The sequence below is a fragment of the Eulemur rufifrons genome, chromosome 4, assembly GCF_041146395.1.
Source record: "Eulemur rufifrons isolate Redbay chromosome 4, OSU_ERuf_1, whole genome shotgun sequence".
Taxonomy (NCBI): domain Eukaryota; kingdom Metazoa; phylum Chordata; class Mammalia; order Primates; family Lemuridae; genus Eulemur; species Eulemur rufifrons.
Window position 1 is genome coordinate 1891339 of NC_090986.1, and position 288358 is coordinate 2179696.

General features: G+C 39.7%; 1 protein-coding gene and 8 pseudogenes across 1 annotated transcript; 5 read left to right on the forward strand and 4 right to left on the reverse strand.

Annotated features, from left to right (window-relative positions):
* Positions 1-16369: 16369 nt before the first annotated feature.
* Positions 16370-208885, forward strand: LOC138382890 (zinc finger protein 91-like; the record flags this gene model as incomplete). Its single annotated transcript, XM_069467506.1, is given in 8 exon segments — positions 16370-16465; positions 24386-24512; positions 25041-25115; positions 36575-38075; positions 107378-107389; positions 184452-184469; positions 205290-206977; positions 208845-208885. Coding segments are annotated over 8 exon segments (3558 nt in total), but the record flags the coding sequence as incomplete, so codon positions are not given.
* Positions 63322-63500, reverse strand: LOC138383141 (U2 spliceosomal RNA; annotated as a pseudogene).
* Positions 73667-74008, forward strand: LOC138382502 (ubiquitin-conjugating enzyme E2 D2-like; annotated as a pseudogene).
* On the reverse strand, positions 90825-91167 carry LOC138382504 (ubiquitin-conjugating enzyme E2 D2 pseudogene; annotated as a pseudogene).
* Positions 101271-101448, forward strand: LOC138383040 (U2 spliceosomal RNA; annotated as a pseudogene).
* Positions 208886-219805: 10920 nt separating the features above from the next.
* LOC138383139 (U2 spliceosomal RNA) lies at positions 219806-219983 on the reverse strand (annotated as a pseudogene).
* Positions 219984-230178: 10195 nt separating this feature from the next.
* Positions 230179-230523, forward strand: LOC138382505 (ubiquitin-conjugating enzyme E2 D2-like; annotated as a pseudogene).
* A 33534-nt stretch (positions 230524-264057) lies between these two features.
* Positions 264058-264402, reverse strand: LOC138382506 (ubiquitin-conjugating enzyme E2 D2-like; annotated as a pseudogene).
* Positions 264403-274600: 10198 nt separating this feature from the next.
* Positions 274601-274779, forward strand: LOC138383138 (U2 spliceosomal RNA; annotated as a pseudogene).
* Positions 274780-288358: the final 13579 nt, after the last annotated feature.

Here is a 288358-nt window from a genome sequence, read left to right on the forward strand (position 1 = left end):
TAGCATTCTCTCAAGCGGTCTTGGTGTTTATGGTTTACTTCTTTGTGGATTTGCTCATATTAACCGTGTTTAGTTCACTATAGCCCAATGCCGGGCACATGCCTGGCCCATGGAAGATTCTTAGTAATTGTTTAATAAATGAATAATGACACTGGCAAAGGGAAGCAGGGAAGAATAAGTCATAGCAAAGTTTAGCTCAGCCATGCACTCTCTGGGTGACCTTAGGCAAGTCACTAATTTTTTTCCTTTCAGTCACCTTGTCTGTGACATGAGAAATACCTATACCTACCTGACACGTTTGCCTTGAAACACTGTCTGGCACAGTGAGAGTGCTCCATACACGTGAGCTGTTAACAATATCATTTCACTGATGTGGGAACTTTTTTCACCGAACATTGGATCTTGAAACTTCTTTCATCTCATTGTATATAAACAAAACATATTTTTGAATTATGTTTAATATTTTGTACTAAAATTAGTTAAAATCATAATACTTGATATTTACATAGTGTTTCTATGTTTCATGATTTTTCTTCATAGTCACCGTAACTATTTTTATTATATTACAATAAGTAAGACCAGTGCAGTTGATGACAAAAATATTACAAGTTTTAGATTACATCACAGCACATGCTCCTATAAACATTTCAAAGTTAATTTTAATTTAAAAAGTCATCATTTTTAATGTGAGATATGATGAACATTCCTAGGTCAGCACAACCAAATGCTGGGAAACAAATGTATCACACTGCATATGTCCCAAAAAAGGGTACAACTTACAAAAATGATCCATATTTAAGAATATTTAATGTTTAAAAAATTAACATTAATAGAAAGTCATTTCAATGCATATAAGATGTTACTTAATTTGAAATATTTGAAGTGAGATGAGATGGTGTGGTAAGGTGAAAATATCACTGGACTAGAAGAAAGATGAGTTAGATTCTAGATATGTGTCTTAGAACTCTGATTTTGGTCAAATCAGTTACTATCCCTTTCTTCATGTTAAAAGAAGTCATCTCAGGCTGGGCATGGTTGCTCATGCCTATAATCCTAGCACTCTGGGAGGCCAAGGCAGTGGGAGGATCCCTTGAGGTCAGGAATTTGAGACCAGCCTGAGCAACAGCAAGACCCCGTCTCTACTAAAAATACAAAATTAGCCAAGCGTAGTGCGGGGTGCCTGTAGTCCCAGCTACTCGGGAGCCTGAGGCAGGAGGATCACTTGAGCCCAGGGAATTTGAGGTTGCTGTGAGTGAGGCTGACACCCTGGCACTCTAGCCTGGGCAACAGAGTGAGACTCTGTCTCAAAAAAGATAAATAAATAAATAAAATAAAGAAGTCATGTCAAAGGCTTCATCTAACTTTATAACTATGTGATTTGATTTATTTTCAGTTTAGATAAGGACACATCTGTTTGTCAATCTTGGCTGCCTGGGAAACTAACCCTGTGATTAGAGGTTTGGAATTTTCAGCCGTATCGCCCACTTCCAGGAAGGAAAGAGGGGCCATCTTGGCTTTTTAAAAGTGAAAAGAGTACATTATATAACTTTTTACCTGGGTTACCATCTTTTATACAACTTGGGCAAAGTTGTGCAAGAGGTGAAGTTTATATTTGAATATCCATCCTCCAGTTTTAGGACTCCTCTACCATATTAGTGTCATCTAGTCTGGCTGCCCTTCCACGTGCCCCATGACTTCATGCAATTTTCTTTTAATACTTCTAATTCCCCTAACCTCAGGATTTATTGCTGTAGGATAGCTTCATAAAGTTTTCCCATTAAGTCACATCAAAATGCCCTACATCTTATTTCCTCAGGACTCAAAATAATCTGACGTATATCATAATGGGATTTGACCTCATAGCTAATTTTCAGGTGATGGCTGTAGCAATTTGATCTTGATCCTTTGAACATCATCTCTTTATTGTCTGGTTCATTCATGACTAAGTAGGAAATTTCAAACCTGGTGTGAATAGACAGAACCCTATGCAGCAGAAGAATTCAATAAAGGTAGTGCTGAAAGAATTCCTTAAGTAACCTACAACGAGAACTGGCATGGTAATAGTGAAACATTTCATCATTTTAATGACTAAAAATCTTCTTACAATGCAAAATACTTAAACATTTAATTCATAAAACTTACTTTTTTCCAGAATTTATTTATTCAACAAATATTTTTTTAGTGCCTACCAGATACCAACCACTGCACAAGGCACTGAGGATATGGTGTTCCAAAAAAAGAAATATTCCCTGTTCTTAGGTACTGCTAGAGTAGTCTGTAATATCTCAGTAAGGCCCTTAGTTTATGACCCAGAAATAACACAGTGCATATTTTAGCTTTGCAAAGAAGGGGTCTGGACTCTAAGTTTTCTTCCAATTGTAAAATAATTGTTTTTCTATGATTCCAATGTAATTATTTCATCAAGCTTTTTATATAAATCACTTCACATCATTGTTTCAAAGGAATAAAATGTATTATATTGCTTTTTTAAAAATTTGGGATGACCATAATTCTATTGAGATAATTACAGTATATAAGTTGTGTGTCAGATACTAATATTAAAATTCCCAAAGATAGGATATTTCAGTTTTCTCTTTTAAAATATACTTTTACAAATAAAATATTGACTTCTAACATAGTTTTTTATCAGAATACGAATAAACAGATGCTTGAAGTAATTCACAGAAAAAAACTCTGTAAAAATAAGATTTCTGAAATGCTATGATACACTACAGATTTATGGAACATTGTCTAGGTAGAGTGTTAAGACTTATACAATACCTCCTCTTGTTACTACACAGAGAAAGAAATGGCCATACTTCACACACTGTTGAAAATGACTAACAAGATAATTAGGACTTTTGAATTTCTGGAGTAACTGGGCATTTTTAAAATATAGATCTAATTCCCTTTTATTATGTGAATTTGAATAGTTTAACAAAAGGTTTGTTTTTGTAGAGATTTTAAACGGGGAGAGAATGCTAGAAATAACAAATGTTATCTAATTCTTATGGCCTTAAAGATAAAAATCTTTGTTGAAGTTTTGAAAAAATGCTAAATTACATAGTGTTAGGCATTAAAATATTTGTGGAAGAATATAGATGTATATAGTATATCACCTGCATTAATATTCTCAATTAGGAATTCTAGGCTGCATTTTAACTGAGTCACAGTGCATGGGAACTCAGAACCGAACTTTTATAGGTTATCAAAATTTTTGACACCACTGCTCAAGTTTGTCCTAATATATATAGAAATTTTGTGAAGCATATTAAGTTACAGTTTGCACAATTTCATCTCATTTGTATACCAGTGATTTTTTTCTTCTAACCATTTTTTTAAAGACAGTATATACCTACATTTCGGTTTATTTTGTAGGCAGTAAAAACTGTCTGAAGTCATTTCCATTTGTTAAAAAGTAATAATTTCTTGATAACCATAGAGTAATGTTTTCTTTAAACCCAGCAGTTACTTGAACTTATAATTCATAACTTGTATTAATATTGATCAGCATGAATTCTCCATTGAGAAATTGAATAGCATACAACTAGTAGTTGTAAATTCTGTCAAAATAAAAATTATTCCCTTCTAAATATATATTTACATTATTTCTTGAAGAATAGTCCTAACTAGATTAAGATTTGTGTTTTAGTGCAATAGTTAGAAGTGCCTGTTTGGAATGACGGTGGGCAACTTAGGAAAAACAAAGTTGTTATGCACAGAAATGTCAATTACAAGGGGTCCACCACCACCCTCAGCTACCTGGGTTACAATAATGCTTTATTCAAACGTTTCCAATTTCACTGTCTTGTTTCATAACTTTTTTAGCACAGAGATGTTTAGTTTTGAGATAGTCTGCTTTATCAGTCTTTTTCAATGATATTTTTAAATTTTTGTGTGCATTCTAAAAAGAGCTTTCATTCTCCATGCAAAAGAATGTACTCTCTTATTGTCGGCTAGTAATCCTAAGTAGAGTTTTTTTTTTACATGTTCTTTTTGATCATCTGAAATATTTGAGTCAATAATATTAATCCTATTGGATATTTTCTGAATGGATACCCTAGTCTCTGGACATTATTTATGTAATACCCCACATTTTATTAAACATTTCAAAGACATCTTTTTTCAGGCACTTCCATTTATTTCAAATGCATCCTTTCTCACACATCCTGTGGATGTATAGATAAGAAATACATAGAGATATTATATAAAACATAAAGGTATCTATTTATATAAATAGATACCTGTTTAGACAATGCTGTTTTCCCAATAATAAATAATCACTTTTTTATCTCTTAAAGTAATTAATTATAAAAACAAATTTTACATCATAATTATATTTGCATTATTTCAATAGTGCAATACATATACACATAAAATTATGGATTTAATTTAATACTATTTGGTTAGAAATTGTGTATCTATTTAACTTCAAGTTGTCTTTTGTTGACTTTGACCAGTTTCTATTTTAGGTAACAATACATGACAAAAGCACATTCGAAGCTTTCTATATTTTTGTCTTTTGCATCAGCTTCTAAAACCTATAAATGATTTCATTTTAAATGTAAGGGGAAATAGAATACACTCCACTAAGGACATCCCATTAGTATGCCACACTTTAAAGTCAGAAAAACAAAACTTTCCTCTGTGTGATCGTATTACCAATGATATATAGTTATTTGCACTCATTTTAATTTGTTTTCAATTTTAGGGTTTGCCTTTTAGTTTACATTTTTAAGATGCACAACATTCAAATGTTTATATCTTCCACATAAAGTATTATCAATATTCATTTTTCTCCACATTTGTTGTACTACACCATGTGCCATGACCATCCCACAGGCACACAGAGATCTCTCTTCTTCATTTTCACAGCTACCTCAGTGTTCTAATTAAAATGTGCCTCAGGATTATTAAACCTGGTTCCTATTAATGGACATCAGCACAACTTTTCATATTTTGCCATAACAAATCCACTTGGGATAAACTTGAAAATAGTTGTTTTATATTTGTCATGCTCTAATTTCATAGTAGATTCCTAGAAGTGGGAGTCCAGAATCCCAGGTTAATGCCCAGGCATTTTATACATTTTCTCTACATTGATTATATGATTTTGGCCTCCCAGCAGAAATGAAAAAAAGAAGAAGAAAGAAGAAGCAGAAGGAGAAGGAGTAGGAGAATGCAAATACCTAGAACTACTACTACAAAATGATATAGTAACTTAAGAAAACAGTTTTGCAGTATCTTATAAAGTTAAACTTACCAGCTGACCAAAATATCTGAGTCCTAAGTATTGACTGAAGCAACCTGAAAACTAAAGTTTATACAAAAACCTTTTTGTGTGGATGTTTCTATTCACTTTATTTATAATTACAAAAAAAACTGGCATTAAACTAGCTGCTTTTCAACAGGGAAATAAATGAACAAACTGTGGTGCATCCATACAATAGAGTCCTAGTTGACAACAAAAATGAACAAACTACCAGTCCACATCACATGAATGAATCTTAAGTGCATCTGTCTAAGTGAAGGAAGTCAGATCCAAAAGGCCAAATACTATCTAATTCTATTGATATGGCATTGTAAAAAAAAAAATAAATAAATAAAACAGCAAAAATACAAGGATGAAAAATAATCAGAGTTGCCAAATAATGGGCCGAGAGAAGCAGCTTTTTACAAAGAACAGCAAAAAAGAATTTTTGGGGTGAGGCAACAGTTCCTTATGGTACTGCAGAGAGGAATATGTGAATCTATACAGTTTTCAAATCCCATTAAACTGTACACTACTAAGAGTACATCATATCTTTGTAAATTTAAAAAACCCGGAATATTGGGGAATTCTGATGGAAAGCATAGGAGAAATGAGTCTTACTGTTCTACAAATGTATGACCTAACCCCATTGAAAAGGGTGGGAATGAAAGGTCCTGACCCAAGTAACTTTGGAAAACAGTGTTTTGATTGAATAAGATTCAAGAACTGCACATAAACACTGTTTATGTATGTGTGTATGCATTTATTTATTTATTAGAGAGAGGGTCTCACTTTATTGCCCAGGCTAGAATGCAGTGGTGTGATTGTACCTCACTGCAGCCTTAAACTCCTGGACTCAAGCAATCTTTCTGTCTCAGCCTCCCAAGTGGCTTGGACTACAGGCATGTGTAGCCATACCCAGCTATTTTTAAAATTGTTTTTAGAGACAGGATATCACTATTTTGCCCAGGCTGGTCTTGACCTCCTGGCCTCAAGGGATCCTTCTGCAACCTCCTAATTTTCTGGAATTAAAGGCATGAGCCACTATACCCAGATAACACTTTTTTTGACTTGGTAAATTTGTTTCTAGAAGTCTATGTATTAGTAATTCTATAACTACTTTACATGTTAGCATATATACTGCAGATAATTACTTCTCATTTCTCAGTCTAGTGGGAAAAAGTTATAAATCAATGAAGGAGTAATGCTAGAATAAATTCTGTGGTACTAGACTGGAGTAAGGAATATCAGAATGAACCTGTATCTATTGTAATATATTCATTGAGATAGATGGTTGCAGTGAGAGAGAGAGAGAGATAGAGAGAGAGACAAGGATAGCGAGGTAGGTAGGTAGATAGATGATAGGTACATGGATAGGTAGATAGAGAGATAGGTAGATTGTAGGCATACATCAGTGTATATTTATACGTATATTTTCAAACTCTGGTGAGAAGGCTCAGAAGTTTTGACACCCCAGAACCAATGAAAACATCTCATTCTCAGGTTTTGGTTTTGAAATACAATTTTTCCGGTCTGACACAGTGGCTCACATGTGTAATCCCAGCAATTTTGTAGGCCAAGGTGGGAGGATCACCTGAGGCCAGGAGTTTGAGACCAGGCTTAGCAACTAGCAAGACCCTATCTCTACATAAATAAAGAAAAAACAAATTAGACATGTGTGATGAAATGTGCCTATAATGTCAACTACTTGGGAGACTGAGGCAAGATTTCTTGAGCCCAGGTGTCTGAGGTTGCAGTGAGCTGTAATGATGCCACTGCACTAGAGCCTGGGTAACAACATGAGACTGTATCTGAATAATTAATAAATAAGTAAAATAATATGATTCTTCAATAAAATGAACCAGGGCTTCTTATAAAAATAGATAATTCTAGAGCTGGAGATGAAACATATAACTTGAACCTAGAGTAGCTTGTAAAGCCAGAAAGCCAAAAGGTGCTTAAAAAGATAAAAGTCACAGACCTGTCACAGGAGGTAAAAGAAATTGTACTGTAGCAAGGATTTTGTGTATTTTATTTACTAAAGTTTTATAGTATTAAATCTAAGTATATTGTGATATGTTAAAGATGAATATTTTAATCCCTACATCAATCACTAAAAAAATTCAGAGGCATCGCTTACATGCTAATAAAGAAATCACATTTAACATAAAAAAGTATTTGTAAAAGAATGTAGACATTTTAGTCATAATAGCACAAATCAGGAAACAATCCAAATGCCCGTCAATAGGAAAACGGAGGAAGAAATTGTAGAGCATTCATACAACAGAGTAGTACTCAGCAATAGGAAGGAATAAACTATGGTAGCACAGACCCAGACGAATCTCATAAACCTGCCATCTGAGACGAGCTGGACATAAGAAACAGATAGTATGACTTCAGTTAAAATGAACCTAAAGTGAAAAACTCAGCACAGAATCAGCCTCTGGGATAAGAGAAAATTTCCTAGGAAGGAACACAAGGGATTTTTCTAGGATGATAACAATATTATATTCTTAAAATGGGTGAAAGATTATATGGCTGTGTTTGCCAAAAACATATACTTAAGATTTGTGCCTTTCAATGTATGTATATCTTACCTCACTAGTAAGAAAAAAAAAGTGAAGTGGGTGGAAAAAGCGTGGAAGTATAGAAGAAAGAACAAATGGCACAGGATTAGTAGTTATTGAAGCTGGGTGACTGGTCAATTATTCTGTTTTGTTTATTCTGTATATGTGTAAATGTTCTGTAATAAAACACTTCTTTGAAAACACAAAATTGACCTAAAATATTAGCTATTAAGATCTTGGTTACCTTTGGTAGGTGGGAGGGAGAAAGTGATTGTTGGGGTACCTGAATGAGACTGGTTCTATTTCTTGGTTACAGGTGTGTGTTTGTTTTATATTAATTTATCAAGCCTTAAATGGATGCTTTGTGCATTTATTTCTGTTTTGAATAAATAAAAGATGTAAATATTATATATTTGTACCAAAATCCTAACTCCTATCTCAGAATACCACCAGCATTTTGGTCTATGTTTTAAAGTGGAATATGTTCACTCAGGGCATCATAAGATAGTTTTTATTATTCCAAAGTATCTATTAATGCCCTAATGCTTGATGACTCTCTAGGTCTTTCCATTTCGGCCTCAATTTGGCAAGTAGCATAGAATTAATTTTTTGGCCATATAGTTTCAGCACAGCCCTCCACCCACAATGATGCTCACTGAAGCGGAGGCACATAGCACAGTGCCCTGAACCTAGTGTGCAGTCAGTACACATGGAATTAAGTTGAGTGAGAGATAAAAGCAGGAGCAGAGGTCTGTTCTGCAAAATGTAGTAAATAGGTAATGCAGGTAAGCATGAAGGGCCACAACTCATCGGCAACCATTTTTACATTCATTTGAGAAAACATTTGCAATTTGCTCATCGAAAGATGTTGGTTCAAATCAGTATATGTTTTGGCTTGACCACATACAGTGATCACCTGGAGAGGTTGAAAGGACACCACTGCCTGGGTCCCAGTCAAGGAATTCTGATTCATTTGGTCTGTTTCAACTTGTATTTGAGAGAGGTTAAAAGGTCTCCCCACCCAGGGGATTCTAACGTGCAGCCAGGAGCGACAAGTGCTGGTTCAGAGCAAAGGATGCATTAGCTGTGCTTGATTGCCTTGTGGACTGTGAGGATTTTCCCCATGGCCAGTCCTGAGTTTTGGGTCCTGACAGATTTGCCCTCTTAAAAATCAAAGGACAACTTCAAAATGTGCTCAGCTGTTTGGCTCTATTACAGCAGGAGGAAATAACTTCTCAGCAGATCTATCTTTATAGCACTTGGTTTCAGAGCAACAGGTTATTTCAGGCACAGCAGTTTGGTCTAGTCTTTGATGAAAACCATGAATAGCCTACAAATACCAGAAACAGATGAAAAAATTTGCACACATATCAACTGAATTATATATGTTTTCAAATTTCTCCTAAGATGAGAAATGATTACTATGTTGTTGGACCTTCATTTTCTAAACTCGTTGCTCAGCCATTTCCCGAAATTATTCCAGGTCCTTCCAGCACACTTCAGTAGCATTCTCTGGAGGGGATTATTCCCAGTGATGAAGACTACTAGAAGGACAACATTCTCAAAGGAATCCTGCTTCTCTTGCAGAAGAGTCACTCTCCAGAACCTCAAAGGCCTAGGGATCTGCATGAATAATGTGGCCTATATAGGTAGATGTACATGAGCTTTGCAGTCAGGCAGAGTTGATCCTGAGTCCCAGCCCAGCTGCTTAGTAGTTCCTTGAATTTTAAGAGCTATATAAATCTTGTTGGCAAGAAAATGCATAATGAATGATACTGCAGAAATGGCAGCAATACATCCATCCCTGAATCCATGCCCTTTGCAATGAGCTTTGACAGCTTCCCCCATTGAAAGATGGAATCTGTTTCTCAAACTTTGGATCTGGGCTGACTTCATTAGCTCTGGTCAATTGAAAGCTGTCAATATGACAGCGTGCCAGCTTTGGGTCTAGGTTCAAAAGGTCTTGAATGGTTGAGATTTTCTTTTAGAACCCCACCCTCTGCATGACAACAAGCTTATGGAAGCCTGCTGGGCGCTGAGATACTGTGACAGCCAGCTTACCCTCAGGAGTCAATGAATCAACCAGTAGCTGACCACACATGCTTAAAGGAGCCCAGCTAAGCCCAGAAGAATGACCCAACTGAGCCCAGCCTAAATTGCTGACCAGCTCAACCAAGAGCTAGTGAGTTTTAAGGTGACCTTTTATGCAGCAATCCCTAAGTAATATATACACCTGGTGCAGACAGGATGCCAGAATTCCATGACAGGTTGATTACAAGTTACCTGAAAAACAGTAGATTTTCTTTTACTCTTATTTAAAGTTGGATTTCTTGTTATTAATAGATAGTATTGAGTTATATGTTAATAGAAATGGATGTCGACATGTGTGCATGCAATTGGTGCTTAAACTGACATAGTTCCCCACACAACAGGAAGAAATAGACACACACAGCCTGACTATTAGGGTCAAGGCCAAATTGCAAAATAACAGGTTTTCTTTTAATTTATTTCCTCCAGATTTAACTGTGGAGGTCAAGATTGTAGATGTATCTGAAGACCTGGGGTTCCTTCCTTCTGGGGTTCTATCATCTCTGTTTGATCTCTGGACGGGGAATGGGTCCCCAGCAAGCAGTGGTCAGCAGTGGTCTAGCTGTGGACATTTCCTGCCTGCTGCCCCATGCTCTATCTAGGGTTACCTTCTCTCTGACTCTTGAGCCTAAGGAGAGATGTTGCTAGAAAGGGACTATTTCCTCACCTCTCACAGAAAGGAGCTTCAGGCCCTTCACCTCCCCGAGGTCATAGAAGTCAGAGCTGCACTTCAGTGTGGCCAACGTTGGCCATGTGGGGTTGCTGAGAACCTAAAATAGTCTGGTCTGAACTGAGATGTGCTGGAAGCTTACAATGCCATCTTTGAAGACTTACTCTAAAAATATTATTTAATAATTTTATATTGATCACATACTAAAATGGCAATATTTTAGATATGAGTTAAGTAAATTGTTACAATCAATGTCACCTTTTTTTCCTTTTATTTTATGCACCTAATGGAAACTCTAAAAGGACACGTGTGGCTCATGTTTTATTTCTATCGATTTGCTGCTATAGAGGATTGTCACTCTTTCAAAGCTCAGACTGCCTCCTCAAAACACCCAGAGGCCAGGAAGGTTAGGAAATGTGAAATTTAAAAATAATTTTTATTATATTTTTTCCGTTTTTGAATCACATATATTTGAAATAAATGAGCATAATCTTATGTATAAGATTAAATGCAAATGACTCCTGGGAGAGGTCAAGTCCCAGTTCTGGAAGAAATACCTGCATGAAAATGGCCGCCATGAAGAACCGGTAATTGTGGGGTCGGGAGGGGCGGCTCACACCTATAATCCTAGCACGCTGGGAGGCTGAGGCGGGTGGGTCTTTTGAGCTCAGGATTTTGAGACCAGCACAAGCAAGAGGGAGACCCTTCTGTACTAAGAAGAGAAAGAAATTAGCAGAAAAACTGAAATTATATAGAAAAATTAGCCAGGCATGGTGGCACATGCCTGCAGTCCCAGCTACCCAGGAGGCTGAGGCAGAATGATTGCTTGAGCCCAGGAGTTTGAGGTTGCTGCGAGCTAGGCTGACGCCGTGGCACTCTAGCGCGGGTTACAGAGTAAGGCTAGGTCTCAAAAAAACAATACTTGTGACTTTCTTTAGTCCCACCAGTAACTGCATCTCCTGTCACTCAACCGGGGGAGGCAGGGCCTGGAGGTCTATCCAATCAGGGCTCTGAAGTGAGTGACAACTGTCCAATCGAGTGTGCAGGATCGTGAAGGGGGCGGCCTGCACGGTCTCAGTGCCCTGGTGACGGGCCCTTTACTACGGGGCTTTTGCGAGCGCTTCCCACTCCTGGACTCTGGGGCTCCTTGTTCTCAGCTTCCGGAGGCCAAGGTGACTCTGCTGTAGCCTGTGTTGCCGTGTGACCGCCAGGTACCTGAAGATCCATAGGGAGGATGTGGGGACACCCCGGAAGCTGGGAAGTGGTGAGTACGCAGGTCTGTGTGTCCTGGCGGGGTGGGAGCGGTTGTGGTGGGACCCGGGCCTCCCCGCCGCAGTTCCGGAGTCAGCCGGTCTAGGCCCCCTGACGCAGTTCATCACCCCTTTCCCTCCTGTTCAGGGTGTTGCTGGGCTGGCAGCCGGGGCCCAGAGTGTCTTGTCCCATCCTGTGTAGTGACTTCACACTGGCCCTGAACCCTGTCTGGGCAGCTCTTCTATTGCACCTGCTCCTCTCCCCCAGACTGTGTGGTGACCACGGGAGAATCATCAGGGGAGGGTCCCGCTGCCTTGGTGTGCGGGGTCGCGCGTGGGAGGAGCTGGCGTCTGTGCGGTTCTCAGCCCCTTCTAACTCTTGTTAAAAGTAAACTGAGGCAGCAAGAAAATGGTAAAGAGTTTATTTCATTGGAACTAAGAGCAGTTTAGGAATCATGAGGCCTCCAGGGATGGGTTCTGGTTTGGGGGCCCACCGGGGTGGGGCTTGAAGGAAAGCCTTTTATCAGGTGTGGTGAGGAAGCACACCAAGTTCAATAACGGATTACATTCATGTGCCTAACTTATTTGGACCATCCAGGCAAAATCACGTGGTTTTGTAATCAGAGGATAATTGGCAGTTTGTTGTTGGTTAAGACTAAATTCTGTTTCTGTTAGCTCTGGGGGTTGTGAGGGGTGGGGTGGCCTGAGAGACAGAGAGACACATGAAGCCTCATGTGTAGCAAAACGCTGTTTATTTGGAGCATCTCGGTGCAGATGTGTGGAGGCAAAAAAAAGCGTCCACACTGAGGGAGAGGAAAGCCTTGGGTTTTGTAGAGGTTTTGTCAGGGGATAGTGAGTACTTGGGCCAGAACAGCTGCTGCATTAAATTTTTTTTTTTTTTTTTTTTTAACAATCAGTTTCGGGGACCGCTGCCCCAGGCATATCCATCCTTGTGCTCTGGCATCCCTCCTATCAGGAGAGCTAGGGAGGGATGAACTTCCTCTCTTATCAGGGAGGGCAGGGGAAGGAATGCTGGCTTCAACTGTCTGTTATATTTAGAAAAACCCGGAAGTCTCCAGATTCCTGAGGCTATTGTTTTACTAGCCTAAGTTTTACATTAACCACATTCTGTCCTATATGTAGTTCGGGGGTTCCCACCTGGAACAAACCCAATATTCCACACTTTTTGTTACATAAATATAAGAAAATGAAGAGTAAGGTATGGGAAAAGGGGAAAAACTAAAAATTAGAGAGATTGGAAAGTGGGCCTTGCTTTCTTTCTAACTTTTTGTTTTTTGTGTCCCTGGAGATTTGGTCATCTTTGAAATGCAGTCAGGCCCCTTGCAGGGGATGTGATCTTTGCCCCTGAGGTTTGGTTGTGGGCAGGAAACAAAGGCCTGGAGTTGACCCCCCTGCAGTCTGTCCCAGAGCTTTTCTCAGGAACACCTTGAGGCTGTAAAACAAATTGTAAAAGCTGTGAGCTGGGGAAATCTAAAGAGAAAGAGTTACATTTCTTTTCTGGGCTCTTTTAGGTGTTTGTGAAAACAGAGTCCAAGCAGGTTTCCTGCTAGTTTGGGAGAGAGATAGCAAAGAGTAGGGAGAGCTCAGAATTGATTTTTAGCTGTCATTAGAAAATTGGGAGATTCAAGGCCATCCTAAGCTCCTCCCTTTTTGTTGTTAAGATTAAATTTTTATGTAAAATGAACTCCGAAGTTGGGAAAATGGGTGGAGATCTTCTGTAGCTTCTTCTAGCTGAGGAGGAACATAGAGATCTTTTTATAGAATTCATTTATTAAAAGGGAGGGCGTTGAAAATGGATGGTCTTGAAGTTAGAATAGAGGCAGGATGGGGTGTTGCTGGAGAGAAAAAGTCAGGGCCTGAATGTTCCTAGATAGTGGAGAATGTATGATTTGAAAATGAGAGTTGAAAGTAGAGCCACTAGGGGCCTTAGTTAAGAGTGTAAGATCACGCATGGTGAGAAGAGCTGATAGTTTTGAGAAGGTAGAGAGGTTTTTTGCACTGTAGGCAGATAGAGATGTCGTTGAGCCCCAGAGTGGGGGATGGAAAGTATGGTTATAATTAGGGTTTCCAGTGTAGGCAAAGGACTGACCAGCCTGGTATGAAAGTTGGCCTGTGGCGGCATTCACAGAGTGACATGAGAGGTATAAAGAGGAGGCAAAGCATGGTAAGGAGTTATGTATACCACAGCATGTTATCAGAGCCTGGTATCCACGATGGGCTGGACTTTTGGGGAGCACATCCTGGGTGGAAGCAGGTTCTGGAGGGCCTGTAGGTTTGAGTCCTGAGAGATGACTCTCGGACAGGTTTCCAGAAGCTTAGCTATAGTGGTGGAAGCAGTGAGAGAATTATTTAAAAGTTGCAGGAGGCCCAATTTGTTCTGGGAAATCCTTGAGTAAAACGTAGTCTTTAGGTTGTAAGTGTTCCAGTCCCTTGAAGAAGTCACTAGTGTGCTTCCTTGCTGGCAGGTGGGCACCAGGTGGAGGTGATGGAGGAAGATAAGGGACCTGAACAAACTCACTATTTTTTGTCTCCTAAAATCGGTTTTCACAATTTTATGTCTGTCTCTTTTGCAATAGCCCTTAGGCCTAGAGAGGATAAATAAGGTTGGGCCGGGTGGAATCTAAGAGTTTAAATCCTGGAGATAACTTTGTTATTTACTTAATACTACTTCAGTGGCTTTGGAAAGCAAAGCATGAGAATTAATAATGTTTTAAATAAAGAGTCATGAAAATTTTAGCCCTTTCTATGACATTTTCCAAAGAAGCAAATCTTGGACTGCAGTGGATTATAAACTGTTGTTTAAGAAGAATCAGAGCAAAACTACAACCCATCCGTGGATGGTAAAGATTTCACAATAGTAGACAATTTTAGGTGAAGTAAGGCAGAAAGTTTTATAGTTTCAAAGCTCAGAGCACCCCAGGCAAAAGTTGCATGTAAAGTTTCAGTTAAGCTTTTCCATAATCAGAGGGAGGAGGCCATGGATCTTTCCCCAGTGGCGGTAACTGGGAAGCACAGAAGGGGTGGGCAGATACTTTATCTCCCAGTGGACGGAGAAGCTGTGGAATACACAGGGGGGCTGTATTTTATGTTTTACTCTCATGGTGGGGGTAGGAGAGGGAAATAGAGGCCCTGACAATTCAGGAAGACCAGAGAACGTGGCTCCAGTGTCTTTACCTGTGCCAGAGAGTTACCCAAGGTGTGTCGCAGTCGAGTGTGTTCAGAAGCCTGAGGTGTCCATCAGATTGAAGCAGTTTCAGAGGGTCCGTGGCTATGCAGGATGTCCCTTCAGGGAGGGGCAGCCAGGTCCGGAGTGCAGGTGTGATCTTCCCATTTTAAGAAGCAGGCACCTGCTTTTCCAGTGGCGTTCCTTTGTCAAAGGGAGCACAGTCCTGGCGGAGCCCGTCTCCTGGGACATTGTTCTTTAGGGACCCAGAGTCTTGGTAGAGGCAGGGCTCAGTTCCCATGTAAGGGTGTGGCCCTGTCCTCTACTTGTCTGGGGCCTTTTGAGTCACTCTCCGGAAATGGTCCTTTACAGGGCAGCCACGATTTGAAAAGCTTTTTTGTGTTTTCGGGGCTGTTGTGAGTCCCACTCTCTTTTTCCTTCGCCTCTCCCCATCTTGGTCGTTAAAGACCTTGAAGGCCAGGTTTAGGAGATTTTTTGTGTGGGATTTCAGGGCTTTTGTCTAAAGTTTTGGAGCTTGTACCTGATGTCAGACTCGGACTGGGAGGTAAAGTGTGTATTGAGGAGTAAAGTTCCCTGGGGAGTTCCTACTTGATAATTCAGTAATGGGCCTGTATTAGGGACGGTGACTGTCCCCACTGGCTGGACAGGGGTGCATCTACAGATTTCATCACCATGTGCCTGGGCATTAAGTCACACTCTCTCCTTCTCTTCGGCGAATGGAGTAGAGGAAAGAATAGTGTAGAGGTCATGCCAGGTGAGATCATAAGATTGTGTTAAATAAAAGGGACAGGTACCTCCCTGATGCCTTCCACCACAGGCCCCAGGACTTGAATAGAATAACAGGGAGTAGCAGGGGGACTGAGATGAGGGCAGGGAGCAGGTTGAGGGTTAGGCTAAGGGAGTTCTGGTTGGGTATATCTTTATGGGCAAGGGCTGAGATTGCAGGAGTCGTGATCTGAGGTTTCAAGTTTGTCCAGAGAAGAGGGCGAGGGAGAAGGTGAAGGCCTAGAGTGTAGCAGGAAGATTTGAGCCAGATTACAGTTCATGCAGAGTGAGAGTAGAAGGTAAAAAGGTGTAGACATAGGGAATCTCAGACCATTTGTTATTGCAGTGACAAACATTGTAGTGAGACCTGGTGTTTTGAGAAGAGGAGTAGACTGAGAGTTGCCCATGTTCCTGGAAAGAGTAGGGGTCACACAGGGCCGATTCTACTCAATTCTAGGCATCCTAGAACGAGGGAATAGCACGGGAGCGAGTAGAGTGCATGAACTCGAGCAGAGTCACAACAGGCATCCGTGTGTCCAACAAGGGCCCCAGGTGCTGAGAGTCCTCCGGCTCATGGACAGGACTTTTGAGTCGACACAAGTAGACAAGAACGAGCTTGTGAGGTCCTACTCACTAGGAGCAGGATGTCTCCAGGATGTGGATTTGAAGGTCAGTGAAGGAAGAAGACCTGTGGGACTTCTCGGGGACGAGAGCACAACAGATAGGAGGAACCCCAGAGCGAGTTTGCGAGCTTTTACTCCCTGAGGATGAAATGTGAGGTGTGCAGATCAGCAAAGGGAAGACCCGAGTCCTGGTCTGGTGTCTACCTCTCAGCTTGGTTCAGGAGGGTCCGGGTGCACAGTAACCTTACCTTGGCTGAGCTAGCGCGCTCTGCCTACACGCCAGGATCAGAGGCAAGTTCGAGAGGGACCCCTGTATGGCTCAGAAAAGATCCATGGAAACCTTGCCAATAACCCAGGGACTCAGAGGAAGGCAGGATTCGGTAGTTAGGCCAGGATGAGTTGCCGCTGCCTACTGCTTCCCGAGTTGCAAGGCTTGCCTGCTAGAGATGCAGAGTCCTGTCCACCCAGTGTGCCCTCCAGGGTTTCGGCGCCAAATGATAGGTCCAGAGCAGAGAGAGAGAGAGAGAGAGAGACACATGAAGCCTCAGGTATAGCAAAATGCTGTTTATTTTGAGCATCTGGGTGCACACGTGTGGAGGCAAAAATGTGTGCACACCGAGGTTGAGGAAAACCTTGGGTTTTATAGAGGGTTTCTCAGGGGAGAATGAGTACTTGGGGCAAAACAGCTGCTGCATTAATTTTTTTTAACAAATATTTTTGGGGACCCTGCCCCAGGCACATCCATCCTTCAGCTCTAGCATGGCTCTTGTCAGGGGAGCCAGGGAGGGATGAACTTCCTCTCTATCAGGGAGGGAGGGGAGAAATGCTGGCTGCAGCTGTCTGTTAGATCTACAAAGTCCGGGGACTCCCCAGACTCCTGCGGCTATTGTTTTGTAAGCCTGTTTTGCATTAACCACATTGTGTCCTATACATATTTCAGGTTCCCACCCGGAACAAACCTAACAGTTTCCCTCTAAGTTAATACTGGAGTACAAGAAATGATTCTTCAAAAAAAATGTAGTTTAGTCATGCTGTGTGCTTTTGAAAATGAGAAAGCTTCAGAGATTTGCCAGAAAATCACTGTCCTTCTAACCTTACCTTGGTGCTTGGTGCCTTCACCCCAAGAGCAGTGGGGGACTCTCTGAAGTTCCCTTATCTAGCAAAGAAAGCTTCTTATGAAAGTCAATACAATTGCCTTCTATTGCCTTCCTGTTGCTTCATTAGCTAATGCAGATATATATACTACCACTCCTGAATGGTGTTTCCCTCAATATAATGCCTGCCTCTCAGGTTCATTCAGATGCCAAAAAGAACAATTTACCAGTTAATTTCTTTCTCCCTGGTCCATTCATTCTTGCTAATAATCGTTTTTTGCTTCTCAAAAGAATGGTATGTGTTCTCCACCTGCATATCCTATGCAAAATAGTACTTGAGCATCTCAACCCCAGTGGGAGGTTGGGGTAATCCCTCTCAGATTTCCCCAAATACATTAATACATGCATATGCCTTTTCTCTTATGATTTGATATTCAGTGAACCTTCTGAGAATAAGGAGAAAAGTTTTCCTTTGGCCTCTATATTAGTAATTTACAGGAAATAAATTTGAGTTACATTTTGGTTTGCTGAGGTAGGAACGCAGGGCACTAGAGCCATTGCAGTCTAATTGCCTCCTATTTATTTTAACACTCCATAGGGGGATTGTATTTCCTCCATTTTCTTTTCTTTTCTCTCTCTCTCTGTCTCTTTTTTTTTTTTTCTTGAGACAGGGTCTTGCTCTGTTGCTGGGTCTTCAGTGCAGTGTCATCATCATAGCTCACAGGAATCTCAAACTCTCAGGCCAAAGTGATCCTCCTGCCTCAGCCTGCCAAGTAGCTGGGACTATGGGCAAAACCCACCATGCCCATGCAATTTTTTTGCTACCTTTAGTAGAGATGGGATCTTTCTATTGCTCGAGCTGGTCTTGAACTTCTGACCTCCAACTATCATCCCACCTCAGCCTCCCAGAGTGCTAAGATTACAGGTGTGAGCCTCAGTGCCTGGCCTACCTGTATTTTCTAGATGTATTGCAAATGGGGCATAAATTCACCACCCTGTTTCCTTAGCCTAACTGTTGTAGGCTTTACAGTAAAATCCTAAATGTTCAGTTTCTTTCCTACATTTCCAAAAAAACATTTGGTGCAGAAAGGGTGGGTGGTGTTCATCAGACTCCACACATTTGGTGTGAGAAGTGTCAGGTTTCTCAGGGAAGGGAGAGTCTGTTCTCCTGCACATAGGCTGTCACACCACGTATTGTGCCCTGACTCTGCATCTCCTCCTGGGGTCAGAGGAGACTGAGGACACAGGAGGAGCCCTGGGGTCAGATCCCTCTCTGCAACTTGCTGCCCCATGTGATTCGCACCCATTCATGCAGTGGTGCAGCAGGCACTGATGGAGCCACGCCCCTCCCAGGCAAGTCTCCTCCCTCTGGAATGGAGACCACAGCTCCATTGCTCTTAGAGTTTCCCACCAAATATCCACACTGGAGTCCTGGTTTAGCTCCACCCCCAGACTCCAAATCTGCAGCAGAAATCTGGCCCTCCACCAATCCAGGCTTACAGCTGGATCGCCTGATTATAATCCCATGCCTGCACGGACACAGGAATGCCAGGGCATATCCCAGCCTGAGCTAGTATCTTTAGCACTGACAGCCCAACATAAGTGACTGAGGCAAGCATACTAATTGACAGAGGTTTATTGGGCCAACATATAAGGACGTGCTTGGGAAAAACCAAACCAGAGTCAAATCTGTGACTTTTTCCAATGGGGGATTTGGGAACTTCAGTATTTAAAGGTGACATGTATAGAGAAAATAAAAGGAGGGCGTGTTGGCAGCCAGGGAAAATTTTTGCATTCATGTGAGCCCAGAAAATTTACATATTACATAAGCTAAATTAATGTTTGAAGAGAAAAAGGAAGTGAAGGAAGAATCAATTATGTAGATGTCCCTAGGTAGAAGAAAGGTTGATGTTGTTTCTGTTATGCACTTGGGAAGATAAATTTGTAATCAACATTATTAGTGTGGAGTTGAACAGACTCTAGTTTTAGGAGCTAGACTGAAAGTGCAGATGAACAGTTACAACTTATGAGTCCTTACTTATGGAAGGCCAATGAGGAATTTCCTTTTGAATGATCTGTGTGGGCAGTCCATGCATATCCCTGAAACCTTTTACCTCTCCATGATCTGGCTGATGCATAATGCTAGTAATAACAATTCATTTGTAAGGTGTTGCATGACTCCACCAACAAGCCTGACCTTTCCTTCTGCATAAGGAGCTTGAGGGATTCTCCTGAGATTTTTGGTTTCTTCTACAGCACCAGCCAGTCCTTACACCAGCTCTACACTGTCTCCCACCCATGGGTCCTTGATAGCACTTGTCTGTCTTCTGATTTTTTTCTTCCCCAGAAACCTTCTTTCTTGTGCACATAGTGTGACTAAGGCTACTCCTCTGGTGCCTGAATTCAGCACTGTCTGGAATTAGAGTCATGAGTTGAAGGTCGTGGCCCTTGACATGGCTGCTGTAAGAGCAGATGCAAATGAAAAATACCAACTGGATCCTTCAGCTTAAAAACATGAGATTATACTCTCTTCTCTTTCTTAAAGTATTTAATTTTGTATGTACTTTTTTCTCTGCCACTTTCAAATATATGTAAATTATTTTATGAGCTAACTGGTCTTTTGTAAATGTATTTTAACTCGGGATTGTCTTTCTTTAAAATCTAGGAACCATTGCTTTCAAATGTAAATAGTCAAAAAAATCTGCATGAATCCCAGTTTCTTTAAAGTAGGAATCTCCCATTAGTAGGCACCTAGCTCCAAGTGATAAAAGTTGTCTTCTGTCATGAAGATATGAAAGCGTTTGTTTTTCTTTTCCTTTGAGTATAGCCAATTAGTAAGCACAGATGGCCTTTCCAATTACTGGGTAAATTTTGGGTGAACTACATTTGAAAAATGATGCTGACAGATTTATTTGAGGACTAATGATGTTGACTTTTCAATCTTTACAATCTCTTATCAGATTGCCTGAGATGTACATGACATTCTGGTTTAATTGTATAACAAAAGTTTTCCTTCTGTTTTACCATTGTGGAGAGTTATTCTGGGTTTCAAAACAATTTTGTTTTTAATTATGTTTTCCAAACACTTGAGAATGACCAGACATGGTAACAAATTATAAAGTGCTCACCAGGCTTCACTCTAAAGAGCTCTTTCCTTCTTGGCCTTCCAGTAATAACTCACAATTGTGCAACACAGTGCATGGTGCCTCCAATATTTACATGTGGAATTGTCTCTCTGCCTATTTGCAATCTGCTGTGTAGACCAGTTTGACCAGATTTCTACAAAAATAATGTTACAAGACAGCAATCATCCCTTCCAGCTGTTTGTCAATGACCCTGGCATTTTCAGACCTCAAATTTATCCAGAGCCTGTTGGGCTTAGAAACCCAGCCAGATAGACACATGTGCATTGAGTACGCCTGAGAATCGTAACTCCCTCTCCTCTTCTTTCCCAAATACTCATCAATATGTAGAGGGCACCAGCTGCTTCCCTATTCCTCCAAGACCTCAATCTGCAGCTGCAAATTCTGAATCCAGGTCCTCATGATCATAAGGATGTGATAGAGCAGCTTCCATGAGTAGTTTCTAGTTTCCCCCTCATTCTGTATCACCCAAGAATACAGAGCCAGGTTGATTCCACCTGTAATCCGCACATAAGTCTGGCCTCTATCTGGGATTCACAAGGCAGGGCCAGTCTTGGGACTGAGTTTGTACAGAAAACCTGAGGGAAACATTTTCTGCATTGTGAGAAGTCAAAATAGACTTTGTGAAGCCAGCCTTTACTAAATGAGGCCTTTCAAGTTTTCCAGATATTGCCCAGGGAGCTCTTACAGCTGTATGAAGGGTTCCTGTTGTAAATAGAATCTAGTGGCAAAATCTGTAAGTGTAAACAAGCACCTCAGCTGTGGGAGGCCAGGGCCACAAAATATTCACAGCCACGATCACAACTACAGCTTCCTGTACAGTTACTGGAGCAGGGTATTCTTCTCCTTCCTCATACCTAAAAGTTACCCTATAAAGGACAGTTTATGTCACACCTGGATCCAGGATCAGCTGCCCTACCAAGGCATTTCCATTTTCTCTGCTGATGTCACAGAGTCAGGCTGATTCTCTCCTGCCTGGATCAGCATGGGGACATCAGCCCAAGCTCACTGAGGACACTCTCACCAGCATGTGGGAGGCTTGTGGACATTTGGCGGTGTCCTTCCATGCTGGGTTCAGGATGACAGGCTAATTCCCCTCCATTTCAGGGGAAGAGGAATAAGTCATCCAGGGTTTCTTCCTCCTCATGCAGAAAGAATCTCCCTTGTTGGTGTCCAGATTGGAGTTGCTGCCATTTCCTGGTACTTCAGTGATAAACAAGGAGGAGGTCCTGAGACACAAACCAATAGATCAATGAGTTCTTTCCATTTCATATGAGCATCAGAGGAACAAGTACAGCAGGCATTGTTCCTCCTGTCCAGTCTAGAGCAAATGGTTAAATGGTTGAATTCAGCATCATGTAGTCAAGTCAAGAAAGTTGTTTAGACTTTTGCTTCATTTGGGCCATTTTCCTTATGTTGCGAGTTCTGATGTCAGCACATGAAGGCCATTTATCAATACAAGAGTTGTTTTTATTTGTCTTTATTGCTTCTACCTTGTTAAGAGTACATATGTAGCTTCTAATATAATTCCAGAAAAACTTAAGTGTTTTGATTAAGCTGTGATAATTGTATGTTATAAAATGTATGAAGAAAGTTAGGGTGATGACTCAGGCCTGTAATCCCAGAATCCTATGACTTAGTGTGGCCTGGAATAACAAATGGTTTATGTGCACAGTAGAGCCTGAGAGGCAGTGCTTAGCTAAGTGTTTTCAGCCCCAGTTTCCAATTAGGATCACGTGTCCAGTTTAAAGAAACACCATCACCGGTGCCCTCCCTGCAGATTCTATTTGTTGGGGTTGGAGCATCTATGTGGTTTTAATGAAATGCCCCCCGTGTTGCTAAAGTGAGTCCAGGGTCAAGCACAAGGGCTCCCAGATATATTTATGAAAGTTGAGTCCAGCCTTTGTTCCACGGGGACCTCAGAGAGTCTTCCCTGCATGGGTTTGTGGGGTGCAGGGCAGCACAGCCCAGGCCATGTGCCCACTGCTGTAGCACATATTGCTGGTGTGTGTGGTAGAGGAGGGCACCTGTGGGCAGGAGGGGAGAGAAATCACTCATTGGTCTCCATGTAGAAGCTCCATGTTGATGACTCTGTGATGAAGGACAGGGAAGGGTGGATTTTTTGCACTTCAAGTTCCCTCTGCCTGTGGGTGTAGTCATAGCAGATGAAGGGGCTGTGCTGATGCCTTTGATGGCACTTTATCAAAATGCAGATGTGATTTGTACAGATACTCTCACCTCAGAAAAAGTTCCAGACAAGGAAGAGAAAGAAAGGGCTGGTTCTTATGTACAGGTCCCAGGTCCAGAACCATGTTCACTTGTCATCCTGAAATGTCCTGTGTTTAGAATGAAAACCTTTCATTCTCTTGGAATGTTCTTGCCTAATGAGTTTGTTTTTATGATTCTTTTGTCCTTTTTTCTTATAATGGTCAAGGTGCTCTGAAAAATCTTCCCTGTATAGCAGAGTTTTCTATTCATTCTCTCCATCCAGGCCTCTTATGTGCCACGAACACTTCTCAAAAAGTTTGTGAGCTGTAATATAGAAAATGTTCCCTTTGTGCTGTCAAACTTGGGATCATGTGGCTGCCTAAGATTCTTATTTGGGATAGGGTCAGGTCTTTGGGTATCAGTGAAGAAGGGGAACACGAAACTGTTTAGGTTCCATGTGGATGCTCCATCAGCTCTGTGCATAACAGGATGAAGTAAATGCACTCTTAAAGTGCTGACATTAATGCCTAGAATCACTGAGAGTTTTAAAAAAGAATAATTAGAGGAGACATGCTTTCTAGGATGCCCAGAAAAGACTTTACATGCACTATTAGAGATTATAAAACATGGGAGATTCATGTAGCTTGAGGTTTGCATAAAACTGATGTTTCCTCATGGTTACATTCAAATTATGATTTACTTCTTTTGGCCACTATCCTCACAGCAATGATGTTGTGTCCACCTATATGAATCAGCACCTGATACCAATTTGCTCTGTTATAGTTGTTAATTTTATACACTTAGTTAAGGTGCTCTTTAACAGATTTTTCCACTATAAATTATTTTTCTCCATGAATACATACCTTGGGAAGATGTGTGTAAACCATCACAATGAATCTGGAAGTTGCACTTTGTTCTTAGATTCTCTTTCATACAACTTGCTTTGGGAAAGGAAGGCTCTCATCTTTATTTACTGGTCTGATACACTGGGGTAAGCCCAGGCTCTACCACTTGGTGGATGTTTGCCAAAACATCTTCCCAGGCCAGAAGCATTGGCATCACTCATGAAGCTTGCTAGAGATTCAGGCTTCATCCCATATCTTCTGAATCAAAATCTGCATTTTAACCAGATCTTCCGTTCATTGTTGTACACATGAAAATTTGAGAGGTACCTTCTAACCCACCATGACTGTTCCATCAGAGAAATATACACAACTTAATCATGTATGATGTAAATAAAGCACTCAAAAATGTCCATAGCTGTTTGGGTGGCCTTATTTTATGCTGCATTATCTAAAAAATATAATATCTGCACTGTTTTTGTGGCTGTTATACTATCCTCTTTGCACAGACTTACAGAATACGTTAGGAAATACTTTTTTGTTAAAATTATCTTATGGGATAATCCAGTCACTCATATAAGTCCGAACCAGTTTTCTTTACTCTCATTTCACCAGGAGTCAAATTATCTCTGCCCATGGCTCCTTGGTAAGTATGTGTTGTTTTCTTTTTTTTTTCCAGAAACTGTTGACATTCATGGACGTGGCTATAGAATTCTCTCTGGAGGAGTGGGAATGCCTGGACCCTGCTCAGCAGAATTTGTACAGGGATGTGATGTTAGAGAACTACACAAACCTGGTCTCCCTAGGTGAGGATAACTTCAACACACCATTCCCATTCCACACTAATAATTTCACGTTTTTTGTAAATTATTTTCTGGGAGTTTCTGCTTTGCATGAATGAGTTTCTGATCCTTGTTTCCAAGAAAAACTTAGGGATTTTTGATATAGAAAAGAAAATATTCAAAGTGTTTTATCTTGACATTAATCTTAAATCTTTTTGAGCTGCAAATCTGTATCTTTCACTCTACATTAGTAGTAATAGCAGAAATGTAGTGGCATAAAATATTTTTGCCCATACCTTGAAATGCAATTTCCACCACCAATTTTTGATTCAGTAGTACTGGGTAGAGGAGGTAAGAACCCCAAAATATTAAATGCTTTCTAAGTATTCTAAAGTTTCCATCAGGAAAGAGTATGTGGGGATTATTTTTCTAGAGTTTTCTATGTATTCTCTTTTCTCTACTGAGCACAGTAGTAGATTGGTAACTGGAGAATCCCAGGAAGAGTCATGTGAATTTTTTCTAATAAAATAGGTCTTGCTGTCTCTAAACCAGACCTGATCACCTGTCTGGAGCAAAGACATGAACCTTGGAAGGCGAAGAAATACATTGCAGTACGCAAATACCCAGGTAGGTGGGAGTGAATGAAGCAGATGGCACAGGGGAGAGAGGTCCATAATTTAAGGAGGAAGCCAGACCTCAAAATGGGGTTTGGGAAGCTGTGCTTCAATGAAAATGATATCTAAGAAGCCTGGGTTTCTTTCCCTTGGTCTCACATGGGGGCATGTCTTGTCTTTGTTTTTTAATTCTCTAAGCACTAATTCCCCGTCAGTGATCTTCCTTGAAGGTTACAGTGAGAACCCAAGTTCTGTTCGTGGCTTACAAGGGACAGCAGGATCCGAGTCCTGTTCTATTGCCTTTCAGGACATGGTAATATCTGTGTATTTTGGAGGAAGTCCCTGTGAAATGGTTTTTTCATTTTCCTTTTGCATCACATCTGAAACGTGTGAGTGAAGTTGTGATATTAGTACTTGGTTCAGGTATCCCAGGCACACAACAAACAGATGTGGTATGTTTTCTGCTTTATGGTTTCCTACCCTATGGAGGTTTTAAATGTAATTTTACAGGAAATTCATACTGAGTAATTTATCAGAGCTCTCTAAATAAAGGAAATCGAACGTTATTTTACTTCACAATTCTGTTTTTGTATCAACTATGCTAAATAATTTAAACTCTATATGCCCAGATTCCTCAAGTTTAATATAGCTTAAGGTATCTTTTTTCTACATTTCTTAAATATAGTATGTCTTTCGGAAGCTTAGAACATTGCTGAGCATGTATTAAGCTCCCACTTGTTACTTTATTTTTTAATAAGTGTCATTTTATAGTTTTTCTCTTAGTTTGAAGTTTACTCAACTGTCTCATTCATACACACACACACATACACATGTGTAGATGTGTAACTTTTTTTACACATAAAACTTATACATAATTATTGTATACAATATAATTATTTGACATTTGTATATATTGTGAAATGATTGATAAAATAAAGTTAATGAATATACCTATCACCTCACAATCACCTATTTTTTTCTATTGAGAACACTTAAGGTCTTCTACTCTCTTGGCAAATTTTTAGGATACAAGTTATTATTAGTCATGTTCTCCTGGTCTTATACATTAAGTCTCCAAAATATATTCCTCAGGTAACTAAAAGTTTGCGCCCTTTGAACATCTGTTTTCCTCTCCATAGGCCCTGGAAACCACATTTGTATTCTCTACCTCAAACTTTTTAGCTTCCCTATATAAGTGAGATAATGCAGTATTTGTCTTTGTGTGCCTGGCTTATTTCAGTTAGCATAATGTCCTTCAGGACCATCTGTGTTGATGAAATGGCTGAATAATATTTTTTGTGGCTAAATAATATTCAGTAGAATATATATATATATATATAGTGTATATATACCATATTTTCTTTATCCGTTCAGAATTTTATGAACAGCTTGTTTTCATGTCTTGTCAATTGTGAAGAATATTGCAAAGAACATAGGGGTATAGATATTTCTTAAAGATAATTGATTTTTTTTTTTTTTGTAAGAATCTCACTCTGTTGCCTTGTCTAGAGTGCTGTGGCATCAGCTTAGCTCACAGCAACCTCAAACTCCTGGCTCAAATGATCCTCCTGCCTCAGCCTCCCCAGTAGTTGGGACTACAGGCACATACAACCATGTCCGGCTAATTTTTTCTATTTTTCGTTGCCCAGCTAATTTTTTCTATTTGTAGTAGAGATGGGGTCTTACTCTTGCTCTGGCTGGTCTCAAACTGCTGAGCTCAAGCGATCCTCTCGCGTTAGCCTCCCAGAGCGCTACGATTATAGACATGAGCAACCTCACCCAGTCAAAGATACTGATTTTATTTCCTTTGGTTGTATACACAGAAGTGGGATTGCTGGATTGTATGGAAATTCTAATTTTTCATTTTCAATAGCACCTCCATACAGGTTTTTGTAATGACTCCACGAATTTATAACTCAGCAACAGTATAAAGTCTTTCTTTTTCTTCATATGCTTGTCAAAATTTGTTATCTACTCTTTGATATTAGCCATGCTAACATGTAAGAAGCAGTATTTTAACATAATTGTGATTTTTAAGTCCCTAATGATTAATGATGTTGAGCATCTTTTCATATACTTATGGCCATATTTGTCTTTGTTGGGAAAAGATCTTTTCAGTCTTTCTCCTATTTTTCAATTGGGTTGTTATCATTATTACTGTTTTTGTCTCTTATCAGACATATGGTTTGCAACCGTTTTCTCCCATCCTTTATGTTTTCTTGTTTCCTTGTCTTCTTTGCTGTACAAAAGCTTTCTTAGTTTAGTGCAGTCCAACTTACATATATTTACTTTTGTTGTCACATGTGTGATGTTGTATCCAAAAAATTCATTGCCAAGGTAATTATCAAGGAGGTTTTCCGTATGTTTCTTTTATGATTTTTAAAGATTTGTGCTTTATATAAGTCTATATTTTGAATTAATTTTTGGGTATGGTATACAAGAAATAGTGTAATCATATTTTTTTTGTTGTGAGTATCCAGGTTTTCTAGCACCAATTATTGAAGTATTGGTGAGACTAGTTTCTGCACTGTGTGCTCTGGGTGTCCCTTTCAAAGATGAGTTGACTTTGCATGCATGGATTTTTTTCTGGGCTCTCTGTTTTGTTCCATGGTTTTTTTTGTTTTTTTTTTTTTTGTGATTTTTTTATGCATGTTCTAGTCTGTTTCTATTACTATAGTTTTGAAATTAGTTTGAAATCAGAAAGTATGAGGTCTCCAGCTTTGTTCTTCTTCCTCAGTATTATGTTGGCTACTGAAAATATATTGCAGTTCCATAAAAATTTTAGGATTCTGTTTTTTATTACTGTGAAAAAATGCCATTGAAATTTTGGTAGGGACTCCATTGAATCTTTAGATGACATTGCATAATATGGCCATTTAACAGTATTTATTCTGCTAGTATATAAACCTGTGAAATCTTTACATTTATTTGTGTCTTCAATTTCTTTCATCATCAACTTATATTTTTCAGTGTAAATCGCTTTCACCTTTTTAATTAAATGTATTGCTAAAATGTTTATTATTTTGATGCTACTATAAAAGATTATTTTCTTTTTTATTGGAAAGTTTGTTGTTACTGTATGAAAACACAAGTGACATTTGCATGTTAATTTAATATTCTGCTCATTTACTCAGTGCATTTTTTAGTTTAAAGAGGTTTTTTTTGTACTATTTAGGGTTGTCAGTATATAAGATTGTGTCATCTATAAATAGTGAGTTTTCTTTTCTTTTTTATTTTATGGCTTTAAAAAATTGTTTCCCAATATTTTTGCGTAATACTTCCAATGTTATGATAGAATAGAAAGACTGAAAGTGTGTACAATACAGCCTTGCATTTGTGTCTGTGCATTTGAAGGAGCAAATGTGTCATCCAATTTTCATAAACCAATTTCAGCAGGTAAAGCTCTTTCCTTTTTGGGTCCACAGCCTGATGGGTTATCCTCTGGACTTGCAAAGAATAGGGGTTCTAGCTGGCTTACAAGACTCCTTCTAGGTCAGCTTTGATGCTTCCCTTTAGTGGGTCTGTTACTAGGGGCTTGGACAGTTGTCAATTCTGTCTTGTTTTGCCAGACTGGATTGCCCTCAGGACTTTGATCTGTTGGGCGGAAAGTTGCAGTTGGGTCTGCATATGGTGGGGAGGGTGTCAAGTATATGTATGAGTGTGGCTCCCACTGAATATGTGAGAGGTTTTCCCCAGGGCACGGTGTTGGTCCGTAGGTGTGCAGCACTGGCCATGGACTGTGGCTGAGAGAACTGGAATTGAGGTACAGCTGCTTCAGAGACCACAGTGAGTGCCAAGGTGTGTAGGCCTGCCACCATGGACACAAATGGACATTCCCTGCAGGCTTCTGGAGAGGGAGGATCACCCCTAGGCCATGGCTGGGAGGAGCTGAAGTTGCTTGTAGAGTCACTTCAGAATTCTCAGTGGTACCACGTGGAGTGAGCCATTTCTTGATCTGTATCCCAGACCAGGGGTTCTCAAGTTTACCACCTGAATGAGGGCCTGCCTTCTCAAAATGACCCTCTGTGGTCTTGGGCTTTAGTATTATTTTACAACGTCCTTCCTGGATCTCAAAGCTTTTATAAAAGCACTTAGATTTTGAGATGAGGGTCTCTTAATATCACGCAGGGTGGTCTCAAACTGCTGGACTAAAGTGATCCTATTTCCTCAGCCTCTGAGTAGCTGGAATTACATGTTCGAGCTACTGTGCCTCACTTTCACAAAGACACTTTTGTCCATGGATGGCTGCCAAATTTTAGTTGCTGTGGGGAGACAGAAAAGTAGGAGACTTCCTATTCCACCATGTTGTTAATGTCATGCTCTCTATACAGTCTGACTTTCTGTTTTGTTCCAAATCAAATTTTACGTCTAAACATTTCTTGTTTTGCAATGATATATTATGGTATTACTTTTTTAAGTTATGTCCTTTGACATAAGTTTATTGTGTATTTTGTTTTGCCTACACATTATAATTTTGGTTGAAATTGCAGCTTCCTATATACACTTTATCAATGTTTGGTTTAATTAAAATATAAATCAGCCATATCTCTATAAAAAATTACATATTTTACCTATATATTTATATATTTGGGAACCCTGATTTTATAATGTGTGTGTGTGTATGATAGCTTTATATATAAAATAAATCTGAAAATGTAAGTGCCTTTATAAGAGATATGGGATCTAGGATCCCAAATATAAAATTATTTTTTATGTATGTAAATCATAGTTTTCCAGTGAATGAACCCTTGTATTACTATTTAGTGTCCTTCTTTGTCTCTTGACAGTTTTGGCTTAAAGTAGTATGTTTTATGAAATAGGACAGCTTTTGACTCAAAATGTATTTTGCCTAATATGATTGTGACTCTCGTGCTCTCATTTGCTTGACCATTTCATGGAGTGTGTTTTTCCATCCTGCCACTTTCAGTCCATTTTTTGCCATTAGATCTAAAGTGAGTCTCTTATAAAGAGAATGTAGTTGGATCTTGATTTTTGAATTTCCTTAAATCCCTTTACTCAATTTTTTTCTTTTGATTGGGAATTTTAGTCTATAAATATTTAAATAATTGTTTGAATGCGAAGGGCTTACTATTGCCATTTTATGAATTGTTTTCTTTGATTCTTGCAGGCATTTTTGTCCTTGTCTTCCTCATTTTCTGTCCTTTGTGTCTCATTGATTTTTGTAGTGACTTGCTTTGATCCTTTCTTTTTTAAAAATGTATCTCCATAGGTATTTTATTGTGGTTACCATCGGATTACATAAAAGCTCTTATAGTTACACCAATGAAAACTTGTAAGTAATAACTCTTTTTACTTGAATACAAAAATTCTTCTTCATTACATCTGCCTTAAAATTTATGTTATGGATGTCTCTAATTGTATCTTCTTATACTGTATATCCATTAACAGATGTTTCCTTCTTTCATTCTTTTTTTTTTTTTTTTTTTTTTTGAGACAGAGTCTCACTCTGTTGCCCAGGCTAGAGTGCCATGGTGTCAACCTACCTCACAGAAACCTTAAACTCCTGGGCTCAAGCAATCCTTCTGCCTCAGCGTCCCAAGCATCTAGGACTACAGGCATGAGCGACCATACCCGGCTAATTTTCTTCTATATATATTTTTAGCTGTCCAGATCATTTCTTTCTATTTTTAGTAGAGACCGGGTCTGGCTCTTGCTCAGGCTAGTCTCGACATTCTGACCTTGAGCGATCCTCCCGCCTCAGCCTCCCAGAGTGCTAGCATTACAGGCGTGAGCCACTGCACCCAGCTTAACAGATGTTTCTGATCATTTTTGTGCTTTTATCTTATAAACTTTAAAGCATGATTAAAAGCATTTTCTGCACCATTATTCTAATACTGCACAACTTTATTTAGATGTACTTGCATCTCTTTCCCAGACAGGGTTTCTTTTATTTCAGAATATTAAGGGGATACAAATATTTTGGTTACATGAATCACTTTTGTAATGCTTGAGTCATGACTATAGGTGTGCCCATCACCCAAATATTGTTCATTGTACCCATCAGGCAGGTTTTTGTTTCTCTCCTTCTTCCCCCTGCCCCCTGCTTGATTTCCACCAAGTTTTACTTTCCTCTGTGCACGTGTGCGTTCATCAGTTAGTTCCAATTTAAGAATGAGTACATGTGGTGTTTTTCCAATCTTGAGATACTTCCCTTAGGATAATTGTTCCAAGTTACATGTAAATTATTGCAAAAGGCATTAATTGATCTTCTTGTGGCTTAGTAGTACTCCATGGTGTAAATATGCCACATTTTATTAATGCAATCAAAAATTGATGGGCAGTTGGGTTAATTCCACATCTTTGTTGTTGTGAATTGTGCTGAAATAAATATTTGAGAGCAGGTATCTTTTTGATAGCAAGACTTGTTTTCCTCTGGGTTGATACCTAGTAGTGGGATTGGTGGATCAAATGGTAGGTCTGCTTTCAGTTCTTTGAGAAATCTCCGTATGGTTTTCCATAGAGGTCGTCCTAATTTGCAATCCCACCAACAGTGTGTAAGGATTCCTTAATCTCTGCATCCGTGCCATCTCCCCTGCTCTCGTGTACAATGTCTCTGCATGGATTCTGAGCAGCTCCCCCATGAGCCCAGAATTCTGCAGTGGATGGGGCAGACTCCTCACAGTTCAAGCTGCCTGCAACGTTTATTCCTCTTCTAAAAAGCAGTGCTACTTCAATTCTGCTGTCTTCTCCTCTTCCCAGTAGTGTGCATTGTATTGGGATCCCTGGCTTAAGCTCTGAGTTGGGTGGTGCTTATAAGAGTCGGCTACACCTTGTAGGATTGAGTCATTAGGTGCTCTAGTGGGCTATATGGTCATTCTCCCTGTCAGTGGTTGATGCTTGCAGGAAACAGCCAAGTGCACAGGGGTTCTTTTGTGCCTGGAATAGGCTTCAGCCCCTTAGGAGAAACATTTGACTGTCCCAGACAGTGGGAGGGGCCTGCAGTCCCCAGGGGATTGCTTCCTCTCCAGCACAACAGAGGACAGTGGGAGAGTAAGGCTTGGTGGGGTTAGGTTGAGCACGCCTGGGAGGCTTTGCAAAGTCTTGGCAGGGCTCAAAGTCCTATCCCAGGGCCCTGGGAAAAGCCACTGGGAGAGGGGTAAAAAGATCTATCAAAACTAAAAAGACTGCTTATGGGGGAGGGACTGTCTGTAGTTCACTAACTGGCTCTTGGAGTGAGCTCCGCCCCTCTCTCATTACCCCTGCCCTGAGGGGCTCCCTCCAGTGTCTGTTTGAAAATGGACACAGAAACATGCTGCCCTCAGCCACGGTGGGACCACAGGCTGGGAACTTTGACAGTTGACTGCGTGACTTTCCTGTGGGGGTAAGGGCATTTCACCAGATTTCTGTGGCTCAAACCTCCACTGTACCCTCGCATCATTTCTTCGCATGTGGGCTCCCTTGCCTACCACGTTAGTCTCTCAAATCTCTCCATTGTGGTGCCCCCTGGGAATTGACTCAAGTCGTGGGGGCACAGGATCCAGCCCGTGTGTCTTCTTCACTGGCTTTTCTCTGCACAGAGTACCACAGGCAGGGGACTCCCAGACTGGGCACCCCTGGGGCCACCACAGGTCCCCAGAGGAAAAAGTGTGGAGAACACTGTAGGTGATGAAAGGTGGCTGCCCTCCCAGCTGCAGTGGGTGGGGCAGGGAGGAAGAAAGCCAGGAAGAGAGCCAGGACCTTGGCTCCTCCAGTCGCCCTCCTTGGAAGGCAGCCTGCAGGAAACGTCCAAGCTCCAGAGCCACTGCTGTTCTCCACACGATTCAGTGGGTGCAGCAGTGCCCATGCGCATAAACGTGGGGAAGCTCACATACAACTCAGTAGCCCACTGATTACCAAAGGTGTGTAGGAAGGAGAAACGCAGTGCTCCCTTATTCCTTCACTGGGCTCTGAGCCTCTTTGGGTTTGATTCTCACCAGTTTCTTCTTGTCTTTTTCTTTTTCCGTTTTCGTGTTCTGCTTCACAATTTCCCCCTGTGAAGTACGCAGCAGGCTCCGGCACCTCCTCCAAACTACACATGAGCTGTGCCCATTCCTCTCTTATCCTTACCTAAAACACTTTCTTCCCTCTAGTAGGCCCTCTGACCCTCTCCCCTCTTCATTAATTATTTTTGTATAGTTTCGTGCTGTTTTCTAGCATCATTTCATTTTCAATGAAAGGGGCTTCCTTTGGCACTTCTTGTAGGGCAGACTCTCTCAGCATCTGGTTATGTTGATAAATCTTTTTTTTTTTTTCTTCTTTGAGGAAGATAGTTTTGCTAGATACAGTATTTTCTGCTGTGCAGTTTTGTTCTTTAGGCACCGTGACTATATAACCCAATTTCTTTCTGCAGGGCAAATTTTCTGATGATAAATCCACTGGTTCTCTCATAAAAGCAAGCTTATAGATGACACATCACTCTTCTCTTGCAGCTTTTCAGATTCTCTTTTCTGTGACTTTCAAAGCTCTGCTTATAATGTCTTGGTATGGCTCTTTTTGTTTATCCTTGTTAACGTGTGTTGAGCTTCTTTCTTGATTTTTTTTTTTTTTTTTATGTCCTTGGTGACTCGGAGAAAATCAAGGAGGATATCCATATAATGCAGAACAAACTTTAGGTATAATAAAGACTTGTATAAATCTATTATAGATTTACTATAAAGATATATTATTTGTAGAAATACATACTGTATTACAAAGTGTATGTGATAGATTACATCTGGGGTGAGGCAACAAAACTGTCTTAATGCAGGGGGCTTCAAGGGTCAGAAGGCCTGAGAGCTGGACTCAGTTCTGCTGGTGTTAGTTCCTTGACTTTACTCCAATTAAATAGCCCTTTTCTACTGCCAGTTTTATTTTATTTTATTTATTTACTTTTTTATTTCAGCTCATTATGGGGTTACAAACGTTCAGATTATATATATTGCCCATGCCCCCGCATCCCCCGAGTCTGAGCTTCAAGTGTGTCGATTCCCTAGACAGTACACGTCGCACTCATCATGTAGGTATGCACCCATCCCCTCTCCCCACCGCCATCCCCCCCAGTCAGAACTTCAAGCCTGTTCATTCCCCAGCAGTGCGCATCACACTCATCAAGTAGGTATACACCCATCCCTTCCCCCCAGCCCCGACCTATGTCCGATACACAATTGGTGTTATTCCCAAAAGTGCACTCAGGGAAACCAGTTTGCTGGTGAGTACATGTGGTGCTTATTTTTCCATTCTTGGGATACTTCATAGATAATTAATAGAATGGGTTCCAACTCTCTCCAGGAGAACCAAAGAGATGCCATATCGCCATTATTTCTAATAGCTGAGTAATATTCCATAGTATACATATACCACATTTTGCTAATCCATTCATGAATTGATGGGCATTTGGGTTGTTTCCACATCTTTGCAATTGTGAATTGTGCTGCTATAAACATTCGGGTGCAGGTGTCTTTTTTATAGCATGTCTTTTGTTCTTTTGGGTAGATGCCCAATAATGGGATTGCCAGATCAAATTGTAGGTCTACTTGAATCTGTTTAAGGTATCTCCATATTGCTTTCCACAGAGGTTGCACTAGTTTGCAGTCCCACCAGCAGTGCATGAGTGTTCCTGTCTCTCCGCATCCACACCAACGTGTATTGTTTTCGGACTTTTTGATAAAGGCCATTTTCACAGGAGTTAAGTGATATCTCATTGTGGTTTTGATTTGCATTTTCCTGATGATTAGAGATGTTGAACAGTTTGCCAAACTTCAAACTGTACTACAAGGCTGTAATTAGAAAAAATGATTGGTATTGGCACAAGTGCAGGGACACTGACCAGTGGAACAGAACAGAAAATCCAAATATAAAACCATCCTCATATAGCCATCTAATCTTTGACAAAGCAGACAAAAACATCCTCTGGGGAAAATATTCCTTATTTAATAAATGGTGCTGGGAAAACTAGATAGCCACATGTAGAAGACTAAAACAGGACACACAGCTTTCACGTCTCACAAAACTCAAATCACGGTGGATAACAGAGTTAAAACTTAGGCAGGAAACTATTACAATTCTAGAAGAAAACGTAGGAAAGAGTCTTACAGACATTGGCCTAGGCAAAGAATTTATGAAGAAGGCACCTAAGGCAATCACAGAAACAACAAAAATACATAAATGGGACCTGATCAAGTTAAAAAGCTTCTGCACAGCCAAAGAAACAGTCACGAGAGTAAACAGACAACCTGCAGAATCGGAAAAAATTTTCGCATACTACACATCAGATAAAGGATTGATAACAAGAATCTATTTAGAACACAGGAAAATGAGTAAGAAAAAATCAAACAACCCTATCAAAAAGTGGGCAAAGGACATGAATAGAAATTTTTCAAAAGAAGATATAAAAATGGCTAACAAACATATGAAAAAATGAGCTTCTTGATTTCTTAGTCCTTTTTCTTACATTTTAGAATTGCTCAGTCATTTGTATTTGTTTTCTTCAGCTCCACAGTTTGTTTTCTTTTATACTTTTTGTTGTTGTTTTAATTTTTCTCTATTCCCTGAGTTGCCTGTGTTTCCATTTCACTCATTGTGCACTACTCAGATGGGGCTTTTTAATTTTCTGAGATATTTTACATATCATTATTTCTTTATAGTTCATTTCTGATTATTTATTTTGTTTCTTTTATTGGGCTAGGATATCCTGTTACTTTGTGTATGTTATAATCTTTGGTTGATATTTGTGGATTAAATAAAAATTCATCTGTCACAATCTTTACAAATTGGCTTTGTCCTGGGAGATTCTGATATGAATTGCTTGGGCTACAGATTCTTGGAACCTCCCACATCTATTCTCAGGATGTTTATTCTGTGGAATTGTATGTTTATTTTCCAAGTAAAGTGATTTTTCCATGTTTTTTCTTAAGGCCCTGTAATCATTTGCTACACCTATTGTATGCCACTTGTACTGAAGTCTCTCTGCTGCTGTAACACTCATTTACCTTTGTTTGCAGCAAACCCAGTCTACCTTCCAAAGCACAACACTATTACGTTCAGCATTCTGTATTACGGGAGACACTAACCAGTCTCTGGAAAGGCCCCTAGAAGTCCAAATATATATGTTTGCCACAATTCTCTTTCTCCTTCTGAGGAGAATCCAGGAATTGATTTTTTAAACCCCTATAAACCATGCTATATTAATATTAGGAAGTGCAATGGTAGGTAAATGTAACAAACTTTTCTTCCTCTTCTATGTGGCTTTTGGCATTGTGCTCTCCCGGGATGCTGCAAACATTTAATTGGTTTTAAAATCCACACAGAAGCAATTTGGTCAGTATATTTTTTATTAATGTTATGTAGCTGTCACTGTATTAGGGCCTGTGGTACTTTACTATGCTATCTTGATAATGTGCTTGCTATAATTTTATATATTAGATTTGTAATAGATGTTCATCTAAGGCTGAAAAAAAACCAAGTGGGATAATTCGTTATTTTTACTTCTTTCAGCTATGTCTTCTTATTACACCCAAGATCATTTGCCAGGGAAAAGCCTGAAAGATTCATTCCAAAAAGTGCTACTGAGAAATTATGAAGGCTCTGGACTTCATAATTTAAGCTTAAGGAAAGACTGGGAAAGTGTGGGTGAGTATAATGAGCAGAAAGAATGTCATAATGGATTTAACCAATTTTCAACAGCTAGCCATTGCAAAGTCGTCAAATGTAATAAATGTTTGAAAGTCTTCAGAAAATTATCAAAACGAAATAGACATAAGATAAGACATACTGTAGAGAAAACATTCAAATGTAAAGAATGTGAAAGAGCCATTAACAAATGTTCACATTTTACTGAATGTAAAAGAATTCATAGTAGAGAGAAACATTACAAATTTATAGAATGTGGCAAAGTCTTCAAATCTTGCTCAAGCCCTTCTAATCATAAGTCAAGTCATGCTGGAGAGAACCCCTACAAATGTGAAGAATGTGGCAAAGCTTTTAAGTGGTTTTCATGCCTTAATATACATAAGAGAATTCATACTGGAGAGAAACCCTACAAATGTGAAGAATGTGGCAAAGCTTTTATCCGGAGTTCACACCTGACCACCCATAGGAAAATTCATATTGGAGAGAAACCCTACAAATGTGAAGAATGTGGCAAAGGTTTTATCCAGCGTTCAATCCTGACCACACATAAGAGAATTCACACTGGAGAGAAACCCTACAAATGTGAAGAATGTGGCAAAGCTTTTATCCAGCGTTCACACCTGACCACACATAAGACAATTCATACTGCAGAGAAACCCTACAAATGTGAAGAATGTGGGAAAGCTTTTATCCAGCATTCACACCTGACCACACATAGGAAAATTCATATTGGAGAGAAACCCTACAAATGTGAAGAATGTGGCAAAGCTTTTATGGAGCATTCAACCCTGACCACACATAAGAGAATTCATACTGGAGAGAAACCCTACAAATGTGAAGAATGTGGCAAGGCTTTCATCCAGAGTTCAACCCTGACCACACATAGGAAAATTCATACTGGAGAGAAACCCTACAAATGTGAAGAATGTGGCAAAGCTTTTAAGTGGTTTTCATGCCTTAATATACATAAGAGAATTCATACTGGAGAGAAACCCTACAAATGTGAAGAATGTGGCAAAGCTTTTATCGAGCGTTCAACCCTGACCACACATAAGAGAATTCATACGGGAGAGAAACCCTACAAATGTGAAGAATGTGGCAAACCTTTTATCCAACGTTCAAACCTGAGCCAACATAAGAGAATTCATACTGGAGAGAAACCCTACATATGTGAAGAATGTGGCAAAGCTTTCATCCAGGTTTCACACCTGACCACACATAAGAGAATTCACACTGGAGAGAAACCCTACAAATGTGAAGAATGTGGCAAAGCTTTTATCCAGGTTTCACACCTGACCACACATAAGAAAATTCATACTGGAGAGAAACCCTACAAATGTGATTGATGTGGCAAAGCCTTTACCCAGTGCTCTTACCTTACTCTACATGACAGAATTCATACCCTAGAAAAAATCCTACAAATGTAAACAATGTGGCACATCCTTTAATAACTGTTCACATATTACTTGACAGGACAGGGGTCATACTGGATAAAAGAGGAATAAATGTAAAGACTGTTGAAACACCTTCCACAAAATAAAAGTCTTAGAGTGCACCATGGTATTGATATAGGGAAAAAATTTCAAGTATAAAGACTGGTGCAATACATTTACTTATATTGCAGATCTTATTTATTGTACACAAAATTCATACTGGAGGGTAAACCCGTAACAGTTTTTTTAAACTGTATTGAACTTCACAGAATTTGGACTGGAGAGAAGCCCTACAAATAAAATAAATGTGGAAAAGTATTTGTTCAAAAAATATGCCTTTGGAAACATCAGCATTAATATGAAAAGATATATTAGAGATACAAGAAATATGAAAAAAATTAATCATAAATTCAGTCTACATAAGCATCAGAGGATTTAGAGTATGAAGCACCAAGGCACTAACACTTTCAGACGTTAAAGCAGAGAGGTGATTATGAAGAATAATCCAAAGTTAAAATAGATAATTTATTTGTATGTAGGCTTACATAGAGCAGAAGATTGATTTTTGGAGGGTTATAATTACACTCAAATTATGCTATTTTGCATTGAAATGATTTTAGATGGTTTAAAAATTAAACATTGATGTAGTTCAACACTCGAATCACTTCCTACTATGCTTTCATTCCTATTTCTGTGAAAGGATGTGGCCAACTTTTGCTGCATCAGAGCCATGCAAGAACTTTCTAAATTATGTAGACATCATTTTTGTACCCTTGCAAGGAATATAAAGGACACCAAGATGTAATATTCAGTAAGAAAATCTCAGTGGAGAGGCTCTTTGTGATGCAGCCATAACACTGTTTTAAGTAAGCTGTATGGTTGGTTTTTCATGTAATATTCTGCTGAGGACATTTTCAACTTTAGAAGTAAATTGTTTTACCAATTGTATATTAAGTAATAGAACAAAGTAGATTTTGAAATGCTGTTACTAAGACTATGTGTGATCTTAATTTGTTTTAATAAAAGAAAATTGTTCTTAATGTGTTACATGTTGTGTATTGAATGAAGTCTTAACCTTCCACGGAGACTTACCTAGTCCACTTTATTCAAAGTCCAGATAACAAATGTAAACAATATAATATTGGGTAACATATTGGAACATAACATTACTAATGAGCTTTTTCGCAGAGCTTTAAGCTTCAGTTACTTTGAAAAATATTGCTTCCATAACTTATATTTTTATTCTTTTTCTTCTTTTTGCAACTATAAAGGACCATTAAAATGGTTATAATGAGATTATAAAGGAGTGTAATGAAAGGCCATACATTGCTGAATAATGAATGACTATTTACAAATTTTAATTGTACATTTTTCTTTGAATGTACAACCTCCCTGGCCTGAAAACTCCATATAGACTCTATAGATAAACTTTAAGTGCAGAATGATGGAGGAAGTAATTGTGTTCGTGTGTGTACGTATTTTGAGAAGAAAAAAAAAATATTGGAATAAAACAGGTAATTGAAAGGAATGTTGATAATTTATTACCAAACTAGAAACCTCATGGATTCTGAAATTAAATATATTTTCTCTGCTTTGAATTTAATTTCTCTAAAATCTTATGGCTCCTTGTTCTGAATCTCCCCATGTAAATCCTCTGTTTTCAAATGCCTGTTGTTCATGCTACATCAAATAAATTATTGTTCCAAAAGTTAAGAAATATTATTCAAGGCCAGGCGCGGTGGCTCATGCCTGTAATCCTAGCACTCTGCGAGGCCGAGGCGGGTGGATCGCCCAAGGTCAGGAGTTGGAGACCAGCCTGAGCAAGAGCAAGACCCCATCTCTACTAAAAATAGAAAGAAATTATCTGGCCAATTAAAATATATATAGAAAAAATTAGCTGGGCATTGTGGTGCATGCCTGTAGTCCCAGCTACTCAGGAGGCTGAGGCACTAGGATTGCTTAGGCCCAGGATTTTGCGGTTGCTGTGACCTAGGCTGACACCACAGCACTCACTCTAGCCAGGGCAACAAAGCGACACTCTGTCTCAAAAAAAAAAAAAAATATTATTCATATGACTCAGGGATTATACAAATAATTTCTATGAAATTTAATTGTGTTCCCAAAATAATTTGAAGATGTAATGCCATAGTGAGTATACTAATTTCAATTGTATTAATTAGTAAGTTTTATTTTTTCTTTTCAAATGGTGAAATTTGTTTAAGCCAACTTCTCTTTAGTTGCTGTCTTTTTCACTTTTTGTAATTGACATAATTGAGTTGATAGACTATTGGGCCAATCTAGATAAACACTGAAGAGGCTTCATAAGTCATCAGGTTGTTTTCACATTTATTGGAATGAAAAAACAAGACAGCACTAGGTGTATAAGAGATATTACATATTTAGCAGTGAATATTTCTGTTCAAGGGATTTTGGCTCCAGGTAAGATATTCAAAACAGCCAGGTGAAGAAATGACATCGATTCTGCATGTGCAGAGAGATCACTTGTTTAGAGGCTGCAAAATTTACTGTCTGAATTTCAAAAGGGGAATTCTGCTTCTTTTCATTTCCTAATTGTGTCCAGTTTCTTTCTGTGTGTCTATGTTCACCCCCAGCTACACATGCACCTCAGTCCTTCTCCTTTGCCAGTTCTATGGCTACAGGTATCTCACCGTTCTCTCCACCCCAGGTCATTTCACACAGTACTGTATAAGTTCTTATGAGACCTTAGGATTTTTTTTCTTGTGGTCAATTTTTTTTATGTGGAGAGTTTGAGACAATTTATAGGTTATAAATGCAACTTTCTGACCACTTAAGTGAGGTAAGGAGGATTCAGCAGCCATGGACAAGGGGGTTAAGTGAATCAGTTAGCATTCTTTGTCTTTGTTTGTAAAAGGAAGATGTTATTAGATCCTAACACAAAATGTGGTAAATATAAAATTATTGTATTAGGTAAAGCATTAATAAGAGTGAGCCATATATTGTGAATGCTATGTAAGGAAAAATAACAGTTCCTAAATATCCTAAGAGAAAGCATTTCTTAGAAATAAATTCTGAATGAAGGATAATGGTAACTGATGAATTTTGAAATTAATTTTTTAATGAAATAATTTAGCAAAACTTATGTTTATAGGGAGAATCTTTTATTTTTCAGTGTGTATGATAAGCACTGGACAGTACTAAAATGACCTGTATGGACTTAAAATTTGGAATAATCTTTATTTCAGATTGATATTGCAATCTTGAGAAATCTTTCACTCTTATATTATTATATCTTCCTTTATTTTAATGGATACAGTTCACAGTGCACTGTTTTCATTCTCAATCACCAAACCATAGTCAACTGTTTCGTCATTGTCTCTAGAAAAATCTCAGAGATCACGGCAGGTTTTGGATTAAAACATCTTCTCAGTGATTTTGGATGCAAACTTGTTTTTCACGTTCACAGTGTGACCAGAGATGGAACGATTAGCACCACCTGAGTCTTATGTGGCTTCCATACCATCCCCATCAGCACAAGGAACACTGTGAACCACATGTTTAAAGTGCATTGGCCACTGCCATTTTTTGGTACTAGTTTCTGAACATACTGGTAAATATCAGAGTCCCTATACTTAAGACTAAGAAATGGAATAACAAAAAGATCACAAAAACTACATTTTTTGATGGAGTTTAGCTAAGCTTATGACAAAGGCACAGACGCAATATTTAGAATATTGCCAGTATTCCACAATTTTTCAACATGTATTTTTAAGTTCACAGATAACTATTTATTTATGGAAGACATGATGTTTTCAAGTATATATACATTATTAAATACTTAATTCTAGCCAATTAACTAGTATTGTGCCTCACAGGTTATTTTTGTGGTGAGAACACTTAACATCTAGTGTTTTAGCATTTTTTAAATATACATACACATTACGTCATAAATAACTATAGTCACCGTGCTGTAGAGTAGCTCTCTTGAACTTAATCCGCCTAACTGTAATTATGTACCTTTTGACACTTATCTCCCCAAGTTCCCATCCTTCCTACAAACTCCAGCCTCTGGTAGTGTCATTCTACTCTCTACGTTAATGAGATCAACTTGTTTAGATTACACATGTGAATGAGATCGTGAGATACTTCTATTTCTCTGCCTGGCTCACTTCAATTAACATGTTCTCCAGGTTCATCCATTTGATGGAAAATGACAGGATTTTTATGTCTAATATTCCATTATATATGTATACATATTACACACTTTCTTTATCCATTCATTTGATTAGGGACACTCGGGTCGATTCCATATCTTGGCCATTATAAATCAGACTACAATAAATGTGAGAGTACAGCTGTTTCTTCAGCTATACAATCTTCTATTTTTGGATGTATACTTAATTATGCTATTGCTATATCACATGGTAGTTTAGTTTATTTTAACTCTTGAGAATTCTCCTAGCATTTTTCCATAAGGTTGCATTGATTTACAATCACACCAACAGCTTGTAAGTGTTCCCTTTTCTCTAGATTTTTACCAACACTTATCTTTTCTATTTTAATGATAGTCATTCTAACAGGAATGGGTTGATATGGTGGTTTCGATTTTCCTTTCCCTGGTTATTACTGATGGTGAACAATTTTTCTTACATCTGTTGGCCATTTGTATGTCTTATTTTGACTAATGTCTACTTAGGTCTATTGCCTATGTTGAAATAATTACTCAATTTTTGTTGTATAGTTGAGTTTCTCATATATTTTTGATATTAACCCCTTGTCAGATATATAATTTACACATTTTTCCCATTGATAAGTGGTGTAATCATTCTGTTGTTTCTACTTGGTGTTGTATAGAAACGTTTCACTAATCCCATTTGCCTGTTTTTACTTGGTACCTGGAATGTTAAGGTTAAATCCAAAAAATCATTATCTAGATCAATGTCATAAAGCTGTCATGCTAAATTTTCTTGTAGTATTTTCAGAGCTTCAGGTCTTACATTTAAGTCTTTAATGAATTTTGAGTTAGTTTTTTTATCTTCTATGATGTGAGAAACTCATTTCATTTTTCTGTGTCTGGATATGAAGGCTGGCCAACAAAATTTACTGAACAGACTGTTCCTTCCCCGTTGTGTTTTCTTGTCACCTTTGTCTAAAATCTGTTAATTGTAAATGCATAAATTTATCTTCGAGTTCCCTGTTCTGCTCCATTATTCTATGAGTCTGATTTTATGCCAGTACCATATTCTTTGGGTTCCTATCGGTTTGTAGTATATTTCAAAACCAAGTACTGTGATGTCTCTAGCTTCCCCCCCACCACCCGCCACTCCATTACTTATACTATTCAGGATCTTTGTTGAAATCATATACATTTTTAGCATTTTTATTTCTTTGAAGTATGTCATTGGTATTTTGATTGGGATTGCATTGAATTTGTAGATCATTTTGTGTAATATAAACATTTTGACAATGGTATTCCTGCTAATCCATTACTAGGGATATGTTTCCATTTGTTTGTGTTTTCTTCTATTTCTTACTTAATGTTCTTTAGTTCTCAGAGTAGAGATCTTTCATCTTTGCTGTGAAAATTATTTCTAAGTTATTTTTTCATAGCTATTGTAGATGGGATTGTTTCCTTGATTTCTTTTACTGATAGTTTATTTTAAGTGCATATAAGTGCTAGTGAGTTTTACATGTAGATTTTGTGTCCTGAAAATTTACCAAATTTGTTTATTAGCTCTAACAATTTTTTGGTGAAATCTTTACAGTTTTCTACATATAAGATGATGTGATCTGCAAACAGGGACAATTTACCTCCTTCCTTTCCAATCTGGATGCTTTTTATTTTTTTCTTTAATTGCTCTGTCTTGCACATCCGTTACTGTGTTGACTAGAAGTGGCAAGAGAGAAAATCCTTGACTTGTTCAAGCTCTTAGAGGAAAACCTTAGAACTACTATTGCCCTTTTGTTTGTATGTTAGCTCTGTGTTTGTCATACACGGCTTTCATTGAATTGGGGTGAATTTTTTCTATTTCTAATTTGTTGAGAGATAATATCTTTAGTCAAATCCTTTTTTGCATCTATTGAAATGTTATGGTTGATCCTGGGAACTGTCATCCTTGTCAGAATCTGGGGGGATGCATGCATACCTAGAGCAGTCATTGAGGGCATGACATCTCACATTCTGTTGATACGGCTCCCTTAGGATATCCACTGTGAGTGTCTTATGCCCCAGATAATATTGAGGCTAAGGAATTTTCATTTCCTTTGTGTACTAAACTATTCGAAGGATCTAGAAAAGTGACTGCACAAATAAAGAACTTTACAAATGCAAAAACAAAAAAAGAGATTTGCTCTGCTTGTGCTTTTGTAAACAGAGAAACATAGACCATTGAGACATGAGGTCTATGTCTAGTAGAGAGCTTCAGTGAGGGGGAGAAAAAATAATGTAAATGAACAACTGCATCATGCCCTGAAGCCTTTCTGCAGAGCCAGGCACTAGGGACCTGCTTGTGATGTCTGAGTCCATTTAGTCACTACAAAATCCCTGTGAAGTTCATGTTTTGATCACCCCACTTTTGAAAGGACAAACTGAGGTTCAGAGAGCTGCAGTGGTACCCTAATGACACAGCTAGTAGGTGGCAGAGTCACCACTGTACCTTGGAGGGGACAGATGCTCGCCTGCTAAACAGCTGCTCCAGGGAATGTGGGATGGTGGCACAGTCCCAGTGGGAGCCCCAGAAGGTGGTGAAAAAGGAGATAGTTCAACCCTGGGAGGCTAGGGAGTCCACCAGTGTCTGCTTTGTGTCTCGCTGGAAATTCCACATTCTGGCCTCCTCTAGGTTCAGGGAAGACTGATTTTCACACTAGGGAGGATAAGAAGATGTATATAGTCAGTGACAGCACCACAAACTCCCAGAGGTTTGGAGTCTGGAGCACAAACGAGGAACACCACTTTAGGGACTTGTGTATGTTAAGAACATGGGTTTTCATGGTGAAAATCTTCTAGGCTTTTGAAGTAAAATTTCATCTGAGAGTGGAAAATAATTAACCCATTAATACTGAGACAGCATAGGGAAGGCCTTGGCCTCAGTTCTGACCAAGGGAGGCAACAAAGGTCAGCATGGCCCAGCCTAATTAGCTGTAGAAGACAAAAAACAAACAAAAAAACAAAAAGACAAATGACCTTTTAGCCACTAGAACTCAGCCCATACCCATATAAGGAGGGAGGCTGAATAACCTGTCTCTTGGGTAATGTACTTTTTCAAGACCAGTGAAACAAGATGCTGACATTAGATGAAGAAACTCTCTGAAAGAAAGCAGATATATCCAGATCTAAGCACCTCAAGCCAAATAGGACGCCCACATTGAACTTGCTTGATTGTTACTCATTTTATTCCCATTTGAATGCTAAAAATCACACCCAGGCTTGGAGATTTAACATGTTAATGGGACATACAATGGAACAAGAAGCATGTAATAGAGCTACAGGGGCACAAGGAAATGTTCACTTTTACCTCCTTACACACCATCTTTTTCCCACCTAAGCCTCTTTAAAACTCTCCCTGAACTTCCTTTGGGGACTCAGCAAGAGATTTTTTCCTTTGTGCTGCCTTAGTTATGTTGACCATTGCAGGGTGTTAACTACACTTCCCACAAAGAAGTTTTTTTCTCTTCTGATCAGGTCTCTCAGGCAGGGGTCATTGCAAAGGATGAAAAAAATTGTAGGAAACAGAAATAAATAATAATAATAATACACAGAGCCAAAGATATAGTTTATAAAGTAAAGGGTTATGAAAATAGGCAAAAGGAGGGTGTCTGGATGGATATATTTCTTCCCACAAAAATATATCAAAGACTGAAACTCCACACAGGTATTTTATAGGGTATACAGGCTCCCATTGCCCAGGGCAGGCAGTTTGCTTTAGGGTCAAAGTCTTCTAAAAGGCTACTACAGATCCTTTAACTCTATCTAGGGGAACAATGAGTTGCAAAATCTTCTTGGGGCAAACTTCTAAATTTTCTGATAAGGCTATTACTTTAGCAAAAAAAACAGAGACATCTTGGCTCCGGTGATTGTGTTCTTGGAGACAGAGGTCATCTCAGAGGTCAACATGAGCTGTGCTTTGTGTTAATTCCTTTAAACACATGGTTCTGCTTGGGCATTAGCATATCTATTTGATCAACTCTCATCTCCGGGTGTCTTTGTCTGTCAACTCTGGCAACCCCTGGCTCTAGACGAGGCCTGTCTTGTCTTTCAAAACAGTTGAGAACCATAGGCCCAGTTTAAAACTGTCTCTTTGAAGTGCAGCTGTTACTGACCAACGAGACGCCCTCCTGAGGCGAGGCAGCTTTTGAACAATCACATTTATTTTTTCTTTAAGACAAAGCCTTATTTGACTTCTGAAATCAAATCTTGTCTCCATAAATACAGGGGGCATTCCTATAACTCAGTATTCTTAGGCTCAACAGAACATTAGCCCCAATAAAGCCTTGCTTGTGACTTCTTCCAGGCTCTGGCTAATTTCTCTTGCATAGTGAGCCCAAAGACCTATAGCAGTAAAATACCTTCATGGAATTTCCATGATATTCTTTGAGCTGTAGAGCAATAGCAACCACCTGTATTAATAGTCTCTATGTATGAAAACCATTATTCCACGGAGTCCTCAAAAAATCCTTACTACAGAGATGGAAAATAGGCTTTAGGAGTGAATCATATGTCACATTCTGTGGACATGACCTCCTTATGGTGTCTAACCTGAGTGTCTGACTCCCTGTCTGAAGCCAGCTGCTCACCAGCACCCAGATCAGAAGAGAGAATCTTGTGCAGTGAGGGCTGCATGAAATTCCTTCTATGCTACCCGAGGCTCTATATGCTTTTGACATGGAGGGGAAGGGCCTGGGGAAGCCTCATTTTCTTCACCTTTTAGGTACAATGCACAGCAAAAGACACCCTAGAAGAAACATTTTGACTTAAAACATATAATTGCCTCCCTTTATTTTGCAGTAAAGGGAGCCTTAATAAACAACTAAATAATCCTAAGCTGGCAATGGGGAAACTGGCAGGAGACTCCAGCATGAGAAAAGCCCATCACAGGGCCAAGGATCCTCAAAGATAACTCAAGGAAGAGAAAACACAAGTAGGTATTAAACAACCCAGAGGTGACTCACAAGTATTGTTTGGAAACCTGGAAATGAAAGGAACAATGATTTCGTTTGCCACACAGACACCAGATTAGCAAAAAATCAAAAAGATATTAACACCCAAGAGAGGCTGGATACATTATGTTGGGGGTTAAAAGTTCAACATACAAGTTATGGGAGGCAGATAGTCTATTGTATCTTCTGATATTTTATTACCAAAAAGTTTTCATTCACCTCCTACTCACTCTGTCCTTTGTTCCCTTCCCCAATCTCTCTGTCTGCCCCTGTCTTTCTCTTTCTCTATTGTATTGCTCAAACTGAGGAGGCAAGCTCTGATGCTAGGAGCTGCCCTGTGGTAAGCCCCACATGGAGGAGAACTGAGGAAGTGTCCAGGCCAGCAGATGGGGGCGCCCAGGATCTGTGTGTGCTCTGAATCCTGCCAATACCCCCATGAGTGAGCTTGGAAACTGATCCTCCCCCAATCCAGCTTCAACTGAGACCACAGCCCAGCCTCATGAGAGACCTTGAGGCAGAGGCTCCCCCCATACTGTTCCCAGATTCTTGTCCACATGAATTATGAGATATTAAATAATTGGTTTAATGTACTATGTCTTGGGGCAGTGTTGTCAGAGAGAAGCAGATCACTCCCCTCCTGTCTCATGCCCCAGGATCCTCCCTCCCTCTGCTCCTCTCTTCCCCAGGCCCCTTCCAGCCCCACTGGTCCCTTTCTAATCTCCTCTCCCAAAGTTCCTTCTACCTGTAAGTCTCCATACCAGGGGTGGCTTCTCCTTGACACACTGTTCCCAGACTTGTGCAGGGCTGGCTTCCTGTTGTCATTCTGGTTACAGCATAAGTGTCACCTTAGTGAGGCATTTGGGTCCCTGCATGCAGTTACTCCCCAGCCCTCCTTCCCAAAGTCCTACATGATTTTCAATACAGCACTTGCTTTTTTCTTTTTTGCTTTTTTTTTGAGACAGAGTCTCACTTTGTTGCCCAGGCTAGAGTGAGTACTGTGGTGTCAGCTTAGCTCACAGCAACCTCAGACTCCTCGGCTTAAGCGATCCTACTGCCTCAGCCTCCCGAATAGCTGGGACTACAGGCATGCGCCACTATGCCCGGCTAATTTTTCTATATATATTTTTAGTTATCCATATAATTTCTTTCTATTTTTAGTAGAGACGGGGTCTCACTCTTGCTCAGGCTGGTCTCGAACTCCTGACCTTGAGCGATCAACCCGCCTCAGCCTCCCAGAGTGCTAGGATTACAGGCGTGAGCCACCGCGCCTGGCCAGCACTTGCTTTTTTCTTTCACATGTCTTTGCTTTCATCCAGCTGTCCTCAGACTCTGGGCTCCTGGAAGGGGATCAGGGACCACTTGGTCGTTTTCAGTACCATATGGTGGGTCCACCAGTGCACCTGGTGCAGGGTGAGTTCTTGAGGCAGAAGTATTGGGCGAATAAATGAGGGAATCTCAAAGCCCCTTTTCTTCTTCTGACCACGTCATAATGGAGATCATTGGTAATATCAGGAGGTTCAAGTTGGCACAGGAAGCATTTATTAACATTCTGAACAGGGATCTCTGTCGAGGAGAAATTCTCTAAGAAGAAGACACTTATCTCATATATATTGGAAACTCTCTGCCAGCTTAGGTGACAACCACAAGCATTTTAACTCTGGCCGGGCAGAATTCTGGCTGGGCTGGTGAAAAAGGAGCCTAACTCTGAGAGAGTCAAACTTGGACATTGCAGATATTCATGCATTTACCGAGGGAGCATTTATTATGTTAAATCATGTACATAACACTGTGCCAAGGGCAATAGAAGTTGAATAAAATTTAGTAAGGCACACCCACCCTTCAGGAAACACATTCAAGTAAGATGCTCTGAACTCCTGTATTGAGTATAACCATTCTAGTGGGTGTTGATGATTTTATTATTGTGGTTTGATTATCATTTCCCTAATGAATAATATTTTGAGCATATTTTACAAGCAAATTTTTACATCTTAGGAAAAATGTCTCTTTAAATATTTTGTCCTTTTTTAATTGGTAAACTTTTTTATACTAACTTGTAAGAGTTCTATATATATTCTTTCTCCTAGACCTTAAAGAGATATAAGATTGAAAATATTTTCTCTCAATAAGGAATTTTTCTTTTAATATTTTTTATTGTGTTAAAATAATTTTTTAATTTGATAAGTTATAATTGATTATTTCTTTTCTTGATTGTGCTTTTATTGTAATATCTAAAAAAAAAAAAATTTTCCCTAAGTCAAGATCACAAAAAGGTGCTCTAATACTTTTCCCCAAAATTTTGCAGTTTCTTCTCTTCCATTTAGGTATAATCCATTTTGAGTATGTCTGTATGTATGTGATTTGGATTAGGGGGTAAAACTTCAATTATTTGCATGTCGATATTTACTTTTTCCACTATCATTTGTTGAGGAGAATTTTTTCCCATTACAATTATGTAGGCCGGGCGCGGTGGCTCACGCCTGTAATCCTAGCACTCTGGGAGGCCGAGGTGGGCGGATCGTTTGAGCTCAGGAGTTCGAGACCAGCCTGAGCAAGAGCGAGACCCCATCTCTACTAAAAATAGAAAGAAATTATATGGACAGCTAAAAATATATATAGAAAAAATTAGCCGGGCATGGTGGTGCATGCCTGTAGTCCCAGCTACTCGGGAGGCTGAGACAGGAGGATCGCTTGAGCCCAGGAGTTTGAGGTTGCTGTGAGCTAGGCTGACGCCACGGCACTCACTCTAGCCTGGGCAACAGAGTGAGACTCTGTCTCAAAAAAAAAAAAAAAAAAAAAAAACAATTATGTAGCATCTTTGACAAAATCAATTTTACCACAAATTAATGTGTTTATTAATGGACCTTCTATTCTATTCTTTTGGTCTACATAAATCTATCCTTATGCTAGTACTATATATTTTGTTACTGTAACATTGTTGTATTAATTCATGTCAGAAGTTTCTCAAAATTCTTGTGTGTATATGATTATATTTTCATATGAAGTTTAGGGGGAGCTTCTAAATTTCAATTAAAGAAAACTCTTTTGAAAATTTGCATTGAATCCATAGATCAATTATTTGGGTATTTTGATATTACTATTAAGTATTGTTACCCTTGGACATTAAATATATGTCAATATATTCAGTTCTTTGATTTCTTTCAGCATTGTTAATAATTTTTGCCTATAAAGTACTTTCACTTATTTTTCGAAATTTATTTCTAAATGCTTCTTTTTCATGCTACTATTAATAAAATGATTTTCTTAGTTTAATTTACATTTGTTCATTGCTTTTATAAAAAAGTACATTATATTTTGTTTGCTGATCTTATAACTTTCGACAATGAACATGTTTATTACCTTAATGAGTTTTTTTAATTAAATTCCTTACACATTTTTATACAATGTTTTGAAGTGTGTGAGAAAAGTCTGTTTTGTTTTTTCTTTTGTAATTGAAGAATTTTTTCGTTTCAAGTATAATTTTCTGGCTGATACTTCCAGTACAATGTTGAAAAGAGTAATAAAAGAAGAAATTCTTGTCTTATTCCCAAAGTTATGGGTAAAGCACGCAGTCTCTAATTATGAAGAATGAGATTAGCTATAGGTTTTCATAGATGTACTTTAGAGTCTCAGAAATTCTCTTCTAGTAATTTTCTGGGAATTTTATCATAAATAGGTGTTGGACTTGTCAAAATTTTTCTCTGCCTATTTAAATTATTACTTTATTACTCAAATAATATTTTTTTTTTTTTTTTTTTTTTGAGACAGAGTCTCACTCTGTTGCCCAGGCTAGAGTGAGTGCCGTGGCATCAGCCTAGCTCACAGCAACCTCAAACTCCTGAGCTCAAGCGATCCTCCTGTCTCAGCCTCCCGAGTAGCTGGGACTACAGGCATGCGCCACCATGCCCAGCTAATTTTTTCTATATATATTTTTAGCTGTCCATATAATTTCTTTCTATTTTTAGTAGAGGTGGGGTCTCGCTCTTGCTCAGGCTGGTCTCGAACTCCTGAGCTCAAAGGATCCGCCCACCTCGGCCTCCCAGAGTGCTAGGATTACAGGCGTGAGCCACCGCGCCCGGCCTCAAATAATATTTTGCAATATATTGGTTGATTTTTGAATAATAATCTAACATTGCATTTGTGAAATCATCCTAGTCATACTATATAATCATTATATGTTGCTGAGTTCAATTTACTAGTATTTAGCAGGATTTCTGTGTCTATATTTATATGGAATATAGGCCTATATTCTTCTTTACTTGTGATCCTTTTGTCTGGTCTTAGCATCATGGTAATGCTGGCTAACCAAGGAATTGCAAACTGTTACATCTCCTACTGCTGAACGCTTTTATAAAGAATTAATATTAATTCTTCATTAAATATTCATGGATTTTACAATATATGCAAATGATATGGAACTTTTTTATATGAAAATATTTTTATTTACTTTTTATTATATGACTGTATATTCTATTTCATTATACATGTCTATTGATATCAATTTCTTTACTTTCATAATTTATGGCTACCAATACATTTATTTCTATTTTGTTATGTTTCATAAAAACGAATCTTCTAGGCACTTGACATGTAATTGTCTGGAATCAAAATAAAGCGTGAGCGTTCAGGGCAACAAATAAATGGCTAAAAATTCTCTCCATTGTTAGAATAATGACTATGAGTATGATTTCATTACTTAAAACTCATATTTATGAGGTGGAGAATAAGAACACACCTGGAAGTTCCAGGGCCCCATCAACCACCTGGGGCATTAGAATGCTTCTCCTGAGAATTTAGAGCTGCCTACAGGACACAAAAACAAAACTGAAGCTTATTCCTCCCACCAAGGACCAGCTCCTGACAGGGAGGTCAATTTGCATGGCCTTTTACTATATTTACTGACTCATTATACAGAGTGCGGTCAATTCTTTCCCATAAGCACCACCTACTAGCTCAGATATTAAACAGGGAATGTCATTATCTATACAAAAGAAAATACAAAGGTAAGAAGGAACTGCTGCTCAAGATGAGAAGGAATCAGCATAAGAACTCTGGAAGTATGAAGAATCAAATGGGAACATCAATTCCCTAACAATGAATACCAACCCAAATCAGAACATTGAAATGACAGATGAAGAACTTTGTACATGGATTGTAAGTAAGCTCAATAAAATGCAAAATAAAGTGGGAACCCAACACAAAGAAACTACAAAAAAAAAAATCAGGAAATGAATTAAAAATTGACTAATGAAATTGAAATATTAAAAATCAAACAGAACTTCTGGAAATGAAAAACTCATTTAAGGAATTACAAAACACAGTGGAAAGCCTAAAGAATGAGTTAGATCAAACATAACAAAGAATCTCAGAGCTTGAAGACAATATCTTTCAATTCAACAAGTCACTCACAGAGATAGAAGAGAGAAATAAGAGAAAAGAGCAAAGCCTACAAGAAGTACATGATTATATAAAGAGGCCTAACATAAGAATCATATCTATCCATGAGGGTGAAGAAGAAAATACACATGGGTTGGATAATCTATTCGAGGGAATAATTGAAGGAAATTGCCTTGTCCTTTCCAGAAATCTAGATATCCAGGTACAAAAACCTCAAGGGAGTCCTGGGAGATTCATCACAAAGAGGAAAACATCACAAGACATATTCCTGAGACTGGACAAAATAAACATGAAAGAAGCCCTCCTATGAGCCAGAAGGTGAGAGCAGCGAGTGACTTACAAAGCAAAACCCATCAGTGTAACTGCAGATTTCTGAACTGAAACCTTTCAAGCTAGAAGGGAATGGGGCCCCATTCTCAGTCTGCTCAAACATAATAATGCCCACCCTCAAATTTTGTATGCTACAAAACTAAGATTCATATATGAGGGGGAAATAAATAATTTCTCATACAAGGAAACACATGAGGGAATTTGTCAAAACAATACTAGCTCTGCAGGAACTATTCAGAACTGTGTTACACCCGGAGCAGAACAATAGACACCAGTGTACAATCATCCAAAAGCTAAAGGTCAAAGGTCAGACACCACAGTGACTCCAGCCATAAAAGAAAGTAACAAAGTTCTATTCAACAGGATGAACAGAATTCCACCCCACTTACCAATTCTTTCAATAAAAGTGAATAGGTTCAACTGCCCACTGAAGAAATATAGACTGGCTGAATGGATAAATATGTAGAAGCCAAATATCTGCTGTCTTCAGGAAACACATCTACCCTCAAGGACTCATTCAGACTCGAGGTGTTGGAATGCAAAAGAATATTGCATGCCAATGGATACAAAAAAAAACCTGGTATACCAGTTTCTATATCAGATAACGTAGTCTTCAAATCAATAAAAGAAAGGAAAGACAAAATGATCATATAATGGAAAAGGGAACAATTAAACATGAAGACATAACAATTATAAATATTTATGTTTCAAACAAAGGTGTGCCCAGATTCATAAAGCAAAACCTACTTGATCTAAACAAAATAATAAACAACAGCACTGTAATATCTGGAAACTTTCATACCCCACTGATGGAATAGGAGAGATCTTACAAACAGAAAATAAAGAAACATTGTACTTAAGCAGAACTCTAGAACAAATGGGACTAAAAACATTTACCAAAACTGTCTACCCCAAAACCACTGAGTATACATTCTTCTCATCACCTCATGGGACACTCTGTAAGAGTGACCATCCTAGACCACAAAACATGTCTCAAAAATTTTAAAAAATAGAAATTTTACTATTCTTTTTCTAAGACAACAGTGGAATAAAATTAGAAACACCTCCAACAGAAATGTTCATCTCTACACAAAGTCATGGAAACTAACCAACCTACTGCTGAAAGATTATTCAGTCAAGGAGGAGATTAAGATGGAAATCAAAAGATTCTTTCAACTAAATGATGAGGAGGAAACAAATTATCAAAATCTCTGGGACACAGCTAATGTAGTCCTCAGAGGACTATTCATAGCTTTAAATACCTACATCCAAAAGATTGAAAGATCACAAACCAACAAGCTAATGAATTGACTCAAAGAACTGGATAAAGAAGTGTGAACCAATCCGAAACCCAGCAGAAGAAAAGCAATAACCTAGACCAGAAGAGAACTAAATGAAGTCCATAAAAAAAGAACTATATGAAAGATTAATGAAAGAAAAAGTTGCTTCTTAGAAAAGATAAACAAAATTGACACACCTCCCACTAGATTAACCAGAAGCAGAAAAGAAAGGACTCTAACAAACTCAATCAGGAATAAAAAAGAAGAAAATACAATGGATATCATGGCAATTCAAAATATCATTTCTCAATTTTAAAGAACCTCTGTGCACATAAACTTGAAAATGTGGAGCAAATTGACAAGTTCTTAGAAACACACAAACTCCCTTGGCTTAATCAGGAAGAAATAGAATTCCTGAACACACCAATATCAAGTACTGAAATTAAAACAGCAATAAAAAACCTTCCTAAGAAAACATGTCCTGGACCAGATGGTTTCACACCTGAATTCTACCAGACCTACTAACAAGAACTTGTGCTTGTACCACAGAAATTATTCCACAATATTGAGAAGGAAGGAATCTTCCCCAACACATTTCATGAAGCCAATGTCACCCTGATAGCAAAGCCATGAACGGACTCAACAAAACAAGAAAACTGCTCGTCAATATCCCTTAGGAATATAGATGTGAGAATTTTTGATAGAATCCTATCAAATCAAATTAAGCTCCATATCAAAAAAATCCATCATGCTCAAGTTGGCTTCGTTCCAGCGATGCAGGGATGGTTTATTATATGTAAATTTATAAATATAATTCACATATAAACAGAAGTAAAAAACACCATACGATCATCTGAATAGATACTGAAAAAGCATTTGATAAAATTCAGCAACCTTTTATGATAAGAACACTTAACAAAATAGGCATAGACAGGACTTACATCAAAATGGTAAAAGCCATATACGACAAATCCACAGTGAACCTCATAATAAATGGGAAAAAATTGAAAGCAATCCTGCTTAGAACTGGAACCAGACAAGGTTGACCTTTATCACCATTTCTCTTCAACATAATGCTGGAATTCCTCACCAGAGCATTCAGACAATAGAAGGAAATCAAGGGCATCCAAACAGGGGAAGAAGAGGTCAAATTATTGCTCTTCACAGATGATGTGAGCTAATGTCTAGAAAACCCCAAAGATTCTGCCAAGAGAATACTGGAATTGATAACTAAGTTCAGCAAAATCTCAGGTTACAAAATCAACATCCACACATCACTACCATTCATATACACCAACAGACAAACTGAGAACCAAATTAAAGACTCAGTACCTTTCACAATAGCAACAAAGAAGATAAAATACCTAGGAATATATTTAACTAAGTAGGTGAAAGACCGCTACAGGAAGAACTATAAAATGCTAAGGAAGGAAATAGCAAAGGACGTAAACAGGAGGAAAACCATACACCATGCTCATGGGTTGGCATAATCAACATTGTTTAAATGTCTATACTGCCCAAAGTAATCTACAGATTCAATGTGATCCCTAATAAAATACCAACATCATTTTTTTGCAGATCTAGACAAAATAATTCTACAGTTTGTATGACCCCAGAGAAGACCCCATATAGCTAAAGCAACATTAAGCAAAAAGAACAAATTGGGAAGCATCAATTTATCAGACTTCAACCTATACTACCAGGCTATAGTAATGAAAACAGCATGATACTGGCTCAAGAACAGAAACAGAGACCAATGGAACAGGACTGAGAACCCAGATATAAAACCATCCTTATATAGCCTTCTGATCTTTGACAAAGCAGAGAAAAACACACACTGGGGAAAAGAATCCTTATTCACTACATGGTGCTGGCCACATGTAGAAGACTGAAACAGGATCCACACTTCTCACCTCTCCAAAAAATCAATTCATGGTGGATAACACACTTAATCCTAAGGAATTAAACCACAGGAATTCTAGAAGAAAACATTGAAAAAACTCTTATAGACATTGGTCTAGGCAAAGAACTTATGAGGAAGACCCCAAAAGCAATGATAGCATCAACAAAAGTAAATAAATGGGATTGATCAAATTTAAAAGCTTCTGCAAAGCCAAAGAAACTATCACTAGAGCAAATGGACAACCTACAGAATGGGAGAAAATATTTGCATGCTATACATCTAATAAAAGGTTGATAACTAATATCTATATAGAACTCCGGAAAATCAGCTAGAAAAAAATCAAACAACCCCATTAAGAAGTGGGCAAAAAACATGAACAGAAACTTTTCAAAAGAACATAGACGAATGGCCAAGAACCATATGAAAAAATGCTCAACATGTCTAATCATCAAGGAAATGCAAATCAAAACCACAATGAGCTATCACTTAACTTCACTGAGAATGGCTTTTATCAAGAAGTCCCGGCCGGGCGCGGTGGCTCACGCCTGTAATCCTAGCTCTCTGGGAGGCCGAGGTGGGCGGATCGTTTGAGCTCAGGAGTTCGAGACCAGCCTGAGCAAGAGCGAGACCCCATCTCTACTAAAAATAGAAAGAAATTATATGGACAACTAAAATATATATATACAAAAAAAAATTAGCCGGGCATGGTGGCGCATGCCTGTAGTCCCAGCTATTCGGGAGGCTGAGGCAGGAGGATCGCTTAAGCCCAGGAGTTTGAGGTTGCTGTGAGCTGGGCTGACGCCACGGCACTCACTCTAGCCTGGGCAACAGAGTGAGACTCTGTCTCAAAAAAAAAAAAAAAAAAAAAAAAAGAAGTCCCAAAACGATAAATGTTGGCATGGATGCGGAGAGATAGGAACACTCATACACTTCTAGGGGGACTGCACACTAGTACAACCTCTATGCAAAGTAATATGGACATACCTCAAAGAACTAAAAGTAGAACTACCATTTGATCCAGCAATCCCACTACTGGGCATATACAAAAGGAAGAAAGACATTGTGTAAGGAAGACATCTGGACATGAATGTTGATAATAGCACAATTCACAATGGCAAAGATGTGGAAACAATCCAAGTGCCCATCAATACAGGAGTGCATTAATAAAATATGGGGTATGTATACCATGGTATATTACTCAGCCACAAAAAGATGGTGGTGAACTGGCACCTCTTGTATTTTCCTGGATGGAGCTGGAGCCCATTCTCCTAAGTGAAGTATCACAAGCATGGAAAAACAAGCACCACAGGTACTTACTCACCATAAAATCTGTACTTAGTGATCAAGACTTATGTGCACATAAGAAACATTCATTGGGTGTTGGGGCAGGGAGGACGGAATCGTATATTCATGCCTGATGGGTGAGTTTCATACTGTCTGGGGGAGGGGAATGCTTGTAGCTCTGGCTCAGGAAGTGCAAAGGCAATATATATAACCTAATCATTTATGCCCTAGTAATATCCTGAAATAAAAAAACCCACACACAAAAAAATTCACATTTATTAAGTGAGGTAGATAAAAAATTCGTGAAACTGCCATTGGACTTTGAAATCTATAAATCAGGGAAAGCAAGGCTGCCCCTTATATTTTGTTAGTAATATTTAGATGAGAAGAAAACTTTTAATAAGGAAAAATACAAAATAATACTGTATTTGAAGAATGATATGTACAAGAGATAATTTGACAATAAGTGTGGTTAGCATTCAGGAGACACAATATGTTAGGCACTATTCTAAGCCATTAAATATATATAGGCTTAAGATACAAGAATATAAAATGAATAGCTCAAAGATTCATTGGAAAAAATCATCAACTTTGAAAAAATTTTACTTTTAACTAAAAAATAGTGGTATATGTTGGTTGCAATGGGATCTTTTGGTGTAGGTGTACATTGGGAAAATATTAAGCTAAATAACAAAGTCATCACTTAACATATTTGTAATTTTCTGTGTTATAAACATCTAAAAATCTACTCTTTTAAGACTGACTGCAGACATCACAAATGAAAAATCTCTCCTATATAAGAACCAAATTATAATTTATGTTGCAAATGAAGAAATAAATTATGAGGATGAGAGTCAGAAGAAATTCAATATCACATAAATTTCAGATATAGCAATAATGATTAAAATGTGTAAGTCAATCCAATAGGAAAAAATATAAAATGTGGAAAAAACATATAATGTGGAAAAAATAAGAAATTATAAGCTAGACAAGCCAAGTTTTTAAAAGAGCCAAATAGAAAGTAAACAATTGGAAATATAATCAAGTAACTTAATATACAAGATATGGATGAAATACTAAATTATACTGAGCTAATGAGGTTAGTAAACTGGAATATTGAACACAACGTAGTCAAATACAGTAAAAAAAAGGAAACATTATGGGAAATACAAACATACATAGGTGAAGAATATAATAAAAACATATGGGTCCCATCTCTTTTTTTATCTAGATATATAAAAAAAAATGCAAGGTAATAGTCAAGGCATTGGTTATGTATAAGTTTCTAAAATTGAAAACAAGACATGAATCCATGAATCCTTCAATCCACTCAGTTAAAAAAAATGCAGTGTGTCCAAATGAGAATAATTTTTTAAAAAGGTTTAAACAAAATAGTATTCAAGCTGTGTAACACCAAAGAAGAGGGAAGCACTGAAAATGACTGAGAACAAAGATAACCTATAGAAATGAGAACAAAATTTCCATAGCATATGTGAAGCTAAAAATAGAAATATAAACAATGCTGAGAGAAACTATCATTAAACGTAGAATTGAATACTTAACTAAACTAATTTTAACAAAAATGGGTAAATTAATATAATTTCAAAGGTAAAAACGCCAAGTGATTTAGTTACAAATAGGAGCTTCCTAGGACTGTATTTTAAGAGAAAAGTAATGTTTTGTATGTAATGTTAAAAGTGAAAATTAAAGAATATGAGACTGAATATGGGAATATCAAACACTGATGAACATTGAATATGAGAAGCCAAATAGCCTTTGGCAGCATCAAATTAAAAAATGGTTATGTGTGTGTGTGTGTATGTGTGTGTCTGTATATGTTAATTCTACACATTTTATTTAAATCAGATAACAAATCCTATACTACTGGAATAATTGGTAGAAGAATCTATAGATTTTTTCCATCAGTATTTTGTTAAAAATTAATGGCGCTTTGATTGTGTATTTTGCAGAATATTTTTTATTCTTTTATCAGAACACATTTCTATCAAGGGACAGACAGTGCCATAGAGACTGACCAAAACATTCTCGACACTTAGGATGACTGTGTCATACCCACATAACACACTTAAGGTGGATGCAATAATGACATCCACCAGTACATGACCACAAAGAAACTCACCAGCAGCAGGATGGTCTGGGAGGCCCTTTCTTTTGTGAGGCTCCTGGGGGGAGGCTGGTGCTGTGAAGGTGTGGGATCGCCTCTGATGCCTGTACAAGACAATCACCATGAATGCACTACAGAACCATATTTCCTACAAAAAAGGAGGTATCTCTTGAGTGCCAGCATTGAACACAGACTCCTGTTCATATAACTTCTGGGAGAAAGGGAGCAGTATTTAGTGAAAATCCTTAGATTGGTCTGGGCCCAGTTGGAAGATCTCACAGTGTAGAAGATCAGGTTATTACTGAAAGACACACAGAGAAACCCAAGGAAGAAAGAGAAATAAGAGCTGTAACACTTGAATTTCTTTTTGAACCTGGCAAACCAGGAGGTGCTAGGGTAGATGGTGATGACCTGGAGCAAGCTCAGGATGCAGGTGGTGCAGATGGAGAAATTTCTCATCACCCTGATCAGGTAGAAAAATGCCTCACCTTTGAAGTCATTTTGAAAATCCAGTGAGTCACCCAGTTCTCAAAATACTGTAAAAACTTCAATGAGGAACATCGCTGTATGTAGTCTTGGGCCAAGTCACTGCTGGTCACATCAGTGGGCTTAGGGTTACATTCAAGATGGAGTGTGGAGATGCACAGAGAAGGAGAAAAGTGTTTGCTAACAAGCCTACTCAGAAAAAAAGACATTTTCTAATGGTAACATAAGTGGAATGTTTTCTCATTTTAACAGCAAAAAAGAAACATACCTTGTTTTATGAAAAACACAATAGAACTCAGATAATCTGTTATTTTTATAGGCAAAATTATTACCACTACTATCATTTTTATTGAACCCAATGATCCTTGAGTAACCCTTACTAGCTTATACAAATTTTTCAATAATCAGCCTCTCTGTATTATTTTTTATGTTATGTAGTTTGTTTTTTTTTTTTTTTTTTTTTTGTGAGACAGAGTCTCACTCTGTTGCCCAGGCTAGAGTGAGTGCCATGGCGTCAGCCTAGCTCACAGCAACCTCAAACTCCTCAGCTCAAGGGATCCTCCTGTCTCAGCCTCCCAAGTAGCTGGGACTACAGGCATGCACCACCATGCCCGGCTAATTTTTTTCTATATATATTTTTAGCTGTCCATATAATTTCTTTCTATTTTTAGTAGAGATGGGGTCTCGCTCTTGCTCAGGCTGGTCTCGAACTCCTGAGCTCAAACGATCCGCCCACCTCGGCCTCCCAGAGTGCTAGGATTACAGGCGTGAGCCACCGCGCCCGGCCATGTTATGTAGTTTTTATACACCTAACACCATCTCAAGCACAACCAAGCCTGTGCAACTGTCCATTAGCTATGCTTCTACAACACCTGGGCCTCACTACTTGGAAGCATTTATTAATATTCTACTTTCTCTCATTAAAATTACATTCAGTATACAAAAATTACTCAATGGTGCTTGCACAAATGAACTGAATTAAACTTATGTTAAAGGAAAAAGAATCACCAAGTCTAACAATTAACAAAAAAATCTTATGTCCATTACATCTTTTCTGGGTTTTTAACATTCAGACTTATTGCCTAAAACTTTTTCTTTGGAGATATAATGGAGTTTTTACCACAGTTTGATGAAATTTCATTTATTCTGACAGAAAGGAGAAAAGATTCTATTAATATCAAGACGATGCTTAAAAAAACCTTCTTATAAAACGTGATGATAATCTGAGTTAGACAATTATTACACACCTAGAGCCTTAAAACAACATATATTTATCATATTGCATTCCTCAGTGTCAAAGACCAAAATTTGTCTTAAGAGAAGGAGGAGGAGAAGGAAGACGTCAGCAAGATTGAATTCCTTGCTGGAGGCTCTAGATGAGAATCCATTTTCTTGGGTTTCTTGGTTTTGGGTTTTGTCCCAAGCTTCTCAAAGTTACCTGCAATTCTTGGGTCCTGTCTGCCTACTACCTGCAAAGCCAGCAGTGGTTGTGCTTATGTTATATCCCTGTGACACTGAGTCTCTTGCCTCCTGATTACACATTTACAGATTCTTCTCATTACATTGAGCCCATCTGGGTACTCCAGGGTAATGTCCCTATCTTAATGTCAGCTGATAGGCAATCTTAATTGCATTCTGTTATTGAACATCACGATAATTTAAAACATAAACTTCGACTTCATTTACAAAATAATTTAGAAAACTTTGCTGATCCCTACCCTTCCAGCGCAATGCATTAGGACTATTTTGTAGTAATTTTCCATTATCCTTTCAGATGTTTTCCTACTTAGCATGTACTATAAATGAGGACTGTGTCTTAGTCCATTTTGTGCTGCTATAACAGGAAACTGGAGACTGGGTAATTTATAAAGACAAGAAATTTATTTGTCTCGTGCTTCTGGAGGGCAAGAAGTCCAAGACTGAGGGACCACATCTGATGAGGGCCTGCATGCTGCATAATCCCATGGTGGAAGGGGATGGCAAGGAGGGGAGGAAGTGGGGGACAGAAGGACTCATTCCTCTATCAGGAACCCCATCCTGTGATAACTAAACTGCTCCTCTGGTAACAGTATTAGTGAATTCAGGAGGGCAGAGCCCTCATGACCTGATCACCTCTTAAAGTTCCCACATTTCAACACTACTGCATTGGCTATTAATTTTCCAACACAATTTTGGATCACATATTTAAACCAGAGCAAAGCTATAAAATCAACATTGTAGCATTTTTAAACACTAGAAAGTTTTTAAAACTTAGAGAAAAATCAAAGTTAATTTCTAAATTTTGCAACTTATTGATTATTTTGAATTTTACTTTGGCTTGGTTGGATAGCGAAGAAACTGTTAAAAGTCTCTTATTGTAGAGTGAAAGGAAATGTATCTCATCAGAAGAAAACATTTCTTATTATTTAAATAGAGTTAGGTAATTTTTAATTTTCATTTTGATTTTAATTCATTTTTAGAATAAAGGCCATGGGCCCCATCAGTGTATAAGAGGGTTTGGTTAAGAATGGAGAGCCCTAGAGCAGTGTCAGTATATTTGCCCCACTTACACCATAGAAGCCTATATATAGAAATTCAGAGAAGACTGGTAAAGAGCAATAAAATCCTACATTATGATATAAGATGTTGTAAATGCTACATAAAATCTTAGTTCTGTTACCTAAATTACAAATAAAATACTGTGTGTTGTTTCCATGCAGGAAAAGAAGTGATTGACTTTCATTTTCCATGTCTATATTTGAAATTACCTTCCCATCGGCAGGTGCATAATTCTATGTATTCACTTTACTTGTTTTCTATGTTCTTTTTAAAAAATGCTTTTGAGCTATGAAGAGTTTTTTCTCTGATATCATCACAGCTGTTATTAGACACAGCAAAACTGCATGAAAATATCTAATACTGAGGGTGATTCCACCACCAATATGGTAGGTAATATGTAGGCTAACAACCAGACGTTATTTCTAATTTGGCCAGAAGAGTTAGTTTACATGAATGTATTTGAGATCCAGTGACTTCCACTATGATATTTCATATCAAAGGATTCTGGAACATTCTTTTTGACATTTAGTCTTCAACTTGGAAAACATGCCTATTATAATTATACTTGAATTCATCATCATAAATATTTAAATTTTGAGGAGAGCATAAAAATTAGATTAGCCTGCACTGTGAGGCCTGGTTACTGATTCCATCTTGTCTGCCGCAAACCCCAGACCCAACCTGTCCCTGTTGTGCCAAGTACCCCTGTGGTAATTCCTCCCAATAATACAGCAACAACTGATTAATGAGGACAGGACTCTGCTCATCCTGCTAAAATGCCAACATGATTAGCATTTCCAGTCTTGCATGGAGGACATATCAGATATTAAACTGAGAAGAACAGATACGACACATGATCTTAGCCAAAGGGCCGAGAAGCGATGCATCACGAGTCTTGGAAGAAACGCCCTGATGTTTGCTCCTACTGCTCTGTCAGCAAGCTTGTGGGCTGTGCTCCCACTTATGGTCCCAATCAGAAACTCTGGAATGGTGCCCCCACATTCCTCATGCAGAGGCTGACACTGGACCCTGTCAGACCCCTGTGGATGCAACTACTCCTGCTCTGTCTGGACTGGGCTGACGCAGGGTCCCTTTTTTATTTAACCAACTACTTTTATTGTGGTATCTAAAGGGGGACTCCTAGATTTGACCATTGTTACTCTGGTTTTTGACACTGCATTGCCTCAACGGCTTTACTGACAGAATTCCAAGAATTAATAGCAGAGAAGGACACCTATTGCAACATTGACTTCATGACACCTTTCCCCTGGCACCCATGTCTTTCCTTGTGATAAACAGAAACTGAGACTTTACTGCTACTTTTTTCCCACCCCCATGAACTCTGTCATCTGACAATGCAGCTGGCTAATACCATTACCTGCTTGACCACAGGTAGCTTTTCTCTGCCACAGAGCTTCTTCCCTGCCTATAGGGAGTCTGCTTTCTTCCACCACATGGCAAAGCTTCCAGCTGGATCAGCTTCCACGGACACCTCCTCACCTTTATTCTTAGCTTTTCTGGAGAATCCTCTACTGCTATGACAACTTTACAGGCTAGAACTTTTGCAAGAGTCACCCAGTCCCTGACGCAGCTTACGTCTTTCCAATCTGTACGCAGCTGTCTCATGCACAACAGCATGTATGACTTCTGGCCCTGGTGACTGCTTCATGCCCTTCCAGATTACACACCAATTTTTCCACCTGCTGAAACATGCTCTCATTGTTACAATTTCTGTCTTTCATTCGCATGGTCACATAGACTGTCCCACCAACCCCGAATACATCTTGACTTAGCAAGACCTTTACAGGTGCATTTTTCTCACCAGTCTTAAACTTTAGAAAAACCAAATTTAACAAAGTTTAATTGTGCAATGAATAATTTACAGGTCAGGCAGCCTTTGGGACCAGAAGAGGTCAAAGATTTGCTCCACAATGTGGGCAGAGAGTATTTAGAGACAGCAAACACAAATGAGATACAGAGACGGCTTCACTGGTTACAGCTCGGCCTTGGCCTTTTGGGGGCAGGTCTGAACAATTGGTAGCCTGTGGGTGGCTGAAGGTTGGTTGCTGTTAGTGCCCAAGACTCAGCTATTTTCTACACAAAACATACTCCTCAGTTGGGTTTCCGGTTTCTTTATATATTAAGTTAGGTTGCAGTTTCATTCTTAAAGACTTAAGGCAGGAAGGCAGCCTCAGGCCACAATTACTTTATCTGTCTCTTGGGCCACCTCCATTGCTGTTTCTACACCCTGTACCACTTGGAAACACTTGACACCTCAGTTGTGCTTGCAAGTCACTTAGGACAGATAGAACTAAAAACTTAGGTTTGACTGGGCCATCTCCAATATCAAGATTTGCACCTACGACATCACCTCCTGCACACCCAGTGTCTTCAGACCTTACTACTTGTTTCTGAGTCTTTTAGATCCTGTCCCATTCCAGCCTGCCATTGCTCATAATCAAGCAACTCCAAGCCTACTACCGCTAAGTCCAAGTCTGTTCAACTCATTTTACATCCTCATGTGACTATTTATTTCTCAGCCTCAGTACATCTGGTGGCTCTTGCTGCCCTAGGTGGCTTCTCCACACCTACTCATTGACTACTCTGCACCAAAGTCAATGAAAATTTTCATTACAGGGTCATTTCAGCCACCCACTGAGCAGCCAACCTTCCAGCTTGCTTGTAATGCCTTTGCCAACATTCTGCCACTAGTCCACGTTTACAGTCAAGTCCCGGTTACATCCTGTTAATGTCTCTTTCCTCACACTGGTGAGTTTCCTCCAGAGCCACAGCTGATCCTCACTCTCTTTATCTCCCCTCATTTTCAGCCAACACTGGGACAGCTGTGCCCTCTCTGCTGATGACAGAGTTTGGCTCTCACTGGACTGTGCCAGGGATGCTCTCAATTCCTGACTTGGCATCACACGTGCCCTCTTACTGGGTAACTTCATCCTCATTGGGGCACCTGCACTGGCTGGCTGGGCACCTCTCACCTGACTGCCCTCCAGGGGGGATGGTGATCCTTTTCTGGCGATCCTCCTTTCCCCACCTATGGCCGCACCCACCCCCTTCTTGCATTCCTTCACCTGCACGAAAGGGGCTATATCAGCCCTGGGGGAGTTAATCAACCAGGACAATCCAAAGCCATCAAATATGATACACTATGAGAAAAATGAAGCGTTAATACACAAATAAATGCATATATATAGGCATATATTGCATTTATATGCCTATATATAGGCATATATATTTTTCTCTGGCTTCAGGAACTGCAGATGCTGGCCCATTCCAGCTTTTCCTGGGACTGTCTTAATGTTATGAATCTGAGTTTCTCCTTTCTCTGTATTGGAATTTCCCCCCAGGAACAAAACTGCCATTTGCTTGTCAGATAATGGGAAATAAATCTGACTAAAATTTAGTGGCCTTCTACCTCCGGAAATTGTTAGTCGCCCAGTGGCTAGGGCATGTTGAGATATCTCTTCTAAGGTAAATGGTACGTTTTTGCATCTGGCTCCTTCCACAACCAGGAAAAAGACACAGTGCATAGAGGCTTCTTTAGATTGTGGAGGCAGCATATTCCCTACCTGGGTGTATCACTGGATCCCACTTGCCAAATGACCTGAAAGGCTGCTAGTTTCCAGGAGGTCCAGGAGACAACTCTGCAGCAGGCCTGGGATGCTGTGCAAGCCGCTCTGCCACTCAGACCAGGTTATCAAGATCCAGTGGTTCCTCAGGTATCAATGGCAGTGAGGAATTTTTTGGAGCCTTTATGAGGCCCCAATAAGTGGATCATATGTCAGCCTTTAGAATTTTGGAACAAGGCCATGCCATCACCTACAGATAACTACTCTCCTTTTGAGAGACAGCCCTTAGCCTACTACTTGGCCTTTGTAGAAACTGCATGATGGACATTGGCCACAAGTTACTGTGTAACCCGAGCTGCCTATGATAAGCTGAGTATTATCTGACCCACCAAGCCATAAGGTTGAGTAGCAATACTCTGTTGTCAAATGGAAGTGCCATATACATGATTGATCCCAAGCAGATCCAGAAACACAACTAAGTTATTGGAAGAAGTCGCCCAAATGCCAATGGTTTCTTCTCCTCCTGCGCTGCCTTCTGTCTCCAAGCCAGCACCTGATGGGGAGTACCTATTAGCAGTTGGCAGGGGAAGAATAGACTGGGGCCTGGTTGACAGATGGTTCTGCACAACAGGCAGGTACCACTTAAAACTGGACAGCTACAGCACTACAGCCCCTCTCTAAGACATTCCTGAGGGACAGAGGTGAAGGAAAATCTTCCCAGTGGGTGAAATTTTGGGTGGTACACACGATTGTGAACTTCTGTTGGAAGGAGAAATGGCCAGACATGGTACTGTATACCAGTTCATTGGCTGTGGCCCACGGTTTGGCTGGAGTCTCAACAACTTGAAAAGAAAATGATTGGGAAATCGATGAAAGGCAAATTGGAGAACAGGCATGCACATAGACATATTTCCGGAAAAGCCAGAAACATGAATATATCTGTGTCCTATGTCAAGGCCAACCCAAGTGTGATCTCAGCAGAGAAGAGTTTAAATAACCAGGTCGACACCATGACCCGTTTTTTGGATACCAGTCAGCCTCTTTCCGCAGTCACACTTGTCATCACCCATTTGGCCCATGATCAAAGTGGCCATCCTGGCAGGAAATTTAGGTTAAGCATGGACTCAGTAATGTGGACTTTCATTCACCAGGGCTGACCTAGCTATGGCCTCCAGAGTGCCCAATATGCCAACAGCAGATACCAACCCTGAGCCTCAGTATGGTACCATTCCACAGGATGATCAGCCAGCCGGTTGGCGCAGGGTTGATTATACTGGACAACTTCCATAATGGAAGGGGCAAGCTTTTGTCCTTACTGGAAAGACACTTACTGTGGATATGGATTTGCTTTCCCTGCAAGCAATGATTTTGCCAAAACTACTGTTTATTGACTTGCAGAATACCCATCCACTATCTTGTTATTCCACATAGCACTGCATTTGACTAAGGAACTCACTTCACAAAGAAGTGTAGCAATGGAACCATACTCACAAAATTCATGCTCTTATCATATTTTTCATTGTTGTGAAAGAGCAGGCCTCACAGAACTTTCAAATGGCCCCTTTGAAGAGGCATTTACAGCACCAATTAGGTGCAGTGTCTTGAAGGTATGAGATAAGTTTGCACAGAAGGCTGTATATACTCTGAATTGGCATCCAACATACGGTGCTGTTTCACCTATACTCAGGATTTACAAATTAAAAAACCAAGTGGTGGAAATGAGAATGGCACAGCTCACCATTATCCCTGGTGACCAAATAACAAAAGTTTGACTTCTTGTTCCCATGACTTCATGCTCTGCTAGCCTAGAGTTCTTAGTCCCAGAAGGAGGAATCTTCCACCAGGAGGCACAGCAATGATTCCATTGCACTGGAAGTTAAGACTGCCACTGGCCACTGTGGGATCCTCATGTTTCTGAGTCACTAGGCCAAGAAGGGAGGAGTTACAGTGCTGGCTGAGGTAATTGATCCAAACTACCAAGAGCAATTTGGTCTACTGTTTCACAATGGAGATAAGAAACAGTATGCTTGGATTACAGGATCCCTTAGGACTGTGGTCCCCGACCACCAGGCTGCTGACTGGTATCAGTCTGTGGCCTGTTACAAATCAGCCACACTGCAGGAGGTCAGCAATAGGCAGATAAGTGTGTTCATCTGTATTTATTGCTGCTCCCCATCCTTTGCACCATGGCCTGAGGTCCATGTCCTGTGAGATCAGTGGTGGCATTAGATTCTCACAGGAGTGTGAACCCTACTGTCAACTGAATATGTGAGGCATCTAGCTTGCGCACTCCTTATGAGAATCTAATGCCTGATGATCTGAGGTGGAGCTGAGCTAGCATCCGGGAATGGCTGCAAATAAAGATGATCATTAGCAGAGAGGTTGCATTATGGTGACTTGTATGATTATTTCATTATCTATTACAAGGCAGTAATAGTAGAAATAAAGTGCACAATAAATTAATATGCTTGAATCATCCTGAAACCATCCCCCCTGCTCCCAGCCTGTGGAAAAATTGTCTTCCATGAAACTGAACCCTGGTGCCAAAAAGGTTGTGGACTGTGGCCTCAGGGCATCTGTTAGTATCACTATGCCCTGTGATGAAGGTCAGTGAAAACTATAACAGCACAATGCAAGCAGTACTGTAACTGACCCAGTCCATTCGAGAACGAAGGTTTGGGTCAACTTTGCAGGTAAAACCCAGGACAAGCTCAGGACCTTTCTGGAGTTACAGCAAATACAGAATGGACAGGGAAAGAAACCAGTTTATGAATATGAGCTAGGACCACGGGACCAGCTGTGGCAAGGAGGACTGTAATTTTCATGAGTATTTCCACATTTTGTTATAAGTACTTTTTTTGTTTATATATATGTATTAAGCAAATATCTCTGCATTTTCCCCTTATTGCCTTATGTTTCATAAGATGTATTTAGACTTTATATCAGTATTTTAGCGTGAGTAACTTTACATCATATTATTTCAGTTACTGGATGTCTAGAGATGAGAAAACATCACTCAAGGAGTTTATCTCTTGTTCTGGGCAAAGGCTAAGTGTGTTTTAAGTTGTCTGCAAGTTTCAGTTGTGCACAAGTTCTATCGTGTTAAGTAGAATTATGACCGTGTCATATTTATTTCGAAATTAAGTGTGGCTTAAGAAGATGCTTATGGGTTCCAAGTTTAAAAAGGGGAAAACTTCTTGTGATTGACTGTCTGTTAATTTTATTGATATTGGGCAAAGGGATGCCTCGGTAGCTGGCAAAACATCATTTCTGGGTGTGTCTTATAGGGAGTTTCATAAAGACATTGTATTTGAATCAGGAGACTGAGGAAAGGGACTCTGCTCTCACCAATGAAAGCAGTCTCCATTAAATCTGTTGAGAGCCCAGATAAAACAGAAACGTATGGGTTATCAGAAGTTATTACCATCAATGTCACTAAAGTTGATATACAACGACTCCCCCCATCCCACTGCTAAATTTGACTGGGGAAAAAAAAAGTAGAGGAAAGGCAAACTATCACCCACACTTCTGGAGTTGGCGTATCAATCTTCTGTCTTCGAACATCACAGCTCCTGGTTCTCTGGCCATTGAACCTTCCCCGGTCCCCCACCCTCCTAGTTTTAGGTTCTTAGGCCTTCAGATACAGACCCCTGGCTTACTTGTTCTTAAGTTTTCATTTGGCATATGGAACCTTTTTGCCTATATAACTGCATAGGCTTATCCTCATAATAAATCTCTTCCTGTATATCTCTATAAATTCTATTGGTTTCCTTTCCCCTCTGGAAAAAGCTGACTAGCACATTGTGTCAGGGAGAAAGTATCCCTGGTATGGAAACTTGTGGGCAGAAATGAGTTTGGCCAGAGGAGGTTAGACAGGTGGCGACTATGGCTAGAGCAAGCCTTAGAGGAGATAATGGGAGGGTGGGGGGAAGACAGGGTCAGAGGCCGGGTCCTGGCACCCTGTGTCATTACTGCTCTCTGAAAACATCACCTCCAAAGATAGTTTCTTAAAACTGCAAACATGTATTATGTCACAATTTCTGTGGCCCGAGAATCCTGGCATGGCTTAGCTGGGTGCCTCTGCCTCAGGGTCTCTCAGAAGGCTGGGGGTGTTTCCCCCACTAAAGTTTGGGCAGCGGAGGATCAGCTTCTAAACTCAATCTGGTGAATTGCTGGCATCATGCAGTTTGGAATGAGGGCCTGAGTTCCTTTCTGTCTATTGGCCTGGGCCCTCCCTCCATTCTTTGTCACACAGGCCCATAAATAGAGAATCTCAAAACATTCAAGCATGCTTCCCCAAAGGAAGGTACGGGGAGGGGGCAGAGAAGACACCTGAGAGAGAAAGTAAGTGGCAAGTCACAGTCTTTTAGTAATTCAATCTGTGAGGTGACAGTCCATATCTTTAGTTTGCATGCTATTGACTAAAAGTGAGTCACTAACCCTTACTGGTTACACAAGGATGGGGATACTTGGAGGTGGGGATCATTGTGCACCATCATGGGGCTCCCACCACAGACACAAAGGTAAGGCACATGAGCTTAATTCTACATATAAGCGGAAGGCATTGGAAGGTTTATTATCAGAAGATAACAAAATCTGAATTTTATTTAATTCCAACGCCCCCATGGTGGGCCTTGGTAAATGAGACCAAGAGAGGGAGTGATTTCCCCAAGATCCAAATGACAGAACCCATGTCAGTTTGAGTTGTATTCTAGGCTATATCCCACTGATCACAATTCTTCCATCTCTAAGCTTATGCTTTAGCTACATGTAATACACACCTACAAGAATTATAAGTATTATCTCATATGCACCAGATGAGTTCCCTTGGAGCTAGTTGGTAAGCATTATTCCCACTGTGCAGGTTGAAAGACTGAGGAGGCCATTGGAGGCACAGTGACATATCTGGGCTCGCATAACTGGTAACAACAAGAAAGCTCTGACCCAGCTCTGTCTCCCCAAACCTGTGGCTCTGACTGTATGCAAGTCTTCCTGGGGTGCTGAGGGAGGCTGTGTTTGCATAACTGAGTATAAGACAGCAGCTGACATGCGGGAGGAGGGTGAGCAGTCAGCAGCCCAGAGGGCCCTTTGAAAAGGGCCCACATGATGGAACCTTGAAGAAGTGACCTCACCTGCTTGGTGATTAACCCCAAGAGAACTTAGAGCTCTGATAACCAGGCACCCACATTCTAGAGACAGCCGTCTATACAACTCACTTGACAGGAGACTCTTAAGAGAGTAAGATGTCCTCCTCCTGTATCCCAACTCTCTGAGGCTCTTGTCTTCGAGGCCTGGAGTCAGAGCCTTTCTGAATGATGCAGACATTGGCTCAGCGCTCAAGCTTCTCACCACGATGCTTCAGACCAGTTGACAAGAGACACCCAAAGGTAACACATGGTACCCCAGGGCAGGTCCATCCAAGTCAGGCCTCACTTGTGATTCCACCTGGGCAGCGTCACACCCATGCCTATTAATATATGTGTGTGGGAGGAAAGGGATGAGAGGGATTCCTGTGCAGAATCAGGTTGTCAGGTGTTGGAACACTGGTGGGTGTGTCATGTTCATACCCCAGGTCACGATGGCAGAATGGAAAGTTGAGTGTTGGGGATCAAGCTTGTCTACTCAGATGTTAAGTCTGAGACCTTGATTCACCATTTGGTTTCCTCCCTGGCTGGAGGTCTCTGGAGATTCTTCTCTGTCCCTGATCTAGGGTATAGAATTTCTAAGAAGACCACTGACACCTCTTGACCTTGCTGCCAGGCACCTTTTTCGCAGGGCTCAATGCAGGAGATCAATGAGGAGTTGTGTGGGTCCAACTACTCCATCCCCTTGGGTAACGGGTAAGGGTACCACGCCACCAACCATGGCCATTACTACACTGGGGTGAGAGTGGGCACAGAATGGTTTCCATGGCCTGGAGCTCAACATGACCAGGTGGGCCTAGGACTCAGAGCCAAATATGGGAACTCCGTGGGTTCTGTCCTAGGACTTTTTTACTTGAGTGTCTCACAGTCCCTTCCCAAAAAATCCTGGCCTCCATTAGTCTCCAATGGCAACTTGGTTAGGTAAAAATTCATGTGCATATGCTTGTAGGAAGATCAAAGAAACTGTTTGCATTTTTTTCACTTTATACTACACCATGAGTGTCTTTGCATTTGACTACTGTTTTATAGTTTTAGCTACTTGCCACAGGTATCCTATGTGGCTGTCAGCTGCACTGCCCTTCCAGTCCTCCAGTTGTATAAAACAAACAAATATCACTCTTACTGGGATGGTTTATATTTTAAAATATTTGAGGGGTTTAAGCTATTCTAACATCTGTCTGCAACTTGCTGTCTCACAGAACACATCCTCTTAATGCTGCCATGGTGAAAGCTGTGGTCTCACTTGTGTTCATAATAGTCCACCAGGGAGGCCATTTCTCACAGCATTTTAGCCTTTCAATGCTGGTGGACCCTGACATGATTCAATTCTCTTGCCATCTCAGCTATGCTGCAGGGGACACTCTGCGTGTGTCCTAATAGATCACGTCAGTCTGATAGGGCTGCCATAACAAATTACTACAGGGCTGGGTGTTTTTAGCAGCATTTACTGAATTCTTGAGGCAAGAAATCTGATATGAAGGCGGCAGCTGGAGTAGTTTCCCATTTATTTACTTACATTTTCACGATGTTTGAAGACAAAAAATTTTAAATTTGATGGACAATTCATCAAATTTTCTCTTCATTATTCTTTTGGTGTAAAATCTACGCAATCTTTGCCTAGTTCAAGATCACAATAAAATACTCTACTATTCCTCCTAGGAATATTTTAATTCTGGCATTTAGATATACAATCGTTTTGAATATTTTTGTCCCATGTTTTAAATTTGGGGTCCACATTTTCCCTTTTGCATCTCCATATCCAATTTTACCAGCATCATTTGTTCAAAACACTTTTCTTTCCTGTCAAATTTGTTGACGCCTTTCTGAAAATGCCTGTGTCTGTTAGCGAACCTTTAAATCTCCTCATTGGTCTACCTGCATCTATCCTAGTTCCACTACTACGTGCTTTGATTACTGTTACTCCTTTTAAAGATTATTTTGTGGTTTCTGGCATACTTTACACACAAATATAGATTTAGGGTAAGGTTGTTGATTTCCATAAAAATGCAGTTGAAAATTTGAAGGGTGGCCCCGCCCCCAGGGGACGCGTCCTTGGCGCTGCCGCCCTGCCTTGTCAACATCGACTCAGTGACCTCACAGAGCGGGTCTCCACCAGCAGCTGGCACCCGGATGGGGGCGGCCTAGCTGGGGCAAGCCATGGGGCCATGCTGCCAGAAACCAGCGGAACCAGGGGAACCAGCGCGGTGGTGGCAGCGTGGCCTGGGGGCAGGGGAGTCCCCAGCTCAGGACAGCACAGTAAAGAGCAGCGACAAGGAGCTCCTCCACCGGCCCAGGTCTCAGCAGGGCCTGCCGTGGACGATATGCTCCACTGGCAGGCGACCCTAATGGGGCCCAACATCAGCCCCTACCAAGGAGGGTCTTCTTCCTGACGATCCACTTGCCATCGGATTACGCCTTCAAACCACACAAGATCGCATTCACTACCCGACTTCACCCTCCAACATTAACAGAAATGGAAGCGTCTGTGGGCACTTCCTTAGATCTGAGTGGTCACCGGCACTGACCATTTCCCAAGTGTTTCCGTGTTGTGTGCCCCCAACCTCTATGATCCTTTGGTTCCTGAGATTTCGAAGATCTGCAGAAAGGATAGGAGAAATTACGATGGAAAAGCTCAAGAATGGACTCAGAAATTGGCCATGTGACTTCAAAATAAATAATACCATCAACTTAACGGTAAAGATGAAGTGGCAGTTCAATTAAAAAAAAACTTGAAGGGACTGCATTGACTCTGTAGATCAATTTATGGGGTTTTCTGTTCTTAACAATATTAAGTATTGTTATTTAACATTAGATGTCTTTCCGTTTATTCATTTATTTTAAAATTTCTTTTAGCATTTAAAAACCAGTGTAAAGTTCTTACACTTCTTTTATTAAATTTATTCCTGAGTATTTCTTTATTTGTGATGCCATTGTGAATAGAGTATTTTCTTAATTAAATTTTCAGATTGATAATTGCTAGTATAACATATATCGATCTTGTATCTTGTGACATGGGTGGATTTATTTTATTAGTTCTCATGGGTTTTCATTAAATTCCTTCCAAATTTTTATGTGGAAGATTATGTTGTTTGCAATAAAAGGTAGTTCTTTTTTTCAATCTGGAGGATGTTATTTCACTTTCTAATGTAATTTCCCTGGCTGTTATCTCCGGTACAATGCTGAATAGAGTAGGGAAAGTGGAGATCTGGTCTTCTTCCTAGACTTACAGGCAAAGTACTGGGTCTTTCACTATTACGTATAATGTTAACTGTAGATTTTCATAGATTACTTCTGGCAAGACTCAGAATTTTCTAAATATGAGTAGTGTGCTAGGGATTTTATCACAGCGGGTGTTGGATTTGTCAAATGTTTTCCTGTGTCTATTGGAAAGATATCTTTTGTCACTTGAATAAAGTAATACTGTGTGTTATCTCGATTAACTTTTGGATATTAAGCCAACATTGCATTTTTAAAAATAAAATCTCACTAGGTCATGTAGCCATATTGATATGCTCCTTGTGAAGTTTGCTAGTATTTTCTAAGGATTTCTGTGTCTGTTTTCTTAAAGGATTTTTGTCTATAGTCTTCTTTACTTTTGATTTCTTTCCTGCTTTTGGTATCATGGTAATGGTGGCCTCATAGGATGAATTAGAATACGTTACTTTTATTTTTAGAAGCTACTGTGAAGAATTGGTATAATCTTTATCATATGTTGATACAATTTATCATTTAAGCCCTATATGTCGTTCAACAATGGAGATTTGTTCTGGGAAATGCACTGTTAGGTGATTTTGTCATTGTGTGAACATCACAGAATGTACTTGCACAAACCTAGAAGGTATAGCCTGCTATACACCTAGGCTATGTGGTATCACCTCTTGCTCCTAGGCTACAAACCTGTACAACATGTTACGGTACTTAATATCGTAGGGAATCCTAACACAATGGTATTTGTGTATCTAAATGTGTATTTATGGTTAGAGAACTAACCATACAAAAGTTACAGTAAAATACACTACAAAAGATTAAAAAATGGTATACCTTGTATAGGTCACTTGCCATGAATGAACATATAGGACTATAAGTTGTACAGTAAATATATAAACCAATAACATAGTCACTTATTATCATATTATCAAGTATTATGTACTGCATATAATTGTCTACCATAGTTTTATCTCACTGGCAACACAGGTTTGTTTACACCAGCATCACCATAGATAGATGGATAATGCATTGTGCTTCAATTTAACATGCACTAGAAAGTTTTCAGCTTCATTACAATCTCAAAGAAGCACTCTAGTATATGCAGTCTATCATTGACCAAAACTTTGTTATGCAAGGCAGGATCATATTTATTCATATATATATATATATATATATATATCTGACTATCTGTATAAGCTATTTCTTTAGTTTTCTTTCAAAATTTGTACCTCTAAAGATATTTATTTCTAATATATAGTATTCCACAGTAACAGATTTTCTGGAAATATGACCTGAGAAAATCTAGAATAATAATATGCAATGAGGCTTTACCCTAATCAATGACAGACCCAAAATTTCCTGTTTTGTAGAATGGACATTCTGACTACAATTACTGTATCTAATAGTCATATTTACTGTGTGGGACAAATAAGTTATTGAACATAAAAGATATTAGTAAAACTGTAATTTGACATTGGGTTTTATGAAGAGGGCTCTGACCGAGATAACCTCCTCTTTTCACCAGTATTTAGATAAGACAGAAACATAATTTTTATGACTAATACAGAATATTATAATTGAATGGTATTTATAAAAGATCATTTGATGCCTCAAGGTGGTTAGTATTTACATAGGACATACAGTGTATTAGGTACTATACCAAGCCATGATACATTTATAGATATAATACCTAGAGTTCAAAAATAAATAATTCAGAGACTCATTGGAAATGACAAATTGACATATTTTCAGTCACATGAGGTGATATTAAAAGCATCATAAAATTAACTGTTTTGGTATATGGTAAATAAATTAACCTAAAGTGTTAGGCAATTTTATTAGAATGTTTGACTAATTAGTCATAGAAATAAATGGGCAGCATTTTCACCAGTAAACAGAGAATATACATTCTTTTCAAATAACAGACAAAAGTATTATAAATGGATTTTTTTTTGAGACAGTCTAACTCTGTTGCCTAGGCTAGAGTGCCATGGCATCAGCCTAGGTCACAGCAATCTCAGACTCCTGGACTCAAGCATTCCTACTGCCTCAGCCTCCCGAGTAGCTAAGACTACAGGCATGGGCCACCACGCCTGACTATTTTTTTCTATATATTTTAGGTTGTCCAGCTAATTTCTTTCTATTTTTAGTAGAGATGGGGTCTTGCTCTGGCTCAGGCTAGTCTTGAACTCCTGAGCTCAAGCAATCCTCCGGCCTCGGCCTCCCAGAGTGCTAGGATTACAGGCATGAGGTACCGCACCTGGCTAAATGGATAATTAATAAGCCTAAAATTTTTATTAAATTAATAACAAATATCCAACTGCTTAAATATTGTGAACACTGTAAAATGACAACAGAAACTATCAAAGTATAACCAACCAGTAATACCGAGTCACATACAGATTTCTTTTAGGATGTTTTAAACTGATTTCAGCATTAAATGGAAAATCCAAACTGAGATCATTTTTACTGGGTCAGGGAAGGGCTAATTTAGGCAACATGGTAATTGGAACCAAAATATGTGAATTTAAGTAAATAATTCTACCAATATTAGCTTCATTTTACAGGACAATGGAAATTCTGACCATATATAAGTACTATTCTCTGTAGTCTAGTATTGTCATTTCAGGTATTTGGGCAAAACATAAAATTAAATGTCTACTACATTTTTAAATAATCACATTTTACAACTTATAATTCCCATATGGCATATTGAGGGGGAGTGTTCACGATGAAGAAACTTGGGATTTATTATGAGATGCTGTTGATGCTACAAAAAACATTGTGTGAAATATTTTCTTCATGTGGACACTGTTCATATTTGTGTTTTGGCGAAAATACTATACATTCCAAACACTTTTAATGCACATGGCTAAAATCCTCAGAAAAATACAAGAATCCATACAATGCTGAGAAGAGGCAAAAGGAAATTGTGAGAATCCCAGGAGTAGAAGTAAATCAAGGGCATTATCTAGGGGAGCAATCAACTAAGAAGCACATGTTCTATTCAGACACAGCGGATCACAAAGACACCAAATCCATACGGATTGTCCAACGGGCTACAGGATAATGGAATACATTTTTTAAAAAGTGGCTGTAGATGTCCCGAGTATGCTGTCTCTTATATGGGACAGCCAAATTATAAGTTATGTTGTACATAAGGAATGAGATACTACGATGAGAGTTAGAAGAAATTTCACATTGCCTAACATTGAGATACAAGAATTATGTTTAAAATGTTTAAGTCAATACAATGGGGAAAATGGGAAACCAAAACAACGTGGCTAGCACAAGAAAGTATAAGCTTGAGAAGCCATGTTTGGAAAGAGCAAATCAAATGAAAACTATTGAAGATGTAATAAATCCACTTAATACATAACATCTGGGTAAAACATTAAATTAGACTGATGTGAGGAGAGGGCTAGGAAACTGTAATTTTGGGCACCATGTCCAAGGGAGACAACGTAATAGAAAATACAAATTTAGTAATACCTATATGAAGACTACAGTGAGAAGAAAACAAGCACATGTACTTTGTTCACTAAAATATATAAAAAGAACAAAGGGTTCTGAATCATTAAATTCAGAAGTACAATACATAGAAAAGAGAAAAGCAAAGAAAAATTATTAAAAGCGATAGTCAAGCTGCACCTAACACCAAACAGAAGGTAAACACTTAACAAAAAGTGAGAGAGTAAAAAAAACCTAATGTCCAAAGGTGAGAAGGAAGTTTCCACAGCTTGTATAGAGCCAGAAAACAGAGAAATGTTTAGTAATGGTGCTGAGAGAAATTCAAACTAGAATTAGATTCTTTTTTTTTTTTTTTTTTTTTTTTTGAGACAGAGTCTCACTCTGTTGCTCAGGCTAGAGTGAGTGCCGTGGCATCAACCTAGCTCACAGCAACCTCGAACTCCTGGGCTCAAGTGATCCTACTGCCTCAGCCTCCCGAGTAGCTGGGACTACAGGCATGCGCCACCATGCCCAGCTAATTTTTTTTTCTATAAATATATTTTTAGTTGGCCAGATAAGTTCTTTCTATTTTTAGTAGAGACGGGGTCTCCCTCTTGCTGAGGCTGATCTCAAACTCTTGACCTCGAGTGATCCACCAGCCTCGGCCTCCCAGAGTGCTAGGATTACAGGCATGAGCCACCACGTTCGGCCCTAGAATTAGATTCTTAGCTAAGAAGAAGCAGAAGAAAAACCCTGAAAGATCTGAATACCAACAGGGGCTTCTTAAAGTATACTTTAAGGAGAAAGAAATATTTTCCCTTATGAAGGTCAGATAAAGATGAAAGAGTTAAGAGGTTTGATATGAGAATATTAAATCATAATGGATGTCAAACTAGTGGAGCTATATTGTCCTTGGGAGCATCAAATTCAAAAGTATTTTGATAATAAAAGTGTGACTCAATATATTTTATTTAAATTAGATAACAGTTTATATGCTGCTTGGATAATTTAACTAATGACACAAAAATCTATGTTTCAGACAACTTTTTATCCCTAGCATGATAAATATTGTTGAAATTTCTGTTGCATATTTTGCAGGTTATTAATTATTCTTTTATCAGAACTCATTTGTATCAAAGAGCAAACAGTGGCACAGACATTGTCCACAAGCTTCCGAACACCCACAACAGGGTTGAAAGGATATAAGGATAAAGTTTGTCCAGTTCATGACCACAAAGAAACTCACCACAAGCAGGATGATCTGGGTGGCTTTTTCTCGGGAGAGGCTCTCAGGGAGAATCCGGTGCTGGGAAGGTGCTGGGATTCCGCCTGATGCCTGAACAAGTGAATGACCGTGTACGCACTTGCGAACAGCATGAATCCTACAAAGGAACATCACTGGATGTTGTCAGAGTGAAAAACAGACCTCTGATGTTGGAGTTCATGGGTGAAAGTATTTATCGAGAATCAGCACATTGGTCTGGGCCATGTTGAAAGAAGCCACAGTGTAAAATATCAGGTTACTACTAAAAGACAAAATCAGGGGCCATAAAAAGAAGAAAATATGGATAATGTAATTTGTGAACTTATGTTTGAACTTTGCCATCCGGGCAGTGTTGGGGCTGGTGGTGATGGCCTGGAGCATGATCGGGAGGCAGGTGGTGCAGATGGAGAGGCCGTCACCACCCTGCTCATGTAGAAAAGCACCTTACACTTGAAGTCGTTCCAAAAATCCAGAGACTCCAAGAGGTCTGTTGACAAAAATCCCCTGCAGTGAGAAGCATCACTGCGTGTATGACGACCAAGTGAGAGATGATCAGGTTAGTGGGCTAGGCCTTTGCTCCAGAAGAAATGTGAAGATATAGAAGAGAAGGAGGAAGGTGTTGACTGAGACTCAAACGCCATCTTGGAAAAAAAAGGCATTTTTAATAACATGAGTAGAAAGAATATTCATCTTAATGGCACAGAGGAAACATCTTTTGTATAGCTGGAAAAAACAATAAACCTTACATCATCAATGTTCTTTCTTAAATAGTCAAATTGTCACCATAATTATTGTTTCTTATTTTATCCACTTAGTCTTGATTAACATGGACTATCTGATATAAATTCTGAAAATCTAGCCTCTGCATCATTTCCCACACCAAACATGTATATGGAAAACACCAACATATGCACAATTATGCCCTTGTGGAATGCACACTATCTATACTTTTATTGTACCTGGGCCTCCCCTTTTAGAAATCATATCTTTGTTGTTCTTTATTCCCTCATTTTACATTTAACTTCCAAAACATTGATAGGCATATGAAATTGATTAAATCAATGAAAATATAATATCCACTAGGGTCTTTCTCACATCTCACCAATCTGACACTTTCTATTTATCGCTTTTCCACATTTTTGGACCCTTGTGATTACACTGGACCCATTCTGATAATTCAGAATAATCTTTCCAGTTTTAGTCAGCTGTTTAGCAACCTTGATCTCACCTTCAACCTTATATTCCTTTTGCCATGAAGTCTAGTACATTCCCAATATGTGGGAATTAGGACATGGCAATTTGGGGGGGTCATTATGTGCTTATCTAAATCCTGTATCACCTAAAACTGGTCATGGTTCTCTCTGAGTTTAGTCCCAGTTTAGTTTATGTCCCAGAAATCCCTACGTGAACTCTTCATCTGAAACAGACTAGCTAATATACAACTTTTCAATTATCAAAAGGGTAAACCCTACTTTTAATGACCTTATGAAACTGTGAAGTTGCATCAACATAGTCGCATGATTCTTTTCCTGAGATTTCACTTGCAACAAGGATATTCTCCTATGCCTTGAAAATCACTGACGTCTCCAATAACAAAGATAATCTCACTGATTTTTTCAGAATATCTCCTACACCAGAACACCTTGTAAAATTTCTCTTAATTATTGTGGAGTTACTATCTCATGTCATTTGTCTCGGATTCAGGCATCACTAGTTTAATTCAGTGCTTAGAACAATTCAGCTTTATGACAGAAAAAATTAAAAACAGCACATTCACTTAGATTTTTTTTGAGATGAATGTCCAATTATATTCTAAAGTCTCTCCTGTCTATGTCATCACATGCATGTAAATATATAAGGCAATGTAGATATGTTGATAATTAGTATTTCTGGCTCATACTCAGAAATTAATGGCTGATGTAGAGAATTGTTCTAAAACCAGCTGGTATGTAAGAGTTTGTAAAGGACACATCTTATAGTTGATCATCTTTCTCCAAAAGCTTAACCTAATAAAAGGACATCATTATCTTAACTACCAGAAGCGAACAACTGATAATTGCCACCAATGTACATCTGCATCCTCGATCCATTTCTTTGTTCTGTTGTCACGTTGGACCCATGAGAAGCATCCAAGTAATACTCTCTTAAAAGTATAGTAATCTCCATATTTTACAAATTATACTCTGGTATGTTAAGGAATTATCAGTTAAAAAATATTTGGGGATAATCTATTAATATATGTACTAATATAATAACTGTATAATGAATATACAGTTATTAATTAACTATATATATTATTTGAATGGAATAATGGTGGCAACTAAAGTATTTTTATATCTCTTGGAAATATGTCTCAACTCACAGAATCAAACAATTGATAGGTGCCCAAAACATCTATTTCTGTGCAAAAAAGTCATTTGTTGTTGATCTGCATTTTAAACTTTGTGTCCTATGTATGAACTTAATGAATCTGGGAAACCCAACGGGAAAAATCATGCAATTTGCAATAATATGGTACCCACTAGGGAGAAACAAAACTTTAAAAATGTTTACGGAGGTGGCCTATAGGTTGGCCAGGATGCTAATAATTGAGTACTATCTGATACATTGAAAAGTTAAAATACTAACGCACATCTCGGCACTCATAAGAAGTGACAACCATGGCCTCTTGCAGCTGAAGGTGAATCCTCTGAGCACCCTCAGTGAACATATGACACAGAACAAGTTCATTCTCATACCGGCATTCACCCTAGGCTCCTTTCAATGTTGTAAGTCCCAAAGCATATGCACAATCATGAGCAATGAAAAATAACACCATCACATGAACCAGCAAAATAGACTGATCATAATGTACCTGGGCATAGATCAAGGGTAGGGGAAAAATAGGAGTGAATTCAAAATGCCATTTACAGAAACCCAGGAGCTGCTTTGCATTAGACAATATGTTCTTTAGAAGAAAAAAGAAGTTTCGAAAATCTATTTACTCTTCTGTATCACAATATCTAATTTTTAGAATAGCGCTATTTTATAAAGGATATCATTTGAATAGTGATCTTTACACTCTGCCCTGTGCTGACTAAATATTATCTATATGGTTCTTAAATTTTTTTTACTATACTAATGAATATAGAGTCATTTTCATCACTAATTTCGCCACAGGTACTGAGCAGCATTGTAAGACCTATGAGGGCTCATTGAGAGCATAAAGTGATTAGGATCATTGCAGGTGACAAGATGAGAGAGGGTTACCTGGGTTGGTCAGTGGCAATAGCTGGCAAACTGGAAAATAGCTGGCAACTTCAGAGAAGGAAAACTTATTTTTCACTAAGATTAGTTCCATGGAAAGATCGTTATGAAACACACAAATGGCATAAGGATAAATATGCTGCACATCAGATACCACCGAATGACTGCAATGCATCGACTATTCTTTAGAAAGTTAATGGAGTGTAAGCTGCAAGTGGAGGCACAATGTTTCTGACAGGAAGATTTATAATTCTTAGCTTCCCTGGGGGAAAGCACATGCAGGAAAACTGTCACTGTAAAAGTGTGGGACAGAGAAACCATGGAGAGACTTGATGACTTGATCTCAATTCCTGTGCTACCAATTTTGGGAACTGCTATAATAAAAATGCTTTTGGCTGTCTGTGTGTTTGTGTCCAGAACAAAGAAGCAAAGTATATACTCTTTTTTTCCTAAAGACTTGTAAGTCCTTTTACCATCACGCCCCTGTGCATCACTGTGAAGACAAAATGAAAGTCATATATAATAAAATGTAAAAATATTGAATTTGGTTGGACATTTCCAAGTTGTAAATTGGAATATCTTCTGTTCTTCATGGACATATGACTACAATCAGTTGATGTCCCTCCTTTCTGACATTACCCACCCTAAGTGCATACAGTTCACACTTTTAACATGAATGCTTTAATTTTGTTTCTAAGTTCAGAGAAAGAGGTTTTATAGTGTTAAGTATTCTTAAGGGTCCGATGCCCTCCCAAGCCACAAATGAACAATTGTCATCACCATTATTCTTCCTTTTTATTTTCAGCCCATCCTGATTTCATTCTTTTTGTCTTCATTTAAAGAAAGATAGGCACAATGAAGCACTTTCCCTACTGAATTTGGACACCATTTACTTGTAAATTTCAACAAAAAAAGTGAACTTGTCATATATGGGAACAAATGTTTTAAGTAGAAAATTAAAGTTTGAAACTTTCAATAAAACATTATGAAAACAACATCTAGAAGATATACAAATATATTTATAGTAAGGAAATGCTATGTTCTAAATATTTTGAAAAGTATTAGTTTCTCATCATTAATAATGTCATCCAAAGAAATACACAGATACTTCATAATTTTTAGTTTGCTAAACATATAAGACACTAAAACAGAATTTGTTTTAGGGAAGTATTTAAAATCATGAAGAATATTTCAAGCTCCCATTCCTGTGATGTAATCATTAACAGTACAGAAAATTCATGAGTGGCAGAAAGATATATGTCCAGAAAGGATTTTTTGTAAGAACAACAACAAAAATTCTGCATTAGTAATAAGTAGAAGAGAATAAAATTTTTAAAGGCATCTTCTAAGAGCTAATTAATTCAAAATATTGAAAAAACGATTTATAACAACTTTAAATGGTTTTAAAATATTATAAACATACTAAAGTATCTCCAAATTTCAAGAACAAAGTATTATGACTAAATCCTTCTGAATTTTTTGAGATTTCTCCTGTTTTAAAAGATAACATTTCAATGAACTACACATTACATTAAAACAAAAGAAAACAAAAAATAGTAAAATAAGGAAGTCAAATGCAATGGCGACTCATTACGAGCAGCGCCCTATACCTGGCCTGTAAGGCCTGGGCAGGAGCAGAGGTGCCCCCCTCGGTCCGGCCAAGCACTTGTCGCTGTCGCTGCACGGCCCGGCAGCCACCTCTCTTATCTGACGTTAGGCGCTGTGGTTCCAGGCACAGCAGCAGCACCATGTGGCGGCCGCATTCGTGTCCCTCGGGCCCCCAGTGCTGCTCACGCACCTGTCGCTGCCCGCCAGCAGCCTGGTCGGCCCAGGGACCCTCCGATTAGCAGCGCTCAGGCAAGAGCTGACCACGCGGCTTCTGGCGCAGAGCGCCCCACGGGCTGGCGCCCTCGCCTGGCTCGGAGGCTCCGCTGCGCACCAGCTCCATCAGCACCGGCGCCCACAGCGGCGCCCGCGCACCTTCCCCCCTTTCCTGGCGGGGCTGCCCTGAGGGCCGCTCGGGCAGTCTGCCCACCCCCAGCAGTGTGGGAAGTACCGTGCGACGGTCCAGCTTCCTCCCATCCTTCCCTCCTGCCTTCTCGGCACTGCCCTCCTCACTCCCAAATACTGTCATAGGACAGTCACCACTGTTTAGTGGGAACTGTTGGGTATTCAGTATAATTTTTTCTCCCGTGTTGTGCCAAAAATAAACAGCCAAATGATGACCAGATTTGTCATTTTTCTCCATTTGTGTTTACACTTTTCTGTTAGCAAAAAATATTTGAGCATCCATCTTGTAGGAGACATTATAATTATTCATATTTTACATACATTGTTATACTAATCAATTACATACACTCCAACATATACCCCCAAAATACTTTAATAGAATGAGAGAAAAAAATGGAAATAGAAATTCCAGCAAGATATGGGATCGTCCCTGGGGGGGTTGCCAAAAAAAAACAAAAAACAAAAAACCCAAAAAAATAAAAACATACTAACAAAAAAAGATATGGGATGGTTTAAGATAACACAAAACAGACAACACAACAGTTCCTCACCTGTAGGTTGGTATAGAAACTCCTTTCTCCATTGTGTGCCTTGGACAGTTTCTGGACCAAGTGCTAGCCGGCTTGTCTACAGTCTGAGTCTTAGAGTCAGCATCACCTCCTGGAGTTAACTACAGTCTCCAAGAAGGAGACTGATGGAGATAGCAGAGAAATAGCAAGGTGAGCCACACAGGTCATATGTGAAGGACACAGAGGGTTTAGGCATGTTAGAAGGTAGCAGTAAAAGAGAACTTCCTTTAAAACCTATAGCAACATCATACCTCATGGCAAAATATTGAACACTTTCCTCTTGAATCAGAGAACAATACAAAGATGTATATTATACTATTTTTATTCAACATTGTACTGAAAGTACTATTCAAGGCAATAGTGCATGAAACAGAAAAAAAGGTATAAAGATTGAAAAGATTTGTAGATGATGACTGTGCATGTAGGAAACCTAAATGAATCCGCAAGCTATTAGAATCAGCATATGCATTTAGGAAGGTCACCCAATACTAAGTCAGTACACCAAAATAAATTGTATTTCTATAAATAATAAAGAATTAGAAAATGAAACTCAAAAATATCATCTACAACAACATTAAAAAACAACAAAATCTAGGATGAAATCTAACAGAAGTCTTGTATACCTATACAGTGAAATGTACCAAACATTGCTGAGAAGAATTAAAGGAGAACTAACTGTTTATGGGTTAGAGGATTCGATATTGTTAAGATTAACAATAACGATGAAAAAATTGGTCTATAGATTGAACATAAGCACAATTAAAATCCCAGCAGGATTTGTACATGTTTGTAAATTAACAATTTGATTCTAAAATTTATATGACAGAGCAAAAGTCCAAGAAAACCTAAGCAATCTTGAAGAAAAATAAAGTCAGAGGACTTTAGGTACTAAGACATGCTGTAAAAGGACTGGAACTTAGAATAGAATAGAATATGCATGGACAGAAATATCAACAGAACATAATGGAGAACCCCAAAATAGACCTATACCTGACTGTCCACAAAGGTGACATTGCCAGGCAGAGGCTGAGTCGACTGGACATTCATGGGGGAGGGAGCAGTGGAATGAACAGTGACCCACTGGCTCCTACCTCACTCCAGACACAACACCCCAAACCCCAGCAGGGTGTGGACCTAAATGTGAAATAGTAAAAATTCTGAAAGACAAAAGGATATAGTCTTTGGACAATGAAATAGGCAAAGGTTTCTTAAATAGGACACAAAATGCACTACACATATAAGAAAAGATTGACAATTTGACTTCACTAAAATTAAGTTCTGATTATCAAAAGGAATCATCAAATGCCTGACAAGGCCAGCCAGATGTATAATACCTCTACCTGATAAAGAACTGGTATCCAGAATACACAAAGAATTCCTTTAAGTAAGACCACAACCAAATTTAATAATGGCCAACAGATCTGGAAGAGGCATTCCACGAAACAAGACCTCCAAATGGCCAGTAACACGTGAAAAGGGGCTCAACATCATCAGTCGTCAGGGAAATGCAAATTCAAACCACAGGGAGATACCCACATACACCTACCAGAGTGCCCCAAATGACAATGACAGCACCAACTCGGCATTGAAGGGGAGTGACTTGAACTCATCCCCAGCTAGTAAACTGTTTGGTGGTAAATACATGCCTACCGTGTAACCCAGCAATTTTATTCTTGGTAGTAGTCACCAAGGAAAATGAACGCGACGTCTGACAAAAGGCAAGCATGGGCACTTACGAAGACAGGGGCAAGTGCAGGGCTCTCCATAGTGCCATCGGGAGAGACTTGCCACACCAACACATTGAATTTTTCAGTTTCCGGAGAGGGAAGGTGACCAGCGGGGCACTCGGAAGCAGCGGGAGTGGCGCCCTTCCCACACAGAAGTGCTCACCAGCCCTGCGGGCCTTGAGCCCCGGACAGTCCTGGACCAGGCACTTGGGTTCGGCAGAGTCAGTGATTTGGGCCACCCGGGTTCACGGATTTCATTACAGCTGACTACCACGAGGGCAGCCCACCTGGACAGCCACTTGGCTCGGAGGGCGTGCACTGGGGACACCAGCGAGACAGAGTATTATCTTCTCTCCTGTCTCCATCTGACGAAGGGGACCAGAGCCTCTTCCTCTCCGACTCCGTGCTGGCCTCCAGCAGCCCGCCCTTCCTGCCTCTGGCCCCGGAGGAGAGAGATGTGGGTGTTACCAGCTAAGCTGCGGAAGGCATGGGGTCAGGGGTTCTGAGGCCCGGATTGAGGGACGGGTCTGGGTTGGGGGACGGATGTGTGTTTAGAGGTACGGGTCTGGGGTTGGGGAGGGGAGGTCTGGGGTTCCCACGGCAGAGGGAGGTGGGCAGTCATGGAATTCCAGGAAGAGCGGAGAAGGTAGGGAGAGCAGGTCCGGGGCTTCAGGGGGCAGGTGAGTGGAGGTGGGCAGGTGTGTGGGGGGGAAGTTCTGGGGTTCTGAGCAGGGCAGATCTGGGGTTCCCAGGTAAAGTGGAGTAGAATTCCGGGGGTTAGGGACGGTGGGGTAGGAAGGTCTGGAGTTCCAGTGGGAGCAAGGGCTGGTCAGGGGATCCAAGGGCGGGGTTGGAGGAGGAGGATGCTCTCCGCAATCTTGGGGGAGGGAGGACAGGCTTTGGGTTCCGACAGCTGGGGACTGGTGCTCAGCCCAGATCTGCTGGCTGGCTTGTGCAGCGCCCCAGCCCCTAGTCCCCTGTCAATTGGCGTCCTGCCGTTGCCCAGGGAGACAGGCCCTTGCAGCTGGGCGCACACTGTGCTGTCACGGGGAGAGGGAGGCTGGTACTGGGCGCGCGGCACTGAGGCCGGCCCAGGTCATTTACATTCTGGGGTGCCCGGGACGACAGGGGTGCGGGGTTTACTTGCGCTGTGTCAGGGGCTGGGGCAGGGAAGGCGATACCAAAAGACTGCAGTCGGTGGCGCTCAGGCTGACAATATGTCTTACTACCTAAAGTCCTCTGACTTTGTTCTTCTAAAAGATTGTTTAGGTTTTCTTGGACTTTTGCTCTGTCATATAAATTTTAGAATCAAATTGTTAATTTACAAACATGTACAAATCCTGCTGGGATTTTAATTGTCCTTATGTTCAATCTATAGACCAATTTTTTCATCGTTATTGTTAACCTTAACAATATCGAATCCTCTAACCCATAAACATTTAGTTCTCCTTTAATTCTGAGATTGCTGTGACCTAGGCTGATGCCACGGCACTCTAGCCTAGGCAACAGAGTTAGACTGTCTCAAAAAAAAAAAATGCATTTAAAATACTTTTGTCTGTTATTTGAAAAGAATGCATATTCTCTGTTTACTGGTCAAAATGCTGCCCATTTATTTCTATGACTAATTAGGCAAACATTCTAGTAAAATTGCCTAACACTTTAGGTTAATTTATTTACCGTACACCAAAACAGTTAATTTTATGATGCTTTTAATATCACCTCATATGACTGAAAATATGTCAATTTGTCATTTCCAATGAATCTCTGAATTATTTATTTTTGAACTCTAGGTATTATATCTATAAATGTGTCATGGCTTGATATAGTGCCTAATACACTGTATGTGCTAAGTAAATACTAACCACCTTCAGGCATCAAATGATCTTTTATAAATATCATTCAATTATAATATTCTGTATTTGTCATAAAAATTATGTTTCTGTCTTATCTAAATACTGGTGAAAAGAGGAGGTTATCTCTGTCAGAGCCCTCTTCTTAAACCCAATGTAAAATTACAGTTTTACTAATATCATTTATGTTCAGTAACTTATTTGTCACACCCAGTAAATATGACTATTAGATACAGTAATTGTAGTCACAATGTCCATTCTACAAAAGGAAATTTTGGGTCTGTCATTGATTAGGGAAAAGCCTCATTGCATATTATTATTCCAGATTTTCTCAGGTCAAATTTCCAGAAAATCTGTTACCGTGGAATACTATATATTAGAAATAAATATCTTTAGAGGTACAAATTTTGAAAGAAAACTAAAGAAATAGCGTATACAGATAGTCACATATATATAAATAAATGTGGTCCTGCCCTGCATAACAAAGTTTGGGCCAATGATGGACTGCATATACTAGAGTGCTTCCATGAGATTGTGATGAAGCTGAAAACTTTCTAGTGCATGTTAAGATCGAATCGCAATGCATTATCCATGTATCTATGGTGATGCTGCTGTAAACAAACCTGTGTTGCCAGTGAGATAAAACTATGGTACATACAATTATATACAGTACATAAAACTTGATAATATGATAATAAGTGACTATGTTATTGGCTTATATATTTACTATACAACTTTTAGTCCTATGTGTTCATTCATGGCAAGTGACCTATGCAGTTATACCATTTTTTAATATTTTGTAGTGTATTTTACTGTAACTTTTGTGTGGTTAGATATCTAACCATAAATACACACTTAGATACACAAATACCATTGTGTTATGATTCCCTACAATATTAAGTACCGTAACATGTTGTACAGGTTTGTAGCCTAGGAGCAATAAGTGATACCATATAGCCTAGGTGTATAGCAGGCTATACCTTCCAGGTTTGTCCAAGTACATTCTGTGATGTTCACACAATGACAAAATCACCTAACCGTGCATTTCCCAGAACAAATATCCATCGTTGAACAATGTATAGGGCTTAAATGATAAATTGTATCAACATATGATAAAGATTATACCAATTCTTCACCGTAACTTCTAAAAATAAAAGTAACATATTCTAATTCATCCTATGAGGCCACCATTACCATGATACCAAAAGCAGGAAAGAAATCAAAAGTAAAGAAGACTATAGACAAAAATCCTTTAAGAATACAGACACAGAAATCCTTAGAAAATACTAGCAAACTTCACAAGGAGCATATCAATATGGCTACATGACCTAGTGAGATTTTATTTTTAAAAATGCAATGTTGGCTTAATATCGAAAAGTTAATAGAGATAATACACCGTGTTACTTTATTCAAGTGACAAAAGATATCTTTCCAATAGACACAGAAAAACATTGGACAAATCCGACACCCACTGTGATAAAATCCCCAGCACACTACTCATATTTGGAAAATTCTGAGTCTTGCCAGAAGTAATCTATGAAAACCTACAGTTAACATTATACGTAATAGTGAAAGACCCAGTACTTTGCCTGTAAGTCTAGGAAGAAGACCAGATCTCCACTTTCCCTACTCTATTCAGCATTGTACCAGAGATAATAGCCAGGGAAATTACATTAGAAAGTGAAATAACATCCTCCAGATTGAAAAAAAAGAACTACCTTTTATTGCAAACAACATAATCTTCCACATAAAAATTTGGAAGGAATTTAATGAAAACCCATGAGAACTAATAAAATAAATCTACCCATGTAACAAGATACAAGATCGATATATATTATACTAGCAATTAACAATCTGAAAATTTAATTAAGAAAATACTCTATTCACAATGGCATCACAAATAAAGAAATACTCAGGAATAAATTTAATAAAAGAAGTGTAAGAACTTTACACTGGTTTTTAAATGCTAAAAGAAATTTTAAAATAAATGAATAAACGGAAAGACATCTAATGTTAAATAACAATACTTAATATTGTTAAGAACAGAAAACCCCATAAATTGATCTACAGAGTCAATGCAGTCCCTTCAAGTTTTTTTTTAATTGAACTGCCACTTTATCTTTACCATTAAGGTGATGGTATTATTTATTTTGAAGTCACATGGCCAATTTCTGAGTCCATTCTTGAGCTTTTCCATCGTAATTTCTCCTATCCTTTCTGCAGATCTTCGAAATCTCAGGAAGCAAAGGATCATAGAGGTTGGGGGCGCACAACACGGAAACACTTGGGAAATGGTCAGTACCGGCGACCACTCAGATCTAAGGAAGTGCCCACAGACGCTTCCATTTCTGTTAATGTTGGAGGGTGAACTCGGGTGGTGAATGCGATCTTGGGTGGTTTGAAGGCATAATCCGATGGCAAGTGGATCGTCAGGAAGAAGACCCCTCCTTGGTTGGGGCTGATGTTGGGCCCCATTAGGGTCGCCTGCCAGTGGAGCATATCGTCCACGGCAGGCCCTGATGAGACCTGGGCCGGTGGAGGAGCTCCTTGTCGCTGCTCTTTACTGTGCTGTCCTGAGCTGGGGACTCCCCTGCCCCCAGGCCACGCTGCCACCACCGCGCTGGTTCCCCTGGTTCCGCTGGTTTCTGGCAGCATGGCCCCATGGCTTGCCCCTGCCGGGCCGCCCCCATCCGGGTGCCAGCTGCTGGTGGAGACCCGCTCTGTGAGGTCACTGAGTCGATGTTGACAAGGCAGGGCGGCAGCGCCAAGGACGCGTCCCCTGGGGGCGGGGCCACCCTTCAAATTTTCAACTGCATTTTTATGGAAATCAACAACCTTACCCTAAATCTATATTTGTGTGTAAAGTATGCCAGAAACCACAAAATAATCTTTAAAAGGAGTAACAGTAATCAAAGCACGTAGTAGTGGAACTAGGATAGATGCAGGTAGACCAATGAGGAGATTTAAAGGTTCGCTAACAGACACAGGCATTTTCAGAAAGGCGTCAACAAATTTGACAGGAAAGAAAAGTGTTTTGAACAAATGATGCTGGTAAAATTGGATATGGAGATGCAAAAGGGAAAATGTGGACCCCAAATTTAAAACATGGGACAAAAATATTCAAAACGATTGTATATCTAAATGCCAGAATTAAAATATTCCTAGGAGGAATAGTAGAGTATTTTATTGTGATCTTGAATTAGGCAAAGATTGCGTAGATTTTACACCAAAAGAATAATGAAGAGAAAATTTGATGAATTGTCCATCAAATTTAAAATTTTTTGTCTTCAAACATCGTGAAAATGTAAGTAAATAAATGGGAAACTACTCCAGCTGCCGCCTTCATATCAGATTTCTTGCCTCAAGAATTCAGTAAATGCTGCTAAAAACACCCAGCCCTGTAGTAATTTGTTATGGCAGCCCTATCAAACTGACCTGATCTATTAGGACACACGCAGAGTGTCCCCTGCAGCATAGCTGAGATGGCAAGAGAATTGAATCATGTCAGGGTCCACCAGCATTGAAAGGCTAAAATGCTGTGAGAAATGGCCTCCCTGGTGGACTATTATGAACACAAGTGAGACCACAGCTTTCACCATGGCAGCACTAAGAGGATGTGTTCTGTGAGACAGCAAGTTGCAGACAGATGTTAGAATAGCTTAAACCCCTCAAATATTTTAAAATATAAACCATCCCAGTAAGAGTGATATTTGTTTGTTTTATACAACTGGAGGACTGGAAGGGCAGTGCAGCTGACAGCCACATAGGATACCTGTGGCAAGTAGCTAAAACTATAAAACAGTAGTCAAATGCAAAGACACTCATGGTCTAGTATAAAGTGAAAAAAATGCAAACAGATTCTTTCATCTTCCTACAAGCATATGCACATGAATTTTTACCTAACCAAGTTGCCATTGGAGACTAATGGAGGCCAGGATTTTTTGGGAAGGGACTGTGAGACACTCAAGTAAAAAAGTCCTAGGACAGAACCCACGGAGTTCCCATATTTGGCTCTGAGTCCTAGGCCCACCTGGTCATGTTGAGCTCCAGGCCATGGAAACCATTCTGTGCCCACTCTCACCCCAGTGTAGTAATGGCCATGGTTGGTGGCGTGGTACCCTTACCTGTTACCCAAGGTGATGGAGTAGTTAGACCCACACAACTCCTCATTGATCTCCTGCATTGAGCCCTGCAAAAAAGGTGCCTGGCAGCAAGGTCAAGAGGTGTCAGTGGTCCTTTTAGAAATTCTGTACCCTAGATCAGGGACAGAGAAAAATCTCCAGATACCTCCAGCCAGGGAGGAAACCAAATGGTGAATCAAGGTCTCAGACTTAACATCTGAGTAGACAAGCTTGATCCCCAACACTCAACTTTCCATTCTGCCATCGTGACCTGGGGTATGAACATGACACACCCACCAGTGTTCCAACACCTGACAACCTGATTCTGCACAGGAATCCCTCTCATCCCTTTCCTCCCACACACATATATTAATAGGCATGGGTGTGACGCTGCCCAGGTGGAATCACAAGTGAGGCCTGACTTGGATGGACCTGCCCTGGGGTACCATGTGTTACCTTTGGGCATCTCTTGTCAACTGGTCTGAAGTGTGGGAGTGAAAAGCTTGAGCGCTGAGCCAATGTCTGCATCATTCAGAAAGGCTCTGACTCCAGGCCTCGAAGACAAGAGCCTCAGAGAGTTGGGATACAGGAGGAGGACATCTTACTCTCTTAAGAGTCTCCTGTCAAGTGAGTTGTATAGACGGCTGTCTCTAGAATGTGGGTGCCTGGTTATCAGAGCTCTAAGTTCTCTTGGGGTTAATCACCAAGCAGGTGAGGTCACTTCTTCAAGGTTCCATCATGTGGGCCCTTTTCAAAGGGCCCTCTGGACTGCTGACTGCTCACCCTCCTCCCGCATGTCAGCTGCTGTCTTATACCCGGTTATGCAAACACAGCCTCCCTCAGCACCCCAGGAAGACTTGCATACAGTCAGAGCCACAGATTTGGGGAGACAGAGCTGGGTCAGAGATTTCTTGTTGTTACCAGTTCTGCGAGCCCAGATATGTCACTGTGCCTCCAATGGCCTCCTCAGTCTTTCAACCTGCACAGTGGGAATAATGCTTACCATCTAGCTCCAAGGGAACTCATCTGGTGCATATGAGATAATACTTATAATTCTTGTAGGTGTGTATTACATGTAGCTAAGGCATAAGCTTAGAGATGGAAGAATTGTGATCAGTGGGATATAGCCTAGAATAAAACTGAAACTGACATGGGTTCTGTCAGTTGGATCTTGGGGAAATCACTCCCTCTCTTGGTCTCATTTACCAAGGCCCACCATGGGGGAGTTGGAATTAAATAAAATTCAGATTTTGTTATCTTCTGATAATAAACCTTCCAATGCCTTCCGCTTATACGTAGAATCAAGCTCATGTGTCTTACCTTTGTGTCTGTGGTGGGAGCCCCATGATGGTGCACAATGATCCCCACCTCCAAGTATCCGCATCCTTGTGTAACCAGTAAGGGTTAGTGACTCACTTTTAGTCAATAGCATGCAAACTAAAGATATGGACTGTCACCTCACAGATTGAATTACTAAAAGACTGTGACTTGCCACTTACTTTCTCTCTCAGGTGTCTTCTCTGCCCCCCCCCCCCCGTACCTTCCTTTAGGGAAGCATGCTTGAATGTTTTGAGATTCTCTATTTATGGGCCTGTGTGACAAAGAATGGAGGGAGGGCCCAGGCCAATAGACAGAAAGGAACTCAGGCCCTCATTCCAAACTGCATGATGCCAGCAACTCACCAGATTGAGTTTAGAAGCTGATCCTCCGCTGCCCAAAGTTTAGTGGGGGAAACAGCCCCAGCCTTCTGAGAGACCCTCAGACAGAGGCACCCAGCTAAGCCATGCCAGCATTCTCGGGCCACAGAAATTGTGACATAATACATGTTTGCAGTTTTAAGAAACTAACTTTGGAGGTGATGTTTTCAGAGAGCAGTAATGACACAGGGTGCCAGGACCCGGCCTCTGACCCTGTCTTCCCGCCACCCTCCCATTATCTCCTCTAAGGCTTGCTGCAGCCATAGTCGCCACCTGTCTAACCTCCTCTGGCCAAACTCATTTCTGCCCACAAGTTTCCATACCAGGGATACTTTCTCCCTGACACAATGTGCTAGTCAGCATTGTCCAGAGGGGAAAGGAAACCAATAGAATTTATAGAGATATACAGGAAGAGATTTATTTTGAGGATAAGCCTATGCAGTTATATAGGCCAAAAAGTTCCATATGCCAAATGAAAACTTAAGAACAAGTTAAGCCGGCCGGGCGCCGTGGCTCACGCCTGTAATCCTAGCACTCTGGGAGGCCAAGGTGGGCGGATCCTTTGAGCTCAAGAGTTCGAGACCAGCCTGAGCAAAAGCGAGACCCCATCTCTACTAAAAATAGAAAGAAATTATATGGACAGCTAAAAATATATATAGAAAAAATTAGCCAGGCATGGTGGTGCATGCCTGTAGTCCCAGCTACTCGGGAGGCTGAGACAGGAGGATCGCTTGAGCTTAGGAGTTTGAGGTTGCTGTGAGCTAGGCTGACGCCACGGCACTCACTCTAGCGTGGGCAACAGAGTGAGACTCTGTCTCAAAAAAAAAAAGAAAAAAAAAAAAAAAGAACAAGTAAGCCAGTGGTCTCTGTCTGAAGGCCTAAGAACCTAAAACCAGGAGGGTGGGGGACAGGGTAAGGTTCAATGGCCATAGAACCAGGAGCTGTGATGTTAGAAGACAGAAGATTGATACGCCACCTCCAGAAGTGTGGGTGATAATTTGCCTTTCCTCTACTTTTTTTTTCCCTAGTCAAATTTAGCAGTGGGGCGGGGGGAGTCGTTGTATATCAACTTTAGTGACATTAATGTTAATAACTTCTGATAACCCATATGTTTCTGTTTTATCTGGGCTCTCAACAGATTTAATGGAGACTGCTTTCATTGGTGAGAGCAGAGTCCCTTTCCTCAGTCTCCTGATTCAAATACAATGTCTTTATGAAACTCCCTATAAGACACACCCAGAAATGATGTTTTGCCAGCTACCGAGGCATCCCTTTGCCCAATATCAATAAAGTTAACAGACAGTCAACCACAAGAAGTTTTCCCCTTTTTAAACTTGGAACCCATAAGCATCTTCTTAAGCCACACTTAATTTCGAAATAAATATGACACGGTCATAATTCTACTTAATACGATAGAACTTGTGTACAACTGAAAGTTGCAGACAACTTAAAACACACTTAGCCTTTGCCCAGAACAAGAGATAAACTCCTTGAGTGATGTTTTCTCATCTCTAGACATCCAGTAACTGAAATAATATGATGTAAAGTTACTCACGCTAAAATACTGATATAAAGTCTAAATACATCTTCTGAAACATAAGGCAATAAGGGGAAAATGCAGAGATATTTGCTTAATACATGTATATAAACAAAAAAAGTACTTATAACAAAATGTGGAAATATTCATGAAAATTACAGTCCTCCTTGCCACAGCTGGTCCCATGGTCCTAGCTCATATTCATAAACTGGTTTCTTTCCCTGTCCATTCTGTATTTGCTGTAACTCCAGAAAGGTCCTGAGCTTGTCCTGGGTTTTACCTGCAAAGTTGACCCAAACTTCGTTCTCGAATGGACTGGGTCAGTTACAGTACTGCTTGCATTGTGCTGTTATAGTTTTCACTGACCTTCATCACAGGGCATAGTGATACTAACAGATGCCCTGAGGCCACAGTCCACAACCTTTTTGGCACAAGGGATCAGTTTCATGGAAGACAGGCTGGGAGCAGGGGGGATGGTTTCAGGATGATTCAAGCATATTAATTTATTGTGCACTTTATTTCTATTATTATTATGTTGTAATAGATAATGAAATAATCATACAAGTCACCATAATGCAACCTCTCTGCTAATGATCATCTGTATTTGCAGCCATTCCCCAATGCTAGCTCAGCTCCACCTCAGATCATCAGGCGTTAGATTCTCATAAGGAGTGCGCAAGCTAGATGCCTCACATGTTCAGTTGACAGTAGGGTTCACACTCCTGTGAGAATCTAATGCCACCACTGATCTCACAGGACATGGACCTCAGGCCATGGTGCAAAGGATGGGGAGCAGCAATAAATACAGATGAACACACTCACCTGCCTATTGCTCACCTCCTGCAGTGTGGCTGATTTGTAACAGGCCACAGACTGATACCAGTCAGCAACCTGGTGGTCGGGGACCACAGCCATAGGGATCCTGCAATCCAAGCATACTGTTTCTTATCTCCATTGTGAAACAGTAGACCAACTTCCTCTTGGTAGTCTGGATCAATTACCTCAGCCAATACTGTAACTCCTCCCTTCTTGGCCTAGTGACTCAGAAACATGAGGATCCCATAGTGGTCAGTGGCAGTCTTAACTTCCAGTGCAATGGAATCATTGCTGTGCCTCCTGGTGGAAGATTCCTCCTTCTGGGACTAAGAACTCTAGGCTAGCAGAGCATGAAGTCATGGGAACAAGAAGTCAAACTTTTGTTATTTGGTCACCAGGGATAATGGTGAGCTGTGCCATTCTCATTTCCACCACTTGGTTTTTTAATTTGTAAATCCTGAGTATAGGTGAAACAGCACCGTATGTTGGATGCCAATTCAGAGTATATACAGCCTTCTGTGCAAACTTATCTCATACCTTCAAGACACTGCACCTAATTGGTGCTGTAAATGCCTCTTCAAAGGGGCCATTTGAAAGTTCTGTGAGGCCTACTCTTTCACAACAATGAAAAACATGATAAGAGCATGAATTTTGTGAGTATGGTTCCATTGCTACACTTCTTTGTGAAGTGAGTTCCTTAGTCAAATGCAGTGCTATGTGGAATAACAAGATAGTGGATGGGTATTCTGCAAGTCAATAAACAATAGTTTTGGCAAAATCATTGCTTTCAGGGAAAGCAAATCCATATCCACAGTAAGTGTCTTTCCAGTAAGGACAAAAACTTGCCCCTTCCATTATGGAAGTTGTCCAGTATAATCAACCCTGCGCCAACCGGCTGGCTGATCATCCTGTGGAATGGTACCATACTGGGCCTCAGGGTTGGTATCTGCTATTGGCATATTGGGCACTCAGTGGAGGCCATAGCTAGGTCAGCCCTGGTGAATGAAAGTCCACATTACTGAGTCCATGCTTAACCTAAATTTCCTGCCAGGATGGCCAGGGGCTGTAGTGCTGTAGCTGTCCAGTTTTAAATGGTACCTGCCTGTTGTGCAGAACCATCTGTCAACCAGGCCCCAGTCTATTCTTCCCCTGCCAACTGCTAATAGGTACTCCCCATCAGGTGCTGGCTTCGAGACAGAAGGCAGTGCAGGAGGAGAAGATACCATTGGCATTTGGGCGACTTCTTCCAATAACTTAGTTGTGTTTCTGGATCTGCTTGGGATCAATCATGTATATGGCACTTCCATTTGACAACAGAGTATTGCTACTCAACCTTATGGCTTGGTGGGTCAGATAATACTCAGCTTATCATAGGCAGCTCGGGTTACACAGTAACTTGTGGCCAATGTCCATCATGCAGTTTCTACAAAGGCCAAGTAGTAGGCTAAGGGCTGTCTCTCAAAAGGAGAGTAGTTATCTGTAGGTGATGGCATGGCCTTGTTCCAAAATTCTAAAGGCTGACATATGATCCACTTATTGGGGCCTCATAAAGGCTCCAAAAAATTCCTCACTGCCATTGATACCTGAGGAACCACTGGATCTTGATGACCTGGTCTGAGTGGCAGAGCAGCTTGCACAGCATCCCAGGCCTGCTGCAGAGTTGTCTCCTGGACCCTCTGGAAACTAGCAGCCTTTCAGGTCATTTGGCAAGTGGGATGCAGTGATGCACCCAGGTAGGGAATATGCTGCCTCCACAATCTAAAGAAGCCTCTATTCACTGTGTCTTTTTCCTGGTTGTGGAAGGAGCCAGATGCAAAAACGTACCATTTACCTTAGAAGAGATATCTCAACATGCCCTAGCCACTGGGCGACTAACAATTTCCGGAGGTAGAAGGCCACTAAATTTTAGTCAGATTTATTTCCCATTATCTGACAAGTAATTGGCAGTTTTGTTCCTGGGGGGGGGGAAATTCCAATACAGAGAAAGGAGAAACTCAGACTCATAACATTAAGACAGTCCCAGGAAAAGTTGGGATGGGCCAGCATCTGCAGTTCCTGAAGCCAGAGAAAAATACACACCCTATATATATGCATTTATTTGTGTATTAACGCTTCATTTTTCTCATAGTGTATCATATTTGATGGCTTTGGATTGTCCTGGTTGATTAACTCCCCCAGGGCTGATATAGCCCCTTTCGTGCAGGTGAAGGAATGCAAGAAGGGGGTGGGTGCGGCCATAGGTGGGGAAAGGAGGATCGCCAGAAAAGGATCACCATCCCCCCTGGAGGGCAGTCAGGTGAGAGGTGCCCAGCCAGCCAGTGCAGGTGCCCCAATCAGTATGAAGTTACCCAGTAAGAGGGCTCGTGTGATGCCAAGTCAGGAATTGGCAGTATCCCTGGCACAGTCCAGTGAGAGCCAAATTCTGTCATCAGCAGAGAGGGCACAGCTGTCCCAGTGTTGGCTGAAAATGAGGGGAGATACAGAGAGTGAGGATCAGCTGTGGCTCTAGAGGAAACTCAGCAAGGTGAGGAAAGAGACATTAACAGGAAGTAACCGGGACTTAACTGTAAACGTGGACTAGTGGCGGAATGTTGGCAAAGGCATTACCCGCAAGCTGGAAGGTTGGCTGCTCAGTGGGTGGCTGAAATGACCCTGTGATGAAAATTTTCATTGACTTTAGTGCAGAGTGGTCAATGAGTAGGTGTGCAGAAGCCATAAATAAACATGGAACATGAAGCCACCTAGGGCAGCAAGAGCCACCAGATGTACTGAGGCTGAGAAATAAATAGTCACATGAGGATGTAAAATGAGTTGAACAGACTTGGACTTAGCGGTAGTAGGCTTGGAGTTCCTTGATTATGAGCAATGGCAGGCCGGAATGGGACAGGATCTAAAAGACTCAGAAACAAGTAGTAAGGTCTGAAGACACTGGGTGTGCAGGAGGTGATGTCATAGGTGCAAATCTGGATATTGGAGATGGCCCAGTCAAACCTAAGTTTTTAGTTCTATCTGTCCTAAGTGACTTGCAAGCACAACTGAGGTGTCAAGTGTTTCCAAGTGGCACAGGTTGTAGAAACAGCGATGGAGGTGGCCTAAGAGACAGATAAAGTAATTGTGGCCTGAGGCTGCCTTCCTGCCTTAAGTCTTTAAGAATGAAACTGCAACCTAACTTAATATATAAAGAAACCGGAAACCCAACTGAGGAGTATGTTTTGTGTAGAAAATAGCTGAGTCTTGGGCACTAACAGCAACCAACCTTCAGCCACCCACAGGCTGCCAATTGTTCAGACCTGCCCCCAAAAGGCCAAGGCCGAGCTCTAACCAGTGTAGCAGTCTGTGTATCTCATTTGTGTTTGCTGTCTCTAAATGCTCTCTGCCCACATTGTGGAGCAAATCTTTGACCTCTTCTACTCTCAAAGGCTGTCTGACCTGTAAATTATTCATTGCACAATTAAACTTTGTTAAATTTCGTTTTTCTAAAGTTTAAGACTGGTGAGAGAAATGCACCTGTAAAGGTCTTGCTAGGTGAAGATGTAGTCAGGGTTGGGGGGACAGTCTATGTGACCATGCGAATGAAAGACAGAAATTGTAACATGAGAGCGTCTTTCAGCAGGTGGAAAAATTGGTGTGTAGTCTGGAAGGGCATGAAGCGGTCACCAGGGCCAGAAGTCACACATGCTGTTGTGCATGAGACAGCTGCGTACAGATTGGAAAGACGTAAGCTGCGTCAGGGACTGGGTGACTCTTGCAAAAGTTCTAGCCTGTAAAGTTGTCATAGCAGTAGAGGATTCTCCAGAAAAGCTAAGAATAAAGGTGAGGAGGTGTCCGTGGAAGCTGATCGAGCCTGGAAGCTTTGCCATGTGGTGGAAGAAAGCAGACTCCCTATAGGCAGGGAAGAAGCTCTGTGGCAGAGAAAAGCTACCTGTGGTCAAGCAGGTAATGGTATTAGCCAGCTGCATTGTCAGATGACAGAGTTCATGGGGTGGGAAAAAAGTAGCAGTAAAGTCTCAGTTTCTGTTTATCACAAGGAAAGACATGGGTGCCAGGGGAAAGGTGTCATGAAGTCAATGTTGCAATAGGTGTCCTTCTCTGCTATTAATTCTTGGAATTTTTGTCAGTAAAGCCGTTGAGGCAATGCAGTGTCAAAAATCAGAGTAACAACGGTCAAATCTAGGAGTCCCCCTTTAGATACCACAATAAAAGTAGTTGGTTCAATAAAAAAGGGACCCTGTGTCAGCCCAGTCCAGACAGAGCAGGAGTAGTTGCATCCACAGGGGTCTGACAGGGTCCAGTGTCAGCCTCTGCATGAGGAATGTGGGGGCACCATTCCAGAGTTTCTGATTCGGACCATAAGTGGGAGCACAGCCCACAAGCTTGCTGACAGAGCAGTAGGAGCAAACATCACGGCCTTTCTTCCAAGACTCGTGATGCATCGCTTCTCGGCCCTTTGGCTAAGATCATGTGTCGTATCTGTTCTTCTCAGTTTAATATCTGATCTGTCCTCTATGCAAGACTGGAAATGCTAATCATGCTGGCATTTTAGCAGGATGAGCACAGTCCTGTTCTCATTAATCAGTCATTGCTGTATTATTGGGAGGAATTACCAGAGGGGAACGTGGCACAGCAGGGACAGTTTGGGTCTGGGGTTTGCGGCAGACAAGATGGAATCAGTAACCAGGCCTCACAGTGCAGGTTAATCTAATTTTTATGCTCTCCTCAAAATTTAAATATTTATGATGATGAATTCAAGTATAATTATAATAGGCATGTTTTCCAAGTTGAAGACTAAATGTCAAAAAGAATGTTCCAGAATCCTTTGATATGAAATATCATAGTGGAAGTCACTGGATCTCAAATACATTCATGTAAACTAACTCTTCTGGCCAAATTAGAAATAATGTCTGGTTGTTATCCTACATATTACCTACCATATTGGTGGTGGAATCACCCTCAGTATTAGATATTTTCATGCAGTTTTGCTGTGTCTAATAACAGCTGTGATGATATCAGACAAAAGACTCTTCATAGTTCAAAAGCATTTTTTAAAAAGAACATAGAAAACAAGTAAAGTGAATACATAGAATTATGCACCTGCCGATGGGAAGGTAATTTCAAATACAGACATGGAAACTGAAAGTGAACCACTTCATTTCCTGCATGGAAACAACGCACAGTATTTTATTTGTAATTTAGGTAACAGAACTAAGATTTTATGTAGCATTTACAACATCTTATATCATAATGTAGGATTTTATTGCTCTTTACCAGTCTTCTCTGAATTTCTACATATAGGCTTCTATGATATAAGTGGGGAAAATATACTGACACTGCTCTAGGGCTCTCCATTCTTAACCAAACCCTCTTATACACTGATGGGGCCCATGGCCTTTATTCTAAAAATGAATTAAAATCAAAATGAAAATTAAAAACTACCTAGCTCTATTTAAACAATGAGAAATGTTTTTTTCTGATTAGATACATTTCCTTTCAATGTACAATAAGAGACTTTTAACAGTTTCTTCGCTATCCAATGAGCCAAAGTAAAATTCAAAATAATCAATAAATTGAAAAATTTAGAAATTAACTTTGAGTTTTTTCTAAGTTTTTAAAACTTTCTAGTTTTTAAAAATGCTACAATGTTCATGATATACTTTGCTCTGGTTTAAATATGTGCTCCAAAATTGTCTTGGAAAATTAATAGCCAATGCAGTAGTGTTGAAATGTGGGAACTTTAAGAGGTGATCAGGTCATGAGGGCTCTGCCCTCCTGAATTCACTAATACTGTTACCAGAGGAGCAGTTTAGTTATCACAGGATGGGGTTCCTGATAAAAGAATGAGTCCTTCTGTCTTCCACTTCCTCCCCTCCTTGCCAACCCCTTCCACCATGGGATTATGCAGCATGCAGGCCCTCATCAGATGTGGTCCCTCAGTCTTGGACTTCTTGCCCTCCAGAAGCAGGAGACAAATAAATTTCTTGTCTTTATTAATTACCCAGTCTCCAGTTTCCTGTTATAGCAGCACAAAATGGACTAAGACACAGTCCTCATTTATAGTACATGCTAAGTAGGAAAACATCAGAAAGGATAATGGAAAATTACTACAAAATAGTCCTAATGCATTGCACTGGAGGGGTAGGGATTAGTAAAGTTTTCTAAATTATTTTGTAAATGACGTCAAAGTCTATGGTTTAAATTATTGTGATGTTCAATAACAGAATGCAATTAAGATTGCCAATCAGCTGACATTAAGATAGGGACATTACCCTGGAGTACCCAGATGGGCTCAATGTAATGAGAAGAATCTGTAAATGTGTAATCAGGAGGCAAGAGACTCAGTGTCACAGGGATATAACATAAGCACAACCACTGCTGGCTTTGCAGGTAGTAGGCAGACAGGAGCCAACAATTGCAGATAACTTCGAGAAGCTTGGGACAAAACCCAAAACCAAGAAACCCAAGAAAATGGATTCTCATCTAGAGCCTCCAGAAAGGAATTCAATCTTGCTGACGTCTTCCTTCTCCTCCTCCTTCTCTTAAAACAAATTTTGGTCTTTGACACTGAGGAATGCAATATGATAAATATATGTTGTTTTAAGGCTCTAGGTTGGTAATAACTGTCTAACTCAGATTATCGTCAGATTTTATGAGAAGGTTTTTTTAAACATCATCTTGATATTAATAGAATCTTTTCTCCTTTCTGTCAAAATAAATGAAATTTCATCAAACTGCTGTAAAACTCCATTATATCTCCAAAGAAAAAGTTTTAGGCAATAAGTCTGAATGTTAAAAACCCAGAAAAGATGTAATGGACATAAGATTTTTTTATTAATTGTTAGACTTGGTGATTCTTTTTCCTTTAACATAAATTTAATTCAGTTCCTTTGTGCAAGCACACTTGAGTAAATTTTGTATGCTGAATGTATTTTTAATCAGAGAAAGTAGAATATTAATAAATGCTTCCAAGTAGTGAGGCCCAGGTGTTGTAGGAGCATAGCTAATGGACAGCTGCACAGGCTTGGTTGTGCTTGAGATGGTGTTAGGTGTATAAAAACTACATAACATAAAAAATAATACAGAGAGGCTGATTAGTGAAAAATTTGTATGAGCTAGTTAGGGTTACTCAAGGATCATTGGGTTGAATAAAAATGATAGTAGTGGTAATAATTTTGCCTATAAAAATAACAGATTATCTGAGTTCTATTGTGTTTTTCATAAAACAAGGTATGTTTCATTTTTGCTGTTAAAATGAGAAAAATTTCAACTTATGTTACCATTATCAAATGTCTTTTTTTTTTCCGAGTAGGCTTCTTAGCAAACACTTTCCTCCTTCTCTGTGCATCTCCACACGCCATCTTGAATGTAGGCCTAAGCCCACTGATGTGACCAACAGTGACTTGGCCCGTGACTACATACAGCGATGTTCCTCATTGAAGTTTTTACAGTATTTTCAGAACTGTCTGACTCCCTGGATTTTCAAAATGACTTCAAAGGTGAGGCATTTTTCTACCTGATCAGGGTGATGAGAAATTTCTCCATCTGCACCACCTGCGTCCTGAGCTTGCTCCAGGTCATCACCATCTACCCTAGCACCTCCTGGTTTGCCAGGTTCAAAAAGAAATTCAAGTGTTACAGCTCTTATTTCTCTTTCTTCCTTGGGTTTCTCTGTGTGTCTTTCAGTAATAACCTGATATTCTACACTGTGAGATCTTCCAACTGGGCCCAGACCAATCTAAGGATTCTCAATAAATACTGCTCCCTTTCTCCCAGAAGTTATATGAACAGGAGTCTGTGTTCAATGCTGGCACTCAAAAGAGATACCTCCTTTTTTGTAGGAAATATGGTTCTGTAGTGCATTCATGGTGATTCTCTTGTCCAGGCATCAGAGGCGATCCCACACCTTCGCAGCACCAGCCTCCCCCCAGGAGCCTCACCAAAGAAAGGGCCACCCAGACCATCCTGCTGCTGGTGAGTTTCTTTGTGGTCATGTACTGGTGGATGTCATTATTGCATCCACCTTAAGTGTGTTATGTGGGTATTACACAGTCATCCTAGGTGGCCAGAATCTTGTGGTCAGTCTCTATGCCACTGTCTGTACCTTGATAGAAGTGTGTTCTGATAAAAGAATAAAAAATATTCTGCAAAATATACAATCAAAGCACCATTAATTTTTAACAAAATATTGATGGAAAAAATCTATAGATTCTTCTACCAATTATTCCAGTAGTATAGGATTTGTTATCTGATTTAAATAAAATGTGTAGAATTAACATATACAGACACACACATACACACACACATAACCATTTTTTAATTTGATGCTGCCAAAGGCTATTTGGCTTCTCTAATTCAATGTTCATCAGTGTTTGATATTCCCATACCCAGTCTCATATTCTTTAATTTTCACTTTTATCATTACATACAAAACATTACTTTTCTCTTAAAATACAGTCCTAGGAAGCTCCTATTTGTAACTAAATCACTTGGTGTTTTTACCTTTGAAATTATTTTAATTTACCCATTTTTGTTAAAGTTATTTTAGTTAAGCATTCAATTCTACGTTTAATGATATTTTCTCTCAGCATTGTTTATATTTCTATTTTTAGCTTCACATATGCTATGGAAATTTTGTTCTCATTTTCATAGGTTATCTTTGTTCTCAGTCATTTTCAGTGTTCCCCTCTTCTTTGGTGTTACACAGCTTGAATACTATTTTGTTTAAGCCTTTTTAAAAAATTATTCTCATTTTGACACACTGCATTTTTTTAACTGAGTGGATTGAAGGATTTCTAGATTCATGTCTGGTTTTCAATTTTAGAAACTTATACGTAACCAATGCCTTGACTATTACCTTGCATTTTTTTTATATATCTAGATAAATAAAGAGATGGGGTCCATTTGTTTTTATTATATTCTTCACCTATGTATATTTGTATTTCCCATAATGTTTCCTTTTTTTACTGTATTTGACTACGTTGTGTTCAATATTCCAGTTTACTTATCTCATTAGATCAGTATAATTTAGTATTTTATCCATATGTTGTATATTAAGTTACTTAATTATATTTCCAATTGTTTACTTTCTATTTGGCTCTTTTAAAAATATGGCTTGTCTAGCTTATAATTTCTTATTTTTTCCACATTATATGTTTTTTCCACATTTTATATTTTTTCCTATTGGATTGACTTACACATTTTAATCATTATTGCTATATCTGAAATTTATGTGATATTGAATTTCTTCTGACTCTCATCCTCATAATTTATTTCTTCATTTGCAACATAAATTATAATTTGGTTCTTATATAGGAGAGATTTTTCATTTGTGATGTCTGCAGTCAGTCTTAAAAGAGTAGATTTTTAGATGTTTATAACACAGAAGATTACAAATATGTGAAGTGATGGCTTTGTTATTTAGCTTAATATTTTCCCAATATTCACCTACACCACAAGATCACATTGCAACCAAGATATACCATTATTTTTTAATTAAAAATAAAATTTTTTCAAAGTTGATGATTTTTTCCAATGAATCTTTAAGCTATTCATTTTATATTCTTGTATCTTAAGCCTATATATATTTAATGGCTTAGAATAGCGCCTAACATATTGTGTGTCCTGAATGCTAACCACACTTATTATCAAATTATCTCTTGTACATATCATTCTTCAAATACAGTATTATTTTGTATTTTTCCTTATTAAAAGTTTTCTTCTCATCTAAATATTACTAACAAAATATAAGGGGCAGCCTTGCTTTCCCTGATTTATAGATTTCAAAGTCCAATGGCAGTTTCACTAATTTTTTATCTACCTCACTTAATAAATGTGAATTTTTTTGTGCGTGGGTTTTTTTATTTCAGAATATTAGTAGGATATAAATGATTAGGTTATATATATTGCCTTTGCACTTCCTGAGCCAGAGCTACAAGCATTCCCCTCCCCCAGACCGTGTGCAACTCACCCATCAGGCATGAATATACCCATTCCCTCCTCCCTGCCCCAACACCCAATGAATGTTTCTTTTGCACATAAATCTTGATCACTAAGTACAGATTTTATGGTGAGTAAGTACCTGTGGTGCTTGTTTTTCCATGCTTGTGATACTTCACTTAGGAGAGTGGGCTCCAGCTCCATCCAGGAAAATACAAGAGGTGCTAGTTCACCACCATCATTTTGTGGCTGAGTAATACACCATGGTATACATACCCCATATTTTATTAATGCACTCCTGTATTGATGGGCACTTGGATTGTTTCCACATCTTTGCCATTGTGAATTGTGCTATTATCAACATTCAGGTCCAGATGTCTTTGTTACACAATGTCTTCTTCCTTTTGTATATGCCCAGTAGTGGGATTGCTGGATCAAATGGTAGTTCTACTTTTAGTTCTTTGAGGTATGTCCATATTACTTTGCATAGAGGTTGTACTAGTTTGCAGTCCCCCCAGAAGTGTATGACTGTTCCTATCTCTCCGCATCCATGCCAACATTTATTGTTTTGGGACTTCTTGATAAAAGCCATTCTCAGTGAAGATAAGTGATAGCTCACTGTGGTTTTGATTTGCATTTCCTTGATGATTGGACATGTTGAGCATTTTTTCATATGGTTCTTGGCCATTCGTCTATGTTCTTTGGAAAAGTTTTTGTTCATGTTTTTTGCCCACTTCTTAATGGGGTTGTTTGATTTTTTTCTAGCTGATTTTCTGGAGTTCTATATAGATATTAGTTAGCAGCCTTTTATTAGATGTATAGCATGCAAATATTTTCTCCCATTCTGTAGGTTGTCCATTTGCTCTAGTGATAGTTTCTTTGGCTTTGCAGAAGCTTTTAAATTTGATCAATCCCATTTATTTATTTTTGTTGATGGTATCATTGCTTTTGGGGTCTTCCTCATAAATTCTTTGCCTAGACCAATGTCTATAAGAGTTTTTTCAATGTTTTCTTCTAGAATTCCTGTGGTTTAATTCCTTAGAATTAAGTGTGTTATCCACCATGAATTGAATTTTCAGAGCGGTGAGAAGTGTGGATCCTGTTTCAGTCTTCTACATGTGGCCAGCACCATGTAGTGAATAAGGATTATTTTCCACAGTGTGTGTTTTTCTCTGCTTTGCCAAAGATCAGAAGGCTATATGAGGATGGTTTTATATCTGGGTTCTCAGTCCTGTTCCATTGGTCTCTGTTTCTGTTCTTGAGCCAGTATCATGCTGCTTTCATTACTATAGCCTCGTAGTATAGGTTGAAGTCTGATAAATTGATGCCTCCCAATTTGTTCTTTTTGCTTAATGTTGCTTTAGCTATATGGGGTCTTCTCTGGGGTCATACAAACTGTAGAATTATTTTTTCTAGATCTCCAAAAAATGATGTTGGTATTTTATTAGGGATCACATTGAATCTGTAGATTACTTTGGGCAGTATAGACATTTAAACAATGTTGATTCTGCCAACCCATGAGCATGGTGTATGGTTTTCCTCCTGTTTACGTCCTTTGCTATTTCCTTCCTTAGCATTTTATAGTTCTTCCTGTAGCGGTCTTTCAGCTACTTAGTTAAATATATTCCTAGGTATTTTATCTTCTTTGTTGCTATTGTGAAAGGTACTGAGTCTTTGATTTGGTTCTCAGTTTGTCTGTTGGTGTATATGAATGGTAGTGATGTGTGGATGTTGATTTTGTAACCTGAGATTTTGCTGAACTTAGTTATCAATTCCAGTATTCTCTTGGCAGAATCTTTGGGGTTTTCCAGACATTAGCTCACATCATCTGTGAAGAGCAATAATTTGAACTCTTCTTCCCCTGTTTGGATGCCCTTGTTTTCCTTCTATTGTCTGAATGCTCTGGTGAGGAATTCCAGCACTATGTTGAAGAGAAATGGTGATAAAGGGCAACCTTGTGTGGTTCCAGTTCTAAGCAGGAGTGCTTTCAATTTTTTCCCATTTATTATGAGGTTCGCTGTGGGTTTGTCGTATATGGCTTTTACCATTTTGATGTAAGTCCTGTCTATGCCTATTTTGTTAAGTGTTCTTATCATAAAAGGTTGCTGAATTTTATGAAATGCTTTTTCAGTATCTATTGAGATGATCGTATGGTGGTTTTTACTTCTGTTTATATGTGCATTATATTTATAGATTTACATATATTAAACCATCCTTGCATCTCTGGAACGAAGCCAACTTGAGCATGATGGATTTTTTTGATATGGAGCTGAATTTGATTTGATAGGATTTTATCAAAAATTCTCACATCTATATTCCTAAGGGATATTGGCGTGCAGTTTTCTTCTTTTGTTGAGTCCGTTCATGGCTTTGCTATCAGGGTGACGTTGGCTTCATGAAATGTGTTCAGGAAGATTCCTTCCTTCTCAATATTGTGGAATAATTTCTGTAGTGCAAGCACGAGTTCTGGTTAGTAGTTCTGGTAGAATTCAGGTGTGAAACCATCTGGTCCAGGACATGTTTTCTTAGGAAGGTTTTTTATTGCTGCTTTAATTTCAGTACTTGATATTGGTGTGTTCAGGAATTCTATTTCTTCCTGATTAAGCCTAGGGAGTTTGTGTGTTTCTAAGAATTTGTCAATTTGCTCCACATTTTCAAGTTTATGTGCACAGAGGTTTTTATAAAATTCAGAAATGATATTTTCAATTGCCATGATATCCATTGTATTTTCTTCTTTTTTATTCCTGATTGAGTTTGTTAGAGTCTTTTCTTTCCTGCTTCTGGTTAATCTAGTGGGAGGTGTGTCAATTTTGTTTATCTTTTCAAAGAACCAACTTTTTCTTTCATTAATCTTTCATATAGTTCTTTTTTTACGGACTTCATTTAGTTCTCTTCTGGTCTTGGTTATTGCTTTGCTTCTGCTGGGTTTCGGATTGGTTCACACTTCTTTATCCAGTTCTTTGAGTCAATTCATTAGATTGTTGGTTTGTGATCTTTCAATCTTTTGGTATAAGTATTTAAAGCTTTGAATAGTCCTACAGGACTACATTAGCTGTGTCCCAGAGATTTTGATAATTTGTTTCCTCCTCATCATTTAGTTGAAAGAATCTTTTGATTTCCATCTTAATCTCCTCCTTGACCGAATAATCTTTCAGCAGTAAGTTGGTTAGTTTCCATGACTTTGTGTAGAGATGAACATTTCTGTTGGAGGTGTTTCTAATTTTATTCCACTGTTGTCTTAGAAGATGAATAGTAAAATTTCTATTTTTTTAAATTTTTGAGACATGTTTTGTGGTATAGGATGGTCACTCTTACAGAGTGTCCCATGAGGTGATGAGAAGAATGTATACTCAGTGGGTTTGGGGTAGACAGTTTTGGTAAATGTTTTTAGTCCCATTTGTTCTAGAGTTCTGCTTAAGTACAATGTTTCTTTATTTTCTGTTTGTAAGATCTCTCCTATTCCATCAATGGGGTATGAAAGTTTCCACATATTACAGTGCTGTTGTTTATTATTTTGTTTAGATCAAGTAGGTTTTGCTTTATGAATCTGGGCACACCTTTGTTCGAAACATAAATATTTATAATTCTTATGTCTTCATGTTGAATTGTTCCCTTTACCATTATATAATGACCATTTTGTCTTTCCTTTCTTTTGTTGATTTGAAGACTACATTATCTGATATGGAAACTGATATACCTGGTTTCTTTTTGTATCGATTTGCATGCAATATTCTTTTGCATTCCAACACCTCGAGTCTGAATGAGTCCTTTTGGGTAGATGTGTTTCCTGAAGACTGCAGATATTTGGCTTCTACATATTTATCCATTCAGCCAGTCTATATTTCTTCAGTGGGCAGTTGAACCTATGCACTTTTATTGAAAGAATTGATAAGTGGGGTGGAATTCTGTTCATCCTGTTGAATAGAACTTTGTTACTTTCTTTTATGGCTGGAGTCACTGTGGCGTCTGACCTTTGACCCTTAGCATTTGGATGATTGTACACTGGTATCTATTGTTCTGCTCTGGTTGTAACACAGTTCTGAATAGTTCCTGCAGAGCTAGTATTGTTTTGACAAATTCCCTCATGTGTTTGCTTGTATGAGAAGTTATTTATTTCCCCCTCATATATGAAACTTAGTTTTGTAGCATACAAAATTTGAGGGTGGGCATTATTATGTTTGAGCAGACTGAGAATGGGGCCCCATTCCCTTCTAGCTTGAAAGGTTTCAGTTCAGAAATCTGCAGTTACACTGATGGGTTTTGCTTTGTAAGTCACTCGCTGCTATCACCTTATGGCTCATAGGAGGGCTTCTTTCATGTTTATTTTGTCCAGTCTGAGGAATATGTCTTGTGATGTTTTCTTCTTTGTGATGAATCTCCCAGGACTCCCTTGAGGTTTTTGTACCTGGATATCTAGATTTCTGGAAAGGACAAGGCAATTTCCTTCAATTATTCCCTCGAATAGATTATCCAACCCATGTGTATTTTCTTCTTCACCCTCATGGATAGATATCATTCTTATGTTAGGCCTCTTTATATAATCATGTATTTCTTGTAGGCTTTGCTCTTTTCTCTTATTTCTCTCTTCTATCTCTGTGAGTGACTTGTTGAATTGAAAGATATTGTCTTCAAGCTCTGAGATTCTTTCTTATGCTTGATCTAACTTATTCTTGAGGCTTTCCACTGTGTTTTGTAATTCCTTAAATGAGTTTTTCATTTCCAGAAGTTCTGCTTGATTTTTAATATTTCAATTTCATTAGTCAATTTTTAATTCATTTCCTGAGTTTTTTTTGTAGTTTCTTTGTGTTGGGTTCCCACTTTATGTTGCATTTTATTGAGCTTACTTACAATCCATGTACAAAGTTCTTTATCTGTCATTTCAATGTTCTGATTTGGGTTGGTATTCATTGCTAGGGAATTGATGTTCCCATTTGATTCTTCATACTTCCAGAGTTCTTATGCTGATTCCTTTTCATTTTGAGAAGCAGTTCCTTCTTACCTTTTTATTTTCTTTTGTATAGATAATGACATTCCCTGTTTAATATCTGAGCTAGTAGGTGGTGCTTATGGGAAAGAATTGACTGCACTCTGTATAATGAGTCAGTAAATATAGTAAAAGGGCATGCAAATTGACCTCCCTGTCAGTAGCTGGTCCTTGGTGGGAGGAATAAGCTTCAGTTTTGTTTTTGTGTCCTGTTGGCAGCTCTAAATTCTCCACAGAAGCATTCTAATGCCCCAGGTGGTGGATGGGGCCCTGGAACTTCCAGGCATGGTCTTATTCTCCACCTCATAAATATGAGTTTTAAGTAATAAAATCATATTCATAGTCATTATTCTAACAATGGAGAGAATTTTGAGCCATTTATTGGTTGGCCTGAACACTCACGCTTTATTTTGATTCCAGACAATTACATGTCAAGTGCCTAGAAGATTCGTTTTTATGAAATATAATAAAATAGAAATAAATGTATTGGTAGCCATAAATTATGAAAGTAAAGAAATTGATATCAATAGATGTATAATGAAATAGAATATACAGTCATATAATAAAAAGTAAATAAAAATATTTCTATATAAAAAAGTTCCATATCAAATTGTGTAAATTGTAAAATCCATGAATATTTAATGAAGAATTAATATTAATTCTTTATAAAAGCATTCAGCAGTAGGAGATGTAACAGTTCGTAATTCCTTGTTTAGCCAGCATTACCATGATGCTAAGACCATACAAAAGGATCACAAGTAAAGAAGAATATGGGCCTATATTCCATATAAATATAGACACAGAAATCCTCCTAAATACTAGTAAATTGAACTCAGCAACATATAATGATTATATTGTATGACTAGGATGTTTTCACAAATGCAATGTTAGATTATTATTCAAAAATCAACCAATATATTGCAAAATATTATTTGAGTAATAAAGTAATAATTTAAATAGGCAGAGAAAAATTTTGACAAGTCCAACACCTACTTATGATAAAATTCCCAGAAAATTACTAGAAGAGAATTTCTGAGACTCTAAAGTACATCTATGAAAACCTATAGCTAATCTCATTCTTCATAATTAGAGACTGCGTGCTTTACCCATAACTTTGGGAATAAGACAAGAATTTCTTCTTTTATTACTCTTTTCAACATTGTACTGGAAGTATCAGCCAGAAAATTATACTTGAAACGCAAAATTCTTCAATTAGAAAAGAAAAAACAAAACAGACTTTTCTCACACATTTCAAAACATTGTATAAAAATGTGTAAGGAATTTAATTAAAAAAACTCATTAAGCTAATAAACATGTTCATTGTCGAAAGTTATAAGATCAGCAAACAAAATTTAATGTACTTTTTTATAAAAGCAATGAACAAATGTAAATTAAACTAAGAAAATCATTTTATTAATAGTAGCATCAAAAAGAAGCATTTAGAAATAAATTTTTAAAAATAAGTGCAAGTACTTTATAGGCAAAAATTATTAACAAGGCTGAAAGAAATCAAAGAAGTGAATATATTGAGATATATTTAATGTCCAAGGGTAACAATACTTAATACTAATATGAAAATACCCAAAAAATTGATCTATGGATTCAATGCAAATTTTCAAAAGAGTTTTCTTTTTTTTTTTTTTTGACACAGAGTCTCACTCTGTTTCCCAGGCTAGAGTGAGTGCCGTGGCGTCAGCCTAGCTCACAGCAACCTCAAACTCCTTAGCTCAAGCGATCCTCCTGTCTCAGCCTCCCGAGTAGCTGGGACTACAGGCAGGCGCCACCATGCCCGGCTAATTTTTTCTATATATATTTTTAGCTGTCCATATAATTTCTTTCTATTTTTAGTAGAGGTGGGGTCTCGCTCTTGCTCAGGCTGGTCTCGAACTCCTGAGCTCAAAGGATCCGCCCACCTTGGCCTCCCAGAGTGCTAGGATTACAGGCGTGAGCCACCGCGCCCAGCCAAAAGAGTTTTCTTTAACTGAAATTTAGAAGCTCCCCCTAAACTTCATATGAAAATAAAATCATATACACACAAGAATTTTGAAAAACTTCTGACATGAATTAATACAACAATGTTACAGTAACGAAATATATAGTACTAGCATAAGGATAGATTTATGTAGACCAAAAGAATAGAATAGAAGGTCCATTAATAAACACATTAATTTGTGGTAAAATTGATTTTGTCAAAGATGCTACATAATTGTAATGGGAAAAAATTCTCCTCAACAAATGATAGTGGAAAAAGTAAGTATGGACATGCAAATAATTGTAGTTTTACCCCCTAATCCAAATCACACACATACAGAAATACTCAAAATGGATTATATACCTAAATGGAAGAGAAGAAACTGCAAAATTTTGGGAAAAATTTTAGAGCACCTTTTTGTGATCTTGACTTAGGGAAAAAATTTTTTTTTAGATATTACAATAAAAGCACAATCAAGAAAAGAAATAATCAATTATAACTTATCAAATTAAAAAATTATTTTAACACAATAAAAAATATTAAAAGAAAAATTTCTTATTGAGAGAAAATATTTTAAATCTTATAGCTGTTTAAGGTTTAGGAGAGAGAATATATATAGAACTCTTACAAGTTAGTATAAAAAACTTTACCAATTAAAAAAGGACAAAATATTTAAAGAGACATTTTTCCTAAGATGTAAAAATTTTCTTGTAAAATATGCTCAAAATATTATTCATTAGGGAAATGATAATCAAACCACAATAATAAAATCATGAACACCCACTAGAACGGTTATACTCAATACAGGAGTTCAGAGCATCTTACTTGAATGTGTTTCCTGAAGGGTGGGTGTGCCTTACTAAATTCTGTTCAACTTCTATTGCCCTTGGCACAGTGTTATGTACATGATTTAACATGATAAATGCTCCCTCAGTAAATGCATGAATATCTGCAATGTCCAAGTTTGACTCTCTCAGAGTTAGGCTCCTTTTTCACCAGCCCAGCCAGAATTCTGCCTGGCCAGAGTTAAAATGCTTGTGGTTGTCACCTAAGCTGGCAGAGGGTTTCCAATATATATGAGATAAGTGTCTTCTTCTTAGAGAATTTCTCCTCGACAGAGATCCCTGTTCACAATGTTAATAAATGCTTCCTGTGCCAACTTGAACCTCCTGATATTATCAATGATCTCCATTATGAGGTGGTCAGAAGAAGAAAAGGGGCTTTGAGATTCCCTCATTTATTCGCCCAATACCTCTGCCTCAAGAACTCACCCTGCACCAGGTGCACTGGTGGACACACCATATGGTACTGAAAACGACCAAGTGGTCCCTGATCCCCTTCCAGGAGCCCAGAGTCTGAGGACAGCTGGATGAAAGCAAAGACATGTGAAAGAAAAAAGCAAGTACTGGCCGGGCGCGGTGGCTCACGCCTGTAATCCTAGCACTCTGGGAGGCTGAGGCGGGTGGATCGCTCAAGGTCAGGAGTTCGAGACCAGCCTGAGCAAGAGTGACACCCCATCTCTACTAAAAATAGAAAGAAATTATATGAATAACTAAAAATATATATAGAAAAATTGGCCGGGCATAGTGGCGCATGCCTGTAGTCCCAGCTATTCGGGAGGCTGAGGCAGTAGGATCGCTTAAGCCGAGGAGTCTGAGGTTGCTGTGAGCTAAGCTGACACCACGGTACTCACTCTAGCCTGGGCAACAAAGTGAGACTCTGTCTCAAAAAAAAAAAAGGAAAAAAGAAAAAAGCAAGTGCTATATTGAAAATCATGTAGGACTTTGGGAAGGAGGGCTGGGGAGTAACTGCATGCAGGGACCCAAATGCCTCACTAAGGTGACACTTATGCTGTAACCAGAATGACAACAGGAAGCCAGCCCTGCACAAGTCTGGGAACAGTGTGTCAAGGAGAAGCCACCCCTGGTACGGAGACTTACAGGTAGAAGGAACTTTGGGAGAGGAGATTAGAAAGGGACCAGTGGGGCCGGAAGGGGCCCGGGGAAGAGAGGAGCAGAGGGAGGGAGGATCCTGGGGCATGAGACAGGAGGGGAGTGATCTGCTTCTCTCTGACAACACTGCCCCAAGACATAGTACTTTAAAACAACTATTTAATATCTCATAATTCGTGTGGACAAGAATCTGGGCACAGTATGGGGGGAGCCTCTGCCTCATTGCCCCAAGAAGATTTAGTAACTCATTGTTCCCCTAGATAGAGTTAAAGGATCTGTAGTAGCCTTTTAGAAGATTTTGACCTTAAAGCAAACTGCCTGCCCTGGGCAATGGGAGCCTGTATAACCTATAAAATACCTGTGTGGAGTTTCAGTCTTTGATATATTTTTGTGGGAAGAAATATATCTATCCGGACACCCTCCTTTTGCCTGTTTTCATAAACCTTTACTTTATAAACTATATCTTTGGCTCTGTGTATTATTATTATTATTTATTTCTGTTTCCTACTATTTTTTTCATCCTTTGCGATGACCCCTGCCTGAGAGACCTGATCAGAAGAGAAAAAAACTTCTTTGTGGGAAGTGTAGCTAACACCCTGCAATGGTCAACATAACTAAGGCAGCACAAAGGAAAAAATCTCTTGCTGAGTCCCCAAAGGAAGTTCAGGGAGAGTTTTGAAGAGGCTTAGGTGGGAAAAAGATGGTGTGTAAGGAGGTAAAAGTGAACATTTCCTTGTGCCCCTGTAGCTCTATTACATGCTTCTTGTTCCATTGTATGTCCCATTAACATGTTAAATCTCCAAGCCTGGGTGTGATTTTTAGCATTCAAATGGGAATAAAATGAGAAACAATCAAGCAAGTTCAATGTGGGAGTCCTATTTGGCTTGAGGTGCTTAGATCTGGATATATCTGCTTTCTTTCAGAGAGTTTCTTCATCTAATGTCAGCATCTTGTTTCACTGGTCTTGAAAAAGTACATTACCCAAGAGACAGGTTATTCAGCCTCCCTCCTTATATGGGTATGGGCTGAGTTCTAGTGGCTAAAGGGTCATTTGTCTTTTTGTTTTTTTGTTTGTTTTTTGTCTTCTACAGCTAATTAGGCTGGGCCATGCTGCCCTTTGTTGCCTCCCTTGGTCAGAACTGAGGCCAAGGCCTTTCCTATGCTGTCTCAGTATTAATGGGTTAATTATTTTCCACTCTCAGATGAAATTTTACTTCAAAAGCCTAGAAGATTTTCACCATGAAAACCCATGTTCTTAACATACACAAGTCCCTAAAGTGGTGTTCCTCGTTTGTGCTCCAGACTCCAAACCTCTGGGAGTTTGTGGTGCTGTCACTGACTATATACATCTTCTTATCCTCCCTAGTGTGAAAATCAGTCTTCCCTGAACCTAGAGGAGGCCAGAATGTGGAATTTCCAGCGAGACACAAAGCAGACACTGGTGGATTCCCTAGCCTCCCAGGGTGGAACTATCTCCTTTTTCACCACCTTCTGGGGCTCCCACTGGGACTTTGCCACCATCTCACAATTCCCGGAGCAGCTGTTTAGCAGGCGAGCATCTGTCCCCTCCAAGGTACAGTGGTGACTCTGCCACATACTAGCTGTGTCATTAGGATACCACTGCAGCTCTCTGAATCTCAGTTTGTCCTTTCAAAAGTGGGGTGATCAAAACATGAACTTCACAGGGATTTTGTAGTGACTAAATGGACTCAGACATCACAAGCAGGTCCCTAGTGCCTGGCTCTGCAGAAAGGCTTCAGGGCATGATGTAGTTGTTCATTTACATTATTTTTTCTCCCCCTCACTGAAGCTCTCTACTAGACATAGACCTCATGTCTCAATGGTCTATGTTTCTCTGTTTACAAAAGCACAAGCAGAGCAAATCTCTTTTTTTGTTTTTGCATTTGTAAAGTACTTTATTTGTGTAGTCACTTTTCTAGATCCTTCGAATACTTTAGTACACAAAGGAAATGAAAATTCCTTAGCCTCAATATTATCTGGGACATAAGACACTCACAGTGGATATCCTAAGGGAGCCGTATCAACAGAATGTGAGATGTCATGCCCTCAATGACTGCTCTAGGTATGCATGCATCCCCCCAGATTCTGACAAGGATGACAGTTCCCAGGATCAACCATAACATTTCAATAGATGCAAAAAAGGATTTGACTAAAGATATTATCTCTCAACAAATTAGAAATAGAAAACATTCACCCCAATTCAATGAAAGCCGTGTATGACAAACACAGAGCTAACATACAAACAAAAGGGCAATAGTAGTTCTAAGGTTTTCCTCTAAGAGCTTGAACAAGTCAAGGATTTTCTCTCTTGCCACTTCTAGTCAACACAGTAACGGATGTGCAAGACAGAGCAATTAAAGAAACAAATAAAAAGCATCCAGATTGGAAAGGAAGGAGGTAAATTGTCCCTGTTTGCAGATCACATCATCTTATATGTAGAAAACTGTAAAGATTTCACCAAAAAATTGTTAGAGCTAATAAACAAATTTGGTAAATTTTCAGGACACAAAATCTACATGTAAAACTCACTAGCACTTATATGCACTTAAAATAAACTATCAGTAAAAGAAATCAAGGAAACAATCCCATCTACAATAGCTATGAAAAAATAACTTAGAAATAATTTTCACAGCAAAGATGAAAGATCTCTACTCTGAGAACTAAAGAACATTAAGTAAGAAATAGAAGAAAACACAAACAAATGGAAACATATCCCTAGTAATGGATTAGCAGGAATACCATTGTCAAAATGTTTATATTACACAAAATGATCTACAGATTCAATGCAATCCCAATCAAAATACCAATGACATACTTCAAAGAAATAAAAATGCTAAAAATGTATATGATTCCAACAAAGATCCTGAATAGTATAAGCAATGGAGTGGCGGGCGGTGGGGGGGAAGTTAGAGACATCACAGTACTTGGTTTTGAAATATACTACAAACCGATAGGAACCCAAAGAATATGGTACTGGAATAAAATCAGACTCATAGGATAATGGAGCAGAACAGGGAACTCGAAGATAAATTTATGCATTTACAATTAACTGATTTTAGACAAAGGTGACAAGAAAACACAACGGGGAAGGAACAGTCTGTTCAGTAAATTTTGTTGGCCAGCCTTCATATCCAAACACAGAAAAATGAAATGAGTTTCTCACATCATAGAAGATAAAAAAACTAACTCAAAATTCATTAAAGACTTAAATGTAAGACCTGAAGCTCTGAAAATACTACAAGAAAATTTAGCATGACAGCTTTATGACATTGATCTAGATAATGATTTTTTGGATTTAACCTTAACATTCCAGGTACCAAGTAAAAACAGGCAAATGGGATTAGTGAAACATTTCTATACAACACCAAGTAGAAACAACAGAATGATTACACAACTTATCAATGGGAAAAATGTGTAAATTATATATCTGACAAGGGGTTAATATCAAAAATATATGAGAAACTCAACTATACAACAAAAATTGAGTAATTATTTCAACATAGGCAACAGACCTAAGTAGACATTAGTCAAAATAAGACATACAAATGGCCAACAGATGTAAGAAAAATTGTTCACCATCAGTAATCATCAGGGAAAGGCAAATCAAAACCACCATATCAACCCATTCCTGTTAGAATGACTATCATTAAAATAGAAAAGATAAGTGTTGGTAAAAATCTGGAGAAAAGGGAACACTTACAAGCTGTTGGTGTGATTGTAAATCAATGCAACCTTATGGAAAAATGCTAGGAGAATTCTCAAAAGTTAAAATAAACTAAACTACCATGTGATATAGCAATAGCGTAATTAAGTATACATCCAAAAATAGAAGATTGTATAGCTGAAGAAACAGCTGTACTCTCACATTTATTGTAGTCTGATTTATAATGGCCAAGATATGGAATCGACCCGAGTGTCCCTAATCAAATGAATGGATAAAGAAAGTGTGTATGTGTGTAATATGTATACATATATAATGGAATATTAGACATAAAAATCCTGTCATTTTCCATCAAATGGATGAACCTGGAGAACATGTTAATTGAAGTGAGCCAGGCAGAGAAATAGAAGTATCTCACGATCTCATTCACATGTGTAATCTAAACAAGTTGATCTCATTAATGTAGAGAGTAGAATGACACTACCAGAGGCTGGAGTTTGTAGGAAGGATGGGAGCTTGGGGAGATAAGTGTCAAAAGGTACATAATTACAGTTAGGCGCATTAAGTTCAAGAGAGCTACTCTACAGCACGGTGACTATAGTTATTTATGACGTAATGTGTATGTATATTTAAAAAATGCTAAAACATGAGATGTTAAGTGTTCTCACCACAAAAATAACCTGTGAGGCACAATACTAGTTAATTGGCAAGAATTAAGTATTTAATAATGTATATATACTTGAAAACATCATGTCTTCCATAAATAAATAGTTATCTGTGAACTTAAAAATAAATGTTGAAAAATTGTGGAATACTGGCAATATTCTAAATATTGCATCTGTGCCTTTGTCATAAGCTTAGCTAAACTCCATCAAAAAATGTAGTTTTTGTGATCTTTTTGTTATTCCATTTCTTTGTCTTAAGTATAGGGACTCTGATATTTACCAGTATGTTCAGAAACTAGTACCAAAAAATGGCAGTGGCCAAATGCACTTTAAACGTGTGGTTCACGGTGTTCCTTGTGCTGACGGGGATGGTCTGGAAGCTACATAAGACTCAGGTGGTGCTAATCGTTCCATCTCTGGTCACACTGTGAACATGAAAAACAAGTTTGCATCCAAAATCACTGAGAAGATGTTTTAATCCAAAACCTGCCGTGATCTCTGAGATTTTTCTAGAGACAATGATGAAACAGTTGACTATGGTTTGGTGATTGAGAATGAAAACAGTGCACTGTGAACTGTACCCATTAAAATAAAGGAAGATATAATAATATAAGAGTGAAAGATTTCTCAAGATTGCAATATCAATCTGGAAAAAAGATTATTCCAAATTTTAAATCCATACAGGTCATTTTATTACTGTCCAACACTTAGCATACACACTCAAAAATAAAAGATTCTCCCTATAAACATAAGTTTTGCTAAAGTATTTCATTAAAAAATTAATTTCAAAATTCATCAGTTACCATTATCTTTCATTCAGAATTTATTTCTATGAAATGCTTTCTCTTAGGATATTTAGGAACTGTTATTTTTCCTTACATAGCATTCACAATATATGGCTCACTCTTATTAATGCTTTACCTAATACAATAATTTTATATTTACCACATTTTGTGTTAGGATCTAATAACATCTTCCTTTTACAAACAAAGACAAAGAATGTTAACTGATTCACTTAACCCCCTTGTCCATGGCTGCTGAATCCTACTTAGCTCACTTAAGTGGTCAGAATGTTGCATTTATAACCTATAAATTGTCTCAAACTCTCCACATAAAAAAAATTGACCACATGAAAAAAAATCCTAAGGTCTCATAAGAACTTATACAGTACTGTGTGAAATGACCTGGGGTGGGGAGAACGGTGAGATAGCTGTAGCCATAGAAATGGCAAAGGAGAAAGACTGAGGTGCATGTGTAGCTGGGGGTGAACATAGACACACAGAAAGAAACTGGACACAATTAGGAAATGAAAAGAAGCAGAATTCCCCTTTCTAAATTCAGACAGTAAATTTTGCAGCCTCTAAACAAGTGATCTCTCTGCACATGCAGAATCGATGTCATTTCTTCACCTGGCTGTTTTGAATATCTTACCTGGAGCCACAAAATCCCTTCAACAGAAATATTCACTGCTAAACATGTAACATCTCTTATACACCTAGTGCTGTCTTGTTTTTTCATTCCAATAAATGTCAAAACAACACAGAAGCCTCTTCAGTGTTTATCTAGATTGGCCCAATAGTCTATCAACTCAATTATGTCAGTTACAAAAAGTGAAAAAGACAGCAACTAAAGAGAAGTTGGCTTAAACAAATTTCACCATTTGAAAAGAAAAAATAAAACTTACTAATTAATACAATTGAAATTAGTATACTCACTATGGCATTACATCTTCAAATTATTTTGGGAACACAATTAAATTTCATAGAAATTATTTGTATAATCCCTGAGTCATATGAATAATATATATATTTTTTTTTTGAGACAGAGTGTCGCTTTGTTGTCCTGGCTAGAGTGAGTGCTGTGGCGTCAGCCTAGCTCACAGCAACCGCAAACTCCTGGGCCTAAGCAATCCTAGTGCCTCAGCCTCCCGAGTAGCTGGGACTACAGGCATGCACCACAATGCCCAGCTAATTTTTTCTATATATATTTTAATTGGCCAGATAATTTCTTTCTATTTTTAGTAGAGATGGGGTCTCGCTCTTGCTCAGGCTGGTCTCGAACTCCTGACCTTGGGCAATCCACCCGCCTCAGCCTCGCAGAGTGCTAGGATTACAGGCATGAGCCACCGCGCCTGGCCTTGAATAATATTTCTTAACTTTTGGAACAATAATTTATTTGATGTAGCATGAACAACAGGCATTTGAAAACAGAGGATTTACATGGGGAGATTCAGAACAAGGAGCCATAAGATTTTAGAGAAATTAAATTCAAAGCAGAGAAAATATATTTACTTTCAGAATCCATGAGGTTTCTAGTTTGGTAATAAATTATCAACATTCCTTTCAATTACCTGTTTTATTCCAATATTTTTCTTTTCTTCTCAAAATACGTACACACATGAACACAATTACTTCCTCCATCATTCTGCACTTAAAGTTTATCTATAGAGTCTATATGGAGTTTTCAGGCCAGGGAGGTTGTACATTCAAAGAAAAATGTACAATTAAAATTTGTAAATAGTCATTCATTATTCAGCAATGTATGGCCTTTCATTACACTCCTTTATAATCTCATTATAACCATTTTAATGGTTCTTTATAGTTGCAAAAAGAAGAAAAAGAATAAAAATATAAGTTATGGAAGCAATATTTTTCAAAGTAACTGAAGCTTAAAGCTCTGCGAAAAAGCTCATTAGTAATGTTATGTTCCAATATGTTACCCAATATTATATTGTTTACATTTGTTATCTGGACTTTGAATAAAGTAGACTAGGTAAGTCTCCGTGGAAGGTTAAGACTTCATTCAATACACAACATGTAACACATTAAGAACAATTTTCTTTTATTAAAACAAATTAAGATCACACATAGTCTTAGTAACAGCATTTCAAAATCTACTTTGTTCTATTACTTAATATACAATTGGTAAAACAATTTACTTCTAAAGTTGAAAATGTCCTCAGCAGAATATTACATGAAAAACCAACCATACAGATTACTTAAAACAGTGTTATGGCTGCATCACAAAGAGCCTCTCCACTGAGATTTTTTTACTGAATATTACATCTTGGTGTCCTTTATATTCCTTGCAAGGGTACAAAAATGATGTCTACATAATTTAGAAAGTTCTTGCATAGCTCTGATGCAGCAAAAGTTGGCCACATCCTTTCACAGAAATAGGAATGAAAGCATAGTAGGAAGTGATTTGAGTGTTGAACTACATCAATGTTTAATTTTTAAACCATCTAAAATCATTTCAATGCAAAATAGCATAATTTGAGTGTAATTATAACCCTCCAGAAATCAATCTTCTGCTCTATGTAAGCCTACATACAAATAAATTATCTATTTTAACTTTGGATTATTCTTCATAATCACCTCTCTGCTTTAACGTCTGAAAGTGTTAGTGCCTTGGTGCTTTATACTCTAAATCCTCTGATGCTTATTTAGACTGAATTTATGATTAATTTTTTTCATATTTCTTGTATCTCTAATATATCTTTTCATATTAATGCTGATGTTTCCAAAGGCATATTTTTTGAACAAATACTTTTCCACATTTATTTTATTTGTAGGGCTTCTCTCCAGTCCAAATTCTGTGAAGTTCAATACAGTTTAAAAAAACTGTTACGGGTTTACCCTCCAGTATGAATTTTGTGTACAATAAATAAGATCTGCGATATAAGTAAATGTATTGCACCAGTCTTTATACTTGAAATTTTTTCCCTATATCAATACCATGGTGCACTCTAAGACTTTTATTTTGTGGAAGGTGTTTCAACAGTCTTTACATTTATACCACTTTTATCCAGTATGACCCCTGTCCTGTCAAGTAATATGTGAACAGTTATTAAAGGATGTGCCACATTGTTTACATTTGTAGGATTTTTCTAGGGTATGAATTCTGTCATGTAGAGTAAGGTAAGAGCACTGGGTAAAGGCTTTGCCACATCAATCACATTTGTAGGGTTTCTCTCCAGTATGAATTTTCTTATGTGTGGTCAGGTGTGAAACCTGGATAAAAGCTTTGCCACATTCTTCACATTTGTACGGTTTCTCTCCAGTGTGAATTCTCTTATGTGTGGTCAGGTGTGAAACCTGGATGAAAGCTTTGCCACATTCTTCACATATGTAGGGTTTCTCTCCAGTATGAATTCTCTTATGTTTTCTCAGGTGTGAACGTTGGATAAAAGGTTTGCCACATTCTTCACATTTGTAGGGTTTCTCTCCAATATGAATTTTCCTATGGGTGGTCAGGTGTGAATGCTGGATAAAAGCTTTGCCACATTCTTCACATTTGTAGGGTTTCTCTCCAGTATGAATTCTCTTATGTATATTAAGGCATGAAAACCACTTAAAAGCTTTGCCACATTCTTCACATTTGTAGGGGTTCTCTCCAGCATGACTTGACTTATGATTAGAAGGGCTTGAGCAAGATTTGAAGACTTGCCACATTCTATATATTTGTAATGTTTCTCTCTACTATGAATTCTTTTACATTCAGTAAAATGTGAACATTTGTTAATGGCTCTTTCACATTCTTTACATTTGAAAGTTTTCTCTACAGTATGTCTTATCTTATGTCTATTTCGTTTTGATAATTTTCTGAAGACTTTCAAACATTTATTACATTTGACGACTTTGCAATGGCTAGCTGTTGAAAATTGGTTAAATCCATTATGATATTCTTTCTGCTCATTATACTCACCCACACTTTCCCAGTCTTTCCTTAAGCTTAAATTATGAAGTCCAGAGCCTTCATAATTTCTCAGTAGAACTTTTTGGAATGAATCTTTCAGGCTTTTTCCCTGGAAAATGGTCTTGGGTGTAATAACAAGACATAGCTGAAAGAAGTAAAAATAACAAATTATCCCACTTGTTTTTTTTCAGCCTTAGATGAACATCTATTACAAATCTAATATATAAAATTATAGCAAGCACATTATCAAGATAGCATAGTAAAGTACCACAGGCCCTAATACAGTAACAGCTACATAACATTAATAAAAAATATACTGACCAAATTGCTTCTGTGTGGATTTTAAAACCAATTAAATGTTTGCAGCATCCCGGGAGAGCACAATGCCAAAAGCAATATAGAGGCGGAAGAAAAGTTTGTTACATTTACCTACCATTGCGTTTCCTAATATTAATATACCATGGTTTATAGGGGTTTAAAAAATCAATTCCTGGATTCTCCCCAGAAGAAGAAAGAGAATTGTGGCAAACATATATATTTGGACTTCTAGGGGCCTTTCCAGAGACTGGTTAGTGTCTCCAGTAATACAGAATGCTGAACATAATTGTGTTGTGCTTTGGAAGGTAGACTGGGTTTGCTGCAAACAAAGGTAAATGAGTGTTACAGCAGCAGAGAGACTTCAGTACAAGTGGCATACAATAGGTGTAGCGAATGATTACAGGGCCTTAAGAAAAAACATGGAAAAATCACTTTACTTGGAAAATAAACATACAATTCCACAGAATAAACATCCTCAGAATAGATGTGGGAGGTTCCAAGAATCTGTAGCCCAAGCAATTCATATCAGAATCTCCCAGGACAAAGCCAATTTGTAAAGATTGTGACAGATGAATTTTTATTTAATCCACAAATATCAACCAAAGATTATAACATACACAAAGTAACAGGATATCCTAGCCCAATAAAAAAACAAAATAAATAATCAGAAATGAACTATAAAGAAATAATGATATATAAAATATCTGAGAAAATTAAAAAGCCCCATCTGAGTAGTGCACAATGAGTGAAATGGAAACAGAGGCAACTCAGGGAAGAGAGAAAAATTAAAACAACAACAAAAAGTATAAAAGAAAACAAACTGTGGAGCTGAAGCAAACAAATAGAAATGACTGACCAATTCTAAAATGTAAGAAAAAGGACTAAAAAATCAAGAAGTTCATTTTTTCATATGTTTGTTAGCCATTTTTATATCTTCTTTTGAAAAATTTCTATTCATGTCCTTTGCCCACTTTTTGATAGGGTTGTTTGATTTTTTCTTACTGGTTTTCCTGAGTTCTAAAAAGATTCTTGTTATCAGTCCTTTATCTGATGTGTAGTATGCGAAAATTTTTTCCCATGCTGTAGGTTGTCTGTTTACTCTCGTGACTGTTTCTTTGGCTGTGTAGAAGCTTTTTAATTTGATGAGGTCCCATTTATTTATTTTTGTTGTTGCTGTGATTGCCTTAGGGGCCTTCTTCATAAATTCTTTGCCTAGACCAATGTCTGTAAGACTCTTTCCTACGTTTTCTTCTAGAATTCTAATAGTTTCCGTCCTAAGTTTTAACTCTGTTATCCACCATGATTTGAGTTTTGTGAGACGTGAAAGCTGTGTCTCCTGTTTTAGTCTTCTACATGTGGCTATCCAGTTTTCCCAGCACCATTTATTAAATAAGGAATATTTTCCCCAGAGGATGTTTTTGTCTGCTTTGTCAAAGATTAGATGGCCATATGAGGATGGTTTTATATTTGGATTTTCTGTTCTGTTCCACTGGTCAGTGTCCCTGCACTTGTGCCAATACCAAGCATTTTTTCTAATCACAGCCTTGTAGTATAGTTTGAAGTCTGGCAAAATGTTCAACATCTCTAATCATCAGGGAAATGCAAATCAAAACCACAATGAGATATCACTTAACTCCAGTGAGAATGGCCTTTATCAAAAAGTCCCAAAACAATACATGTTGGCATGGATGCGGAGAGACAGGAACACTCATACACTGCTGGTGGGACTATAAACTAGTGCAACCCCTGTGGAAAGCAATGTGGAGATACCTTAAACAGATTCAAGTAGACCTACCATTCGATCCAGCAATCCCATTATTGGGCGTCTACCCAGAAGAACAAAAGTCATTCTATAAAAAAGACACCTGCACCCGAATGTTTATAGCAGCACAATTCACAATCGCAGAGATGTGGAAACAACCCAAATGCCCATCAATTCATCAATGGATTAGCAAAATGTGGTATATGTATACTATGGAATATGACTCAGCTATTAGAAATAATGGCGATATGGCATCTCTTTGGTTCTCCTGGAGAGAGTTGGAACCCATTCTATTAAGTATCTATGAAGTATCCCAAGAATGGAAAAATAAGCACCACATGTACTCACCAGCAAACTGGTTTCCCTGAGTGCACTTTTGGGAATAACACCAATTGGGTATCGGACATAGGTCGGGGCTGGGGGGAAGGGATGGGTGTATACCTACTTGATGAGTGTGATGCGCACTGCTGGGGAATGAACAGGCTTGAAGTTCTGACTGGGGGGGATGGCGGTGGGGAGAGGGGATGGGTGCATACCTACATGATGAATGCGACGTGCACTGTCTAGGGAATCGACACACTTGAAGCTCAGACTCGGGGGATGCGGGGGCATGGGCAATATATATAACCTGAACGTTTATAACCCCATAATGAGCTGAAATAAAAAAGTAAATAAATAAAATAAAAGAAATAAAACTGGCAGTAGAAAAGGGCTATTTAATTGGAGTAAAGTCAAGGAACTAAGACCAGCAGAACTGAGTCCAGCTCTCAGGCCTTCTGACCCTTGATGCCCCCTGCATTAAGACAGCGTTGTTGCCTCACCCCAGATGTAATCTATCACATAAACTTTGCAATACAGTATGTATTTCTACAAATAATATATCTTTATAGTAAATCTATAATAGATTTATACAAGTCTTTATTATACCTAAAGTTTGTTCTGCATTATATGGATATCCTCCTTGATTTTGTCCGAGTCACCAAGGACATACCAAAAAAAAAAAAAGAAATCAAGAAGCTCAACACACTTTAACAAGAATAAACACAAAGACCCATACCAAGACATTATAAGCAGAGCTTTGAAAGTCACAGAAAAGAGAATCTGAAAAGCTGCAAGAGAAGAGTGATGTGTCATCTATAAGTTTGCTTTTATGAGAGATCCAGTGGATTTATCATCAGAAAATTTGCCCTGCAGAAAGAAATTGGGTTATATAGTCACGGTGCCTAAAGAACAAAACTGCACAGCAGAAAATACTGTATCTAGCAAAACTATCTTCCTAAAAGAAGAAAAAAAAAAAAAGATTTATCAACATAACCAGATGCTGACAGAGTCTGTCAGCACTAGATCTGCCCTACAAGAAGTGCCAAAGGAAGCCCCTTTCATTGAAAATAAAATGATGCTAGAAAACAACACAAAATTATACAAAAATAATTAATGAAGAGGGGAGAGGGCCAGAGGGCCTACTAGAGCCATCACTTGCTGGAGCACCCCAGAGGGAAGAAAGTGTTTTAGGTAAGGAAAAGGGAGGAATGGGCACAGCTGATGTGTAGTTTGGAGGAGGTGCCGGAGCCTGCTGCGTACTTCACAGGGGGAAATTGTGAAGCAGAACACGAAAACGGAAAAAGAAAAAGACAAGAAGAAACTGGTGAGAATCAAACCCAAAGAGCCTCAGAGCGCAGTGAAGGAATAAGGGAGCACTGCGTTTCTCCTTCCTACTCACCTTTGGTAATCAGTGGGCTACTGAGTTGTATGTGAGCTTCCCCACGTTTATGCGCATGGGCACTGCTGCACCCACTGAATCGTGTGGAGAACAGGAGTGGCTCTGGAGCTTGGACGTTTCCTGCAGGCTGCCTTCCAAGGAGGGCGACTGGAGGAGCCAGGGTCCTGGCTCTCTTCCTGGCTCTCTTCCTCCCTGCCCCACCCACTGCAGCTGGGAGGGCAGCCACCTGTCATCACCTACAGTGTTCTCCACACCTTTTCCTCTGGGGACCTGTGGTGGCCCCAGGGGTGCCCAGTCTGGGAGTCCCCTGCCTGTGGTACTCTGTGCAGACACAAGCAAGTGAAGAAGACACACGGGCTGGATCCTGTGCCCCGACGACTTGAGTGAATTCCCAGGGGGCACCACAATGGAGAGATTTGAGAGACTAACTTGGTAGGCAAGGGAGCCCACATGCGAAGAAATGATGCGAGAGTACAGTGGAGGTTTGAGCCACAGAAATCTGGTGAAATGCCCGTACCCCCACAGGAAAGCCACGCTGTCAGACTCGAAGTTCCCAGCCTGTGGTCCCACTGTGGCTGAGGGCAGCATGTTTCTGTGCCCATTTTCAAACAGACACTGGAGGGAGCTCCTCAGGGCAGGGGTAATGAGAGAGGGGCGGAGCTCACTCCAAGAGCCAGTTAGTGAACTACAGACAGCTCCTCACCCATAAGCAGTCTTTTTAGTTTTGATAGATCTTTTTGGCCCCTCACCCAGTGGCTTTTCCCAGGGCCCTGGGTTAGGACTTTGAGCCCTGCCAAGTCTTTGCAAAGCCTCCCAGAAGAGCTCAACCTAACCCCACCCAGCCTTACTCTCCCACTGTCCTCTGTTGTGCTGGAGAAGAAGCAATCCCCTGGGGACTGCAGGCCCCTCCCACTGTCTGGGACAGTCAAATGCTTCTCCTAAGGGGCTGAAGCCTATTCCAGTCACAAAAGAACCCCTGTGCACTTGGCTCTTTCCTGCAAGCATCAACCACTGACAGGGAGAATGACCATATAGCCCACTAGAGCACCTAATGACTCAATCCTACAAGGTGTAGCCGACTCTTATCAGCACCACCCAACTCAGAGCTTAAGCCAGGGATCCCAATACAATGCACACTACTGGGAAGAGGAGAAGACAGCAGAATTGAAGTAGCACTGCTTTTTAGAAGAGGAATAAACGTTGCAGGCAGCTTGAACTGTGAGGAGTCTGCCCCATCCACTGCAGAACTCTGGGCTCATGGGGCAGCTGCTCAGAATCCATGCACAGACATTGTACATGACAGCAGGGGATGATGGCACGAAGGCAGAGATTATGGAATCCTTACACACTGTTGGTGGGATTGCAAATTAGGACGACCTCTATGGAAAACCATACGGAGATTTCTCAAAGAACTGAAAGAAGACCTACCATTTGATCCAGCAATCCCACTACTAGGTATCGACCCAGAGGAAAACAAGTCTTTCTATCAAAAAGATACCTGCTCTCAAATATTTATTTCAGCACAATTCACAACAGCAAAGATGTGGAATTACCCAACTGCCCATCAATTTTTGATTGCATTAATAAAATGTGGTATATTTACACCATGGGGTACTACTAAACCACAAAAAGATCAATTAATGCCTTTTGCAATAATTTACATGTAACTTGGAACAATTATCCTAAGGGAAGTATCACAAGATTGGAAAAACACCACATGTACTCATTCGTAAATTGGAACTAACTGATGAACGCACACGTGCACAGAGGAAAGTAAAACTTGGTGGAAATCAAGCAGGGGGCAGGGGGAAGAAGGACAGAAACAGAAACCTGCCTGATGGGTACAATGAACAATATTTGGGTGATGGGCACACCTGTAGTCATGACTCAAGAGTTACAAAAGTGATTCATGTAACCAAAAATATTTGTATCCCCTTAATATTCTGAAATAAAAGAAACCCTGTCTGGGAAAGAGATGCAAGTACATCTAAATAAAGTTGTGCAGTATTAGAATCATGGTGCAGAAAATGCTTTTAATCATGCTTTAAAGTTTATAAGATAAAAGCACAAAAATGATCGGAAACATCTGTTAAGCTGGGTGCAGTGGCTCACGCCTGTAATGCTAGCACTCTGGGAGGCTGAGGCAGGAGGATCCCTCAAGGTCAGAATGTCGAGACTAGCCTGAGCAAGAGCCAGACCCGGTCTGTACTAAAAATAGAAAGAAATGATCTGGACAGCTGAAAATATATATAGAAGAAAATTAGCCGGGTATGGTGGCTCATGCCTGTAGTCCTAGGTGCTTGGGAGGCTGAGGCAGAAGGATTGCTTGAGCCCAGGAGTTTGAGGTTGCTGTGAGGTAGGTTGACACCATGGTACTCTAGCCCGGGCAACAGAGTGAGACTCTGTCTCAAAAAAAAAAAAAAAAAAGAAGGAAAGAAGGAAACATCTGTTAATGGATATACAGTATAAGAAGATACAATTAGAGACATCCATAACATAAATTTTAAGGCAGATGTAATGAAGAAGAATTTTTGTATTCAAGTAAAAAGAGTTATTACTTACAAGTTTTCATTGGTGTAACTATAAGAGCTTTTATGTAATCCGATGGTAACCACAATAAAATACCTATGGAGATACATTTTTAAAAAAGAAAGGATCAAAGCAAGTCACTACAAAAATCAATGAGACACAAAGGACAGAAAATGATGAAAAGAAGGACAAAAATGCCTGCAAGAATCAAAGAAAACAATTCATAAAATGGCAATAGTAAGCCCTTCGCATTCAAACAATTATTTAAATATTTATAGACTAAAATTCCCAATCAAAAGAAAAAAATTGTGTAAAGGCGTTTAAGGAAATTCAAAAAGCAAGATCCAACTACATTCTCTTTATAAGAGACTCACTTTAGATCTAATGGCAAAAAATGGACTGAAAGTGGCAGGATGGAAAAACACATTCCATGCAATGGTTAAGCAAATGATAGCAGGAGAGTCACAATCTTATTAGGCAAAATACATTTTGAGTCAAAAGCTGTCCTATTTCATAAAACATACTACTTTAAGCCAAAACTGTCAAGAGACAAAGAAGGACACTAAATAGTAATACAAGGGTTCATTCACTGGAAACCTATGATTTACATACATAAAAAATAATTTTATATTTGGGATCCTAGATCCCATATCTCTTATAAAGGCACTTAGATTTTCAGATTTATTTTATATATAAATCTATCATACACACACATTATAAAATCAGAGTTCCCAAATATATAAATGTATAGGTAAAATATGTAATTTTTTATAGAGATATGGCTGATTTATATTTTAATTAAACCAAACATTGATAAAGTGTATATAGGAAGCTGCAATTTCAATCAAAATTATAATGTGTAGGCAAAACAATATACACAATAAACTTATGTCAAAGGACATAACTTAAAAAAGTAATGCCATAATATATCATTGCAAAACAAGAAATGTTTAGACGTAAAATTTGATTTGGAACAAAATAGAAAGTCAGACTGTATAGAGAGAGTGACATTAACAACATGGTGGCATAGGAAGTCTCCTACTTTTCTGTCTCCCCACAGCAACTAAAATTTGGCAGCCATCCATGGACAAAAGTGTCTTTGTGAAAGCCAGGCACAGTAGCTCGAACATGTAATTCCAACTACTCAGAGGCTGAGGAAATAGGATCACTTTAGTCCAGCAGTTTGAGACCACCCTGCGTGATATTAAGAGACCCTCATCTCAAAATCTAAGTGCTTTTGTAAAAGCTGTGAGATCCACGAAGGAGGTTGTAAAATAATACTAAAGCCCAAGACCACAGAGGGTCATTTTGAGAAGGCAGGCCCTCATTCAGGTGGTAAACTTGAGAACCCCTGGTCTGGGATACAGATCAAGAAATGGCTCACTCCACGTGGTACCACTGAGAATTCTGAAGTGACTCTACAAGCAACTTCAGCTCCTCCCAGCCATGGTCTAGGGATGATCCTCCCTCTCCAGAAGCCTGCAGGGAATGTCCATTTGTGTCCATGGAGGCAGGCCTACACACCTTGGCACTCACTGTGGTCTCTGAAGCAGCTGTACCTCAGTTCCAGTTCTCTCAGCCACAGTGCATGGCCAGTGCTGCACACCTACGGACCAACACCGTGCCCTGGGGAAAACCTCTCACATATTCAGTGGGAGCCACACTCATACATATACTTGACACCTCCCCACCATATGCAGACCCAACTGCAATTTCCCGCCCAACAGATCAAAGTCCCGAGGGCAATCCAGTCAGCCCAGGAACAAGACAGAATTGACAACGGTCCAAGCCCCTAGTAAAAGACCCACTAAAGGGAAGCATCAAAGCTGTCCTAGAAGCAGCCTTGTAAGCCAGCTGGAACCCCTATTCTTTGCAAGTCCAGAGGATAACCCATCAGGCTGTGGACCCAAAAAGGAAAGAGTTTTACCTGCTGAAATTGGTTTACGAAAACAGGATGACACATGTGCTCCTTCAAATGCACAGACACAAATGCAAGGCTGTATTGTACACAATTTCAGTCTTTCTATTCTATCATAACATTGGAAGTATTACGCAAAAATATTGGGAAATAATTTTTTAAAGCCATAAAATAAAAAAGAAAAGAAAACTCACTATTTATAGATGACACGATCTTATATACTGACAACCCTGAATAGTACAAAAAAAACCTCTTTAAACTAAAAAATGCACTGAATAAATGAGCAGAATATTAAATTAACATGCAAATGTCACTTGTGTTTTCATACAGTAACAACAAACTTTCCAATAAAAAAGAAAATAATCTCATTTATAGGAGCATCAAAATAATAAACATTTTAGCAATACATTTAATTAAAAAGGTGAAAGCGATTTACACTGAAAAATATAAGTTCATGACGAAAGAAATTGAAGACATAAATAAATGTAAAGATTTCACAGGTTTATATACTAGCAGAATAAATACTGTTAAATGGCCATATTATGCAATGTCATCTAAAGATTCAATGGACTCCCTATCAAAATTTCAATGGCATTTTTTCACAGTAATAAAAAACACAATCCTAAAATTTTTATGGAACTGCAATATATCTTCAGTAGCCAACATAATACTGAGGAAGAAGAACAAAGCTGGAGGCCTCATACTTTCTGATTTCAAACTAATTTCAAAACTATAGTAATAGAAACAGACTAGAACATGCATAAAAAAATCACAAAAAAACCCCCCAAAAAACCATGGAACAAAACAGAGAGCCCAGAAAAAATCCATGCATGCAAAGTCAACTCATCTTTGAAAGGGACACCCAGAGCACACAGTGCAGAAACTAGTCTCACCAATACTTCAATACTTGGTGCTAGAAAACCTGGATACTCACAAGAAAAAAATATGATTACACCATTTCTTATATACCATACCCAAAAATTAATTCAAAATATAGACTTGTATAAAGCACAAATCTTTAAAAATCATAAAAGAAACATATGGAAAACCTCCTTGATAATTACCTTGGCAATGAATTTTTTGGATACAACATCACACACGTGACAACAATAGTAAATATATATAAGTTGGACTGCACTAAACTAAAAAAGCTTTTGTACAGCAAAGAAGACAATGAAACAAGAAAACATAAAGGATGGGAGAAAACGGTTGCAAACCATATGTCTGATAAGAGACAAAAACAGTAATAATGATAACAACCCAATTGAAAAATAGGAGAAAGACTGAAAAGATCTTTTCCCAACAAAGACAAATATGGCCATAAGTATATGAAAAGATGCTCAACATCATTAATCATTAGGGACTTAAAAATCACAATTATGTTAAAATACTGCTTCATACATGTTAGCATGGCTAACATCAAAGAGTAGATAACAAATTTTGACAAGCATATGAAGAAAAAGAAAGACTTTATACTGTTGTTGAGTTATAAATTCGCGGAGTCATTACAAAAACCTGTATGGAGGTGCTATTGAAAATGAAAAATTAGAATTTCCATACAATCCAGCAATCCCACTTCTGTGTATACAACCAAAGGAAATAAAATCAGTATCTTTGACTGGGTGAGGTTGCTCATGACTATAATCATAGCGCTCTGGGAGGCTAACGCAGGAGGATCGCTTGAGCTCAGGAGTTTGAAACCAGCCAGAGCAAGAGTAAGAACCCATCTCTACTACAAATAGAAAAAATTAGCTGGGCAACGAAAAATAGAAAAAATTAGCCGGACATGGTTGTATGTGCCTGTAGTCCCAGCTACTCGGGAGGCTGAGGCAGGAGGATCATTTGAGCCAGGAATTTGAGGTTGCTGTGAGCTAAGCTGATGCCACAACACTCTAGACCAGGCAACAGAGTGAGACTCTTACAAAAAAAAAAAAAATCAATTATCTTTAAGAAATATCTACACCCCTATGTTCTTTGCAATGTTATTCACAATTGACAAGACATGAAAACAAGCTGTTCATAAAATTCTGAACGGATAAAGAAAATATGGTATATCTATACACAATATATATATATATATTCTACTGAATATTATTTAGCCACAAAAAATATTATTCAGCCATTTCATCAACACAGATGGTCCTGAAGGACATTATGCTAACTGAAATAAGCCAGGCACACAAAGACAAATACTGCATTATCTCACTTATATAGGGAAGCTAAAAAGTTTGAGGTAGACAATACAAATGCGGTTTCCAGGGCCTGTGGAGGGGAAAATAGATGTTCAAAGGGCGCAAACTTTTAGTTACCTGAGGAATATATTTTGGAGACTTAATGTATAACACCATGACTAATAATAACATGTATCCTAAAATTTGCCAAGAGAGTAGAAGATCTTAAATGTTCTCAATAGAAAAAAATAGGTGATTGTGAGGTGATAGGTATATTCATTAACTTTATTTTATCAATCATTTCACAATATATACAAATGTCAAATAATTATATTGTATACAATAATTATGTATAAGTTTTATGTGTAAAAAAAGTTACACATCTACACATGTGTATGTGTCTGTGTGTATGAATGAGACAGTTGAGTAAACTTCAAACTAAGAGAAAAATTATAAAATGACAGTTATTAAAAAATAAAGTAACAAGTGGGAGCTTAATACATGCTCAGCAATGTTCTAAGCTTCCGAAAGACATACTATATTTAAGAAATGTAGAAAAAAGATACCTTAAGCTATATTAAACTTGAGGAATCTGGGCATATAGAGTTTAAATTATTTAGCATAGTTGATACAAAAACAGAATTGTGAAGTAAAATAACGTTCGATTTCCTTTATTTAGAGAGCTCTGATAAATTACTGAGTATGAATTTCCTGTAAAATTACATTTAAAACCTCCATAGGGTAGGAAACCATAAAGCAGAAAACATACCACATCTGTTTGTGTGTGCCTGGGATACCTGAACCAAGTACTAATATCACAACTTCACTCACACTTTTCAGATGTGATGCAAAAGGAAAATGAAAAAACCATTTCACAGGGCCTTCCTCCAAAATACACAGATATTACCATGTCCTGAAAGGCAATAGAACAGGACTCGGATCCTGCTGTCCCTTGTAAGCCACAAATAGAACTGGGGTTCTCACTGTAACCTTCAAGGAAGATCACTGATGGGGAATTAGTGCTTAGAGAATTAAAAAACAAAGACAAGACATGCCCCCATGTGAGACCAAGGGAAAGAAACCCAGGCTTCTTAGATATCATTTTCATTGAAGCACAGCTTCCCAAACCCCATTTTAAGGTCTCGCTTCCTCTTTAAATTCTGGACCTCTCTCCCCTGTGCCATCTGCTTCATTCACTCCCACCTACCTGGGTATTTGCGTACTGCAATGTACTTCTTCGCCTTCCAAGGTTCATGTCTTTGCTCCAGACAGGTGATCAGGTCTGGTTTAGAGACAGCAAGACCTATTTTATTAGAAAAAATTCACATAACTCTTCCCGGGATTCTCCAATTACCAATCTACTACTGTGCTCAGTAGAGAAAAGAGAACACATAGAAAACTCTAGAAAAATAATCCCCACATACTCTTTCCTGATGGAAACTTTAGAATACTTAGAAAGCATTTAATATTTTGGGGTTCTTAGCTCCTCTACCCAGTACTACTGAATCAAAAATTGGTGGTGGAAATTGCATTTCAAGGTATGGGCAAAAATATTTTATGCCACTACATTTCTGCTATTACTACTAATGTAGAGTGAAAGATACAGATTTGCAGCTCAAAAAGATTTAAGATTAATGTCAAGATAAAACACTTTGAATATTTTCTTTTCTATATCAAAAATCCCTAAGTTTTTCTTGGAAACAAGGATCAGAAACTCATTCATGCAAAGCAGAAACTCCCAGAAAATAATTTACAAAAAATGTGAAATTATTGGTGTGGAATGGGAATGGTGTATTGAAGTTCTCCTCACCTAGGGAGACCAGGTTTGTGTAGTTCTCTAACATCACATCCCTGTACAAATTCTGCTGAGCAGGGTCCAGGCATTCCCACTCCTCCAGAGAGAATTCTATGGCCACGTCCATGAATGTCAACAGTTTCTGGGAAAAAAAAAAAGAAAACAACACATACTTACCAAGAAGCCATGGGCAGAGATAGTTTCACTCCTCGTGAAATGAGAGAGTAAAGAAAACTGGTTCGGACTTATACGAGTGACTGGATTATCCCATAAGATAATTTTAACAAAGAAGTATTTCCTAATGTATTCTGTAAGTCTGTGCAAAGAGGATAGTATAACAGCCACAGAAACAGTGCAGGTATTATATTTTTTAGATAATGCAGCATAAAATAAGGCCACCCAAACAGCCATGGACATTTTTGAGTGCTGTATTTACATCATACATGATTAAGTTGTGTATATTTCTCTGATGGAAAAGTCATGCTGGGTTAGAAGGTACCTCCCAAATTTTAATGTGTACAACAATGAACGGAAGATCTGGTTAAAATGCAGATTTTGATTCAGAAGATATGGGATGAAGGCTGAATCTCTAGCAAGCTTCATGAGTGATGCCAATGCTTCTGGCCTGGGAAGATGTTTTGGCAAACATCCACCAAGTGGTAGAGCCTGGGCTTACCCCAGTGTATGAGACCAGTAAATAAACATGAGAGCCTTCGTTTTCCAAAGCAAGTTGTATGAAAGAGAATCTAAGAACAAAGTGCAACTTCCAGATTCAATGTGATGGTTTACACACATCTTCCCAAGGTATGTATTCATGGAGAAAAATAATTTATAGTGGAAAAATCTGTTAAAGAGCACCTTAACTAAGTGTATAAAATTAACAACTATAACAGAGCAAATTGGTATCAGGTGCTGATTCACATAGGTGGACACAACATCATTGCTGTGAGGATAGTGGCCAAAAGAAGTAAATCATAATTTGAATGTAACCATGAGGAAACATCAGTTTTATGCAAACCTCAAGCTACGTGTATTTCCCATGTTTTATAATCTCTAATAGTGCATGTAAAGTCTTTTCTTGGCATCCTAGAAACCATGTCTCCTCTAATTATTCTTTTTTAAAACTCTCAGTGATTCTAGGCATTAATGTCAGCACTTTAAGAGTGCATTTACTTCATCCTGTTATGCACAGAGCTGATGGAGCATCCACATGGAACCTAAACAGTTTCGTGATCCCCTTCTTCACTGATACCCAAGGACCTGACCCTATCCCAAATAAGAATCCTAGGCAGCCACATGATCCCAAGTTTGACAGCCACAAAGGGAACATTTTCTATATTACAGCTCATAAACTTTTTGAGAAGTGTTCCTGGCACATAAGAGGCCTGGATGGAGAGAATGAATAGAAAGCTCTGCTATACAGGGAAGATTTTTCAGAGCACCTTGACCATTATAAGAAAAAAGGACAAAAGAATCATAGAAACAGGCCGGGCGTGGTGGCTCACGCCTGTAATCCTAGCACTCTGGGAGGCCGAGGCGGGTGGATCGCTCGAGGTCAGGAGTTCGAGACCAGCCTGAGCAAGAGCGAGACCCCGTCTCTACTAAAAATAGAAAGAAATTATATGGACAACTAAAATATATATATATATACAAAAAATTAGCCGGGCATGGTGGCGCATGCCTGTAGTCCCAGCTACTCGGGAGACTGAGGCAGTAGGATCGCTTAAGCCCAGGAGTTTGAGGTTGCTGTGAGCTAGACTGACGCCACGGCACTCACTCTAGCCCGGGCAACAGAGTGAGACTCTGTCTCAAAAAAAAAAAAAAAAGAATCATAGAAACAAACTCATTAGGCAAGAACATTCCAAGAGAATGAAAGGTTTTCATTCTAAACACAGGACATTTCAGGATGACAAGTGAACATGGTTCTGGACCTGGGACCTGTACATAAGAAACAGCCGTTTCTTCCTCTTCCTTCTCTGGAACTTTTTCTGAGGTGAGAGTATCTGGACAAATCACATCTGCATTTTGATAAAGTGCCATCAAAGGCATCAGCACAGCCCCTTCATCTGCTACGACTACACCCACAGACAGAGGGACCTTGAAGTGCAAAAAATCCACCCTTCCCTGTCCTTCATCACACAGTCATCAACATGGAGCTTCTACATGGAGACCAATGAGTGATTTCTCTCCCTTGCTGCCCACAGGTGCCCTCCTCTACCACAGACATCAGCAATATGTGCTACAGCAGTGGGCACCTGGCCTGGGCTGTGCTGCCCTGCACCCCACAAACCATGCAGGGAAGACTCTCTGAGGTCCCCGTGGAACAAAGGCTGGACTCAACTTTCATAAATATATCTGGGAGCCCTTGTGCTTGACCCTGGACTCACTTTAGAATCACGTGGGACACTTCATTAAAACCACATAGATGCTCCAACCCCAACAAATAGAATCTGCAGGGAGGGCACCAGTGATGGTGTTTCTTTAAACTGGACACGTGATCCTAATTGGAAACTGGGGCTGAAAACACTTAGCTAAGCACTGCCTCTCAGGCTCTACTGTGCACATAAACCATTTGTTATTCCAGGCCACACTAAGTCATAGGATTCTGGGATTACAGGTCTGAGTCACCACCCTAGCTTTCTTCATACATTTTATAACATACGATTATAAGCAGTTTAATCAAAACACTTAAGTTTTTCTGGAATTATATTAGAAGCTACATATGTACTCTTAACAAGGTAGAAGCAATAAAGACAAATAAAAACAACTCTTGTATTGATAAATGGCCTTCATGTGCTGACATCAGAACTCGCAACATAAGGATAATGGCCCAAATGAAGCAAAAGTCTGAACAACTTCCTTGACTTGACTACATGATGCTGAATTCAACCATTTAACCATTTGCTCTAGACTGGACAGGAGGAACAATGCCTGCTGTACTTGTTCCTCTGATGCTCATATGAAATGGAAAGAACTCATTGATCTATCAGTTTGTGTCTCAGGACCTCCTCCTTGTTTATCACTGAAGTACCAGGAAAGGGCAGCAACTCCAATCTGGACACCAACAAGGGAGATTCTTTCTGTGTGAGGAGGAACAAACCCTGGATGACTTATTCCTCTTCCTCTGAAATGGTGGGGAATTAGCCTGTCATCCTAAACCCAGCATGGAAGGACACCACCAAATGTCCACAAGCCTCCCACATGCTGGTGAGAGGGTCCCCAGTGAGCTTGGGCTGATGTCCCCATGCTGATCCAGGCAGGAGAGAATCAGCCTGACTCTGTGACATCAGCTGAGAAAATGGAAATGCCTTGGTAGGGCAGCTGATCCTGGATCCAGGTGTGACATAACCTGTCCTTTATGGGGTAACTTTTAGTATGAGGAAGTAGAAGAACACCCTGCTCCAGTAACTGTACAGGAAGCTGTAGTTGTGATCGTGGCTGTGAATATTTTGTGGCCCTGCCTCCCACAGCTGAGGTGCTTGTTTACACTTACAGATTTTGCCACTAGATTCTATTTACAACAGGAACCCTTCATACAGCTGTAAGAGCTCCCTGGGCAATATCTGGAAAACTTGAAAGGCCTCATTTAGTAAAGCCTGCCTTCACAAAGTCTATATTGACTTCTCACAATGCAGAAAATGTTTCCCTCAGGTTTTCTGTACAAACTCAGTCCCAAGACTGGCCCTGCCTTGTGAATCCCAGGTAGAGGCCAGCCTTATGTGCGGATTACAGGTGGAATCAACCTGGCTTTGTATTCTTGGGTGATACAGAATGAGGGGGAAACTAGAAGCTGCTCATGGAAGCTGCTCTATCACATCCTATGATCATGAGGACCTGGATTCAGAATTTGCAGCTGCAAATTGAGGGCTTGGAGGAATAGGGAAGCAGCTGGTACCCTCTACATATTCATGAGTATTTGGGAAAGAAGAGGAGAGTGAGTTACGATTCTCAGTCCTACTCAATGCACATGTGTCTACCTGGCTGGGTTTGCAAGCCCAACAGGCTCTGGATAAATTTGAGGTCTGAAAATGCCAGGGTCATTGACAAACAGCTGGAAGGGATGACTGCTGTCTTGTAACATTATTTTTGTAGAAATATGATCAAACTGCTCTACACAGCAGATTGCAAATAGGCAGAGAGACCATTCCACATGTACATATTGGAGGCACCTGCACTGTGTTGCACAATTGTGAGTTATTACTGGAAGGCCAAGAAGGAAAGAGCTCTTTAGAGTGAAGCCTGATGAGCACTTTATAATTTGTTACCATGCCTGGTCATTCTCAAGTGTTTGGAAAATATAATTAAAAACAAAATTGTTTCCAAGCCCAGAATAACTCTCCACAATGCCAAAACAGAAGGAAAACTTTTATTATACAATTAAACTAGAATGTCATGTACATCTCAGGCAATCTGATAAGAGATTGCAAAGATTGAAAAGTCAACATCATTAGTTCTCAAATAAATCTGTCAGCATCATTTCTCAAATGTAGTTCACCCAAAATTTACCCAGTAATTGGAAAGGCCATCTGTACTTACTAATTGGCTATATTCAAAGGAAAAGAAAAACAAACCCTTTCATATCTTCATGACAGAAGACAACTTTGCCACTTGGAGCTAGGTGCCTACTAATGGGAGGTTCCTACTCTAAAAGAAACTGGGATTCATGCAGATTTTTTTGACTATTTACATTTGAAAGCAATGGTTCCTAGATTTTAAAGAAAGACAATCCCGAGTTAAAAAACATTTACAAAAGACCAGTTAGCTCATAAAATAATTTACATATATTTGAAAGTGGCAGAGAAAAAAGTACATACAAAATTAAAAACTTTAAGAAAGAGAAGAGAGTATAATCTCATGTTTTTAAGCTGAAGGATCCAGTTGGTATTTTGCATTTGCATCTGCTCTTACAGCAGCCATGTCAAGGGCCACGACCTTCAACTCATGACTCTAATTCCAGACAGTGCTGAATTCAGGCACCAGAGGAGTAGCCTTAGTCACACTATGTGCACAAGAAAGAAGGTTTCTGGGGAAGAAAAAAATCAGAAGACAGACAAGTGCTCTCAAGGACCCATGGGTGGGAGACAGTGCAGAGCTGGTGTAAGGACTGGCTGGTGCTGTAGAAGAAACCAAAAATCTCAGGAGAATCCCTTAAGCTCCCTATGCAGAAGGAAAGGTCAGGCTCGGAGGTGGAGTCATGCAACACCTTACAAATGAATTGTTATTACTAGCATTATGCATCAGCCAGATCACGGAGAGGTAAAAGGTTTCAGGGATATGCATGGACTGCCCACACAGATCATTCCAAAGGAAATTCCTCATTGGCCTTCCATAAGTAAGCACTCATAAGTTGTAACTGTTCATCTGCACATTCAGTCTAGCTCCTAAAGGTAGAGTCTGTTCAACTCCACACTAATAATGATGATTACAAATTTATCTTCCCAAGTGCATAACAGAAACAACATCAACCTTTCTTCTACCTATCGAGGGACATCTACATAATTGATTCTTCCTTCACTTCCTTTTACTCTTCAAACATTAATTTTAGCTTATGTAATATGTAAATTTTCTGGGCTCACAAGAATGCAAAAATTTTGCCTGACTGCCCACACACCCTCCTTTTACTTTCTCTATCCATGTCACCTTTAAATACTGAAGTTCCCAAATCCCCCATTGGAAAAAGTCACAGATTTGACTCTGGTTTGGTTTTTCCCAACACCATCCTTATATGTTGGCCCAAAAAACCTCTGTCAATTGGTATGCTTGCCTCAGTCATTTATGTTTGGCTGTCAGTGCTAAAGATACTAGCTCAGGCTGGGATATTCCCTGGCATTCCTGTGTCCATGCAGGCATGGGATTATAATCAGGCGATCCAGCTGTAAGCCTGGATTGGTGGAGGGCCAGATTTCTGCTGCAGATTTGGAGTCTAGGAGTGGAGCTAAATCAGGACTCCAGTGTGGATATTTGGTGGGAAACTCTAAGAGCAATGGAGCTGTGGTCTCCATTCCAGAGGGAGGAGACTTACCTGGGAGGGGAGTGGCTCCATCAGTGCCTGCTGCACCACTGCATGAATGGGTGGGAATCACAGGGGGCAGCAAGTTGCAGAGAGGGATCTGACCCCAGGGCTCCTCCTGTGTCCTCAGTCTCCTCTGACCCCAGGAGGAGATGCAGAGTCACGGCACAATACGTGGTGTGACAGCCTATGTGCAGGAGAACAGACTCTCCCTTCCCTGAGAAACCTGACACTTCTCACACCAAATGTGTGGAGTCTGATGAACACCACCCACCTTTTCTGCACCAAATGTTTTTTTGGAAATGTAGGAAAGAAACTGAATATTTAGGATTTTACTATACGGCCTACAACAGTTAGGCTGAGGAAACGGGATGGCAAATTTATGCCCCACTTGCCATACATCTAGAAAATACAGGTAGGCCGGGCACTGAGGCTCACACCTGTAATCTTAGCACTCTGGGAGGCTGAGGTGGGACGATAGTTCGAGGTCAGAAGTTCAAGACCAGCTCGAGCAATAGAAAGATCCCATCTCTACTAAAGGTAGCAAAAAAATCACATGGGCATGGTGGGTTTTGCCCATAGTCCCAGTACTTGGCAGGCTGAGGCAGGAGGATCACTTTGGCCTGAGAGTTTGAGATTCCTGTGAGCTATGATGATGACACTGCACTGCAGCCCGAGCAACAGAGCAAAACCCTTACTCCAAAAAAAAAAAAAAAAAAAAAAAAAAGAGACAGAGAGAGAGAAAAGAAAAGAAAATGGAGGAAATACAATCCCCCTATGGAGTGTTAAAATAAATAGGAGGCAATTACACTGCAATGGCTCTAGTGCCCTGCGTCCCTACCTCAGCAAACCAAAATGTAACTCAAATTTATTTCCTGTAAATTACTAATATAGAGGCCAAAGGAAAACTTTTCTCCTTATTCTCAGAAGGTTTACTGAATATCAAATGATAAGAGAAAAGGCACATGCATGTATAATGTATTTGGGGAAATCTCAGAGGGATTACCCCAACCTCCCACTGGGGTTCAGAAGCTCAAGTACTATTTTGCATAGGATATGCAGGTGGAGAACACATACCATTCTTTTGAGAAGCAAAAAACGATTATTAGCAAGAATGAATGGACCAGGGAGAAAGAAATTAACTGGTAAATTTTTCTTTTTGGCATCTGAATGAACCTGAGAGGCAGGCATTATATTGAGGGAAACACCATTCAGGAGTGGTAGTATATATATCTACATTAGCTAATGAAGCAACAGGAAGGCGATAGAAGGCAATTGTATTGACTTTCATAAGAAGCTTTCTTTGCTAGATAAGGGAACTTCAGAGAGTCCCCCACTGCTCTTGGGGTGAAGACACCAAGCATCAAGGCAGGGTTAGAAGGACAGTGATTTTCTGGCAAATCTCTGAGGCTTTCTCATTTTCAGAAGCACACAGCATGACTAAACTACATTTTTTTTTGAAGAATCATTTCTTGTACTCCAGTATTAACTTAGAGGAAAACTGTTAGGTTTGTTCCAGGTGGGAACCTGAAATGTATGTATAGGACACAATGTGGTTAATGCAAAACAGGCTTACAAAACAATAGCCGCAGGAGTCTGGGGAGTCCCTGGACTTTGTAGATCTAACAGACAACTGCAGCCAGCATTCCTCCCCTCCCTCCCTGATAGAGAGGAAGTTCATCCCTCCCTGGCTCCCTTGATAAGAGCCATGCCAGAGCTGAAGGATGGATGTGCCTGGGGCAGGGGTCCCCGAAAATATTTGTTAAAAAAAATTAATGCAGCAGCTGTTTTGGCCCAAGTACTCATTCTCCCCTGAGAAACCCTCTATAAAACCCAAGGTTTTCCTCAACCTCGCTGTGGACACCTTTTTTGCCTCCACACATCTGCACCCAGATGCTCAAAATAAGCAGCCTTTTGCTATGCCTGAGGCTTCATGTCTCTCTCTCTCTCTCTCTGCTCTGGACCTAACATTTGGCGCCGAAACCCTGGAGGGCAGACTGGGTGGACAGGACTCTGCATCTCTAGCAGGCAAGCCTTGCAACTCGAGAAGCAGTAGGCAGCGGCAGCTCATTCTGGCCTAACTCCCTAATCCTGCCTTCCTCTGAGTCCCTGGGTCATTGGCAAGGTTTCCATGGATCTTTCCTGAGCCATACAGGGGTCCCTCTATAACTTGCCTCTGATCCTGGCGTGTAGGCAGAGCGTGCTAGCTCAGCCAAGGTAAGGGTACGGTGCACCCGGTCCCTCCCGAACCAAGCTGAGAGGCAGACACCAGACCAGGACTCGGATCTTCCCTTTCCTGATCTGCACACTTCACATTTCATCCTCAGGGAATAAAAGCTGGCAAACTCGCTCTGGGGTTCCTCCTATCTGTCGTGCTCTCGTCCCCGAGAAGTCCCATACGTCTTCTTCCTTCACTGACCTTCAAATCCACATCCTGGAGACATCCTGCTCCTAGTGAGTAGGACCTCACAAGCTCGTTCTTGTCTACTTGTGTCGACTCAAAAGTCCTGTCCATGAGCCGGAGGACTCTCAGCACCTGGGGCCCTCGTTGGACACAGGGATGCCTGTTGCGACTCTGCTCGAGTTCACACACTCGGCTTGCTCCCGTGCTATTCCCTCGTTCTAGGATGCCTAGAATTGAGTAGAATCAGCCCTGTGTGACCCCTACTCTTTCCAGGAACATGGGCAACTTGCAGTCTACTCCTCTTCTCAAAACACCAGGTCTCACTACAATGTTTGTCACTGCAATAGAAAATGGTGGAGATTCCCTATGTCTACACCTTTTTACCCTCTACTCTCACTCTGCATGAACTGTAATCTGGCTCAAATCTTCCTGCTACACTCTAGGCCTTCCCCTTCTCCCTCGCCCTCTTCTCTGGACAAACTTGAAACCTCAGATCACGACTCCTGCAATCTCAGCCCTTGCCCATAAAGATATACCCAACCAGAACTCCCTTAGCCTAACCCTCAACCTGCTCCCTGCCCTCATCTCAGTCCCCCTGCTACTCCCTGTCATTCTATTCAAGTCCTGGGGCCTGCGGTGGAAGGCAGCAGGGAGGTTAAATGTCCCTTTTATTTAACACAATCTTATGATCTGACCTGGCATGACCTCTACACTATTCTTTCCTCTACTCCATCTGCTAAAGAGAAGGAGAGAGTTTGACTTAATGCCCAGGCACATGGTGATGAAATCTGTAGATGCACCCCTGTCCAGCCAGTGGAGACAGTCACTGTCCCTAATAAAGGCCCATTACTGAATTATCAAGTAGGGACTCCCGAAGGAACTTTACTCCTCAGTACACACTTTACCTCGCCGTCTGAGTCTGACATCAGGTACAAGCTCCAAAAAATTAGACAAAAGCCCTGAAATCCAACACAAAAAATCTCCTAAACCTGGCCTTCAAGGTCTTTAATGACCAAGATGGGGAGAGGCGAAGGAAAAAGAGAGTGGGACTCACAACAGCCCCGAAAACACAAAAAAGCTTTTCAAATCGTGGCTGCCCTGTAAAGGACCATTTCCGGAGAGTGACTCAAAAGGCCCCAGACAAGTAGAGGACAGGGCCACACCCTTACATGGGAACTGAGCCCTGCCTCTACCAAGACTCTGGGTCCCTAAAGAACAATGTCCCAGGAGACGGGCTCCGCCAGGACTGTGCTCCCTTTGACAAAGGAACGCCACTGGAAAAGCAAGTGCCCGCTTCTAAAATGGGAAGATCACACCTGCACTCCGGACCTGGCTGCCCCTCCCTGAAGGGACATCCTGCATAGCCACGGACCCTCTGAAACTGCTTGAATCTGTTGGACACGTCAGGCTTCTGAACACACTCGACTGCGACACGCCTTGGGTAACTCTCTGGCACAGGTAAAGACACTGGAGCCACGTTCTCTGGTCTTCCTGAATTGTCAGGGCCTCTATTTCCCTCTCCTACCCCCACCATGAGAGTAAAACATAAAATACAGCCCCCCTGTGTATTCCACAGCTTCTCCGTCCACTGGGAGATAAAGTATCTGCCCACCCCTTCTGTGCTTCCCAGTTACCGCCACTGGGGAAAGATCTATGGCCTCCTCCCTCTGATTATGGAAAAGCTTAACTGACACTTTACATGCAACTTTTGCCTGGGGTGCTCTGAGCTTTGAAACTATAAAAGTTTCTGCCTTACTTCACCTAAAATTGTCTACTATTGTGAAATCTTTACCATCCACGGATGGTTGTCGTTTTGCTCTGATTCTTCTTAAACAACAGTTTATAATCCACTGCAGTCCAAGATTTGCTTCTTCGGAAAATGTCATAGAAAGGGATAAAATTTTCATGACTTTTTATTTAAACATTATTAATTCTCATGCTTTGCTTTCCAAAGCCACTGAAATAGTATTACGTAAATAACAAAGTTATCTCCAGGATTTAAACTGTTAGATTCCACCCGGCCCAACCTTATTTATCCTCTCTAGGCCTAAGGGCTATTGCAAAAGAGACAGACATATAAAATTGTGAAAACCGATTTCAGGAGATGAAAAATAGTGAGTTCCTTTAGTTCCCCTATCTTCCACCACCACCTCCACCTGGTGCCCACCTGCCAGCAAGGAAACACACTAGTGACTTCTTCAAGGGACTGGAACACTTACAGCCTAAAGACTACATTTTACTCAAGGATTTCCCAGAACAAATTGGGCCTCCTGCAACTTTTAAATAATTCTCTCACTGCTTCCACCACTATAGCTAAGCTTCTGGAAATCCTGTCCGAGAGTCATCTCTCAGGACTCAAACCTACAAGCCCTCCAGAACCTGCTTCCACCCAGGGTGGGCTCCCCAAAAGTCCAGCCCATCGTGGATACCAGGCTCTAATAACATGCTGTGGTATACATAACTCCTTACCATGCTTTGCCTCCTCTTTATACCTCTCATGTCACTCTGTGAATGCCGCCACAGGCCAACTTACATACCAGGCCGGTCAGTCCTTTGCCTACACTGGAAACCCTAAAAATACCCATACTTTCCATCCCCCACTGTGGGGCTCTATGACATCTCTATCTGCCTACAGTGCAAAAAACCTCTCTACCTTCTCAAAACTATCAGCTCTTCTCACCATGCGTGATCTTACACTCTTAACTGAGGCCCCTAGTGGCTCTACTTTCAACTCTCATTTTCAAATCATACATTCTCCACTATCTAGGAACATTCAGGCCCTGACTTTTTCTCTCCAGCAACACCCCATCCTGCCTGTATTCTAATTTCAAGACCATCCATTTTCAACGTCCTCCCTTTTAATAAATGAATTCCATAAAAAAGATCTCTATGTCCCTCCTCAGCTAGAAGAAGCTACAGAAGATCTCCACCCATTTTCCCAACTTCGGAGTTCATTTTACATAAAAATTTAATCTTAACAACAAAAAGGGAAAAGGTTAGGATGTCCTTGAATCTCCCAATTTTCTAATGACAGCTAAAAATCAATTCTGAGCTCTCCCTACTCTTTGCTATCTCTCTCCCAAACTAGCAGGCAACCTGCTTGGACTCTGTTTTCACAAACACCTAAAAGAGCCCAGAAAAGAAATGTAAATCTTTCTCTTTAGATTTCCCCAGCTCACAGCTTTTACAATTTGTTTTACAGCCTCAAGGTGTTCCTGAGAAAAGCTCTGGGACAGACTGCAGGGGGGTCAACTCCAGGCCTTTGTTTCCTGCCCACAACCAAACCTCAGGGGCAAAGATCACATCCCCTGCAAGGGGCCTGACTGAATTTCAAAGATGACCAAATCTCCAGGGACACAAAAAACAAAAAGTTAGAAAGAAAGCAAGGCCCACTTTCCAATCTCTCTAATTTTTAGTTTTTCCCTTTTCCCATACCTTACTCTTCCTTTTCTTATATTTATGTAACAAAAAGTGTGGAATATTGGGTTTGTTCCAGGTGGGAACCCCCGAACTACATATAGGACAGAATGTGGTTAATGTAAAACTTAGGCTAGTAAAACAATAGCCTCAGGAATCTGGAGACTTCCGGGTTTTTCTAAATATAACAGACAGTTGAAGCCAGCATTCCTTCCCCTGCCCTCCCTGATAAGAGAGGAAGTTCATCCCTCCCTAGCTCTCCTGATAAGAGCGATGCCAGAGCAGAAGGATGGATATGCCTGGGGCAGCGGTCCCCGAAACTGATTGTTAAAAAAAAAAAAAATTTAATGCAGCAGCTGTTCTGGCACAAGTACTCACTATCCCCTGACAAAACCTCTATAAAACCCAAGGCTTTCCTCTCGCTCAGTGTGGACGCTTTTTTTTGCCTCCACATCTGCACCCAGATGCTCCAAATAAACAGCGTTTTGCTACACATGAGGCTTCATGTGTCTCTCTGTCTCTCCCGCCACCCAGCCCCCGCAACCCCCCGACCTAACAGAAACAGAATTTAGTCTTAACCAACAACAAACTGCCAATTATCCTCTGATTACAAAACCACGTGATTTTGCCTGGATGGTCCAAATAAGTTAGGCACATGAATGTAATCCGTTATTGAACTTGGTGTGCTTCCTCACCACACCTGATAAAAGGCTTTCCTTCAAGCCCCACCCCCGTGGGCCCCCAAACCACAACCCATCCCTGGAGGCCTCATGATTCCTGAACTGCTCTTAGTTCCAATGAAATAAACTCTTTACCATTTTCTTGCTGCCTCAGTTTACTTTTAACAAGAGTTAGAAGGGGCTGGGAACCACGCAGACGCCAGCTCCTCCCACGCACGACCCCGCACACCAAGGCAGCGGGACCCTCCCCTGATGATTCTCCCGTGGTCACCACACAGTCTGGGGGAGAGGAGCAGGTGCAATAGAAGAGCTGCCCAGACAGGGTTCAGGGCCAGTGTGAAGTGACCAAACAGGATGGGACAAGACACTCTGGGCCCCGGCTGCCAACCCAGCAACACCCTGAACAGGAGGGAAACGGGGGTTGAACTTCGTCAGGGGGCCTAGACCGCTGACTCCGGAACTGCGGCGGGGAGGCCCGGGTCCCACCACAACCGCTGTCACCCCGCCAGGACACGCAGACCTGCGTACTCACCACTTCCCAGCTTCCGGGGTGTCCCCACATCCTCCCTATGGATCTTCAGGTACCTGGAGGTCACAGGGCAACACAGGCTACAGCAGAGTGACCTGGGCCTCCGGAAGCTGAGAACAAGGAGCCCCAGAGTCCAGGAGTGGGAAGCGCTTGCAAAAGCCCCGTAGTAAAGGGCCCCTCACCAGGGCACTGAGACCGTGCAGTCCGCCCCCTTCACAATCCTGCACACTCGATTGGACAGTTGTCACTCACTTCAGCGCCCTGATTGGATAGACCTCCAGGCCCTGCCTCCTCCGGTTGAGTGACAGGAGATGCAGTTACTGGTGGGACTAAAGAAAGTCACAAGTATTGTTTTTTTGACACCTAGGCTTACTCTGTAGCCCGGGCTAGGGTGCCATGGCATCAGCCTAGCTCACAGCAACCTCAAACTCCTGGGCTCAAGCAATCCTTCTGCCTCAGCCTCCTGGGTAGCTGGGACTGCAGGCATATGCCACCATGCCTGGCTAATTTTTCTATATAATTTCAGTTTTTCTGCTAATTTCTTTCTCTTCTTAGTACAGAAGGGTCTCCCTCTTGCTTGTGCTGGTCTCAAAATCCTGAGCTCAAAAGACCCACCCGCCTCAGCCTCCCAGAGTGCTAGGATTATAGGCCTGAGCCGCCCCTCCCGACCCCACAATTACCGGTTCTTCATGGCAGCCATTTTCATGCAGGTATTTCTTCCAGAACTGGGACTTGACCTCGCCCAGGAGTCATTTGCATTTAATCTTATACATAAGATTATGCTCATTTATTTCAAATATATGTGATTCAAAAACGGAAAAAATATAATAAAAATTATTTTTAAATTTCACATTTCCTAACCTTCCTCGCCTCTGGGTTTTTTGAGGAGGCAGTCTCAGCTTTGAAAGAGTGACAATCCTCTATAGCAGCAAATCGATAGAAATAAAATATGAGCCACACGTGCCCTTTAAGAGTTTCCATTAGAAGCATAAAATAAAAGGAAAAAAAGGTGACATTGATTGCAACAATTTACTTAACTCATATCTAAAATATTGCCATTTTAGTATGTGATCAATATAAAATTATTAAATAAGTATTTTTAGAGTAAGCCTTCAAAGATTGTATTGTAAGCTTCCAGCACATCTCAGTTCAGACCAGACTATTTTAGGTTCTCAGCAACCCCACATAGCCAATGTTGGCCACACTGAAGTGCAGCTCTGATTTCTATGACCTCGGGGAGGTGAAGGGCCTGAAGCTCCTTTCTGTCAGAGGTGAGGAAGTAGTCCCTTTCTAGCAACATCTCTACTTAGGCTCAAGAGTCGGAGAGAAGGTAACCCTAGATAGAGCATGGGGCAGCAGGCAGGAAATGTCCACAGCTAGACCACTGCTGACCACTGCTTGCTGGGGACCCATTCCCCATCCAGAGATCAAACAGAGATGATAGGACCCCAGAAGGAAGGAACCCCAGGTCTTCAGATACATCTACAATCTTGACCTCCACAGTTAAATCTGGAGGAAATAGATTAAAAGCAAACCTGTTATTTTGCAATTTGGCCTTGACCCTAATAGTCAGGCTGTGTGTGTCTATTTCTTCCTGTTGTGTGGGGAACTGTGTCAGTTTAAGCACCAATTGCATGCACACATGTTGACATGCATTTCTATTAACATATAACTCAATACTATCTATTAATAACAAGAAATCCAACTTTAAATAAGAGTAAAAGAAAATCTACTGTTTTTCAGGTAACTTGTAATCAACCTGTCATGGAATTCTGGCATCCTGTCTGCACCAGGTGTATATATTAGTTAGGGATTGCTGCATAAAAAGTCACCTTAAAACTCATTAGCTCTTGGTTGAGCTGGTCAGCAATTTAGGCTGGGCTCAGTTGGGTCATTCTTCTGGGCTTAGCTGGGCTCCTTTAAGCATGTGTGGTCAGCTACTGGTTGACTCATTGGCTCCTGATGGTAAACTGGCTGTCACAGTATCTCAGCGCCCAGCAGGCTTCCATAAGCTTGTTCTCATTCAGAGGGTAGGGTTCTAAAAGAAAATCTCAACCATTCAAGACCTTTTGAACCTAGACCCAAAGCTGGCACGCTGTCATATTGACAGCTTTCAATTGGCCAGAGCTAATGAAGTCAGCCCAGATCCAAAGTTTGAGAAACAGATTCCATCTTTCAATGGGAGAAGTTGTCAAAGCTCATTGCAAATGGCATGGATTCAGGGATGGATGAATTGCTGCCATTTCTGCAGTATCATTATGCATTTTCTTGCCAACAAGATTTATATAGCTCTTAAAATTCAAGGAACTACTAAGCAGCTGGGCTGGGACTCAGGATCAACTCTGCCTGACTGCAAAGCTCATGTACATCTACCTATATAGGCCACATTATTCATGCAGATCCCTAGGCCTTTGAGGTTCTGGAGAGTGACTCTTCTGCAAGAGAAGCAGGATTCCTTTGAGAATGTTGTCCTTCTAGTAGTCTTCACCACTGGGAATAATCTGCTCCATAGAATGCTACTGAAGTGTGCTGGAAGGACCTGGAATAATTTGGGGAAATGGCTGAGCAATGAGTTTAGAAAATGAAGGTCCAACAACATAGTACTCATTTCTCATCTTAGGAGAAATGTGAAAACACATATAATTCACTTGATATGTGTGCAAATTTTTTCATCTGTTTCTGGTATTTGTAGGCTATTCATGGTTTTCATCAAAGACTAGACCAAACTGCTGTGCCTGAAATAACCTGTTGCTCTGAAACCAAGTGCTGTAAAGATAGATCTGCTGAGAAGTTATTTCCTCCTGCTGTAATAGAGCCAAACAGCTGAGCACATTTTGAAGTTGTCCTTTGATTTTTAAGAGGGCAAATCTGTCAGGACCCAAAACTCAGGACTGGCCATGGGGAAAATCCGCACAGTCCACAAGGCAATCAAGCACAGCTAATGCATCCTTTGCTCTAAACCAGGACTTGTCACTCCTGGCTGCACGTTAAAATCCCCTGGGTGGGGAGACCTTTTAACCTCTCTCAAATGCAAGTTGAAACAGACCAAATGAATCAGAATTCCTTGACTGGGACCCAGGCAGTGGTGTCCTTTCAACCTCTCCAGGTGATCACTGTGTGTGGTCAAGCCAAAACATATACTGATTTGAACCAACATCTTTCGATGAGCAAATTGCAAATGTGTTCTCAAATGAATGTAAAAATGGTTGCCGATGAGTTGTGGCCCTTCATGCTTACCTGCATTACCTACTGACTACATTTTGCAGAACAGACCTCTGCTCCTGCTTTTATCTCTCACTCAACTTAATTCCATGTGTACTGACTGCACACCAGGTTCAGGGCACTGTGCTATGTGCCTCAGCTTCAGTGAGCATCATTGTGGGGGGAGGGCTGTGCTGAAAATATATGGCCAAAACATTAATACTATGCTACTTGCCAAATTGAGGCCAAAATGGAAAGACCTAGAGAGTCATCAAGCATTAGGGCATTAATAGATACTTTGGAATAATAAAAACTATCTTATGATGCCCTGAGTGAACATATTCCACTTTGAAACATAGACTAAAATGCTGGTGGTATTCTGAGATAGGAGTTAGGATTTTGGTACAAATATATAATATTTACATCTTTTATTTATGCAAAACAGAAATAAATACAAAAAGCATCCAATTAAGGCTTGATTAATTAATATAAATCGAACAGACTCCTGTAACCAAGAAATAGAACCAGTCTCATTTAGGTATCCCAAAAATCAGTTTCTCCCTCCCACCTACCAAAGGTAACCAAGATCTTAAGAGCTAATATTTTAGGTCAATTTTGTGTTTTCATACAAGTGTTTTATTACAGAACATTTACACATATACAAAATAAACAAAACAGAATAACTGACCAGTCACCCAGCTTCAATAGCTACTAATCCTGTGCCATTTGTTCTTTCTTCTATACTTCCACGCTTTTTCCACCCCCTTCAATTTTTTTTTCTTACTAGTGAGGTAAGATATACATACATTGAAAGGCACAAATCTTAAGTATACATTTTTGGCAAACACAGCCATATAATCTTTCACTCATTTTAAGAATATAATATTTTTATCATCCTAGAAAAATCCCTTGTGTTCCTTCCTAGGAAATTTTCTCTTATCCCAGAGGCTGATTCTGTGCTGAGTTTTTCACTGTAGGTTCATTTTAACTGAAGTCATACTATCTGTATCTTATGTCCAGCTTGTCTCAGATGGCAGGTTTATGAGATTCGTCTGGGTCTGTGCTACCATAGTTTATTCCTTCCTATTGTTGAGTACTGCTCTGTTGTATGAATGCTCTACAATTTGTTCCTCTGTTTTCCTATTGACGGGCATTTGGATTGTTTCCTGATTTGTGCTATTATGACTAAAATGTCTACATTCTTTTACAAATACTTTTTTTATGTTAAGTGTGATTTCTTTATTAGCATGTAAGCAATGCCTCTGAATTTTTTTAGTGATTGATGTAGGGATTAAAATATTCATCTTTAACATATCACAATATACTTAGATTTAATACTATAAAACTTAGTAAATAAAATACACAAAATCCTTGCTACAGAACAATTTCTTTTACTTCCTGTGACAGGTCTGTGACTTTTATCTTTTTAGCACCTTTTGGCTTTCTGGCTTTACAAGCTACTCTAGGTTCAAGTTATATGTTTCATCCCCAGCTCTAAGATTATCTATTTTTATAAGAAGCCCTGGTTCATTTTATTGAAGAATCATATTATTTTACTTATTTATTAATTATTCAGATACAGTCTCATGTTTTACCCAGGCTCTAGTGCAGTGGCGTCATTACAGCTCACTGCAACCTCAGACACCTGGGCTCAAGAAATCTTGCGTCAGTCTCCCAAGTAGTTGGCATTATAGGCACATTTCATCACACATGTCTAATTTGTTTTTTCTTTATTTATGTAGAGATAGGGTCTTGCTAGTTGCTAAGCCTGGTCTCAAACTCCTGGCCTCAGGTGATCCTCCCACCTTGGCCTACAAAATTGCTGGGATTACATATGTGAGCCACTGTGTCAGATCTGAAAAATGGTATTTCAAAACCAAGACCTGAGAATGAGATGTTTTCATTGGTTCTGGGGTGTCAAAACTTCTGAGCCTTCTCAGCAGAGTTTGAAAATATACGTATAAATATAAACTGATGTATGCCTACATTCTACCTATCTCTCTATCTACCTAGCCATGTACCTATCATCTATCTACCTACCTACCTCACTATCCTTGTCTCTCTCTCTCTCTCTCTCTCTCTCACTGCAACCATCTATCTCAATGAATATATTACAATAGATACAGGTTCATTCTGATATTCCTTACTCCAGTCTAGTACCACAGAATTTATTCTAGCATTACTCCTTCATTGATTTATAACTTTTTCCCACTAGACTGAGAAATGAGAAGTAATTATCTGCAGTATATACACTAACATGTAAAGTAGTTATAGAATTACTAATACATAGACTTCTAGAAACAAATTTACCAACTGAAAAAAAAGTGTTATCTGGGTATAGTGGCTCATGCCTTTAATTCCAGAAAATTAGGAGGCTGCAGAAGGATCCCTTGAGGCCAGGAGGTCAAGACCAGCCTGGGCAAAATAGTGATATCCTGTCTCTAAAACAATTTTAAAAATAGCTGGGTATGGCTACACACGCCTGTAGTCCAAGGCACTTGGGAGGCTGAGACAGGAAGATTGCTTGAGTCCAGGAGTTTAAGGCTGCAGTGAGGTATAATCACACCACTGCATTCTAGCCTGGGCAATAAAGTGAGACCCTCTCTCTAATAAATAAATAAATGCATACATACATACATAAACAGTGTTTATGTGCAGTTCTTGAATCTTAAATTATTCAATCAAAACACTGTTTTCCAAAGTTACTTGTGTCAGGACCTTTCATTCCCACCCTTTTCAATGGGGTTAGGTCATACATTTGTAGAACAGTAAGACTCATTTCTCTTATGCTTTCCATCAGAATTCCCCAATATTCTGGGTTTTTTAAATTTACAAAGATATGATGTACTCTTAGTAGTGTACAGTTCAATGGGATTTGAAAACTGTATAGACTCACATATTCCTCTCCGCAGTACCATAAGGAACTGTTGCCTCACCCCAAAAATTCTTTTTTGCTGTTCTTTGTAAAAAGCTGCTTCTCTCGGCCCATTATTTGGCAACTCTGATTATTTTTCATCCTTGTATTTTTGCTGGTTTTATTTATTTATTTTTTTTACAATGCCATATCAATAGAATTAGATAGTATTTGGCCTTTTGGATCTGACTTCCTTCACTTGGACGGATGCACTTAAGATTCATTCATGTTGTGGTGTGGACTGGTAGTTTGTTCATTTTTGTTGACCACTAGGACTCTATTGTATGGATGCACCACAGTTTGTTCATTTATTTCCCTGTTGAAAAGCATCTGGTTTAATGCCAGTTTTTTTGTAATTATAAATAAAGTGAATATAAACATCCACAAAAAAAGGTTTTTGTTAAACTTTAGTTTTCAGTTTGCTTCAGTCAATACTTAGGACTCAGATATTTTGGTCAGCTGGTAAGTTTAACTTTATAAGATACTGCAAAACTGTTTTCTTAAGTTACTATATCATTTTGTAGTAGCAGTTCTAGGTATTTGCATTCTCCTACTCCTTCTCCTTCTGCTTCTTCTTTTTTTCATTTCTGCTGGGAGGCCAAAATCATATAATCAATGTAGAGAAAATATATAAAATGCCTGGGCATTAACCTGGGATTCTGGACTCCCACTTCTAGGAATCCACTATGAAATTAGAGCATGACAAATATAAAACAACTATTTTCAAGTTTATCCCAAGTGGATTTGTTATGGCAAAATATGAAAAGTTGTGCTGATGTCCATTAATAGGAACCAGGTTTAATAATCCTGAGGCACATTTTAATTAGAACACTGAGGTAGCTGTGAAAATGAAGAAGAGAGATCTCTGTGTGCCTGTGGGATGGTCATGGCACATTGTGTAGTACAACAAATGTGGAGAAAAATGAATATTGATAATGCTTTATGTGGAAGATATAAACATTTGAATGTTGTGCATCTTAAAAATGTAAACTAAAAGGCAAACCCTAAAATTGAAAACAAATTAAAATGAGTGCAAATAACTATATATCATTGGTAATATGATCACACAGAGGAAAGTTTTGTTTTCCTGATTTTAAAGTGTGGCATACTAATGGGATGTCCTTAGTGGAGTGTATTCTATTTCCCCTTACATTTAAAATGAAATCATTTATAGGTTTTAGAAGCTGATGCAAAAGACAAAAATATAGAAAGCTTTGAATGTGCTTTTGTCATGTATTGTTACCTAAAATAGAAACTCATCAAAGTCAACAAAAGACAACTTGAAGTTAAATAGATACACAATTTCTAACCAAATAATATTAAATTAAGTCCATAATTTTACGTGTATATGTGTTGCACTATTGAAATAATGCAAATATAATTACGATGTAAAATTTGTTTTTATAATTAATTACTTTAAGAGATAAAAAAGTGATTATTTATTATTGGGAAAACAGCATTGTCTAAACAGGTATCTATTTATGTAAATAGATACCTTCATGTTTTATATAATATCTCTATGTATTTCTTATCTATACATCCACAGGATGTGTCAGAAAGGATGCATTTGAAATAAATGGAAGTGCCTGAAAAAAGATGTCTTTGAAATGTTTAATAAAAGGTGGGGTATTACATAAATAATGTCCAGAGACTAGGGTATCCATTCAGAAAATATCCAATAGGATTAATATTATTGACTCAAATATTTCAGATGATCAAAAAGAACATGTAAAAAAAAAAACTCTACTTAGGATTACTAGCCGACAATAAGAGAGTACATTCTTTTGCATGGAGAATGAAAGCTCTTTTTAGAATGCACACAAAAATTTAAAAATATCATTGAAAAAGACTGATAAAGCAGACTATCTCAAAACTAAACATCTCTGTGCTAAAAAAGTTATGAAACAAGACAGTGAAATTGGAAACTTTTGAATAAAGCATTATTGTAACCCAGGTAGCTGAGGGTGGTGGTAGACCCCTTGTAATTGACATTTCTGTGCATAACAACTTTGTTTTTCCTAAGTTGCCCACCGTCATTCCAAACAGGCACTTCTAACTATTGCACTAAAACACAAATCTTAATCTAGTTAGGACTATTCTTCAAGAAATAATGTAAATATATATTTAGAAGGGAATAATTTTTATTTTGACAGAATTTACAACTACTAGTTGTATGCTATTCAATTTCTCAATGGAGAATTCATGCTGATCAATATTAATACAAGTTATGAAATATAAGTTCAAGTAACTGCTGGGTTTAAAGAAAACATTACTCTATGGTTATCAAGAAATTATTACTTTTTAACAAATGGAAATGACTTCAGACAGTTTTTACTGCCTACAAAATAAACTGAAATGTAGGTATATACTGTCTTTAAAAAAATGGTTAGAAGAAAAAAATCACTGGTATACAAATGAGATGAAATTGTGCAAACTGTAACTTAATATGCTTCACAAAATTTCTATATATATTAGGACAAACTTGAGCAGTGGTGTCAAAAATTTTGATAACCTATAAAAGTTCGGTTCTGAGTTCCCATGCACTGTGACTCAGTTAAAATGCAGCCTAGAATTCCTAATTGAGAATATTAATGCAGGTGATATACTATATACATCTATATTCTTCCACAAATATTTTAATGCCTAACACTATGTAATTTAGCATTTTTTCAAAACTTCAACAAAGATTTTTATCTTTAAGGCCATAAGAATTAGATAACATTTGTTATTTCTAGCATTCTCTCCCCATTTAAAATCTCTACAAAAACAAACCTTTTGTTAAACTATTCAAATTCACATAATAAAAGGGAATTAGATCTATATTTTAAAAATGCCCAGTTACTCCAGAAATTCAAAAGTCCTAATTATCCTGTTAGTCATTTTCAACAGTGTGTGAAGTATGGCCATTTCTTTCTCTGTGTAGTAACAAGAGGAGGTATTGTATAAGTCTTAACACTCTACCTAGACAATGTTCCATAAATCTGTAGTGTATCATAGCATTTCAGAAATCTTATTTTTACAGAGTTTTTTTCTGTGAATTACTTCAAGCATCTGTTTATTCGTATTCCGATAAAAAACTATTTTAGAAGTCAATATTTTATTTGTAAAAGTATATTTTAAAAGAGAAAACTGAAATATCATATCTTTGGGAATTTTAATATTAGTATCTGACACACAACTTATATACTGTAATTATCTCAATAGAATTATGGTCATCCCAAATTTTTAAAAAAGCAATATAATACATTTTATTCCTTTGAAACAATGATGTGAAGTGATTTATATAAAAAGCTTGATGAAATAATTACATTGGAATCATAGAAAAACAATTATTTTACAATTGGAAGAAACCTTAGAGTCCAGACCCCTTCTTTGCAAAGCTAAAATATGCACTGTGTTATTTCTGGGTCATAAACTAAGGGCCTTACTGAGATATTACAGACTACTCTAGCAGTACCTAAGAACAGGGAATATTTCTTTTTTTGGAACACCATATCCTCAGTGCCTTGTGCAGTGGTTGGTATCTGGTAGGCACTAAAAAAATATTTGTTGAATAAATAAATTCTGGAAAAAAGTAAGTTTTATGAATTAAATGTTTAAGTATTTTGCATTGTAAGAAGATTTTTAGTCATTAAAATGATGAAATGTTTCACTATTACCATGCCAGTTCTCGTTGTAGGTTACTTAAGGAATTCTTTCAGCACTACCTTTATTGAATTCTTCTGCTGCATAGGGTTCTGTCTATTCACACCAGGTTTGAAATTTCCTACTTAGTCATGAATGAACCAGACAATAAAGAGATGATGTTCAAAGGATCAAGATCAAATTGCTACAGCCATCACCTGAAAATTAGCTATGAGGTCAAATCCCATTATGATATACGTCAGATTATTTTGAGTCCTGAGGAAATAAGATGTAGGGCATTTTGATGTGACTTAATGGGAAAACTTTATGAAGCTATCCTACAGCAATAAATCCTGAGGTTAGGGGAATTAGAAGTATTAAAAGAAAATTGCATGAAGTCATGGGGCACGTGGAAGGGCAGCCAGACTAGATGACACTAATATGGTAGAGGAGTCCTAAAACTGGAGGATGGATATTCAAATATAAACTTCACCTCTTGCACAACTTTGCCCAAGTTGTATAAAAGATGGTAACCCAGGTAAAAAGTTATCATATAATGTACTCTTTTCACTTTTAAAAAGCCAAGATGGCCCCTCTTTCCTTCCTGGAAGTGGGCGATACGGCTGAAAATTCCAAACCTCTAATCACAGGGTTAGTTTCCCAGGCAGCCAAGATTGACAAACAGATGTGTCCTTATCTAAACTAAAAATAAATCAAATCACATAGTTATAAAGTTAGATAAAGCCTTTGACATGACTTCTTTATTTTATTTATTTATTTATCTTTTTTGAGACAGAGTCTCACTCTGTTGCCCAGGCTAGAGTGCCAGGGTGTCAGCCTCACTCACAGCAACCTCAAATTCCCTGGGCTCAAGTGATCCTCCTGCCTCAGGCTCCCGAGTAGCTGGGACTACAGGCACCCCGCACTACGCTTGGCTAATTTTGTATTTTTAGTAGAGACGGGGTCTTGCTGTTGCTCAGGCTGGTCTCAAATTCCTGACCTCAAGGGATCCTCCCACTGCCTTGGCCTCCCAGAGTGCTAGGATTATAGGCATGAGCAACCATGCCCAGCCTGAGATGACTTCTTTTAACATGAAGAAAGGGATAGTAAGTGATTTGACCAAAATCAGAGTTCTAAGACACATATCTAGAATCTAACTCATCTTTCTTCTAGTCCAGTGATATTTTCACCTTACCACACCATCTCATCTCACTTCAAATATTTCAAATTAAGTAACATCTTATATGCATTGAAATGACTTTCTATTAATGTTAATTTTTTAAGCATTAAATATTCTTAAATATGGATCATTTTTGTACATGGTGCCCTTGTTTGGGACACATGCAGTGTGATACATTTGTTTCCCAGCATTTGGTTGTGCTGACCTAGGAATGTTCATCATATCTCACATTAAAAATGATGACTTTTTAAATTAAAATTAACTTTGAAATGTTTATAGGAGCATGTGCTGTGATGTAATCTAAAACTTGTAATATTTTTGTCATCAACTGTATTGGTCTTACTTATTGTAATATAATAAAAATAGTTACGGTGACTATGAAGAAAAATCATGAAACATAGAAACACTATGTAAATATCAAGTATTATGATTTTAACTAATTTTAGTACAAAATATTAAACATAAATCAAAAATATGTTTTGTTTATATGCAATGAGATGAAAGAAGTTTCAAGATCCAATGTTCGGTGAAAAAAGTTCCCACATCAGTGAAATGATATTGTTAACAGCTCACGTGTATAGAGCACTTTCACTGTGCCAGACAGTGTTTCAAGGCAAACGTGTCAGGTAAGTATAGGTATTTCTCATGTCACAGACAAGGTGACTGAAAGGAAAAAAATTAGTGACTTGCCTAAGGTCACCCAGAGAGTGCATGGCTGAGCTAAACTTTGCTATGACTTATTCTTCCCTGCTTCCCTTTGCCAGTGTCATTATTCATTTATTAAACAATTACTAAGAATCTTCCATGGGCCAGGCATGTGCCCGGCATTGGGCTATAGTGAACTAGACACGGTTCATATGAGCAAATACACAAAGAAGTAAACCATAAACACCAAGACCGCTTGAGAGAATGCTAAGTACCAGGACAGGCTGCTGCTGTGCTGGATGTGTGCACAGAGTCAGGAGCGCTCTGCTGGGTGAGGGGCTGGTTCTAATGGGAAGGTGGAGGGTGGAGCGAAGCTCCCCAGGGAGAGCCACAGCTGAGCCAGGCCTGGAGACTTGTATCAGTGTGAGAATGTGATTATGGTAAGACAAGTATATCGGTATCTGTCCCAGTTTCCTGGCATGCAGCCCCTAATGCCCTTGGAATGTCTGAAGTGATATGTATCCTCTGTATGCTAATCAGATGACTGAGGCTGGGGGCTCCTGGACAGCCTCAGATGGAGGGTGGTTGCCAGGGAAACTAACCCTGTGATTAGAAGTTTGGAACTTTCAGCCCTATCTCCCACTTCCAGGGAGGAAAGAGGGGCCATCTTGGCTTTTTAAAAGTGAAAAGAGTACATTATATGATAAAAAGAAATCAATAGTAAAAAGGGGCATAGAAATGAATATTTTTCCCACTTCAGCCTCATTACCCCAAGTCACCACTAGGGGCAAATGCTTGTCTCCTCCTTCCAAAAGTGCTCTATGACTTTCCATGCGTATCATTTTTGAGGAAGGGCACATTCAAACCAATCTGCAATCTCAGTTCCTGAGGTTCTTAGCAAACGCATTTCCCTCTCCGGTTGAAGACAACCCTGAAGATGAATTTTCCTCCCAGAGCATGGACCACCCAGAGGCCAAGGCAGGCTTGGGAACGCTGGTGGGCAGGGAACACTGCACGTGCATGTAGGGCACCCGAGTGACTGCACTTGGGAGCAGGAGCCAGCCCCAGGAGACCTACCCCATGTGCGTGTGTCCAACCTGTGCTGGGCCCTCCTGTCCATGTCCCTCCTTCACACAGTAGCACTGAACAAACTGCACAAAGTCAACAAAGGCTATGATTTGCAAGTGTCTCCTAGATAGGAACTTTCTAGTCTAGAGCCCTCCTCCTTCTTACCTCTGTAAGCCCAGTGGACGTGTGAGCATCTGGAACACTGTGAGAGAATTTTAACAATTTTATTTCCATAAGTAAGTTTCAGAACAGTCTTTTCTATGAATTTTAACAAATGTGTACACAATATATTAGTTTGCTAACTCTAATTTTATCCTACACTCACAACCTCTTGAACCTCTAGAAAGACTAGATGTACACTAGGAGTTATTTGTTCATCCTGTGCACTGTACACATAGCAGAGTAAAACAAATGCACAGACACAAAAGACAATGGTTAATCTGGCCTCACTATAAACACACTGGCATAAAGCCCTTTACACTTTCTTCTCCGCATTCTTCCTCAAACTGGCCCAACTACAACAATGTGTACAGCTCAGAGTAATGGTGTAGATGCTGTGAATTGTAATGTTAAGGTTCCCCCACACTGGCTGACTAAATGGATCCCTCCTGGCCAAAGGGATACCCTAAAACTAAGTTGCCATGCAAGAGAGGGAGGTCAGACATGGCTCATCAGGCCTGCTCCCCCTTCTTGGGGACATCCTTTGTAATCCATTAACAGGTCTAAGGGTATGTAAGACAAACCGACAGGTCCTCAATTTACACAACAAATCTATGTCTGGGGCTCATCTCTGATGAACAGCTCCTTATTTAAAATCTTCCAAGTCTTTAGACAAAGCTTCATAGCTTTAACCAATTACAAGTCAAAGAATCTTTAAACTCACCTATAACCCATAAGACCCTGCCAATGGACAGGGTCTGTGACACAAATCTTTGGCAAAGCTGCTGAAGGACATGCTGGCCTTTTAAACTCATATTGTTTCATGACTTTTTGCCTAGATGTTAGAATCAATACAGAATATTGTCCCTGTTATACTAATTAATTTCACAGTTTTAAAATCAATAATGGCCATGATATGCAGAGAAGATACATCCACATAGAGTTTTCCTTTCTTTTTATTCTGGTATAATTGATTTAAAATCAACTGTACACATATAAAAATGTACAAGTTGAGAAGTTTGACACAATTTGATGTCTAGACACTTGTGAATCCAACCGTCGCTATGATCAAGATAGTGAAATATGCATCACCTCCCAGAGTTTTCTAATGTCCCTCATGATGCCCACCTCCCAGCCCTCCTCTTGCTGCCCTGCCCAGGCAGTCACTGCCCTGCTTTCTGTCATTATGGGTTACTCTGCTTTTTAGCAGAATTTTATAAGAGGGAAGTAGTATATAGTATGTACTCTTTTGGGTCTCATTTCTTTTACTCATCAATTGTATTTTGAGACTAATCTGTGTTTTTCCATGCATTAATAGTTGATTTCTTTTTATTGCTGAGTTGTATTACATTGTACCAAAATAATACATTTTATCCATTTATGTGTTAATGGACTTTTGAGTTGTGTCTAGTTTGAGATTATTAAAAATAATTACCTTCTACATGTTTTATATTTTTAAGTACCACATTTATATCTGATTCATTTCGAGTTGATTTCTCTGTGTGGTGTGAGCTATGGATCCGAGTTCATTTCTTTTGGACATGGTTATCCAGTTGTTCCAGTACCATATGTTGAAAAGCCTATCCTTCCTCAATTTATTTGCCTTTGCACCTTTGTCAAAAATCAGGTGCCCATATACTTGAGAGTTTATTTCTGGGTTTTCTATTAGCTTCTATTGGCAAATCTGCTTAATTTAATGCCAATATCACAATGTCTTGCTTACTTTAGTTTCATATTAAGTGTTGAACACATGTAGGCTTAGCTTTTTGTATTAGTCTTCAAAGGCTTTCATTAAAAATTACCTCCTTTTGAACCACAGTTCTATCAAAAAAAAAAAAATAGGTTGGGTGGCATAAACAACAGAAATTTATTTTCTCAAGGTTCTGGAAGCTGAAAGTTCACCATGAAGTGTCTGCAGTTTTGGTTTCTCCTCAGCCCTTGGCTGCAGATGGCCCCTTTGCTGCCTCTTCACATGACCTTTATCTGTGCACACACATGTCTGTGTCTCTTCCCCTACTTATAAGGACTGGCCCTATTGGATTAGGGCCCCATCATTATCACCCCATTTAACTTTAATTACATCTTGAAAATATTGAAACTTCCAACTCAACATTTCTTTCTTATACAACCTGACAATCAGAGCTTTTTCATATGAGTGATGCCTAAATGTTTACCTAGCCCAGACCAAGTTCACACTTTTACTGGCACAGACCAAATGACTTTATTAATCCTAAGCTATTATCCTTATTGCACATTCTACAACCAACCTGACAGCAAGTGCTTCAGAATATACACAACATGTGGCAACTTCTCACTACTTCCAGTGGGTCCACCCTGGTCTGGCCACCATATCTCCCACAGCGATGCCTGCATCAGCCTCCTGACGGGGCTCCTGCTGCTTTCTCTTCTCTAAATTTACTTCATTTCCCACTTACTAATGCCATTACTCCAGTTTGCAGAATGTATTCATCATTGTAACTGAATAAAAACAGTATCCCAACAGTATGAGACAGGAAGAGATCACAACTCTGCATGCCATGAGAGGGTGAAACATAGTTACATACTCTTGCGTAGGCCAGCCTGTCCAAAGTGACCACTGTGTGCAGTTTCAGTCCCACAGTTCCAGGAATTTGGTGTGACATGATTGGCTACCTCCAGTTGAAGGCTTAACCCCATGACAAGATCTAGCTATTAAATATTATTTGCACATTCTGTTATGAGATTTGATTCAAATGAAAAGTCACCTTTTTTCTAACAGTTTGTATTCTTCATTCTCTCCATTAGGTAATGTCTTGTCTTTCTCACCAACCTAAGTGTTCTTTGTTACGTGGTAAGAGGACATTGGCCATCAATTCCTAGAATACCATCTTCTGCTGCTTCTAACATTTTAAAATTTGAGGCTGTTCTCTCTGAAGGGATCTCACTGTACAAGGGGCTTTCTCTCTCTCTCTCTCTCTCTCTCTCTCTTACTGAAATATCATGTCCAATGGAGCCAAAGTTTTGGTTACACATTACATTTTCTTTCTCTTCCTCTGAAAAATGAGCAAAATTTTCATCCTCCCTTTATATGCATTATTTTCAAGAGTCTATATATCTTTTTACCTATCTTGTGGCTGTTTTCAGAATAAAGTACTTTGGACTATCTATCCATTTCTTTGACATTTTTATCAGTAATCATGGTCCATGGCCTTTTATCTCCAATAAATATATTCAGAATTTGTCATTTTTGAGTCTCTAGGTTAAATAGTTTGTATGTAAAGCATTAAGGTGGATCATGAAAAAGTCTATGGTAATTGTAGGTCCCTAGAATTTCAATCACAAAATTTACTGAACTGAGTTTTTATTTGATATTAATTAATTAAAATGTAGTAGGTATGATAGCAGTATTTGCATTAGATTTTTGATTCATTAGATATAGTTACTGAGCCACCTACGAATTAAATAATATCGTATGTTATATTTACTTTAAAATGCCATTAAGAAGACTTTATCCTTGAAAATGATGACAAAGTAATAAAAACTTTGGAAGCTTTTTTATCAGCAGTACTTTTGATAGATTTTAGTATATAACCATCTATACTATTGTGCAAGATGTTTGCATTTCTATTATAATGCTTAAATAAAGTACATAGAAATTTTTATAAAATATCTAACACACTGCTCATCAGCCCCATTCCACAGGGAAAAAAGGCAAACATCTTATTGCACATTGTAGTGATGAATTTTGAGGTTGATAATCAGATCTTAGTGTGACCATTGCAGGTGAATGAGTAGAGGACAGTGCAGCCTTAGAATTGGGAAGAGAGCACTCTAAATGTGCCTTTAAGTGTGGACAGTGGTGCTACCAAAACTCTTTGTGCAAAATTATCTGTGGCTGTTACTGAGAAATGTCATTCTTACCTTTTTGACACCATTACATTTTCCTAACAATCTGTGAGTTAGAGCAGAGTGTCATCTGTAAGTTAAAGTGGAAGGGCTCCTGGCCTGACAGCACGTGCTCTGTGGCCACAGGAACATCAAACTGCCCGCTTTGTGACGTGTCAGGCCTGGTGCCCCGGTGAAGTCCTGCTCAGGCACAGGCAGAGACTGGCCAGGCCATTACCAACCAGCGCTCATGAGCTCCATGGCCCTGGTTCCTCAGCCCGACCCCGAGCTCTCTGATGTTTCGTGCAGGCCACAGGAGGAAGAGGAACTAGAGCTGTGCCCACCAGTGCCCTGTTGGGAGCTCAAGACCTGGTGGTTCATTCCGTATGTGGGAGTCTCTAATTCTTGGAGGCCCCAGATGGACTTATTGGACTTTAGGTGCCTCTCAGAAGCCTAGATCTCACACCCAACCAGCCCAGTCACAGTAATCATGTTTTAAGTGTAAATTCCATGCTTTGTAGTGTATTTGCAATAATGTAATCACAATCTTGGGGTTCTCTCCTCCTGAGCCACGTCATTCTTTGCTCAGTGTGTGAATTCTGGAAGGGGGATGAACTCCCACGAAGCATCAGGTGCAAGAGGTGGTCTACCTGTGGACACTTCCTGCTTGCAGCTTCTTGCTCTCTCTTGGGGCACTGCGTCTCCCACCCTTGCGCCTAACGGGAGATGATGGTAGGGAGGTGGTATAGGATAACCCAGGATAACCAGGATAACCCACCCCAATAAGGTGGTGCAAGAACCTGCAAAGCAGGACACACTTCGTGCACATTGCAAATCGCTGTGCAGTTTCTCTTGGGAGGGTGGTCGCTGAGCACCTCAGTGAGTAGGATGGTGTGGGAGGATGTCTCAAGGTATAGGATGACCTTAACTGAAACTTGAGTCAGACATGTGCATATTCCACTCACTAGTGCCCCTCCCTGAATTCCTTGCATTGAAAAGCTTTGATCCTTTATTCAGCTTCAGTTTTTCATTAACTGTAAAATCTAATTCATCCGTAGGGTTTGAATAATAAGAAAACGTTTCTGAAAAGGCAAGACAAGTCGTGGAGTTCACAAAAGGGAATTAAATATGTAGTGACATATGCCATTTCATAGAAAAATCTTATTTACTCCACCACCACCCAGAGTGAGTGTGGTAAGTTCCTAAGATCTGTCCTTTTTTGGAGTGATTTCAAATAGAATCCCAGAGCTTAACTTTGGAATGCGACCCTGGAAAAGAAAGAGACAAAGTCTATTTTCTGTTATGGGTACATAAAAATGAATACATTTCCACAAGAAAGTGTGGCAGATTGGTGAATTGCACAGATTCACCAAAACATCAGTTCTTTTTTGCTTAGTAGAGAATTTGTGACAGTGGTTAACTCTGTTCTGTTTTCTGTGATCTGGAAGTTGGAGTTTAATGTTAAATCCTATGGGATGGGACTTGAAAACTCCTAGAAATGTTCACACATGATTGTGAACTAAATGATGTATTTTCATTAAACTAATGACCAAATGACAAGTTTTTTCTCTGACAAGCACAGATAATTTTGCTTCTCATGTTGAAATATAAATTATAAGTGCCTTATAATTTCCTTATTACATCATATAAACAATTCTGAATTTGTAGGATTTTGCTGGATTTTCAAATACTGGACATTTTCTCATCTAAAACTAAGTGAATAATCTCAACTGGGAACCAGAGGTCTGAGCCCAATGACTAAGCTAAGGTCAGTCTTTTTAAAATTTTTAAATTTATTTTTATATTTTAATTTTTAATTATTATGGGTGCATAATACTTGCATATGCTAAGGTCAATCTTGATACTCCAAAATGTGGCCATTGAGGGACCAGGTAGCCTCCGCTGCAAATATCCCAGCATGTTCCCACCAGCCATGACAGGGGCCCTTTATACTTAGATAAGCTACAGAGCACTGGAAAGCTGGGGGTCCACAGGCAGATGAGGTCATGGTTAGGATGGATGCAGGGCTGGGATGTCATGGAGAAGTGATGAGATGTTACACTGTTCTTTCTGACAGTGTAATTGTTACTGTCCTGGGGCTGTTTCTAGATGTGGTCTGATACAATAAATATGAAAATTACAACTTATTGTCCAATAAAATAAATTTTTATCTGTTTAAAAAAGTTTTAATAAGGGAAAACACTAAGTATAACATCTACAAACATCACAAATATTAGGCAGACAAGGGCTTTCTTTCATAGGGAAGAGCAAACAAGATTAGAAAAAGGTGGGACAGGGTGGCCGAAAAGAGGGTGGAAAATAGTATCCTAGGCCATAGAATGTTTTACCCTGAAGTCAGCCTGTTCTTAGGAGGGGCATAAAGAGGGGCTTTATGTTGGCTGAAACTGAGATTGGGTCAAACTTCAGGGGCCTTGGGGAAGGAGAGAAACTTAAGCAGAGTTTAGTCAAGAACTATTTCATTCTGATCACTGAAAACAGAACTGTTCAGCTAAACGTTTATGATCAACAAATGAGAATTTTCAGAGTCTACGCCGGGCTTTGTGACAGGTAAAAAGGTAGTATCACTTAAGTCACGACGGGAAGGGTCTTTCTTTGCTGTGAGCTGCTCTTGAGAACACAGAGCGTGGAGATTTCCTTAATCGCAGCTACTTACCAGGATTACTACCCACCCCATCACCTCCTACCACTTTCCCTGACCCTATACATATTTTCCTTCTGGCTGTTCCTGACAGGTATCCTTCATAATCAATGGTAAGCGTTAAGTAATGTGGTTTGCTGACTTCTATGAGTAGTTCTATCAAATTGTCACACGTTGAAGAGGCGGTTATGGGAGCCTCTGATTTATAGACAGTTGCTCAAATGTACAGGTGGGCCCCTGGGGCTGCCACTGGCGTCTGCAATGAGGGCAGTGTGGTGGCACTCAGCCCTGAACTTGTGAGGTCTGTGCCAGCTCTGGGTGGTGTCAGAATTGAATTTTGCAGATATCGTTGGTGTTGGAATATTGTCCTGTTCAGCAAACTCCACACATTTGGTGTCAGACGTGCTCTCAGAAAAAAAGACATCACAAGGGCCTGGGATAGAGGAAGATTGCAGTTGTCTCAGGGAAAAGAGGGTCTGTTCTCCTGTGCACAGGCTGTCATAGCATGGATTGTGCTGTGATTCCCCAACTCCTCCTGGGGCCAAAGGGGGCTGATGACATAGAGGAAAGGAATTCTGTGGTCAGATTCCCTGTCCTTAAACTCCTTATGCATGTAATTCCCACCCATTTATGCACATGCATACTAGGCATTGATGTGGCCATACCCCTCCCAGGCAAGACGCCACCCTCAGGAATCCAGCCCATAACTCCTTTGCTCCTAGAGTTTCCCACCAAAGACCCACACAAGAGCCAAGAAGACTCATGGGTTATCCACAATCCCAGACCCTGAATTTCTAGCAGCCACCTAGCCTGCCATGAATCTAGGCTTCTGGACCACACAAGGATAATCTGTCTGCAGGGACACTGGAATGAGCCAGAGCATATCCCAGCCTGGGCTAGTATCTCTAGCGCAGACCAAATAAGTGACTGAGTCAAAGATACATGAGTGGAGCTGTATTAAGCCAAAGTCTGGGGACACTCCCAGAAAAAACACAAACCGCAGAGACACCTTTGACTTTTTGTGAAGCGGGAATTGGACACTTCTGTATTTAAAGGAGATAAGGTATATAGAAATAAAAAGGAGGACTCTGGGCAGCAAGGTAAATTGTTTATATTCTTGTGAAGCCCAGGAAATGTATATTTTACATAGACTAAGGCAAATGTTTGAACAGAAAAAGAGGGTGCAGGAAGATTCAATTATCTAGATGTCCCTGGGTAGTTGGAAGAATAATTGATCTTTGTCTTGTTTCTGTCCTACACTTAGAGGATAAACTTGTAATCAACATTATTAGTGTGATATTGAACAGACGTTAGTTTTAGGTGCTAAACTTAGCCTGCAGACTCAAAGTTACAATTTACATGTTCTTGCCTGTGGGAGGCCACCAAGGAATTTCCTTATAAATAATCTGTGGGGCAGTCCCTGTAGAAGCCTGAGACATTTTACCTTTCCATGGTATTCTGGCAGATGCATAATATTAGTAACAGCTGTTCATTTGGAAGGGGGTATTACATGACTCAGCCTCCAAACTTGACCTTTTTGCATAAGGAGTTGGGGGGGGTGATCCTAAGGTTTTTATTTTTGATTTTAGCACAAACCAGTCCTTCCACGAACTCTACACTGTCCCCTACACATGGGTCCTTGATGGCACTTGTCTCTCTTCTGCTTTCTTCTTCCCCACAAACCGACTTTCTTGTTCACACAGTGTGCTTGGGGCTACCCCTCAGGTGCCTGAATCCAGTGCCTCCTGGAATCATTTCCATGAGTTCAAGACCTGGCTAACATAAGAGCAAATACAAATTAGAAATACCAGACTGAATCCTCCAACTTGAAAATAAGGGAAAAGGTTTTGTTCTCTTCCTTTTTCTTGAAGTTTTAATTTAGAAAATTTTCATATGTAAATTTTTTATCTGCCTCTCTTAAATATATGTACTTCATTTTATGACTCGAATAGGTTTTTTTTTTTTTTTTTTTTTTTTTTATCATTTTCTTAACTGGGGATTGCCTTTCTCTAGGACCTAGGGAATATCACTTTGAAATGTAAATAGTGAAGAAGATAGCACCCTATTCCACAGTTTCTGTTGGAGACTAGAAGCTTCCCTTTAGCAGGCACCTGGCTCCAAGTGGGAAAACTATCTTCTGTCATAAAGACAGGGGAAGTTTTATTTTGTCTTTGAATGTAGCCAATTAGCAAACACAAATGGCCTTTCCAATTACTAGGTGAATTCAGGGTGAACTATATATCATGAATGGTGCTTTCAAGTTTTCTACTTGAGGACTAATTATGTGACTTTTCTTTCTGTCTTTATGATCTCTTAGCAGATTATCTGAGATATAGATTATATTTTGGTTTAATTTGTAATAAAACAGTTGTATTTCCATTGTACCATTGTGGAGGGTTATTCTGGGGTTGGAAATGACTTTGTTTTTAATGTGCTTCCCAGACATGATATAAACATACAAGGTGCCCACCAGGCTCCACTCTAGAGGACGATTTTCCTCTCCGCCTTTCAGTCCCAACCCACAGCTGTGCAGCAGAGCACTTGCTGCCCCCAGTATGTGCAGCTAGAATGGTCTCTCTGCCTGTTTGCAATCTCCCTTTCAGAGCGGTTACACAGATTTCTACAAAAATGTCTGCACAGGGAAGCAGTCAGCCATTCCAGCTCTGTTGCTCAATTACCCTGGTTTCTTCAGACCTGAAGCTGATCCAGAGACCCAGCAGCCCAGAAAATCCAGCAGGCTCACACACGTGTATGGAGTAGGCCTGAGAATCTCGACTTCCTCCTCTTTGCTAAATGCCCATGAATGTGTAGAGGGCCCAGTCTGCATCCCCACCCCTGTAAGATCTGTGTACGCTGCTCCAAATTCTGAATCCAGGTTCTCAGGTGCTTTCGGATGTGACAGAGCCTAAAGCCTGATTTTGACCTCCCAGCAGAAATGGAAAAAAGGTGAAAGAAGAAAGAAGAAGGAGATGGAGAAGGAGAATGCAAATACCTGGAACTACTACTGCAAAATGATATCGTAACTTAGAAAAACACTTTTGCAGTTTCTTATAAAGTTAAACTTACCAGCTGACCAAAATATCTCAGTCCTAAGTATTGACTGAAGCAAATTGAAAACTAAAGTTTATACAAAAACCTTTTTTGTGGATGTTTCTATTCACTTTATTTACAATTACAAAAAAACTGGAATTAAACCAGATGCTTTTCAACAGGGAAATAAATGAACAAACTGTGGTGCATCCATACAATAGAATCCTAGCTGCCAACAAAAATGAACAAGCTACCAGTCCATTCCACAACATGAATGAATCTTAAGTGCATCTGTCTAACTGAAGGAAGTCAGATCCAAAGTCCAAATATTATATTATTCTATTGCTATGGCATTGTAAAAAAAAAAAAAAACTGCCAAAATATAAGGATGAAAAACAATCAGAGTTGCCAAATAATGGGCTGAGGGAAGCAGCTTTTTACAAAGAACAGCAAAAAGGAATTTTTAGGGTGAGGCAACAGTTCCTTATGGTACTGCGGAGAAGAATATGTGAGTCTATACAGTTGTCAAAACCCATTAAACTGTACACTGCAAAGAATACATCTTATGTATGTAAAATTTAAAAACCCAGAATATTGGGGAATTCAGATGGAAACCATATGAGAAAGGAGTCTTACTGTTCTACAAATGTATGACCTAACCCCATTGAAAAGGGAGGGAATGAAAAATCTGGACTCAAGTAACCTTGGAAAACAGTGTTTTGATTGAATAAGATTCAAGAAGTTACATAAACACTGTTTATGTATGTATGTATGCATTTATTTATTTATTTATTTATTAGAGAGAGGGTCTCACTTCATTGTCCAGGCTAGAATGCAGTGGTGTGATTATACCTCACTGCAGCCTTACACTCCTGGACTCAAGCAATCTTCCTGTCTCAGCCTCCCAAGTGCCTTGGACTACAGGCATGTGCTGCCATACCCAGCAAATTTTAAAATTGTTTTTAGAGACAGGATATCACTATTTTGCCCAGGCTGGTCTTGAACTCCTGGCCTCAAGGGATCCGCCTGCAGCCTCCTAATTTTCTGGAATTAAAGGCATGAGCCACTATACCCAGATAACAATGTTTTTCAGTTGGTAAATTTGTTTCTACAAGTGTATGTATTAGCAATTCTATAACTACTTTACATGTTAGCATATAGACTGCAGATAATTACTTCTCATTTCTCAGTCTAGTGGGAAAAAGTTATAAATCAATGAAGGAATAATGGTAAAATAAATTCTGTGGTACTAGACTGGAGTAAGGATTATCAGAATGAACCTGAATCTATTGTAATATATTCACTGAGATAGATAGTTACAGTGAGAGAGAGAGAGAGAGAGAGAGAGAGAGAGAGACAGGGGGAGAGAGAGAGAGAGAGAGAGAGGTAGGTAGGTAGATAGATGATAAGTACATAGATAGGTAGATAGAGAGATAGGTAGATTGTAGGCATACATCAGTTTATATTTATACGTATATTTTCAAACTCTGCTGAGAAGGCTCAGAAGTTTTAACACCCCAGAACCAATGAAAACACCTCATACTCAGATCTTGGTTTCTAAATACGATTTTGCAGGTCTGCCACAGTGGCTCATATGTGTAATCTCAGCAATTTTGTAGGCCAAGATGGGAGGATTACCTGAGGCCAGGAGTTTGAGCCCAGGCTTAGCAACATAGCAAGACCCTATCTCTATGAAAATAAACAAAAAGCAAATTAGACATGTGTGACGAAATATGCCTACAATGCCAAATACTTAGGAGACAGAGGCAAGATTTCTTGAGCCCAGGAGTTTGAGGTTGCAGTGAGCTCTAATGAGGCCACTGCACTCTAGCCTGGGTGACATCGTGAGACTTTATATAAAAAATTAATAAATAAGTAAAATAAATATGATTCTTCAACAAAATGAACCAGGACTTCTTATAAAAGTAGATAATTCTAGAGCTGGAGATGAAACATATAACTTGAACCTAGAGTAGCTTGTAAAGCCAGAAAGCCAAAAGGTGCTTAAAAAGATAAAAGTCATGACCTGTCACAGGAGGTAAAAGAAATTGTACTGTAGCAAGGATTTTGTGTATTTTATTTACTAAAGTTTTATAGTATTAAATCTAAGTATATTGTGACAAGTTAAAGATTAATATTTTAATCTCTACATCAATCACTAAAAAAATTCAGAGGCATCACTTACATGCTAATAAAGAAATCACATTTAACATAAAAAAAGTTTTTGTAAAAGAATGTTTGTAGATATTGTAGTCATAATAGCACAAATCAGGAAACAATCCAAATGCTCCTCAATAGGAAAATGGAGAAACAAATTGTAGAGCATTCATACAACAGAGCAGTACTCAGCAATAGGAAGGAATAAACTATGGCAGCACAGACCCAGATGAATCTCATAAACCTGCCATATGAGCCGAGCTGGACATAAGAAACAGATAGTATGACTTCAGTTAAAATGAACCTACAGTGAAAAAATCAGCACAGAGACAGCCTCTGGGATAAGAGAAAATGTCCTGGAAAGGAACACAAGGGATTTTTTTAGGGTGATAAAAATACCATATTCTTAAAATGGGTGAAAGATTATATGGATGTGTTTTCCATAATCATACAGTTAAGATTTGTGCCTTTCAATGTATGCATATCTTATCTCACTGGTAAGAAAAGAAAAAGTGAAGGGGGTGGAAAAACCGTAGAAGTATAGAAGAAACAAATGGCACAGAATTAGTAGTTGTTGAAGCTGGGTGACTGGTCAATTATTCTATTTTCTTTATTTTGTATATGTGTAGATGTTCTGTAATAAAACACTTGTATGTAAACACAAAATTGACCTAAAATATTAGCTCCTTAGACCTTGGTTCCCTTTGGGTAGTTGGGAGGGAGAAAGTGATTGTTGGGGTACCTGAATGAGCTGGTTCTGTTTCTAAGTTACAGGAGTCTGTTTGTTTTATATTAATTTACCAAGCCTTAATTGGATGCTTTGTGCATTTATTTCTGTTTTGCATAAATAAAAGATGTAAATATTATATATTTGTACAAAAATCCTAACTCCTATCTCAGAATAATGGCAGCATTTTGGTCTATGTTATAAAGTGGGATATGTTCACTCAGGGCATCATCAGATAGATTTTACTATTCTGAAGTATCTATTAATGCCCTAATGCCTCATGACTCTCTAGGTCTTTTCATTTTGGCCTCAATTTGGCAAGTAGCATAGTATTAATTTTTTGGCCATATATTTTCAGCACAGCCCTCCCCCCACAATGATGCTCACTGAAGCGGAGGCACATAGCACAGTGCCCTGAACCTGGTGTGCAGTCAGTACACATGGAATTAAGTTGAGTGAGAAATAAAAGCAGGAGCAGAGGTCTGTTCTGCAAAATGTAGTAAATAGGTAATGCAGGTAAGTATGAAAGGCCACAACTCATCGGCAACCATTTTTACATTCATTTGAGAAAACATTTGCAATTTGCTCATCAAAAGATGTTGGTGGAAATCAGTATATTTTTTGGCTTGACCACACCCAGTGATCACCTGGAGAGGTTGAAATGACACCGTTGCCTGGGTCCCAGTCAAGGAATTCTGATTCATTTGGTCTCTTTCAACTTGCACTTGAGAGAAGTTAAAAGGTCTCCCCACCCAGGGGATTCTAACGTGCAGCCAGGAGTGACAAGTCCTGGTTTAGAGCAAAGGATGCATTAGCTGTGCTTGATTGCCTTGTGGACTGTGTGGATTTTCCCCATGGCCAGTCCTGAGTTTGGGGTCCATGGCATTTCAACGTTGGATGAATTATTTCTTGAACATGAGAGAGAAATAACTTCTATAGAAACAAAAAGTAATTTAATGTTTTCCAGGGAGTAAAAGGTGGGAGAAATGACAAATGACTATTAATGGATACTGGATTTTTGGGGCGGGTAATGAAAATGTTTTAAAATTAGATGGTGGTGCTGCTTATACTACTCTGTCAATATACTAAATCCAATACTTGTATAATTAAAAAAATTAAACAAAAAATACATTTTATGGTATGCAAATTATATTTCAATACAGTTGTTATTTTAAAAAAATCAAAGGACACCTTCAAAATGTGCTCAGCCGTTTGGCTCTATTATAGCAGGAGGAAATATCTTCTTAGGATGTCTATCTTCATAGGACTTGGTTTCAGAGCAAGTGGTTGTTTCAGGCACAGCAGTTTGGTTTAGTTTTTGATGAAAACCATGAATAGCCTAAAAATACCAGAAAGAGATGAAAAAATTTGCACACATATCAAGTGAATTATATGTGTTTTCACATTTCTCCTAAGATGAGAAATGAGTACTGTGTTGTTGGGCCTTGATTTTCTTTTCTTTTTTTTTTTTTTGAGACAGAGTCTCACTCTGTTGCCCAGGCTAGAGTGAGTGCCGTGGCGTCAGCCTAGCTCACAGCAACCTCAAACTCCTGAGCTCAAGCGATCCTCCTGTCTCAGCCTCCCGAGTAGCTGGGACTACAGGCATGCGCCACCATGCCCGGCTAATTTTTTCTATATATATTTTTAGCTGTCCATATAATTTCTTTCTACTTTTAGTAGAGGTGGGGTCTCGCTCTTGCTCAGGCTGGTCTCGAACTCCTGAGCTCAAACGATCCGCCCACCTCGGCCTCCCAGAGTGCTAGGATTACAGGCGTGAGCCACCGTGCCCGGCCAAGGGCCTTGATTTTCTAAACTCATTGCTCAGCCATTTCCCCAAATTATTCCAGGTCCTTCCAGCACACTTCAGTAGCATTCTATGGAGGGGATTATTCCCAGTGGTGAAGACTACTAGGAAGACAACATTCTCAAAGGAATCCTGCTTCTCTTGCAGAAGAGTCACTCTCCAGAACCTCAAAGGCCTAGGGATCTGCATGAATAATGTGGCCTATATAGGTAGATGTACATGAGCTTTGCAGTCAGGCAGAGTTGATCCTGAGTCCCAGCCCAGCTGCTTAGTAGTTTCTTGAATTTTAAGAGCTATATAAATCTTGTTGGCAAGAAAATGCATCATGATACTCACTGCAGAAATGGCAGCAATTCATCCATCCCTGAATCCATGCCCTTTGCAATGAGCTTTGACAGCTTCTCCCATTGAAACGTGGAATCTGTTTCTTAAACTTTGGATCTGGGCTGACTTCATTAGCTCTGGCCAATTGAAAGCTGTCAATATGACAGCCTGCTAGTTTTGAGACTAGGTTCAAAAGGTCTTGAATGGTTGAGATTTTCTTTTAGAACCCTACCCTCTGCATGAGAACAAGCTTATGGAAGCCTGCTGGGCGCTGAGATACTGTGACAGCCAGCTTACCCTCAGGAGCCAATGAATCAACCAGTAGCTGACCACACATGCTTAAAGGAGCCCAGCTAAGCCCAGAAGAATGACCCAACTGAGCCCAGCCTAAATTTCTGACGAGCTCAACCAAGAGCGAATGAGTTTTAAGGTGACTTTTTATGCAGCAATCCCTAACTAATATATACACCTGGTGCAGACAGGATGCCAGAATTCCATGACAGGTTGATTACAAGTTACCTGAAAAACAGTAGAGTTCCTTTTACTCTTATTTAAAGTTGGATTTCTTGTTATTAATAGATAGTATTGAGTTATATGTTAATAGAAATGCATGTAGACATGTGTGCATGCACTTGATGCTTAAACTGACACAGTTCCCTACACAACAGGAAGAAATAGACACACACAGCCTGACCATTAGGATCAAGGCCAAATTGCAAAATAACAACCTTGCTTTTAATCTATTTCCTCCAGATTTAACTGTGGAGGTCAAGATTGTAGATGTATCTGAAGACCTGGGGTTCCTTCCTTCTGGGGTCCTATCATCTCTGTTTGATCTCTGGATGGGGAATGGGTCCCCAGCAAGCAGTAGTCAGCAGTGGTCTAGCTGTGGACATTTCCTGCCTGCTGCCCCATGCTCTATCTAGGGTTACCTTCTCACTGACTCTTGACCCTAAGGAGAGATGTTGCTAGAAAGGGACTATTTCCTTACCTCTGACAGAAAGGAGCTTCAGGCCCTTCACCTCCCCGAGGTCATAGAAGTCAGAGCTGCACTTCAATGTGGCCAACATTGGCCATGTGGGGTTGCTGAGAACCTAGAATAGTCTGGTCTGAACTGAGATGTGCTGGAAGCTTACAATACAATCTGTGAAGGCTTACTCTAAAAATACTTATTTAATAATTTTATATTGATCACATACTAAAATGGCAATATTTAGATATATTGAGTTAAGTAAATTCTTACAATCAATGTCGCCTTGTTTTTCTTTTATTTTGTGCATCTAATGGAAACTCTAAAAGGACACGTGTGGCTCATATTTTATTTCTATTGATTTGCTGCCTAAAGGATTGTCACTCTTACAAAGCTCAGACTGCCTCCTCAAAAAACCCAGAGGCCAGGAAGGTTAGGAAATGTGAAATTTAAAAATAATTTTTATCATAATTTTTCCATTTGTGAATAACGTATATTTGAAATAAATGAGCATAATCTTATTTATAAGATGAAATGCAAATGACTCCTGGGCAAGGTCATGTCCGAGTTCTGGAAGAAATACCTGCACGAAAATGGCTGCCATGAAGAACCAGTAATTGTGGGGTCGCGAGTGGGGGCTCACACCTATACTCCTAGCACTCTCGGAGGCCGAGGGGGTTGGATCTCTTGAGCTCAGGTGTTCAAGACCAGCCTGAGCAAGATGGAGACCCATCTCTACTAAGAAAAGAAAGAAATTAGCAGGACAATTGAAAATATATAGAAAAATTAGCCAGGCATGGTGGCACATGTCTGCAGTCCCAGCTACTCAGGAGACTGAGGCAGGATTGCTTGAGCCCAGGAGTTTGAGGTTGCTGTGAGCTAGGTTGACGCCATGGCACCCTAGCCCGGGCTACAGAGTAAGGCTCTGTCTCAAAAAAAAAAAAAAAAAAGAAAAGAAAAAAAAGAAAAACCCAAAAAACCCAATAACTGTGACTTTCTTTAGTCCCACCAGTCATTGCATCTCCTATCACTCAACCGGAGTAGGCAGGGCCTGGAGGTCTATCCAATCAGGGCGCTGAAGTGAGTGACAACTGTCCAATCGAGTAGGCAGGAGAGTGTGGGGGGCGGACTGCACGGTCTCAGTGCCCTGGTGAGGGGCCCTTTACTACGGGGCTTTTGCGAGTGCTTCCCAGTCCTGGTCTGGTCTCTGGGCCTCCTTGTTCTCCGCTTCCAGAGGCCCCAGTGACTCTACTGCAGCCTGTGTTGCCCTGGGACCTCCAGGTACCTGAAGATCCATAGAGAGGATGTGGGGACACCCCGGAAGCTGGGAAGTGGTGAGTACGCAGGTCTGCGTGTCCTGGCGGGGTGACAGCGGTTGTGGTGGGACCCGGGCCTCCCCGCCGCAGTTCCCGAGTCAGCCGGTCTAGGCCCCCTGACGAAGTTCAACCCCCGTTTCCCTCCTGTTCAGGGTGTTGCTGGGCTGGCAGCCAGGGCCCAGAGTGTCGTGTCCCATCCTGTTTGGTGACTTCACACTGGCCCTGAACCCTGTCTGGGCAGGTCTTCTATTGCACCTGCTCCTCTCCCCCAGAATGTGTGGTGACCACAGGAGAATCATTAGGGGAGGGTCCCGCTGCCTTGGTGTGCGGGGTCGTGCGTGGGAGGAGCTGGCGTCTGTGCGGTTCCCAGCCCTTCTAACTCTTGTTAAAAGTAAACTGAGGCAGCAAGAAAATGGTAAAGAGTTTATTTCATTGGAACTAAGAGCAGTTCAGGAATCATGAGGCCTCCAGGGATGGGTTGTGGTTTGGGGGCCCATGGGGGTGCGGCTTGAAGGAAAGCCTTTTATCAGGTGTGGTGAGGAAGCACACCAAGTTCAATAACGGATTACATTCATGTGCCTAACTTATTTGGACCATCCAGGCAAAAGTCACATGGTTTTGTAATCAGAGAATAATTGGCAGTTTGTTGTTGGTTAAGACTAAATTCTGTTTCTGTTAGGTCCGGGGGTTGGGGGACGGGAGAGAGAGAGCAACACAGGAAGCCTCAGGTGTAGCAAAACCTTGTTTATTTGGAGCATCTGGGTGCACATGGGTGAAGGCAAAAAACTGTCCACACTGAGGGAGAAGAAAGCCTTGGGTTTTATAGAGGGTTTCTCAGGGGGTAGTGAGTACCTGGGCCAGAACAACTGCTGCATTAATTTTTTTTTTTTTTAAACAAACAGTTTCGGGGACCCCTGCCCCAGGCACATCCACCCTTCAGCTCTGGGGTTTCTCTTATCAGGAGAGCTAGGGAGGGATGAACTTCCTCTCTTATCAGGGAGGGCGGGGGAAGGAATGCTGGCTTCAACTGTCTGGTATATTTAGAAAAACCCGGAAGTCTCCAGATTCCTGAGGCTATTGTTTTACTAGCCTAAGTTTTACATTAACCATATTCTGTCTTATATGTACTTCTGGGGTTCCCACCTGGAACAAACCCAACATTGCACACTTTTTGTTATATACATATAAGAAAAGGAAGGGTAAGGTATGGGAAAAGGGTAAAGCCTAAAAATTAGGGAGATTGAAAAGTGGGCGTTGCTTTCTTTCTAACTTTTTTTTTTTCCTTCCCTGGAGATTTGATCATCTTTCAAATGCTGTCAGGCCCCTTGTAGGGGATGTGATCTTTGCCCCTGACTTTTGGTTTTGGGCAGGAAACAAAGGCCTGGCATTCACCCCCCTGCAGTCTGTCCCAGAGCTTTTTTCAGGAACACCTTGAGGCTGTAAAACAAATTGTAAAAGCTGTGAGCTGGGGAAATCTAAAGAGAAAGAATTACATTTCTTTTCTGGGCTCTTTTAGGTGTTTGTGAAAACAGAGTCTGAGCAGGTTGCCTGCTAGTTTGGGAGAGAGATAGCAAAGAGTAGGGAGAGCTCAGAATTGATTTTTAGCTGTCATTAGAAAACTGGGAGATTCAAGGCCATCCTAACCTTCTCCCTTTTTGTTGTTAAGATTAAATTTTTATTAGAAATGAACTCCGAAGCTGGGAAAATGGGTGGAGATCTTCTGTAACTTCTTCGAGCTGAGGAGGGACATAGAGATCTTTTTATGAAATTCATTTATTAAAAGGGAGGGCATTTCAAATGGATGGTCTTGAAGTTAGAATGGAGGCAGGATGAGGTTTTACTGGAGAGAAAAAGTCAGGGCCTGAATGTTCCTAGATAGTGGAGAATGTATGATTTGAAAATGAGAGTTGAAAGTAGAGCCACTAGGGGCCTTCGTTAAGAGTGTAAGATCACGCATGGTGAGAAGAGCTGATAGTTTTGAGAAGGTAGAGAGGTTTTTTGCACTGTAGGCAGATAGAGATGTCATAGAGCCCCACAGTGGGGGATGGAAAGTATGGTTATTATTAGGGTTTCCATTGTAGGCATGTTAGATCCGGTTCCCCTTGGCCCCAGGAACAGAGAGGCAGAGTCACTGAGGCTGCAAAAAGGCAAACGAGTTTATTAACTAGCCCTGGGCCAGGGTCCAAATTCCAGAGCACCAACGCAGTGGCCTCTCCAGGAACTAGGACCCCGCCCTGGGTTAAAGATTAGGTTTTTATACTTTTCTGTATGCTAGTTTTCACACGACACGTTATTCTGCACACAACACGTTAGTCTGCACATGACATACTAGTCTGTACACGACACACTAGTCTGCACACGACACACTAGTCTGCACTTCATCCCCCTTCAGTTTATTTGTTCCTTTTGTTTAGAAGTGGCTGATCGCGTTGGCTTCAGGTTTGTTGACTCTAAGTTTCGGGCTTTTTGCACTGGCGCCAGTTGTAGTTAACAACATCCAGGGGAAGAGCAGGGTCTCCGACAGGGGAGGGGGGCTGTTGTTGCATACCTTCTAGTTAAGGGATACTGGGAACACACGCCCTGCACAAGCTGTTCATGCGCTGATCATGTCTTGCCCTTCTTATCTACTTAGTTGGTTGGAGGGCACCTGGATTCTCCAGCCCTTTATCACAAAGCAACTTGCAGTTACCTCCCCGAGGCTTTGTTTTCCTTTACTTTAGTGAAGCCTGCCATGGCTCCACTTACCCTGAGCACCAAGCCAGCAAGCCATATATACAGAAGCAGAACTAGGCTTCTCACATCCAGGAAGCCTAGCCTATCATGGAGTTACCTTTGTTCTTATCTCTGTTTTTCATTCTGATTAACTATATTTATTAAACAACTAAAAGCAAGCATAGTCACAGAAGCGAATAGCATCAGTTAGAATCAAAGAGAGCACACATTTTCCTACTATCAGTTCCTGTTCTTCACGCAAAGGACTGACCGGCCTGGTATGTAAGATGTCCTGTGGGGCATTCACAGAGTGACATGAGAGGTATAAAGAGGAGGCAAAGCATGGTAAGGAGTTATGTATACCACAGCATGTTATCAGAGCCTGGTATCCATGATGGGCTGGACTTTTGGGGAGCGCACCCTGGGTGGAAGCAGGTTCTGGAGGGCCTGTAGGTTTGAGTCCTGAGAGATGACTCTCGGACAGGATTTCCAGAAGCTTAGCTATAGTGGTGGAAGCAGTGAGAGAATTATTTAAAAGTTGCAGGAGGCCCAATTTGTTCTGGGAAATCCTTGAGTAAAATGTAGTCTTTAGGGTATAAGTGTTCCAGTCCCTTTAAGAAGTCACTAGTGTGTTTCCTTGCTGGCAGGTGGGCACCAGGTGGAGGTGGTGGAGGAAGATAGGGGAACTAAGGGAACTCACTATTTTTCATCTCCTGAAATCGGTTTTCACAATTTTATATGTCTGTCTCTTTTGCAATAGCCCTTAGGCCTAGAGAGGATAAATAAGGTTGCGCCGGGTGGAATCTAACAGTTTAAATCCGCGTGATAACTTCGTTATTTACTTAATACTACTTCAGTGGCTTTGGAAAGCAAAGCATGAGAATTAATAATGTTTTAAATAAAAAGTCATGAACAATCTTAGGTCTTTCTGTGACATTTTCCGTGGAAGCAAATCTTGGACTGCAGTGGACTATAAACTGTTGTTTAAGAAGAATCAGAGCAAAACGACAACCATCCGTGGATGGTAAAGATTTCACAATAGTAGACAATTTTAGGTGAAGTAAGGCAGAAAGTTTTATAGTTTCAAAGCTCAGAGCACCCCAGGCAAAAGTTGCATGTAAAGTTTCAGTTAAGCTTTTCCATAATCAGAGGGAGGAGGCCATGGATCTTTCCCCAGTGGCGGTAACTGGGAAGCACAGAAGGGGTGGGCAGATACTTTATCTCCCAGTGGACGGAGAAGCTGTGGAATACACAGGGGGGCTGTATTTTATGTTTTACTCTCATGGTGGGGGTAGGAGAGGGAAATAGAGGCCCTGACAATTCAGGAAGACCAGAGAACGTGGCTCCAGTGTCTTTACCTGTGCCAGAGAGTTACCCAAGGTGTGTCGCAGTCGAGTGTGTTCAGAAGCCTGAGGTGTCCATCAGATTGAAGCAGTTTCAGAGGGTCCGTGGCTATGCAGGATGTCCCTTCAGGGAGGGGCAGCCAGGTCCGGAGTGCAGGTGTGATCTTCCCAATTTAAGAAGCGGGCACTTGCTTTTCCAGTGCCCTTCATTTGTCAAAGGGAGCACAGTCCTGGCTGTGCCCCTTTCCTGGGACATTGTTCTTTTGGGACCCAGAGTCTTGGTAGAGGCAGGGCTCAGTTCCCATGTAAGGGTGTGTCCCTATCGTCTACTTGCCTGAGGCCTTTTGAGTGACTCTCCGGAAAAGGTCGTTTACAGGGCAGCCATGATTTGAAAAGCTTTTATGTGTTTTGGGGGCTGTTGTCAGTCCCACTCTCTTTTCCCTTCGCCTCTCCCCATTTTGGTCATTAAAGTCCTTGAAGGCCAGGTTTAGGAGATTTTTTGTGTGGGATTTGAGGGCCTTTGTCTAACTTTTTAGAGGTTGTACCTCATGTCAGACTCGGACTGCGAGGTAAAGTGTATATTGAGGAGTAAAGTTCCTTCAGGAGTTCCTACTTGATAATTCAGTAATGGGCCTGTATTAGGGACGGTGAGTGTCCCCAGTGGCTGAGCAGGGGTACATCTATGGATTTCATGACCATATGCCTGGGCATTAAGTCAAACTCTCTCCTTCTCTTCGGCAGATGGAGTAGAGGAAAGAATAGTGTAGAGGTCATGCCAGGTCAGATCATAAGATTGTGTTAAATAAAAGGGACACTTACCTCCCTGCTGCCTTCCACCGCAGGCCCCAGGACTTGAACAGAGTGACAGCTAGTAGCAAGGGGACTGAGATGAGGGCAGGGAGCAGGTTGAGGTTTAGGCTAAGGGAGTTCTGGTTGGGGATATCTTTATGGGCGAGGGCTGAGATTGCAAGAGTCATGTTCTGAGGTTTCAAGTTTGTCCAGAGAAGAGGGCGAGGGAGAAGGGGAAGGCCTAGAGTGTAGCAGGAAGATTTGAGCCAGATTACAGTTCATGCAGAGTGAGAGTAGAGGGCAAAAAAAAGGTGTAGACATAGGGAATCTCGGACCATTTTCTATTGCAGTGACAAACATTGTAGTGAGACCTGGTGTTTTGAGAAGAGGAGTAGACTGAGAGTTGCCCATGTTCCTGGAAAGAGTAGGGGTCACACAGGGCCGATTCTACTCAATTCTAGCATCCTAGAATGAGAGAATAGCACGGGAGCGAGCAGACTGCGTGAACTCGAGCAGAGTCGCAACAGGCATCCCAGTGTCCAACGAGGGCCCCAGGTGCTGAGAGTCCTCCGGCTCATGGACAGGACTTTTGAGTCAACACAAGTAGACAAGAACGAGCTTGTGAGGTCCTACTCACTAGGAGCAGGATGTCTCCAGGATGTGGATTTGAAGGTCAGTGAAGGAAGAAGACCTGTGGAACTTCTCGGGGATGAGAGCACGAGAGATAGGAGGAACCCCAGAGCGAGTTTGCGAGCTTTTACTCCCTGAGAATGAAAGGTGAAGTGGGAAGATGAGCAAAGGGAAGATCCGAGTCCTGGTCCGGTGTCTGCCTCTCAGCTTGGTTCGGGAGGGTCCGGGTGCACAGTTACCTTACCTTGGCTGAGCTAGCGCGCTCTGCCTACACGCCAGGATCAGAGGCAAGTTAGAGAGGGACCCCTGTATGGCTCAGAAAAGATCCATGGAAACCTTGCCAATAACCCAGGGACTCAGAGGAAGGCAGGATTCGGTAGTTAGGCCAGGATGAGCTGCCGCGGCCTACTGCTTCCCGAGTTGCAAGGCTTTCCTGCTAGAGATGCAGAGTCCTGTCCACCCAGTGTGCCCTCCAGGGTTTCGGCGCCAAATGTTAGGTCCAGAGCAGAGAGAGAGAGGCACACATGAAGCCTCAGGCATAGCAAACGGCTGTTGATTTTGAGCATGTGGGTACAGACATGTGGAGGCAAAAAAGCGTCCACACCGAGGTTGAGGAAAACCTTGGGTTTTATAGAGGGTTTCTCAGGGGGGAGTGAGTACTTGGGCCAAAACAGCTGCTGCATTAATTTTTTTTAACAAACATTTTCAGGGACCCCTGCCCCAGACACATCCATCCTTCAGCTCTGGCGTCGCTCTTATCAGGGGAGCCAGGGAGGGATTAACTTCCTCTCTATCAGGGAGGGAAGGGGGAGGAATGCTGGCTGCAGCTGTCTGTTAGATCTACAAAGTCCAGGGACTCCCCAGACTCCTGCAGCTATTGTTTTGTAAGCCTGCTTTGCATTAACCACATTGTGTCCTATACATACATTTCAAGTTCCCACCCGGAACAAACCTATCTGTTTTCCTCTAAGTTAATACGGAAGTACAAGAAATGATTCTTCAAAAAAAATGTAGTTTAGTCATGCTGAGTGCTTTTGAAAATTGGAAAGTCTCAGAGATTTGCCAGAAAATCACTGTCCTTCTAACCCTGCCTTGATGCTTGGTGCCTTCACCCCAAGAGCAGTGGGGGACTCTCTGAAGTTCCCTTATCTAACAAAGAAAGCTTCTTATGAAAGTCAATACAATTGCCTTTTATTGCCATCCTGTTGCTTCATTAGCTAATGCAGATATATATACTACCACTCCTGAATGGTGTTTCCCTCAGCATAATGCCTGCCTCTCAGGTTCATTCAGAAGCCAATAAGAAAAAGTTACCAGTTAATTTCTTTCTCCCTGGTCCATTCATTCTTGCTAATAATCGTTTTTTGCTTCTCAAAAGAATGGTATGTGTTCTCCATCTGCATATCCTATGCAAAATAGTACTTGAACTTCAGAACCCCAGTGGGAGGTTGGGGTAATCTCTCTGTGATTTCCCCAAATGCACATTAATACATGCATATGCCTTTTCTCTTATCATTTGATATTCAGTGAACCTTCTGAGAATAAGGAGAAAAGTTTTCCTTTGGCCTCTATATTAGTAATTTACAGGAAATAAATTTGAGTTACATTTTGGTTTGCTGAAGTAGGAACACAGGGCACTAGAGCCATTGCAGTCTAAATGCCTCCTATTTATTTTAACACTCCATAGGGGGACTTGTGTTCCCTTCATTTTCTTTTCCTTTCTCTCTCTCTCTCTCTTTTTTTCTTTTTGGGACAGAGTCTTGCTCTATTGCTGGGGCTGCAGTGCAGTGTCATCATCATAGCTCACAGCAATCTCAAACTCTCAGGCCAAAGTGATCTTCCTGCCTCAGCCTTCCAAGTAGCTGGGACTACGGGCAAGACCCACCATGCCCAGGCAAATTTTTTGCTACCTTTAGTAGAGATGGGATCTTTCTGTTGCTTGAGCTAGTCTTGAACTTCTGACCTCAAACTATCATCCCACCTCAGCCTCCCAGAGTGCTAAGATTACAGATGTGAGCCTCCGTGCCCGGCCTACCTGTATTTTCTAGATGTATGGCAAGTGGGGCATAAATTTGCCATCCCTGTTTCCTCAGCCTAACTATTGTAGGCCTTACAGTAAAATCCTAAATGTTCGGTTTCTTTCCTACGTTTCCAAATGCCAACTTCGCATCCAATTTACAATATGAGCTGTTTTTCCTTTATTGCCCAATGCAAACAGATGGAGTATTTTAGTTTTCTTGTCATTTCTTTACATAACAGTGGGTGGTTGTTTTTAAAATATTGGTTTTCTATTTCTGAACATTTCACATGGGAAGAAAACACAATAATTTCATGGCACTCTGCTGTAAAAATCTATGTGTCTCCCCTCATTTAATCTTCCTTAGGCACACACACTTTCCCAGAATGTCTTCGGGTGAGGTTCCTGTCTAGAAACTGTATGGGATGATGTGTCCTCAGCCATGCTTATGTCTTTTCCTGGTCCTGGGTAATGACCCAAGGACCAGGGTCCTTACTTCTCTGGGCACGACCTAAGATGCCCAAAGCAGCCATGTTTTCTGGAGTGTCCCATGAATATCAGTCTCTGGGACATCTCCGCCCAGAGGACAGCCTGAGGTATGTGGTGCAGCCTCTCAGGGGAGCAGGTGAATTTCCTTGAGGTTGAGAGGAGTCTCTGCTTCACCTAAACAGCTAACCCACTGGGAGTTTAAGAATTTTTTGTACCAGCCTCTGTTTTCATTCCTTTGAGATACATTGCTGGTCAGCCCATCACATGCTGGTATTCAGAGGAAATTTCGCAAATCATTCTTGCCCTCTGAATTCTCTCAATTTTGTGAAGGGAGAAAAAGTATTTCAAAGGACAAGGTTAACCCACCCCAACAAGGTGGTGCAAAACCCTGCAAAGCAGTACAGCCTTGATGTGTGCTAGAAGGCAGAGTGCATTTTCTTTTGGGAGGGTGGTCATCGAGCACTTTAGTGAGCAGGATGTCAGTGGGAGGATGTCCCAAGGGATGTGATGACCTTACTTCACACTCAAGTCAGACATTCCTGTATTCCAGTCACCAGTGCCAGTTTTTGAATTTGTTGCCTTGAAAAGCTTTGTTGCTTTATTTCAGCTTCAGTTTTTCATTAATTGTAAAATGCAATGTATCTCCACAGCTTGAAAATGAGAAACTATTTCTGAAAAGGCAAGAGAAAAGTAAAATTCAGATAAGTGAATTAAATATATAGTCGTATATTCCATTTCATAAAAAAAAAAAATCTTCTTTACGATTTCCCCCCAGAATGAGTGTAGTAAGTTTCTTAGAGCTGTTGTTTTTCAGGGGTGATTTTAAATGGAGTCCCAGGGCTTAGCTTTGGAATGCTACCATGGAAAAGACAGAGACAAAGTCTCTTTTACTTTATGACTGCCTAAAAATTAATGCATTTTGAGAATACAATGTGCTAGGTAAATTGATTAGTTACACGGATTCACCAAAATGTTGTCCTTTCATTGAGGGTGGAGAATACGGAGAGTGGTTAGCTCTGTTCTGACTTATGGGAGTTGTACTTTAACAGTAAATCCTGTGAAATGGGACTTGAAAACTCTTGAGAAATTTTCATGTATGATTGTTTACTAAATGAATTGTATCCATGGAAGTAACTGTTAAAGGAAATGTTTATTTTGTGACAAGGATAGATAATTTTGCTTTTCATGTTGAAGTATGAAATGTAAATCCCTTACAATTTGCTTACCTCCTATAAACATCAACACGGAGTTTATGGGATTTTGCTGAATTATTTATTTATTTATTTTTGAGACAGAGTCTTGTTTTGTCACCCTGGCTAGAGTGTAGTAGTGTCATCATAGCTCATTGCAACTTCAAACTCCTGGGATCCAGTGATCCTCCTACCTCAGCCTCCTGAATAGCTCAGATTACAGGTGTACACTACCATGCTTGACTAATTCTTTTCTACTTTTAGTAGAGATGAGGTCTCACCCTTACTAAGGCTGGACCCAAACTCCTGGCCTCAAGTGATCCTCCTGCCTCGGCCTCTCAGAGTGCTAGGATTACAAGCATGAGCCATCATGCCTGGCTTGAATTATTCAAACACTGGATGTTTTCTCATCCGAAACTAAGTGAATAATGTTGTTTGGGAACCAGAGTTTTGAGCCCAATGACTAAGCTAATGTCAATCTTGATCTTCCAAAAGGTGGTCATTGAGGGCCCAGGGAGCCTCCCCTGCAGATGTCCCAGCTTGCTCCCATCAGCCAGGAAAGGAGCCCTTTATACTGAGAAGCTTCAGAGCCCTGGGAAGCTAGGGTTGATCCACAGGCAGATGAAGTGGAGGTTGGGATGGAAGTAGGGGTGAGGGATGAGATGCGCTTTCTTAAAGTGTAATTGCTATTGTCCTAGGGCTCTTTCTAGACATTGTCCACTACAACATATTTGAAATTACAGTTTGTTTTTCAATAAAATAAAGTCTTAATTATTTAAAGAAATATTGTGATAGCGGAAAGCACCAAGTATAAATCTGCAAGCATGATGAAGGTTACACAGAGAAGGGCTTTTTTTCATCGAGAGGAGCAAATGACTTTAGAAAGAAAGTGGGAGGGGAAGGGCAGGATGGATGGTGGAAAAGTAACATCCTAGCTTAGAGGGTTTATCACCCTGAAGTCAGCCCCTTCTTAGGAGGAGCACAAAGGGGGTTTGCATGTTGGCTCAGGCTGAGAATCAGTCAATGTTTAGGGGCCTGGGGGGAAGGAGAAAAACTTAAGCAAATTTTGGTCAAGAAATATTTTGTTCTGACCACTGAAAAGAAAACTGTTGTAATTTTTTATGAGGCAATAAATGGAAATTTAAAGAATCTGTTTCAGGCTTTGTGATTAGGTAAAAAAGAAGGAGTAATCTCTTTTGTAATGGGAAGGATGTTTCCTTGCAGTAAGCGGCTATTACAGAACACAAAGGGTGGGTGATGTCTTTCATCACAAGGATTTACCAGCATTACCTGCCCAAATCTTCCCCCGCCACTTTCCCTCGCCCTATACATCTCTTCCACTGGGCTTTTTCTGAGTGGAGTACTTTATAGTACACCAAATTGATGAATGTAAGTAATGTGGTTTGCTGAGTTCATTGACTAGTTTTATCAAATTATTAAACTTCAGAGGGGGTTACAGGAGCAGCTTCTTGATAGGCAGTTGCTCAAAATTGTGCATGGGCCCCTGGGGCTGCCACTGGCATCTGGAGTGAGTGCAGTGTGGTAGGACTGAGCCCTGAACTCATGAGGTCTGTATGGAATCTCTGTTGTCAGAATTGACTTTTGGAGAAATATTTGGTGCTGAAAAGGTGGTCGGTGTTCATCAGACTCCACACATTTGGTGTGAGAAGTGTCAGGTTTCTCAGGGAAGGGAGAGTCTGTTCTCCTGCACATAGGCTGTCACACCACGTATTGTGCCCTGACTCTGCATCTCCTCCTGGGGTCAGAGGAGACTGAGGACACAGGAGGAGCCCTGGGGTCAGATCCCTCTCTGCAACTTGCTGCCCCATGTGATTCGCACCCATTCATGCAGTGGTGCAGCAGGCACTGATGGAGCCACGCCCCTCCCAGGCAAGTCTCCTCCCTCTGGAATGGAGACCACAGCTCCATTGCTCTTAGAGTTTCCCACCAAATATCCACACTGGAGTCCTGGTTTAGCTCCACCCCCAGACTCCAAATCTGCAGCAGAAATCTGGCCCTCCACCAATCCAGGCTTACAGCTGGATCGCCTGATTATAATCCCATGCCTGCACGGACACAGAATGCCGGGGCATATCCCAGCCTGAGCTAGTATCTTTAGCACTGACAGCCCAACGTAAGTGACTGAGGCAAGCATACTAATTGACAGAGGTTTATTGGGCCAACATAAAAGGATGTGCTTGGGAAAAACCAAACCAGAGTCAAATCTGTGACTTTTTCCAATGGGGGATTTGGGAACTTCAGTATTTAAAGGTGACATGGATAGAGAAAGTAAAAGGAGGGCGTGTTGGCAGCCAGGCAAAATTTTTGCATTCATGTGAGCCCAGAAAATTTACATATTACATAAGCTAAATTAATGTTTGAAGAGAAAAAGGAAGTGAAGGAAGAATCAATTATGTAGATGTCCCTGGATAGGTAGAAGAAGGTTGATGTAGTTTCTGTTATGCACTTGGGAAGATAAATTTGTAATCAACATTATTAGTGTGGAGTTGAACAGACTCTAGTTTTAGGAGCTAGACTGAAAGTGCAGATGAACAGTTACAACTTATGAGTCCTTACTTATGGAAGGCCAATGAGGAATTTCCTTTGGAATGATCTGTGTGGGCAGTCCATGCATATCCCTGAAACCTTTTACCTCTCCATGATCTGGCTGATGCAGTACTAACCATTGATTTGTAAGGTGTTGCATGACTCAGCCTACAAGCCTGGCCTTTGCTTCTGCATAAGGAACTTGAGGGATTGTCCCAAGATTTTTGGTTTCTTCTACAGCACCAGCCAGTCCTTACACCAGCTCTGCACTGTCTCCCACCCATGGGTCCTTGATAGTACTGGTGTGTCTTCTGATTTTTTTCTTCCCCACAAACCTTCTTTCTTGTGCACATAGTGTGACTAAGGCTACTCCTCTGGTGCCTGAATTCAGCACCGTCTGGAATTAGAGTCATGACTTGAAGGCCGTGGCCCTTGACATGGCTGCTGTAAGAGCAGATGCAAATGAAAAATACCAACTGGATCCTTCAACTTAAAAACATGAGATTATACTCTCTTCTCTTCCTTAAAGTTTTTAATTTTGTATGTAGTTTTTCTCTGCCACTTTGAAATATATGTACATTATTTTATGAGTTAACAGGTCTTTTGTAAATGTATTTTAACTCGGGATTGTCTTTCTTTAAAATCTAGGAACCATTGATTTGAAATGTAAATAGTCAAAAAAATCTGCATGAATCCCAGTTTCTTTTAGAGTAGGAACCTCCCATTAGTAGGCACCTAGCTCCAAGTGGCAAAGTTGTCTTCTGTCATGAAGATATGAAAGGGTTTTTTTATTTTTCCTTTGAATATAGTCAATTAGTAAGCACAGATGGCCTTTATAATTAGTGGGTAAATTGTGGGTGAACTACATTTGAAAAATGGTGTGACAAATCTATTTGAGGACTAATAATGTTGACTTTTCTTTATGTCTTTGCGATCTCTTATCACATTGCCTGAGATGTTCATGACATTCTGGTTTAATTGTATAATAAAATTTTCCTTCTGTTTTACCATTGCGGAGAGTTATTCTGGGCTTGGAAACAATTTTGTTTTTAATTATGTTTTCCAAACACTTGAGAATGACCAGCCATGGTAAGAAATTATAAAGTGCTCACCAGGCTTCACTCTAAAGAGCTCTTTCCTTCTTGGCCTTCCAGTAATAACTCACAATTGTGCAACACAGTGCATGGTGCCTCCAATATCTACATGTGGAATGGTCTCTCTGCCTATTTGTAATCTGCTGTGTAGAGCAGTTTGACCATATTTCTACAGAAATAATGTTACAAGACAGCAATCATCCCTAACCTGGAATTTTCAGACCTGAAATTTATCCAGAGCCTGTTGGGCTTACAAACCCAGCCAGGTAGACACATGTGCATTGAGTACGCCTGAGAATCGTAACTCCCTCTCCTCTTCTTTCCCAAATACTCATGAATATGTAGAGGGCACCAGCTGCTTCCCTATTCCTCCAAGACCTCAATCTGCAGCTGCAAATTCTGAATCCAGGTCCTCATGATCATAAGGATGTGATAGAGCAGCTTCCATGAGCAGTTTCTAGTTTCCCCCTCATTCTGTATCACCCAAGAGTACAGAGCCAGGTTGATTCCACCTGTAATCCGCACATAAGGCTGGCCTCTATCTGGGATTCACAAGGCAGGGCCAGTCTTGGGACTGAGTTTGTACAGAAAACCTGAGGGAAATATTTTCTGCATTGTGAGAAGTCAATATAGACTTTGTGAAGGCAGGCTTTACTAAATGAGGCCTTTCAAGTTTTCCAGATATTGCCCAGGGAGCTCTTACAGCTATATGAAGGGTTCCTGTTGTACAAAGAATCTAGTGGCAAAATCTGTAAGTGTAAACAAGCACCTCAGCTGTGGGAGGCCAGGGCCACAAAATATTCACAGCCATGATCACAACGACAGCTTCCTGTACAGTTACGGGAGCAGGGTGTTCTTCTCCTTCCTCATACCTAAAAGTTACCGGATAAAGGACAGGTTATGTCACACCTGGATCCAGGATCAGCTGCCCTACCAGGGCATTTCCATTTTCTCTGCTGACGTCACAGAGTCAGCCTGATTCTCTCCTGCCTGGATCAGCATGGGGACATCAGCCCAAGCTCACTGGGGACCCTCTCACCAGCATGTGGAAGGCTTCTGGACATTTGGGGGTGTCCTTCCATGCTGATTTCAGAATGACAGGCTAATTCCCCTCCATTTCAGAGGAAGAGGAATAAGTCATCCAGGGTTTGTTCCTCCACATGCAGAAAGAATCTCCCTTGTTGGTCTCCAGATTGGAGTTGCTGCCATTTCCTGGTACTTCAGTGATAAACAAGGAGGAGGTCCTGAGACACAAACCAATAGATCAATGAGTTCTTTCCATTTCATATGAGCATCAGAGGAACAAGTACAGCAGGCATGGTTCCTCCTGTCCAGTCTAGAGCAAATGGTTAAATGGTTGAATTCAGCATCATGTAGTCAAGTCAAGGAAGTTGTTCAGACTTTTGCTTCATTTGGGCCATTTTCCTTATGTTGTGAGTTCTGATGTCAGCACACGAAGGCCATTTATGAATAGAAGAGTTGTTTTTATTTGTCTTTATGGCTTCTACCTTGTTAAGAGTACATATGTAGCTTCTAATATAATTCCAGAAAATTTTAAGCGATTTGATTAAACTGCTTATTATTGTATGTTATAAGATGTATGAAGAAAGCTAGGGTGGTGACTCAGACCTGTAATCCCAGCATCCTATGACTTAGTGTGGCCTGGAATAACAAATGGTTTATGTGCATAGTAGAGCCTGAGAGGCAGTGCTTAGCTAAGTGTTTTCAGCCCCAGCTTCCAATTAGGATCACGTGTCCAGTTTAAAGAAACACTGTCACCGGTGCCCTCCCTGCAGATTCTATTTGTTGGGGTTGGAGCATCTATGTGGTTTTAATCAAATGCCCCATGTGATGGTAAAGTGAGTCCAGGGTCAAGCACAAGGGCTCCCAGATATATTTATGAAAGTTGAGTCCAGCCTTTGTTCCACGGGGACCTCAGAGAGTCTTCCCTGCATGGGTTTGTGGGGTGCAGGGCAGCACAGCCCAGGCCACGTCTCCACTGCTGTAGCACATATTGGTGGTGTCTGCGGTAGAGGAGGGCACCTGTGGGCAGGAAGGGAGAGAAATCACTCATTGGTCTCCATGTAGAAGCTCCATGTTGATGACTCTGTGATGAAGGACAGGGAAGGGTGGAGTTTTTGCACTTCAAGGTCCCTCTGCCTGTGGGTGTAGTCATAGCAGATGAAGGGGCTGTACTGATGCCTTTGATGGCACTTTATCAAAATGCAGATGTGATTTGTCCAGAAAAAGTTTCAGAGAAGGAAGAGGAAGAAAAAGCTGTTTCTTATGTACAGGTCCCAGGTCCAGAATCAAGTTCACTTGTCATCCCGAAATGTTCTGTGTTTAGAATGAAAACCTTTCTTTCTCTTGGAATGTTCTTGCCTAATGAGTTTGTTTTTATGATTCTGTTGTCCTTTTTTCATATAATGGTCAAGGTGCTCTGAAAAATCTTCCCTGTATAGCAGAGCTTTCTATTCATTCTCTCCATCCAGGCCTCTTATGTGTCACGAACACTTCTCAAAAATTTTATGAGCTGCAGTATAGAAAATGTTCCCTTTGTGGCTGTCAAACTTGGAATCATGTGGCTGCCTAAGATTCTTATTTGGGATAGGGTCAGGTCCTTGGGTATCAGTGAAGAAGGGGAACACAAAACTGTTTAGGTTCCATGTGGATGCTCCATCAGCTCTATGCATAACAGGATGAAGTAAATGCACTCTTAAAGTGCTGACATAATTGCCTAGGATAACTCAGTGTTTTAAAAAAGAATAATTAGAGGAGACATGCTTTCTAGGATGCCAAGAAAAGACTTTACATGCACTATTAGAGATTATAAAACATGGGAGATACATGTAGCTTGAGGTTTGCATAAAATTGATGTTTCCTCATGATTAGATTCAAATTATGATTTACTTCTTTTGGCCACTATCCTCACAGCAATGATGTTGTGTCCGCCTATATGAATCAGCACCTGATACCAATTTGCTCTGTTATAGTTGTTAATTTTATACACTTAGTTAAGGTGCTCTTTAACAGATTGTTCCACTATAAATTATTTTTCTCCATGAATACATACCTTGGGAAGATGTGTGTAAACCATCACATTGAATCTGGAAGTTCCACTTTGTTCTTAGATTGTCTTTCATACAGCTTGCTTTGGAAAAGGAAGGCTCTCATGTTTATTTACTGGTCTGATACACTGGGGTAAGTCCAGGCTCTACCACTTGGTAGATGTTTGCCAAAACATCTTCCCAGGCCAGAAGCATTGGCATCACTCATGAAGCTTGCTAGAGATTCAGCCTTCATCCCGTATCTTCTGAAAGAAAATCTGCATTTTAACCAGATCTTCTGTTCATTGTTGTACACATGAAAATTTGAGAGGTACCTTCTAACCCACCATGACTTTTCCATCAGAGAAATATACACAACTTAATCATGTATGATGTAAATAAAGCACTCAAAAATGTCCATGGCTGTTTGGGTGGCCTTACTTTTATGCTGCATTATCTAAAATAATAGTATCTGCACTGTTTTTGTGGCTGTTATACTATCCTCTTTGGACAGACTTACAGAATACATTAGGAAATACTTTTTTGTTAAAATTATCTTATGGGATAATCCAGTCACTCGTATAAGTCCGAACCAGTTCTCTTTACTCTCTCATTTCACCAGGAGTGAAATTATCTCTGCCCATGGCTCCTTGGTAAGTATGTGTTGTTGTTTTTTTTTTTTTTCCCAGGAACTGTTGACTTTCATGGATGTGGCCATAGAATTCTCTCTCGAGGAGTGGGAATGCCTGGACCCTGCTCAGCAGAATTTGTACAGGGATGTGATGTTAGAGAACTACACAAACCTGGTCTCCCTAGGTGAGGAGAACGTCGACACACCATTCCCATTCCACACTAATAATTTCCTATTTTTTATAAATTATTTTCTGGGAGTTTCTGCTTTGCGTGAATGAGTTTCTGATCCTTGTTTCCAAGAAAAACTTGGGGATTTTTGACATAGAAAAGAAAATATTCAAAGTGTTTTACCTTGACATTAATCTTAAATCTTTTTGAGCTGCAAATCTGTATCTTTCACTCTACATTAGTAGTAATAGCAGAAATGTAGTGGCATAAAATATATTTGCCCATACCTTGAAATGCAATTTCCACCACCAATTTTTGATTGAGTAGTACTGGGTAGAGGAGCTAAGAACCCCAAAATATTAAATGCTTTCTAAGTATTCTAAAGTTTCCATCAGGAAAGAGTATGTGGGGATTATTTTTCTAGAGTTTTCTATGTGTTCTCTTTTCTCTACTGAGCACAGTAGTAGATTGGTAACTGGAGAATCCCAGGAAGAGTCATGTGAATTTTTTCTAATAAAATAGGTCTTGCTGTCTCTAAACCAGACCTGATCACCTGTCTGGAGCAAAGACATGAACCTTGGAAGGCGAAGAAATACATTGCCATATGCAAATACCCAGGTAGGTGGGAGTGAATGAAGCAGATGGCACAGGGGAGAGAGGTCCAGAATTTAAGGAGGAAGCCAGACCTCAAAATGGGGTTTGGGAAGCTGTGCTTCAATGAAAATGATATCTAAGAAGCCTGGGTTTCTTTCCCTTGGTCTCACATAAGGGCATGTCTTGTCTTTGTTTTTTAATTCTCTAAGCACTAATTCCCCGTCAGTGATCTTCCTTGAAGGTTACAGTGAGAACCAAAGTTCTGTCCGTGGCTTACAAGGGACAGCAGGATCCGAGCCCTGTTCTATTGCCTTTCAGGACATGGTAATATCTGTGTATTTTTGAGGAAGTCTCTGTGAAATTATTTGTTCATTTTCCTTTTGCATCACATCTGAACCGTGTGAGTGAAGTTGTGATATTAGTAGTTGGTTCAGGTATCCCAGGCACACCACAAACAGATGTGGTATGTTTTCTGCTTTATGGTTTCCTACCCTATGGAGGTTTTAAATGTAATTTTACAGGAAATTCATACTCAGTAATTTATCAGAGCTCTCTAAATAAAGGAAATCGAACGTTATTTTACTTCACAATTCTGGTTTTGTATCAACTATGATAAATAATTTAAACTCTATATACCCAAATTCCTCAAGTAAAGTGATTCTATTTCCTCAGCCTCTGAGTAGCTGGAATTACATGTTCGAGCTACTCTGCCTGGCTTTCACAAAGACACTTTTGTCCATGGATGGCTGCCAAATTTTTATTTGCTGTGGGGAGACAGAAAAGTAGGAGACTTCCTATTCCACCATGTTGTTAATGTCACTCTCTCTATACAGTCTGACTTTCTATTTTGTTCCAAATCAAATTTTACGTCTAAACATTTCTTGTTTTCCAATGATATATTATGGCATTACTTTTTTAAGTTATGTCCTTTGACATAAGTTTATTGTGTATTTTGTTTTGCCTACACATTATAATTTTGGTTGAAATTGCAGCTTACTATGGACACTTTATCAATGTCTGGTTTAATTAAAATACAAATTGGCCATATCTCTATAAAAATTACATTTTTTACCTATACATTTATATATTTGGGAACCCTGATTTTATAATGTGTGTGTGTATGATAGCTTTATATATAAAATAAATCTCAAAATCTAAGTGCCTTTATAAGAGCTTTGGGATCTAGGATCCCAAATATAAAATTATTTTTTATATATCTAAATCATAGGTTTCCAGTGAATGAACCCTTGTATTACTATTTAGTTGTCTTTCTTTGTCTCTTGATAGTTTTGGCTTAAAGTTATATGTTTTATGAAACAGGACAGCTTTTGACTCAAAATGTATTTTGCCTAATATGATTGTGACTCTCCTGCTCTCATTTGCTTGACCATTGCATGGAGTGTGTTTTTCCATCCTACCAGTTTCAGTCTATTTTTTGCCATTAGATCTAATGTGAGTCTGTTATAAAGAGAATGCAGTTGGATCTTGATTTTTGAATTTCCTTAAACCCTTTTACTCAATTTTTTTTCTTTTGATTGATAATTTTAGTCTATAAATATTAAAATAATTTTTTCAATGGGAAGGGCTTACTATTGCCATTTTGTTAATTGTCTTCTTTGATTCTTGCAGGTATTTTGTCCTTCTTTTCCTCATTTTCTGTCCTTTCTGTCTCATTGATTTTTGTAGTGACTTGCTTTGATCCTTTCTTATTTAAAAATGTATCGCTATAGGTATTTTATTGTGGTTACCATTCGGATTACATAAAAGCTCTTATAGTTACAACAATGTAAACTTGTAAGTAATAACTCTTCTTTACTTGAATACAAAAATTCTTCTTCATTACATCTGCCTTAAAATTTATGTTATGGATGTCTGTAATTATATCTTCTTATACTGTATATCCATTAACAGATGTTTCTTTCTTTCTTTCTTTTTCTTTATTTTTTGAGACAGAGTCTCACTCTGTTGCTCGGGCTAGAGTGCCATGGTGTCAGCCTACCTCACAGCAACCTCAAACTCCTGGGCTCAAGCAATCCTTCTGCCTCAGCCTCCCAAGCACCTAGGACTACAGGCATGAGCCATCATGTCCAGCTAATTTTTTTCTATATATATTTTTACCTGTCCAGATCATTTCTTTCTATTTTTAATAGAGACTGGGTCTGGCTCTTGCTCAGGTTGGTCTCGAACTTCTGACCTTGAGCGATCATCCCGCCTCAGCCTCACAGAGTGCTAGGATTACAGGAGTGAGCCACTGCACCCAGCTTAACAGATGTTTCTGATCATTTTTGTGCTTTTATCTTATAAACTTTAAAGCATGATTAAAAGCGTTTTCTGCACCATGATTCTAATACAGCAGAACTTTATTTAGATGTACTTGCATCTGTTTCCCAGACAGAGTTTCTTTTATTTCAGAATATTAAGGGGATACAAATATTTTTGGTTACATGAATCACTTTTGTAACACTTGAATCATGACTACAGGTGTGCCCATCACCCAAATATTGTTCATTGTACCGATCAGGCAGGTTTTTGTTTCTCTCCTTCTTCCCCCTGCCCCCTGCTTGATTTCCACCAAGTTTTACTTTCCTCTGTGCACGTGTGCGTTCATCAGTTAGTTCCAATTTAAGAATGAGTACATGTGGTGTTTTTCCAATCTTGAGATACTTCCCTTAGGATAATTGTTCCAAGTTACATGTAAATTATTGCAAAAGGCATTAATTGATCTTTTTGTGATTTAGTAGTACTCCATGGTGTAAATATACCACATTTTATTAATGCAATCAAAAATTGATGGGCAGTTGGGTTAATTCCACATTTTGCTGTTGTGAAATGTGCTGAAATAAATATTTGAGAGCAGGTATCTTTTTGATAGAAAGACTTGTTTTCCTCTGGGTCTATACCTAGTAGTGGGATTGCTGGATCAAATGGGAGGTCTGCTTTTATTTCTTTGAGAATCTCCATACTGTTTTCCATAGAGGTTGTCCTAATTTGCAGTCCCACCAACAGTGTGTAAGGATTCCTTAATCTCTGCCTCCGTGCCATCATCCCCTGCTCTCGTGTGCAACGTCTCTGCATGGATTCTGAGCAGCTCCCCCATGAGCCCAGAGGTCTGCAGTGGATGGGGGAGACTCCTCGCAGTTCAAGCTGCCTGCAACGTTTATTCCTGTCCTAAAAAGCGGTGCTACTTCAATTCTGCTGTCTTCTCCTCTTCCCAGTAGTGGGCATTGTATTGGGACCCCTCAGTTAGGCTCTGAGTTGTGGTGCTTATAAGAGTTGGCTACACCTTGTTGGATTGAGTCATTAGGTGCTCTAGTGGGCTATATGGTCATTCTCCCCGTCAGTGGTTGATGCTTGCAGGAAAGAGCCAAGTGCTCAGGGGTTCTTTTGTGACTGGAATAGCCTTGAGCCCCTTAGGAGAAACATTTGACTGTCCCAGACAGTGGGAGGGGCCTGCAGTCCCCAGGGGATTGCTTTCTCTCCAGCACAACAGAGGAGAGTGGGACAGTGTGGCTGGGTGGGGTTAGGTTGAGCACACCTGGGAGGCTTTGCAAAGTCTTGGCAGGGCTCAAAGACCTATCCCAGGGCCCTGGGATAAGCCACTGGGAGAGGGGCCAAAAAGATCTATCAAAACTAAAAAGACTGCTTATGGGGGAGGGGCAGTCTGTAGTTCACCACCTGGCTCTTGGAGTGAGCTCCGCCCTTCTCTCATTACCCCTGCCCTGAGGGGCTCCCTCCAGTGTCTGTTTGCAAATGGGCACAGAAACATGCTGCCCTCAGCCACAGTGGGACCACAGGCTGGGAATTTCGAGTCTGGCAGCGTGACTTTCCTGTGGGGGTACGGGCATTTCACCAGATTTCTGTGGCTCAAACCTCCACTGTACTCTCGTATCATTTCCTCACATGTGGGCTCCCTTGCCTACCACGTTAATCTCTCAAATCTCTCCATTGTGCCTCCTGGGAATTCACTCAAGTTGTGGGGGCACAGGATCCAGCCCGTGTGTCTTCTTCACTGGCTTGTTTCTACACAGAGTACCACAGGCAGGGGACTCCCAGACTGGGCACCCCTGGGGCCACCACAGGTCTCCAGAGGTAAAGGTTTGGAGAACACTCTAGGTGAGGAAAGGTGGCTGCCTTCCCAGCTGCAGTGGGTGGGGCAGGGAGGAAGAGAGCCAGGAAGAGAGCCAGGACCCTGGCTCCTCCAGTCGCCCTCCTTGGAAGGCAGCCTGCAGGAAACGTCCAAGCTCCAGAGCCACTGCTGTTCTCCACACGATTCAGTGGGTACAGCAGTGCCCATGCGCATAAACGTGGGGAAGCTCACATACAACTCAGTAGCCCACTGATTACCACAGGTGTGTAGGAAGGAGAAACGCAGTGCTCCCTTATTCCTTCACTGCACTCTGAGCATCTTTGGGTTTGATTCTCACCAGTTTCTTCTCGTCTTTTTCTTTTTCCGTTTTCGTGTTCTGCTTCACAATTTCCCCCTGTGAAGTACGCAGCAGGCTCCGGCACCTCCTCCAAACTACACATGAGCTGTGCCCATTCCTCCCTTTTCCTTACCTAAAACACTTTCTTCCCTCTGGGGTGCTCCAGCAAGTGATGGCTCTAGTAGGCCCTCTGGCCCTCTCCCCTCTTCAGTAATTATTTATATATAATTTTGTGTTGTTTTGTAGCGTCATTTTATTTTCAATGAAAGGGGCTTCCTTTGGCACTTCTTGTAGGGCAGATCTAGTGCTGACAGACTCTGTCAGCATCTGATTATGTTGATAAATCTTTTTTTTTTTATTCTTTTAGGGGGATAGTTTTGCTAGATACAGTATTTTCTGCTGTGCGGTTTTTGTTCTTTAGGCACCGTGACTATATAACCCAATTTCTTTCTGCAGGGCAATGTTTCTGATGACAAATCCACTGGTTCTCTCATAGAAGCAAGCTTACAGATCACACATCACTCTTCTGTTCCAGCTTTTCAGATTCTCTTTTCTGTGACTTTCAAAGTTCTACTTATAATGTCTTGCTATGGGTCTTTTTGTTTATCCTTGTTAAAGTGTGTTGAGCTTCTTTATTTCTTTCTTTCTTTTTTTTTAATGTCCTGTGTGACTCGGAGAACATCAAGGAGGATATCCATATAATGCAGAACAAACTTTAGGTATAATAAAGACTTCTATAAATGTATTATAGATTTACTATAAAGATATATTGTTTGTAGAAATACATAGTGTATTACAAAGTTTATGTGATAGATTACATCTGGGGTGAGGCAGCAAAGGTGTCTTAATGCAGGGGGTATCAAGGGTGAGAAGGCCTGAGAGCTGGACTCAGTTTTGCTGGTCTTAGTTCCTTGACGTTACTCACATAAAATAGCCCTCCTCTACTGCCAGTTTTATTTATTTTATTTTATTTTACTTTTATTTCAGCTCATTATGGCGGTACAAACGGTCAGGTTATATATATTGCCCATGCCCTCACATCCCCCCGAGTCTGAGCTTCAAGCATGTCCACTCCCTAGACAGTGCACATCGCACTAATCACGTAGGTATGCACCCATCCCCCCTCCCCTCCGCCATCACCCCCCCTCATCAGAACTTCAAGTGTGACCATTCCCCAGGCAGTGCGCATCACACTGATCAAGTAGGTATACACCCATCCCTTCCCCCCAGCCCCACCTCTGTCCAATACACAATTGGTGTTATTCCCAAAAGTGCACTCAGGGAAAACAGTTTGCTGGTGAGTACATGTGGTGCTTATTTTTCCATTCTTGGGAAACTTCACTTAATAGAATGGGTTCCAGCTCTCTCCAGGAGAACCAAAGAGATGCCATATTGCCATTATTTCTAATAGCTGAGTAATATTTCATGGTATACATATACCAGATTTTGCTAATCCATTCATGAATTGATGGGCATTTGGGTTGTTTCCACATCTTTGCAATTGTGAATTGTGCTGCTATAAACATTCGTGTGCAGGAGTCTTTTTTATAGAATGACTAGATGCCCAATAATGCGATTGCTGGATCAAATCGTAGGTCTACTTGAATCTGTTTAAGGTATCTCCACATTGCTTTCCACAGGGGTTGCACTAGTTTACAGTCCCACCAGCAGTGTATGAGTGTTCCTGTCTCTGCATCCACGCCACATGTATTGTTTTGGGACTTTTTGATAAAGGCCATTCTCACTGGAGTTAAGTGATATCTCATTGTGGTTTTGATTTGCATTTCCCTGATGATTAGAGATGTTGAACATTTTGCCAGATTTCAAACTATACTACAAGGCTGTGATTATAAAAATTGCTTGGTATAGGCACAAGTGCAGGGACACTGACCAGTGGAACAGAACAGAAAATCCAAATATAAAACCATCCTCATATAGCCATCTAATCTTTGACAAAACAGACAAAAACATCCTCTGGGGAAAATATCCCTATTTAATAAATTGTGCTGGGAAAACTGGATAGCCACATGTAGAAGACTAAAACAGGACACACAGGTTTCACGTCTCACAAAAATCAAATCACGGTGGATAACAGACTTAAAACTTAGGTTGTAAACTATTAGAATTGTAGAAGAAAACATAGGAAAGACTCTTACAGACATTGGCCTGGGGAAAGAATTTATGAAGAAGGCCCCTAAGGCAATCACAGCAACAACAAAAATAAATAAATGGGACCTGATCAAATTAAAAAGCTTCTGCACAGCCAAAGAAACAGTCACGACAGTAAACAGACAACCTACAGAATGGGAAAACATTTTCGCATACTACACATCAGAAAAAAGACTGATAACAAGAAACTATTTAGGACTCAGGAAAATCAGTAAGAAAAAAATCAAACAACCCTATCAAAAAGTACTCAAAGGACATGAATAGAAATATTTCAAAAGAAGATATAAAAATGGCTAACAAACATGAAAAAATGAGCTTCTTGAATTTTTAGTTCTTTTTCTTACATTTTAGAATTGCCCAGTCATTTATATTTGTTTTCTTTAGCTCCACAGTTTGTTTTCTTTTATGCATTTTGTTGGTGTTCTAATTTTTCTCTATTCCCTGAGTTGCCTGTGTTTCCATTTCACTCATTGTGCACTATTCAGATGGGGCTTTTTAATTTTCTCAGGTATTTTATATATCATTATTTCTTTGTAGTTCATTTCTGATTATTTATTTTGTTTCTTTTGTTGGGCTAGGATATCCTGATACTTCGTGTATGTTATAATCTTTGGTTGATATTTGGGGATTAAATAAAAATTCATCTGTCACAATCTTTACAAATTGGCTTTGTCCTGGGAGATTCTGATATGAATTGCTTGGGCTACAGATTCTGGGAGCCTCCCAAATCTATTCTCAGGATGTTTATTCTGTGGAATTGTATGTTTATTTTCCAGGTAAAGTGATTTTTCCATGTTTTTTCTTAAGGCCCTCTAATCATTTGCTACCCGTATTGTATGCCACTTGTACTGAAGTCTCTCTGCTGCTGTAACACTCATTTACCTTTGTTCGCAGCAAACCCAGTCTACCTTCAAAAGCACAACACAATTGTGTTCAGCATTCTGTGCTATGGGAGGCACTCACCAGTCTCTGGAAAGGCCTCTGGAAGTCCAAATATATATGTGTACCACAATTCTCTTTCTCCTTTTGGGGAGAATCCAGGAGTTGATTTTTTAAACCCATATAAACCATGCTATATTAATATTAGGAAGGGCAATGTTAGGTAAATGTAACAAACTTTTCTTCTGCTTCTATGTGGCTTTCGGCATTGTGCTTTCCCGGGATGCTGCAAACATTTAATTGGTTTTAAAATGCACACAGAAGCAATTTGGTCAGTATATTTTTTATTAATGTTATGTAGCTGTAACTGTATTAGGGCCTGTGTTACTTTACTATGCTATCTTGATAATGTGCTTCCTATAATTTTATATGTTAGATCTGTAATAGATGTTCATCTAAGGCTGGAAAATCAACAAGTAGGATAATTTGTTATTTTTATTTCTTTCAGCTGTGTCTTATTATTACACCCAAGACCATTTGCCAGGGAAAAGCCTGAAAGATTCATTCCAAAAAGTGCTACTGAGAAATTATGAAGGCTCTGGACTTCATAATTTAAGCTTAAGGAAAGACTGGGAAAGTGTGGGTGAGTATAATGAGCAGAAAGAATGTCATAATGGATTTAACCAATTTTCAACAGCAAGCCATTGCAAAGTCGTCAAATGTAATAAATGTTTGAACGTCTTCAGAAAATTATCAAAACAAAATAGACATAAGATAAGACATACTGTAGAGGAAACTTTCAAATGTAAAGAATGTGAAGGAACCACTAACAAATGTTCACACTTTATTGAATATAAAAGAATTCATAGTAGAGAGAAACATTATAAATATATCCAATGTGGCAAAGTCTTCAAATCTTGTTCATGCTGTTCTAATCATAAGTCAAGTCATGCTGGAGAGAACCCCTACAAATGTGAAGAATGTGGCAAAGCTTTTATCGAGCGCTCAACCCTGACCACACATAAGAGAATTCATACTGGAGAGAAACCCTACAAATGTGAAGAATGTGGCAAAGCTTTTATCGAGCATTCAACCCTGATCACTCATAAGAGCATTCATACTGGAGAGAAACCCTACAAATGTGAAGAATGTGGCAAAGCTTTTATTCAGCATTCACACCTGACCACACATAAGAGAATTCACTCTGGAGAGAAACCCTACAAATGTGAAGAATGTGGCAAAGCTTTTAAATCATGTTCAGAACTTACTGATCATAAGAGAATTCATACTGGAGAGAAACCCTACAAATGTGAACAATGTGACAAAGCTTTTATCCGGAGTTCACACCTGACCACCCATAGGAAAATTCATACTGGAGAGAAACCCTACAAATGTGAAGAATGTGGCAAAGCTTTTATCCGGAGTTCACACCTGACCACCCATAGGAAAATTCATACTGGAGAGAAACCCTACAAATGTGAAGAATGTGGCAAAGCTTTTATCCAGCGTTCAACCCTGACCACCCATAGGAAAATTCATACTGGAGAGAAACCCTACAAATGTGAAGACTGTGGCAAAGCTTTTATCGAGCATTCAACCCTGACCACACATACGAGAATTCATACTGGAGAGAAACCCTACAAATGTGAAGAATGTGGCAAAGCTTTTAAATCATGTTCAGGACTTACTGATCATAAGAGAATTCATACTGGAGACAAACCCTACAAATGTGAAGAATGTGGCAAAGCTTTTATCGAGCGTTCAACCCTGACCACACATAAGAGAATTCATACTGGAGAGAAACCCTACAAATGTGAAGACTGTGGCAAAGCTTTTATCAAGCGTTCAACCCTGACCACACATACGAGAATTCATACTACAGAGAAACCCTACAAATGTGAAGACTGTGGCAAAGCTTTTATCCGGAGTTCACACCTGACCACCCATAGGAAAATTCATACTGGAGAGAAACCCTACAAATGTGAAAAATGTGGCAAAGCTTTTATCTGGAGTTCACACCTGACCACCCATAGGAAAATTCATACTGGAGAGAAACCCTACAAATGTGAAGAATGTGGCAAAGCTTTTATCCGGAGTTCACACCTGACCACCCATAGGAAAATTCATACTGGAGAGAAACCCTACAAATGTGAAAAATGTGGCAAAGCTTTTATCCGGAGTTCAAACCTGACCACCCATAGGAAAATTCATACTGGAGAGAAACCCTACAAGTGTGAAGAATGTGGCAAAGCTTTTATCCGGAGTTCACACCTGACCACCCATAGGAAAATTCATACTGGAGAGAAACCCTACAAATGTGAAAAATGTGGCAAAGCTTTTATCCGGAGTTCAAACCTGACCACCCATAGGAAAATTCATACTGGAGAGTAACCCTACAAATGTGAAGAATGTGGCAAAGCTTTTATCCGGAGTTCACACCTGACCACCCATAGGAAAATTCATACTAGAGAGAAACCCTACAAATGTGAAGAATGTGGCAAAGCTTTTATCCAGCATTCAAACCTGACCACACATGAGACAATTCATACAGGAGAGAAACCCTACAAATGTGAAGAATGTGAGAAAGCTTTTATCCAGCGTGCACACCTGACCAGCCATAGGAAAATTCACACTGGAGAGAAACCCTACAAACATGAAGAATGTGGCAAAGCTTTTATCCAGCGTTGACACCTGACCAAACATAAGAGAATTCATAACCAGTGTTCAACCCTGAGCACACATAAGAGAATTCACACTGGAGAGAATCTGTATAAATGTTAAGAATGTGGCAAAGCTTTTAAATCGTGTTCAGAACTTACCGATCATAAGAGAATTCATACTGGGAAGAAACCCTACAAATGTGAATGATCTGCCAAAGCCTTTAGCCAGTGCTCTTACCTTACTCTACATGACAGTATTCATACCTCAGAAAAATCCTAGAAATGCAAACAATGTGGCACATCCTTTAATAATTGTTCACATATTACTTAACAGGACAGGGGTCATACTGGATAAAAGCGGTATTAATGTACAGACTGTTGAAACACCTTCCACAAAATAAAAGTCTTAGAGTGCACCATGGTATTGATACAGGGAAAAAATTAGAAGTATAAAGACTGGTTCAATACATTTACTTATATCGCAGATCTTATTTATTGTACACAGAATTCATACTGGAGGGTAAACCCCTAACAATTTTTTTAAACTGTATTGAACTTCACAGACTTTGGACTGGAGAGAAGCCCTACAAATAAAATAAATGTGGAAAACTATTTGTTCAAAAAATATGCCTTTGGAAACATCAGAATTAATATGAAAAGTTATTTTAAAGATACAAGAAATATGAAAAAATTTAATCATATATTAAGTCTAAATAAGCATCAGAGGATTTAGAGTAGAAAGCACCAAGGTACTAACACTTTCAGACATTAAAGCAGAGAGTTGATTATGAAGAATAATGCAAAGTTAAAATAGATAATTTATTTTTATGTAGGCTTACATAGAGCAGAAGATTGATTTTTGGAGGGTTATTATTACACTCAAACTATGCTATTTTGCATTGAAATGATTTTAGATGGTTTAAAAATTAAACATTGATGTAGTTCAACAATCAAATCACTTGCTACTATGCTTTCATTCCTATTCTTTCTGTGAAAGGATGTGGCCAACTTTTACTGCATCAGAGCTATGAAAGAACTTTCTAAATTATGTAGACATCATTTTTGTACTCTTGAAAGGAAAATAAAGGACACCAAGAGGTAATATTCAGTAAGAAAATCTCAGTAGAGAGGCTGTTTGTGATCCAGACATAACACTGTTTTAAGTAATCTGTATGGTTGGTTTTTCTTGTAATATTCTGCTGAGGACATTTTCAACTTTAGAAGTAAATTATTTTACCAATTGTATACTAAGTAATAGAACAAAGTAGATTTTGAAATGCTGTTACTAAGACTATGTGTGATCTTAATTTGTTTTCATAAAAGAAAATTGTTTTTAATGTGTTACATGTGTATTGAATGAAGTCTTAACCTTTCACCAAGAATTACCTAGTCCACTTTATTCAAAGTCCAGATAACAAATGTAAATAGTATAATATTGGGTAACATAGTGAAACACAACATTACTAATGAGCTTTTTCACAGAGTTTAAGCTTCAGTTACTTTGAAAAATATTGCTTCCATAACTTATATTTTTATTCTTTTTCTTGTTTTTGCAACTACAAAGGGCCATTAAAATGGTTATAATGAGATTATACAGGAGTGTAATGAAAGGCCATACATTGCTGAATAATGAATAACTATTTACAAATTTTAATTGTACATTTTTCTTTCAATGTACAACCTCCCTGGCCTGAAAACTCCATATAGACTCTATAGATAAACTTTAAGTGCAGAATGATGGAGGAAGTAATTGTGTTCCTGTGTGTACCTATTTTGAGAAGAAACGAAAAATATTGGAATAAAACAGGTAATTAAAACAAATGTTGGGCCGGGCGCGGTGGCTCACGCCTGTAATCCTAGCACTCTGGGAGGCCGAGGTGGGTGGATCGTTTGAGCTCAGGAATTCGAGACCAGCCTGAGCAAGAGCGAGACCCCATCTCTACTAAAAAAATAGAAAGAAATCATATGGACAGCTAAAAATATATATAGAAAAAAAAATTAGCCTGGCATGGTGGTGCATGCCTGTAGTCCCAACTACTCGGGAGGCTGAGACAGGAGGATCCCTTGAGCTCAGGAGTTTGAGGTTGCTGTGAGCTAGGCTGACGCCACGGCACTCACTCTAGCCTGGGCAACAAAGTGAGACTCTGTCTCAAAAAACAAACAAACAAACAAACAAACAAACAAAAACAAATGTTGGCCGGGCGCGGTGGCTCACACCTGTAATCCTAGCACTCTGGGAGGCCGAGGTGAGTGGATCGGTCGAGGTGGGTATTGATTATTTTATTATTGTGGTTTGATTTTCATTTCCCTAATGAATAATATTTGGAGCATATATTACAAGCAAATTTTTTTTATCTTAGGAAAAATGTATGTTTAAATATTTTGTCTTTTTTTTTTTTTTTTTTTTGTTGTTGTTGAGACAGAGTCTCACTTTGTTGCCCAGGCTAGAGTGAGTGCCATGGCGTCAGCTTAGCTCACAGCAACCTCAAACTCCTGGGCTTAAGCGATCCTACTGCCTCAGCCTCCCGAGTAGCTGGGACTACAGGCATGCGCCACTATGCCCGGCTAATTTTTTCTATATAGATTTTTAGGTGTCCATATAATGTCTTTCTATTTTTTAGTAGAGACGGGGTCTCGCTCAGGCTGGTCTCGAACTCCTGACCTTGAGCAATCCACCCGCCTCGGCCTCCCAGAGTGCTAGGATTACAGGCGTGAGCCACCGCGCCTGGCCTTATTTTGTCATTTTTTAATTGGTAAACTTTTTTATTACTAACTTGTAAGAGTTCTATATATATTCTCTCTACTAGACCTTAAACAGATATAAGATTGAAACTATTTTCTCTCAAAAGGAATTTTTCTTTTAATATTTTTTATTGTGTTCAAATAATTTTTTAATTTGATAAGTTATAATTGATTATTTCTTTTCTTGATTGTGCTTTTTTTGTAATATCTAAAAAAAATCTTTCCCTAAGTCAAGATCACAAAAAGGTGCTCTAATATTTTTCCCCAAAATTTTGCAGTTTCTTCTCTTCCATTTAGGTATATAATCCATTTTGAGTATTTCTGTATGTGTGTGATTTGGATTAGGTGGTAAAACTTCAATTATTTGCATGTCGATATTTACTTTTTCCATTATCATTTGTTGAGGAGAATTTTTTCCCATTACAATTATGTAGCATCTTTGACAAAATCAATTTTACCACAAATTAATGTGTTTATTAATGGACCTTCTATTCTATTCTTTTCATCTACATAAATCTATCCGTATGCTAGTACTATACATTTCGTTACCGTAACATTGTTGTATTAATTCATGTCAGAAGTTTTTCAAAATTCTTGTGTGTATATGATTTTATTTTCATATGAAGTTTAGAGGGAGCTTCTAAATTTCAATTAAAGAAAACTAATTTGAAAATTTGCATTGAATCCATAGATCAATTATTTGGGTATTTTGATATTAGTATTAAGTATTGTTACCCTTGGACATTGAATATACCTCAATATGTTCACTTCTTTGATTTCTTTCAGCATTGTTAATAATTTTTGCCTATAAAGTACTTGCACTTATTTTTAAAAATTTATTTCTAAATGCTTCTTTTTGATGCTACTATTAATAAAATGATTTTCTTAGTTTAATTTACATTTGTTCATTGCTTTTATAAAATAGTACATTAAATTTTGTTTGCTGAGCTTACATCTTTCGACAATGAACTTGTTTATTAGCTTAATGAATTTTTTAATTAAATTCCTTACACATTTATATACTATGTTTTGAAATGTGTGATAAAATTCTGTTCTGTTTTTTCTTTTCTAATTTAAGAATTTTTTTGTTTCAAGTATAATTTTCTGGCTGATACTTCCAGTACAATGTTGAAAAGAGTAATAAAAGAAGAAATTCTTGTCTTATTTCCAAAGTTATGGGTAAAACACCCAGTCTGTAATTATGAAGAATGATATTAGCTGTAGGTTTTCATAGATGTACTTTAGAGTCTCAGAAATTCTCCTCTAGTAACTTACTGGGAATTTTATCATAAATAGGTGTTGGACTTGTCAAAATTTTTCTCTGCCTATTTAAATTATTACTTTATTACTCAAATAATATTTTGCAATATATTGGTTGATTTTTGAATAATCTAACATTGCATTTGTGAAAACATCCTAGTCATACTATATAATCATTATATGTTGCTGAGTTCAATTTACTAGTGTTTAAGACGATTTCTGTGCCTTTATTTATATGGAATATAGGCCCATATTCTTCTTTACTTGTGATCCCTTTGTCTGGTCTTAGCATCATGGTAATGCTGGCTAAACAAGGAATTGGGAACTGTTACATCTCCTACTGCTGAACGCTTTTATAAAGAATTAATATTAATTCTTCATTAAATATTCATGGATTTTACAATTTACGCAATTTGATATGGAACTTTTTTATATGGAAATATTTTTAATTATTTTCTTTTTATTATATGACTGTATATTCTATTTCATTATACATGTCTATTGATATCAATTTCTTTACTTTCATAATTTATGGCTACCAATACATTTATTTCTCTTTTGTTATGTTTCATAAAAATTAATATTCTAGGCACTTGACATGTAATTGTCTGGAATCAAAATAAAGCGTGAGTGTTCAGGCCAACCAATAAATGGCTAAAAATTATCTCCATTGTTAGAATAATAACTATGAATATGATTTTATTACTTAAAACTCATATTTATGAGGTGGAGAATAAGAACACACCTGGAAGTTCCAGGGCCCCATCAACCACCTGGGGCATTAGAATGCTTCTCCTGAGAATTCAGAGCTGGCTACAGGACACAAAAACAAAACTGAAGCTTATTCCTCCCACCAAGGACCAGCTCCTGACAGGGAGGTCAATTTGCATGCCCTTTTACTACATTTACTGACTCATTATACAGAGTGCGGTCAATTCTTTCCCACAAGCACCACCTACTAGCTCAGATATTAAACTGGGCATGTCATTATCTATACAAAAGAAAATACAAAGGTAAGAAAGAACAACTGCTCAAGATGAGAAGGAATCAGCAAAAGAACTCTGGAAGTATGAAGAATGAAATGAGAACATCAATTCCCTAGCAATGAATACCAACCAAAATCAGAACATTGAAATGACAGATGAAGAACTTTGGACATGGATTGTAAGTAAGCTCAATAAAATGCAAGATAAAGTGGGAACCCAACACAAAGAAACTTCAAAAAAAAAAATGAGGAAATGAATTAAAAATTGACTAAGGAAATTGAAATATTAAAAATCAAACAGAACTTCTGGAAATGAAAAACTCATTTAAGGAATTACAAAACACAGTGGAAAGCCTTAAGAATAAGTTAGATCAAGCATAAGAAAGAATCTCAGAGCTTGAAGACAATATCTTTCAATTCAACAAGTCACTCACAGAGATAGAAGGGAGAAATAAGAGAAAAGAGCAAAGCCTGCAAGAAATATATGATTATATAAAGAGGCCTAACATAAGAATCATATCTATCCATGAGGGTGAAGAAGAAAATACACATGAGTTGGATAATCTATTCGAGGGAATAATTGAAGGAAATTGCCTTGTCCTTGCCAAAAATCTAGATATCCAGGTACAAAAACCTCAAGGGAGTCCTGGAAGATTCATCACAAAGAGGAAAACATCACAAGACATAGTCATCAGACTGGACAAAATAAACATGAAAGAAACCCTCCTATGAGCCAGAAGGTGATAGCAGCGAGTGACTTACAAAGAAAAACCCATCAGTGTAACTGCAGATTTCTCAACTGAGACCTTACAAGCTAGAAAGGAGTGGGGCCCCATTCTCAGTCTTTTCAAAGAGAATAATGCCCACCCTCGGATTTTGTATGCTACAAAACTAAGTTTCATATATGAGGGGGAAATAAATACTTTCTTATACAAGCAAACACATGAGGGAATTTGTCAAAACAATACTAGCTCTGCAGGAACTATTCAGAACTGTGTTACACCCGGAGCAGAACAATAGACACTAGTGTAAAATCATCCAAATGCTAAAGGTCAAAGGTCAGACACCACAGTGACTCCAGCCATAAAAGAAAGTAACAAAGTTCTATTCAACAGGATGAACAGAAATCCACCCCCCTTATCAATTCTTTCAATAAAAGCGAATAGCTTCAACTGTCCACTGAAGAAATATAGACTGGCTGAATGGATAAATATATAGAGGCCAAATATCTGCTATCCTCAGGAAACACATGTACCCACAAGGACTCATTCAGACTTGAGGTGTTGGAATGCAAAAGAATATTGCATGCAAATGGATACAAAAAGAAACCCGGTATACCAGTTTCCATATCAGATAATGTAGTCTTCAAATCAACAAAAGAAAGGAAAGACAAAATGGTCATTATATAATGGTAAAGGGAACAATTCAACATGAAGACATAAGAATTATAAATATTTATGTATCCAAGAAAGGTGTGCCCAGATTCATATAGCAAAACCTACGTGATCTAAACAAAATAATAAACAACAGCACTGTAATATCTGGAAACTTTCATACCACATTGATGGAATAGGAGAGATCTTACAAACAGAAAATAAAGAAACATTGTACTTAAGCAGAACTCTAGAACACATGCGACTAAAAACATTTACCAAAACTGTCTACCCAAAAACCACTGAGTATACATTCTTCTGATCATCTCATGGGACACTCTCTAAGAGTGACCATCGTAGACCACAAAACATGTCTCAAAAATTTAAAAAAATATTAATTATACTGTTCATCTTCTAAGACAACAGTAGAATAAAATTAGAAACACCTCCAACAGAAATGTTCATCTCTACACAAAGTCATGGAAACTAACCAACCTACTGCTGAAAGATTATTCGGTCAAGGAGGAGATTAAGATGGAAATCAAAAGATTCTTTCAAGTAAATGATGAGGAGGAAACAAATTATCAAAATCTCTGGGACACAGCTAAAGTAGTCCTGAGAGGACTAGTCATACCTTTAAATACCTATATCCAAAAAATTGAAAGATCACAAACCAACAAGCTAATGAATTGACTCAAAGAACTGGATAAAGAAGTGTGAACCAATCCGAAACCCACCAGAAGAAAAGCAATAACCAAGACCAGAACAGAACTAAATGAAGTCCATAAAAAAAGAACTATATGAAAGATTAATGAAAGAAAAAGTTGCTTCTTAGAAAAGATAAACAAAATTGACACACCTCCCACTAGTTTAACCAGAAGCAGAATAGAAAGGCCTCTAACAAACACAATTAGGAATAAAAAAGAAGAAAATACAACAGATATCATGACAATAGAAAATATCATTTCTGAATTTTATAAAAATCTCTGTGCACATAAACTTGAAAATGTGGAGCAAATTGACAAATTCTTAGAAACACACAAGCTCCTTAGGCTTAATCAGGAAAAATAGAATTCCTGAACACACCAATATCAAGTACTGAAATTAAAGCAGCAATAGAAAACCTTCCTAAGAAAACATGTCCTGGACCAGATGGTTTCACACCTGAATTCTACCAGACCTACTAACAAGAACTCGTGCCCGTACTACAGAAATTATTCCACAATATTGAGAAGGAAGGAATCTTCCCCAACACATTTCATGAAGCCAACGTCACCCTGATAGCAAAGCCATGAAACGACTCAACAAAACAAGAAAACTGCACGCCAATATCCCTTAGGAATATAGATGTGAGAATTTTTGATAAAATCCTATCAAATCAAATTTAGCTCCTTATCAAAAAAAATCCATCATGCTCAAGTTGGCTTCGTTCCAGAGATGCAGGGATGGTTTAATATACGTAAATCTATAAATATAATTCACATATAAACAGAAGTAAAAAACATCATACGATCATCTCAATAGATACTGAAAAAGCATTTAATAAAATTCAGCAACCTTTTATGATAAGAACACTTAACAAAATAGGCATAGACGGGACTTACATCAAAATGGTAAAAGCCATATACGACAAACCCAAAGCAAACCTCATAATAAATGGGAAAAAATTTAAAGCACTCCTGCTTAGAACTGGAACCAGACAAAGTTGCCCTTTATCACCATTTCTCTTCAACATAGTGCTGGAATTCCTCACCAGAGCATTCAGACAATAGAAGGAAAACAAGGGCATCCAAACAGGGGCAGAAGAGGTCAAATTATTGCTCTTCACAGATGATGTGAGCTAATGTCTAGAAAACCCCAAAGATTCTGCCAAGAGACTACTGGAATTGATAACTAAGTTCAGCAAAATCTCAGGTTACAAAATCAACATCCACACATCACTAGCATTCATATACACCAACAGACAAACTGAGAACCAAATCAAAGACTCAGTACCTTTCACAATAGTCACAAAGAAGATAAAATACCTAGGAATATATTTAACTAAGTAGGTGAAAGACCTCCACAGGAAGAAGTGTAAAATGCTAAGGAAGGAAATAGCAAAGGACGTAAAAAGGAGGAAAACCATGCAACATGCTTATGGGTTGGCAGAATCAACATTGTTTAAATGTCTATGCTGCTCAAAGTAATCTACAGATTCAATGTGATCATTAATAAAATACTAACATCATTTTTTGCAGATCTAGAAAAAATAATTCTACAGTTTGTATGACCCCAGAGAAGACCCCATATAGCTGAAGCAACATTAAGCAAAAAGAACAAATTGGGAGGCATCAATTTATCAGACGTCAACCTATACTATGAGGCTATAGTAATGAAAACAGCATGATACTGGCTCAAGAACAGAGACAGGGACCAATGGAACAGGACTGAGAACCCAGATATAAAACCATCCTCATATAGCCTTCTGATCTTTGACAAAGCAGAGAAAAACACACACTGGGGAAAAGAATCCTTATTCACTACATGGTGCTAGCCACATGTAGAAGACTGAAACAGGATCCACACCTCTCACCTCTCAGAAAAATCAATTCATGATGGATAACGCACTTAATCCTAAGGAATTAAACCACAGGAATTCTAGAAGAAAACATTGAAAAAACTCTTATAGACATTGGTCTAGGCAAAGAAATTATGAAGAAGACCCCAAAAGCAATGATAGCATCAACAAAAATAAATAAATGGGATTGATCAAATTTAAAAGCTTCTGCAAAGCCAAAGAAACTATCACTAGAGCAAATAGACAACCTACAGAATGGGAGAAAATATTTGCATGCTATACATCTAATAAAAGGCTGATAACTAATATCTATATAGAACTCAGGAAAATCAGCTAGAAAAAAATCAAACAACCCCATTAAGAAGTGGGCAAAAAACATGAACAAAAACTTTTCCAAAGAACATAGACGAATGGCCAAGAACCATATGAAAAAATGCTCAGCATGTCCAATCATCAAGGAAATGCAAATCAAAACCACAGTGAGCTATCACTTAACTTCACTGAGAATGGCTTTTATCAAAAAGTCCAAAACGATAAATATTGGCATGGATGCGGAGAGATAGGAACACTCATACACTTCTGGTGGGACTGCAAACTAGTACAACCTCTATGCAAAGTAATATGGACATACCTCGTAGAACTACCATTTGATTCAGCAATCCCACTAATGGGCATATACCAAAAGGAACAAAGACATTGTGTAATGAAGACATCTGGACCTGAATGTTGATAATAGCACAATTCACAATGGCAAAGATGTGGAAACAATCCAAGTGCCCATCAATATATGAGTGCATTAATAAAATATGGGGTATGTATACCACGGTGTATTACTCAGCCACAAAAATATGGTGGCGAACTAGCACCTCTTGTATTTTCCTGGATGGAGCTGGAGCCCACTCTCCTAAGTGAAGTATCACAAGCATGGAAAAACAAGCACCACAGGTACTCACTCACCATAAAATCTGTACTTAGTGATCAAGACTTATGTGCAATAAGAAACATTCATTGGGTGTTGGGGCAGGGAGGAGGGAATGGGTATATTCATGCCTGATGGGTGAGTTGCATACTGTCTGGGGGAGGGGAATGCTTGTAGCTCTGGCTCAGGAAGTGCAAAGGCAATATATATAACCTAATCATTTATATCCTACTAATATTCTGAAATAAAAAAAACCCACGCACAAAGAAATTCACATTTATTAAGTGAGGTAGATAAAAAATTCGTGAAACTGCCATTGGACTTTGAAATCTATAAATCAGGGAAAGCAAGGCTGCCCCTTACATTTTGTTAGCAATATTTAGATGAGAAGAAAACTTTTAATAAGGAAAAATACAAAATAATACTGTATTTGAAGAAGGATATGTACAAGAGATAATTTGACAATAAGTGTGGTTAGCATTAAGGAGACACAATATGTTAGGCACTATTCTAAGCCATTAAATATATATAGGCTTAAGATACAAGAATATAAAATGAGTAGCTCAAAGATTCATTGGAAAAAATCATCAACTTTGAAAAAATTTTATTTTTAATTAAAAAATAGTGGTATATGATGGGTGCAATGGGATCTTTTGGTGTAAGTTTACATTGGGAAAATATTAAGCTAAATAACAAAGTCATCAGTTCACATATTTGTAATTTTCTGTGGTATAAACATTTATAAATCTACTCTTTTAACACTGCAGACATCCCAAATGAAAAATCTCTCCTATATAAGAACCAAATTATAGTTTATGTTGGAAATGAAGAAATAAATTATCAGGATGAGAGTCACAAGAAATTCAATATCACATAAATTTCAGATATAGCAATAATGATTAAAATGTGTAAGTCAATCCAATAGGAAAAAATATAAAATGTGGAAAAAACATATAATGTGGAAAAAATAAGAAATTATAAGCTAGACAAGCCAAGTTTTTAAAAGAGCCAAATAGAAAGTAAACAATTGGAAATATAATTAAGTAACTTAATAAACAACATATGGCTGAAATACTAAATTATACTGAGTTAATGAGGTTAGTAAACTGGAATATTGAACACAACATAGTCAAATACCGTAAAAAAAAGCTTCTCAAAGTTACCTGCAATTCTTGGCTCCTGTCTGCCTACTACCTGCAAATCCAGCAGTGGTTGTGCTTATGTTATATCCCTGTGATACTGAGTCTCTTGCCTCCTGATTGCACATTTACAGATTCTTATCATTACATTGAGCCCATCTGGGTAACCCAGGGTAATGTTCCTATCTTAATGTCAGCTGATTGGCAATCTGAATTGCATTCTGCTATTGAACATCACAATAATTTAAACCATAGACTTCGACATCATTACAAAATAATTTAGAAAACTTTACTAATCCCTACCCCTCCAGTGCAATGCATTAGGACTATTTTGTAGTAATTTTCCATTATCCTTTGGGATGTTTTCCTACTTAGCATGTACTATAAATGAGGACTGTGTCTTAGTCCATTTTGTGCTGCTATAACAGAAAACTGGAGACTGGGTAATTTATAAAGACAAGAAATTTATTTGTCTCATGCTTCTGGAGGGCAAGAAGTCCAAGACTGAGGGACCACATCTGATGAGGGCCTGCATGCTGCATAATCCCATGGTGGATGGGGATGGCAAGGAGGGGAGGAAGTGGAAGACAGAAGGTCTCCTTCTTTTATCAGGAACCCCATCCTGTGATAACTGAACTGCTCCTCTGGCAACAGTATTAGTGAATTCAGGAGGGCAGAGCCCTCATGACCTGATCACCTCTTTAAGTTCCCACATTTCAACACTACTGCATTGGGTATTAAATTTCCAACACAATTTTGGATCACATATTTAAACCAGAGCAAAGTATACCATGAACACTGTAGCATTTTTAAAAACTAGAAAGTTTTAAAAACTTAGAGAAAAATCAAAGTTAATTTCTAAATTTTGCAATTTATTGATTATTTTGAATTTTACTTTGGCTTCGTTGGATAGCGAAGAAATTCTTAAAAGTCTCTTAATGTACATTGAAAGGAAATGTATGTCTTAAGAAGAAAACATTTCTCATTATTTAAATAGAGTTAGGTATTTTTAATTTTCATTTTGATTTTAGTTCATTTTTAGAATAAAGGCCATGGGCCCTATCAGTGTATAAGAGGGTTTGGTTAAGAATGGAGAGCCCTAGAGCAGTGTCAGTATATTTGCCCCACTTATATCGTAGAAGCCTATATATAGAAATTCAGAGAGGACTGGTAAAGAGGAATGAAATCCTGCATTATGATATAAGATGTTGTAAATGCTACATAAAATCTTAGTTCTGTTACCTAAATTACAAATAAAATACTGTGCGTTGTTTCCATGCAGGAAAAGAAGTGGTTGACTTTCATTTTCCATGTCTATATTTGAAATTACCTTCCCATTGCAGGTGCATAATTCTATGTATCCACTTTGCTTGTTTTCTGTGTTCTTTTAAAAAAATGTTTTTGAGCTATAAAGAGTCTTTTCTCCGATATCATCACAGCTGTTATTAGACATGGCAAAACTGCATGAAAATATCTAATACTGAGGGTGATTTCACCAGCAATATGGTAGGTAATATGTAGGATAACAACCAGACACTATTTCTAATTTGGCCAGAAGAGTTAGTTTACATGAATGCATCTGAGATCCAGTCACTTCCACTTACATATTTCATATCAAAGGATTCTGGAACATTCTTTTTGACATTGAGTCTTCAACTTGGAAAACATGCCTATTATACTTATACTTGAATTCATCATCATAAATATTTAAATTTTGAGGAGAGCATAAAAATTAGATTAGCCTCCACTGTGAGGCCTGATTACTGATTCCATCTTGTCTGCCGCAAACCCCAGACCCAAACTGTCCCTGTTGTGCCAAGTACCCGTGTGGTAATTCCTCCCAATAATACAGCAACGACTGATTAATGAGGACAGGACTCTGCTCATCATGCTAAAATGCCAACATGATTAGCATTTCCAGTCTTGCATAGAGGACATATCAGATATTAAACTGATAAGAACAGATACGACACTTGATCTTAGCCAAAGGGCCGAGAAGTGATGCATCCCCAGTCTTGGAAGAAAGGCCCTGATATTTGCTCCTACTGCTCTGTCAGCAAGCTTGTGGGCTATGCTCCCACTTACGGTCCCAATCAGAAACTCTGGAATGATGCCCCACATTCCTCATGCAGAGGCTGCCACTGGACCCCGACAGACCCCTGTGGACACAACTACTCATGCCCTGTCTGAACTGGGCTGACGCAGGGTCCCTTTTTTATTGAACAGACTTTTTTTATTCTGGTATCTACAAGGGGGACTCCTAGATTTGACCATTTTTACTCTGATTTTTGACACTGCATTGCCTCAATGGCTTTACTGACAGAATTCCAGCAATTAAAGCAGATAAGGACACCTATTGCAACATTGACTTCATGACACCTTTGCCCTGGCACCCATGTCTTTCCTTGTGATAAACAGAAACTGAGACTTTACTGCTACTTTTTTCCCACCCCCATGAACTCTGTCATCTGACAATGCAGCTGGCTAATACCATTACGTCCTTGACCACAGGTAGCTTTTCTCTGCCACAGAGCTTCTTCCCTGCCTATAGGGAGTCTGCTTTCTTCCACCACATGGCAAAGCTTCCAGGCTCGATCAGCTTCCACGGACACCTCCTCACCTTTATTCTTAGCTTTCTGGAGACTCCTCTACTGCTAGGACAACATTACAGGCTTTTTGCAACACTCAGCCAGTCCCTGACGCAGCTTACGTCTTTCCAATCTGTACGGAGCTGTCTCATGCACAACAGCATGTGTGACTTCTGGCCCTGGTGACTGCTTCTTGCCCTTCCAGACTACACACCAATTTTTCCACCTGCTGAAAGACGCTCTCATGTTACAATTTCTGTCTTTCACTCGCATGGTCACATAGACTGTCCCACCAACCCTGACTACATCTTGACCTAGCAAGACCTTTACAGGTGCATTTTCTCACCAGTCTTAAACTTTAGAAATATTAAATTTAACAAAGTTTAATTGTGCAATGAATAATTTACAAGTCAGACATCCTTTGGGACCAGAAGAGGTCAAAGATTTGCTCCACAATGTGGGCAGAGAGTATTTAGAGACAGCAAACACAAATGAGATACAGAGACAGCTTCACTGGTTACAGCTCGGCCTTGGCCTTTTCGCGGCAGGTCTGAACAATTGGCAGCCTGTGGGTGGCTGAAGGTTGGTTGCTGTTAGTGCCCAAGTCTCAGCTATTTTCTACACAAAACATACTCCTCAGTTGGGTTTCCCGTTTCTTTATATATTAAGTTAGGTTGCAGTTTCATTCTTAAAGACTTAAGGCAGGAAGGCAGCCTCAGGCCACAATTAGTTTAACTGTCTCTTAGGCCACCTCCATCGCTGTTTCTACAACCTGTGCCACTTGGAAACACTTGACACCTCAGTTGTGCTTGCCAGTCATTTGGGCCAGATAGAACTCAAACTTAGGTTTGAAAGGGCCATCTCCAATATCAAGATTTGCATCTAGGACATCACCGCCTGCACACACAGTGTCTTCAGACCCTACTACTTGTTTCTGAGTCCTTTAGATCCTGTCCCATTCCAGCCTGCCATTGCTCATAATCATGCAACTCCAAGCCTACTACCGCTAAGTCCAAGTCTGTTCAACTCATTTTACATCCTCATGTGACTATTTATTTCTCAGCCTCAGTACATCTGGTGGCTCTTGCTGCCCTAGGTGGCTTCATGTTCCGTGTTCAATTGTGGCTTCTCCAGACCTACTTACCGACTACTCTGCACCAAAGTCAATGAAAATTATCATCACAGGGTCATTTCAGCCACCCACCGAGCAGCCAACCTTTCAGCTTGCGGGTAATGCCTTTGCCAACATTCCGCCACTAGTCCACGTTTACAGTCAAGTCCCGGTTACTTCCTGTTAATGTCTCTTTCCTCACGTTGGTGAGTTTCCTCCAGAGCCACAGCTGATCCTCACTCTCTTTATCTCCCCTCATTTTCAGCCAACACTGGGACAGCTGTGCCCTCTCTGCTGATGACAGAGTTCGGTTCTCACTGGACTGTGCCAGGGATGCTGCCAATTCCTCACTTGGCATCACACGTGCCCTCTTACTGGGTAACTTCATACTGATTGGGGCACCTGCACTGGCTGCTTGGGCACCTGTCACCTGACTGCCCTCCAGGGGGGATGGTGATCCTTTTCTGGCGATCCTCCTTTCCCCACCTATGGCTGCACCCACCCCCTTCTTGCATTCCTTCACCTGCACCAAAGGGGCTATATGACCCCTGGGGGAGTTAATCAACCAGGACAATCCAAAGCCATCAAATATGATACACCTTAAGAAAAAATGAAGCATTAATACACAAATAAATGCATATATATAGGGTGTGTATTTTTTTCTCTGGCTTCAGGAACTGCAGATGCTGGCCCATCCCAACTTTTCCTGGGACTGTCTTAATGTTATGAGTCTGCGTTTCTCCTTTCTCTGTATTGGAATTTCCCCCCAGGAACAAAACCACCATTTGCCTGTCAGATAACGGGAAATAAATCTGACTAAAATTTAGTGGCCTTCTACCTCAGGAAATTGTTAGTGGCCCAGTGGCTAGGGCATGTTGAGATATCTCTTCTAAGGTAAATGGTACGTTTTTGCATCTGGCTCCTTCCACAACCAGGAAAAAGACACAGTGTGTAGAGGCTTCTTTAGATTGTGGAGGCAGCATATTCCCTACCTGGGTGCATCACTGCATCCCACTTGCCAAATGACCTGAAAGGCTGCTAGTTTCCAGGGGGTCCAGGAGACAACTCTGCAGCAGGCCTGGGATGCTGTGCAAGCTGCTCTGCCACTCAGACCAGGTCATCAAGGTCCAGTGGTTCCTGAGGTATCAATGGCAGGTATGAATTTTTTGGAGCCTTTATTGGGCCCCAATAAGAGGATCATATGTCAGCCTTTAGAATTTTGGAACAAGGCCATGCCATCACCTACAGACAAATACTCTCCTTTTGAGAGAGAGCCCTTAGCCTACTACTTGGACTTCATAGAAACTGCATGATGGACCTTGGCCACAAGTTACTGTGTGACCCAAGCTGCCTATGATAAGCTGACTATTATCTGACCGACCAAGCCATAAGGTTGAGTGTGCGTAGCAACACTCTGTTGTCAAATGGAAGTGCCATATAGGTGATTGGGCCCAAGCAGATCCTGAAACACAACTAAGTTATAGGAAGAAGTCACCCAAATGCCAGTGGTTTGTTCTCCTGCACTGCCTTCTGTCTCCAAGCCAACACCTGATGGGGAGTACCCTACTATCGGTTAGCAGGGGAAGAAAAGACTGGGGCCTGGGTGACAGATGGTTCTGCCCAACATGTAGGCACCACCAAAACCTGGACAGCTACAGCACTACAGCCCCTCTCTAAGACATTCCTGAGGGACAGAGGTGAAGGAAAATCTCCCCAGTGGGTGGAATTTTGGGTAGTACACATCATTGTGAACTTGTGTTGGAAGGAGAAATGGCCAGACATGCTACTGTATACCAGTTCATTGGCTGTGGCCCACAGTTTGGCTGAAGTCTCAACAACTTGAAAAGAAAATGATTGGGAAATTGATCAAAGGGAATTTGGGGAACAGGCATGTACAGAGACATACTTCCAGAAAAGCCAAAAACATGAAGATATCTGTGTCCTATGTCAAGGCCAACCCAAGTGTGATCTCAGCAGAGAAGAGTTTAAATAACCAGGTAGACAGGATGACCTGTTTTTTGGATACCAGTCAGCCTCTTTCCACAGTCACACTTGTCATCACCCATTTGGCCCATGATCAAAGTGGCCATCCTGGCAGGGAATGGAGGTTATGCATGGACTCAGTAATGTGGAATTTCATTCACCAGGGCTGACCTAGCTATGGCCTCCACTGAGTTCTCAATATTCCAACAGCACATACCAACACTCAGCCCCAGTATGGTACCATTCCCAGGATGATCAGCCAGCTGGTTCTTGCCAGGTTGATTATACTGAACAACATCCATAATGGAAGGAGCAAGCTTTTGTCCTTACTGGAAAGACACTTACTGTGGATATGGATTTGCTTTCCTTGCATGCAATGTTTTTGCCAAAACTATTGTTTATTGACTTGCAGAATACCCATCCACTATCTTGTTATTCCACACAGCACTCCATTTGACTAAGGAACTCACTTCACAAAAACGTGTAGCGATGGACCCATACTTACAAAATTCATGCTCCTATCATGTTTTTCATCGTTCTGAAAGAGCAGGTTTCACAGAACTTTGAAATGGCCCCTTTGAAGAGGCATTTACACACCAATTAGGTGCTGTGTCTTGAAGGTATGAGATAAGTTTGCACAGAAGGCTGTATATACTCTGAATTAGCATCCAACATACGGTGCTGTTTCACTTATACTCAGGATTTACAAATTAAAAAATCAAGTGGTGGAAATGAGAATGGCACAGCTCACCATTATCCCTGGTGACCAAATAACAAAAGTTTGGCTTCTTGTTCCCATGACTTCATCCTCTGCTGTTCTAGTCTTCTTAGTCCCAGAAGGAGGAATCTTCCACTAGGAGGCACAGCAATGATTCCATTGCCCTGGAAGTTAAGACTGCCACTGGCCACTGTGGGATTCTCATGTTTCTGAGTCACTAGGCCAAGAAGGGAGGAGTTACAATGTTGGCTGAGGTAATTGATCCAGACTACCAAGAGCAATTTGGTCTACTGTTTCACAATGGAGATAAGAAACAGTATGCTTGGATTACAGGATCCCTTAGGGCTGTGGTCCCCGACCCCCAGGCTGCTGACTGGTACCAGTCTGTGGTCTGTTACAAATCAGCCACACTGCAGGAGGTGAGCAATAGGCAGGTGAGTGTGTTCATCTGTATTTATCGCTGCTCCCCATCCTTTGCACCATGGCCTGAGGTCCATGTCCTGTGAGATCAGTGGTGGCATTAGATTCTCACAGGAGTGTGAACCCTACTGTCAACTGCACATGCGAGGCATCTAGCTTGCTTACTCCTTATGAGAATCTGACGCCTGATGATCTGAGGTGGAGCTGAGCTAGCATCGGGGAATGGCTGCAAATACAGATGATCATTAGCAGAGAGGTTGTATTTTGGTGAGTTGTATGATTATTTTATTATCTATTACAATGCAGTAACAATAGAAATAAAGTGCACAATAAATTAATATGCTTGAATCATCCTGAAACCATCCCCCCTGCTCGCAGCCTGTGGAAAAATTGTCTTCCGTGAAACTGAACCCTGGTGCCAAAAAGGTTGTGGACTGTGGCCTCAGGGCGTCTGTTAGTATCACTATGCCCTGTGATGAAGGTCAGTGAAAACTATAACAGCACAATGCAAGCAGTACTGTAACTGACCCAGTCCATTCAAGAACGAAGGTTTCGGTCAACCGTGCAGGTAAAACCGAGGACAAGTTCAGGACTTTCTGGAGTTACAGCAAACACAGAATGGGTAGGGAAGGAAGATAATTTATGAATATGAGCTAGGACCATCAGACTAGCTGTGGCAAGGAGGACTGCAATTTTCATGAGTATTTCCATATTTTGTTATAAGTACTTTTTTTGATTATATATATGTATTAAGCAAATATCTCTGTGTGTTCCTGTTATTCCCTTATGTTTCATAAGTTGTATTTAGACTTTATATCAGTATTTTAGTGTGATTAATCTTACATCATATTATTTCATTTACTGGATGTCTAGAGATGAGAAAACATCACTCAAGGACTTTACCTCTTGTTCTGGGCAAAGGCTATGTGTGTTTTAAGTTGTCTGCAACTTTCAGTTGTACACAAGTTGTATCATGTTAAGTAGAATTATGACTCTGTCATTTTTATTTCCAAATTAAGTGTGGCTTAATAAGATGCTTATGGGTTCCAAGTTTAAAAAGGGGAAAACTTCTGGTGGTTGACTGTCTGTTAATTTTATTGATATTGGGCTAAGGGATGCCTCGGTAGCTGGCAAAACATCATTTCTGGGTGTGTCTTATAGGGAGTTTCATAAAGAGATTGTATTTGAATCAGGAGACTGAGGAAAGGGACTCTGCTCTCACCAATGAAAGCAGTCTCCATTAAATCTGTTGAAAGCCCAGATAAAACAGAAAGGTATGGGTTATCAGAAGTTATTACCACTAATGTCACTAAAGTTGGTATACAACAACCCCCCCCCCACCCCACTGCTAAATTTGACTGGCAAAAAAAAAAAAAAAAAAAAAGAAAAGAAAAAAGTAGAGGAAAGGCAAACTATCACCCACACTTCTGGAGTTGGCATATCAATCTTCTGTCTTTGAACATCACAGATCCTGGTTCTCTGGCCATTGAACCTTCCCCTGTGCCCCACCAGCCTGGTTTTAGGTTCTTAGGCCTTCAGACAGAAACCACTGGCTTACTTGTTCTTAAGTTTTCATTTGACATATGGAACATTTTGGCCTATATAACTGCATAGGCGTATCCTCATAATAAATCTCTTCCTGTATATCTCTATAAATTCTATTGGTTTCCTTTCCCCTCTGGAAAATGCAGACTAGCACATTGTGTCAGGGAGAAAGTATCCCTGGTATGGAAACTTGTGGGCAGAAATGAGTTTGGCCAGAGGAGGTTAGACAGGTGGCGACTATGGCTGCAGCAAGCCTTAGAGGAGATAATGGGAGGGTGGGAGGAAGACAGGGTCAGATGCTGGGTCCTGGCGCTCTGTGTCATTACTGCTCTCTGAAAACATCAGCTCCAAATTTAGTTTCTTAAAACTCCAAACATGTATTATGTCACAGTTTCTGTGGCCCGAGAATCCTGGCATGGCTTAGCTGGGTGCCTCTGCCTCAGGGTCTCTCAGAAGGCTGGGCTGTTTCCCCCACTGAAGTTTGGGCAGTGGAGGATCAGCTTCTAAACTCAATCTGGTTAGTTGCTGGCATCATGCAGTTTGGAATGAGGGCCTGAGTTCCTTTCTGTCTATTGGCCTGGGCCCTCCCTCCATTCTTTGTCACACAGGCCCATAAATAGAGAATCTCAAAACATTCAAGCTTGCTTCCCCAAAGGAAGGTACAGGAGAGAGAGTGGGCGGGGAGAGAAGACACCTGAGAGAGAAAGTAAGTGGCAAGTCACAGTCTTTTAGTAATTCAATCTGTGAGGTGACAGTCCATATGTTTAGTTTGCATGCTATTGACTAAAAGTGAGTCACTAACCCTTATTGGTTACACAAGGATGGGGATACTTGGAGGTGGGGATCATTGTGCACCATCATGGGGCTCCCACCACAGACACAAAGGTAAGGCACATGAGCTTGTTTCTAAATATAAGCGGAAGGCATTGGAAGGTTTATTCTCACAAGATAACCAAATCTGAATTTTATTTAATTCCAACTCCCCCTGGTGGGCCTTGGTAAATGAGACCAAGAGAGGGAGTGATTTCCCCAAGATTCAACTGACAGAACCCATGTCAGTTTGAGTTGCGTTCTAGGTTATATCCCACTGATCACAATTCTTCCATCTCTAAGCTTATGCCTTAGCAACATATAATACACACCTACAAGAATTATAAGTACTATCTCATATGCACCAGATGAGTTCCCTTGGAGCTAGATGGTAAGCATTATTCCCACTGTGCAGGTTGAAAGACTGAGGAGGCCATTGGAGGCACAATGACATATCTGGGCTCGCAGAACTGGTAACAACAAGGAGGCTCTGACCCAGCTCTGTCTCCTCAAACCTGTGGCTCTGACTGTATGCAAGTCTTCCTGGGGTGCTGAGGGAGGCTGTGTTTGCATAACCGGGTATAAGACAGCAGCTGACATGCGGGAGGAGGGTGAGCAGTCAGCAGTCCAGAGGGCCCTTTGAAAAGGGCCCACATGATGGAACCTTGAAGAAGTGACCTCAACTGCTTGGTGATTAACCCCAAGAGAACTTAGAGCTCTGATAACCAGGCACCCACATTCTAGAGACAGCCGTCTATACAACTCACTTGACAGGAGACTCTTAAGAGAGTAAGATGTCCTCCTCCTGTATCCCAACTGTCTGAGGCGCTTGTCTCCGAGGCCTGGAGTGAGAGCCTTTCTGAATGATGCAGACATTGGCTCAGTGCCCAAGCTTCTCACCCCCACGCTTCAGACCAGTTGACAAGAGACGCCCCAAGGTAACACACGGTACCCCAGGGCAGGTCCATCCAGGTCAGGCCTCACTTGTGAGTCCACCTGGGCAGCCTCACACCCCTCCCTATTGATATATGTGTGTGGGAGGAACGGGGGATGAGAGGGATTCCTGTGCAGAATCAGGCTGAGGAGTGTTGGAACACTGGGGGGTGTGTCATGTTCATACCCCAGGTCACGATGGCAGAATGGAAAGTTGAGTGTTGGGGATCAAGCTTGTCTACTCAGATGTTAAGTCTGAGACCTTGATTCACCATTTGGTTTCCTCCCTGGCTGGAGGTCTCTGGAGATTCTTCTCTCTCCCTGATCTAGGGTACAGAATTTCTAAGAAGACCACTGACACCTCTTGACCTCGCTGCCAGGCACCTTTTTCTCAGGGCTCAATGCAGGAGATCAACGAGGAGGTGTGTGCGTCCAACTACTCCATCCCCTTGGGTAACGGGTAAGGGTACCACGCCACCAACCATGGCCAGTACTGCACTGGGGTGAGAGTGGGCACAGAAGTGTTTCTACCACCTGGAGCTCAACATGACCAGGTGGGCCTAGGACTCGGAGCCAAATATGGGGACTCCGTGGGTTCTGTCCTAGGACTTTTTTACTTGAGTGACTCACAGTCCCCTCCCAAAAAATCCTGGCCTCCATTAATCCCCAGTGGCAACTTGGTTAGGTACAAAATTCATGTGCATATGCTTGTAGGAAGATCAGAGAAAATGTTTGCATTTTTTTCACTTTATACTAGACCATGAGTGTCTTTGCATTTGACTATTGTTTTATAGTTTTAGCTACTTGCCACAGGTATCCTATGTGGCTGTCAGCTCCACTGCCCTTCCAGGCCTCTAGTTGTATAAAACAAACAAATACCACTCTTACTAGGATGGTTTATATTTTAAAATATTTGAGGGGTTTAAGCTATTCTAACATCTGTCTGCAACTTGCTGTCTCACAGAACACATCCTCTTAGTGCTGCCATGGTGAAAGCTGTGGTCTCACTTGTGTTCATAATAGTCCACCAGGGAGGCCATTTCTCACAGCATTTTAGCCTTTCAATGCTGGTGGACCCTGACATGATTCAATTCTCTTGCCATCTCAGCTATGTTGCAGGGGACACTCTGCGTGTGTCCTAATAGATCACATCAGTTTGACAGGGCTGCCATAACAAATTACTACAGGGCTGGGTGTTTTTAGCAGCATTTACTCAATTCTTGAGGCAAGAAATCTGATACCAAGGTGGCAGCTGGAGTAGTTTCCCATTTATTTACTTATATTTTCATGATGTTTGAAGACAAAAATTTTTTAATCTGAGGGACAATTCATCAAATTTTCTCTTCATTATTCTTTTGGTGTAAAATCTACGCAATCTTTGCCTAATTCATGATCACAATAAAATACTCTACTATTCCTCCTAGGAATATTTTAATTCTGGCATTTAGTTATACAATCGTTTTGAATATTTTTGTCCCATGTTTTAAATTTGGGGTCCACATTTCCCCTTTTGCATCTCCATATCCAATTTTACCAGTATCATTTGTTCAAAACACTTTTCTTTCCTGTCAAATTTGTTGACTACTTTCTGAAAATGCCTGTGTTTGTTAGCGAACCTTTAAATCTCCTCATTGGTCTACCTGCATCTATCCTCGTTCTACTTCTACGTGCTTTGATTACTGTTACTCCTTTTAAAGATTATTTTGTGGTTTCTGGTTTACTTTACACACAAATATAGATTTAGAGTAAGCTTTTTGATTTCCATAAAAAATGCACTTGAAAATTTGAGGGGCGGCCCCACCCCCAGGGGACGTCCTTGGGGCTGCCGCCCTGCCTTGTCAACATCGCCTCAGTGACCTCACAGAGCGGGACCCCACGGGCCACTGGCGCCGGGATGGGGGTGGCCGGGGCAAGCCACGGGGCCATGCTGCCAGGAACCAAGGGAACCAGCGGAACCAGCAGAACCAGCGCAGAGGCTGCAGCGTGGCCTGGGGGCAGGGGAGTCCCCAGCTCAAGACAGCACAGTACAGCGCAGCCACAAGGGGCTCCTCCACCTGGCCCAGGGCTCAGCACGGCCTGCGGGGGACGATATGCTCCACTGGCAGGCGACCCTAATGGGGCCCAACGACAGCCTCTACCAACGAGGGGGGTCTTCTTCCTGAGGATCCAGTTGCCATCCGATTATGTTTTCAAACCACCCAAGGTCGCATTCACCACCCGACTTCACCCTCCAACATTAACAGAAATGGAAGTGTTTGTCCGCACTTCCTTAGATCTGAGTGGTCGCCGGCACTGACCATTTCCCAAGTGTTTCCGTGTTGTGCGCCCCCAACCCCGATGATCCTTTGCTTCCTGAGATTTCGAAGATCTGCAGAAAGGATAGGAGAAATTACGATGGAAAAGCTCAAGAATGGACTCAGAAATAGGCCATGTGACTTCAAAATAAATAATACCATCACCTTAATGGTAAAGATAAAGTGGCAATTCAATTAAAAAAAAAAACTTGAATGGACTGCATTGACTCTGTAGATGAATTTATGCGGTTTTCTGTTCTTAACAATATTAAGTATTGTTATTTAACATTAGATGTCTTTCCATTTATTCATTTATTTTAAAATTTCTTTTAGCATTTAAAAAACCAGTGTAAAATTCTTACACTTCTTTTGTTAAATTTATTCCTGAATATTTATTTGTGATGCCATTGTGAATAGAGTATTTTCTTAATTAAATTTTCAGATTGATAACTGCTAGTATAATATATATTGATCTTGTGTCTTGTGACATGGGTGGATTCATTTCATTAGTTCTCATGGGTTTTTAGTAAATTCCTTCCAAATTTTTATGTGGAAGATTAAGTTGTTTGCAATAAAAGGTAGTTCTTTTTTTCAATCTGGAGGATGTTATTTCACTTTCTAATGTAATTTCCCTGGCTATTATCTCCGGTACAATGCTGCATAGCGTAGGGAAAGTGGAGATCTTATCTTGTTCCTAGACTTACAGACAAAGTACTCGGTCTTTCAGTATTACGTATAATGTTAACTGTAGGTTTTCAGAGATTACTTCTGGCAAGACTCAGAATTTTCCAAATATGAGTAGTGTGCTGGGGATTTTATCACAGTGGGTGTCGGATTTGTCAAATGTTTTCCTGTGTCTATTGGAAAGATATCTTTTGTCACTTGAATAAAGTAATATTGTGTATTATCTCGATTAACTTTTGGATATTAAGCCAACATTGCATTTTTAAAAATAAAATCTCACTAGGTCATATAGCCATATTTATATGCTCCTTGTGAAGTTTGCTAGTATTTTCTAAGGATTTCTGTGTCTGTATTCTTAAAGGATTTTTGTCTATAGCCTTCTTTACTTTTGATTTCTTTCCTACTTTTGGTATCATGGTAATGGTGGTCTCATAGGATGAATTAGAATATGTTACTTTTATTTTTAGAAGTTACTGTGAAGAATTGGTATAACCTTTATCATGTGTTGATAAAATTTATCATTTAAGCCCTATACGTCGTTCAACAATGGAGATTTGTTCTGGGAAATGCACTGTTAGGCCATTTTGTCATTGTGTGAACATCACAGAATGTACTTGCACAAATCTAGAAGGTATAGCCTGCTATACACCTAGGCTATATGGTATCACCTCTTGCTCCTAGGCTACAAACCTGTGCAACATGTTACGGTACTTAATATCATAGGGAATCCTAACACAATGGTATTTGTGTATCTAAATGTGTATTTATGGTTAGAGAACTAACCATACAAAAGTTACAGTAAAATACACTACAAAAGATTAAAAAATGGTATACCTTGTATAGGTCACTTGCCATGAATGAACATATAGGACTAAAAGTTGTACAGCAAATATATAAACCAATAACATAGTCACTTATTACCATATTATCAAGTATTATGTACTGCATATAATTGTCTACCATAGTTTTATCTCACTGGCAACCCAGGTTTGTTTACACCAGCATCACCATAGATACATGGATAATGCATTGTGCTTCAATTTAACATGCACTAGAAAGTTTTCAGCTTCATTATAATCTCAAGGAAGCACTCTAGTATATGCAGTCCATCATTGACCAAAACTTTGTTATGCAAGGCAGGACCATATATATATATATATATATATATATATATGACTATCTGTATAAGCTATTTCTTTAGTTTTCTTTCAAAATTTGTACCTCTAAAGATATTTATTTCTAATATATAGTATTCCTCGGTAACAGATTTTCTGGAAATATGACCTGAGAAAATCTAGAATAATAATATGCAATGAGGCTTTACCCTAATCAATGACAGACCCAAAATTTCCTGTTTTGTAGAATGGACATTGTGACTACAATTACTGTATCATATTTACTGTGTGGGACAAATAAGTTATTGAACATAAAAGATATTAATAAAACTGTAATATGACATTGGGTTTTATGAAGAGGGCTCTGACCGAGATAACCTCCTCTTTTCATCAGTATTTAGATAAGACAGAAACATAATTTTTATGACAAATACAGAATATTATAATTGAATGGTATTTATAAAAGATCATTTGATGCCTCAAGGTGGTTAGTATTTACTTAGCACATACAGTGTATTAGGTACTATACAAAGCCATGACACATTTATAGGTATAATACCTAGAGTTCAAAAATAAATAATTCAGAGATTCATTGGAAATGACAAATTGACATATTTTCAGTCATATGAGGTGATATTAAAAGCATCATAAAAATTAACTGTTTTGGTATACGGTAAATAAATTAACCTAAAGTGTTAGGCAATTTTACTAGAATGTTTGACTAATTAGTCATAGAAATAAATGGGCAGCATTTTGACCAGTAAACAGAGAATAGGCATTCTTTTCAAATAACAGACAAAAGTATTTTAAATGGGTTTTTTTTTCTTTGAGACAGTCTGACTCTGTTGCCTAGGCTAGAGTGCCATGGCATCAGCCTAGGTCACAGCAATCTCAGACTCCTGGGCTCAAGCAATCCTACTTCCTCACCCTCCCAAGTAGCTCAGACTACAGGCACGCACCACCATGCCCGGCTAATTTTTTCTATATATTTTAGGTTGTCCAGCTAATTTCTTTCTATTTTTAGTAGAGATGGGGTCTTGCTCTTGCTCAGGCTTGTCTTGAACTCCTGAGCTCAAGCAATCCTCCGGCCTCGGCCTCCCAGAGTGCTAGGATTACTGGCGTGAGCCACCACACCTGGCTAAATGGATAATTATTAAGCCTAAAATTTTATTAAATTAATAACAAATATCCAACTGCTTATATATTTTGAACACTGTAAAATGACAACAGAAACTATCAAAGTATAACCAACCAGTAACACCAAGTCACATACAGATTTCTTTTAGGATGTTTTAAACTGATTTCAGCATGAAATGGAAAATCCAAACTGAGATCATTTTTACTGGGTCAGGGAAGGGCTAATTTAGGCAACATGGTGATTGGAACCAAAATATGTGAATTTAAGTAAATAATTCTACCAATATTAGCTTCATTTTACAAGGCAACAGAAATTCTGACCATATATAAGTACTATTCTCTGTAGTCTAGTATTGTCATTTCAGGTATTTGGGCAAAACATAAAATTAAATGTCTACTACATTTTTAAGTAATCACATTTTACAACTTATAATTCCCATGTGGCATATTGAGGGAGAGTGTTCCCGAGGAAGAAACTTGGGATTTATTATGAGATGCTGTTGATGCTACCAAAAAACATTGTGTGAAATATTTTCTTCATGTGGACACTGTTCATATTTGTGTTTTGGGGAAAATATTATACATTCCAAACACTTTTAATGCACATGGCTAAAATCCTCAGAAAAATACAAGAATCCATAAAATGCTGAGAAGAGGTGAAAGGAAAATGTGAGAATCCCAGGAGTAGAAGTAAATCAAGGGCATTATCTAGGGCAGCAATCAACTAAGAAGCACATGCTCTCTTCAGACACAGCTGATCACAAAGACATCAAATCCATACGGATTGTCCAACGGGCTACAGGATAATGGAATACATTTTTTAAAAAGTGGCTGTAGATGTCCCGAGTATGCTGTCTCTTTTATGTGACAGCCAAATTATAAGTTATGTTGTACACAAGGAATAAGATACTACGATGAGAGTTAGAAGAAATTTCACATCGCCTAACTTTCAGATATAAGAATTATGTTTAAAATGTTTAAGTCAATACAATGGGGAAAATGGGAAACCAAAATGATGTGGCTAGCACAAGAAACTATAAGCTTGAGAAGCTGTGTTTGGAAAGAGCAAATCAAATGAAAACTATTGAAAATGTAATAAATCCACTTAATACATAACATCTGGGTAAAACATTAAATTAGACTGATGTGAGAAGAAGGCTAGGAAGCTGTAATTTTGGGCACCATGTCCAAGGGAGACAAAGTAATAGAAAATACAAATTTAGTAATACCTATATGAAGACTACAGTGAGAAGAAAACAAGCACATGTACTTCGTTCACTAAAATATGTAAAAAGAACAAAGGGTTCTGAATCATTAAATTCAGAAATGCAATACATAAAAAAGAGAAAAGCAAAGAAAAAATATTAAAAGCGATAGTCAAGCTGCACCTAACACCAAACAGAAGGTAAACACATAAAAAAAAAGTAAGAGAGTAAAAAAAACCTAATGTCCAAAGATGAGAAGGAAGTTTCCACAGCTTGTATAGAGCCAGAAAACAGAGAAATGTTTAGAAATGGTGCTGAGAAAAATTCAAACTAGAATTAGATTCTTTTTTTTTTTTTTTTCTTTTTATTGAGACAGAATCTCACTCTGTTGCCCAGGCTAGAGTGAGTGTCGTGGCATCAGCCTAGCTCACAGCAACCTCAAACTCCTGGGCTCAAGTGATCCTACTGCCTCAGCCTTCCGAGTAGCTGGGACAACAGGCATGCGCGACCATGCCCAGCTAATTTTTTTCCTATATATATTTTTTTAGTTGGCCAGAAAATTTCTTTCTATTTTTAGTAGAGACGGGGTCTTGCTCTTGCTCAGGCTGGTCTCGAACTCCTGAGCTCAGGTAATCGTCTGGCCTCAGCCTCCCAGAGTGCTAGGATTACAGGCATGAGCCACCACGCCCGGCCCTAGGATTAGATTCTTAGCTAAGAAGAAACAGAAGAAAAACCCTGAAAGATCTGATTACCAACAGGGGCTTCCTAAGGTATACTTTAAGGAGAAAGAAATATTTTCCCTTATGAAGGTCAGATAAAGATGAAAGAGTTAAGAGGTTTGATATGGGAATATTAAATCATAATGGATGTTAAACTAGTGGAGCTATATTGTCCTTGGGAGCATCAAATTCAAAAGTATTTTGATAATAAAAGTGTGACTCAATATATTTTATTTAAATTAGATAACAATTTATATGCTGCTTGGATAATTAACTAATGACAGAAAAATCTATGTTTCAGACAACTTTTTATCCCTAGCATGTTAAACATTGTTGAAACTTCTGTTGCATATTTTGCAGGTTATTAATTATTCTTTTATCAGAACTCATTTGTATCAAAGAGCAAACAGTGGCATAGACATTGACCACAAGCTTCTGAACACCCACAACAGGGTTGAAAGGATGTCATGATAAGGTTTGTCCAGAACATGACCACAAAGAAACTCACCACAAGCAGGATGATCTGGGTGGCTTTTTCTCAGGACAGGCTCTTGGGGAGAATCCGGTGCTGTGAAGGTGCTGGGATCCCGCCTGATGCCTAAACAAGTGAATGACCGTGTACGCACTTGGGAACAGCATCAATCCTACAAAGGAACATCCCTGGATGTTGTCAGAGTGAAAAACAGACCTCTGATGTTGGAGTTCATGGGTGAATGTATTTATCGAGAATCAGTACATTGGTCTGGGCCATGTTGAAAGAAGCCACAGTGTAAAATACCAGGTTACTACTAAAAGGAAAAATCAGGGGCTATAAAGAGAAGAAAATATGGATAACGTGACTCGTGAACTTGTGTTTGAACTTTGCCATCCGGGCAGTGCTGGGGCTGGTGGTGATGGCCTGGAGCATGATCGGGAGGCAGGTGGTGCAGATGGAGAGGCCGTCACCACCCTGCTCATGTAGAAAAGCACCTTACACTTGAAGTCGTTCCAAAAATCCAGAGACTCCAAGAGGTCTGTAGACAAAAATCCCCTGCAGTGAGGAGCATCACTGCGTGTATGACGACCAAGTGAGAGATGATCAGGTTAGTGGGCTAGGCCTTTGCTCCAGAAGAAATGTGAAGATATAGAAGAGAAGGAGGAAGGTGTTGGCTGAGACTCCAATGCCAGCTTGGGAATAAAAGGCATTTTTAATAACATGAGTAGAAAGAATATTCATCTTAATGGCACAGAGGAAACATCTTTTGTATAGCTGGAAAAAACAACAAACCTTACATCATCAATGTTCTTTCTTAAATAGTCAAATTGTCACCATAATTATTGTTTCTTATTTTATCCACTTAGTCTTGATTAACACGGACTATCTGATATAAATTCTGAAAATCTAGCCTCTGCATCATTTCCCACACCAAACATGTATATGGAAAACACCAACATATGCACAATTATGCCCTTGTGGAATGCACACTATCTATACTTTTATTGTACCTGGGCCTCCCCTTTTAGAGATCATATCTTTGTTGTTCTTTATTCCCTCATTTTACATTTAACTTCCAAAACATTGATAGGCATATAAAATTGATTAAACCAATGAAAATATAATATCCACTGGGGTCTTTCTCACATCTCACCAATCTGACACTTTCTATTTATCGCTTTTCCACATTTTTGGACCCTTGTGATTACACTGGACCCATTCTGATAATTCAGAATAATCTTTCCAGTTTTAGTCAGCTGTTTAGCAACCTTGATCTCACCTTCAACCTTATATTCCTTTTGCCATGAAGTCTAGTACATTCCCAATATGTGGGAATTAGGACATGGCAATTTGGGGGGGTCATTATGTGCTTATCTAAATCCTGTATCACCTAAAACTGGTCATGGTTCTCTGTGAGTTTAGTCCCAGTTTAGTTTATGTCCCAGAAATCCCTACGTGAACTCTTCATCTGAAACAGACTAGCTAATATACAACTTCTCAATTATCAAAAGGGTAAACACTACTTTTAATGACCTTATGACAACCGAGAAGTTGCATCAACATAGTCACATGATTCTTTTCCTGAGATTTCACTTGCAACAAGGATATTCTCCTATGCCTTGAAAATCACTGATGTCTCCAATAACAAAGATAATCCCACTGATGTTTTCAGGATATCTCCTACACCAGAACACCTTGTAAAATTTCACTTAATTATTGTGGAGTTACTATCTCATGTCATTTGTCTCGGATTCAGGCATCACTAGTTTAATTCAGTGCTCAGAAAAATTCAGCTTTATGACAGAAAAAATTAAAAACAGCACATTCACTTAGATTTTTTCTGAGATGAATGTCCAATTATATTCTAAAGTCTCTCCTGTCTATGTCATCACATGCATGTAAATATATAAGGCAATGCAGATATGTTGATAATTAGTATTTCTGGCTCATACTCAGAAATTAATGGCTGATGTAGAGAATTGCTCTAAACCAGCTGGTTTGTAAGTGTTTGTAAAGGACACATCTTATAGTTGATCATCTTTCTCTGAAATCTTAACCTAATAAAGGGACATGATTATCTTAACTACCAGAAGCAAACAACTGATAGTTGCCACCAATGTACATCTGCATCCTTGATCCATTTCTTTGTTCTGCTGTCAAGTTGGACCCATGAGAAGCATCCAAGTAATACTCTCTTAAAGGTACAGTGGTCTCCATATTTTACGAATCATACTCTGGTATGTTAAGGAATTATCAGTTAAAAAATATTTGGGCATAGTCTACTAATATATGTACTAATATAATAACTGTATAATGAATATACAGTTATTCTTTAACTATATATATTATTTCAATGGAATAATGGTGACAACTAAAGTATTTTTATATCTTTTGGAAATATGTCTCAATGCACAGAATGAAACAATTGATAGGTGTCAAAAACAGCTATTTCTGTGCAAAAAAGTCATTTGTTGTTGATCTGCATTTTAAACTTTGTGTCGTATGTATGAATTTAACGAACCTGGGAAACCCAACGGGAAAAGTCATGCAATTTGCAATAATATGGTACCCACTAGGGAGAAACAAAACTTTAAAAAAATTTACGGAGGTGGCCTACAGGTTGGCCAGGATGCTAATAATTGAGTACTATCTGATACATTGAAAAGTGAAAATACTAACGCACATCTCGGCACTCATAAGAAGTGACAACCGTGGCCTCCTGCAGCTGAAGGTGAATCCTCTGAGCACCCTCAGTGAACATATGACACAGAACAAGTTCATTCTCATACCGGCATTCACCCTAGGCCCCTTTCAATGCTGTAAGTCCCAAAGCATATGCACAATCATGAGCAATGAAATATAACACCATCACATGAACCAGGAAAATAGACTGATCATAATGTACCTGGGCATAGATCAGGGGTAAGGGAAAAATAGGAGTGAATTCAAAATGCCATTTACAGAAACCCAGGAGGTGTTTTGCATTAGAGAATATGTTCTTTAGAAGAAAAAAGAAGTTTGGAATAATCTATTTAATCTTCTGTATCACAATATCTAATTTTTAGAATAGCACTATTTTATGAATGATATCATTTGAATAGTGATCTTTACACTCTGCCCTGTGCTGACTAAATATTATCTATATGGTTCTTAAATTTTTTTACTATACTAATAAATATGGAGTCATTTTCATCACTAATTTCGCCACAGGTACTGAGCAGCATTGTAAGACCTATGAGGGCTCATTGAGAGCATAAAGTGATTAGGATCATTGCAGGTGACAAGATGAGAGAGGGTTACTTGGGTCGGTCAGTGGCAATAGCTGGCAAACTGGAAAACAGCTGGCAACTTCAGAGAAGGAAAACTTATTTCTCACCAAGAGTAGTTCCATGGAAAGATCGTTACGAAACGCACAAAGGGCATAAGGATAAATATGCTACACCCTAGATACCACTGAATGACTGCAATACATCGACTATTCTCTAGAAAGTTAATGGAGTACAAGCTGCAAGTGGAGGCACAATGTTTCTGACAGGAAGATTTATCATTCTTAGCTTCCCTGGGGGAAACCACAGGAAGGACAACTGTCACTGTAAAAATGTGGGACAGAGAAACCATGGAGAGACTTGATGACTTGATCTCAATTCCTGTGCTACCAATTTTGGGAACTGCTATAATAAAAATGCTTTTGGCTGTCTGCGTGTGTGTGTCCAGAACAAAGAAGCAAAGTATATACTCTTTTTTTCCTAAAGACTTGTAAGTCCTTTTACCATCATGCCCCTGTGCATCACTGTGAAGACAAAGTGAAAGTCATATATAATAAAATGTAAAAATATTGAATTTGGTTGGACATTTCCAAGCTGTAAATTGGAATATCTTCTGTTCTCCATGGGCACGTGACTACAATCAGTTGATGTCCCTCCTTTCTGACATTATTCACCCTAAGTGCATACAGTTCACACTTTTAACATGAATGCTTTAATTTTGTTTCTAAGTTCAGAGAAAGAGGTGTTTTACTGTTAAGTATCCTTGAGGGTCTGATGCCCCCCCGAGCCACAAAGGAACAATTGTCATCACCATTATTGTTCCCTTTTATTTTCAGCCCAAACTGATTTCATTCTTTTTGTGTTCATTTAACGAAAAATAGGCACAATGAGGCACTATCCCTACTGAATTTGGGCACCATTTACTTCTAAATTTCAACAATAGAAAAGTGAACTTGTCATATTTGGGAACACATGTCTTAAGAAGAAAATTAAAATTTGAAACTTTCAATAAAACATTATGAAAACAACATCTAGAAGATATACAAGTATATTTACAGTAAGGAAATGCTATGTTCTAAATATTTTGAAAAGTATTAGTTTCTCATCATTAATAATGTCATCCAAAGAAATATACAGATACTTCATACTTTTTAGTTTGTTAAACATAAAAGACAGTAAAACAGAATTTGTTTTAGGGAAGTATTCAAAATCATGAAGAATATTTCAAGCTCCCATTCCTGTGATGTAATCATTAACACTACAGAAAATTCATGAGTGGCAGAAAGATATATGTCCAGAAAGGATTTTTTGCAAGAAAAACAACAAAAATTCTGCATTAGTAATAAGTATAAGAGAATAAAAATTTTTAAAGGCATCTTCTGAGAGCTAATTAATTCAAAATATTGAAAAAATGATTTATAACAACTTTAAATGGTTTTAAAATATTATAAACATACTAAAGTATCTCCAAATTTCAAGAACAAAGTATTATGACTAAATCCTTCTGAATTTTTTCAGATTTCTCCTGTTTTAAGAGATAACATTTCACTGAAGTACACACTGCATTAAAACTAAAGAAAAAAATAATAATATTAATAGTAAAATAAGGAAGTCAAATGCAATGGCTACTCATTGCGAGCAGCGCCCAATGGCTGCCTTGTAGGGCCTTGACTGGAGCAGCGGTGCCCCCCTCGGTCCGGCCAAGCACCTGTTGTCGCTGTCGCTGCATGGCCGGCACCCACCTCTCTTATCTGACGTTAGGCGCTCTGGTTCCAGGCGCAGCAGCAGCACCATGCGACCGCCGCGTTGGCGTCCCTCGGCCGGCAATCCTGCTCACGCAATGCTGCTGCCGGCCAGCAGCCTGGTCAGCCCAGGGACCCTCCGATTAGCAGCGCTCAGGCAAGAGCTGACCACGCGGCTTCTGGCGCAGAGCGCCCGACGGGCTGGCGCCCTCGCCTGGCTCGGAGGCTCCGCTGCGCACCAGCTCCATCAGCACCGGCGCCCACAGCGGCGCCCGCGCACCTTCCCCCCTTTCCTGGCGGGGCTGCCCTGAGGGCCGCTCGGGCAGTCTGCCCACCCCCAGCAGTGTGGGAAGTACCGTGCGACGGTCCAGCTTCCTCCCATCCTTCCCTCCTGCCTTCTCGGCACTGCCCTCCTCACTTCCAAATAGGTCAGTGACCACTGGTGGGAAATATTGGGTATTCAGTATAATTTTTTCTCTCATGTTGTGCCAAAAATAAACAGCCAAATAATGACCCGATTTGTCATTTTTCTCCATTTTTGTTTACACTTTTCTGTTAGCAAAAATTATTTGAGCATCCATCGTGTAGGAGACATTATAATTATTCATATTTCACATACATTGTTACACTAATCAATTACATACACTCCAAATATACCCCCAAAATACTTTAATAGAATGAGAGAAACAAAATGGAAATAGAAATTCCAGCAAGATATGGGATCGTCCCGGCGGGGTCGCCAAAAAATAAAACAAAAAAACAAAAAACAAAAAAATAAAAACAAACAAAGAAAAAAAGATATGGGATGGTTTGAGATAACACAAAACAGACAACACAACAGTTCCTCACCTGTAGGTTGGTGTAGAAACTCCTTTCTCCATTGTGTGCCTTGGGCAGTTTCTGGACCAAGTGCTAGCCGGCTTGTCTACAGTCTGAGTCTTAGAGTCAGCATCACCTCCTGGAGTTAACTACAGTCTCCAAGAAGCAGACTGATGGAGATAGCGGAGAAATAGCAAGGTGAGCCACACAGGTCATATGTGAAGGACACAGAGGGTTTAGGCATGTTAGAAGGTAGCAGTAAAAGAGAACTTCCTTTAAAACCTATAGCAACATCATACCTCATGGCAAAATATTGAACACTTTCCTCTTGAATCAGAGAACAATACAAAGATGTATATTATACTATTTTTATTCAACATTGTACTGAAAGTACTATTCAAGGCAATAGTGCATGAAACAGAATAAAAGGTACAAAGATTGAAAAGATTTGTAGATGATGACTGTGCATGTAGGAAACCTAAATGAATCCGCAAGCTATCAGAATCAGCATATGCATTTAGGAAGGTCGCCCAATACTAAGTCAGTACACTGAAGTAAATTGTATTTCTATAAATAATAAAGAATTAGAAAATGAAACTCAAAGATATCATCTACAACAACATTAAGAAACAGCAAAATCTAGGATGAAATCTAACAGAAGTCTTGTATACCTATACAGTGAAATGTACCGAACATTGCTGAGAAGAATTAAAGGAGAACTAACTGTTTATGGGTTAGAGGATTCGATATTGTTAAGATTGACAATAACGATGAAAAAATTGGTCTATAGATTGAACATAAGCACAATTAAAATCCCAGCAGGATTTGTACATGTTTGTAAATTAACAATTTGATTCTAAAATTTATATGACAGAGCAAAAGTCCAAGAAAACCTAAACAATCTTTTAGAAGAACAAAGTCAGAGGACTTTAGGTACTAAGACATATTGTCAGCCTGAGCGCCACCGACTGCAGCCTTTTGGTATCTCCTTCTCTGCCCCAACCCCTGACACAGCGCAAGTAAACCCCGCACCCCTGTCGTCCCCGGGCACCCATGAATCTAAATGACCAGGGCCGGCCTCAATGCCGCGCACCCAGTACCAGCCTCCCCCTCCCCGTGACAGCACAGTGTGAACCCAGCTGCCAGGGTCTGTCTCCCTGGGCAACGGCAGGATGCAAATTGACAGGGTACTGGGGGCTGGGGTGCTGCACAAGCCAGCCAGCAGATCTGGGCTGAGCACCAGTCCCCAGCTGTCGGAACCCAAAGCCTGTCCTCCCTCCCCCAAGATTGCGGAGAGCATCCTCCTCCTCCAACCCCGCCCTTGGATCCCCTGACCAGCCCTTGCTCCCACTGGATCTCCAGACTTTCCCACCCCACCGTCCCTAACCCCCGGAATTCTACTCCACTTTACCTGGGTACCCCAGATCTGCCCTGCTCAGAACCCCAGAACTTCCCCCCACACACACCTGCCCACCTCCACCCACCTGCCCCCTGAAGCCCCGGACCTGCTCTCCCTACCTTCTCCGCTCTTCCTGGAATTCCATGACTGCCCACCTCCCTCTGCCGTGGGAACCCCAGACCTCCCCTCTCCAACCCCAGACCCGTACCTCTAAACACACATCCGTTCCCCCTCAGAACCCCTGCCCCCCATGCCTTCCGCAGCTTAGCTGGTAACACCCACATCTCTCTCCTCCGGGGCCAGAGGCAGGAAGGGCGGGCTGCTGGAGGCCAGCACGGAGTCGGAGAGGAAGAGGCTCTGGTCTGCTTCGTCAGATGGAGACAGGAAGAGAAGATAATACTCTGTCTCGCTGGTGTCCCCAGTGCACGCCCTCCGAGCCAAGTGGCTGTCCAGGTGGGATGCCCTCGTGGTAGTCAGCTGTAATGAAATCCGTGAACCCGGGTGGCCCAAATCACTGACTCTGCTGAACCCAAGTGCCTGATCCAGGACTGTTCGGGGCTCAAGGCCTGCGGGGCTGGTGAGCACTTCTGTGTGGGAAGGGCGCCACTCCCGCTGCTCCTGAGCGCCCCGCTGGTCACCTTCCATCTCCGGAAATTGAAAAATTCAATGCGTTGGTGTGGCAAGTCTCTCCTGGTGGCACTATGGAGAGCCCTGCACTTGCCCCTGTCTTCGTAAGTGCCCATGCTTGCCTTTTGTCAGACGTGGCGTTCATTTTCTTTGGTGACTACTACCAAGATTAAAATTGCTGGGTTACACGGTAGGCATATATTTACCAGCAAACAGTTTCCTAGCTGGGGATAAGAGTTCAAGTCACTCCCCTTCAATGCCGAGTTGGTGCTGTCATTGTCATTTGGGGCACTCTGGTGGGTGTATGTGGGTATCTCCCTGTGGTTTGAATTTGCATTTCCCTGACGACTGATGATGTTGAGCCCCTTTTCACGTGTTACTGGCCATTTGGAGCTCTTGTTTCGTGGAATGCCTCTTCCAGATCTGTTGGCCATTATTAAATTGGGTTGTGGGTCTTACTTAAAGGAATTCTTTGTATATTCTGGATACCAGTTCTTTACCAGGTAGAGGTATTATACATCTGGCTGGCCTCGTCAGGCACTTGATTCCTTTTGATAATCAGAACTTAATTTTAGTGAAGTCAAATTGTCAATCTTTTCTTATATGTGTAGTGCATTTTGTGTCCTATTTAAGAAAGCTTTGCCTATTCCATTGTCCAAAGACTATATCCTTTTGTCTTTCAGAATTTTTACTATTTCACATTTAGGTCCACACTTTGCTGGGATTTTGGGTGTTGTGTCTGGAGTGAGGTAGGGGCCAGTGGGTCACTGTTCATTCCACTGCTTCCTCCCCCATGAATATCCAGTGGACTCAGCATCTGCCTGGTAATGTCACCATTGTGGACAGTCAGGTACAGGTCTATATTGGGGTTCTCCATTATGTTCTGTTGATATTTCTGTCCAAGCATATTCTATTCCATTCTAAGTTCCAGTACTTTTACAGCATGTCTTAGTACCTAAAGTCCTCTGACTTTATTCTTCTTCAAGATTGCTTAGGTTTTCTTGGACTTTTGCTCTGTCATATAAATTTTAGAATCAAATTGTTAATTTACAAACATGTACAAATCCTGCTGGGATTTTAATTGTGCTTATGTTCAATCTATAGACCAATTTTTTCATCGTTATTGTCAATCTTAACAATATCGAATCCTCTAACCCATAAACAGTTAGTTCTCCTTTAATTCTTCTCAGCAATGTTTGGTACATTTCACTGTATAGGTATACAAGACTTCTGTTAGATTTCATCCTAGATTTTGCTGTTTCTTAATGTTGTTGTAGATGATATCTTTGAGTTTCATTTTCTAATTCTTTATTATTTATAGAAATACAATTTACTTCAGTGTACTGACTTAGTATTGGGCGACCTTCCTAAATGCATATGCTGATTCTGATAGCTTGCGGATTCATTTAGGTTTCCTACATGCACAGTCATCATCTACAAATCTTTTCAATCTTTATACCTTTTATTCTGTTTCATGCACTATTGCCTTGAATAGTACTTTCAGTACAATGTTGAATAAAAATAGTATAATATACATCTTTGTATTGTTCTCTGATTCAAGAGGAAAGTGTTCAATATTTTGCCATGAGGTATGATGTTGCTATAGGTTTTAAAGGAAGTTCTCTTTTACTGCTACCTTCTAACATGCCTAAACCCTCTGTGTCCTTCACATATGACCTGTGTGGCTCACCTTGCTATTTCTCCACTATCTCCATCAGTCTGCTTCTTGGAGACTGTAGTTAACTCCAGGAGGTGATGTTGACTCTAAGACTCAGACTGTAGACAAGCCGGCTAGCACTTGGTCCAGAAACTGCCCAAGGCACACAATGGAGAAAGGAGTTTCTACACCAACCTACAGGTGAGGAACTGTTGTGTTGTCTGTTTTGTGTTATCTCAAACCATCCCATATCTTTTTTTCTTTGTTTGTTTTTATTTTTTTGTTTTTTGTTTTTTTGTTTTATTTTTTGGCGACCCCGCCGGGACGATCCCATATCTTGCTGGAATTTCTATTTCCATTTTGTTTCTCTCATTCTATTAAAGTATTTTGGGGGTATATTTGGAGTGTATGTAATTGATTAGTGTAACAATGTATGTGAAATATGAATAATTATAATGTCTCCTACACGATGGATGCTCAAATAATTTTTGCTAACAGAAAAGTGTAAACAAAAATGGAGAAAAATGACAAATCGGGTCATTATTTGGCTGTTTATTTTTGGCACAACATGAGAGAAAAAATTATACTGAATACCCAATATTTCCCACCAGTGGTCACTGACCTATTTGGAAGTGAGGAGGGCAGTGCCGAGAAGGCAGGAGGGAAGGATGGGAGGAAGCTGGAACGTCGCACGGTACTCCCCACACTGCTGGGGGTGGGCAGACTGCCCGAGCGGCCCTCAGGGCAGCCCCGCCAGGAAAGGGGGGAAGGTGCGCGGGCGCCGCTGTGGGCGCTGGTGCTGATGGAGCTGGTGCGCAGCGGAGCCTCCGAGCCAGGCGAGGGCGCCAGCCCGTCGGGCGCTCTGCGCCAGAAGCCGCGTGGTCAGCTCTTGCCTGAGCGCTGCTAATCGGAGGGTCCCTGGGCTGACCAGGCTGCTGGCGGGCAGCAGCATTGCGTGAGCAGGATTGCCGGCCGAGGGACGCCAACGCGGCGGTCGCATGGTGCTGCTGCTGCGCCTGGAACCAGAGCGCCTAACGTCAGATAAGAGAGGTGGGTGCCGGCCATGCAGCGACAGCGACAACAGGTGCTTGGCCGGACCGAGGGGGGCACCGCTGCTCCAGTCAAGGCCCTACAAGGCAGCCATTGGGCGCTGCTCGCAATGAGTAGCCATTGCATTTGACTTCCTTATTTTACTATTAATATTATTATTTTTTTCTTTAGTTTTAATGCAGTGTGTACTTCAGTGAAATGTTATCTCTTAAAACAGGAGAAATCTGAAAAAATTCAGAAGGATTTAGTCATAATACTTTGTTCTTGAAATTTGGAGATACTTTAGTATGTTTATAATATTTTAAAACCATTTAAAGTTGTTATAAATCATTTTTTCAATATTTTGAATTAATTAGCTCTCAGAAGATGCCTTTAAAAATTTTTATTCTCTTATACTTATTACTAATGCAGAATTTTTGTTGTTTTTCTTGCAAAAAATCCTTTCTGGACATATATCTTTCTGCCACTCATGAATTTTCTGTAGTGTTAATGATTACATCACAGGAATGGGAGCTTGAAATATTCTTCATGATTTTGAATACTTCCCTAAAACAAATTCTGTTTTACTGTCTTTTATGTTTAACAAACTAAAAAGTATGAAGTATCTGTATATTTCTTTGGATGACATTATTAATGATGAGAAACTAATACTTTTCAAAATATTTAGAACATAGCATTTCCTTACTGTAAATATACTTGTATATCTTCTAGATGTTGTTTTCATAATGTTTTATTGAAAGTTTCAAATTTTAATTTTCTTCTTAAGACATGTGTTCCCAAATATGACAAGTTCACTTTTCTATTGTTGAAATTTAGAAGTAAATGGTGCCCAAATTCAGTAGGGATAGTGCCTCATTGTGCCTATTTTTCGTTAAATGAACACAAAAAGAATGAAATCAGTTTGGGCTGAAAATAAAAGGGAACAATAATGGTGATGACAATTGTTCCTTTGTGGCTCGGGGGGGCATCAGACCCTCAAGGATACTTAACAGTAAAACACCTCTTTCTCTGAACTTAGAAACAAAATTAAAGCATTCATGTTAAAAGTGTGAACTGTATGCACTTAGGGTGAATAATGTCAGAAAGGAGGGACATCAACTGATTGTAGTCACGTGCCCATGGAGAACAGAAGATATTCCAATTTACAGCTTGGAAATGTCCAACCAAATTCAATATTTTTACATTTTATTATATATGACTTTCACTTTGTCTTCACAGTGATGCACAGGGGCATGATGGTAAAAGGACTTACAAGTCTTTAGGAAAAAAAGAGTATATACTTTGCTTCTTTGTTCTGGACACACACACGCAGACAGCCAAAAGCATTTTTATTATAGCAGTTCCCAAAATTGGTAGCACAGGAATTGAGATCAAGTCATCAAGTCTCTCCATGGTTTCTCTGTCCCACATTTTTACAGTGACAGTTGTCCTTCCTGTGGTTTCCCCCAGGGAAGCTAAGAATGATAAATCTTCCTGTCAGAAACATTGTGCCTCCACTTGCAGCTTGTACTCCATTAACTTTCTAGAGAATAGTCGATGTATTGCAGTCATTCAGTGGTATCTAGGGTGTAGCATATTTATCCTTATGCCCTTTGTGCGTTTCGTAACGATCTTTCCATGGAACTACTCTTGGTGAGAAATAAGTTTTCCTTCTCTGAAGTTGCCAGCTGTTTTCCAGTTTGCCAGCTATTGCCACTGACCGACCCAAGTAACCCTCTCTCATCTTGTCACCTGCAATGATCCTAATCACTTTATGCTCTCAATGAGCCCTCATAGGTCTTACAATGCTGCTCAGTACCTGTGGCGAAATTAGTGATGAAAATGACTCCATATTTATTAGTATAGTAAAAAAATTTAAGAACCATATAGATAATATTTAGTCAGCACAGGGCAGAGTGTAAAGATCACTATTCAAATGATATCATTCATAAAATAGTGCTATTCTAAAAATTAGATATTGTGATACAGAAGATTAAATAGATTATTCCAAACTTCTTTTTTCTTCTAAAGAACATATTCTCTAATGCAAAACACCTCCTGGGTTTCTGTAAATGGCATTTTGAATTCACTCCTATTTTTCCCTTACCCCTGATCTATGCCCAGGTACATTATGATCAGTCTATTTTGCTGGTTCATGTGATGGTGTTATATTTCATTGCTCATGATTGTGCATATGCTTTGGGACTTACAGCATTGAAAGGGGCCTAGGGTGAATGCCGGTATGAGAATGAACTTGTTCTGTGTCATATGTTCACTGAGGGTGCTCAGAGGATTCACCTTCAGCTGCAGGAGGCCACGGTTGTCACTTCTTATGAGTGCCGAGATGTGCGTTAGTATTTTCACTTTTCAATGTATCAGATAGTACTCAATTATTAGCATCCTGGCCAACCTGTAGGCCACCTCCGTAAATTTTTTTAAAGTTTTGTTTCTCCCTAGTGGGTACCATATTATTGCAAATTGCATGACTTTTCCCGTTGGGTTTCCCAGGTTCGTTAAATTCATACATACGACACAAAGTTTAAAATGCAGATCAACAACAAATGACTTTTTTGCACAGAAATAGCTGTTTTTGACACCTATCAATTGTTTCATTCTGTGCATTGAGACATATTTCCAAAAGATATAAAAATACTTTAGTTGTCACCATTATTCCATTGAAATAATATATATAGTTAAAGAATAACTGTATATTCATTATACAGTTATTATATTAGTACATATATTAGTAGACTATGCCCAAATATTTTTTAACTGATAATTCCTTAACATACCAGAGTATGATTCGTAAAATATGGAGACCACTGTACCTTTAAGAGAGTATTACTTGGATGCTTCTCATGGGTCCAACTTGACAGCAGAACAAAGAAATGGATCAAGGATGCAGATGTACATTGGTGGCAACTATCAGTTGTTTGCTTCTGGTAGTTAAGATAATCATGTCCCTTTATTAGGTTAAGATTTCAGAGAAAGATGATCAACTATAAGATGTGTCCTTTACAAACACTTACAAACCAGCTGGTTTAGAGCAATTCTCTACATCAGCCATTAATTTCTGAGTATGAGCCAGAAATACTAATTATCAACATATCTACATTGCCTTATATATTTACATGCATGTGATGACATAGACAGGAGAGACTTTAGAATATAATTGGACATTCATCTCAGAAAAAATCTAAGTGAATGTGCTGTTTTTAATTTTTTCTGTCATAAAGCTGAATTTTTCTGAGCACTGAATTAAACTAGTGATGCCTGAATCCGAGACAAATGACATGAGATAGTAACTCCACAATAATTAAGTGAAATTTTACAAGGTGTTCTGGTGTAGGAGATATCCTGAAAACATCAGTGGGATTATCTTTGTTATTGGAGACATCAGTGATTTTTCAAGGCATAGGAGAATATCCTTGTTGCAAGTGAAATCTCAGGAAAAGAATCATGTGACTATGTTGATGCAACTTCTCGGTTGTCATAAGGTCATTAAAAGTAGTGTTTACCGGGGAGATCAAAGATGGCGGAGTGGTGGTGACGGCCTGAATCTGCGCTCCCGGGGAGGAAGGCATCGATCCGGACCTGCCACAACGCTAGAGGACCGCTCCCACACAGGAACAGCGGTGTGAATCCAGGGAGAATCAGCGTGGGACAAACAGAGCGAGTGAGGTCTGAGGTGAACGAAAATTGGGAACGCGGGACAGACACTAGCCAGCGGAGCGCGGGTGGGATACACCCGCCCCCAGCCGGGGTGGGTGCAGCCTCTCGGGAAAGCGGCTTGCCCTCCGCTCCCAATTGAATAGAGCCCTGACCCAGGCCAGCGCAGAATCACTGAGGGATACGTGGCGCATTGCAGACAGGAGGCTTTTTTGTGAAATTACCTTAGAACCTGGGGGATCTCAGCTGAGACAGCGCTTGGCGAGGAGGGACGGATCTGCCCCAGGGCGGAAAAACACAAAAGACTCCCGGACAGCAAATAGCGTTGTACCCCGTGCTGCCTTTTTCGGCAGTTCTCCAGCCGGTCACCCCCGGTGCGTGTCCTTGCTGGCCAGCCCCTGGGCAGTGGCGGTCTCCGCCTGCCGGGGAGCCGGTCCCCTCCAGCCCCGGAGCTCGGCAGGCGCCATCTTGAAAGCGAAGGCAAAACCGCTTGGGAGCCAAAAAGTGCCCAGCGGCTCTTTCTGCCCGTGCTGCCTTTTTCGGCGGTTCTCCAGCTGGTGACCCCCCGGTGCGCGTCCTTGCTCGCCAGCCCCCGGGCAGTGGCGGTCTCTGCCTGCCGGGGAGCCAGTCTCCTCCAGCCCCAGAGCTCTGCAGGCGCCATCTTGAAGGCGAGGACGAAACCGCTTGGGAGCCATAAAGTGCGAGCGGCTCTCTCTGCCCGGCGCCCTCCGCTGGTCTCTGAACCAACGCCAGGAGTGCGGGATATGCTGGGGCCGCGCTCGGGGTGAAGGGACAGAGCTGCGCTAAGGCAAAAAAAAAAAAAAACAAACAAGAAGAATAGGCTCGCCGAACTGTATATTTTATTCTTGGTAAATTTCTTCTGGGTTTTGTTTGTTTGTGTTTGTTTTTGTTTTTTTTGGTGTTTTTTTTTTTTTTTTTTTTTCCGGTGGCTAACGAGCTGGACAGCCTCGGCGGGCACCTTTGCCCTCTGGGCCTCTGGCTGCCGCGCCTTTTTGAGCGCGGAGGTTGGATCCCCACCACCCTCGGAGCTGTGCGGGCGTGCAGACACCATCTTGAAATCCACTGCGAAACCGCCCGGGACCCAGCCGGGCGGGCGTGAAGGGGCGGAGCTGCGCTAAGACGTAAAAACAAAAACATTTAACGGCCGCTCTGGACCCAGCCGAGCGGAAGTGAAGGGGCGGAGCTGTGCTAAGGCATAAAACAAACAAACAAAAAAACAGTGAGTCGCTGAATTATATACTTCAGATTTGTGTATCTTTCTGCCTTGCAGTGTGGTGAGGTGCTATGTAGTTTGTTTTTGTTCATTTTTGTTGGCGTTTTTGGTGTTTTTTGGTTTGGCTTTTTGCGTTTCTTTTCCTTTTTTTTTTTTTCCTTTTTTTTTTCTTTCTTTTTCTTCTTTTCTCTTTCGTTTTCTCCTCTTTCTTTTCTTTCTTTCCTTTTCTTTTTTCTTTTCTTTTTTTTTTTTTTCCCTTTCTCCTCTCTTTTCACCTTCTAACTGGGGACCCACGGTGAGCTTTGGAACGGGCCAGGTCCCTGGCTCTGGTACATACCGGATACTTAGCAGTCACCCCCAGGGCCAGCGATCTGCGGGCACGCAATCACCATTCTAGGGCCCACAGCCAAGTCACTGCGGAGCAATAGGGTACCAAGAGGCTCCCTGGACGGCCCTCTCCCCTGGTCCACGGACCTTATATAGGGTCCCCGCCCAAGTGTAAACACTGAATACTTCTCCAGAAGCGAGAGTGTGGAACCTGATCCCTGGGGACATTGGGCCAAGACAGACTTTTGCCCGTGGGAGCTACAGCAACTGGGGCGCTGAGCAAGCGAGGTCACCGTCCTCTCCCCATAGCTAGTATCTTGCCGGCAGATAGAGTCAGAAACCTCCCCTATAGAGGAAGAACCAAAGGGAAACAAACAAACAAACAAACAAAGAGAATTTCGGTCTACTATTAGTGTGGACCCTGCCTGCCTTCTGAAAGACCACAACACAGTGTCCTAACTCGCCAAAGCGGTCTTGGATCACTCCAATCCTCTAGGATTGGACCCATCGGAAGCAGTCCCCCAACGGAAACAGAAAAATCTCTAAACAACACACAACAGTCTCCCCCTCTTGCCAAAAGAAGCAACATACCTAGACTGTTTCACAGCCTAAGAATAGAGCACAAAGACTCCTGTTAACCAGACTAAATCTATAAGTAAAAATCCAACGATAAATCTAGATGGGAAGGGCCCAGCGAAAAAACACGGAGAGCACAAAGAATCAAATGGAAAGCTCATCCCCAAAGAGAAATAGAATCAATGGATAAACAACACAAGGAAAACACACAAAAAATACAGGATTTGGAGGAAAAATTCACTAAAGAAATTGAAATATTGAAGAAAAACCAAACTGAACTCCTAGAAGTGAAGAATTCACTCAGAGAGCTACAAAACACTGTGGAAAGTCTCAAGAGCAGGGTAGATCAAACAGAGGAAAGAATCTCAGAAATTGAAGATAACTCCTTCCAACTAAATGTCAGTCACAGAGATAGATCGAAAAAGTAAGAGAAATGATCTGAGTCTTCAAAAAATGTGGGATTACGTGAAGAAACCTAACTTGAGAGTTATTGGCATTCCTGAGGGTGAAGAAGATAATAAGCAAGGGTTGGACAAGCTATTTGAAGACATAATCGAGGAAAATTTTCCAGGCCTTGCCAATACTCTACACATACAGATTCAAGAAGCTCAAAGGACCCCTGGGAGATTCATAGCAAATAGGAAAACACCACGCCACGTAGTCATCAGGCTGACCAAAATATCCACTAAAGAGTCACTTCTCCGAGCTGTAAGGAGAAAGAAACAAGTAACTTACAAAGGAAAACCCATCAGAATTACGCCAGATTTCTCAGCTGAAACCTTACAAGCAAGAAGAGGTTGGGGCCCCATTTTCACGCTTCTGAAACAGAATAATGCCCAGCCTAGAATCTTGTACCTAGCTAAGCTAAGTTTTCTATACGAAGGAGAAATCAAGACATTCTCAGATAAACAAAGGTTGCGGGAATTCACCAAGACAAGACCAGCCCTCCAAGAAGTACTCAAAAGAGAATTACACACGGATCAGCACAAGAAAGATCCACGAATGTAAAACTACTCAAGAGCTAAAGATCAAATTCCAGATACCACAATGGCCCAGGAGAGAAAACATCACAATGAAGTTCTACCCAACAAGCTGAACAAAAAACTGTCTCACTTATCAGTTTTCTCAATAAATGTGAATGGCTTGAACTCCCCGCTCAAGAGACATAGACTGGCCCAATGGATAAAAAAACACAATCCAAGTATCTGCTGTTTTCAAGAAACTCACCTAACCTGCAAAGATGCATTTAGACTGAAAATAAAAGGATGGAAATCGATATTTCAAGCAAATGGTAACCAAAAGAAAGCTGGTGTGGCAATCTTAATTTCCAATAACTTAGCTTTCAAACCAACAAAAATAATAAAAGACAAAGATGGCTACTACATACTGATTAAAGGCACAATTCATCAAGAAGCCATGACTATACTCAATATATATGCACCCAACCTAGGTGCACCCAGATTCATAAAGCAAACCCTACTAGATCTCAACCAAATGATAGATAACAATACTGTAATAGCTGGAGACTTTAACACCCCACTGACAGTACAGGACAGATCCTCTAAACAGAAAATAAACAAAGACATAATGGACCTAAATAGAATGCTAGAACAAATGGGCATGGCTGACATCTATAGGACATTCTACCCAAAGTCCACAGAATATACATTCTTCTCATCAGCTCACGGGACATTCTCTAAGATTGACCATGTCCTAGGACATAAATCATGTCTTAAAAAATTCAAAAAAATAGAAATTATACCATGCATCTTCTCAGATCACAGCGGAATAAAAGTAACAATGATCACAAACAGAAACCCTCACTCTTACTCAAAGTCATGGAAGCTAAATAACCTTCTCCTGAATAATTATTCTATAAAAGAAGAAATCAAGATGGAAATCAAAAATTTCTTTGAATTAAATGACAATGGAGATACAACTTATCAAAATCTATGGGATGCAGCTAAAGCAGTCCTGAGAGGAAAATTCATATCCATAAATGCCTATATCAAAAAGACAGAAAACATGCAAATAGACAACCTAACGAATAGACTCAAAGAGCTGGAGAAAGAAGAACAGAATGATCCCAAACCCAGCAGAAGGCGAGAAATTACTAAGATCAAATCAGAACTAAATGAAAAGGACAACAAAGAAACTATAAGGGAAATTAATAAAACAAAAAGTTGGTTCTTTGAAAAGATAAACAAAATAGACACACCCCTGGCTAGACTAACCAAGAGCACAAAACTAAAATCTCTAATAACCTCCATTAGGAACATGAAAGGAGAAATCACAACCGACGCTACAGAGATACAAGATATCATCTATGAATTCTACAAAAATCTTTATGCACACAAACTGGAGAACGTGGAGGAAATGGACAAATTTTTAGAAACACATAGTCTTCCCAGGCTCAACCAGGAAGAAATAGAGTACCTGAACAGACCAATATCAAGAACTGAAATCGAAACAGCAATAAAAAACCTTCCCAAAAAGAAAAGCCCTGGTCCAGATGGGTTCACACCTGAATTTTACCATACATACAAAGAAGAACTGGTGCCCATCCTACATAAACTATTCTCCAATATTGAGAAGGATGGAATTCTCCCCAACACGTTCTACCAAGCCAACATAACATTGATACCAAAACCTGGAAAGGACACAACAAAAATAGAGAACTACAAACCAATTTCCCTCATGAATATAGATGCAAAAATTTTCAATAAAATACTAGCAAATCGAATCCAAGTACTTATCAAAAAAGTAATCCACCACGACCAAGTGGGCTTCATCCCTGAGATGCAGGGGTGGTTCAACATACGTAAATCTATAAATGTAATTCACCACATAAATAGAAGCAAAAACAAAAACCATATGATACTCTCATTAGATGCAGAAAAAGCATTTGACAAAATTCAACACCCTTTTATGATAAAAACGCTTAACAAAATAGGCATTGATGGAACCTACCTAAAATTGATACAAGTCATATATGACAAACCCACAGCCAACATCATAGTGAATGGGGAAAAACTGAAAGCACTCCCACTTAGAACTGGAACCAGACAGGGCTGCCCATTGTCTCCATTACTTTTCAACATAGTATTGGAAGTCCTTGCGAGAGCTATCAGGCAAGAGAGCAGAATCAAGGGAGTCCAAATAGGGAAGGAAGAGATCAAACTCTCACTTTTTGCTGATGATATGATGTTATATCTGGAAAACCCCCAGGATTCAACCATGAGACTCCTGGAATTGATTAGCGAATACAGCAAAGTCTCAGGCTACAAAATTAATATACACAAATCAGAGGCATTTATATATGCCAATAACAGTCAATCGGAAAACCAAATTAAAGACTCAATACCCTTCAAAATAGCAACAAAGAAAATAAAATATCTAGGTATATATCTAACTAAAGAGGTAAAGGACCTCTATAAGGAAAACTATGAAACACTGAGAAAAGAAATAGCAGAACTTGCAAATAGATGGAAAAATATACCATGCTCGTGGATTGGAAGAATCAACATTATTAAAATGTCTATACTACCCAAAGTGATCTACAGATTCAATGCAATCCCTATTAGATTACCAACATCATTCCTTACAGACGTAGAGAAAATAATTATACACTTTGTATGGAATCAAAGAAGACCCCGTATAGCAAAAGCAATTTTAAGCAACAAAAACAAAATGGGAGGTATTAATTTGCCAGACCTCAAACAATACTACAAGGCCGTGGTTCTTAAAACAGCCTGGTATTGGCACAAGTGCAGGGACACAGACCAGTGGAACACAACAGAAAATCCAAATATAGAACCATCCTCATATAGTCACCTAATTTTTGACAAAGCGGAAAAGAATATACTCTGGGGACAAGAATCCCTATTCAATAAATGGTGCTGGGAGAATTGGTTAGCCACTTGTAGAAGACTGAAACAGGACCCACAGCTTTCACCTCTCACAAAAATCAAATCACGGTGGATAACAGACTTAAACCTTAGGCGTGATACAATCAGAATTCTAGAAGAAAATGTAGGAAAGACTCTTACAGACATTGGCCTAGGCAAAGAATTTATGAAGAAGACTCCCAACGCAATCACAGCAGCAACAAAAATAAATGAATGGGACATGATTAAATTAAAACGCTTCTGCACAGCCAAAGAAACAGTCCAGAGAATAAACAGACCACCTACAGAATGGGAAAAAATTTTTGCATACTACACATCAGATAAAGGACTGATAACAAGAATCTATTTAGAACTCAGGAAAATCAGCAAGAAAAAAATCAAGCAATCCTATCAAAAAGTGGGCAAAGGACATGAATAGAAATTTTTCAAAAGAAGATATAAAAATGGCTAACAAACATATGAAAAAGTGTTCAACATCTCTAATCATCAGGGAAATGCAAATCAAAACCACAATGAGATATTACTTAACCCCAGTGAGAATGGCCTTTATCAAAAAAACCCAAAACAACACATGTTGGCGTGGGTGTGGAGAGACAGGAACACTCATACACTGCTGGTGGGACTGCAAACTAGTGCAACCCCTGTGGAAAGCATTATGGAGGTATCTTAAACAGATTCAAGTAGACCTGCCATTTGACCCAGCAATCCCATTACTGGGCATATACCCAAAGGAAAAAAGGTCATTCTGTAACAAAGACACATGTACCCGAATGTTTATAGCAGCACAATTCACAATAGCAAAGATGTGGAAACAACCCAAATGCCCATCAATACATGATTGGATTAGTAAACTGTGGTATATGTATACCATGGAATATTACTCAGCTATAAGGAATGATGAAGATATGACATCTCTATGGTTCTCCTGGAGAGAGTTGGAACCCATTATATTAAGTGAAGTATCCCAAGAATGGAAAAACAAGCAACACATGTACTCACCAGAAAATTGGTTTCCCTGATAATCACCTAAATACAAATCTGGGAACAACACCAATTGGACATCAGACTGAGGTGGGGGGTGGGGGAGGGGATGGGGGTATGCCTACACAATGAGTGCATTGCGCACCGTTTAGGGAGTGGTAACACTTGAAGGTGCTGACTCGGGAAAGGGGGGGTGGGGAAACAAAATATGAAACTGTTGTTTTTAACTTGCATTGTTCACTTAATAATTTATCATGAATATTTCCCATATTATTTCATATCATTGTACAAGAAATAATGTATACATTATGAGGACATACTGTATCTAACAAGATATACTGTTAGACTCTTTGATTCTGTAAAATTAAATTGTTATTAATGAAAAAAAAAAAGTAGTGTTTACCCTTTTGATAATTGAGAAGTTGTATATTAGCTAGTCTGTTTCAGATGAAGAGTTCACGTAGGGATTTCTGGGACATAAACTAAACTGGGACTAAACTCAGAGAGAACCATGACCAGTTTTAGGTGATACAGGATTTAGATAAGCACATAATCACCCCCCCAAATTGCCATGTCCTAATTCCCACATATTGGGAATGTACTAGACTTCATGGCAAAAGGAATATAAGGTTGAAGGTGAGATCAAGGTTGCTAAACAGCTGACTAAAACTGGAAAGATTATTCTGAATTATCAGAATGGGTCCAGTGTAATCACAAGGGTCCCAAAATGTGGAAAAGCGATAAATAGAAAGTGTCAGATTGGTGAGATGTGAGAAAGACCCCAGTGGATATTATATTTTCATTGGTTTAATCAATTTTATATGCCTATCAATGTTTTGGAAGTTAAATGTAAAATGAGGGAATAAAGAACAACAAAGATATGATCTCTAAAAGGGGAGGCCCAGGTACAATAAAAGTATAGATAGTGTGCATTCCACAAGGGCATAATTGTGCATATGTTGGTGTTTTCCATATACATGTTTGGTGTGGGAAATGATGCAGAGGCTAGATTTTCAGAATTTATATCAGATAGTCCGTGTTAATCAAGACTAAGTGGATAAAATAAGAAACAATAATTATGGTGACAATTTGACTATTTAAGAAAGAACATTGATGATGTAAGGTTTATTGTTTTTTCCAGCTATACAAAAGATGTTTCCTCTGTGCCATTAAGATGAATATTCTTTCTACTCATGTTATTAAAAATGCCTTTTATTCCCAAGCTGGCATTGGAGTCTCAGCCAACACCTTCCTCCTTCTCTTCTATATCTTCACATTTCTTCTGGAGCAAAGGCCTAGCCCACTAACCTGATCATCTCTCACTTGGTCGTCATACACGCAGTGATGCTCCTCACTGCAGGGGATTTTTGTCTACAGACCTCTTGGAGTCTCTGGATTTTTGGAACGACTTCAAGTGTAAGGTGCTTTTCTACATGAGCAGGGTGGTGACGGCCTCTCCATCTGCACCACCTGCCTCCCGATCATGCTCCAGGCCATCACCACCAGCCCCAGCACTGCCCGGATGGCAAAGTTCAAACACAAGTTCACGAGTCACGTTATCCATATTTTCTTCTCTTTATAGCCCCTGATTTTTCCTTTTAGTAGTAACCTGGTATTTTACACTGTGGCTTCTTTCAACATGGCCCAGACCAATGTACTGATTCTCGATAAATACATTCACCCATGAACTCCAACATCAGAGGTCTGTTTTTCACTCTGACAACATCCAGTGATGTTCCTTTGTAGGATTGATGCTGTTCCCAAGTGCGTACACGGTCATTCACTTGTTTAGGCATCAGGCGGGATCCCAGCACCTTCACAGCACCGGATTCTCCCCGAGAGCCTGTCCTGAGAAAAAGCCACCCAGATCATCCTGCTTGTGGTGAGTTTCTTTGTGGTCATGTTCTGGACAAACCTTATCATTACATCCTTTCAACCCTGTTGTGGGTGTTCAGAAGCTTGTGGTCAATGTCTATGCCACTGTTTGCTCTTTGATACAAATGAGTTCTGATAAAAGAATAATTAATAACCTGCAAAATATGCAACAGAAGTTTCAACAATGTTTAACATGCTAGGGATAAAAAGTTGTCTGAAACATAGATTTTTCTGTCATTAGTTAATTATCCAAGCAGCATATAAATTGTTATCTAATTTAAATAAAATATATTGAGTCACACTTTTATTATCAAAATACTTTTGAATTTGATGCTCCCAAGGACAATATAGCTCCACTAGTTTAACATCCATTATGATTTAATATTCCCATATCAAACCTCTTAACTCTTTCATCTTTATCTGACCTTCATAAGGGAAAATATTTCTTTCTCCTTAAAGTATACCTTAGGAAGCCCCTGTTGGTAATCAGATCTTTCAGGGTTTTTCTTCTGTTTCTTCTTAGCTAAGAATCTAATCCTAGGGCCGGGCGTGGTGGCTCATGCCTGTAATCCTAGCACTCTGGGAGGCTGAGGCCAGACGATTACCTGAGCTCAGGAGTTCGAGACCAGCCTGAGCAAGAGCAAGACCCCGTCTCTACTAAAAATAGAAAGAAATTTTCTGGCCAACTAAAAAAATATATATAGGAAAAAAATTAGCTGGGCATGGTCGCGCATGCCTGTTGTCCCAGCTACTCGGAAGGCTGAGGCAGTAGGATCACTTGAGCCCAGGAGTTTGAGGTTGCTGTGAGCTAGGCTGATGCCACGACACTCACTCTAGCCTGGGCAACAGAGTGAGATTCTGTCTCAATAAAAAGAAAAAAAAAAAAAAAAAGAATCTAATTCTAGTTTGAATTTTTCTCAGCACCATTTCTAAACATTTCTCTGTTTTCTGGCTCTATACAAGCTGTGGAAACTTCCTTCTCATCTTTGGACATTAGGTTTTTTTTACTCTCTTACTTTTTTTTATGTGTTTACCTTCTGTTTGGTGTTAGGTGCAGCTTGACTATCGCTTTTAATATTTTTTCTTTGCTTTTCTCTTTTTTATGTATTGCATTTCTGAATTTAATGATTCCGAACCCTTTGTTCTTTTTACATATTTTAGTGAACGAAGTACATGTGCTTGTTTTCTTCTCACTGTAGTCTTCATATAGGTATTACTAAATTTGTATTTTCTATTACTTTGTCTCCCTTGGACATGGTGCCCAAAATTACAGCTTCCTAGCCTTCTACTCACATCAGTCTAATTTAATGTTTTACCCAGATGTTATGTATTAAGTGGATTTATTACATTTTCAATAGTTTTCATTTGATTTGCTCTTTCCAAACACAGCTTCTCAAGCTTATAGTTTCTTGTGCTAGCCACATCATTTTGGTTTCCCATTTTCCCCATTGTATTGACTTAAACATTTTAAACATAATTCTTATATCTGAAAGTTAGGCGATGTGAAATTTCTTCTAACTCTCATCGTAGTATCTTATTCCTTGTGTACAACATAACTTATAATTTGGCTGTCACATAAAAGAGACAGCATACTCGGGACATCTACAGCCACTTTTTAAAAAATGTATTCCGTTATCCTGTAGCCCGTTGGACAATCCGTATGGATTTGATGTCTTTGTGATCAGCTGTGTCTGAAGAGAGCATGTGCTTCTTAGTTGATTGCTCCCCTAGATAATGCCCTTGATTTACTTCTACTCCTGGGATTCTCACATTTTCCTTTCACCTCTTCTCAGCATTTTATGGATTCTTGTATTTTTCTGAGGATTTTAGCCATGTGCATTAAAAGTGTTTGGAATGTATAATATTTTCCCCAAAACACAAATATGAACAGTGTCCACATGAAGAAAATATTTCACACAATGTTTTTTGGTAGCATCAACAGCATCTCATAATAAATCCCAAGTTTCTTCCTCGGGAACACTCTCCCTCAATATGCCACATGGGAATTATAAGTTGTAAAATGTGATTACTTAAAAATGTAGTAGACATTTAATTTTATGTTTTGCCCAAATACCTGAAATGACAATACTAGACTACAGAGAATAGTACTTATATATGGTCAGAATTTCTGTTGCCTTGTAAAATGAAGCTAATATTGGTAGAATTATTTACTTAAATTCACATATTTTGGTTCCAATCACCATGTTGCCTAAATTAGCCCTTCCCTGACCCAGTAAAAATGATCTCAGTTTGGATTTTCCATTTCATGCTGAAATCAGTTTAAAACATCCTAAAAGAAATCTGTATGTGACTTGGTGTTACTGGTTGGTTATACTTTGATAGTTTCTGTTGTCATTTTACAGTGTTCAAAATATATAAGCAGTTGGATATTTGTTATTAATTTAATAAAATTTTAGGCTTAATAATTATCCATTTAGCCAGGTGTGGTGGCTCACGCCAGTAATCCTAGCACTCTGGGAGGCCGAGGCCGGAGGATTGCTTGAGCTCAGGAGTTCGAGACCAGCCTGAGCAAGAGCAAGACCCCATCTCTACTAAAAATAGAAAGAAATTAGCTGGTGGACAACCTAAAATATATAGAAAAAATTAGCCGGGCATGGTGGTGCGTGCCTGTAGTCTGAGCTACTTGGGAGGGTGAGGAAGTAGGATTGCTTGAGCCCAGGAGTCTGAGATTGCTGTGACCTAGGCTGATGCCATGGCACTCTAGCCTAGGCAACAGAGACAGACTGTCTCAAAGAAAAATAAAATCCATTTAAAATACTTTTGTCTGTTATTTGAAAAGAATGCCTATTCTCTGTTTACTGGTCAAAATGCTGCCCATTTATTTCTATGACTAATTAGTCAAACATTCTAGTAAAATTGCCTAACACTTTAGGTTAATTTATTTACCGTATACCAAAACAGTTAATTTTTATGATGCTTTTAATATCACCTCATATGACTGAAAATATGTCAATTTGTCATTTCCAATGAATCTCTGAATTATTTATTTTTGAACTCTAGGTATTATACCTATAAATGTGTCATGGCTTTGTATAGTACCTAATACACTGTATGTGCTAAGTAAATACTAACCACCTTGAGGCATCAAATGATCTTTTATAAATACCATTCAATTATAATATTCTGTATTTGTCATAAAAATTATGTTTCTGTCTTATCTAAATACTGATGAAAAGAGGAGGTTATCTCGGTCAGAGCCCTCTTCATAAAACCCAATGTCATATTACAGTTTTATTAATATCTTTTATGTTCAATAACTTATTTGTCCCACACAGTAAATATGATACAGTAATTGTAGTCACAATGTCCATTCTACAAAACAGGAAATTTTGGGTCTGTCATTGATTGGTAAAGCCTCATTGCATATTATTATTCTAGATTTTCTCAGGTCATATTTCCAGAAAATCTGTTACCGAGGAATACTATATATTAGAAATAAATATCTTTAGAGGTACAAATTTTGAAAGAAAACTAAAGAAATAGCTTATACGGATAGTCATATATATATATATATATATATATATGGTCCTGCCTTGCATAACAAAGTTTTGGTCAATGATGGACTGCATATACTAGAGTGCTTCCTTGAGATTATAATGAAGCTGAAAACTTTCTAGTGCATGTTAAATTGAAGCACAATGCATTATCCATGTATCTATGGTGATGCTGGTGTAAACAAACCTGTGTTGCCAGTGAGATAAAACTATGGTAGACAATTATATGCAGTACATAATACTTGATAATATGGTAATAAGTGACTATGTTATTGGTTTATATATTTGCTGTACAACTTTTAGTCCTATATGTTCATTCATGGCAAGTGACCTATACAAGGTATACCATTTTTTAATCTTTTGTAGTGTATTTTACTGTAACTTTTGTATGGTTAGTTCTCTAACCATAAATACACATTTAGATACACAAATACCATTGTGTTAGGATTCCCTATAATATTAAGTACCGTAACATGTTGCACAGGTTTGTAGCCTAGGAGCAAGAGCTGATACCATATAGCCTAGGTGTATAGCAGGCTATACCTTCTAGGTTTGTGCAAGTACATTCTGTGATGTTCACACAATGACAAAATGGCCTAACAGTGCATTTCCCAGAACAAATCTCCATTGTTGAACGACGTATAGGGCTTAAATGATAAATTTTATCAACACATGATAAAGGTTATACCAATTCTTCACAGTAACTTCTAAAAATAAAAGTAACATATTCTAATTCATCCTATGAGACCACCATTACCATGATACCAAAAGTAGGAAAGAAATCAAAAGTAAAGAAGGCTATAGACAAAAATCCTTTAAGAATGCAGACACAGAAATCCTTAGAAAATACTAGCAAACTTCACAAGGAGCATATAAATATGGCTATATGACCTAGTGAGATTTTATTTTTAAAAATGCAATGTTGGCTTAATATCCAAAAGTTAATCGAGATAATACACAATATTACTTTATTCAAGTGACAAAAGATATCTTTCCAGTAGACACAGGAAAACATTTGACAAATCCGACACCCACTGTGATAAAATCCCCAGCACACTACTCATATTTGGAAAATTCTGAGTCTTGCCAGAAGTAATCTATGAAAACCTACAGTTAACATTATACGTAATACTGAAAGACCGGGTACTTTGTCTGTAAGTCTAGGAACAAGATAAGATCTCCACTTTCCCTACGCTATGCAGCATTGTACCGGAGATAATAGCCAGGGAAATTACATTAGAAAGTGAAATAACATCCTCCAGATTGAAAAAAAGAACTACCTTTTATTGCAAACAACTTAATCTTCCACATAAAAATTTGGAAGGAATTTACTAAAAACCCATGAGAACTAATGAAATGAATCCACCCATGTCACAAGACACAAGATCGATATATATTATACTAGCAATTATCAATCTGAAAATTTAATTAAGAAAATACTCTATTCACAATGGCATCACAAATAAATATTCAGGAATAAATTTAACAAAAGAAGTGTAAGAATTTTACACTGGTTTTTTAAATGCTAAAAGAAATTTTAAAATAAATGAATAAATGGAAAGACATCTAATGTTAAATAACAATACTTAATATTGTTAAGAACAGAAAACCCCATAAATTCATCTACAGAGTCAATGCAGTCCATTCAAGTTTTTTTTTAAATTGAACTGCCACTTTATCTTTACCATTAAGGTGATGGTATTATTTATTTTGAAGTCACATGGCCTATTTCTGAGTCCATTCTTGAGCTTTTCCATCGTAATTTCTCCTATCCTTTCTGCAGATCTTCGAAATCTCAGGAAGCAAAGGATCATCGGGGTTGGGGGCGCACAACACGGAAACACTTGGGAAATGGTCAGTGCCGGCGACCACTCAGATCTAAGGAAGTGCGGACAAACACTTCCATTTCTGTTAATGTTGGAGGGTGAAGTCGGGTGGTGAATGCGACCTTGGGTGGTTTGAAAACATAATCGGTTGGCAACTGGATCCTCAGGAAGAAGACCCCCCTCGTTGGTAGAGGCTGTCGTTGGGCCCCATTAGGGTCGCCTGCCAGTGGAGCATATCGTCCCCCGCAGGCCGTGCTGAGCCCTGGGCCAGGTGGAGGAGCCCCTTGTGGCTGTGCTTTACTGTGCTGTCTTGAGCTGGGGACTCCCCTGCCCCCAGGCCACGCTGCAGCCTCTGCGCTGGTTCTGCTGGATCCGCTGGTTCCCTTGGTTCCTGGCAGCATGGCCCCGTGGCTTGCCCCGGCCACCCCCATCCCGGCGCCAGTGGCCCGTGGGGTCCCGCTCTGTGAGGTCACTGAGGCGATGTTGACAAGGCAGGGCGGCAGCCCCAAGGACGTCCCCTGGGGGCGGGGCCGCCCCTCAAATTTTCAAGTGCATTTTTTATGGAAATCAAAAAGCTTACTCTAAATCTATATTTGTGTGTAAAGCAAACCAGAAACCACAAAATAATCTTTAAAAGGAGTAACAGTAATCAAAGCACGTAGAAGTAGAACGAGGATAGATGCAGGTAGACCAATGAGGAGATTTAAAGGTTCGCTAACAAACACAGGCATTTTCAGAAAGTAGTCAACAAATTTGACAGGAAAGAAAAGTGTTTTGAACAAATGATACTGGTAAAATTGGATATGGAGATGCAAAAGGGGAAATGTGGACCCCAAATTTAAAACATGTGACAAAAATATTCAAAACGATTGTATAACTAAATGCCAGAATTAAAATATTCCTAGGAGGAATAGTAGAGTATTTTATTGTGATCATGAATTAGGCAAAGATTGCGTAGATTTTACACCAAAAGAATAATGAACAGAAAATTTGATGAATTGTCCATCAGATTAAAACATTTTTGTCTTCAAACATCATGAAAATATAAGTAAATAAATGGGAAACTACTCCAGCTGCCACCTTGGTATCAGATTTCTTGCCTCAAGAATTGAGTAAATGCTGCTAAAAACACCCATCCCTGTAGTAATTTGTTATGGCAGCCCTATCAAACTGACGTGATCTATTAGGACACACGCAGAGTGTCCCCTGCAACATAGCTGAGATGGCAAGAGAATTGAATCATGTCAGGGTCCACCAGCATTGAAAGGCTAAAATGCTGTGAGAAATGGCCTCCCTGGTGGACTATTATGAACACAAGTGAGACCACAGCTTTCACCATGGCAGCACTAAGAGGATGTGTTCTGTGAGACAGCAAGTTGCAGACAGATGTTAGAATAGCTTAAACCCCTCAAATATTTTAAAATATAAACCATCCCAGTAAGAGTGGTATTTGTTTCTTTTATAGAACCGGAGGACTGGAAGGGCAGTGGAGCTGACAGCCACATAGGATACCTGTGGCAAGTAGCTAAAACTATAAAACAATAGTCAAATGCAAAGACACTCATGGTCTAGTATAAAGTGAAAAAAATACAAACATTTTCTCTGATCTTCCTACAAGCATATGCACATGAATTTTGTACCTACCCAAGTTGCCACTGGGGATTAATGGAGGCCAGGATTTTTTGGGAGGGGACTGTGAGTCACTCAAGTAAAAAAGTCCTAGGACAGAACCCACGGAATCCCCATATTTGGCTCCGAGTCCTAGGCCCACCCTGGTCATGTTGAGCTCCAGGCGGTAGAAACACTTCTGTGCCCACTCTCACCCCAGTGCAGTACTGGCCATGGTTGGTGGCGTGGTACCCTTACCCGTTACCCAAGGGGATGGAGTAGTTGGACCCACACAACTCCTCGTTGATCTCCTGCATTGAGCCCTGAGAAAAAGGTGCCTGGCAGCGAGGTCAAGAGGTGTCAGTGGTCTTCTTAGAAATTCTGTACCCTAGATCGGGGAGAGAGAAGAATCTCCAGAGACCTCCAGCCAGGGAGGAAACCAAATGGTGAATCAAGGTCTCAGACTTAACATCTGAGTAGACAAGCTTGATCCCCAACACTCAACTTTCCATTCTGCCATCGTGACCTGGGGTATGAACATGACACACCCACCAGTGTTCCAACACCCCTCAGCCTGATTCTGCACAGGAATCCCTCTCATCCCCCGTTCCTCCCACACACATATATCAATAGGGAGGGGTGTGAGGCTGCCCAGGTGGACTCACAAGTGAGGCCTGACCTGGATGGACCTGCCCTGGGGTACCGTGTGTTACCTTGGGGCGTCTCTTGTCAACTGGTCTGAAGCGTGGGGGTGAGAAGCTTGGGCACTGAGCCAATGTCTGCATCATTCAGAAAGGCTCTCACTCCAGGCCTCGGAGACAAGCGCCTCAGACAGTTGGGATACGGGAGGAGGACATCTTACTCTCTTAAGAGTCTCCTGTCAAGTGAGTTGTATAGAGGGCTGTCTCTAGAATGTGGGTGCCTGGTTATCAGAGCTCTAAGTTCTCTTGGGGTTAATCACCAAGCAGTTGAGGTCACTTCTTCAAGGTTCCATCATGTGGGCCCTTTTCAAAGGGCCCTCTGGGCTGCTGACTGCTCACCCTCCTCCCGCATGTCAGCTGCTGTCTTATACCCGGTTATGCAAACACAGCCTCCCTCAGCACCCCAGGAAGACTTGCATACAGTCAGAGCCACAGGTTTGAGGAGACAGAGCTGGGTCAGAGCCTCCTTGTTGTTACCAGTTCTGCGAGCCCAGATATGTCATTGTGCCTCCAATGGCCTCCTCAGTCTTTCAACCTGCACAGTGGGAATAATGCTTACCATCTAGCTCCAAGGGAACTCATCTGGTGCATATGAGATAGTACTTATAATTCTTGTAGGTGTGTATTATATGTTGCTAAGGCATAAGCTTAGAGATGGAAGAATTGTGATCAGTGGGATATAACCTAGAACGCAACTCAAACTGACATGGGTTCTGTCAGTTGAATCTTGGGGAAATCACTCCCTCTCTTGGTCTCATTTACCAAGGCCCACCATGGGGGAGTTGGAATTAAATAAAATTCAGATTTGGTTATCTTGTGAGAATAAACCTTCCAATGCCTTCCGCTTATATTTAGAAACAAGCTCATGTGCCTTACCTTTGTGTCTGTGGTGGGAGCCCCATGATGGTGCACAATGATCCCCACCTCCAAGTATCCCCATCCTTGTGTAACCAATAAGGGTTAGTGACTCACTTTTAGTCAATAGCATGCAAACTAAAGATATGGACTGTCACCTCACAGATTGAATTACTAAAAGACTGTGACTTGCCACTTACTTTCTCTCTCAGGTGTCTACTCTCCCCGCCCACTCTCTCTCCTGTACCTTCCTTTGGGGAAGCAAGCTTGAATGTTTTGAGATTCTCTATTTATGGGCCTGTGTGACAAAGAATGGAGGGAGGGCCCAGGCCAATAGACAGAAAGGAACTCAGGCCCTCATTCCAAACTGCATGATGCCAGCAACTGACCAGATTGAGTTTAGAAGCTGATCCTCCACTGCCCAAACTTCAGTGGGGGAAACAGCCCAGCCTTCTGAGAGACCCTGAGGCAGAGGCACCCAGCTAAGCCATGCCAGGATTCTCGGGCCACAGAAACTGTGACATAATACATGTTTGGAGTTTTAAGAAACTAAATTTGGAGCTGATGTTTTCAGAGAGCAGTAATGTCACAGAGCGCCAGGACCCAGCATCTGACCCTGTCTTCCTCCCACCCTCCCATTATCTCCTCTAAGGCTTGCTGCAGCCATAGTCGCCACCTGTCTAACCTCCTCTGGCCAAACTCATTTCTGCCCACAAGTTTCCATACCAGGGATACTTTCTCCCTGACACAATGTGCTAGTCTGCATTTTCCAGAGGGGAAAGGAAACCAATAGAATTTATAGAGATATACAGGAAGAGATTTATTATGAGGATACGCCTATGCAGTTATATAGGCCAAAAAGTTCCATATGTCAAATGAAAACTTAAGAACAAGTAAGCCAGTGGTTTCTGTCTGAAGGCCTAAGAACCTAAAACCAGGAGGGTGGGGCACCGGGGAAGGTTCAATGGTCAGAGAACCAGGATCTGTGATGTTCAAAGACAGAAGATTGATATGCCAACTCCAGAAGTGTGGGTGATAGTTTGCCTTTCCTCTACTTTTTTCTTTTCTTTTTTTTTTTTTTTTTGCCAGTCAAATTTAGCAGTGGGGCGGGGGGGGGGGTTGTTGTATACCAACTTTAGTGACATTAATGGTAATAACTTCTGATAACCCATACCTTTCTGTTTTATCTGGGCTTTCAACAGATTTAATGGAGACTGCTTTCATTGGTGAGAGCAGAGTCCCTTTCCTCAGTCTCCTGATTCAAATACAATGTCTTTATGAAACTCCCTATAAGACACACCCAGAAATGATGTTTTGCCAGCTACCGAGGCATCCCTTAGCCCAATATCAATAAAATTGACAGACAGTCAACCACCAGAAGTTTTCCCCTTTTTAAACTTGGAACCCATAAGCATCTTATTAAGCCACACTTAATTTGGAAATAAAAATGACAGAGTCATAATTCTACTTAACATGATACAACTTGTGTACAACTGAAAGTTGCAGACAACTTAAAACACACATAGCCTTTGCCCAGAACAAGAGGTAAAGTCCTTGAGTGATGTTTTCTCATCTCTAGACATCCAGTAAATGAAATAATATGATGTAAGATTAATCACACTAAAATACTGATATAAAGTCTAAATACAACTTATGAAACATAAGGGAATAACAGGAACACACAGAGATATTTGCTTAATACATATATATAATCAAAAAAAGTACTTATAACAAAATATGGAAATACTCATGAAAATTGCAGTCCTCCTTGCCACAGCTAGTCTGATGGTCCTAGCTCATATTCATAAATTATCTTCCTTCCCTACCCATTCTGTGTTTGCTGTAACTCCAGAAAGTCCTGAACTTGTCCTCGGTTTTACCTGCACGGTTGACCCAAACCTTCGTTCTTGAATGGACTGGGTCAGTTACAGTACTGCTTGCATTGTGCTGTTATAGTTTTCACTGACCTTCATCACAGGGCATAGTGATACTAACAGACGCCCTGAGGCCACAGTCCACAACCTTTTTGGCACCAGGGTTCAGTTTCACGGAAGACAATTTTTCCACAGGCTGCGAGCAGGGGGGATGGTTTCAGGATGATTCAAGCATATTAATTTATTGTGCACTTTATTTCTATTGTTACTGCATTGTAATAGATAATAAAATAATCATACAACTCACCAAAATGCAACCTCTCTGCTAATGATCATCTGTATTTGCAGCCATTCCCCGATGCTAGCTCAGCTCCACCTCAGATCATTAGGTGTTAGATTCTCATAAGGAGTAAGCAAGCTAGATGCCTCGCATGTGCAGTTGACAGTAGGGTTCACAATCCTGTGAGAATCTAATGCCACCACTGATCTCACAGGACATGGACCTCAGGCCATGGTGCAAAGGATGGGGAGCAGCAATAAATACAGATGAACACACTCACCTGCCTATTGCTCACCTCCTGCAGTGTGGCTGATTTGTAACAGGCCACAGACTGATACCAGTCAGCAGCCTGGGGGTCGGGGACCACAGCTCTAAGGGATCCTGTAATCCAAGCATACTGTTTCTTATCTCCATTGTGAAACAGTAGACCAACTTGCTCTTGGTAGTCTGGATCAATTACCTCAGCCAACATTGTAACTCCTCCCTTCTTGGCCTAGTGACTCAGAAACATGAGGATCCCACAGTGGCCAGTGGCAGTCTTAACTTCCAGGGCAATGGAATCATTGCTGTGCCTCCTAGTGGAAGATTCCTCCTTCTGGGACTAAGAAGACTAGAACAGCAGAGGATGAAGTCATGGGAACAAGAAGCCAAACTTTTGTTATTTGGTCACCAGGGATAATGGTGAGCTGTGCCATTCTCATTTCCACCACTTGATTTTTTAATTTGTAAATCCTGAGTATAAGTGAAACAGCACCGTATGTTGGATGCTAATTCAGAGTATATACAGCCTTCTGTGCAAACTTATCTCATACCTTCAAGACACAGCACCTAATTGGTGTGTAAATGCCTCTTCAAAGGGGCCATTTCAAAGTTCTGTGAAACCTGCTCTTTCAGAACGATGAAAAACATGATAGGAGCATGAATTTTGTAAGTATGGGTCCATCGCTACACGTTTTTGTGAAGTGAGTTCCTTAGTCAAATGGAGTGCTGTGTGGAATAACAAGATAGTGGATGGGTATTCTGCAAGTCAATAAACAATAGCTTTGGCAAAAACATTGCATGCAAGGAAAGCAAATCCATATCCACAGTAAGTGTCTTTCCAGTAAGGACAAAAGCTTGCTCCTTCCATTATGGATGTTGTTCAGTATAATCAACCTGGCAAGAACCAGCTGGCTGATCATCCTGGGAATGGTACCATACTGGGGCTGAGTGTTGGTATGTGCTGTTGGAATATTGAGAACTCAGTGGAGGCCATAGCTAGGTCAGCCCTGGTGAATGAAATTCCACTTACTGAGTCCATGCATAACCTCCATTCCCTGCCAGGATGGCCACTTTGATCATGGGCCAAATGGGTGATGACAAGTGTGACTGTGGAAAGAGGCTGACTGGTATCCAAAAAACAGGTCATCCTGTCTACCTGGTTATTTAAACTCTTCTCTGCTGAGATCACACTTGGGTTGGCCTTGACATAGGACACAGATATCTTCATGTTTTTGGCTTTTCTGGAAGTATGTCTCTGTACATGCCTGTTCCCCAAATTCCCTTTGATCAATTTCCCAATCATTTTCTTTTCAAGTTGTTGAGACTTCAGCCAAACCGTGGGCCACAGCCAATGAACTGGTATACAGTAGCATGTCTGGCCATTTCTCCTTCCTACAGAAGTTCACAATGATGTGTACTACCCAAAATTTCACCCACTGGGAAGATTTTCATTCACCTCTGTCCCTCAGGAATGTCTTAGAGAGGGGCTGTAGTGCTGTAGCTGTCCAGGTTTTGGTGGTGCCTACATGTTGGGCAGAACCATCTGTCACCCAGGCCCCAGTCTTTTCTTCCCCTGCTAACCGATAGTAGGGTACTCCCCATCAGGTGTTGGCTTGGAGACAGAAGGCAGTGCAGGAGAACAAACCACTGGCATTTGGGTGACTTCTTCCTATAACTTAGTTGTGTTTCAGGATCTGCTTGGGCCCAATCACCTATATGGCACTTCCATTTGACAACAGAGTGTTGCTACGCACACTCAACCTTATGGCTTGGTCGGTCAGATAATACTCAGCTTATCATAGGCAGCTTGGGTCACACAGTAACTTGTGGCCAAGGTCCATCATGCAGTTTCTATGAAGTCCAAGTAGTAGGCTAAGGGCTCTCTCTCAAAAGGAGAGTATTTGTCTGTAGGTGATGGCATGGCCTTGTTCCAAAATTCTAAAGGCTGACATATGATCCTCTTATTGGGGCCCAATAAAGGCTCCAAAAAATTCATACCTGCCATTGATACCTCAGGAACCACTGGACCTTGATGACCTGGTCTGAGTGGCAGAGCAGCTTGCACAGCATCCCGGGCCTGCTGCAGAGTTGTCTCCTGGACCCCCTGGAAACTAGCAGCCTTTCAGGTCATTTGGCAAGTGGGATGCAGTGATGCACCCAGGTAGGGAATATGCTGCCTCCACAATCTAAAGAAGCCTCTACACACTGTGTCTTTTTCCTGGTTGGGGAAGGAGCCAGATGCAAAAACTTACCATTTACCTTAGAAGAGATATCTCAACATGCCCTAGCCACTGGGCCACTAACAATTTCCTGAGGTAGAAGGCCACTAAATTTTAGTCAGATTTATTTCCCGTTATCTGACAGGCAAATGGTGGTTTTGTTCCTGGGGGGAAATTCCAATACAGAGAAAGGAGAAACGCAGACTCATAACATTAAGACAGTCCCAGGAAAAGTTGGGATGGGCCAGCATCTGCAGTTCCTGAAGCCAGAGAAAAAAATACACACCCTATATATATGCATTTATTTGTGTATTAATGCTTCATTTTTTCTTAAGGTGTATCATATTTGATGGCTTTGGATTGTCCTGGTTGATTAACTTCCCCAGGTGTCATATAGCCCCTTTGGTGCAGGTGAAGGAATGCAAGAAGGGGGTGGGTGCAGCCATAGGTGGGGAAAGGAGGATCGCCAGAAAAGGATCACCATCCCCCCTGGAGGGCAGTCAGGTGACAGGTGCCCAAGCAGCCAGTGCAGGTGCCCCAATCAGTATGAAGTTACCCAGTAAGAGGGCACGTGTGATGCCAAGTGAGGAATTGGCAGCATCCCTGGCACAGTCCAGTGAGAACCGAACTCTGTCATCAGCAGAGAGGGCACAGCTGTCCCAGTGTTGGCTGAAAATGAGGGGAGATAAAGAGAGTGAGGATCAGCTGTGGCTCTGGAGGAAACTCAGCAAGGTGAGGAAAGAGACATTAACAGGAAGTAACCGGGACTTGACTGTAAACGTGGACTAGTGGCGGAATGTTGGCAAAGGCATTACCCGCAAGCTGAAAGGTTGGCTGCTCGGTGGGTGGCTGAAATGACCCTGTGATGAAAATTTTCATTGACTTTGGTGCAGAGTAGTCGGTAAGTAGGTCTGGAGAAGCCACAATTGAACACGGAACATGAAGCCACCTAGGGCAGCAAGAGCCACCAGATGTACTGAGGCTGAGAAATAAATAGTCACATGAGGATGTAAAATGAGTTGAACAGACTTGGACTTAGAAGTAGTAGGCTTGGAGTTGCATGATTATGAGCAATGGCAGGCCAGAATGGGACAGGATCTAAAGGACTCAGAAACAAGCAGTAAGGTCTGAAGACACTGTGTGTGCAGGAGGTGATGTCCTAGATGCAAATCTTGATATTGGAGATGGCCCTTTCAAACCTAAGTTTGAGTTCTATCTGGCCCAAATGACTGGCAAGCACAACTGAGGTGTCAAGTGTTTCCAAGTGGCACAGGTTGTAGAAACAGCGATGGAGGTGGCCTAAGAGACAGTTAAACTAATTGTGGCCTGAGGCTGCCTTCCTGCCTTAAGTCTTTAAGAATGAAACTGCAACCTAACTTAATATATAAAGAAACCGGAAACCCAACTGAGGAGTATGTTTTGTGTAGAAAATAGCTGAGACTTGGGCACTAACAGCAACCGACCTTCAGCCACCCACAGGCTGCCAATTGTTCAGACCTGCCCCAAAAGGCCAAGGCCGAGCTGTAACCAGCGAAGCTGTCTCTGTATCTCATTTGTGTTTGCTGTCTCTAAATACTCTCTGCCCACATTGTGGAGCAAATCTTTGACCTCTTCTGGTCCCAAAGGATGTCTGACTTGTAAATTATTCATTGCACAATTAAACTTTGTTAAATTTAATATTTCTAAAGTTTAAGACTGGTGAGAAAATGCACCTGTAAAGGTCATGCTAGGTCAAGATGTAGTCAGGGTTGGTGGGACAGTCTATGTGACCATGCGAATGAAAGACAGAAATTGTAACATGAGAGCGTCTTTCAGCAGGTGGAAAAATTGGTGTGTAGTCTGGAAGGGCATGAAGCAGTCACCAGGGCCAGAAGTCACACATGCTGTTGTGCATGAGACAGCTCCGTACAGATTGGAAAGACGTAAGCTGCGTCAGGGACTGGCTGAGTGTTGCAAAAGTTCTAGCCTGTAATGTTGTCCTAGCAGTAGAGGAGTCTCCAGAAAAGCTAAGAATAAAGGTGAGGAGGTGTCCGTGGAAGCTGATCCAGCTGGAAGCTTTGCCATGTGGTGGAAGAAAGCAGACTCCCTATAGGCAGGGAAGAAGCTCTGTGGCAGAGAAAAGCTACCTGTGGTCAAGCAGGTAATGGTATTAGCCAGCTGCATTGTCAGATGACAGAGTTCATGGGGGTGGGAAAAAAGTAGCAGTAAAGTCTCAGTTTCTGTTTATCACAAGGAAAGTCATGGGTGCTAGGGGAAAGGTGTCATGAAGTCAATGTTGCAATAGGTGTCCTTATCTGCTTTAATTGCTGGAATTCTGTCAGTAAAGCCATTGAGGCAATGCAGTGTCCAAAATCAGAGTAAAAATGGTCAAATCTAGGAGTCCCCCTTGTAGATACCAGAATAAAAAAAGTCTGTTCAATAAAAAAGGGACCCTGCGTCAGCCCAGTTCAGACAGGGCATGAGTAGTTGTGTCCACAGGGGTCTGTCGGGGTCCAGTGGCAGCCTCTGCATGAGGAATGTGGGGGCACCATTCCAGAGTTTGTGATTGGGACCATAAGTGGGAGCACAGCCCACAAGCTTGCTGACAGAGCAGTAGGAGCAAACATCAGGGCCTTTCTTCCAAGACTGGGGATGCATCACTTCTCGGCCCTTTGGCTAAGATCAAGTGTCGTATCTGTTCTTATCAGTTTAATATCTGATATGTCCTCTATGCAAGACTGGAAATGCTAATCATGTTGGCATTTTAGCAGGATGAGCAGAGTCCTGTCCTCATTAATCAGTCGTTGCTGTATTATTGGGAGGAATTACCACACGGGTACTTGGCACAATAGGGACAGTTTGGGTCTGGGGTTTGCGGCAGACAAGATGGAATCAGTAATCAGGCCTCACAGTGGAGGCTAATCTAATTTTTATGCTCTCCTCAAAATTTAAATATTTATGATGATGAATTCAAGTATAAGTATAATAGGCATGTTTTCCAAGTTGAAGACTCAATGTCAAAAAGAATGTTCCAGAATCCTTTGATATGAAATATGTAAGTGGAAGTGACTGGATCTCAGATGCATTCATGTAAACTAACTCTTCTGGCCAAATTAGAAATAGTGTCTGGTTGTTATCCTACATATTACCTACCATATTGCTGGTGAAATCACCCTCAGTATTAGATATTTTCATGCAGTTTTGCCATGTCTAATAACAGCTGTGATGATATCGGAGAAAAGACTCTTTATAGCTCAAAAACATTTTTTTAAAAGAACACAGAAAACAAGCAAAGTGGATACATAGAATTATGCACCTGCAATGGGAAGGTAATTTCAAATATAGACATGGAAAATGAAAGTCAACCACTTCTTTTCCTGCATGGAAACAACGCACAGTATTTTATTTGTAATTTAGGTAACAGAACTAAGATTTTATGTAGCATTTACAACATCTTATATCATAATGCAGGATTTCATTGCTCTTTACCAGTCCTCTCTGAATTTCTATATATAGGCTTCTACGATATAAGTGGGGCAAATATACTGACACTGCTCTAGGGCTCTCCATTCTTAACCAAACCCTCTTATACACTGATGGGGCCCATGGCCTTTATTCTAAAAATGAACTAAAACCAAAATGAAAATTAAAAATACCTAACTCTATTTAAATAATGAGAAATGTTTTCTTCTTAAGACATACATTTCCTTTCAATGTACATTAAGAGACTTTTAAGAATTTCTTTGCTATCCAACGAAGCCAAAGTAAAATTCAAAATAATCAATAAATTGAAAAATTTAGAAATTAACTTTGATTTTTCTCTAAGTTTTTAAAACTTTCTAGTTTTTAAAAATGCTACAGTGTTCATGGTATAATTTGCTCTGGTTTAAATATGTGATCCAAAATTGTGTTGGAAATTTAATACCCAATGCAGTAGTGTTGAAATGTGGGAACTTAAAGAGGTGATCAGGTCATGAGGGCTCTGCCCTCCTGAATTCACTAATACTGTTGCCAGAGGAGCAGTTCAGTTATCACAGGATGGGGTTCCTGATAAAAGAAGGAGTCCTTCTGTCCCCCACTTCCTCCCCTCCTTGCCATCCCCATCCACCATGGGATTATGCAGCATGCAGGCCCTCATCAGATGTGGTCCCTCAGTCTTGGACTCTTGCCCTCCAGAAGCATGAGACAAATAAATTTCTTGTCTTTATAAATTACCCAGTCTCCAGTTTTCTGTTATAGCAGCACAAAATGGACTAAGACACAGTCCTCATTTATAGTATATGCTAAGTAGGAAAACATCCCAAAGGATAATGGAAAATTACTACAAAATAGTCCTAATGCATTGCACTGGAGGGGTAGGGATTAGCAAAGTTTTCTAAATTATTTTGTAAATGACGTCGAAGTCTATGGTTTAAATTATTGTGATGTTCAATAACAGAATGCAATTCAGATTGCCAATCAGCTGACATTAAGATAGGAACATTACCCTGGGTTACCCAGATGGGCTCAATGTAATGAGAAGAATCTGTAAATGTGTAATCAGGAGGCAAGAGACTCAGTGTCACAGGGATATAACATAAGCACAACCACTTCTGGCTTTGCAGGTAGTAGGCAGACAGGAGCCAAGAATTGCAGGTAACTTTGAGAAGCTTTTTTTTACAGTATTTGACTATGTTGTGTTCAATATTCCAGTTTACTAACCTCATTAGCTCAGTATAATTTAGTGTTTCAGCCATATGTTGTATATTAAGTTACTTGATTATATTTCCAATTGTTTACTTTCTATTTGGCTCTTTTAAAAACTTGACTTGTCTAGCTTATAATTTCTTATTTTTTCCACATTATATGTTTTTTCCACATTTTATATTTTTTCGTATTGGATTGACTTACACATTTTAATCATTATTGCTATATCTGAAATTTATGTGATATTGAATTTCTTGTGACTCTCATCCTGATAATTTATTTCTTCATTTCCAACATAAACTATAATTTGGTTCTTATATAGGAGAGATTTGTCATTCGGGATGTCTGCAGTCAGTGTTAAAAGAGTAGATTTATAAATGTTTATACCACAGAAAATTACAAATATGTGAACTGATGACTTCGTTATTTAGCTTAATATTTTCCCAATGTAAACTTACGCCAAAAGATCCCATTGCACCATCATATACCACTATTTCTTAATTAAAAATAAAATTTTTTCAAAGTTGATGATTTTTTCCAATGAATCTTTGAGCTATTCATTTTATATTCTTGTATCTTAAGGCCATATATATTTAATGGCTTAGAATAGCGCCTAACATATTGTGTCTCCTGAATGCTAACCACACTTATTGTCAAATTATCTCTTGTACATATCCTTCTTCAAATACAGTATTATTTTGTATTTTTCCTTATTAAAAGTTTTCTTCTCATCTAAATATTGCTAACAAAATGTAAGGGGCAGCCTTGCTTTCCCTGATTTATAGATTTCAAAGTCCAATGGCAGTTTCACTAATTTTTTATCTACCTCACTTAATAAATGTGAATTTCTTTGTGCGTGGGTTTTTTTAATTTCAGAATATTACTAGGATATAAATGATTAGGTTATATATATTGCCTTTGCACATCCTGAGCCAGAGCTACAAGCATTCCCCTCCCCCAGACAGTATGCAACTCACCCATCAGGCATGAATATACCCATTCCCTCCTCCCTGCCCCAACACCCAATGAATGTTTCTTATGTGCACATAAGTCTTGATCACTAAGTACAGATTTTATGGTGAGTGAGTACCTGTGGTGCTTGTTTTTCCATGCTTGTGATACTTCACTTAGGAGAGTGGGCTCCAGCTCCATCCAGGAAAATACAAGAGGTGCTAGTTCGCCACCATCTTTTTGTGGCTGAGTAATACACCGTGGTATACATACCCCATATTTTATTAATGCACTCCTGTATTGATGGGCACTTGGATTGTTTCCACATCTTTGCCATTGTGAATTGTGCTATTATCAACATTCAGGTCCAGATGTCTTCATTACACAATGTCTTTGTTCCTTTTGGTATATGCCCAGTAGTGGGATTGCTGAATCAAATGGTAGTTCTACGAGGTATGTCCATATTACTTTGCATAGAGGTTGTACTAGTTTGCAGTCCCACCAGAAGTGTACGAGTGTTCCTATCTCTCCGCATCCATGCCAATATTTATCGTTTTGGACTTTTTGGTAAAAGCCATTCTCAGTGAAGTGATAGCTCACTGTGGTTTTGATTTGCATTTCCTTGATGATTGGACATGCTGAGCATTTTTTCATATGGTTCTTGGCCATTCGTCTATGTTCTTTGGAAAAGTTTCTGTTCATGTTTTTTGCCCACTTCTTAATGGGGTTGTTTGATTTTTTTCTAGTTGATTTTCCTGAGTTCTATATAGATACTAGTTATCAGCCTTTTATTAGATGTATAGCATGCAAATATTTTCTCCCATTCTGTAGGTTGTCTATTTGCTCTAGTGATAGTTTCTTTGGCTTTGCAGAAGCTTTTAAATTTGATCAATCCCATTTATTTATTTTTGTTGATGCTATCATTGCTTTTGGGGTCTTCCTCATAATTTCTTTGCCTAGACCAATGTCTATAAGAGTTTTTTCAATGTTTTCTTCTAGAATTCCTGTGGTTTAAATCCTTAGGATTAAGTGCATTATCCATCATGAATTGATTTTTCTGAGAGGTGAGAAGTGTGGATCCTGTTTCAGTCTTCTACATGTGGCTAGCACCATGTAGTGAATGAGGATCCTTTTCCCCAGTGTGTGTTTTTCTCTGCTTTGTCAAAGATCAGAAGGCTATATGACGATGGTTTTATATCTGGGTTCTCAGTCCTGTTCCATTGGTCTCTGTCTCTGTTCTTGAGCCAGTATCATGCTGTTTTCATTACTATAGCCTCGTAGTATAGGTTGAAGTCTGATAAATTGATGCTTCCCAATTTGTTCTTTTTGCTTAATGTTGCTTCATCTATATGGGGTCTTCTCTGGGGTCATACAAACTGTAGAATTATTTGGTCTAGATCTGCAAAAAATGATGTTGGTATTTTATTAGGGATCACATTGAATCTGTAGATTACTTTCGGCAGTACAGACATTTAAACAATGTTCATTCTGCCAACCCATAAGCATATTGTATGGTTTTCCTCCTGTTTACGTCCTTTCCTATTTCCTTCCTTAGCATGTTATAGTTCTTCCTGTAGCGGTCTTTCACCTGCTTAGTTAAATATATTCCTAGGTATTTTATTTTCTTTGTTGCTATTGTGAAAGGTACTGAGTCTTTGATTTGGTTCTCAGTTTGTCTGTTGGTGTATATGAATGCTAGTGATGTGCCGATGTTGATTTTGTAACCCGAGATTTTGCTGAACTTAGTTATCAATTCCAGTAGTCTCCTGGCAGAATCTTTGGGGTTTTCTAGACATTAGCTCACATCATCTGTGAAGAGCAATAATTTTACCTCTTCTTCCCCTGTTTGGATGCCCTTGATTTCCTTCTATTGTCTGAATGCTCTGGTGAGGAATTCCAGTACTATGTTGAAGAGAAATGGTGATAAAGGGCAACCTTGTGTGGTTCCAGTTCTAAGCAGGAGTGCTTTCAATTTTTTCCCATTTATTATGAGGTTCGCTTTGGGTTTGTCGTATATGGCTTTTACCATTTTGATGTAAGTCCCGTCTATGCCTATTTTTTTAAGTGTTCTTATCATAAAAAGTTGCTGAATTTTATTAAATGCTTTTTCAGTATCTATTGAGATGATCATATGGTGTTTTTTACTTCTGTTTATATGTGAATTATATTTATAGATTTATGTATATTAAACCATCCCTGCATCTCTGGAATGAAGCCAACTTGAGTATGATGGATTTTTTTGATAAGGAGCTAAATTTGATTTGATAGGATTTTATCAAAAATTCTCACATCTATATTCCTAAGGGATATTGGTGTGCAGTTTTCTTGTTTTGTTGAGTCCTTTCATGGCTTTGCTATCAAGGTGACGTTGGCTTCATGAAATGTGTTGGGGAAGATTCCTTCCTTCTCAATATTGTGGAATAATTTCTGTAGTACAGGCACGAGTTCTTGTTAGTAGGTCTGGTAGAATTCAGGTGTGAGACCATCTGGTCCAGGACATGTTTACTTAGGAAGGTTTTCTATTGCTGCTTTAATTTCAGTACTTGATATTGGTGTGTTCAGGAATTCTATTTCTTCCTGATTAAGCCTAGGGGGCTTGTGTGTTTGTAAGAATTTGTCAATTTGTTCCACATTTTCAAGTTTATGTGCACAGAGATTTTTATAAAATTCAGAAATGATATTTTCTATTGCCATGATATCTGTTGTATTTTCTTCTTTTTTATTCCTGATTGAGTTTGTTAGATGCCTTTCTTTTCTGCTTCTGGTTAATCTAGTGGGAGGTGTGTCAATTTTGTTTATCTTTTCTAAGAAGCAACTTTTTCTTTCATTAATCTTTCATATAGTTCTTTTTTTATGGACTTCATTTAGTTCTGTTCTGGTCTTGGTTATTGCTTTTCTTCTGCTGGGTTTCGGATTGGTTCACACTTCTTTATCCAGTTATTTCAGTCAATTCATTAGCTTGTTGATTTGTGACCTTTCAATCTTTTGGATGTAGGTATTTAAAGCTATGAATATTCCTCTCAGGACTGCTTTAGCTGTGTCCCAGAGATTTTGATAATTTGTTTCCTCCTCATCATTTACTTGAAAGAATCTTTTGATTTCCATCTTAATCTCCTCCTTGACCAAATAATCTTTCAGCAGTAAGTTGTTTAGTTTCCATGACTTTGTGTAGAGATGACATTTCTGTTGGAGGTGTTTCTAATTTTATTCCACTGTTGTCTTAGAAGATGAATAGTATAATTAATCTTTTTTTAAATTTTTGAGACATGTTTTGTGGTCTAGGATGGTCACTCTTAGAGAGTGTCCCATGAGGTGATGAGAAGAATGTATACTCAGTGGTTTTTGGGTAGACAGTTTTGGTAAATGTATTTAGTCGCATTTGTTGTAGAGTTCTGCTTAAGTACAATATTTCTTTGTTTATTTTCTCTTTGTAAGATCTCTCCTATTCCATCAGTGGGGTATGAAAGTTTCCAGATATTACAGTGCTGTTGTTTATTATTTTGTTTAGATCAAGTAGGTTTTGCTTTATGAATCTGGGCACACCTTTCTTGGATACATAAATATTTATAATTGTTATGTCTTCATGTTGAATTGTTCCCTTTACCATTATATAATGACCATTTTGTCTTTCCTTTCTTTTGTGGATTTGAAGACTACATTATCTAATATGGAAACCGGTATACCAGGTTTCTTTTTGTATCCATTTGCATGCAATATTCTTTTGCATTCCATCACCTCGAGTCTGAATGTGTCCTTGTGGGTAGATGTGTTTCCTGAGGATAGCAGATATTTGGCTTCTACAGATTTATCCATTCAGCCAGTCTATATTTCTTCAGTGGGCAGTTGAAGCTATTCACTTTTATTGAAAGAATTGATAAGGGGGCTGGATGTCTGTTCATCTTGTTGAATAGAACTTTGTTACTTTCTTTTATGAGTGGAGTCACTGTGGTGTCTGACCTTTGACCTTTAGCTTTTGGATGATTTTGCACTGGTGTCTATTGTTCTGCTCCGGGTGTAACACAGTTCTGAATAGTTCCTGCAGAGCTAGAGTTGTTTTGACAAATTCTCTCATGTGTTGGCTTGTATGAGAAAGTATTTATTTCCCCCTCATATATGAAACTTAGTTTTGCAGCATACAAAATCCGAGGGTGGGCATTAATCTGTTTGAGAAGACTGAGAATGGGGCCCCATTCCCTTCTAGCTTGAAAGGTCTCAGTTGAGAAATCTGCAGTTACACTGATGGGTTTTGCTTTGTAATCACTCGCTGCTCTCACCTTCTGGCTCATAGGAGGGCTTCTTTCATGTTTATTTTGTCCAGTCTGAGGAATATGTCTTGTGATGTTTTCCTCTTTGTGATGAATATCCCAGGACTCCCTTGAGGTTGTTGTACCTGGATATCTAGATTTTTGGCAAGAACAAGGCAATTTCCTTCAATTATTCCCTTGAGTAGATTATCCAACCCATGTGTATTTTCTTCTTCACCCTCATGGAAAGATATCATTCTTATGTTAGGCCTCTTTATATAATCATATACTTCTTGTAGGCTTTGCTCTTTTCCCTTATTTCTCTCTTCTACCTCTGTGAGTGACTTGTTGAATTGAAAGATATTATCTTCAAGCTCTGAGATTCTTTCTTATGCTTGATCTAACTTATTCTTAAGGCTTTCCACTGTGTTTTGGAATTCCTTAAATGAGTTTTTTTATTTCCAGAAGTTCTGTTTTATTTTTAATATTTCAATTTCCTTAGTCAATTTTTAATTCATTTCCTCATTTTTTTTTTGTAGTTTCTTTGTGTTGGGTTCCCACTTTATCTTGCATTTTATTGAGCTTACTTACAATCCATGTCCAAAGTTCTTCATCTGTCATTTCAATGTTCTGATTTTGGTTGGTATTCATTGCTAGGGAATTGATGTTCTCATTTCATTCTTCATACTTCCAGAGTTCTTTTGCTGATTCCTTCTCATCTTGAGCAGTTGTTCTTTCTTACCTTTGTATTTTCTTTTGTATAGATAATGACATGCCCAGTTTAATATCTGAGCTAGTAGGTGGTGCTTGTGGGAAAGAATTGACCGCACTCTGTATAATGAGTCAGTAAATGTAGTAAAAGGGCATGCAAATTGACCTCCCTGTCAGGAGCTGGTCCTTGGTGGGAGGAATAAGCTTCAGTTTTGTTTTTGTGTCCTGTAGCCAGCTCTAAATTCTCAGGAGAAGCATTCTAATGCCCCAGGTGGTTGATGGGGCCCTGGAACTTCCAGGTGTGTTCTTATTCTCCACCTCATAAATATGAGTTTTAAGTAATAAAATCATATTCATAGTCATTATTCTAACAATGGAGAGAATTTTGAGCCATTTATTGGTTGGCCTGAACACTCACGCTTTATTTTGATTCCAGACAATTACATGTCAAGTGCCTAGAGTATTAATTTTTATGAAACATAACAAAAGAGAAATAAATGTATTGGTAGCCATAAATTACGAAAGTAAAGAAATTGATATCAATAGACATGTATAATGAAATAGAATATACAGTCATATAATAAAAAGAAAATAATTAAAAATATTTCCATATAAAAAGTTCCATATCAAATTGCGTAAATTGTAAAATCCATGAATATTTAATGAAGAATTAATATTAATTCTTTATAAAAGCGTTCAGCAGTGGGAGATGTAATAGTTCCCTATTCCTTGTTTAGCCAGCATTACCATGATGCTAAGACCAGACAAAAGGATCACTAGTAAAGAAGAATATGGGCCAATATTACATATAATTAAAGACACAGAAATCCTCCTAAACACTAGTAAATTGAACTCAGCAACATATAATGATTATATAGTATGACTAGGATTTTTTCACAAATGCAATGTTAGATTATTCAAAAATCAACCAATATATTGCAAAATATTATTTGAGTAATAAAGTAATAATTTAAATAGGCAGAGAAAAATTTTGACAAGTCCAACACCTATTTATGATAAAATTCCCAGTAAATTACTAGAGGAGAATTTCTGAGACTCTAAAGTACATCTATATAAACCTACAGCTAATATCATTCTTCATAATTAGAGACTGGGTGCTTTACTCATAACTTTGGGAATAAGACAAGAATTTCTTCTTTTATTACTCTTTTCAACATTGTACTGGAAGTATCAGCCAGAAAATTATACTTGAAACGAAAAAATTCTTAAATTAGAAAAGAAAAAACAGAACAGAATTTTATCACACATTTCAAAACATAGTATAAAAATGTGAAAGGAATTTAATTAAAAAACCTCATTAAGCTAATAAACAAGTTCATTGTCACAAGATATAAGATCAGCAAACAAAATTTAATGTACTTTTTTATAAAAGCAATGAACAAATGTAAATCAAACTAAGAAAATCATTTTATTAATAGCAGCATCAAACAGAAGCATTTAGAAATAAATTTTTAAAAATAAGTGCAAGTACTTTATAGGCAAAAATTATTAACAATGCTGAAAGAAATTGAAGAACTGAATATATTGAGATATATTCAATGTCCAAGGGTAACAATACTTAATAGTAATATCAAAATACCCAAATGATTGATCTATGGATTCAATGCAAATTTTCAAATAAGTTTTCTTTAATTGAATTTTAGAAGCTCCCCCTAAACTTTATATGAAAATAAAATCATATACACTCTAGAATTTAGAAAAACTTCTGACATGAATTAATACAACAATGTTACAGTAACGAAATGTATAGTACTAGCATGAGGATAGATTTATGTAGATCAAAAGAATAGAATTCAAGGTCCATTAATAAACACATTAATTTGTGGTAAAATTGATTTTGTCAAACATGCTACGTAATTGTAATGGGAAAAAATTCTGCTCCACAAATGATAATGGAAAAATTAAATATCTACGTGCAAAAAAGTGAAGTTTTACCCATAATCCAAATCATACACATACAGAAATACTCAAAATGGATTATATACCTAAATGTAAGAGATGAAACTGCAAAATTTTGGGGAAAAATATTAGAGCACCTTTTTGTGATCTTGACTTAGGGAAAGATTTTTTTTTTTTTTTACATATTACAACAAAAGCACAATCAAGAAAAGAAATAATCAATTATAACTTATCAAATTAAAAAAATTTTTTGAACACAATAAAAAATATTAAAAGAAAAATTCCTTATTGAGAGAAAATATTTTCAATCTTATATCTGTTAAAGGTCTAGTAGAGAGGATATATATAACACTCTTACAAGTTAGTAATAAAAAAGTTTACCAATTAAAAAAGGACAAAATATTTAAACAAATATTTTTCCTAAGATGTAAAAATTTGATTGTAAAATATGCTCAAAATATTATGCATTAGGGAAATGAAAATCAAACCACAATAATAAAATAATCAACACCCACTAGAATGGTTATACAGAATACAGGAGTTCAGAGTATCTTACTAGAATGTGTTTCCTGAGGGGTGGGTGTGCCTTACTAAATTTTATTCAACTTCTATTGCCCTTGGCACACATTGATGTACATGATTTAACATGATAAATGCTCCCTGGGTAAATGCATGAATATCTGGAATGCCCAGGTTTGACTCTCTCAGAGGTAGGCTCCTTTTTCACCAGCCTAGCCAGAATTCTGCCCGGCCAGAGTTAAAATGCTTGTGGTTGTCACCTAAGCTGGCAGAGGGTTTCCAATATATATGAGATAAGTGTCTTCTTCTTAGAGAATTTCTCCTTGACAAAGATCCCTGTTCAGAATGCTAATAAATGCTTCCTGTGCCAACTTGAACCTCCTGATATTATCAATGATCTCCAATATGAGGTGGTCAGAAGAAGAAAAGGGGCTTTGAGATTCCCTCATTTATTCGCCTAATAACTCTGCCTCAAGAATTCACCCTGCACCAGGTGCACTTGTGGGCCCAACTTTTGGTACTGTAAAGGACCAAGTGGTCCCTTATCCCCTTCCAGGAGCCCAGAGTCTGAGGACACCTGGATGAAAGCAAGGACATGTGAAAGAGAAAAGCAAATGCTGTGTTGAAAATCATGTAGGACTTTGGGAAGGAGGGCTGGGGAGTAACTGCATGCAGGGACCCAAATCCCTCACTAAGGAGACACTTATGCTGTAACCAGAATGACAACAGGAAGCCAGCCCTGCACAAGTTTGGGAACAGTGTGTCAAGGAGAAGCCACCCCTGGTACGGAGACTTACAGGTAGAAGGAACTTTGGGAGAGGAGATTAGAAAGGGACCAGTGGGGCTGGAAGGGGCCTGGGGAAGAGAGAAACAGAGGGACGGAGAATCCTGGGGCCTGAGACAGGAGGGGAGTGACCTGCTTCTCTCTGACAACACTGTCCCAAGACATAGTACTTTTAAACAACTATGTAATATCTCATAATTCATGTGGACAAGAATCTGGGCACAGTATAGGTGGGAGCCTCTGCCTCAAGGTCTCTCATGAGGCTGGGCTGTGGTCTCAGCTGAAGCTGGATTGGGGGAGGATCAGTTTCCAAGCTCACTCATGGGGGTATTGGCAGGATTCAGAGCATTCAAAAATCCTGGGCTCCCTTGTCTGCTGGCCTGGACACTTCCTCAGTTCTCTGCCATGTGGGGCTTACCACAGGGCATCTCCTAGCATCAGAGCTTGCCTCCTCAGTTTGAGGAATACAATAGAGAAAGAAAAACACGGGCAGACAGAGAGAGAGATTGAGAAAGGGAACAAAGGACACAGTGAGTAGGAGGTGAAAGAAAACTTTTCGGTAATAAAATCTTAGAAGGTACAATAGACTACTTGTCTCCCATAACGTGTATGCTGACATTTTAACCTCCAACATAATGTATCCAGCCTCTCTTGGGTGTTAATATCTTTTTGATTTTTTACTAATCTGGTGTCTGTGTGGCAAACGAAATCATTGTTCCTTTCATTTCCAGGTTTCCAAATGATACTTGTGAGTCACCTCTGGGTTGTTTAATACCTACTTGTGTTTTCTCTTCCTTGAGTCATCTGTGCGGATCCTTGGCCCTGTGATGGGCTTTTTATCATGCTAGAGTCTCCTGCCATTTTCCCCATTGCCAGTTTAGGATTATTTAGCTGTTTATTAAGGCTCCCTTTACTGCAAAACAAAGGGAGGCAATTATATGTTTTAAGTCAAAATGTTTCTCCTAGGGTGTCTTTTGCTGTGCATTGTACCTAAAAGGTGAAGAAAATGAGGCTTCCCCAGGCCCTTCCCCTCCATGTCAAAAGCAGGTAGAGCCTCAGGTAGCATAGAAGGAATTTCATGCAGCCCTCACTGCACAAGATTCTCTCTTCTGATCTGGGTGCTGGGAAGCAGCTGGCTTCAGACAGGGAGTCAGACACTCAGGTTAGACACCATAAGGAGGTCATGTCCACAGAATGTGACATATGATTCACTCCTAAAGCCTATTTCCCATCTCTGTAGTAAGGATTTTTTGAGGACTCAGTGGAATAATGGTTTTCATACATACAGGCTATTAATACAGGTGGGTGCTATGGCTCTACAGCTCAAAGAATATCATGGAAATTCCATGAAGGTATTTTACTGGTATAGGTCCTTGGGCTCACTATGCAAGAGAAATTAGCCAGAGCCTGGAAGAAGTCACAAGCAAGGCTTTATTGGGGCTAATGTTCTGTTGAGCCTAAGAATACTGAGTTATAGGAATGCCCCCTGTATTTATGGAGATAAGATTTGATTTCAGAAGTCAAATAAGGCTTTGTCTTAAAGAAAAAATAAATGTGATTGTTCAAAAGCTGCCTCGCCTCAGGAGGGCGTCTCGTTGGTCAGTAACAGCTGCACTTCAAAGAGACAGTTTTAAACTGGGCCTATGGTTCTCAACTGTTTTGAAAGACAAGACAGGCCTCATCTAGAGCCAGGGTTGCCAGAGTTGACCGACAAAGACCCCCGGAGATGAGAGCTGATCAAATAGATATGCTAATGCCCAAGCGGAACCATGTGGTTAAAGGAATTAACACAAAGCACAGCTCATGTTGAACTCTGAGATGATCTCTGTCTCCAAGAACACAATCACCGGAGCCAAGATGTCTCTGTTTTTTTGCTAAACTAATAGCCTTATCAGAAAACTTAGAAGTTTGCCCCAAGAAGATTTAGTAACTCATAGTTCCCCTAGATAGAGTTAAGGATCTGTAGTGCCTTTTAGAAAACTTTGACCTTAAAGCAAACTTCCTGTTAGTATGCAAATCCCGTTGGCCTTGGCAACGGGAACCTGTATGTACCCTATAAAATACCTGTGTGGAGTTTCAGCCTTTGATATATTTTTGTGGGAAGCAATATATCCATCCGGTCACCCTCCTTTTGTCTCTTTTCATAACCCTTTACTTTCTAAACTATATCTTTCACTCTGTGTATTATTATTATTCTTTTATTTCTGTTTCCTACTATTTTTTCATCCATTGCGATGACCCCTGCCTGAGAGACCTGATCAGAAGAGAAAAAAACCTCTTTGCGGAAAGTGTATCTAACTCCCCACAATGTTCAACATAAGTGAGGCAGCACAAAGGAAAAATTCTCTTGCTGAGTCCCCAAGGGAAGTTCAGGGAGAATTTTAAAGAGGCTTAGGTGGGAAAAAGATGGTGTGTAAGGAGGTAAAAGTGAACATTTCCTTGTGCCCCTGTAGCTCTATTACATGCTTCTTCTTCCATTGTGTGTCCCATTAACATGCTAAATCTCCAAGCCTGGGTGTGATTTTTAGCATTCACATGGGAATAAAATCAGTAACAGTCAAGGCAAGTTCAATATGGGGGTCCTATTTGGCTTGAGGTG